This window comes from Lepeophtheirus salmonis, chromosome 4 (genome assembly GCF_016086655.4).
Source record: "Lepeophtheirus salmonis chromosome 4, UVic_Lsal_1.4, whole genome shotgun sequence".
In the NCBI taxonomy this organism is placed as follows: domain Eukaryota; kingdom Metazoa; phylum Arthropoda; class Copepoda; order Siphonostomatoida; family Caligidae; genus Lepeophtheirus; species Lepeophtheirus salmonis.
This window is the reverse complement of record NC_052134.2, coordinates 3,690,341-3,978,698: the sequence shown is the minus strand read 5'-3', so window position 1 is coordinate 3,978,698 and position 288,358 is coordinate 3,690,341. Positions and strand designations below refer to the sequence as shown.

At 30.7% G+C, this 288,358-nt stretch overlaps 3 protein-coding genes across 3 annotated transcripts; 2 read left to right on the top strand and 1 right to left on the bottom strand.

Moving 5' to 3' along the window:
* The first annotated feature begins 76,023 nt into the window (after window positions 1-76,023).
* Window positions 76,024-221,156, top strand: LOC121116683 (uncharacterized). Its single transcript, XM_040710969.2, has 5 exons — window positions 76,024-76,312; window positions 118,408-118,800; window positions 150,619-150,840; window positions 191,338-191,446; window positions 220,518-221,156. Exons 1-5 carry the CDS (start codon window positions 76,252-76,254, stop codon window positions 220,675-220,677), a joined length of 945 nt encoding a protein of 314 aa, XP_040566903.1. The 5' UTR covers window positions 76,024-76,251; the 3' UTR covers window positions 220,678-221,156.
* Window positions 221,157-248,693: 27,537 nt separating this feature from the next.
* LOC121116277 (beta-1,4-galactosyltransferase 3) lies at window positions 248,694-252,956 on the top strand. Its single transcript, XM_040710522.2, has 6 exons — window positions 248,694-250,769; window positions 250,850-251,033; window positions 251,267-251,413; window positions 251,477-251,523; window positions 251,583-251,768; window positions 252,589-252,956. The coding sequence occupies exons 1-6, from the start codon at window positions 250,549-250,551 to the stop codon at window positions 252,794-252,796; spliced, it is 993 nt and encodes a 330-aa protein (XP_040566456.1). The 5' UTR covers window positions 248,694-250,548; the 3' UTR covers window positions 252,797-252,956.
* Window positions 252,957-261,372: 8,416 nt separating this feature from the next.
* LOC139905092 (zinc finger MYM-type protein 1-like) lies at window positions 261,373-263,401 on the bottom strand. Its single transcript, XM_071887490.1, has 3 exons — window positions 262,705-263,401; window positions 262,197-262,648; window positions 261,373-261,376 (listed from the first exon to the last, which is right to left on the bottom strand). Exons 1-3 carry the CDS (start codon window positions 263,383-263,385, stop codon window positions 261,373-261,375), a joined length of 1,137 nt encoding a protein of 378 aa, XP_071743591.1. The 5' UTR covers window positions 263,386-263,401.
* Window positions 263,402-288,358: the final 24,957 nt, after the last annotated feature.

The following is a 288,358-nucleotide window of genomic DNA, read 5'->3' as shown; positions in this document are numbered from 1 at the left end:
CAACAGGAAAGCATAAATTTTCAATTCCATTTGAATTGAGACTTTGTTAGATTTAAGAGCATTTTTTAATCAATTTTATCACAATCCCTTTAAATTGTTCCAAAATGTGAATAAAAAGTAATTTCCACAAGTTACCGATGCATTGAAATTGTAAATATTTATCACACATGCCTCCTCCATTTAAAAAAAATATTACAAAAGAGCTGGGGACTTGGATTTGAGTCCAGATTTTGAATACTTGTAGCTCCACTTAATCTCGGAAGCTAATTTATACTGAGCTCACATAAACACTTAATTTTATAGACACAACTATAGTTAGGAGATTAAAATGATCTCTAATGAAATTCGAGGAATCTAACTGGAATCAGTGAAAATATTCAAGTGCTTGGATTTGAGAGTAGAGATTTGACACTCGACTTGGACTTGTAGTATAAAAACTTCTACCCACATTTTAACTTAAAATTACATAAAAATGAGTTTTTTAATTCAGAGAATCAGTATACATGGTGGTCCAGAATTAGGGCTCTATAAAAAAAATGGAAATATGGTTTATATAAAAATATATGCTGATACTTTATACAGGTTTATTATCGTCCTACAATTTAGTAAGATATCATTTAATGTGACTTCCTTTGTTCTGAACAACTCTGTAGAAACGGTTCGTCACATAATTACAGCTTGTACACATAATATCAAACGAAAATATCTGAAGTATCTACTCTGCAGTTAGGGAGCCTTAAAAATGTACTGGCCTCCCCTCGACCATACTATACATTGCAAAGTTAAAATGGAACAGATCAGTTGAAGGCCAAAAGTACTAAAATTGGTTGATGCACGTTATATAAATTGACCAAGTTTCAGTTGATGGTGCTGCTGTTTTATTAGGATTATGGGTCAGTTATCCTCCAGGGTCTAGTTTTGTTATTAATCGAATCTTTTTAGCTATTAATACTTTTTGTTTAATAGTTATCAATAATAAATGTTTAAATATCGCATGGATGGTTAATACCATGCTTATGCAATTTCGTCAGATGATAAATGAAACATTTTGGTTGAATAACTTACATTTCAAACAAGTGCAATACAGTTATTCGATAATTGATTAATACATACTTAATGCTATTTTTTTTGTATTTCAAAAAATACGTAGAAAACAAAAAAAAAAAAAAAAAAAAAAAAAAAAAAAGTTGGAGCACATACATAAAGCTACCATTAAAAATAAACAAAAATATTTTTACATAATCCTAGACAAAAATTTATGATTTTTTTGAATTAAGAAAGATGATATTATTTTGTTTAAAGAAATAAAATATTATATCTATTTGACGTAAAAATTTCTTTGAAATTAAGACATTACACATATTGACTTAATTTGCAGTACAATTTGTATTATAAATAATAAATATATATATTTGGTATTTAAACAAGAACATTATTTTTAAGTAATTATGTATCATATTGATATAATATTAGATATTCTCATTCTATAACAAATTGCCGTAATTTGACCACCTTGGAGTTTGAGGAAATTTAGTAAATATATAAATATAATCCAAAACAGAGGTGGTTGGGCAAAATCCTTAAAGCAATTTGATTTGGAATTATCCAATCATCAATATTGTATTTTTATAGTGTGTGAAGATTCTTCTTGTATTTCTTCTGAATGCAAGAATATATTCCTGTAGCTTTATATTCAAAGTGTTAGAAGAAAATTTAGAAGGGGCATTAACCTCCTTTCGAATTCTCCACTGTGGATCTGAAACACAATACTAAGATATTGATAAATTTAGTGTAATATAAAATATGCATCATGATACTTATAATACAGTCCTCTTTGCAGAAGTGAACTGAACATATCCTTCCTCAAATATTTAACACCCAATTTTTTCAGCAAATAAAAAATCTCCACTTTGGTGAGATTTTTGGATTATTGGGAAACTCTATAATAGCTGATATCTTTCCCAGTCAAGCTTGAATTATTTTTACAGCCAAAAGGAGCAGCATAACTATGAATCATTTTGGATATTAATTTGAATTATTTAATACAATCACGGATGGATACAAGACTTCTTTTGTTATATATTGGTAATACAAAATTAAACAGGTAAATAGATAATAACAGTAAGCATAAATGATAATTACCGCCGCGATCGCGATAATACGTCATACATAAAAATATTGTATTATGATAAAAGTATACAGTATTTTATGATCCCTTCATGTTTTCTTTCCTTATAATAATAAATTTGATTGATTTAATGTCCCGCGACAACAGCTGGCATGAAATTATGCCAAGAGTATGCAAAAAAAAAAAAAAAAAAAGAGAAAGGTGAGGAAGAAAAAATGGGAGAAAATGCCGGGTAGCGAATGTTGAATGCAGAATACTGAGTGATTCTGTATGTGCGTATATATATATATATTTTTGTAACTTTAACAATAATTATTTTGATCTCAATAAGCTCATTTCAAAATGTTGCATTTCTATTTGAAAAAACTATAAAATCTCCGACCTCGAATAAAATATCGAATATATCCCTAAATCATGACAAATGTAAAAAGCAAGGGAACAGTCTCTTGCATATCTAGTCACTTCTATATATTTTTTTATCAGTAGTTGCAACCTCAACAGGGTTTTATATATTCCAAAGCTGTTATAATCATACCTTCGTTCTTGAAGAGATAATATTTAAGTTTAAAGTGTGAATACTCATAAATGACGTTGTGTAACACTGTTGATTTGTAAGGGATTTATAAGAGCAAGTCCTTGGACTCGGAGTAGAATTGAAGATTATGTCTTTGTCCTTTCTTAATACGGAATGGGATTAGTGTGTATTACCTTCACTTTACAGTGTTACCAGCTGATCATATAAAACATAATGACAGCTAAGGAGCTCTCCTTAATATATACTGTAAATTGTCATAGTTGTGACGTGATTTTTTGTTTTCTTTTTTAACATACCGAGAAGTTATATTTTATGTAATTCTATACCATTTCTAATTCAAAATAAGAATAGACCAATTCAAAATGAGAACAGTCCAAATCAATACGGAATAGTCCAATTCAAAATGTAGATGATCCCATTCGAAAGGGAAATAGTTCAATGCAAAATGGAATAGTTTAAATCTAATTAAAAATGAGAATAGCCCAATACAAATTGAGACAAGTCCAATTCAAAATGAGAATATTTAAATTTAATTAGGGTCATCAAAAACTACTTAAATATAAAATTAAAAGTAATACCTTTTTATAGTTCCAGCGTTATGGATGGTATATTAAACGAAAAACTTGGGAACTAAGCTTAACATTGACGAGGCATTGAGTTGAGTTACAAAAATCAATATACATATTTTAGTTAGACTTATTGGGATAAAGAGCTTTGGGCTTAATAAATTAATTATTCTACAAATATTTTTATATACAGGGGTGACCATAACTTTTAAACCTTTTTAACTTTTAACTATTGAGTGAAATGTTGATCGTAGAGAAAAATCCTCAAACTAAATATTATAGAAAATTATTAAATTTTATTCCGTATTTTATAAATTATTCAACATAATTGCGTTCTTTATCGATTACATTCCTTAGACATGACTTAAATGCTTCACATGCGGCACACACCATAGATTTGGGATGTTTTGGAGTAGACCTCGGGTGTCCATTTCTTGGTTTATCATCAACGTTTCTAGTCTCTCGAATCTTTTTGCCGTTATTTGTAACAGAACTGAGATTGATTGAAGGTCTCCAAATCTGATAAATTTGAAACGATGAAGATTCTCTACTGTTTTTCTTAGATGATGCATCTTGACTAATAAAAATATCTTCAATGGTTCTCTTTCTATATCAGAAGAGAGGGATTGAACTCAGACTGTATAACAACCAACTAGATTGCAGAGTTTAATGCCAAAACTAAGAGTTTGAAGACTTTTGGACAGCCCTGTTTATAAAGGATTTTTTACACAAAATTAAAATGTGTTTTTTTTTTTGTAGAAATGATTGATTTTTGAATTACCTTAGTATTAGGTTAAAAATTTGTCGACTATATATGTATAATGTAACTATAGATTTTTCAAATACATTGTAGTAACAAATTGTTTGTGTAGACTTTTAAAAAGTCATCATCTCAAAATTTAAAGTTGTGCTAACATTAGTTCATATACCTACCAGGGATACATCTTCCACAGGTTTTGTTGTGAATTTTTTTATCGCAGCTACAATTCAATCTGCCTGTTTTTACGAATTGATTAATTTTTAATTCGAATTGGACTATTCTTATTTTGAATTGGACAATTCAATTAAAAGCTAGTTATTACTGGACTGTAAAACCTGTGGCTATATACAGGGAGCAGGGATCAAATTGGCCTACTTTAAACCTTGATAACTTAAAGATTGTTCTCATTTTAAATTGGACAATTCAATTGAAAAGCTAGTTATTACCATTTTAAATTGGACAATTCAATTGAAAAGCTAGTTATTACCATTTTAACTTGGACTAGTGATTCATAACCTGTGGGCTGCAACTCTATATAAGGTCGCCTGACAATCTGCCGGGGAAAATTAAATGTTGAGATGAATTTTTAAGGTATAACTGTACTTTCATAGTCGAAGCAGGAATTGAAAAGCCAGAATATGTCATTTGCAACCATATTATTATGTCAGCCGAATCGATGGAGCCCAACAAAATGAAAAGCTATTGTGACATTGAACATCCTAACCTTGCAGGCAAGGATTTTCAGTATTTTAAAAACAAAGGTCATGGTTTAAAAAAAAAGGCTTGATTTTGACAGCAAGTACCAACAGCAAAATATGACTGCTCACAAAATGTAGTTAAGGAGTTATTTGACAAATGTTATCAAGGGGTCACTGCACCAGAAAGGTTGAGAACCACTGGACTAGAAAATTCAATTTCCAATAGGAGTAATCCCATTTTGAACTGAATTATCTCATTTTGAATTGGACTGTTCCCATTTTGAACTGGACTGTTTCCATTTTGAATTGAATTATTCTCATTTTGAAATAGAAATAGTTGAGTGATTTACATGCTGAAGATAAGCATTAGACTCATCTATCCATTCAGGTATAATATGGTACAAATGGGCATCGTTCATACGGATATTTACTTTTCTATTTGTCTATAAATAAGCGTATACAAACCCCGATGCTACCATCGGTTACAAATACATACATATATTTATATAAATATTTTTCTTATTGTTGTGGTTTATATTAATAATGATACAGTGAGGTGTATCATGTAGGTATGCTGAAAATCGTGACTCTATATCTAATCATCAAACTCATCATCATTTTTGAGGGAAAAAGAAGGAAAAGGGTTTCTTTCCTTTTTGGAATGAACTCTATGAAAAATTATTTGATTATTATTATATTTGTACTTCATGCTCCTGCCGTTTCTATTTATTATGAGAGGTAATTATTTTTATTAATTATCTAAATGGTATCTTTGACTGCCAATGAAGGAAAGAAAAGAAGTGTTTAAAAGATCCTTGACTTTGAGACTAAAGAAAAAAATTATAATGAAACTGGTAACAAAATGATTCCATTTTTTTAAAAATCTTTATCCTTCAAAACCGTTACAAGAAAACCTTTTAAATTGGGATTCCTTTGCCAATTAGCATAGTTAATCGGCGAGATACATATTCTAACACTTTACAGGCATATGTAAATATTTCATTTTTGACGAGGGTCATACTGTAAACAAGGAGAGTTGTGATACTTTTTGGTTTTGGCTCCATTACTCTTAACTAGTTTGATTTAGATTTGCCAACATTTATATGCAACCCGTCAAATGTTGCAATTATGCATCCTGCATTTTAATTTATTTTTATCTTTAGATACCGGTAATTTAACTTCAAACTCGGGTAGAACACCCTATTTTAATCTCTGCAAGTAATTCTTAGCTATATAACATTAATTACAAATAATCTTTAGAAATATGAAATAATGTAAGCCTATTACTGATAGGCCTAGGAACCACAACAGGGGACGTCATAAGCCCCTCACTTTTTGAATGACAATAAACAAAATATTACGTGATTATGTTGCCATTCATATTAATGATCACGTCATTTTGCATTGACTTCGGAGACCCTGGTGATAATTGAGAGTGCTGGAAGAAAACAATTTATACTATATGTGACGTAATTGTAAGCATTTCTTGTTGAGTTTTTAACCCAAATGATGACGTCACAAAATACCATGAAATTCTTGGTTTGCTTAGTCAATCTTCTTTTTTTTTTGTACATAATTACTCATGCACATAAGGATATATTCAAAATTACCCGTCAATAGGGATAGATATATTTAAAAAATGTGTAAAAACAGCTACCAGCTAATAAATAAAGATAGGAATAATATCTTGACATTTTTCACACCCAACGAGTGATTTTCCGAATAATATACATGTCTTCCATTTTTTTATTGAAGTTTCATGTGCGATTACACAGATACGTAAATTACTCAGGTTACGTCCTTAATTGCAACTGTTCCGTAGCTAATAACAGTTGCAAGAGTTTAAGAAATTGAATTTGAGTTAGAAATTTGAAGAAAAAAAAAGACTTAATACCTTGTTTATAAGGAATAAATCATTATTACCCTTTTTAAGATGCTGAATTATATACTTTTGTATGTAAATATAATGTAAAATATAAACATATTTATACAATAGATAACTCTACAGCAGTAATTTAATAACTGGATAAAGAGTTCCATTTTAAAACAAAAGTTATCCAGTTCCATACAGTAAAGGCTACTGGTATTTTCGTCCTAAGAGTCAGTTGCACAAAAACTCGAGACAATCTTAAGACTCAATACGCATGGGTTAGAGAGGAAATATATGTATTACACAAGTCAATATATATATATTTTTAATAATTCATTATTAAATTATATTAATACTTGACAAGCGGATCCCGAATTTGTAAATACATTTTTTTGTATCAAATTTTCTTTTTGAGCATTTCGAAATGTAATAATTTAAGTATTTTTAATCATCTTGAATAGGTTTAAATCAACTTTTGAAAATGAAAAATTCAATGATTTACATGAACATTGATTGATTATTTGCAAAATTTTATGCAAAATTTCAAATAAGTGTTTATATTTTATGTACGATCATGCAATCCAAAGAAAATACAATTTAAAGAAAAAAAAACGAGTATATTTTGTTTTTCAATTTTAGTAAAGAAATCATCCAGACAATGTTGATATAATAATACAAAAAAAATATATATATATTGTTTCCATATTTCTATTTTTATACATATTTATTTTGCTTTTTATTTAATAAAATTAATTATTAGAAAAATTCAAAAAATTTCCACACTTAACCTCGAGGAATTTCAACAATATGAACAATAAGATGAACTACAGTTAGTCGGATCAAATACTCTTTTGTAAATGAAATCAAAGTAATATCTTGGCTCAAAATAGTTACTTATGGTTCACTGTGGTGTAAAAACAATTAAAAAAACAGATGCATTAGTCCTTTTCAAACAAAATCCTTAAAGTATATCAGTTTTTAACCTATAAATTCCATTTGGATGTAATTTTTACGTAGAAGTTATATAAAAAAACTCCTTGATAAAAAGATACAAATATTTGTTAAACTCCCTGAGCTTTTTTTTCTCATCATTTATATTTTATTATACATATTGTAATGTTCGAAGAAGATTACCTCAAAACTTGACAATCCCACCATTGAGAAAATTGACGAAAATAATATGCAATATATTTACGTAATCAAAAATCTGGACTGTTTTCTTCGCTTAAGAACATTCTTGCTCTTATTGAGATGTTGTTCCGATACGGAGCTGTCTGTATTTAAAAGGTCCTTTATAATTTTTTTGTTGTTAGATCTTATCAATTTATCAATCATTTCAACAAAAATAAAATGAATTGCATCGTTTTGTACCAAATGCCTTGAAACAAAAAAAAGCTGAAACAGTTACATTCAAACTGATCTAGAATGATCAAATGCATTTCTCAATATTGATGAGTTCAAAAAAGGTCATGAGGAAAAAGTACGTGATAAACTAGATGTCATTAATTACAACAAGGTTCCTAAAATAAGAAAAACTACTTTATCTTAAAAATTTAAGTGTTTTTCCACGAAAATATTAAACGGAAGAATATGTAATTATTAAATACGTCATATGTAGGTTAAAGTGCATCAAAACCCTTATGTTCTTGGATTTTTGAACTTATTGTCCTAACTGAGACAGTAGATGGTTTTTTTAGCCCCTTTTTTGGGTAAAGGGGGGGGGTACTAAAGTTCTCCTAAATGTTTTTGAAGCCCACCCCCCTTAATTTGTATTATAAGTTATATGTATTTTTAAGTCTGTTTTCATGTCACATGGAATCCAAAATGTTCGAACAAATCAGTCTGGAAAGTATGTATATGTATAAAATAACCAAGCATGTTACTTTGTTTTTTTCTGGGCCTCTGATGTCATTAAGAGCTTTTTTTTTAACGAAATAGGACCACATTTTTGTTCTCTCTTTCTGTATCTCTCTCCTTCTCTCTCTTTTCTTCCCTCTTCTCTTTCTTCATCCCTCTGTCTGTCTCTTTTCTTCTACTTTCATTCTTTGTTTCTATTCCCCTCTATTCAACTCTCCAACGAAGGCAACCTACCTATACTAGTATATATACCAAAACCTACCTATTCGTATAAGTAAATATATAACAGTGTTGATAATTTTTTGAGCTAAGCCCCCCCCCCATTGGTAAAAGCTAACAACGTCTCTGAACCTTGCATACAAAAAAATCATCAAAATCGGTGGTGGTGGTGGTCCTCGATGAGCACCGAGCGCTTATAAATATTATGTTCTTAAAGATAGTATTTTGTCGATCCTTACTTCGGACTGAAAAATCAGTCCCGTCCAATTCAAAATATGTCCAGTCTGGTTTGGTCCTGCATATCAGTACTAAAACTTTGAAAGTTTGGTACTTGATGACGACACAAAACTTTATTTCTTCTCTTTTTAATCAGTTTTTATTACTGAAGATCTAAAGAGCCAATGGTCTTGAGGACCAGTCCCAAGCCTAGAATGAATCAAATAAATAAAGGATTGACACAATACTTTTCAAGCCCATCCTTAACTTTCTTATTTGTTCCTAGAACTTAATCATATTTGCTGTCAAATTATAGCTCTGGATCTGAATGAGACAAATATAAACATATATATTATGCAAGAAGACCAACAATTACTAGGTGTATCACTTTCACATCGACGGAACACTGGTATCCCATATGTTCATTTATTTGCCATTGCATTATTTTTCATGATATTTTAGATATATTTAAATTACTAGAAAGAATAACAGTGAATCTTTAAAATTTATAAGAAACCTTTTAATCATGTGTTTTTATTTTCTTGCTATGTAAGTCTCGAAAATGTACCGTTTTTTGGAATCCGATAAAATAATATTCTACCTATCGAATGCTTTTCATGTATGGGTTATTTAAATTTTTTATTGCTCATTTAATATTTTTCTAGTTTAAGGAATAATTGTTGAAAATTTTGCTCTGCTTTGATGATAAATGCAAAAGTTATGACAGTTTAAAATTGTTGGGACACTGGTGTTTCTTTAGGTTTGAATGGTAATTTTTATTTCTCTTTTTATTAGATTTAAAAATTTGTAAAATTTCGACACATATCTTTGTTTTTAGTTTTTTTAGAGTAAATTACTATTCAAGTACTCCTTATTAGTGTACACATTAGCAAATAAAACAAACAAGTACGTACAAATATTTTTAATGAATACTTAATTATTAAGTGTAGAGTTGTTCATAATGGAAAGAAAACAAAGGAAAATATATTTTAAACTTTTTAAGCAGCACGATTTGTCACTAAATTTATTGCATTTTAGACGAAATTAACAGTGCTGATGAAGAAGACATTGACGATTTATTAAATTACTCTAATACTGAATTTATAGTTGATGAGGAGTTAATAAAGAAAATAAGATGCTTCATTGGCCCATCAAGCCAACAAACAAATTGGTATGTGTGATACATTGAAATTTCCACTTTGATGGTAATCTCAAAGATAATAAAAGTGAAAAATTGATAGTCCATCTGAAGGAAAGGTTCACAATCATTTTGTCCTACAATTGCAAAGTTCAATAGTAGAGGCATGGGGGAGTCCATCTCATGGATCAAAGAACTACTTTATACCACCTAAATTGCAAGACATCAACACTTTTTGTCAAAGAATCTTCTTTGATTTTCTCGACATAGCAATATCGTTTTTAACATTAATTATCCAAATAAATATTGGTTCTTGACTACGAAGTTATAATTACCCCGAGTCTGATGAAATATTATGAAGAGCGTCAATGGGCAACCCAATCGTCTAGATCAACAAAAAGAATAAAAATGTAACTAATAACATTGACAAGTATGGTGAATAATTACTACAGTTTGAATAAATAAGAAAAAAATGTGCTTCTATGCAAGGAAAAAAATAGAAAATCATACTTTGGTCATGAGTATGGCGTTAATCCTTTTTTTATGGTTTGTAAAAGATAGGAGTTGCTTCCTTAATTTATTATATTAATATTAATTAATTTTCCATCGTATAATTATTACTTTTTTGAATTATAAATAAAAAATATATAAAAAGGATTAACAAATGTTAAGAATTCAACTTTATAGCGTAACTTTAGAATTTTGTTTACAGACAAAAAAAAAAAAATCACCACTAACACCCAGAGGGACACCAATGTCCCATCAAATTCTGGCGAACCTATTGAAATTATTTCTAATTACTTGTAATATGATCAAAAATATCAAGAATGGACTAAAATTATCTCTCATTTTCTTTTTAATTCACTATATAATATAATTAAATATAAGCACAGTTCTGATCACTCAGGACTACCTCCGATTGTGTTGATTTTTTGCATCAAAAATATAAAAATCACGTGGCGTTTGATACTCCATGTTGTAGCTACACCAACAAAAATATATTCGACGTTGTATGACTCAAAAAAAAAAAAAGTAATGTCATTGACTTAATATAAAAGGATTAATCTACTCAGGAGTGAAATGAAAAAAAAATATGATGTGATGTTGTAGATAGTTTTGTAATGGGAAATATTTGTTATCAAAATGGAAATACCATTTGTCTGATTCTTCAGTTATGTACATTTTTCTTGGTATTAATATTTTGATGTAAATATAGTGTTATTCCATGGGTTTCCAGTCTAAGTATACTTGCTTTGTTAGAGGCTTTGATATAATTGGAGGTACAATACCACCGTGGATTTCTCGGTTTTTAAGATCTTGCTTATAGCTAGGGACAAAAATAGATATTGAATAAAGTGTTGTAGAATTGGTGGTAGGTTTATACTCTTTAGTCAAATAAAAAAAAGTTAACAATTTATCGTAAATCTTTATCTATTAAACAAGAGATTTGTCAAAAGAAAGAACTATGTTTACAATTTAAAAAAAAGAAGAAGGAAAAAACAGTTGATGCGTGTGCTCTTTCTTCCTTTTTGTTCATTTTTTAAGAATTCGTGTGCGTGTTAACATCTCCCTCTAAAAGAAGAATTATTGCCTACCTTTGGTATAAATTGATTTAAAATTGAAATATATGAATTTAAATATAATTTCTAATAAATTCCCTCCACTTCTGCTATTCTAAATGTAGATGATTATCTTATTTATAGAATTAATTCATTTTATCATCCCTATTCATAAATCAGGCAGCTGCTATTAGAAATGTTCTTAATTGAGAAATACCATACGTCTCACTCCCACCTTTTCCTCACGTTTTTACACAAATCCCATCTGTGATTATAATTTAGAGTATACATAAAAGAGCAATAAAAAAATAGTGCTGTATATTCGATGATACATGCAATATTTAATTAACAGTACCTACATTGTTATTCCAATGATCAAATTATGTTAATAATATACATCAGGAATCAAAATATACAGTTCATCCCATGACTATTTTTCATACATATATATACACAAAATTTGCTTTATTAATATAGATAATTGACAGCGTAGGTTAGAAACGTTTTACTTTGTAACATAAAAAATTAACCGTGTCAGGTTGGGTTCGCGTTACTTTGTCATATTATTTATTTATCCACTAACAAGTAAACATATAATGATGTTACTTCGCGAAAAATAATAAAACTATATTCATTTCTATTTTTGTAAAGAAGGACAGGATAATTTTATCCATATTTTAAAAATGTAGCCCAGTTACAAAAAAATTAATGCAGTTTATTAGCTTGTATGAAATCAAATTTTATATTTGAAAAAAAAACAAATATTTTTCTCACACTCTCTTCTCCGACCTAAAAAAAAAGGACATAATGAAGCTTTAAAGTACATAGAACGTTAAGAAACAATCAAGTTAATTAACGTCCATTAGACCCACCACCGACGACGTGCCTTTTCTTTGTGTGAGACGATTACGTATGTTGGTAAGTAGGCAGAAGGGTCCCTGTAATTAAATAATAAATGTTCCAGAACCAAGTAGTACTCTTATAATTAATGATAATTACTATGAGAGTAATTAGTGAGATGTGCTCATTTGAATACGTAAAATAGAAAACCTTGAAAAATTATATGATATAATTAATAAAATAAGAAAAAGAGTGACGATGATTTGCAAATCATTTTTTGTTTGTTTTTTTGCGTCCCCAACAATATTTTATAAAATATCTAGTACGTACCCGTATAAAGTATTTTATTTCGTATTATTTTATTTATGCTTTAAATAGCTCCATAATTTATTAAAACTTGTCGATAGACAACATTTGAAGTTATTCCGTACCTTTGGTCATCATAATTAGAAACATGTTCCTCCTCCAATCACAATGAAGATGCATATATTACTAAAACTAACTCGCTAATGCACTTCCGAATTACTTTTTTAATTCCTATTCAATATGCTTTCTCCCTTTTTCCGTCTCTACAATAATTCGTTTGTTTATATTTTAATTTGTATGCTGTATTTTTGAATCAACAATCCTTGCCTTAAAAAAATTGAAATACAGGGAATCAATCTTGTTTTATTAAAAAAAAAGAACTTATTTGCAAAAAAAAAAATTGCCCTATAGAGCCCAGGATTCTGGTCTGATCATAATTAAACATAACCGTAGGTACGTAACGCAGAGTTCTAAATAACTTTTATTTTATGTCTAATGTCTATAATTTGATTTTTTCAGTTGAAATCACGAATAGTTACCAACTACGTCATTTCGACTGTTAAAGTTTTGTTATAACTTCTTTTAAAGAGATGAGATAAGATGAGAAGTTTAAAGGGGGATCTGTTTGGCTTGAACGTATAATACTAGGATTATTACATATATGTTCTATCGGGTGCCGGTAATTTTGCATGAAACTCTTTTGCCTCAGGATATTTTGCTTTAAACCATTTCACCTTAGAACATTTTCCCTCAAGGATATTTCGCCTTATATATATATAAATAAATGAAGTTTGTACGTTGGTTTTGTTTATTTTTGATTAAAATTGATGTTCTCTTGAATTTTCTTAGTCAAAAAATGTAATATTTATTAATATAAAATGTTTGTTTTTTGTTTGAATAATGACTGAATTATGATTTTGCCTCATATTATGCTTGTTTGTCAAACCATGAGCTTTTTTAGCATGAACAATCCATCATGTCAAATTATAATTAGTAACAAAGAAGTGATTAACAATTTTTCTATTTGCATCATTGCCATATTTAAATATTTTGGTTTTTCTTATTATTTTAATTTTATAAACTACTTTTTCTCTAGTTTGAATTAATTGAATAGTAAAATTTTGTTGGTGCATGCATTTAAATATTGGGGCATGATACCATCATTTTTCCAACAGAAAATACCCATTTTATGTGTTTTATAGTAATATATATATGACATGTTTTGATTAAAACTTCCAAAAGAACGTCAATTTTAAGCAAAAATAAAAAAAATTACCAATAAATATTGTTTACTTCTTATATTAAGGCGAAATGTCGAGAGGCAAAATAGTTTAAACCAAGGGAACCCAACGCCGTGCATTTTTATTTTTTTCAATCCTAGCTAGAAATAAAGAAATAAAAAAGATAGATCCACTATAAGCCAACTAATCAGTCATAAGGACTGATGAATGGTAAAAGACCGGGCCGAATTTTGAAATGTAATCTTACAACCGACCCAACACTAATAATAAATCTTCACAGCAGGCATGTTTAATAGCAGATTAGAGTTCTGAAGAGTTTTGAGAATGTGAATTTATCCGATCTATATCATAATTTCCAATAATACATTGAAAACTAATAATTCAGCTCTTTTCAAAATTCAATTATTATTTCTTCAAAATATATTATTAGGTCTAATTTTCTTAATATCTAACTCCAACTTGATTTTTTTAAACTGTTACAACTACTTCTAGTTCATTGAAATATTTGACGGGTCAATTTTAAATATATTTAAACCAGAATTAACACGTATTTCTATGTTTTGGTAAATTTTGGTTTGTTAAAGTCCAACAAGTTTTGGGTAATTTAGTCATAAATCTAAAGTATTATTAAGTTTAATAATGATTTTAAACAATAACAGACAGATACAAAATTGTTTTACTAAATTTTAGTACATCTAGGGTAAAACCTAATTGCAGGACCATAGTTACAAGAGGATAAGGGGCTGTATAAAGTTGTTTTGCAGTCCCTTACAAAAATTAAAGTATTGAATATTCCATGGACGATTGACGATATTTATGTTGCTATTTTTTCCTATTTTAATACAAATTAATAAAACATAAATATTTCTTGGTACATTAGAAAGTTCAAATGCATAAATATATGATAAACATGAAATTTAACGGCTCAAAATGAAATTATACTATCATTTAATAGTTGTTTATTAGAATGACGAATGTTCTAATTAAATAAGACATTTTAAAAGGAAGAAATTTGTACAAACATTTTTAACTTGTGCACAACCTATATACCACATCGTTACCTTTATTGTGTCAAGCAACCTTTGTTCCAAAAATAAACCGAAAAAATGTCCAAAATCATGTTGTAGTTAGCTAAATAGGCCAATGACACCAACTGCAGTTTATTTCTGAAATAATATGACACTATCATTGTCATATTATTTCTAGTTAATAGTTTAAAATGCATTATACATATTTATTTTATAATATGAAAATCCTACATAGCACTTTGTTCGATACTTTATTATTATGATATTGGTTTTTTAATATTTCATTAAAAGAAGCACTGGCTGAAAAGGGCGAGGAAAAAAAACTGATAAGGCAATCAGTCTTAGGCCTGATCCAATACTAGCCGCTATACATTTGTATTTCTGTATGATAACCAAAGCTTCTTCATAGAAATAATAAGATATGAATAAATATGAGTAAGGATCAACAAGAAATTGTAGTTCATCCCTTTTGGAACCGGAGCATATGTATTCATAACTTATTACTTCGTATATTTTTCAAAAATAATCAATTATGAAATAGCCATGATAGTATCAGGTCAGAGGAGATAATCAACAGTTGACAACAAAACTACATAGGGTATTTTTATGTTAGCGATGTAACGCCGTGGATCATAGTAAGTAAAACGGAAGGAAATCTTTAAATATATAAATACTTCTATTAAATATAAACTTCATTTAACAAATAAAATAATAAAATATTTCACGCTCACAGCATCAATATAAAGACGAAGAAGTGTTAATAAAATAAATAGAATGAAATAGTTTTTTTCCCTTTTATCAGGAACACGTTAGTTGTATATAAGAAGGAAAAAAAAGTTCGGATCTACTTGTTAAAGTCATCATCATCTGATTTCCTCAACGCCCCATCATCATTACTTATCATTATTTTAAATACATAGGGTTATATAATTACTATAGATACTTATCACGATGTTCTTTGGTGTTACATCCAGGTACGGAGAGCAGTTAGAGGTGATTACTTAATAGAAATTCATCAACAACGGAAAAATAAGGATTTTCATTGTATTTACTTTGGTTTAATTATACTTTTGTATATATATATATATACGACTACAACTTCCAATAGTCTAGAGGGAAGGTGAAGAAGATTCGAGGTCACGGAATGAAGAAGATTTCAAACTCTACGGGGGGCCTATGATCCGCCACCTTCAGGGTTTTTTTTAAATATAAGTATATATGTATTTAGTATGTACATAATATGTGTTTCATTCATAGAGACAAAAGTTATTGGTTTCATGCTACTGTATCTATGTAGACAAACCATGAACCATTATAAAACATGTACCAACAAAGTGATTCATTCCCCCCAAAAATCCATAATTTTATACAGATGTCTAATGTGTAGAAAACAACGAAACGGAAGAATTTAATATCTACTATGGACAAAGTTACTTATAAGTAGGGCTCAATGGTCTTAAAATTAGACACTAGCCAACAGGGCTAGTGTCTAAATTTTTGTTTACTAGCCTTTTGATTATATAAAAAAATATATATTTAAAAATTAAGCTTGTTCATTAATTAATTATATATTTATTATACCCATTGGACTGTACAGTGCAAATATAGAACGCACCAACCCTACTCCACGACTATTTTTACGGACTTGAACGGAAAAAATGAACAATTAGTAGTAAAAATCTAAAAATAGCGTTTCGTAGACGTTAGTATCCTCACTCCTTTTGGAGTGGCGTCCGAAAGGGGGTGGGCTGAACCCCATCCCCCTCCCAAATGAAATAATTTTTGCCTTGGCCGAGAAAAAAATATTGACTTTGGAAAAAAAAATTTCATATGAAGACAAAGGTATAAAATTTGATTTAAGGATTTTTTTCCACAAATTAGGTATTTTATGAAATTATTTGGCGGAGTAAACAGGTATAATATTTGAAAAGTTAAAAAAAGAAGAGCTCCTCCCTAAATAAAAACATATATATAATCCTGCGGACACCCATGCCTTGTATTGTTTTACAGACACATCTCAGGACCAAAACTAAAACCAAGTGGCAAAACTACGGTCACATGGTCAACTTTTGTCCAAATTTAATAGGCTATGACAAAAAATTATCATCTTTGTCGTCTCAAATTGACATCTTGAGAGGATTTTTTTTTTTCATAACCAATTAAATTTGAGCAAAAATAAAATACGTGGTTGTATTTTCGTTAAAAAAATGTTTCAAACAATCTACCTGATTATAATATCTTGGAAAAATCTTGAGAATCAATTTTGTTGAGTTTCTGTATTATATTTACATCTCCAGATGATAATCATTTTATTATAAATCCTAATATTATACAGGGTCGTGTTTTTTATGTTCATACAATTAATTAGGTCACTCATTTGTGGACAGTTGTTGAGATGGATAAACACGATCCCTCATAAAGTAGTTTTTTGCTAATTTGAAATTTTCAAAGTTCTTTGAATACGAATAACCCTAGAATTAATTATGCTAAGGTGTTATAATTCATAACATCTTATTTCATTATGTTCAAGGATTCAAAATTGTTGCAGTAGGTTTAGTTAAATTTGTTGGAATCAACTCTGGGACCGGGAATGGAAGATGAGAAGTTTTCTTCATGTAGTAAAATGATTACGAACGTATTTACTTCACGAATTCATATAATTGCAAATAATGACATATAAGAGTTGAAATAGGATAAAATGTCAGAAATACCAACGGGTTCAAATGGTACTTTACGGCGTAACGCTGTTTTGAAATGATTATGTCTTTTGATTCAGCGTATATTTCTTGAAAATGTCCAACACAGAGAAAAATAGCAAGCTAGGGTAGACAATGCAAACTTCTGTATATTCAAAAGATTTAAAAATACTAAAACCATAATTTGACTGAAAAATGAATATTACCAACTCTGGGACCGTTTATAAAAGATTGATTGTTTATTAATAAAATCAAAAAGAATGTCTTAATGCATTTGTTCAGGATTTGGATGGATGAGCATGGTCTTGCATATTATAGTTTCCTACTCATGACAAAAGTTATGTTATTTTAAATCTGAAAGGTTTTGTGTCAGTTCCGCTTTATCTTACTAGTCGTGGAAGCTCCTAATTAACTTTCCTTCATGTATCAATAAATCGTTTTCTCAATCTATCATGGCTCCTGAACACTGAGAACGGAATGAAAGAGAAAAAAACAACTACCAATATTGTAAGAAAAATACTCAATAGCATGGAAAATGATGATTAATGAGACTTGTCCAAATCCCTTTAAATAAGTACATCTTTATTATGACTTTACCTACTTTGTGATTATTTATACATACCTATACATTTGACTAGAAAGAATAATTATTTTATTTTTATGTTTTTATGTAAATGAGATTTTTTGTACAATAATAATATGGCGATTTACTCTGACATGCAAATGATAAGTTACGTATCAACAACCTTTCATCATTTATATTTTATGAAAGATAGGAAATATGTAGTTACGATAATGGGAATATTCAAATAATTGATCATAAACGCATTTATCATGATATGATTGACTCAAAAATTAATATTTTTCGTCTGTTCAATGAGTATTTATTGCCTATGTCTAAGTGAATTCCATGTATCCATTAACCCAACATTGAAAGATGATTTGTTCGAAGAACTAATATTTATTATTCATTGGTGAAGAAGGGAACTGTGTAAAGAAAAAAATAAGGTTAGCGAGTGGAAAAGGATAGATAGTTGATGTTGGACTATTTTATCATTTTTGTTAGTTATTTTATAAGTCGTTGGGATGTTAACACGTCCGCCTAAAAGAAGAACTATATCCTATTTTTGGTATAAATTGTGGAGAATATATTATTGGATTAAGATGAGAGAGATCTCGACTTTTTGATGATGTTTGGAAAATTAGCACTTTGAAGGATCACAAAAGTAAATTGAATGGCTCATTATGTGGAGGAGGCTGTAAGCTTGTCTCTTATACAATATTCGTAGTCATATGTAGATAAATAGAAAGATACAGTATAAACTATAATGATTGTCTAATCCTAGGTAAAAAATGATTCGAGCAATTGTGATCGATTGAGTCGACTCTCTTTCTACTGCAATAATATATTCTTCCTTTTGCAAATCGTTTCTTTGTTCCACTTAGTGAATTATTTCCTTATTATTAAAAGGTTGTAATCATTGAATTTCAATAGTCAGCTGTCGCTGTTTCCAATAGAAAGAGAAAGTATGACATGCAAGCAAACTTATACAATCTACCCAACTTTTTTTTCCTGACGAGTTATCTATTATAAGGTATATCAAATGGCGTTTGTTAAATTCTTTGGCGTGTGCAATTTTTTCTTCCCTCACATAATTCAAATTGGGAATTGAATTAAAAGGGTTAATTCATACATATCTTGGCCCATTCCACAAAATAGAATAAAATAACTATAATTGACTCATATATGTCCATGAGATATTGGGCTGTATATCAGGGACGTCCGCAGAGGGAGGGCTAGAGGTACGGTAGCCCCCTCCTAATTAAGGAATTTTTACGTTTTACTACCTAGAAAATTTAATATTTGAATTTTTTTATTCAAAAATTTTAATATTTTCAATTTATCTTGTTTTTTATAAAACAATTAATTTTTCAATTTTTTTTTCAGCAAATTTAATGTATACAAATATAGGTACTATATATTTTTTTATTCTTATTTTTTCCAAAAAATTTAATATTTGAAACTTAATTTATATATTTTTTTTTAAAACTATAGATTTTTGAAATTATTTCCAAAAAATTTATTTAATTGTTAGTAGGACTTTTGAGTTTTTTTGAAAAAAAACAACAAAAAACTCACAAAACTAAGCCTTCGCCCAACAAAAATGGATCCTGCGAACACCCCTGTATGTACAGGGTGGGGATTTTAAATCCGGTAAATTTAAAGATAATGAATCTATATTTCAAAATATTTCCCAAGATTAATTCAGCCATTCACAAATATTATGCTCCACAATATAGGGGTACATAGTGTAATCAATCACTCAAAGTAATCACTTCAGCTTCAACCACAGCATCAAACCTGGATCTGAACATGGCACAGGCCTTGATGAAGAACTCCTTGTTCAAGTTTGCACTGCTTCGAGAATGGAAGCACTCAAGAAGTCAACAGTGTCACAGTCCACTATAAGACTCTCAGGGTTTCAGATCCAGCGAGCTTGGAGGTCCGCATGTCCATTAATTTTAATCATGTATTCTCTCAATTTATTATCAGATATTAGCCCAAACGACCATGAGTCTTCGTTGCAGATGTTCCTGACCCATCAGACTCCTTAAAAACCTTGGCAACATCATAAACAGTTTATCTGGGCAGCTTTGTAAGCTTTATTCACTACCGCATCGTTGTCCCGTCAATGAGGCACAGAATCATTGCCACACGGCGTTTGTATTAGTAGAACATCTCAAAGATTTTGTACTTTTCTTGTACAGTTTTGTCACTACAATCTAATGAGCTCACTTTGATAAATATAAATCTTAGGACTGCCAAGATATTCAGGTTTAAACTTGTTCTGTAGTTAATAGATTTCGTTCTTTTGATTTTTTTAAAAGATTGTTTATATATTGAGGCAAAACATCTTTAGAGGAAATAAATATTTTTGAGATAATGAATATAGTTTTGTTCTAAATTATTTATTGACACCTATGTTGCTATACATGTTGTACAGGGTGGAAACTTGAAACTTACACACTAATGGAGGAAATTAGCATACCATTCTTCAATTATATATTAACAAAAATCTTTATAAACCTTTTTCTGATACAAAGCCAATGACAAATTGATTAATTCTATTTGGCCACCATTGGCATCACAGATAGCGACAAGCCTCTTGCAAAAAGAATTGCAAGTATTTCGAAGGGACTTCCGGTAATGGCAGCTCACTCCTAGTCGACAGTAGTCTTCATGGCTTTAAAGTTCGGGCGACGGATGCTACAGCCCCTCCTTTCGATGCACGACCAGTAAAAAAAGTCAAAGGAATTGACATCCGAACAGTATGACGTCACCATTATCTTCTCCCAGAGAGCAATGTTGTTTGTTAAAAAAGGTCTGAGTAATTTTTGCAATGCAAGGGTGGCCCCATCTTGCTGAAAGAAGACTATGCCGTCGATCAAATTTGTCTGAGCCCAAGGGAGCAGGTTGGCTTTAAAAACGCTGATGTACATGGTTGCTGTAAGTCTGTAACCATCCCAGAACTAGATCAGTCGTGCCACAATACCGTTGGAGGTCAATGATGTTTGGTTTTTTTTTTTTTGGAGTCCTCCTTCCACTCTATGCTCTTGTTGTGGTATAGCCTATTTTTAACAATGTAGATGGTCTTCAGAGCCATTCCCGTCTGCCAGACCACCTCTTTTGGAGTGTGATGCGTACGAAGAAGAGTTGATACATAAAGCCTTGAATCTCGCTGCTATTATATTTCTTGTCAAATTTAAAAAAATCAAAAAGCATCACATAAATGGCTCCTAAACAATTACAGTTAGTAATTATTTATTTGCACATAACCTCTCAAACCAATATAATTCAAATAAGTTTATAAGTTTCCACCCGGTATAAGAGTGAGAAGCATCAAAGTATTACCAATAGAATAATAATAATAATATAATCACTGTCTCTCTTAAGAAGAGGTCAGGAGGGGATGAGGGCTGTAATTTTCATAGGTGGGATTTTTTATATGTTCTTCTCTCTGAAAGGGGGTTTTCTTCGCCCACGAGCGAACGTAACAAATCATTATAATTGCAATGAAGTTTGATGGCACGAAAAGAAACAAGAATATAGAGAGGATCGCTGTCTTCCTAGTAAATAGTATATAGTAAAGATATATATATATTCTTGTTTACGTGTATAAATTAATGAAGAAAAAAAAGACACAGAGTATAATTGCTTTAAAAAAAGCTAATTTCATCTTTTTCACTTTTTTACGTCTTTTTTATACACTTCTATTCTTCATTGATATAATGGGGAATGAGTCCTAATGGCTTCCGGTCTTCTTTTCCAGCATGAATTTTTATTTCAACACAAATTTATTTATTGGGATAACACATAGTTTGATATCTTAATCTTATAAAAGCAGCATGAATCAAAAACCTAAAACATTTAGTTTTTATACTTTAAACTTACTTTATACACAAAACTTTTTTTTAATATACAAGGATCCAATGTAGGGCACAAGTGTATTGAATCTAAGGGGTAACACTTTGAAGAGGACAACATAAATATTGATGAATAAATAAATATTACAAAGTCACCTTACTTTTTAAGCACACCTCGTAGATATCAAAATTAATCTCTAAATAATAGTTAACAGTTGTCAACAAGAAAAAGCCTGTTGGGTCATAATAAAAACAGTATTTTCATTTCTTTTTTGAGAGTTGAGGTTGGGAGTGGATAAAAAGAGCACGAAAATTTGTGCATACATACATACATGGAATAAGGCTGACTCCTAGAAACAAAGGGGTTCTTAATTATAGTATACATATGACTTGAAATCTTTCTTTAGAAATATTGAATATCTTGTATTTCTTAACCCCATCATGGAATAAAGACTCTAATTATATAACAAATGGCAGCATCCAGGCGGAAGTTCTACAGTGCGAGAGAATCTTCTCTCCCCTCTCTTTAAGAATAATGTTTTGTTCTTAGACTTTGTCTTGGGAGGTCACAATGTATTTTACTCCTACGCAGCAGACATAAGATATTGCATTTTTAATAGGTGTATTTACCCTACTTATATGAGAGGACATTAGAAAAGATATGATTAGGCCAGCCTTTACTTTACTTTGAAGTAATTCGATATGTAAAACATTTTTGGAACACAGTTTTACAGAACCAATCATGTATTTTAGTAAACTTTTTTTGCACCTTAAAAATGCTCTGAATGTTGATTTGTTGAACTCAAGATAGTTCTTTCTTGAGTAACTTTAAATATTCAGAATTTTTAACTAACATCACAAATTGCATTAAAATCAGAAGTAACGACATAAACCTTTTTTTTATATATACTTATTGGATAAATTGGACAAATCCTCCGCCCCCCCCCTCCTTCCATCTTATAAACCTCATAAAATGTCTATAAAAATACAATACACCTGTAATAAACTTACTTGATGGCAAAGAAAAACAGTCATATATGAATTTAATGAAATTGATATTTACGGAAAATCTTTATGCAATGAGTATATTTTAAAAATTAATTTTTTTTCCCTCAATTAGAGACAACAAAAGTAGTATAATTGCAGAAAAATATCTTTGTTAATATAACATGTTTACGTACTTTTAACGCATATTATATTGATTCTGGTATTTAATAAAGCAAGATATTTGAGATAAAGTTTTTTAATATACAGTAAAGTCGTATGTTTTTATAACTTTGTCACTTCTAATTTGACATCAAATACACTATTAATGAGACTTGTCCAAATCCCTTTAAATAAGTACATCTTTACTATTATTGTTATTATGAATTCATTTACTTTGATATTATTTATCCATACATATACATTTTGACGAGATTAATACATATATACGATATTTAATAGTGATTTTTTTTATTGCAATTTCTTATATCTTTTGTCATAATTAATCTTGGATTGAGTTTAAGTCAATTTAATTACAGATTGATAGATTAAGTGCTGAAAAAGTCTGCACTAATGATTGAGCCGTTAAAACTTGTGAATAGTACTGTATAATAATAAATATATAAAAGGGTTGAAACTATAAAGGGATCCATTTTCTTTCAGATTCAGACAAAAGGCATGTGAAATAAAAAATGTGTTAATTTGGTATTACTATAGTATGAAGTTATACCTGTAAAACTAAAGAATATAAAAAAACAACAACACACATTTACACAATTGAGTCGTTTTAAAATAGAAAAATTTGAAATTTAGATGTGAATTCAATTTGATAATTGATGAGGCCTAAGATCATTTTTTTTAATTTATAAAGACAGGAACAGGTGGACTTTAATGTTCTCCAAGAGTTAGGAGCAAAGAAAGATTAGTGGAATCATAGGAAGATACTCATAACTTGATCGTTCATCACAAGAGATACTCGAATTCGGAAGCTTGTATTTCATTACGGACAAGGGGATAAAAATTCATCTGAGAAAAACTATTAGGATTAATAGGGTAGTATAGTCGAATTCACGGAGAGTAGGGAAGTTAAATATTTCAAATATATAATTAATAATTATTATATTTCAGTTTATCATTATTTATTAAGGGGTAGAACGTCCTTAAAATATATTTAAATCGTAAGCAGTAAATGTATCTTTTTTTCTAGTACACCCTCATAGAAAATAGGATAACTCAAAAAATACAAAATTGAACAAAAATTCACGGAAATTTATTTTTTTGAAAATATTTTTTTAACTTTATACAAACAATATTGTTCTTTAATATAAGCTATGATATTTTTATATTACTATGAATGACAAATAAGTTATAAGACTTAGTTGTGTTTTTTTCCACCCTATAAGAGGTAATATTTCGATTTCAGAAAATATACGGAATATGATTAGCGTAAAAAAACACTTTTACATCAGTTCTGTGTCTCAAACTTATAATTAGTTGGTGAAAAATTATTCAAAACGACAATAGTCCCGCATTACTATAAGATCATAAGATTTATGAAAACAGACGCTTAGATTTATTTTTGAATATGTACTTAAAGATAAATTATGCCTATGTGAATTGTACAAGCGACAAACATTTGTTACAATTTTGATTCAAAAAAAGTTATTTCAGATTTTATGGACATCTTCTTCTTATTTTTTTTTTTTTTGTAGAAAAACAACAACGTTTTGAGGTAAAAGAAATGTATGTCAAAGATATATACATAGATGTGATGGATCGTATTGACATGACTTTTGGTATGTGTTCCCTCTTTGCAGAGAGATTCGTCACAAAAATAAAATAATAATAATAAAAAGAAGAACCTTGACTTATTTTTCTTGTTAATATTCATATTATCATTTTAAATACAAATCAAACCATTGTATTGAATGGATGTCTGGTTAAATTCAAAGTTCTCAAATATCTCATCACATTCGTTTGATGATTTATTGTAAACATCCAAGGGCATACTACAAATTTATTTGTTGTTTTCAACATGTTACTTTTAAAATAGTGTGTTGATTCTCCTATTTTGATGGCCTCTAGAGAAACTTTTTGAATAGACTGAAATCTTAAAACTCCATTTCTACTAACATAAATGGAGTAAATTTTCTGTTAATTTCTGGAAAATTTCAATTCAGGCACTCAATCCTTAACTTCTTTCAGTTTCATTCCTTCATTTTTTTAAAACAAAACAACGACCCCGAGATCAATTGTCCTCAGCGCCCTTTAGTGTGGGAAAAATTAAGTTTTTGTAGACAACTTAATTTGGAAAAAAATTCAACCTTGGTTGTCGGTTCGCCACTTGTTTTTAGATTTATTCCTAGGGTAAAACATGTCTTAGAAGCCCGTTAATTATGAACGAATATGTAAATAGTTAAATAAACGGCGTTGTAAGCAAAAAAAAATCCATGTATCATTTTGTTTTTGTCTCGTTCAAGCGTTCAAAAATAGACTGAATGTTATTAACATACCTTATTTTCGTATCAAAGTAAATGCCTGAGTAAAGTAAATATTATTCCTTATTAAAATAATTTGACTAAATAGTTTTCAAAATATATATATTCAAAAATTATATTTCTGGTTCTCTAATTGGAAAATGCATTGGCACTTTTCTGCGGACATTTAATATTTTCCATTGTTGACGTATCGTAACATCACGAAAACTTTTCGTGCATAACTTTATATATCATATCTTTCATGATAAAATAAACACCATAATGGAATGGAATGTTTTTGAATGAATTATAATTATTATTGTTACTTGTAACCTTGTTCGTTTATTGAGGTATATCTTTATAGATCTATGATAGGTTATTGAATGAAAGATTATTTATTTTTTGTCATTGTTTAATTGATTTAATGAATGGCTACCACTTTTTTTTTTTTTTTTTTTTTTTTTGATTTTTTTTGGTTTCGGTCTGAAGTGATTTTTTGTAGACCGATATTGACCAATATTTCGGTACTTACCACAGTCTTAAACTATGAACCGAAATTTAAGCCGTGAATCAAAAGAAAAAAATATTTTATTTTTATTTTTGGGTATGGATCAAGAACTACGAAACAGAACTTGGATAATTATTATAAAAAATATCCGATAAAAATCTAAATCACATGATAAAAATTACATTCTACTATAAGATATAGAATAACTTATTGGATGAATAGTATAATCAACATTCTACTCTTTGCTTTTCTAAGATTGAACGTGGCCTCATCACAAGATCTACTGACGGTTCTCAAAAACTTATTGTAGCTTGATAACGAGTTTTCAAATTGTAGTCATATTTTTGAAAACCTACTGAATTTGCCACTTTCAATCTTTGGAGTTGTGAATATACAAAACGTTGAATGAAAGTCCAAATGGACTATAGCATACTTTGTGGTACCAAGAGGAATTGTTTCTATTTTTGAGCGGCTTCAATATAATTTTGTGTCATTATAGACCATTTTTAATCACACTTTTTAAGAAAAATAGTAACTTTCATAAAGAAATATATAATATTTCTGGGATACATTTTTATACAATTTTCTTTAGATAGATATTCGTCGAATTCTTGAAATTTCATTACACTGGTTAGTATTGATCTTTGAGTGCATAATCCAAAACTAATTTATGTTTTCCTATTACTTATCAGGATTCAGGAATATCTGGAATTATAATAATTCGAGACTATTATTGTTCCGAGTAATTTTTCAGCATTACGAAAATCACTAAATAAAAATCAAGAATAAAAAAGTTATAAAAAGTATTTTAAATGATTTTGTTTCTTGTTTGAGCTCGATATATTTACTATTTAAGGCTAAAAAAAAATGATGAATAACGGCCCTCTTCTTTAGACCGTTACAACTTATTATCATCTATAGTGATGAAAAATATTATAACTTATAGTATAGAAAAATATTAAATGTTCATTATTTTCATTAAGGCCTGAAAAAGTGGACGTTTATATTCTTTAAAAGTAGAACTAAAGGAAGATAAAGGAAACTGAAGGAAGATACTTTTAAATTGATTATCCAAGTCAAAAATTGCTTTTATTTGGATTTAGTATTCCATGAGAGACGGCGAGATGAAAAATTACTCAGAAAAACTTAGAGTGATCATCAGAGTATAAAGTCGACTCCTTCTATAGGATAGATATATTTTAATATAAACAATGAAGAAATCCAGGCACAGAGAGCAAGGAATTAAGTATTTCAAATATAATTAATTAGTTATTATTTAATTTGTATTTGTAGTACAAAGTGTGGTATTATGATAAAAATAGGATCACTCAAAAAATACATAATTGAGCAAAAATTATTTGGTATACATATTATTTAAACGGTTCTTTAAAAAAATTATTATTATTCGATATTTTTCAATAATATAAGCAAAGATAATCATTATTACCATATTTTTGAAACCTGATTTGTTCAAATGAAACGGTTTATGCGCTCAAAGATAAATTTCACTCTTGGCTACAATTCATTTCTGCAAATTTTCACTCTGTAATTGTTCCCTCGAGTTATTCTTTATCAAAGATAATTTAACCTTTGAATTGAATTTGTAACTTTTATAACATCATATTAATGTTTTTTCTCATTCCCAATAATATATCTTTATTTTTTTGCCCAAATTTTTACTTGTTTTGAAGTTACATGGCTTTAGACTAATGCAATCGCATGTTTTTTCCCATTTTAAATTTGGTTTTTTGTCCTATTTTTCCTATTGATCCGAGCCAACCATAGTTTTGTGGTTTTGTTTGTATACATAGATATTAAACTAAACATAGGTTTTTATTTCCTGAGTCTATTAAATATTCCACATTTATAAAAATAGACTAAAACATAGCATATAATAGAAATGTTTCTATTTTTCGCTTATAAACTAATTTACAAAATTTAAAACCTATTATGGAATAAGTAAAATGATAGCCAATCCTATATTTACAAAGAATATAGCTTAACTAATTCAAAATTTTGTCTAAATAAGCTACGAAATCTAGTTTACGGTTGCTTACCCCATAAATAATTAGCTAATAACATATTCTATTATGAACAAATTTATTTTTTCTTTTGGATATGAATAGGTTAATCCACATAATTGTAATTGACGTTTTTATGAATTATGCTTTGCTAAGTAAGGCACCTAACCCAAAATCTTCTATTTTGTGTTGAAGGCATAAACATATGCCGAAGAGTGCATAGATATTGGTCAAATAAATCCAGGCTGCACTAGACATGGAGTAAACTGTTTGGTATTTTAAGGGTGAAAGTAGTCCTAACATTTCTTTTCGACACTGTATGCTCATTGGAGTTAAGCAGAAAAATTGTTCATTTTTATGACTAATTTTTTTTTCTGTTACATATTGCATACATACAGGGTGTCCACGATAAATTGGAACTATCTTAAAATTCAACCTGCTTCATCGAAATGGACTCTCGCGTGTATTTGTTAATATGAAAAAGTTAGACATGATATTACACCAAAAATTTATTCAACATGTCCTCCCTCAGCAGCCACCATCTTCTCCATCCTTCCCTTAAAGGATTTGCATGCCCTGATGACTTCCGCGGAATCGACAGCATTCCACTCCCTCGTAATGGAGCCCTTCAGGGCCGCGATGCTCTTGTGGCTGACCTTGCACACCTCCCTCTCCAACTTCCCCTACCATTAGTAATCACACGGATTGAGGTCGGGTGAGTTGGAGGGCCAGGTGTTGCGATCCTAGAAAGTGATGTCGTGGGAGTTGAAGAGGTTAGTGGTCCTCATGGCAATGTGTGTGGGAGCTGAGTCTTGCTGGAATATGAACTCCCTCCCAGCGGCCGTATCCTTCATCCAGGGGATTACGAACTCCTCCATGACTTCGCAGTACCTTATCGCATTAACCCTTTCCTTGGGATTGAAGAAGAAAGGAGGCATCACCTCACCGGTGCTGCAGATGACATCCAGGGTCATTACGGAGCCGGGAACTTTGTGGTGAAGACTGCAGGGACCTCTACTCTCTCATTGGCAAGGCACCTGTCATTCTGGACGTCGTAGCTTCTGTCAACAGTCCAGTTCTTCTCGTTGGAGAAGAAGATGATTCTTCCTCCATGGCTTTTCAGGTCATTGAGGAGACACTTACCGTTGGTGAGCCTGGTGGCCTTCATGGATGCCGTGAGGATGTGTTTTTTGACCATTCGGTATGACCTGTACCGGAGGTCCTCATTCAAGGCCTTGGAGACCAGCTGCTTGCTCACTCCACGGTTCTTGGCCAACCTGGACAAGGAAATCCCTGCCTTAATGGACTTCCGGAGGCCTTCAAGGAAGCAGGGAGTGCGGATTCGGTCACTTCTCATGTTGTGGGCCTTGCGGCAGACCTTCCCCTCAACCTCCCAGGCATTGAAGACCTGGTACACCGTGGTCTTGGGGTAGTTAAGAAGCTTGTAGATAGCAGAGGGCTTGTGTCCCGCACGAGCCAATCTGGCGTCTCTCCTTGCTTGTTCCATGATGACTATTATTTTGTTGTCAAAACAATTGTGGTAGAAGTTATAGTGTATTGTTCACGCAACCTTTTATATTAGTATGATTTAATCCCGAATATCCACATTATGGATCTGGATGAAGTTTAAAGTAGTTCCGATTTATCGTGGACATCCTGTACTTGAACAAAGACTCTATCTTAAAGATAGCCAATGAAAAATTAAATTTTTTTTACTTATATTTAGCTTATTTATGTTAAAATTCTAAACTAAAAGGATTTACTATAAACTGTAATTATGTAATAGGTAAATTTTTCTTCTAAGACCTACTTGTATATGTAACAAACATTTTTTGTTGTTTCTATCCATCAAATATTTATAAATATGCGAATAAATTTGTCTTTTACGAGTCATCCTTTTCTATTAAGAAATCATTAACCAACAAGGACTAAAACAAGATGAATGAACATCATTTCTTCCACTAAATAGAACTCCAAAATGACCAATCAGATTTTAAAGTCTAAAAAATAAATGGGAGGAAGTCTAATTTGGTTAAACCTTTTCAAAATAAGATACTGGTGCATCTAATCATTAATAAATATCGGATTGGAAAACACTTTGATATCAGGCCATGTCTTATACATATGTGTATTTGAACAATGGTTTCATAACTCGTAACAAGAGTTCTTTTTGAAGCCCTTTGCATAACTAAATCCCTTTTTCTTCATTTTACCATATGAAAACACTTCATATCACCTTATTTAAATACGTTGTTCCCCTCCTGTTTTACAATTCATTTCAATTTGTTTATCTCCCATCTTCTTTTTTAATATGATTATAGGTACTGAGTTATGTAGACTCTTGACTCAACATATGTACATAAGTAAACACACAAAAAAATGACCTGAGTCATCCAAAAATGTCGACAAGGAATATTTGGGGTTCAAAATTGAGAGATGGCTCAAATAGAATTATTCTTCCCCTCTCTGTGTATCAATTAAGGACCTTTTGTAACTATTAATTACATAATTCATTTGTGAATTCCGTTTTTGTGGAAAAAAATCAAGTGTCATTGTTCTACAGATGGGGTTATTTATCAACAGCAATTAGACAGTCAAGGATGACATAGAGGTAATACCACAAAATGTATTCATATATCTTATTTGTTTGTTGTTTAATCAAAAAAATAATGTAGAATTTGCACAGTACATAATTCATAGAACGTGCAAAACAAAGTTGTATGTTTACAAGGGCCCCGTAACAAAAGATCCTTTTTTATATATAAAATAGAAATAAGAATTCATTAATTAATCCGTCATTACTTCCCTTCCTAGCTACCCCAATGTTAAAATGGATATTTTTTCAAAATAAATATTTCTTTTGTTTATAGAAGTTGTCACATAGGAATGATTAGTTATGCAAATCGTGTGTATTACATACTTAGCTTACCAGCATGTATCTTCTTTTGGAATTTGGAATCTGAAGAATAAATTCTCTATTCATCAGCTGTTGTCATCATAATATGTCTAGTAAATAGAAATCCATTATTTTTCCGATAGTTAGGTTTAGTAATCTGGATATCGGGTTGTATAAGTCTGATCGGGTAAAACTAGATGGGATTAGAAAGATAAGATTTCATATTAAAAGTACGGCGTACTCAATTTTATTATTGCTTAACTGAGTATTGTTTAATCGAGCAAACAAGAAAGAGAACAAGCAAAGAGAAAATCCTTTTTATTTTACCATTTTTCTTTGATAAAGGTAAAAACGCAAGCCAGGTGGCTAACAATGTAAATGTTTTTGATTTCATCGATTACGTTCCGGTAATTTTGATGCCAAAGATGCACCAGGCTCTGAAATACCAATTATCGAAAAAATTATGGAAATAGTCGAAGACGGCCGTCATGTAAGGGCCATTTCAATTCCCCAAGAGCTAAACTTTTTCACAAAAAACTGTTGGTACCACTTGAATAAGGCTGTATTAAATAAAAGCTCTATGTATGGGTACCACACGAGTTAACTCAAAAAAACCTCTTGTCCATCTCCAAATCCCTATATAATCCCAACCAAATCGATCAATTTTTGTAGCGGATGGTTACTGCTGATGAAACTTGGTTCGCATACGGGAACATCAAGCGAAAACGGTCGCAGTGCAATTGTGATAGGCCGGTGCAAACGGTGGCCAAGCCAGGATTAACGGGCAGGAAGATTTAGCTGTGTGTCCTCGCTACTCACTCCCTACTTAAAACTTCAGCTATCTTGCTTCTTAAAAGATGTTATGTGTAACAAACGAAAAGACATAGTAAATAACTCAAGGCAATCCTTTAATAGTTAGTAACAACATCATTTCAGCTATTGTAGTTACCATAAAAGACTGATAAGTACCAGCCCTAGGACTGACACATTTTATTACGACTCAAGGACTGCTGTCTTTTTAAAAATGATCCAACACTGGTTCTATCAGAATAATACATCTCCTGTTTTTAAATTCCTCATTTGTAAATAATTCAGAAGCTATTGAAAAATTTACCAAAATTGAACACTAAAACTATATGATAATTATATAGAAGATGGTAGAAAAATATAAAGATTTTACAATTATATTTTTGTCTCCAGGGTGGATACACGCACCAACTAAATAACAGAAAGTTTAGAAAAATTTATTTGATCATTAATTGTGGGAACGTTACACAGGTCCATTTACATATTATTATAGGACTCATAACTCATACGTGAGCACAAGTTCATGAAGATGAGACGGAAGAAGATGAGCAGTTCCTTCCTCTTTCTATCTATGTAGAAGGTAGAAAAACAATTAGGAGGAAGGAGCATTCTTAACTCATAAAAATTACTGGAACAGTTAATTTTAAACGAGTAAATTGCTATTATCTTTTGACGGTAAATTCATGGTAATAGACTAAGTATATAGGTATTGAGTCTGTAACTATTCAAAAAAGTGTACATACATAGGGCTATAATTAATCATTAACTAGATGTCCTATGATAATAAGCTATTAATACTTAATTGTTTTTTTTTAAATAACATATCGTTGTAATTAGTTTATAGGTATATGTTCAAAAAGTTATATTTTCTGCAGTTTATAGAAATAAATATAAGAAATTATTATTCATATTATGCAACATAACCTTTTCCCTCAGTACAAATACAAAGTTATCTTCAATTTCAATCTTTTATTATCCACAAATCCCCCAGGCCAATTTACTAAGAGTTCTTGCATCAATGCATACTTACACGTAAGGTGCAATAACAATTGGTCATTTTGTATGTATATATGTAATTAGTAGTATACTATTAAAATTATAGAGTTGGAATGTCGTTGATTTTGTTTAAATATATTTAAAATCTTTTTAAATTTATTTTTAATAGCCTTGGTTTGTGGTTTGAGTTTTATTATACTGCATTGCATTACGAGTACTTCACTTACACAAAAAAAAAAACCAGTGTATTTTGTTGTAAGCTGTAGATGTTTCTACTTCTTTTCTCTTAATCAGTGCTCTGAACATAACTTGTTTGAATTAGACTGTGCTCATTTTAAGCTTTGAACAATTCCCAACAATTCATTATTGATTAATTATTTCAAAGTTAAGAAGGATTGGGTAAATATCAATTGATTTATTTTACATGTGGCCAGATCAGTTTTGATTTTAGGGTTTTTAATACACTTTTTTTAAATTAATTAAATTTATGAATAAATTATGAATAGTTTTTTGGGAGAACATATTTGGAATCTTTTTCTTCTTTAATATTTTTTATTTATTTCTAACTTTCCTTTACTTTAAGTCAATCTTAGACTTTTTGTCCGACAAAAAACCGGACATTTCATGAATTAATAAAAACAGTACGGGCACTCTCGGAATAAAAAGAAAACAGGAAATGTCATCAGGAAAGAGAACAGTTAGTTATGCTAAATTATTAGCGCATTAAATTTTGATAAATTAAGCAAGTGTATCTCACAATTATGTTAGGAATTTGTAAATTATGTCAAGTTCTTTGTCTAATAGCAACCTCAACTGTCAAAATGGAAAGAAACAATTTGAAAAAGACCTATGATCAGGGGCATCTGCAGAAAGAAGTTTTTAGCTTAATAAAAAAATAATCATGGTTTTATAAAATAAAAAAAATGAATAGTGGAAAACAATTTTTAAACTTTTTTTTTTAAACTAAGAACCCCCCCAATCCTTTGGACACTCTTGATGATTGTTAACCTTTTGACTGTTTCTTTTTGTCAACTATTAATTATTATTTTAGTACATTGAAGTGATAATTTTATCAATATAATAATCAATGACTGATTATGAAATGACGCGAACTCTTTAAGATTTACGATTTATATAAATTAATTTAAAAATCCTATGTAATGCCCTCTTTCAGCTCATAATATGTGTTTTTAATCATAAAACAACGCTAAATACATCCATTAAGAAATAATACTATTTGGTGGAACACTAGCGCCAATTGTACAAACTGTTGCTTTGAAAAACATATTTTTTGATGAGAAGTTCCCGTTGATTAACTCACAAAAAATTTGTGCAACTATACAAAAGTAATATTTTGTCGTAGTTCAAATTTTATATTAACATCATATGGTATTTTAATCAATTTTTTCATTTTGAAGTTATATTTGAAATCCTCAAAAAAGATTCTTCATCAAAAAATGACTTAATGTATAAAATTCAAAATCAAAGTAGATAAATGTTAACCAGTTTTCTAAAGTAAATCTTCAAAAATTATCTAAATAAATTATAAAAACTGATGAATTTTCCATTCAAAAAAAAAAAGTATTAACTTCAGTTCGTACTTGTACGAACTTATTATGTAAAAAGTATATTGATACTGTGTATCTTTGATTATTCAAAAAAGATGATCGTGAATCGTGGCTTGCTTTAAAAAAAATACGAATTCCATTGTATTTTTTTTTGTTGTTGCTGTTTTTAATACTTTTCATACTTTGACTCTTCTATGGTTTAAAGCAGCTAAATTTACGTATTTAGAACTCAAAAAATATTAAATAGAATTTGGATTCTTATGTTAATTTCTATCAATTAATAGCCTTCATTTATAATTTGTGTAATCTCATAATCTGTCATTAATACTTATTTTGATGAAAGTATGAATTCAATATATATTATAATTAATAACTATTTTTTAAATAATAATTAAAAGTTGTCATGAAGGAAAATACAGAAGACCTTCCCCTTTTGACGGTCAAGATTGAAAACGGATAAAATAGCGTGTCGTGAATATGAACTAATTCAAAATTATCGCAAAATATAAATTTACCCGCACTCAACAAAACCTCAGAAAATTTACCTTGAAATATTATGTAAATATATGTATATTAATTGGTTCCTGTTAAGTAAATTTATCACAGAGGAAAACATAAACCTTTAAAAAAACCATATAGATGGGGTCACATTTACCTATGACTGAGTATATAATAGATTCAAGGGACACAATTTCATTAATCAATATCAGGTTCGTAAAAACGGTTCACAGAGGAAATAACCGACAGGAAGATGAACTCTCTGTCTGAAGAGATTCCCAACTATTTTAATGATTTTTTAATATGATAGAAGAAGATTTGTTTGAGGTTAAAGACGCATCTATACATAGAATCATTTCAATTTCCATGCATGTAACTAGTATTTGGGGATTTTGTTGTTGATCTAATATGTATGTATTTCATTCTTTCTTCTTCTACTGCTCCAGCATTCTATGAAACTAACGGAATTCTATAATAATAATCGTTGAATAAATTCTCTTAGTGTCTGTGATTTATATTATGATAGGAAATCACATTTTAATAAGCATTTGTATGTAAAAGGCATATGCATTTTAACGAATTCCTTTTTGAATTAAAATATATAATACATTTGTATCTACCTTATACCTAACTCTCATTCCAAAATTATTATTAATAAATTCATTTGGAATTAAATTAATCAAAACACTCTTATCAAGAAAAAAAAACAAAAATACTTGAGAAAGATAAGTATTTATTTAAATAAGGTTTTAAGAACTCACATACTTCCTACTCGGAAGTACCTACGTATGAATGGACTTGTCATTTTGACATAAATTATGTATACAGAAAGTATGGATGTTTGCAAAAAAAAAAAAAAAAAAAATCTATATATAAATATATATATTTTTTTGTTTCAATAAATGACAATGCACAATTTAAAAAATATGCATAAACATCTTTACTGCAAACTCGAGAAAGTTATGTAGAAAAGTTTTGGTATTTACAAAATTTGGTGGACAATTAAAATGAAAGGGGATACGTAATGCTGTGGCAGTCCTAATTTAGGACTAAAGACGACAGCCCCGTCCCGTACAGCAGATCATTTCTAAAAAAATTAAAGTTCGGTACTTGATAAAGTCACTTAACAATATTTCTTCTTTTTTAAATCAGTTCTATTACTGACAATCTGAAGTATCAACAATCTTAAGGGCTGATAGGATCAGTTCTAAGACTGGACTGAATAAATAAGGACTGACACAAGACATGTCATAAATGACCCCATATTTTTTTTTTTTTTTTTTTTTGTTTGGCTAAAAGGTCATTTTAGGCATAGAAAGAAATTTTGTATTAAAAAAAAATCATAATCAAAAATTAAAAAAATTATTCAAAAAGCCAATAAGAACGTCAGTGGATAAAATATTATCATTTGATCAATTTAGCAAGAAAAGTACCAAGAATGGCCGCTTGAAAATACAGAAAAAAATAGACATAAGTCAAAATACAACGCCGTGATTTATATATGACCTCCTAATATATCCATAATTATTTTTTTAGAACAGTGTTTCTTAAACTTCAGACAGGTTTTGACCAAATGTTAAGGGTGTGTAATTTCTTGGTCAACATTTATTAAACTTATGTTATGATTCTCGAAATGTATTTCTAATTTTGACCACAAAATTTTTAGTTAAGGAGATTGTACACTCCTCTCTCTCCAGTCACGTCTCCATGTACCACTAAAATGACTTGCCGTACACATAACGGTACTTGTACCACAGTTTGAAAATCAATACACTAGAAAATAAAATGATAAAACAAACTTTGAGCATATTTTTGATATATGACAAAGAGCAAAGATAAAAAAAAATATAGATGATGATGACTTTAAATAATTTTTGTAATTTAAAAAAAAAATCAATAACTTTCGACAGAGATTTAGAATAAAAAATGTGCATACACTTTAGAAAAAATAATTTATCTTATTTACACAATATGTGAACGACTTGTTTTGGCTTTTTGGAAGAGTTAAAGAGTTAGACAATATTCATCCTCTGATGAATTCCATAAAATAATGTAACAATGCAACTCATTTTTCAATCCATGGTCCTAATTTGGACATTCTGAGTGTTGTAGTTGAATCCCAGACTATAAGATGAGAAAATAACATAGTTTAATACCAATAAGAAAATTTATTGTCTTATTCATACATTGAAAACTTGCCTAACTAGACCTTTGTTCAAAATATTCCAGTAACCATATAATGTATTATGTTCTACGAAGCTATTTAGCATTGTGCAACTGTTGAAATATTTTGGTCTTTTTCTATTCTTAAATTTTTTGAATAGTATTTGTAAATATAGTCTTAAAAAAATACATTTTTTCCATGATAAATAGACTTATCATATAAAAATTATATTAATGGGTATATCTAGAAATCAAAAATGACTAAGATATTAATAGAAAAGAGATTAAAAAATATTTGACAATGATTGCTATTTTGGAATCATTACATAAATATATTTTTTAGACGATTACATTTATTTTTTGATGAACATTTTCAAATTCTTAATTTAGAAATATTATTGACAAACAAACCATTTTTTAACAACAAGAACAATGTCAGGCGATAAGTCTTGCATCCCGACTGATATTAGTTATATGTCTATATTTTGAACTAACAAACAAAAAAATGCTTATGATAAACTAGTTTTCAATTGACAGACTCACATTTTTCGTTTTGTACATTGTCTCAAATCTACAAAGATTGTAAAAATAAATTTAAATATTTGGAAATGAAAATGTCAAATTTTCAATATGAAGCCAAGTGCTAAAATACCTATCAGATATTTTGTTGGCAAGTACAATTCAAAAATTTAAATATAGATATAAATTGTAATAAATTTAAATGATAGCTCTGAATATATAACTATTTAAAATGAAGTAGAAACATTGCATGAAGAATTGATAATTAGTCCATTTAATGAAATAGAGAGTATCGGGCTTTGTAGAGTTATTGACAAGGTTGTATTTATATAGATGTGGGGGTTCCATTGGTTATCTCAGTTCCGGTTATTGAACCACTAGAACTGGAACCCAAGACTACGTAATATTGCTTAAGTTTGGGAGTTCATATTTTGGCCTTCTTTAGAAAAAAATATATTTATATCTATATAATCATGAGTAGGAGGGGAAATAATAAAAAGTACAAATGTTATACGTCAACACAAAAGGAAGCTAAACTGATTTTTCTCAAAATTGAGTGTGGATTATATTTGCATTCTAGGAAAAATTATCATCCATTTCGAACAACAAACCATTCTTATTAACTCTTTGGTGGTGCTGCAAATTGAACTTAAAGTAGACAAAATTATAATCACAATAATAGGAACGTGAAATTAATAGATTGTATTTGAATATCAGGACCAATACAAGTATCTAAAATCAAATAAAGGTTCTAAAATATAGCTTAAATTCTGGGGTGTCTAAAATCCTCTCATGAAATTGAATGCAAAGCCCATTATTGACTAAAATGTTCTACTAAATATTGGCCTGTATATGTGAAGTAAAATTGTGTTTTCCTTCTTTGGTTGATTTTTGCTTACGATTGTGTTGATGTTGACAAATGACATTTTTTTAAAACAAGGATACGTATTGCTAAATTCTAAGGCAACATAATATTTGTATAAATTGTTGAATTTGCTTATATATTATTAATATCTAATCATGGCTAAGCAACAAACCACTAAAAGATATTAAATTACATCTACATTTTATTGAATAATCGGGCCTAATTAAAGGGTCCTGGGTATCACTATAGTATCTCTAGTTTAAACCGATTGTTAAACTAAGCCCGGAACCACTAAATTGAACTTGATACCTTAACTGATAAAGCTGTTTAACATAAACCGAGTACAACTTTGACTTTTTGCAGGTACCTAATATTTTGAAAATGAATATTCTTTAAATTGGATAAAGAAAATGACTCATTTTGGAAATCTACTTGGAGGGTTTTTCATTAAGGACATGTGAGATTAACACATATAGATTTATTGTTTTTCTCCTTGAATAATAAAAAAAAAAAGACATGTAGACAGACACTTTATGATAATCAAATCGATTATATTTTGTATTATTCTTTCAAAGGAGTGTTTGTCAAAATCAGGTGGATTATCTTTTAAGAGCAATCCATCTTGATCAATATTCAAAGATATTGAAAGATCACTAATCAGAATTTGAAATCAAAGATTGAAGAACAAACAGTTCCATGAACTTGATGAATAAATGACAATACGAATGAATCTTGTAGAAATGGTAACTCGATTTATAACCGATCGATGAAGAGGATGTGGGAATGTTTTCAGTTATTGGAAGATGGTGTTCTCAAATCAATTACTCCCGATCAGTGGTGGAGTTTCTATATTTTCACAGGGGATGTAATGTGTAAATTTTAATATATATATATCAGCTATTTGTTGGCGGAATTTCCGATATTAGAAAAAATTTTATGGCTCCCCTTTTGCGTATTCTTTGATGGTCTTAGGCAAGTACCGGTTTTTGAATGAGCGATGAAAAGTTCAACTGTTCTTTTTTTTAAATTATTATTTTTTAAATTATTATTTATTTCAAAAAATAAATATCTTATTTGCGTTAATAAAAAATCGATATTTTTATGAAAAATTCCAAGGACCGACAGGGTATGGACCTGTTCCAAGGACCGACAGTCATAAGGACCCATTCCAAAGGATCGACGGTCTTAAGGATAGGTCCTAAGGACCGGTCCTAAGACTGGATTGGGCCGAATGAATAAAGACCCACACAACACTTATTATAATTCCAATTCAATTCAGACTAACATTGATGATCGACATCAAACTCATTCTTGTCAAGGTCTTTGTAGATTTCCTTTTTTCATGACATCCAGCTTCTTTATCTAGTCTCAACCTCTCAACTGCCAAAAGGGAGTGAAAAAGTTAGATACAAATATACGGTTTCTATCCCTCTCTATTTTCCTTGTTGCCAACTCTTAATTATTGTTATAAATAGTTAATTATTATTATATACATTTAGTTGATAATTTTATCAAAATAAGTATCAATGACAGTTTATGAAATGACACAAATTCTAAATGAACCCCTTGTTTGATTTAAATTAATATAAAAACCAAATCTTATGTTATATATGTTTGAGTTCATAAGAGGCAGCTGATATTAACTAAAGTCTTAATTCATTAATATTATAAGTTGTAAGGAAAATTGATTGCATTTTTTATCTCGCCCATTATTTTCGAGTTGGGTATCTGAAGAGTAAATTTTATTTTCGTAAGCGGTTGTCATTGTAATTTAATTCATTAGGAGTTAACTTCCTTTTCCAGTACATTCAGTTGTATTCAAAAACTGATTGAACATTTTGTTTGTACTCATAAAAGACAAAAAGTAATTTTGAGACTTTCTTGCAGATTTAAAATTGTAAGTCCTTGTTCCACTCCGACATCGGAGTCATTCTTGCATATGTCTTTATTTATTGTCTTCTCCTCCAACGCCAAGCTGCTTTTAGCTGATCTTATGAAACGACATGATAGCTATTTTTCTTTAAAATATTATTCAAATTGTCAGGGTTACCATATTATTTTTCAATTTCTTTTTTTAACATACCCAAAATTCCCCTGAATAGCATCACTCCAAACAATATATTTTCTGACACGAATACTGCTCGTAATCCAGGGTATTACTGTAGCTCATGAACAATGTACATATATTTCTTTTTGGTGCGTGTCATTACCGCAGATTCAAACCATTATTCCATAATTAAATTGTTTCCTTAAAGTTAACTTTTAAGTTAGTAAAAGCTATTAAATAAACACAAGATATGTTTATTTATTTAATTGTTATTGAGTTTTGTTATGTAGCCGAGTATGTAAGATGTATTTTTTTAATATCACATAGGTAGTATCTATGTAAGAGCTACCTGACATGCCTAATTAAAGAGGAAATATAATAACTCTTGTTAATTTGAGTTTATTTATTACCACTCATGGTTAGGTTATCTATTGAGAAAGTGATTCACTTTATTTTGAAAGAAGTAGCAGACAATTAAAATATGGTTTTAATTACAAAAAAAAAGGGGTAATAGATTTCATTTACCTACTTCAGTGTATCTTTGAAGGCTATCCTCACTAAAAATAACATTATAGAGGCATTTTATATGTTTTTATGTATGTAGATATTCATTTAATAATGGAATAAAGATCAATTCTTTTTTTCTTAATTTGAGCTAAAAGTTTATTCGTTGCCCTTTTAATACATAGCATAATGCACCGTAAGAAATAATTGAAAAACGGTGCAATCGCACAAAATAAACTAAAAAAAATGACTTATTGATTAAAGCTGATATATTTTTAATAAAAATATTGTTTTTTCTTTATATATTCTACATAGGAACAAAAGCACAAGAACTGAGACTGATAAGCAATATATTGCAGTGTCGGTTCGACTTTTTCGGTTCCGGTTCTCGAACCGCAAGAATCGGAACCGGTTGAATTGAAAGACCGATAAGGATTTTTGATTTTGTAAGTTAATACGGGATTTACAAATGGATGGTTGATTAGGTTGCGTGATTTATTGATATAACACATTCCGTTTTTATTTCTATCCTTCCGATTTTTTTGTGTGAATTAACAACTATCAGTTGTTAATTGTCAAATGTATTCATTTTTAGGACAACCGCAAGAGAGTGATTTCAGGGTTGTATTCAACCCCCAAACATAGGAATTTTTATATTTATTAAGGAAAAATTAGCACTTTGTAAAACTAAAATAGAGAAAAAATTTTTAAGGGATTTATTTCCCAAAAAAATGCTTTAACATTGAAATTTTTTCAAAAAAAAAACCCTTCCCAAAGTATAATCCTGCGGACAAACCTAATTTTGGTGTTATGACAAAAAAAATAAATTGTCAACGAACACTTTTTGCATGAAAATAACGAAACGAAAATAAAACACTTTTTTTTCAATGTTTCATCTGACCAATACAAATAATTTCCTTTCTTGGCAAAATAAAGACGAAACTGAATATGAAGAACACTGTTTAAAACGTAAAACAACAAAAAGAGTCCACTAGATAGTCCAAAAGTCCCAGACATGTCCTCTATTTAAATTCTGTCCACGTATATATTCATAAACTATCCAGTTTTTTTTGTCAGCCCTAAAAATTAATATAGAAAAATCTGAGCTAATGTCAAATAATGACGATATCAACTCAATATATTCGCCGAATGCGAAATCAAGGATCAAGGTGCTTTGAGCTGGTATTGGGAAGGATTAATGGACTACAATAAGCAGGAATTATTTCCCGAATAAGGAAAAATAAAAATGTAATTAAATCTCTAAACTCTCATAGATAGGAGCGAGTTCAAATTTGAAACTCATAAATAGTTCATCTTCTACATTTATGTATGTATGTATGACATTGAAATCTGCTCAGAGATGCATGATACATTGATGAAATTCCTAGATCTTCAACACAAATGGAATATCTCTATAAAAAGAACCACTACTCCCAAAAGCCTAGGCGGGCTTGGAGCAATAGATTTAAGAAGCTTTTGGAAATCTCTTTTAGCTGAATGGATTCTGAAATGTTTCAGAAGAAAGGACTTTTGGAACTCTACAGTATCTTCTGTTTGTTTTAATCTCCAATATTCCAACTATGGGGTACGTTCAATAATAAGTAATTTATGTAAACTCAAATATTGGTGCTCCCTCCTCAGCACAGTAAAGGATACTTTTTATACTCTTGAACTAGTCATAGGAGGGTACGCTCCATTATAAGGTGCCTTGATAGAAATTCCCGCTTCTCTTCAGAAAATGCCAATTTTTTTCCTTTTATGATTTGCTTAATTACAGGGAAAATCTTTTAGCTATGATGACGCATAAAAAAAATTATCCAATGCAGAAGATACGACATGGGCATAATCGGCATAAATAACGAAAAAAAATGGTAGTAAAACCAAAAATGTCTTCTTTTTTTTGGGTGGGGGGGGATACTACTGTTACTACTCATTGCTTTACTCTCTGTTTGTGAATGGGTTATTATATACCCCAAGACTTATGAAGATGCTTCTCATTCCTTTGAATTTTATGACCAAAACCTGCCAATATACTCCATAACAATAAGTCAGATTATGTTTATTAATTTCTTTATTCGTCTTGATAATGCCTTGGTTAGGATTCATTCGTATATTTTGGTATTTATTATTAAGATTTTGTTAATTTAATTAAATATTTTGCTTAAAAGACGTTCCTTTAGTTTTCCTTTTCATTTCTTGGACTCCTCTTTTTTTTCTTTTTTCAATATGAGTACTGACTTTAGTACTCTGAACATCCTTATTTCAGGCTCAAGAATGTAGTTTTGTCCAGTTCAGTTCTACATATCAGTACTAAAACTGATAAAGTTCCATCCTTGATGACGCCACTCATCCTTATTTCTCCTTTTTTGTAATCGGTTCTAATCCCAAGGACTAATAAGACAAGTCCCATGAGTAGACTGGACCAAGGTTAATAGAAATAATACGCTTTTTAATATTGACGTCATAGTGTATGAGTGGTTGCGTGTTTTGTCAAAATCTGACTTTCTTGCCGAGCAGTCGGTATGATACATCAAATTAAACATTATACCCATTAGTGACGTGTTTTGTCAAAATCTACTTATTTTGCGCAGTAGTGGGTATTTTATACTATGAAAATATTTTAAATTTTTCGATCACTGCATAATTTCGTCAAATGACCTTTTTTAAGATAATAAATTCTTAAAAAAATATATATAACCCTTGTTTCCTCATTAGTTTTTTTCTATCAGAGAGATAATTTTTCCTATTCCAAGAAAAAAAAAAATCAATTAAGGGGGGCTACAGTACCTCCAACCTCTCCCCTAAAAACGGTTCTGTTATACGGAACAACATAAAAAATGATAAGTAGTATTTATATATATTTGAAATAAATAGTATACTGAGTATAGGATGAAATAGAAAGGCACCAATAGTGAAGTACATTAATACAATCTCGATACAACGTACATATATATTATCAACCAAATATTATTCAACATATTAGTTTCTTCTACCTTGGAGTCAAAGTTTATTAACTTTGTTGATCGATTTGTTTGATCTATAAAATAATATGGATTCTAGGATGTTACACCCTGGGCAGTTTCACCTAGTAGAAGTTTCGCCCTCATACATATATTATAGCATAAATGTATCTTCCACATATAATTTAAAGTTTAAAATTATTCTACCCCTATTGCAGTCATGTGTACATCATTTTTGCATTCAGTAGTGTATAATAGTGCATTGCATTCAATTTTAATATATTTTAAAATAGAACATATCAAACGGTTCGAATTCATTATAATAGGAAACAACAATTGTTTCATATTAATTAGTCAAATGCCATAATTTCATAATTAATTACAAAGGACTCCAACTTGAAGCAAAGGAAGACCTTAAATTATATGTGGAAGATACATTTATGCTATAATATATTTATGATGGCAAAACTTCCCAGGGCAAAACTTTCAAAGGCGAAACTTCCCAGGGATAAACTTCCCACGGCAGACCTTCCCAGGGCATAACTTTCGGCCATGAATAATATGTTATCACCGTTTTTTTGGTCGACCGTCCACAATCGAGCAATTGTGGCACTACCACCTTCTAGATCAAAGTAACGCTCCCAGTAAGGGGGGGGGGGGGGTATTATCCACTTAGCAAAAGGATGGTCTATACTATCATCCTCACTTCCTTTTATTGATTGACCATTTGAAATAATAAAATTAAAATTTTTTATTTGCTTAATAATCCGTTTAAATAAAGTGTGTTGCTATCTTTCATTATTTGATGTGGGGGATTTAGCACCAAAAGTTATATTTACAAGTTACGATCTCTGTACAAGTGGCAATTGATTTGTCTTAAAGTACATAATTGAATTACAAGGGGTTTTATTCTATTAACAATATATTAATTTTCATTTCGATACATAAATACTTCATGGTTATTATGCAATTAAAAGTAGTATAACTATGGGCCATTGAACTTCATAGTGTGCCACAGAGTTCCATATTCATCTTTTTTTTTTAATAGTGAAAAATCACACCATTAATATATCGATCATCTATCCAATAATATTTAATTATTGCATTATCCTCATCCAAAGTATTGTAAATCCTTCATTTAAAATTATTCATCACATTTTGGTTCCAGCTTGTATAATTGGCTTATACAAGTTGTAACTTATACAAAATACATATATAGATGATAAAAACTTTAGGGGGGCTTTATAAAGGGGGTTTAGAGACGCTACTATAAATAATTGTGCACAATTATTGGTAAAATTGGCATTATTACGATTCTGATACTTCAAACAAGGCCTATTCTTCCCCATTCCGATGCATTGGTACACCCTTAGCTTAAAAAAATAGATTTCATATCAAATCACACACATTAGTTGTAGACAGTAAGCCTACCTCCAAAAAGAAGTAGGATAAGACCCAAAATCAGCTGTCAATTCTTTACAACAATGGTTTATTAATATAATAATTGCATGGAAATGGTTAAACACTTCTCAAAAGATAATTTGAATTTAACCACTCAACGTTCAGAACATTGATAAAAGGAAATGAATAGAAAAATGGACAACTGACAAAAAAAATGTTGTGTAAAGTTTATTATAAGTCAAATGACGTCATGATGTACATTGGCATTTAAATTAATTCAATTTCAATAAGACATTATTTCAAGAAAATACTTTAAAGACAACGATCAAAGCTCTAACTTATTTTTTAGCTTATAGAATACTTGACTTTGAAGATTACATGAAAACATATGATATAGAACTGACATATTGAGAAATATAAATAAAAGAAAATCTTTTTCTTTTAAAGTATAGCACTTCTTTATAGCATCGTAATGGATTGATATATCAGTATCTTTTTTATTTTTGTAGAAAGTGTGTGTCAGTATTTTATTCTATTTTTTTTTTTAAAGTATGTTGATAAAGAGGTTTTCCTCCTTCATAAAACCAAAAAAAAGTTATTCAATATACAGAAATACATACGATTGGTATATATTTGTTTGGTTGACTGTTTGATATTAGGAATGGAAATCATGAACAAATAACAAAATATCAAGCTGGTTCTTATGTTCACAATATTTATTTTATTGTATTCTTTTAAAAAAAAGGACTTAAGGTGAGTTGCTACATATACCATGCCTAAACACGTTTATATATTTTAATTTTTATGCATTTTGGTCACGTAAAAACGAAGATGAACATGATAAACTGACAATTTGTAGAATGATTTGGAGGACAGTAATTTAATTGTCATTAAGTTACATTATTAGTAATAGCTGTGAGCAGCTACACGACCAAGGGAATCGACACAAGTCCCGGTCCGTATCAAGCAAGGAGATGGGCAGGAATTTTCTCAGTTTCTGATCTACAATTATATACCGATTCTAACTGGGGCTTACACTTTTAATTCCCCAACAAATCAATTATGAACACATAACTTCTGGGTTATGTTTTATACTGTAAATGTTATTTCCCCATGTTTGAAAAAAATAATCATAATAGTTTCAACAAATAAAAACAAACTAGTTAGGTTGCAACAAGAAAAAACTTGCACAGAAAAAATGCTTAGGATTTACATCCTTACGTACATAGAAACGTTACATTATTAAGAAACTATTTATAGACAATTTATTGTATGAAATTTGAATTTTATAACTCTCAAACCTCAACCATTCTCCCTTTTCAATTTATTTCGATCAGCGGCGATAAACAAAGCCTATAAAAGTCGACTTATTTTATAATATATATAAATTATCGTTCTTAATAATAGTGATGCATTTAAAATACAAATATTAAAATATAAAACGTGAGAGTGCAAAGGAAAAATAAAAAAGCAAACAAGGGTCACACAAAAAAAGAATTTACTAAACATCACTTGAGGTTAGCCTCACATTCCTGGCGAAAGTAAAAGTATATTTTGATCTAAAGAATAATAGATCTGTAATAGAAACTATGCTTAAAAAAGTGAATCATTGGTTTTGGTAGGTAGATGGTGTTTTGAGTGGAACAGATAAACTTTATTTAGTATCCAGTTTGGGAGAGATAGGTTAATCTTGTTGCTTAAAATTTGGTGTAATAACGGGTTGTCCATCTAGCGGTTGCATTTTAAACTACCGTTTTTTGAAATCTGACAGCTGTAGTAACATTTTCGTTGTGTCTAATTTTTTCTAAACATTGTCTTCAAATAAAACTGGAAGAAAATTACGTCGGTCGAAATAAAGCGCCTTCCAGGCAGTTTGTGGATAAATTTGTGAAGCGTGTGCGCGAAACTGGTTCGTTAATGGATAAAACAACGCATTCCCGTATTCGTCCAGTGCGTTCAATCGAAAACATTGCTGCTGTTGCCGAAAGCAAACAAACTAGAAAAAGAGTAAGGAGCTGCCGTTACGGTCAATGGCGAGTGCTATCGGGCCATATTGGAAGATTTTTTGTTTCCCCAAATGGAAAAGGAAGACATCGACGACATTTGATTCCAACAAGATGGCGCTACGTGCCACACAGCCAACGTTACAGTGGATCTTTTGCGCACTGTCTTCGACAATCGCATCATAAGCCGAAACAGCAACGTCAACTGCCCACCTCGTAGCTGCGATTTGACTCTGTTGGACTATTTTTGTGGGGAACCGTCAAGGATAAATGTTACACCAACCATCTAGAGACGATTGACGATTTGAAACACAAAAATGGAGTCGCCATTGTAGCTATTGAAGCTCACACAATCGAAAATGGATTGAAAAATTGGGTCGACAGAATGGGCTACTGTAAGGCCACTCACGGCAGCCATATGAATGAAATGGTATTCCATCATTAACCGGAATGTTGAGACTTTCAAATAAATAAAAAAATATTGAAAAATACCCATTTGTCTTTTTTTTTATAGCAATATCAAAACGAAAAAGTTTTGTGGGCCACTCTTTATAATCATACCTTTAATTGCATGGCTATGAGACAAAGTGATGAGGCCAAGTCAAGATGACAAAAATATTACATTTTTTGCTTAATGTTTTTATAACCAATTTTGTAATTGGAACTTGTTTATATTTCTGATGAGATTTTCACCTTCAATACAGAGCCTCTAAAATACGTATAGTTTTTTAGAACAAAATTTTGTTACCACAATTAGTGACTCACAATGAGTCATAATGAGTAATTTGATTTATATAGTGTATTATGTTGGTACAATGTAATGTTGGTTTGCAATTTTCATGCAAAAGTCGTTGATTGACATGGTCTAACTCAATAGGTTGATCCGTTCTCTACTGTACATGTAAATCAAAAATGACTTTTTTGAATATTTTCTATCTACAAAAATGGATTTTAAAAATCCCTTACTTTATTCTGAAAAAAAAATAAAATTGTATTTTTTTTATTTTAATAAAATCAGTTGTAAATAAGAAGTGGATTAAATTCTAACTTACACATCCGAATAATTATGAGTATTTCCAGGACTGTTTTAGAGTAAGAGAAAAATTTCAAGAGGATTTGTTGAAATTACGTTTTTTTATATAAAAAAGAGATCTCCCAGTTTCAATTTCTATATAATTTTTTTTATAATGTTTATTTTCTCATTATAATGTTTGCAAGTATGATCTTTCCGTTCTCAACATCAAAAATTTAACATTTTTTTGTTCTGTCCCCTTAAATAATTTTCAATTTCAATTTTTTCAGTAATCTTTTTTCAATATCGAGAAATTTTTTTAGTCGATTTTTTTTTTACTTTTTTTAGGGGAGGGTACATCCCCTCTCTAGTCCACCACTTAGAAACGCCCCTACAGTTCTTATAACAAACATTATATTTTATTTATACGTAAATAGTGGATATATAATTTCATTAATTGAAACCCCCAGATTCAGAGTCTAAAACAATGTAACAAGACAAGTTTTAACCATGAAATAAGGAGGAACAAAGAGGCACATTGTAATAAGGGTAAATAAAATTCAAATATGAATATTTAAATCCTATGAACTGGTGTTGAATTTTTGAATAATTGTGATTCTTTTTATTTTTTTTTATTAGTCCGTTTCAAACAAGGACATTGGCATGAATTTATCAGTTTCTGAACCTCAATTCTATTCTGATTCTAACAGGGACTTACACTTTTAATTCCAAAATAAATCCTCAGATTCATTTTCCGTCATTCATTAACAAATACATTATATATATTGTATTATTTTGACCCAAGACGGTGTTAATCTCGGTCGCTTTGTTTACAATCTAGTATAAGTAAATTACTATAAATCCCCCATTGTTCACAGCTTCAGAAGAGTTCATTGAACTAAGCCAATCAATGTACATAACACTGGGGCAATAGTGATTTTACTTCTGTGTGTCTGGTAATGTTGTGATAGTCAACAAACACAATGTGTTCATGCAATAATATTTGGGCAACATAGAAATTTGAAATGTTACGAACCCTTTCATGATAAATTTACGTTATACAAATAAAAAATTGTTAATTATACAAGGAGATGGCATTAAATATAACTTTAGGAGATGAGTGCCTTGATAGTTTTGATCAATAATTAATTTTTCACCTGAAATAATCCATTTTATGCAACTACATCTGTCCATCCTTCCAATGATTTCCTATTTTTTCAGTTAGATCCCATAGAAACATGTTTTGATCAAGTCCCACGTCATTTTCTTTGAAAAATAAATTAAGAAAAATTTGGAGAACGTTCATAATTTTGTTCTACAATTTTAATTTCGGTCCACGGTTTGAATTTCAATCGGAATTGATATTTCGGTCTAGATAAGTCGTCTTGAAAATATCCCATACCGAAGAATAAAAAAAATTCTGGTCTTGTCAGACTCTCATCACTTGTCGTTGGAGGAGGAGCATTGAAGCCCCACATTGATTATCATAGAGAGGGGGCTGAGTTTATTTTGGTTAAGAATGAAATGTCATCAAAAATATTTTTTTATTTTCAACTCATGAACTAACCACGACATTACCTCTCTAACACAAAAAATATTAACTCATTTTGTAATCAACTCTCGATGTTTTTGCTTTATTTTCTCATAGTTAGTGTTCTGTAAGTTGATTGGTTGAACTAAAATTAGTTCCTTTGAATCTGTGAACAGTTTAATATAATTATTTACATCATAGTTCTATAGTTGAGAAGAATTGGCTAAATAACAACCGATTTTTTGGGTTTCTCATACTTCCTTGCCTGATAAAATAGGTTACAACGAGCAACATATTAATTTAAATCTCAGAGATATGTTTACATGGTTTATCTATCCCTTCATTTTTGTTAGGTCTTCAAAAGAAGATTTTTTTTTTCTAAAACGAATATAAATATTTTAAGCCTCTAACAGCCTTTGTTATTCAGTTATTTGCATAAATCATGAACTTTGTACTATATATAGACTTCATATAGTTCTAACAATAAGATTGATACATATATCATTTATGTGAGTACAGATGGATTTTATAATTCTCATATGAGGTTTATTCTCGTACGCACAGAAATATCCCTATCGATTACTTATATTTATATGTTCGTATTCCAAAACCAATACGTGTAAAAACATAAAATAGTATATTATAACTTCTGTTTGGAACGATTATGTAAAGAGAAATTAGCCAAAGAGGGGGATTACTATTATTTGAAATCAAATACTATAAGGTATGGGTTTTAAATGTGACCAAAACAAATTTCCTTACATATCACTAAAAGACAGTCCATTAAACAATTTGATAGATCACACATTATCAAAACTTCAATAATCAATTTTTAAAATATTTCAGGAGAGTAATATTTTGCTTTGTTTAAATACAATTGAAATAAGATTAGTAACCAAAACTGTTCGTTATCATTAGTTATTTATGTGACCGTGAATAAGTTGACTTCTCACATCGACAAAGTGTACTATGTTCGCGGACATGGATTAAAAAAAATGGATAGGAACAGCAGCTATAAATTAGGCATCTTAATATTTTCTTTTTCTTTTCTCGAACTTTGGTGATAATGCCAGATCGTTTTATTGCTCTGAGATGTAAAACAGGTAATCTGAGTTATAAAAACGAAGAAAATATAATGTTCCCATAAGTTCCCTTCAAATCTCAAGGAGAGAAAAATGCATAAAGGCCATCAAAAAAATTAGGACTTTTCCTTCGAAAAACCAAGAACCTTATTATATGTAATAAATTGTTAAAATCTATAAAAAAGCCTCTCTGCATCATAAATTTTTTATCGATAACCTATTTCTATAAAGACATCATATCCTCCGAAAGTAAATTATAAATCCAAAAAACAATCATTATTCATTTGCTGCTCCCAGTAGGGAGCAAATGGAGGTGGAAGTCCCAATTAATATAATATCATGGAAGAATGCAAAGTTGGTCATAGTTTCTGTAACAACTCAAACATAATTTCTGCGAAAACGCTTTACGAGTATGCATTAATAAAAAGGTTTTTTTTACAGAAAGGAGGTATCATGTTCATCAAAGTTATAAGCGAACCAAATATATTATACTACTGTTCACAGAAACATATCAAAATTTAATGTTTTCTGTCGACAAATTCAAAATATTCTAACTCTTATTTTTTTTTAAATACATTTGGTAAAATTATTTTTTAGTATATTCAAGATAAGTATAATATTATTTAATAAAATTGTCTCTTTCATTTTGCTTTTCCAACTTTTTACGATCCATTGTATATGTTTATTTTTTACAAAAAATTAATTATGGATCTCATTTTCTAAAAAAAATTTAAAATATCTTAATTTCGAAAAAAATTATATGATTTATTTTGTGATCGTATTAATATTTTTTATGACAACTAAGCGATTTGTTTATTTTTGATGTTCCATCGCTTCTTATTTTATTTCATATTAAGGGGATGTATATAATCAATATCTTCTTGCAGCTTCAATGGCTTTGTTGAGTTTTGGAAAGACTTTGAGTAAAGCCAAAACTATTTTTGTAATACTTCCACTTTGTTAAATACCACTATTTCATTTCAAAGTAGTGATAAAGTCAATATACTGAAAGTATGGGAATTTTGAAACTCGCATGTCACAAATATATATTAGTGAAATATAAAAAGTAAAGCAATCAAAAATATTGAGTTCAAAGACGAATAACAAGAATGACCATTTTATTCAAGTTGACAATTTATCTTTTCATTCATAACGTTGCCTGTCATTTACTTTTGATTTCACATAGGTTTTATCAATTTTTTTCCTTCATAATATTATTATTTATTTATTCATATACACTAGGGGTCTTTAAAATGTTTAAACCTCATAATTATCAATTAAAATATGTAAATTAAGTTTTAATAAAAATCTATTAGTATATTTATAGCAATAATTTTTATATATGGGTTGTTCTAAATAATCACCATCATTCGAAACTACTGATCATAATCGACGTTGAAATGAGTTCCATGCTTTACAGATCGTTTTTTCTAGTAGATCATCACATGCAGCTTCGATGGCATTTCGTAGAATATCCAAGCTTTGATAGGACTGGACGTTCATCTTCTAATCTAGATACTCCTATACAAAACAATTACAGGGATTGAAATCTAGACTTGAAGGTTGCCATATTGATTTGTCCCAAAATTGAATGTGCTGTTCTAACCATTCTTGAGTTCGGGGTCCGGTGTGTATGGGATCCCAATCTTACTCGAAAACGAACAAGGGGTTACTTTCTACCCATGAAAGCACCACAGGTTATAAAATCCTTGAGATGTAATCATCCTGGTTCATACGCAGACTTTAGAGGGGAAAAAACTAAGGGGAGTTTCTCTCCGGAACTCAGACTCCGGCCAATACTATAAGAGATCCACTGTGGGTAAGAACATGTATGGTTTTATTGTCCAAGGAAAAAAAATTGAACCTGGACGGAAACCAATCGTTTTGTCTATTGAATTTTGGGCTCAAATCCCTAATTTTTTTCACCCCTGAAAACAATTTTCGTCCTCTGCGTACAAACTCGTACCGATTCTCAACAATGTTGACACTCTTCACTGAGGTACTGGCATTGATGGTTTGACCGTACCGTAATTTGTAGGGGATCTTAATTTCTACGCAAAGATGACTTTGAAATTTCTATTTCATCACCCATTTTGGACATCATTCTTTTGGGATTCCGATACACCTTTAGTCGATGTATTTCGATATTCTTTCGGCTTCATGCAGTCCTGTACGACCGGATCTTGGCCTATCATTGTCACTTCCTGTCTCGCAGAGTTTCTTAATTGTATATTTAATATAACTTAAGCTTATTTTTCAGGATAGATGTCGATAAATTTGAATTTCTCTTATTCAGTGGTTAAGAAAAGCATCAACTTCATTCCGTAAGTGGTGCATAACGACTGAGATAGTGAAAATTTGTTTGACCCTATTTTTACCTTTTGATGAGGGTTAAACCTCTTTTCAATCTAAGCCGATCAGATTCTCTATTGATTGATTTTGGGCCAAAATAATAACGATATAAAATGAGAGGTTTAAAACTTTTGAACAACTTTCTATATATTTATGTACTTCAATTATATTTGTACAAAATATGACCATAATGTGCGCGAGATCTTTTTTTAGTTAGCAATCTGAAGATTGTTTTTATATTTGCTAAAGGTGTTATAGTTATTATTTCATTCTTGAAGAGAGAATATCTAAATATGAAGTAACCCTTTCTGCGTGTGCTCATGAACGACTGAGAATATCCTTGAGAATTTCTTGAAGAGTTATAGGATCGACGATGGAGCTAATCCAATTAAATATGATAAGAACTAAAGCTGATCTCTGCCAAAATATTATTCAAATCATCAGGGGTACTAGTCATTTATCAGTTTTTTCCCCCTGCATAATGCCAGGTTATATTTTATACAACTCCACAGATCTTTATATATTTCCAATTATTGTATAATTAGAGTTGGCATTTAAGGAAAAATATAGTGCCGTGAGAAGGTGTGAGTGAGACATTTGGTACTATTGAATAAAGACCCTTGATAAATTTAATACTAGAAACTTGTATGTGAAGGCTCGATTATGGCCAATACAAATGGGTTAGAAGAACTCCGAAATTAAAACAAAGGTATACCATAAGTTTATAAGGATATTTGTTAACTATTTTTTTAATATTTTTATAAAAATAAACACCTATTTATTTGACTTAAATAGTCGAATGTATACCTGTATCTAAAAATGAGGCAAATGATTGGCTTAATATTGGAATTAAATTATTTCATAAAAACTGTGATTTATCAATTCGGCAGGCCGGATTTTTTGTATAGGTATATGTCTTACTATTTAAATCTAATAAATATTTTTTCCCCATATAAATATAACAAATGGTCGACAAATGACCTTTTGAAATTATATAATATCATTGTAGTAATATCTCCGTTCTTCTATCATATTTTAAGCAAGCGCGATAGAGCCCTCACTTACGGGTTTCTATTATTATATGGCTCGTGCAAAAAAAATTGTCATTATTGCAGAATTTGGTTAATATGCCGTTAAAAAGTGTTGGTTCTTATCTATCAATGGATGTTTAGTTTATTCGAACAAGAACACAGTTTTGTCTTGATCATGACGTGATCACACCACTTAATCATCTTTAGTAAGCTCCATCAAGGAGAAGATGGACAGGACGTTCAAAAAGAAGGTATGTTATTCCTTCAGATGGAGGATTGTGAAGGTTATTGAGGCTGAACCAAATTATTTTTATAATTTGAATGCAGGATTTATCTGTCGGGTGCTTGTGTTAGATAAAATTCTTTAACAATAACGATTCTATTACATTTTTTGTTTATATTTTTATGCTTATTTCGTCATTGGACCTTGTTTATATTTCTAATGAGATTTTCAACCCCATAATATGGCCCTTAAATACGTATGGTATAGTTATTTGAACAAAATTTTATGTCCACAATTAGTGACTCACAATGAGTCATAATGAGTAATTTGATTAATATAGTGGATTTTATTTGTACAAGGTTAGGTATTCCTGCAATATTTATTAATTGATATTTAGTAACTAAATTGGTTGATCCGGTCTCTCCTCTTTTTAAAAAAAAAATATCTTAATTTTATATCTAAATAAATGGATTGAAAAAATCCTTTACTTTATTTTGAAAAAAGAATGTCTGTTATTTTTTTGAAATAAAATCAGTCGTAATTAAGAGGTGAATTGAATTTAAACTTACATATAAGGATAATTATTAGTACTTGACATATTGTTTAAGAGTGACAAAGTTAAGACAAAGGTTACTGTTAGGTTTTTAATTAAAATAAATTTTTTCATAATTTTTATTTTTCGATTATAATTTTTCCAAATAAAATCCTTCTTTTTTCTACTTCAAAATTGAAAATTTTTATTCTGTCCACTTAAATGAAATTTATTTCATTTAATTGTCAAATTTTTCGGAAAAAAGTTCTTCAATATCGATCATCTCTACATTCCCTCTATCCCACACTTGTGGACGCTGACACTCCTGCAGTGCTACGAACATATTTTTTATTATATTTATATGTAAATAGTGGACTTTCTTCTTTTATTAATTGAAAAACCCATAGCCAAAACAATGTAAGGAGACAAGACTCAACCATAAAATAGGTGCAAATAAAGGTACATTGTTATAATGGGCAGAAATATGCATTAAAAATTGGATATTTAGATCCTATGAAGCTGTGAAGATTTTTTTTTTTTTTTTTTTGTAATAAAATATCAGGGAATAATATGATATAAAATTTAACCTCTGTTTTTAACTTTGATTTAGTTTAGTAACATTTTCTCTTTATTAACTCTTTTTCAGCTCCCTTTTATCGCTATTAACACACACGTCAGACCTAACTTCTTACAAAACTTAATGCATAACCACAAATTGGGCACTCAACTATGCTGCCATGATGTAAGGAAATTTTAAATATATATATTAATAACTGAAAAAGCAATACCGTTAAATTGGAAATGGGGATTTTGTAAAAAGAACAATTAAAAGACTTGCGATTGCCAAAATGTTATTTAAATAAATGTATTTAAAAGCATGCAAAAATGCACGTATTTTTAAATTATTGAGCAGACGGGTATGTAAAAATGCACGTTACTATAGATATTGGCAGGAGTTAAGTAACTTTAAGATAAAAGTTACATTTTCAAGTTGAGAAATGAAAGAAAAACGTTCTTTGTTGAAATGATGTTCATTCTTTGTTATATAATTGCAGTTAAAATATATTCTTCTTGTGCAGCAATGTATATTCTACCTCACAACAAAAAAATCATATAGCAGACAGCTGATGTCAGCAAAAGATATTTCATTAATATTACCATATGTTTTTCTCCTGCTTTCTCTTTTACCTCTATAATGTTCAAAAACTCCAAAAATTATTGATATTTTTTTTACGTTGAATATTCAATATGAATTGAATTGTTACGTTTACGTAGGTTTATAATATTTCGTCATAAAATATTGATTTTTTTAAAGAATGAATCAATATTAGTAAGTCTTTTAATTATATTTTGCACAATTTATTGTGTATATTGTGATAGATATAGAAATAACTAATTATATACCAAAATTTCTCGAAAAAGTACCATTGATTCAACTGAAGATCCATCTAGCATGCAGAAAATAGTTTATAATATATGAAAATCATATGATGCATTGTTTTATATACTAATACAGTATGAAGAAAAGAAAAGGTATGTATAATATAAAGGAGCACTGTATAAAAGGAATGACATCTTGCAGCCGTTTAGTTCAACTGATATATATATTAAAAAAATGAGGAAGTACTTCATATTTGTTTTAGAAAAATGAATGTGACTTTAAATGAGGTTTAGCAACAACCTAAAGTATTCCCTGGCTAGTACAATCATATTTTTCATTTTTTCAATCTGTTATTATTATTCTTTTTTATTCTAGAAAAGAGAACGTCTAAGTATTGAGTGAGTCGCTGCATGTGAGTGTGCTCATCAAAAAAAAGGGTAACACCAAGCATTTGTTGGGGTGTTATCTCTCATGTTATTAAAGCAAATTTCCGTATTCGTGGACACCTAATTACTCCGGACATTACCGGGTACTACCATAAGTATTCATTTACCTACAAGGTTTAAAAGTATACGGATTATAATTGAAGACGGTATAAGTGTAAAGAAAAAACTCAGTATTGCTATTTGAAGAGGAAAAACAATTGTTGCATTTACTTTTTCTTCTTTTTTGTTAATTATTTAATAAGTCTTGGTTTGTTCACATTTCCTTCTAAAAGAAGAATCCTCACTTATTTTTAAAGTAAATAGATTTAAAAATGCAATAAATCAAAGGATTGTTATGGACGACAGATCAAACCTTAGGAGATGCTGAACGCTGAAAAAGATCCAACGGAAAGCGGGGCCTGATAAGGAAATGCAGTACTAGGACCGATCCGACAATTCTATCAGCAGATATATCGTTTCCCAAAGGTCTCTGAATTGAATTATACGCTCACCACTATTTTGAAAATTTCGCATCCCTAACTACAAGTTTTTGTCAAATATTTACTTTTCGTTTTGAAAGTCCAGGTTCTGAGTGGACAAAAAAGCTCTTCTTGGGCGAAGTATCAATCCAGTACAGAATGCATTAATATTTCTTCGTGATAAAATAGAAGACTGACTAATTTAATCTATTTTATTCTCCATACTCATTTCTTTATAATGTTGATAATAGAACTTTATCTCGTATCTACTGCTCTATTTGGGATATCTTTTGATTGCTTAATTTATTAGGATATTGAACCTCAATTACCTTATCTTAAGTCTAATTTTCCGCTTATAAATGTAATTATAGATGTGTAAGTAATGACTAAAGTAAACAATCTATAGGCTGACTTTGTATGCATATTCTTTTCCCTTTGATATTTAAGTAATCTTATGGCTGAAAAAGTACTTCAAGGACATGTGTTGATACGTAGAATAATAATTGGAAATGTAATTATCAGAATTAATTAATCATGACTAGGTATATGCATAAGAGTGTATATAGCACCCTTCTTTCACTTCTTTAGAGCTATGTACAATATGTAAATAATTAGGTCAAAAAATATGTTTTCGATCATCTAAAAGGCTACAGCCATAAAATATAAATCATGATTGTATATATAACGTAATGTTAGTTGTTGTGTCAAAAAGTCAATCATTGTTGTCAACTTTTATCCGAAATATTGGATAAAAACGGATTTTTAGAGGTGAAAGGACCAATATTTTTAATAATGCAGTCAGTTTTTTGTATTCTTTTACTATAATTAATATCACTTAAATTATAGATATTTTTTTCCATTAGTTGATTCAATTTAATCAAAAGTATAAATTTACTCATAAATGACAAATTTGAGGAACTATAACGCTCAGTACAAAGGGTACAGTTGCAATTTTTTACACAAAAATTATTTTGACAATCTTGTTCGATTAGTAATTGAAGAACAAACTACACATGAAGGACCCACTTCACTTCGTATATAAGGCACTCAATCTTGCTTGACTCCACGTATTATATTCAAACTAAACTCTCTACCATTTCTATTACCGGAGTAAATTTCTGAGAATCATAAAATAAATGGGAAGAAGTCTCAACCTTCCTCTGGAAGAAAGAACACAGTCCACTTTAGAGTCTACCATGGACATATTTGTGAACAAAGAGGGCATTGCCATTCTGTAACAAAACGATTTTTAGTGGGAGTCTGATTAATAGTTTTTCAAAATAATTTTTGATAATGAAATATTGTTATTCAGGTTTAATTTTCTTATTGTTTTTGTTTTTTTTGTTTTTTAACTATAAGTTATGGTTCCTCAAGATTTGAATAATTAATTATTGCTAATTTAATTTCGTAATTTAAAAAAAAAGTGCCATGAAGAATGTTGTGGGAAGATCAAGATAAACTTACCTTCTCTTTTAGATTGGGTTTGATCGAATTGGGTACGAAGATAATTTATGGTTACAGTAGGAGGTCATTAATTTTTCATAGGTCAAAGTTGAAGGTAGCATAAATGTCGGAAATACATAATCCAGAGTAATTTTGAAATATATTCACCCAGAGATTTTGAATCGGTGTTTTCATGTAGGTTAAATAAAAATACTTCATATCGCAAAAAAAATTAAATGTCTAATTCACACAAAAGGACAAAAACGCATAACCAACCATCAATTTTGAATAAATTGTGATACAGTACTAAAATTATCTGTGGCACACAATATATACAGTCATTCGTATATGTATTGGTACCCCAATTGGTAGAATTCTTCACAAAGAATTAAATATATCATGGAGTACGTCCAAGAAAAACACCATTACTCAAATATCAGCACCTCACATCAAGATTAAAGTTTGCGAAATGACACTTGGAGAAGGATAGGACCTTCTGGTCCACAGTATTGCGGTTAGATGAAACAAAAATCGAACTTTTTGATAACAGCTCTACCCAGTTCGTTTGTAGGAAATCTGGAGAGGTCTTCTTTCCTCGTAACACGATACCTAGAGTAAGGCATGGGGACTGGATCGATCATGCTTTGAGGCTGTTTTTCTTTCAAAGGTACGGGAAGGGGTGTCAGAGTGAATGGAAAAATGAAAAAGAAGATTATGTCTTAGGCCTTGTTCCTAAGATGTTATCTCAACAGGACAGGAATATGTCAATATTTTAGACAAAAATTGGAAATCCAACGCAAAAAAGTTTAGGCCTTGTTCCTAAGATGTTTTTTTTTAACAGAACAATGATCCAAAGCATTACATCAAATTTGCATCCTCGTAGCTTCAAAGGAGTAAGATTTAGGTTTTGGAATGGTCTTTGGTTAATCCGGACCTCAATCCTTTTGAAAAATCTTTTTGTTGAGTTAAAAGGCGGGTTCATGCCAGAAACCCCAAAAATGTCACAGAACTTGAGTAATTTAGTAATAAAGAATGGCTAAATATTCCTTCTAAACTTTGTTTGAACTTAATTGTAAATTATTATAAAATATTAGTTGGAGTTATCAGAAATAAAGGTTATGCAATTGACTTTTAGTAAAAGTGGTGCCAATACTTTTGCCTTTTTTTTTTCTTTGAAAGTATTGCCTCTAAAATAAGATATATAATTTTGTCTGTTTATCAAAGTAGTCAAAACTATGATCATTAATTATCAACCAATATCTCTTATTATTATCATTTTATCCTAGTGTGTTTTTTGTTCATTTTTTTATTTTGCTATAATATTAGAGTATCTTAGTAAAAATGTGGGAAGTCAATATACTTAAGCCCAAAACTGTGATCAATTATATCTAATAGATATTAATTTCCTGTAAATTGGACTTTTTTACTTAAATATAGAGGAGAAATGACATTTCATTTAGGAGAAATATCCCTATGTGGAGGTTTTTGTTCTACAGATTGTCCACTCTATTTTATTTTAAAGTTAGGCGAGTATAAGTCATGGAAGCTCTAAATCATTGAGTCTAAAACAAAAGGTGTCCGATCTTCCTTACATGTTTTATTCATCTGAGGTTATATCGATGAACATACCAACTCAAATGGAAAGGTCTTTCTTTTCTGAGAAAACATTCATTTGTTTGTCAAAAAAACAAACAAATTCGTCATTGAATAAAGGAAGCAACTCAAAAAAGATCTCATCACTATAAATGCTTTCTTTCTAAGTAATACAACATGCAAACGTGTTGGGATGATGGATGGATAACAATCAGGCAAGGGGCCATTATTTTCTTGGAAGTATGTATGACTCATACTTCCTTCTTTTTTTTTTTTTTTGCAATCATGACTCTATATTACTCATTTCTAAGGTAACTTTGTGAGTGTAATTAGGTCAAAGGATTGCAACATAAATATACTGTTCTATAAACCATCTACAATAATGAATCATGAAAAATCCGTTCAACTTTTAATTAAGAAATTATTTTGCTTCATCAACTAAAAGGCTCTAGCAATCGTAAACTAAATACATGTTCAGGTCATCAATATACAAGTATCAAATGTGATAAAGAATGGCTAAAACGTGACAAATTAACACAAAAGCTAGCAAAAATATATATATTTTTTAAATTTCCTTGGATTATAATTATATTTTTTCTCTTTTAGCTCTATGGTAGAGCCCTTTTGGAGGTACTGCAAATCTCACATAAATTAACAAAAACTCGTCATGACAATCAAATAATTATAATCGGAAAAAGTTTTATTTGGAAGGCCACAAAGGGGTCAAAGGAAGTTTTACAAATTAAATAAAGATTTTAAACTGTGGTGAACATTCTTGGGTATTTTGAAAAAAATTATGTTTACGAAATATTGGACTGTATGTATATTTTATACACAAAATAAATGGAGTATTTCTGGTTTTCTTGATTTTGTTTAAGATTGTTTTTGTATTGACTCACACAAAGGAGAAAGAATAACAAATCAACGTGGTTCTATGTTATATAAATTAGTTTTTCAAATATATAAAAATACATATACTAATTTATAAATGTTTTGTAAAATAAAGGATTGAAAATATACTTTCAACATGGAAAAATAACAATAATTCAGAAGATGACAAAAATTTCTTTTTGGTTGAAAAGCTAATTTTTTATTTTTTCCTTGCTTTCACATACAATTTCCTGTGTCTTATTATATATACATGATAGAATATGCGATACTTGTCTGACTTTTCTATAGAAATAGGAAATGACTACTTTCATCGAGTGTCAGAAATGATTTTTACTACTACAACCATGAATGATGTGCATTAGTGTGGTCGTTATTTCATAAAGTTGAACAAATATAAAAATTATGATGGATTATGAGATGTGTTTAGGTATTTGCAGTAACCTTCTAAAATATTTTTTAATGCCCACAAAAAATTGTTACTATCCATCCGGTCAAAGTTTTGGTATACCAGAAATATTTGAAAATGTGGTCAAATTAAAAAAAAAAGATTTTTTTTTACATTGATGGTCTAAAAATATCTCTGATTTTATGAATTAATTTACTGAATATTCAAAGATTAAAAACTATTTTTGTATTTGCCCATTTGTATGTTAAATACACACAAAATTTATAAAACTAATTTTGGTGTAACCAGAAATAAATAAAAAAGTAGTTTTATTTTTGAAAAAATATAATAATATAAATTGCTGAATAAATAAAAAATCCATAATTACTTATTTCGATTTGTATGTCGTCAATGATTACTTCCTGAGTTTTAACTTACGAAACCTACTAACTAATACAGTCTAACAAATTCAACAAAATGATAGGCCATAATTGTAATAAGATATTTTTCTTTTTTAATTTGACCTCATTTTAACTTTGACCGGATGGAGGGTAACGGTTATTGATGGCACAGAAAATATATTTTAGGAGGGCATTACCAACACCCAAACACATCTCGTGATCCATGATAATTTTGGATTTAGTCAACTTTACAATATAGTGAACACTCTACTATGTAGTATTTATATAATTTTTTTCTGTACTGGGAGTACAAACTCCATACTTTTAGAATGATGATCTTGAGGCAAGGATTATTTTTGTGAAAATAACTCAATTTGAATAGATTCTTCATATTTAGCTTCCCCTTGAATTATTTGTTTAGGGAAATAAAGATTTTCCTCAATTTCTGTATCTCATTTACGATGTAGCTGAATACATACTAGTATTATTGTACATAAATTGATTTATGCAAATTGGGATTTATAAACTAAATAACTAGTAGCTTATGAGAGCATACTTATATATTTTCAATATCCGTTTCTAGGGTACAGTGTGAGCAAGCTATCTATTCTGCCTTCGGCACGTTCTCTTGAGTAAACATTGGCATTTAGACAGATATTTTTTGCACTAGATGGAAAAAAATTGAAAACAATTGAAGAATTTGTTGGCTGAAATATTTGGAAAAGGTATGGAGCCTTCCTTTGAATCCTCGCCAGAATCACAACATAAAAATTGCTCATGCTCAAGGTGAAGCCTTGAATCAATATGGTTGCCAATGGGAGGCTTTACATGTTGCTGCAAGACTTGGTTCCCTGCCACACCTCGAAAAAAAGTATCAAATGGCTCCATGACAATTTTGACGATTTCATCTTGTCGGACGTTTGTCCTCTAAACTCGCAGATTCTGAATTGGAATGATTTTTTGTGGGGGCAAAATCGAATGACAATCCAAACGAAGGCCCTGCAACACCAAGGGCAGACTTATTAGTCGGATTAAGAAGAATTTCCAGGATTTGTCAAAGGATCAAGTGGCAAAGGTTTGCTCGTGCTTTGAGCCTTGTATAGAGACTGTATTTGAGAGTGGAGGTGATTTTATTGAATAAAATGAATCAGAAACTATCAACCTTTCATAATCTTATTTTATTTTTTAATTTAAAACTGGTTCGAAAGAAAATTTTGTTTAAAAAAAAATCATTTTCGTTGTGCAGAGGGCTTCCACGCCCTGTATATCGTAGCTATTAATCACTGTTAAAGATTTATTGATATGTACAGGATTTACAAAATAAATTTATCAAATTTGGGATTCAAAAGGAGACAAAACTAAGGTGTTATTTCATCATTCAAGAATTTATTTTTACATGTGTTCCGTCCGCAGAAAAGAAAACTAGAATAATTATGCTCAAAATTGAGTCTGGATACTATTCGAATTCTTTGATGAAATTAACTTCTATTTCTATCAACAAATCATTTTGATTAATTCTTCGGACTCCCCAGAAATTGCACTTAAACTAGCAAGAGTTTATTCTCAAAATAAAAGAATTGGTAAAATGATTGTTTCTATTTGAAGGGGCAGTTTATAAAAAGAAGTAGAGCCAAGGTGATAACTCATTTGACTTGGCATTATTATTTAAATTCTTAAAAATTTAATTGTTCATTTTTGTTGTTAGTGTGTCTCTCTTGATCTTGTGTTTATATTTATTGGTATATGTGATATTACTGTGAGGAAAAGTTGTAGAAAAATAGATTCCAATTTTTTTTCGTAAATTTCTTTATTTCTTGTTGCATTCACGACTTCATCTTTTATCCACTTTCAACCTCAATTGTCAAAAAGGAAAGAAAAAATTTGGGGAAAAACAAACAACAAAAACATATAGCGGCAAGCCTTCTGCATTTTTTTGTTGCCAACTTGTAATTACTATTTAGAGAATATTTATCAATTGTTTTATAAATTAAATTGATAATTTTACGAATATAAATTATATAATTCGAAGGAAGATAATAATTGTCGTTACAACCATTCATGGAGGTCGTAATCTTAAACAGTGAACTGTTCAAAAAGTGGGGAACTTAATATTTGGAACTTTTGCTTCAACAATCTCATTTTTATCCTAGCTCTCTTTGCCTCTCCTGAAATATAAGATAACTTTCTAAACAGGGGTTCAAATGGCAAAAATTGGGGAATTAAAGGAGCTGTAAAGGACTTAAGAGACCAACGTAAATACAAGTTGAGATATCTTATTCTATTTGAAAAGAAAATAACTATTCATTCTCCGTATGAAGACGTTAAGCCTTTTGAAATAGATGGAACATTCAAGGATTTCGGTAAAATAGTCAGACCTACGAAAAAATACTTCTCTTGATGGCAAATTAAAGTTTCTTTATAACGGACATTTTGTTCTTGGGGTGAACACAAAGTTTGACATTCCGGACTTTAGAGCTTTTAAGACTCGGATCAATCTATGATGATATTAGTGAGTGTATCTTCAAGGACTTAATCTAGATACATTGTCTATATTTGCACCAAAACTTATAGTAGCTCTAGAGAATGTCATATAATTATAATTTTGACAAATAGCACGAAATTTTTTTAATAAGTACATATGGTCTGAATGACCTATCCATTTCCGTTCTTTCATACAATCATCAAATATAAGAACCTACTCCACTTTTATTAGTCGGAAATCTGAATGTGGATCTTGAATCCTCCGGAAACTATGCATATAAGTTTATTCTTTGTAAATTGATTTGCCAACTTTGTTAAGTATACACAGTTAGTATTTTAAATCAAAGATAATTTATTTCATGGAGAATGAGAAAACAATCATCCAGGATTGATTTTGCTCTCCTTGCTTAAATTTTATTTTCAACGATTAAAGCAGCGTATTATCTCCATAAAACATCGTCAGACAATAATATATTGGAATTAGCAGCTAAAAATGTTTTTTTTTTAAATTCAATATCGCAAAATGGATTTTGATAGAAGATGCAAATACTTGCACGGTAGGTTCAAATGAAAGTTTACTTTACAGAATACTTTAAAGTATTGGATCTTATATTCCAACAATAGATTTGTTAAAAATAATAATGAAACGGATAATGGCTTTATAAACTTGAATTTTCCGTGATGTTTACAGTCCTAGTTATCATATAAAATCCTTTTAAGTTTTGGCAAAATACTAGCTCCGTACATCTACAGACAATTCGTATCAGACGTTAAACAGTCCCTATGCTCAATCCCCTTTTGAAATAAACAACATGGTTAGGTACAAGTACATAGATATAAAATCATATATCAGCGCCATGAATTCACCTAATGAAGAAGTTTTTATAAATGTATAGGTAGCTGACCGCAATACTCCAAACAAGTAGAACCAAATAAGGTCAAGGTTTATAACGTTAATTCATATAGGATTTTTGATATAATAGAGGAAGAAACTCAGTGAAAAATTGATAAAATAGATAAATGGTTAGAGTTGTGTGAAATATGACTTATAGCCCATGCAAGATAGTTGGCGACCATAGCAGTGTCAATTGGTTTTTTTAGCTATTATCTATTTTCTTTCCTTTATGAGAAAAGAAAATCTAAGTAAAAATGCATTAAGGTTGATAGTAACACAGAGTATTTATTGTGGAATTTTAATTTCAAGTCCTCGTGAAAGTAGAATGGAGAAACGTTATCGGAGTAATTCCCACCTAAGTCATGCTTGATACGGAGTGGGATCTGTGTTTATTATTATTTTATTTTTTTTGCAGCTGTTGGCTACTCATCTAATAAAACCTTCTCCAAAATATTTTTCAAATTGTCAGGGTTACCAGAGTGTTTCTCTTTCTTTTTGTTGTATACCAACATCCAACAGGTTATATTTTATAAATCCTTATTAATAGCATTCAAACCCTATTTAATTGTTTCTTATATGAATCAGATCTAATCCTGAAAAAATGGAAACTACAGATAATTAAGCGTAAAAAGTCAATTGTTATTTGACTGCCCCCAAAAGAGTTTTAATACCTATAAATTATTCCGGTTTTTCTAAATAATTGAAGTCCATATTTGGCTCAAACAAATATGTTTATGTAAATATTTTTGTTGTCCAAAATATTTACATATATGCAAATTTTTAAAGAACTCAAAAAGAATTCAGATATAGGCATATTATTTTTTAAATATGTTTATGCTATAAATTTTGTATATAAATAAAGTATATAATAGGTAAATTTCAATAAATTATATGCTCATGACATTTTTTCATTAAAGAAAGAAAGAAAAGTTAACATTATATAAGGAAAATAGAGATATAATAATTATTAAAAAGTTTTTGTACACCATAATATCCCTTGCACCCTACATATTGTTATACTTTTCCAGAAAACGAACATCTGCATCCAATTTTGTCTCTTAAAATATATCAATTAACTTTACTAGCAAATTACGACTTTACAATTAGTTTTTCATAAAGTACAAACAGAAATCAAATAAGAAAAACGATTTAGTATTTTGTTTAATATCATAGCTTTGTTTTAATGCAGTTTTTGTTTGAAATCGGCAACCAAATGAATAAACATGAGGCAAAAAGTCGTCATGTATCCGAATTCGTTGACTCACAAAAAAACATCCACAATGTGAGGACCACCGGCAATATCCAGTATACGATGAATGTTGTTAAATGGACGTCCAATTTTTAGGTCGAGGAGTTATCAAAACTTGGAAGACTTCTGGGCATTATATATTTTGCCTCCATCATCCTCAACTGAGAACCCCTTGATTTCTTCTGTTGAGGCGCCATCGGGATCATCGCAAATGCAATACCACGCCGAAATGTCAATGACCTGAAGTCCATCATCTCCCAGGTCTGGGCCAACAACCCTGAGGAAAAATTTTCGAAGCCTGTACCAGCTTCAGGCACCACCATATTAACCTGTCTTTACTTGTAATGGGGGAGCATATCGAATATGATGAAGTTTCTGTGATTTGTCAAGAATTTTTGCTAATATTTTTTTTTTTTTTTTTTTTTTTTTTTTTTTTTTTTTTGCAAATCGGAAAAATTTCTTTTTGCATCCAGTTTAAGTGGTCTGTTTACTCAAAAGTAAGCCGATGATTTTTTGTGGTTTAAATTGAGCGTGGATTACATTTGTTTTTTTCCAAGAATTATTGTATAAATTGTACTTAAAGTAGCCCAAAATAAAAGGATAATGAGGCATTGATAGATTTTATTTGAAAGGCCAAATAAGGGCCAATATATGTCTTTTGAATCGAATAAAAGTTCTAAATTAAAGCTAAAATTATTGATTCTATTAACTCATCCCACAAATTTCAATACAAAGCTTATAATGGACTGACATGGTTCTGCTCCGAGGACGAATTCCTCCCTGATTTACCGACGAGCAACCTCCTCCCTCAATCGTGTGCCCGAGCATTTTCATTTCCTATGAAAAATAAACAACCACCAAACATTCAATCTTTTACAAACATACAAACATAATTATTAATGATACATCAGTTTTCTCTCCACTTCATTTCTGGTCACCCTAAAGTAATTTAAACATAATTATTATTTTATTTGAAATATGAAAAATCTCTAATCAAACTCATTCTGCTAATTTTTTTTTAAATCGTAATATCTTCTCTATATTACTCTACAATGAAACGTTTTTAATTTTAGAAAAAAAATTTCAATAAATTTTTAAAGCTAAAAAAACAATTAAATTAAAGTTTAACTGTTAATTATGTTTTAAGTTTATCTCAGTAGAGGCAACTATAATTATATAATTGGCTCCCTTAAGCTCAGTGTCAAATAATTTCGACTTTGTATTAAAATATTTATTTATCATTTGTGCGTTTTCTAATAAGTAATTACTTTGGATTTCAAACTGAAAGTACAATCGCCCAACAACCTTTCCCAACAGGCAAAACATTGATGATTACTTAAAATTGGGGTAGATGGCTTGGGAAATAAAATCATAATTACTAAAATGACGGGGGTATCTAGACTACAATATGTATGTAAAATGTTTGTATATATGAAATAAAAAATAAATTTGGATTTTCTTGATTTTTGTTCAAGATAGTTTGTATGTTGACACATGTATATTTTCGCACGAATGGTTATTTATTTTTTATAAAGGAAGGAAATAATTGTTTGATTTTTAACTATGATTTAGTTAACATTTCTGTTATTTTGTAAGATATAAATTGAAAAAAAAAAAAATTTGGGGTATGCTCAGAGTAAATGTTTAATTTTAAATTAAGATATCTTAAATATTTGTTCATAAACTATGAAATTGTAAATTATTGTATTCAATACTACATTGATTTATTAGTGGTTGTTATTTTGAAATCGTTTAATGCCTAATTATTGATGTTTAAGACTAAACTATAAACCCTATTGAAAATATTTTTTCTGGAAAACCTATTTTTTTCGTTATTCAGAAATTATAATTAATTTAAAAAAAAATTATATTGAAAAAAAGTGTCGACACTATCATCTGACTAAATTTCATTTGCCTGAGATTAAGCATGTTATCATTTATTTGTATCATGGTCTCAGCCAATATTTTGTTTTAAATTAGTTAAATTGATTTATGAATTTATATATTTTTTATATAGAATATACCCTTATAGGTATACTCCTGTATTTAAAACTACATTGGTTAATTAATTATTGGTTATATAGGTAAGTAATGACTTCCTAAACTGCATTTAAGAATGTACCTATTACACAACTCCCGGATAAAAAAATTTATTTACAAAATATTTTTTATAATTCACATGAAACTGTAATACATCATATACTCGTAGAAGGGATAAACATGGTCAAAACTATGTTTTGTCGCTGATCAAAAAACGTTATGGGTAACTAAGGATTCGCCAAACACCAAAATGAACTTCTTTGGTGAAAAATTTTATATTGATCCAAACCTTAAGGATCCTATAAAATAGAAAATACGTTACAATTTCAAAATTGTCGTGTTTAAACCTTTATTACCTATCCATAAATAGGCATTTTTCGTCGCTTCGTAGATATGCAATGGTTTTTCTTTCTTAATCTGAGTACTTACGATACCAAAACTTCTTTGGCCGCTTTGATACCCTGAGCAAAAAAAGCAAAAACACAAACCAGGCCACATCCTACAAACTCAATATCTCTCCTCCTCTTGTTGTTCTAGAGTGCTTAAGAGTCAACATCTTATTCGTTTTTTCTGCGTATTTATTTTTTAATTGTTTAAATTCGGGGTTTTTTGGATTTTCTTTTTTAAAATCATGTCTATGGAATAAGAGATTGTCTCCATCAGTGACGAGGTACTTGTCACTTCTAAACAGATTGTTCCGAAACATTCACAGATGTTTAATTTAGAATCTGTTGTTAACCATGGGACTCCTTCGACATCACAGGGTCAAAATGCAGAGGTAAATTCAAATGACCCTTTCCCTAGTGGCTGTCATTAATACAGGCTCAATGTCAGTCACAAAAGAATGTACCAGCGGACACTCCTCCTCCGGACTCAGTTCTTGGTAGGATACTTTAAGGAAATAAAGTAGGGAATTTGATTTTATCTGCGAAACCCCTTAGAATTTTAAAAGAAGACATTTCTGCACTAAGTTTGCCACTTTTCGGCACCCCACTCAAAGAATTTATAGAAAGAGATTATTGTTAAAGCAACGCTCAACATGAGGCTTTGCAACCTACTACTCCTAATAAGGAGCTTCGTAATTTAGAGAGCGGGTTCTTAATTTATCTACCTGTTAAAGCTCATAAAATAGCACGCCTAACACTCAGGCCAGAACTGGGGGCTATGGATCAAACAATCAGCACCATAAGGCTGTAAAATTGCCAAGAAATGATTGGGATGCAATGAGGCTGAAGGTAGCTCTCCCCAATTGGATTTTCCTTCAATCATTCGGAAGTTTAGAGACTTATAAATACATAAATTTTTAAGCCTCATAGTACAAGGTCAATTGTCGTCACTTTCAGACGAGGTAACGGTTATTTCTTGAATGAAATAATGAATTCTGGGGTCTTGTCTAAAGACTCTTGTGATTTTTAACGTTTTTATGTTTTATCCTTATTATCTGCCACCTAGGAAGAAAATACTACTACCTATGTTCGTAGTATATACAAAATGGAAATGTTTATAAGGAATATTAAGATATTTTTATTTTTTGTACATAAATTATTTTGAAAAGTGTTTTCTATCCTATAGTTTACGTAAAATATTTATCTCATAAATTTAAAAAGGAAAATGAGAAGGTTTGTTTTTCCTTCTTGAAAATTAAACCACTTTGAAGAAACAATTGTAAATCTACGAAGCGACGTGAAATGTATAATATTTAATAAGTTCCACCGGGCATCATTTCATTCTCATGATTGAGGATCATCAATCATGTAAATACGGTTTGTTTTTTAGCTGGCCAGTTAATTTGTAATTGGTAGTAAAAAGAAGGAACTTTATTTTCCAAAGCAGTGGTCATTATTATTTAACTCCAGAGTAGTGAACATCTTTTTATACATAGATTCAATGATATTCAAAACCTGTTTGAACGTTCGTGTGTGCTCATAAAAGTTACCCTGAAGATTTGTTGTGGATTTATAATTCTCATTCCTTTTTGGACGCCAAGTATATAGGATCCGGGATCAACATCGGAGTAATTTGTACTATTTTCTTGTTTATTTTCTTTTCTCCTTCCTCTCTTGTCACAGCTGATTGCAGTTAATCTAATGAAATATCATGAGCATTATTCTTTCTCCCCTCCAAAACATTCTTTTAAGTTGTTAGGGTTGCCCTGTCAAGTTTCGCATCTTTTTTTTTTCAAATGCCCATTACACACTGGATTTCCACATTTGAGAATCATCAAGAAGAGGAGAGATAAAATGGATGCTAAAGTACTAATTATAAAGTTCCTACCTTTTAAGGGAAAAAAATTCAAGTACCTGCATCGACAATATATTTTGCTGAGCTCGATCATCAAAAAAACAATACAAACATCATTTAAAGCAAATTGTAAATGAAGATGGTAGGCAAAAATTAGGACAATATCATAGTAAAGTTCAATTAGAAATGAATAATAGAAATATTTATTGGAAAAGATAATGTTATTTAAGGAAAAGATAGGGAAAAAATTGGAGGACAAATAGAAGGAATTAACTTCCGATAAGATTATGTTATAATTCCAAGATCAAAGAGATTCAGTTAAAGAAGATCTGATTTTCATATTAAATGGTACGTTCATAAGAAGACATGGTATTCACATTTGGGTGGAAATGACAAGAAGTTTATATGGAAGAATTGGAAAAAAAATAAAAATAGCATAAACGCAAACGACTACATATAAAGTGCCTGTACAATGTACATCAAAAAGGAACCGATTTATTCATTCAAGAATTGATGTTTCATATATTATTTTTTTTCTGAAATATTTATGAAAATTAATTATGTATAATGTATGAAGCATAATTATTAAATATAACAAATGATTAATTCATATAAACTACATTTCAGAAGAATTTTATTAATGTTTATTTCAATACTAATTGGTAAGTACAATAAATAATGTTTCAATATTTTGAATTATACATAAATATTGAAAATAATTCATTAATGTAATATTAAAGTATCGATAATAAATCTGAAAATGTAATATAATTTATGCCCATAATCGTATTACTTACATTTTTTTCAATAATAAACTATAATTTCCATGTAATTACTTTTCAATTTGATGTTATCTAATGCCCCAAAGTGTTTTTTTTTTAGAAGAAACGGCTACTTCATGGTCACGGTGCTGTTGACGACTATATCCTTAATATTGCATAAAGTATATATTTAATTAACTCTTTACAAAATCAAATAGGAAGCTGTTTCGATAATGATTGGCGACGGTAGCTCTCTTAACGAATTCCAAACACACCCTGGAAGAAGAAAGAAAATGTAATTTATGCTAAGACAAAGTAGATACGTCCTTTCACCTCTTCGTGGTTTGCTACGAGACATGTTCGAAGAAAGGTTTAAGAAATGCTACAGAGTAACTCTGAAAGGGAAGGACTGTATTTGCTGGATGTCTTCAGAAGTGGACGAAGACTTGAAGATCGATAAACTTATTACACGTTTTTATTTTTATGTTTACGCAAAGAAACAGTTTAGTTTCACCAGAATGGAACGAGAAATAAATGTGTACCCTAGCACTCCTCTCCGTTAACTTGTCTCACAAGAGTCATAATTATTTTCAACTCTTTTTTATTACTCAATGTTGTTCACTTAAGAAAATGAGAAAAAAAATCCCTTTTTAACGATTAAAATTTCTTAATTTTTTATTCGATAAAAGCTTCCCCGTGAAAATGAATGGATTTGTAAAAATCCCTTTTATTATTAATTAATTTTTGTGTGTTTATGTGTATTTTATTAATTATATGTATTTATTTACTTGTTTATAGTAAAAAAAAAGGCCAGGCCCTTTCTTTTAGTGTTCCTTGTGAGAAGACGTTTCAAGTTCGTCTTTACAGAAAGTGCAATTATTTCATTCTTGCTTGTTCAGAATTTGTAAAAAAGATCACTAGTGGGCAATCGGTATCGAAACAGCTCCTGATGCGAATTTTTGATGGGATTATGTTGCTGTTTGTATGATTAAGAACGAAGTTGTGATTAGTATCGGGATTTTAGAATAGTCGTTTTTTCAACAAATATATGGAGTTGTTATACCTAATGACGAAAAAAACAGAAATGTCTGACTTCCAACACTCTGGGATATCTTCGTAGCTCTGTTGAAGCTTCAGGACATGACTTCTCACAAGAAAATTAAAGTAGCTTAGTTGTCCAAAATAGATCATTCCGTCAGACATGAGTAGTTTTTATTGATTTTTAATATATTGTTGGAATTTAAGGGCTCGTGTGGAGTAAATAAGGTAATAACTATTGGAAGAATCAAGTGCAAAGAGTAGGTCATTTTCCACGAAAAAATTGTCGACTGATTTTAACTGATTTTGACTTTAACTGTCCATAAATCCTTACCAAAAATCAATAGAGAGATTCAATGACTCTCAACCTGTTTCAGGATTTAGACAACCTAGTCCAAAGTCTTTTATGGGGGATTGCAACTCATTTTTCGATAGCTATGGCCTTTTTGCATTACATAAAAAGTCAACTCGAGTCCTGCTCATATTTTGGTATATATATATATATATCTCTCTCTAGCAAAGAATTAAACCTCATGAAGGGTTTTAATTTCGGTGTCATTATGAAGTTCCAGACCTGTACTTTATCTACTAGATTCAGGCAAAGCGATAAGTATAATTTCTATAAGTTTCCCAGTTTTGATATAGTTAATGAATGAAACATTCAATGTTATATATCCTTTGGTGTAGGATTTTAAAATGTTGAAATACAGAAGCAAGGGTGAAGCAGAGAGCTTGAGTTGAGAAAATTTTGCCTTAACATTGAACTCTATAGCAGTGAGGATCACTATTTTTTAAAGAGTCACTCTGAGTACAGAGTTTTCCCCAAACTCCTAGAGTGTGAGATGGGCTTATTTGATCGACATTTGTAAGGCCTTTGCAGAGTCCTCAATTACAGTTCTGAAATCATCTGCATACCAGAGTTATTTATATACTTTATTTACTTAGCTTAACTTCCATTTTTTGTGAATATACTTAATCGTAATAAGGAATAGAGATGGGCATAATATATCCCCTTGTGCTTAGAAACGTGAACATTTGTCTCTTTATTTGTATTCTACTAGGGACACTCTAGAATATTATGACTATCATTCGTAAACATTTAGAGAAAAGAGAACTCGACCAATTGCTGGAGAATGAATTGGTATGAGACAGTATCAAAAGATTTCTCTAAATCTATCAGACAAATTGTAAAACTTTTTAGCCAGAATTTCATTCATCATATCTTAGACAGTACGTGGAATGTCTTCAGCCAATCTAATTCTCATAAAGCCTTTCTTTTCATGCAGAATTATATATGGAAGGATCCTACTTAACCTTTTGTTTACTGTTCTTGTCAACATTTTGTAATATAATCATTCAAATTAAGTTTTTTTATCAAGTTTATCTTTTTCTTTCTTAGGAACCATGACTACCTATACTCATGAAATTTCGATATTAATTATGAATCAAATATTTCTTTCTAAGTATTTTCATGGATTGTGACAAGAGCCAACGTAAACATTTTTTCGAATTCGAAAGGGAGATCCGATATTCCATGTGATTATTTTATTTCATTATGTGTTTGATATATTTCTGTAATTTCACATCGTTTAATAGATACATTGATTCGAGAGAATTCAACTTTATTCTTTACTATTTATATTCTTCAAGATTTCATCTCATCCCAGAAATTTTGAAAATATAGCTTATTATTTAGCAAATCTATGTATGTATGATGTGCAAAATAAGTAAAGCGTTTTTCCTTTTCTTCATTTTTATTCAAGATTTTTTTTGTGTTAATACACCAAATATAATTTTCAAAAATACTATACAATGACTTATTATATCATAACTATGAAACTTAAAGCAATAACTCATTTATTAAGCTAGAATAACTTAATTGTGCAAATACAATATCCCGCGGTTAAAAATGAAAAATCGTACCTAATATATCTATTTTCTATTCAGTCGATTTGTTGTTCAATCGCATTCTAAACAAAAAGTAATCCATTGGATTCAGATTTGGCGAGTTTGGAGACCCAAAATTCGGCAAGATAAAGTAGTCAAAATTGTATTTGAGCCGTTTCAGGATTTTTTTTAAAGGTTTGGCAGGCAGCCAAGTCCTATTGCCACATATAAGGCCTCTCATTGGTAACCATGTCGATCCAGGGATTCACCTTAGTCTCTAGTACGTCCAAGTAATTGTTATATTGTACTCCCGGTGAAGGTTTTGAGGAGAGCTCCGTGCCTTTTCAAATACTTGGGACAACGAGTTAGTCAATTGTTTCCAACTGCCGCAAGTTTGAACCAGCTATCTAACAAAAAAAATCAGCGTCCTAAGATAATGGTTTTTCTTAAGAGAGCGCCCCAATGTGGCAGTATATATAGCTGGCGGTTCCTGCATATATAATTATGTATGGATAATTGATTTATGCACTTAAACCCACTTTGATAAAATTAGAAAGCTTCAAAGATATGAATACTTTTCATTGTTAAAATAACATATATTCTAATGTTCCACCATCATGCACTTTACCTACATACATACATCGTATGCATGAATATTTTATGTATTTTTCCAATGGTATTGATAACACGTCATTACTTTTGCTCCTCAAAGGCAAAACAAAAAAAAAAAATAAGCCTCAAATTAATTGGTAAATAGTTAATCCTTCCCAACTAAGGAATTATTATTAAATAAATGTTGCAAATTTTTCAGAGCTTAACACGAACTCATGTGCATTCAACCTCACATATATAACGGTAAAAATGAGTAGAGAAATCGACAGGGAACAATAAAAAATGATTGTATTTTCCACATTATAGTTTTTAACAAAAAAAAGTTTCCATATGAATCTTTTTGACCGAGTAAATATTCATAAAACAAAGCCATAAACTTGCAAATTATAGTGTCCTTTCATTCATTATTAGAGTATATTTTCATATATGCAATTATGTTGCAAAACTGTTATATACCATACATGTCTTTTCTTATTCGGCTTTTTATTTATTGAAAAGCCGTCAATGAATGAAAAAAGTGACTCCTTTATGATTTGTGAGTTTAAAAAAATTATTTCATCAAATTTATGATTAGAATGTGAAATAAAAGAAGAAGAAAATGTTATAGGCACTTATTAATGTTGTATATTCCTCCCCCCCCCCCTCTTCTTAAAGTTAGTGAGTAGGCCTTTCTCTTTTACTTACTACTTGCCTTACGTAACAGCACGTGAAATGCATAGGAGAAGAAGAAGAGAAGTGCCGCAAAGGGACGATTTTTTCATTCATATAGTTGTGGGATAGTGAGTTAGTTGGAAATTGGGTAAGACCTCAACTACAACTGCATATACGCATAAAAAGTATCAATGAAAAGTGATTTGGACACGTTGCAGCCGCAAGAATTACCTAGATATTTAATTCAATCTTTTTTTTGACAAGTGCAATTTTGACACATATTTGACTCCATATTATTATCCTTTGTTAGATGATCCACACCATTGAAGAAAAAAAATGATTGAGTTTCAACGACACAAATATTTCATTGTGCTCACATGGACTTTTTTATTTCACGGTAAATTTTTAGCTGTTTTCTATTTACTTATAATTATATAATCGTTTTATACTAAAGAATGCACAAGTCATCAACTTGTCCATATTCTAAATAGTGCACAAACATCCCATTTTAAAAAGGAGGCTTACACCTATAAAAAACAATTCATTAGTAAATTTATTTGTCGAATATTATATATACGTATATGACAGTGTTACTTTTATTCTATCAAGCAACCTTTGACACAAAAATAAGAAGAATAACTTATTAATTCGTTTATTTATCAAAAAGAATACATGATGAACTAGCCATAAAGTAACAAGTTAGACAAGAGAATTGACATGTGACAATCAAATATATAGGATCTTACTTATTTTTAACATCTCTGCATGATACTGCCTCTTTCTGCGAAAACGTATATTATGTTTTTTCCCTAGGGATAACAATTTTTTAGAGAAAAAGGCAGAATAGGTATAAGATATTTAGTTACGAAAAAAATCCCACAAACTTTACAGCTTGTGTTTGGTTTTATTTGATAGACTTTTATATATTTAATAAATGTGCTAAAATGATGTATTTTTTGCAAAAAAAAAACAACTTTTTTGTATATTATCTGGAGTCATAATCATGACTTAAAAATTTAAGACCCCTATAGTTTATATAAATACATATTTATTGCCATATATTCTAGTACTTTTTCACCAATTCCCTTACTTAAGAAAATTTTAATCTGCGAATAAAAAAAATATAAATTAATTAGTAATTCTTTGACTTTTTAAATTGCAGGATACATAAGAATAACCTCTATAAAACTTATTACACAACAAATATATGTTATCTTTTTTTATTTTTCAATTAAGATCCTCCTTTTTTTTTTTCCTATATAAATTCACAAAGGGTTTGTGAAAAAAGCAACCGTTTGTTATATGCAAATTTAATCGATATATAATTTTTTGAAACATCCATCATGAATGGAAATCTTTCTTTATATGTAAAAAAATTTATATATACAAATCTCACAAATCTATATTTCATATTTACTCATTTGTTTGTGAAGACTTATGTATATATATATATATTTTATAAGTATGAGAGAAAAAAAAATTAGTTCAAGTGTTTTTTATAATTCAAGTATATTAAAAAAACTTTATTTTTTGTCTAAATATTTAATTTCATATGTAAATTTTCATTTTTCTTCTTTATGTATTTATACAATATACGTACAGAAAATAAGGAATTAAATGAAAGCATAAATCAAATAGGCTTTATTTAGAAATATCTTTGTATGTTATTTTTTAGTATATGGAGGAAAAAATAATATCCATGAATTCTTGTAGATCCATATTCATACATTTATGTGATGTACATAAAATAATTGAAAACAGTTTTTTTTATGTATTTGGGTTTCAACCCACCATCACTAATAAAAATATTTCAACAGTAAAATGGATATTTTAGGAACATGAAATCTTTATTTGCCATGGATAGATGTTATATATGATACTTTTTACATATATAAATTGATACTTATTTACAAATAATCTTATATTTTTGAAACATTATTAAATTTTCTTGACTTAAGAAGATGAAAGAAATGGTTATCAAACATTACATGTTTGATTTGTATTAGTAAATCAAAGGTTTATATATGAATGAAAATAAGTCATTTTTGATCTAAGAAATAACATTTTAGTCATGCTGATCAAATCTAGTAATTGTGTCGCATGTGCATCCCACGTGTTTAAATGATGTATATTATATAGTGATAAATCATATCTACGAAATAAAAATGTAGCCGTATTCATGTAGCATCGAGCGTGTATACAGAGAAAAGTATTTTTGTTCTACTAGTGTGGTCTGAAAAGTTTTCCACCTTACAAAGATACACTTTTTCCAAATTTTTATTTTCTTTTTTTCAAAAGCTACTGAGCGTTCTATAGACTAAATTATTCTCTGGCTCATCACATAATATTATTTTAATTTGCCTCAAACTATTCTTCTTCCTCTTACATTCTGGACAAAAAAATGTGCCGTGGTCTATCGAAACATATAATTGTATAACAAGGTTTGCCCACCCCGTATGATCACTAATGATTAGTAATGAAAATCGTGTGCATAATAGGTATGTTTAAAAAAAAAAGTTAACAGCTACAATCAGCTGTAATAAGGGAAGAAGGAAATAAACATTCGCAAAAATTACTCCAATGTCGATCCCCAATTACACTCTGAGTCCAACAAGGACTTATAATTACCATAACTCCACAACAAATCATCAAGGGCATCTTTTATGAGCACACACGGATGTGTAATTAGGTTTTGAATATAATTAAATCTGTCTAAAAAAGAAAGATCTCTCCTTAGCAATTGAATAATAATGACAACTGCAAATGAAAAGTAAATTCCTTCTTCCGATTTTCAATTCTAAAAAATCGGACCAGCTTGGGAGGAGACCAGGTTAGCTGTCATAAGATTTTATTAGATGAGTTGCAAGCTGCAGGAAGTGGAAATAAATGAAGACAGCTTCCACTCCAAATATAGCAAGGATACCCAATTATACTTTGAATCCAACGAGAAATGGTATTTTTGTAAGAGGTCAAGGAGAAGGCGGGAGCAAAGCCTGAGGTATTACTAAATTAAGAGCATTCTTAATACTAGCTACCTTTTACATAATTTTGGGGAAGAAAATGAATTACTTCTCTAAATGGGAAGGGCTTCTACATTTAAAATAGATTTAGTAATATTATAATTATATTTCAATTCATATATTTTTTTTTATTATACATTTTAAGCAACAATTTATACCAAAAATAAGCGATAATGCTTACTTTACAAGTAGAAGTTAACGCCGCAACGACCTATTAGATAATAAAGGAAAAAAGACCACACGCAAACACCCTTGTTCCTTTTTTAATTTTTAAACTGAGTTCTTTTTTTTAATAAAGATCCTTTATTTACATATAACTCCCCCGAAATCACGAGTGTCACTCTAGATTATTCGTTGCAACGCCCACTATTGGTTACTTTATGCTTAGATGTCTGCTCCTTCATAATCAAATAATAAGGCTAACAACTTGGGAAAATAATAAATCATTATTCAAGTTGACAAATAGAAAAACTAAAGTATTTAAAGTTTTTAGATATTTATGAATTTATTTGATGTTTGGAAAAAGCTTCGTAGAAATTCTTAATACTCTAAACCAACTCACTAAACAATACATTCTAAAGTATTCTGAAATAAATCTTGGAAGTATATGAGTAACTAAAGTGCTTCCAAAAAAAAAATTATTGGTATTATCTCTCCTCCAAACATGGGTTCATTTTAAATCACAGAACTTCTTTATTTTGATACAAAGAATTGTTGAGGTTTGAAGATTATAATATGGAAAGTCTAGTGGTCTATTACAAACTTACATATGTATATTTACAAAATCTTGATGGATGTGGTAACCCAACCCGCCTTCCCTTAAAGGCAATAATTTTTTCGTCTCTCAACGATAGCCCAATACATTTTTTGTGAATGAAGTCTGCTCCTTGGTTGTAGAATGTTGTAACATGAGGCATACTCGTTTCGGAAATATAACACTATACATATCTGAAATGAAACTTTGTTGGTAGTAAACGGTATGCATATATGAAAATATCATTTTCCTTGCTATTTCCTTTTAAAAAAAATTAAAACTCCATAGCTACACAAAAACCTTTATAGTTCTTGTATAAATAAATTATTTTCCTTTGTTATTTTTGTATATGAATGAGCTGATTCAATATTTGCTTAATGCCTCAAATTTTAAAATAAGAAACAGGAATTATATTTATAGCCTTGAAATTGATATAATATATATATATTTTTTTTTTTTGCATAATTATGACTACTTTAAAATAATACATATCTTGTTCTTATTGTAAGCCGCATCTTGTATTCATATTTTTTGTTGAGAGAAATATTCATGCAAGAATGTTTGTCCGACTATGCTTTTAGGGCTAATTAAATAATCATACATATTTGAATTCTTTTTGTGCTCCCCACGTTTTCTCTATAAAAAAAAAATACATACATGAGTTACACCCTATAAAAAAGCGTTCCAAATTATTAGTCCACGCATTCTTTTTTTAAATATTTATGGACTTCTGAGTGGCTACTGTATATATATGGTGGTGCCCCCTTATTATCAGGAGGATTGCATGCCTAGAATGACATATAAACCAGTTCTTAAAAGTATTTTTTTAAATGAAAATAGCACAAACGCAAAAGATTAAATATATCCTTTCCTGAAGTATATTAATATCCTTGCGTGAGTACTGAAATGGGTATTTTTAGAGTGGAGAAAATTACCAGGTAGGAAAATTACCCGGTAGAAAATTGTTCGTATTTTGTTCAAACTTCATGATGAATAATAACACATTATAAATTTACTTAATATTATTTACAACAAATATCTAAACATATTTGTTTGTTCCATGTTCCTAGGGAGTACCTTCATGTGTGACTAAAATTACTGCAATACAACTTACTTTGCTTTTTTTTAAATTCAATCTTCTAAGAAATGGATTGAGAGGTTATGAAGGAGGGAGAATGAATCAATATCCTAAGGGCTCTTAAAATATAGTTGATTGGCCCGGGGAAGTGTGGTATGGTTGAATTCCCTCCGCCCTTAGATTTACCCGGGGGGTAGTTTGAAAATTCATCCAAAACATCCAAGGAACCCCTTTAATATCAAAAATAGTACCAATCCCTTGGGTTCTGTGGGGTACTTGGAGGTTCCCTTGGATCCCTAAAAACCATCGTGCATACATCCTAGGAATGTATAACGTGTCATCAAGAATTTAAAACAACATATGGGTAATTTTCCTCCATAGCAATTTTCTACAGAACAATCTTCCCCTAGCAATTTTCCCAATGGCAGTTATCATCATATCTTTTATAGATATCCCAACATTGATATTTTGGCAGGATGAAACTTTATTTTTCGTAACAGTTGTTACATTTTATTATTTCTCAAAAACTGTAGTTTATTATTCTGTCATTATTGAGTAGAAAACATCTAAGTATAAAGTGTAACCATCTAAGTATAAAGTGTAACCCCAAGTGCGTGTACTCATGAACGACGGAGAGTAAAAGTGATGATTTTTGGGAGAGGTCTAAGTATAAGTTCCTGTTTCAGAGTAGAAATGAGAATTTACAATGTAGTAATATTTGCCAGTGTTTTTTCTTAGTTAAGGAGTGAGAATTGTGTTTTTTAATTATTTTTCTTGACCTCATAGCTGCTTGCAGCTAATCTTATTTAAGCGTCATCACTGCTAAACTGTTATTCTCCCAAACAATATTTAAATTGTCAGAGTGAATACGTCATTTTTTGCTTTCTTTTATTTTTACTAGTGGAAAAATTATGTTTAAATTATGATTATTTATTATTGGTATTTGACTATTTATTGCTTTTCTAATTTATAAAAAAATATACTCGAAAATTTAATATTTGAAATTTTTTTTCATAAAAACTTTAATCTTATTTTTTTAAACCAAGCTCTCTCCCACCCCTAAAAAATATATAATCCGTGGATGCCCTTGATGGCAATATGGTATTTCTTAACTATTATTTAAAATATTAAAGAATTTTTACTAAAATCGCATTGGAATCGGTATTTTTATTTGTTTTTAATCATCCCATCACTAATTTTTACATACCATAGGTCATATTTTATACAACTCTACATATTATAATCATCAGTGTACAAACTGAATAAGATTAATATTATAAGATTATACTTTATACTTGTTAATTTCATAATTTAAAATAGTAGTATTAGAAAATAATATTAAACTTTGATAACTATAGAGAATAAATTCTTTCTAAATTAGTTAATTGTTAAAAAAAAAACATGCTTTATACATAAAATGACATTTCCAACTCCACTTCTATGATTTTTTTTTTTATATATTCATGGTTGGACTAGATAAATAATAAAAACCTTTAAAATACCTCAACAATTTAATCCAAAATTTGTAAATAACTCAGAAACTAACGATGTACCTTCTCAAAAAACTATGGATAAAGTAATAATAAAATAATTTAAGAACTTATATGGAAATTGGAACAAAAGTACCAAATACACAAGATATTAAAACGATTTTTCAGTTTTTGAGGTTGATTAACAGCCCAAAAAAGCAACGGATGAATATTTTCCAAATACATACGTATATAATTATTTTTTTATGTATTTGTGTTTGACCATATCAAATGAATAATGATAAAATAAGATAACAAGGGTTCTAATCATATATGTTTCGTTAACTCAGTTGATAATAAAATCAACAATCACAACCCCCCACCAACAAAAAAAATATATATATATATTCGAAGAATAACAAATTTAACCGGATGTTATGTATTTGTATGTGTCGGTCAATCACCGAAACTACGGCAAAAGTTTCAGGTCTAAGTTTTTGTATCAAACATAGATCATACTCGTATATGTGATCACAGTAAGGCTCCATTAAATTTTGAGAGGTCAAGGTCAAGGAAGTACAAAACGGTTTAAATGAATAATCGAACATTACTTTGAAACAAATTGAGATACATCATTCAATTTAATTAAAGGCTGAGGTTTTGCAATATTTTAAAGATTTATTGTATAGATTAAACATTTGAAGACTTAAAAAGAAATTCTCAGATTATTTAACACTCATTAAAAGTCCATAGAGAAGGAAATGAAATTAATAACGGAAATAACTAATGGAAGATAAATTAACTATATCATTATGACTGAAAAAGGATCCTTTTATAAGAATGAAATTACTCCAATTAAGTCTATTTCAATTTATTTTAAATCGTGTTTGATGCTATAAAATTAGAGGATTTTCTTGAAAGCGTTATATTTAGAAATTATTAAATTGTTGATAAATTATATTTGTGTTTAATGATCAAAAGACAATACGTGAATAATTATGGAGCTCACATACTAAATGCAAAAAACTATTAGGCTCACGACATAAATTAAATAACTATTTATAATCATGCAGTGATTCTAATAAAAATATCCAATAAGATTAATGTGGAACAAACTTAAATCAACCATTTTTAGATAGTTCAATTGATGGCCTAAGCATATTAAAATAACTCAGTTTTTTTTTCTACCTTTTGATCGTTTTTTGAGAAATATACATCAGATATAAAAATTCTAATCATGTGTTTTATACACATTCAATAAGTTTGAGATTATATCTTTTTAGCATAAAAGAATTATATATATATATAAATAAATTTTACCTAAAAGGAAATTTATCTGATTTATAGTTTAGATTATATGTGAGATTAGTCATATTTGAAAAAAACGCGGGAAGGAGAAGTTACTGCAAACTATTTGGCTTTATCTTAGAATGTAATTCATAAATATATTTTAATAAATTGATTTTAATAAAATCATAACAGGTTCTAAAAGAAGCGTTCTAACAAAATCAAATGAAAAAGAAAACCAAAAGATCTAACTACTAAAACTATTTCAAAACCACTTCTATGTACCAATTCATTTTTAGAACAATTTGGACCGATATTTTGGTCGAAACCACAAATTTGATTACTTTAAAATCATGGAATATTTTTTTATATCAAACTTTATCTTTCAATTTTTTCAAATCTCATATAATGAACCTGAAATATTAGGAACACCTTGATAATCTAAAAAGTACTTTAAGGTCAGTGTATCAATGATCTTATCAACATTGTTATTTATTATCTTGGGGGGAGGGGTGTAATTATGTTTTGAAAAAAAGCAACTCATATAAATAATAAAATCATATTTTTCCATTTTCATAAGGTATTTTTACCAAGTTACATTTAATAAAAACCTTAATTAATATTAATAATGACTATTATTATTTTAATTTTTTTCATAACCAAAATGTATTACACATTTTGAAATAATCAAAACATGCTACAATAGGATAATAGAAAGAAATAAAAATAGAAATCAACTAGACACAAACAAATATTATTAAACTATTCAAGACCTAAGCTTAATTGTATTTCAATTGCCCATACAGCGTTATTAATTGTTTATCACACACCCATCAATCTTGAAACTGAATGTCTCTTGGATTCAAAATTGAATTATCACAATCACTACGTGATAATATACTTTATCATTGGAAGCCAGAGCTTAAAAAAGTCCTTAGGCTTCAGTAAGTATCCAAAAACGTTCCTTTATCAGCTTTCCAAGTGCGAAGTTAGCATGCCTTAAAACGGGGTACAGAAAATGTACAGGTGTCTTTCTTTATATATATCAACAATATAAGCCAAAAAATAAAAAGTTTTAAAAAAAATGTCCATCTGAAGGCGATTACTTTATTAAATTCGGAAATGGTGTATATCAGGTAAAAAGGTTAATAAGAACCATTGACATTTAATAGAGATCTGCTATGATTGAAAATTCTTATGTGATAGATTCAAACCAAACTTCTATAAATAACCGTTTTAGTCTCAGACCGCTCTATGATTTATTTCTCTGACACTAGTACTTTACTAATGTATGTAATTGAAATTGGAATGAAAGTACCTTCATACGAACAATATAGGTAAAAGCTCGTCACTTCATCTTAATTTATGTAAGGTGTAAGGTCTAAACAATTCATCATTATCGCGATACTTGAATGAGAGATAAATAGGCTCATATAGTTACACAACCATATATTCGGATTGACGTCATTCTATAAGGTTAATTAATTAGACAACATATAATTAAGGACATGTATGGGGTTTTATCTTTCTCTCAAATAATGATAATGATTGACATATTTAATGAGAAAGAAAATTAAAATAAAAGGAAAATTAAAAGAAATTGAAGTGATATTGAGGCTGAACTGCTACTTTGACTAACAAAAAATAATAGCACTTGTATGTATATATACTAAAATGCTTAGTCAAATTATGCATTAATACTTCCTTTTTTGATTCATTGGTTTTTTTTATTCCCCTTTATAATACAGGACTTTTATATTATGTAATGAATCACTTTATCCAACTACTTTGGTTAATCTATTATAATTTTAATAGAAATTCAAATGTATTTTTCATTCTTGAAATTTGATTACAAAAAATGAAGTGAGTCATTTATGATTGTATCACTTGAATTACTACGAATTCAATGATTAATTTATGACTTTAAAGTCATACAAGTAATTTTTCTAACATTTTTATTAAGAATATAATATATTTATTGAGGGGTACCATCCGTTTTTAGCTCGGTATTTGCCATGGAGTTATCCATCTTGATGAGTTACTTCAAGTATACTAATGTACAAATTTGATGAGTCATCTTTTGATGGCATACATGGAACGTAATTTTTTGTTTGTTTCCTGCGTCCTCACTCATTATCAAGGGCACTGGAAACCAGTTAAAAACTGAGAAACTGTAAGTAGTTTCTTGAAAATGCCCACATATATTGAACCAGTGTCTCACACAACTTTTTATTTTGTTATGATGTGGGTATGTCAATGGGCTCCTGGACCTTTTTCTGAGGTACTATCCCTCACTATTAAATTGGGTACATTATTTTTTTTAAATTAGCATACTATTCTGTACTTTTAAAAAGTTCTTTGGAATTAAGGCTATATACTCATGCTTATAAAAATACACAGCTCTACCAAAGTCCATAGATCAAAGTCATCCCAAACCTTTCCTAATATATATATATATATATATAGCATACTTCACACATAAATGGTGCTATTTTTTTTTTTTTTTTTTAAATGACCTAATTTCCAGTTAGTAACAACCTTCAAAAGACAGCCTTCAAAATTGCTTGACAATCTATTATTTAGTGTGTTAGTTATTGTGCTAAATGTAACGCAACTGTTGTTATTTCCAAGAGAATGGATCAAAAACAATTTTGTGTTTTAATTTTACACTTATTGTTGGGGAACAAATACAGTTTAAGCTAAGCAATTGCTTAAAAGCTTTTATGGGAACTATGCTTAATCAGAAAAACCCATTAAACAACGGCTTAGAGACTGAAATCATGGTCGTAGAGACACCAATGACAAAAAACGCAAAGGCGTAACAGCAGAATAAATCAAAAAATAGACAAAATCGTTTGGAATGATTAGAAAGTGAGGTTGTATGAGTTAGCTGACATCGTAAAGATATAAAAGAAACGTGTTGACTTTATGTTATATGACCATTTGTCCATGAGAAAGCTTTGTTCAAAGTAGGGTCCACGTTTCCTCACTGTTGACCAAACCCACAAAGTACTGATGATTCTGAGCAGTGTTTGGCCATGTTTAAACGTAAGAAACCGGAATTCTTGCACCGGTATGTGACAATGGATGAAATATGGATCCATCCCTTCACTCTGGAATCAAAACAATCATTTTATGAGTGGCAGCAACTAGGGACCCTCGTACAAAGCGCCTGAAAGGACAACAATCAGCTGAAAAGGTATTTTGGGAAGCACAAGTTATTATATTCATAGAATACTTTAAGGACGAAATCATGGGAAAACAGCCCAATTTGAACAAGAAGAAAGTGCTGTTCCACCTGATTAATGCTCCCCGTCACAAGGCAATCAATACAATGACAAAAGTACAGGAATTAACTTTTAATGGCTTATGCATCCATCTTACTCTCCAAATTTGCCTCCAAGAGACTTCAGGTGGTTCTCAGATATAAAAAAATGATTGGTAGAAAGAAATTTTGATCCAATGAAGAAATTATCCCTCAAACTGAGGACTATTTTGCGACAAAAGATAAAGTGTTATATAAAAGTAGCATTGAAATAGTAGAGGTGGACGGGAATGGATGGAGATGATATTGATGAATATAACCAATTTTGAATGTCAAGAAATGTTTTCTTTGTTCAAGTCGATACTTTTAAGCCCTTGTGTTATATATGCTGTGTAAAAGTTGAAACTTGTACATCTTATAACGTTATATATAGTCATAATAATAGCCTTTTTAATGATATTTCTCTTATTTTCCTTTAAAACTTTCTAACATGAGTACTTTACTGGTCTAATGAGCTGCCTCAACACTAAAATGAATATCAGCTGGTTAGTAGTTGTTAAATATGATACCTACTATAAGTATCAGTAGGCAAATTTGATACTTTTGTACCAGTATATTTTATTCCCCCTAAAATTATAAAATACTAGTTGGAGAGCAAAATATCAAATTATATAGACTGTAGAGCAAAGGTTTTAATTTTTAAATTATTACATTATTATCAAATACGAAATGTTATTAACGGAATAAGATATCTCATTAAATATTTTTTATTTATTTATACGAAATGAGACTGTAGAGAAATTAAATTCTTATGCTCTGTTACAAAATAGGTATCTATCAGTTGGTAATTTTGATTATAAAATTGATTTGAATAAAAAGTTTACCAACCATCTTTTTGGAACTCAATCGTTGCATTATGTTCAACACGTATCTATAAGAATTTCTTAAAAATTTCGGTGGTATATATCAAGCTAGTTGCATAAAGCATGTCCTGTTGGTGTGTAAAAATAAAATGAAATGAAACATAGCGTGGTCACCCTGGCAATTTGAAGAATGTTGGGGAGAAGAGAAGCTTGGCTGTCATGACGTTTTATTAGGTCCACTACCAGCAGCTGTGAGAGGAAGAAAATAAAAACAAATCCCAATCCGTATATAGCAAATACTCGTACCTATAGACTGGAATTACTCCGATGGCAATCTTCAATTCTACTCCGAATCCAACAATGACGTACATTTATTCAACTCCAAATCAAACCCTCATTATTACACTCTGTCTTTAATGAGCGCACGCCCTAGTAATTACTTTATACGCATGTAAATGTTCCCTTTTCAATAATTAAAAAATAATGATAGCAATAATTGGTAACTACAGAAATCCGCTCCCGCGTTCCAGGACATATATTTTATACACCTCTATAACATGAGCTAACATGTTTGCACAGTGTTTCTACAGCTATTTGACAGAGTCTTTAGCCATTAGTTGACTCCTTTTTATACAATTATTTTATTATGTTTGAGATACAATTGAGTAGTAAGTAGTTTTTTACACAATATTTCAACACTATCATATATTTATTAGTAAAATAATAAAAGTAGGGAATCGTCTAATTCTAAAATAGTGAAGACTATTTTCTTTTTTGCTGTTCTTGTCATATCATTGCTCCACTTAATACGGGGTACCGCATCTAGCATGCATTTACACGTAGTACGTCTATAGACATTATATTTCCGAAAAATTTACATGTATTGGGTATAGGAATGTACCGATACAAAAATTTAAGCTCATGCCCATTCAGATACAATTTTAATGGACGATTTCGATATCCATTCAGATTTTTTATTATTAAATAAACAAATAACAACACGTATAACTATTTGTTAATATTTAATATGCTACTGATAAATGAGAAAATACATAAATACATCAATCTCATATTTATGATTATAAATATTTTGTTAGTAACTTTCAATTGAAATTGAAATGAATTAATTTCACTCAATGCTCAGAAGTCAAGTTATTTCTTTTTGGTCAATAAATATTAATAGCATTTCTGAATAGTCTTTCCGCTCTCCATAGAGTAAAACGAGCATGATAAATATTTACAAGCAATTTCCTAGAAGTTCTTCTTTTTTTTCTGTAAAATTAGTGTTATATAAGTCAAAATTATCAACTCAAGATCTATTGAATAGTTAACAGAAATTGATTTGTATGCAAGAATTTGTGATTTTAAATACCATTCACTATTTTAAAAATATTAGAGGATATGGTTTTTAACAAGATATAAAAAAGCTCATTCTCTGTGGTAATTGGGGGTTGGTTTTTGCTTAGATTGGGTAAAGCTAAAGAATATGATACAGGGCTCTTAAATTTTGAATTTCCGTGAAAATTGGAGATTTTATGTCAAATTTATACATGAAAACATACAAAAATATTTTTCAGAGAGGAAAATTAAGTGAATATTACGCCAAATGCATGAGACTTGACACCCTGATGATGGAACTCCTGGTGCAAGGAACCATTTGTAATACATGTGGCTCTTTTTCCAGATAATTATGACCCCTTAAGGAGTCAGTCTGAGAGCGTCAGATCAAATACATTGAGAGATATATTTATGGGGATATAAGTTTTAGTTTATCTATCCTTCTGCATTCAAAGTTTATTCAGGAAATACTGTATTGTTATTAATCAATCATTATTAACTTTGATTTCTGTCTATGGTTGTTTGAAGGCCGAATATGTCATTGAATCGTACAAAGTTTTGACTAGAATTTTGTTATAAAGGAGTAATATTATTGCTCTTCTTATATTTTAAAATAAAAATATTTTTTTTTTTGCTTCATGCCGTATATTTAATAAGTATGCAAAGTATCGGTGTAATCGGCAGTATTGAACTGATGCACGTATTTCAAAAAGGGGGATGCTTGCCAATTCTGATGCATCGACACACCCTACATATAATATTCTACAAACTTTATCAACTTTCCTTATCAAAATGATAAATTAAATTTTGGAACACAAAATTTACTAAAGAAGTTTTTTCTCTCTCCAAATAAGAAATATTAAAAATCACAGAACTGCATCATTTTAATAAAGAAATTTTGAGATTTGAAGTTAAAATATGTAAAGATATTATATTAAATACTTTGTACGCGCATCGTAGATGTGGTAACCCGATTTTATAGCCAATAAGAAGACGGAAACTTATTTATGGATAAATTGTTATTCTTTTTTCTCTGTTTTAAGTTTTGCACAAAATTATATACATTGAGTCAATAGTAATTTAAGATGGACGAATGAATTGCAAAATTGATATATCTAAGCCTTTTGTTGATATGTCTTTATTTTTTGCAAAATAAGGAAAAATAGTATTTTAATCAAATTTATATGTTTAAATATTAAAATGCAAAAAATACATATAAATATAATTGAAAACAGACATGATATAAGCAGTTATTGGTTGGTAACAATCATTTTTATTTTCTACTGTCTTTTGTTACTGATTTTATTTATTATAAACTTTGTATTATATTTTTGATAGAAAGGCTTTATAGTATCTTATATTGTAATAAATAAAAAACGAATTCATCATTGTTTAAAAAAAAAGTTTTTATAAAAAAAAAGTTATTCATAAAAATTCGTACAGATTCGTCTATGTCCGTCTAAATAACCATGAAAGAAAGAGAAAAAATAAAAAAGCCAAAATTCTCTTATTATATATTTACATTTACTTATATACAAACTCATTTATTAAAGTAATATAAATAAAATATATGAAGCATTTATTTTTTACTCTCATTTCTGTGAGTCATGTTGCCTCATTAATAAAAAAAACAAGAAACCTTAATAGACACGCATTTACAGTATCACGTAATCTTTTATCAACAAACAAAGATAGGAAAAATAGGTTGCGTGTGATTATTAATCGTGTCTATTTAATATTTTTGGATTTTTCCTTCCAATATCAACTATGCATGTTTTCTCAGGCCTGTACATTTCTAAGTCGTTAGCATTTTTGCTGTGTCAAAAAAGAAAAAATGAACATGGTATCTTAAGAATTTGAAGAATATTTGAGAGAAGAAGAGATTATCTGTCGACATTTAAATAAAGAGATGAAGGAAATAATTACCTGGTGGTGAGGACTGTGATCAGTAAGGCGATTCCACAGGGTTGCGGGCTTTCTATTGCACTTCCTGGATACACTAAATTATGTTAGTGCGGAGCCGTGTATCAAATACCTAGCTATGTATCAAACATGGATAAATGCAAGAACTACTCCATTTGTCATTACCTAAGTCAACTCCGAGTTCGAGATTTATAACTTAACTTTTATCGCAAAAAATAAATCCAGAAAACGGAAAATCTCCTGATTTGGACATAGGCAGATTAAATATCAAAAAAAATAAGGCAAATGCTTTATATATTATCTCCCATTTAAACAATCTACATTTCAAAAAGACCTCTTTTTTTTTTCTTTTTTAACAGATTATAATTTAAGTTTGATAATTATCAGACTTTTGTGCAGAACGCGAAATATATCGGCGTTGAGCCGAACGTATGTTAAATGAACAAAAATGTACCCTGAATACGATTTTTTTAAATGTTGAACACTAAAAATGGAATTTTGACTATTCATTCTATTAATTCTCGTGGCCTTTACTTTAAATTGATATACAGATAATCAAATATTCCTAATTTTTTCCTCTTTTCTATATCATGGTAAAATTATATATATAAACAAACTTTTAAACACTTTTTATGGGTTTAAAAAATGTCTATCAAAATTATTTAATGCAAATGAACTAAAAATGTATTTTTAGTTTTTATACCCACTAACTAAAGTGTTTGTGTCTTTTTCCATAATTTAATCGATTTATGCGACCTAAAGATGACCTCGTAGAACAATTCAATTTTGATTCGGTAATTTTTATAGTGTATCATAACTTTTCCTTACTCGCTATAATCCAAATTCATAAAAATAGAAATAAAAACCCCTGATTTTATAAAGGCATAAAATAGTCTACAGAAACAAATTAACTCAAAGCAATTATTTACGGAAATATTGTCAAAGCATGGGTAAATTGCATTCGTATTTTTTCTAAACAAATACATTATATATACATCAATGTATAACAAAAGACGGAAAATGAGATTCACTAAGGAATTGGATAATACTTTCTCAGAATAAAAAAACACTATCAAATACAAATTGAACAGTTTGTAGATAAGTCAATTATATATTAGTGAGTAAAATACTATATTATATGAATTGAATATAATTTCCAAACTCTTTCATTAGAACTGTCAAAAATATTACCTATATAAAGGAGCTGATAATTAATATGGTAACCCTGGCAATATGAAAGAGCACTGCTATATGTGTTATTAGACTACAACATTAATTACTCATTACAATTTCCAAATAATTAACATAACTATAGTTAATTTCAAAAAAAAAAAATCAAAAAAAAACAAGGACTTACAATTAATAAGTTTTAAGTATAGTTATTCATGAGCACACGCACATTATGGATAAATGTCCCTCTTCAAGAATTAAAGTGTCATGGTAACAGCATTATAAATTTTAAAAACTGTCCAGGCTGCAAACTAAAACAGTCATATTTTCTTCAAGAATTAAAGTGTCATAACTTCTATTCCTCATATCTATATTATCGAATATGTTTATCAACTTAGGGATTTTAAAAGTTATGTCTTGTCGACATCAAACATGGTATTAGGAAATATGGTAGAACATTCCAAATGTTCAAATCCTATAAGTTCTTCAAATGAAGAAAAAATAGTTATAAATATTTTAACAAATTATATTATTAGTTGTTATAAAAGCAAATAAGAAGTTCTATCAGGTACATCATTTTGAATAAATATATCTATACATTACCATTCTTGTATTTATCGTAGGGTTCACTATTCATTCTATTAAATATATAAAGAATCTGACGTCATACCTACTAGAAAAATTAATAAGTTCTCCGTATATATTATATAAAAATGGATATTAATAGAGGTGGAGACTTGGACCCGAGACATGCAAATCGACTTGGACTTGTGAGTACATATTTGAGACTCAACTTGGGCATGCAATTAAAGGTGATCCTTTGGTTAGATCTGACTAGGAAATAACAAAAAGTTATTGAACACTTAGATAATCAAAAATAGGTGAATATAATAAAAAATATATACATATACAAACAAATGAATTGCAACAAATTTCGAATCAATTTAATATATTATAGATGACTTGAAAATATATAAAAATTCAATCACATTTTCTACTCAAACGAAATGACATTAGATATACAAGGTAGTCCAGATAAATTGGACCAATCTTTGAAGGGTTCTGCGGATCCACCTTTGGCGGGTAATGGAGTTCTTCAGGGCCTCCAACAGACGAGTTATATTTGGCACAGTCCTCGTGCTGGAGCCTCCCTCAGATATATAAATCGCATGGTTTCAGGTCTGGGCTGTTTGTAGGTGAAAAGTCCGGGCTCCAAAAGTGAGGACAATTTGTGGCCAAGATATTTTGTACTTTTTTGGCCTCTTGCGTTGGTACACTGTCATGTTAGAAGGTGTAATTTAATCTTTGGGCTACTCCATCTATCCAGGGAATGTAAATTAAAAGTGCACAACCAGAACAATGACAAAGCTGAATATGCACGAGGTTTCCTGGGAAAGACAAAATTTAAAAATTTAATTAAATGAGCTTTCAAAATTTAAAAAATATATGATTTTATCTCATCTAATTCATTCGTTATATGAGATTTTCCCATTTTATTTGGACCACCCTGTACATTTTGAACATAGGTAATCATTTTTAGTCCTACGTTTTAAACATAGAATTTAGAATAAAATGATAAAATACGTCTTCGCAACATTATTAATATTAAGTTTATATGCAATGTAGTAAAATTATAAAATTTACATGAGTACTTTAATCGATCAAATACAGTAAAGCCAAGTTAATATCAACAAAATGTGTGTATTTTGAAACAATGGGAATTGAATGTCTAAAATGAAAGACTATTTAAGAAAAATATGAGATTATAATCAAATTGCACACATTAAAGAGTATTTTTATTTCACACAATGGTAAATGCAAAGTTGAATCCTTTTCATATTAATTAATCGAAATTTATAACCCGTTATATTGAAGTATTATCCAATATGAAATGACCGTTTTTCCAAAAGCAATTTTTCAAAAATCCTTTAAATTAAATAACTACAGTGCGTTTCAAAGTAACGGAAAATGTACCTACCCACTAAAATTGATCATTTTCGGAACGCTGATATATAGTTTTTATAAATAATTTAAAAAATATTTCAAATGCTGCTAAATTATTGGAGATCATACTTCTGGTTGGCTCTTGAAATCAGGACGACTTTTTTTTTTTTTTATTAATAAAGGATTCAAAATTCTGTAGCATGCAATGATTATAAACTAAGACTTTCTAGGCTGAAAATTTAACCTAATTTAAATAAATTTACAAATTGGCCAATTTTCGTCCCTTTGTGTTTGACCCCAGAAGACCCTGGGGCACAAAAGGTATTTATTCCTAAATATCTTTAAAACACGATTTATGTAAGGAATGCTTGGATGCTAAAGAAAGTAGTCGGCGTCGCATCGGAGAATATAAAATTTAATATCAGTTTCTGCCACAGTCCACACGGCAGGCGTGTTTTCATCTCTTTGAAACACAATGTGCATAGAGATTTATTCATTTTTTTTTGTACATAAAGTCAGTCCAGTATTAAGCAGGAAGGTCAGGGAAACTGCATAAGTGAGCCCTCAGTGCAGGGGATCTCTTAAACCAGGTTTCTTATTTTGTAACAATTTGAAAACTGGATATGGACGCTTACTGCTATAATGTGGAATAAACATAAACAATATGTTGTAGTAAGTACAATATTTAGTCCATCCGTAGATTACTTTCGGTGTCAGGATAGGTACATAATGTCAAGAACTCACTAATTTTTATTCGCAGAAAATGTAGGTTTTTTTGGGAACAGATCATTGCTTAACAATGATTAGTTTATCAGAAAAAAAAAATCAGTGCATTGTTGTGATTCCCTCTTGTAGTATTTAACCATTCATAAACAATAAGCTTTTGTTGTCTCTATTTAAACTTCCTAATTTATTAATTAAAATATTTTGTTAATCGAAACATGAAGTTTTTAGAATGCCCAATGTCTAGAGTTGTAAGCTAGACTGTTCTCCTCCAATACAAATTGTATTGATCATGTTATTGTTAAATATTTTTTAAACACACCAAAAATGATTTTGATTGACAACTATTCCTAACCCCTTGTGTGATTCCAAAAGGAAGAATACCAACATAAACAAAATTTATAAGATATTATACATAAAAACACGATCGAGGCAGCCAATCAACTAGTACATTTTTCGAAATAACGTGCTCAACAAATTTTGCTTTGCAATAGATCGATTGTACCGTTTGCTGTGTGACTAGTGGCAACGTCTTGTTGCAATCACGTGTTTTCCAAATCCATACCTTGCAATTGGGCCTAAAAAAATTTTATGATGGTGCAATAGCAATTTCTATTTACAGTAACGAGGCGAAACGAAAAAACAAGCAACAATGATCCCTCCAGCATGAAGCCAGACACAAATAATAACTTTTTATTATACAATGATGTTTTTGAAGCACTTGTGGATTTCGGCTTGACCAATAATTCATATTTTGCTTAGTAACACATTTATTCACCCAAAAATGAGCTTTATCATAGAATTTGATTTTTAGATGAAAATCATCATTAAAGTTGCACCGATTGAAGAGTTATTTGGCTATTTTGCAATCGCTGATCAAGTGTATATCACTCCATGATGAAATGTATACAAATGAAGTGTCTAAATGTCAAATGAAAAAAGAAATATGGCGTCATTTTTTCCCTAACGGAGAAAAAATATAGTGCATCTGATGAAAACCCCTTTTTAACGAATTTATATCTTCGATCCAGTTATTTTAAAATTTATTAATTGAGATTCTGACCAAAGACAATTTCCCGGTAAATGAGAAATCCTCACTTCCATGACATTTTTTAGTGAAAAAATTAAGTTTTTTATTTTTTATGAAAAATGGGGTTATTCTGAATGTGTTCTTACCATAAGTGTTAAATGGAATAAAGGATAATTTTCATATCTTGTAGAATATGATATCAAATGTTGCGGCCTTTCTCTATGTTTCGACTTAACCCTTTTTTAAATTTAACCTACCATTTTTTTATTATTATTCCTTTGTTCATAGCTGTTCTTAACCCTATTTCTTCCATTATGAGGAGAAAGAAAAAAAAATGTAAATCTTTACTAATGTTGTACGAAATCTTTTTAAAAAATAAAAGGTTTTTTTTTTCTTCAAAATATGCATGATAATGTCTTGCTATCATATTTCATATTTTGCCCTTTTTCCATCATAAATAGATGATCGCAAAGAACGAAAAAAACTGCCTTAAAAATTTTGTGAGCAACTTTTGAAGGAATTATGAATCATAAAATGTTTTCCTCATTTTTCCCTTTGAACTTATATATATATTTAACTATTACTAAAACATATTTAGAACAAATTTATTTATATACAATGTGGTCCAGAATTAAGATATTCAATTACTGATTGATAAAATAATAGTTAATATTAATACTTTATTATAAGCATGATATTGCCCTACAATGACCAAATTTAATGTTGTGTCGGTATCAATGGGTTCAGTCAAGTTCAGTTGATGAACTTAATTGTACTTAGAACTATTGGTTTTGAGACTAGTCCTTACAAATTTCCGTCATTGAACTTTTATTAAAAATGTTGAGGGTGTATAAGCACAAATAATCACATATGTATTGAGAACATTGCATGTATTTTGAAAAAAATATTCTTGTTTTCATTATAATAAAATACGAACATAGTATGTTAAGTATCCATATAATTTATTCTGTTATATATAGCTGAATAATTAAGATAAAGAAAGGTACTCCCAATGACATCACAAGGCATTGGTTTTTATTTATTTAAGTAAGGACATCTAAGCAAGAACTGCAAAACTAGATTTTATATCTGGACCGACACAACGCTATGACCAGTGCCTCATTCATTCTGCCAGCTTTTGTAGTGAACAACTGGGCAAGGACGTCACTGACTTAAACTTAACAGTGCACACACAGTCTACTCTGTGTACACACAGTCTACTCTGAATAGTATGCTAACCTGTTTGAAATGAGCGTTGTCCTTGCTGAGCCTACAAACTGTGGACATGTATATTAGAAAAAAATTATTCCTTCATACATATATTTTTTTTATTTACAAAGTCATTTAGGTTAGCCTAGGCCACATCCTTTTTCATTACTGAAATACTTCTGAATTGGGTATCAAAGATCTCACACAACAGTTTTAGTTTAATGACCTTAAACTTCATGGAACTTTACAAAAAGAAACTATTGAGTGGACCATACTGTATATTAGAAAAAATTATTGAAAAAATATATTCGTCAAAATTCAAGATATTTTTGAAATATATTATTTTTTATAAAAAACCTAACACTTCTATCCTCAGTTTACCTCATTTATATTTTAATTAAACCTTGTGTTCCATTTAGAAGGCAAAAAAGGCCCCCAATCAAATATTGGTATAGACAAAAATTGCTTAAAATCTATTCAGCCGTTTTTCATATACAAAATGGATACCTTATTCAGTATAGTATATTTGACCTAAAATGGCTTCTTAGAGGTTATTAACCCAGAGAATGAAACTGGGAAGGAACGTACATTTTATTTTATAAAAACATTTTTTTATTACTATTCTTCATGTGTTTTATTCTTAAATTTTAGCTCAATGAAACTTAGCTTTCCCCCACTAGAATAGACTGCTTTCATGAAATAGGTTATTCTGTGTTTTTATTTTTCAACTGGTCTCTTTAATAAAACTTTTTGAAAGTTCTTATATGAAGCAATATCTTTAAGCTATAATGCTTCTTTATGTATATTTATTTACGTAATTGCTTTGGAAGTATAAAAGGAACGGTGAATTAAAAAAAACACTTGTTACATTGCCTTTTGGAAAATAGTACTTATATTATCGCAACCTGCAGATTTCAACAATTAATCTTTTTCATATAATATTATTTTATAGAGATTGTAAAAAATAATAAACTTCTGATATTTTTTTTTTTTAACTTTCTCATGTAGAACCAATTAGTTCAATAATTATAAATAGTGACATCCCTAATAATAGCCCAACCTCATTGATGGAACAAATAATATTTGAAGAAAAAAATAAAGAGGCAGATTCCTAGCCGATAAATACAGTTTATTTTCTTCTTTAATACATCCATTGTCCATCTTTTTTATTTTCGTCAGAAGAGATTTTCAGATAACTCATTGAATGCGAAGTTATAAAAATCAAATGCTATATTTAAGTATTCAAGTTGGCGTTGGGATATATTAAAACTTATGATTAAAAGTATTAGAAAAGAAGAATAATGTAAAAAACAATACTTTGTACCTAAAAAGATTGTACCTTTCGAAAATTAAATGACCTTTTATTGACTACAACAAAGTTAATTTACCGTTTCTTTTGTACCTTTGAAGATTAAAAGTATTAATTTTCGATGAATTAGTTATTAATTATCACTATAAAATTATTTTACCTTGATATCAATCGCTAGTATTGTATAAAATAGGACAAAAACTAGGGGGAGATTTTTCTTGATGTGTATTTTGATGTCTGAAGAGTGTTTATTTTTTCCAAAGCTATTATTATTACACTATAATTCTAGAAGAGAGAAGAGCTAGGTATAAAGTTAACAAAAATGGAAAAGGAATTGATTGTTCTCTTTAATATTGAAGGCTCCTAAATTAGCTTTCCCATGATTAAATAATATAATATTTTGTTTCCTTATATCTTCATTAATAAGAGCTTTAGTAGAAAGAGGGGGAGAGACTGGTTGAACAGTTTACCTTCCTCTTGCTTCGGGAGTTTTTCTCTCTGGGGATTCCGTATATTTTATGTTTCCGTATGTTTTCACTGCATTTACTAGTAATTTCATCATTATTCCGTACAGTTAATTTTATTACTACTATTTATTATTTACGTTGTTTGGGGATGTTAGTAGTGAGGCAAATTGCTATGTTCCCATGATCAGGGTTAAGCACGCGTTCTACGCGTGCTTAACGTGCTAAACGGAGAGTACCCCTGACAATTGATACAGGAGTCATAGCCGGGTGTAAGTCCTTGTTAGAGCTAAAATAGAAATTCAGGGTTGACATAGGAGTAAATGTTACCTATAGGGTTCGGAACCAAAATGTGGACTGTTAATAAAGGCTAATTATGTAATTAAAGTAGAGAGATCCTGTAATTTTTCCCTGCATTTTCCAAATCTCCTGTCCTTTCTGCATAAGTAAATAATAATCAGCATTTCTCAAATCTTTCATCATGAGTGAGCAAGAAGCAAAAAGACAGAGGATATCAGACCTAGTGGATGCCAAAATTAAGGTGGCAGAGATTATGGACATTGTAAAGTGCTCCAGGAGCCTCATTTTCAAGGTGGCCAAGATGAAAAATGATGGAAAAGACCTCTCAATGAAAGAAGGAAGTGGGGGAAACAACTTGAAAAGGGATTCTGAGTTTCTGAGGGACCTGAAGAAGAAGATCAAGGATGCCCCACAAAATCCAACGAGTTTGATGTGGAGAGGGGACAATCAGGAGGGCTGTGAAGGAGGATTTGCCCTCTTACACGCCACCTGTTGATGGACTCTCTGAAGGAAAGGAGACTGCAGAGGCGCAAGAAAGTTCGTGACTGGAACAAGGCAAATGGATCCACAGTAAAAAATTTATCTGACGAGAAGGTTTTCTACGTGGCCCAGGTATCAAACCATTGGAACGACCATTGGCTTGGGAGATCACCAGAGGAGGTCAAGGGTGTGTTCCATACAAAACATCCGGACCAAAGAATGGTCCTGGTGGTTGTAGCGTCCGACGAAAAAAAGATCCCTCTTTTCTTTTTTAAGGCTGGGGAGAAAATCGACCAGGAGGGCTACTACAAGGTGCTGAGGTTCGGCATGCTGGCATGGCTCAAGGTCACCTAGCCAGAGGACAACTAAGTGTGAACTCAAGATGGTGTACCCTCACATACATCGGCCAAATGCCAGAAATTCATGCGTCGACAACATGGCTCGTTTTTGGACCCAAAACATGTGGCCATCATCTTCGCCGGATTTGAACTCGTTGGACTTTGCTATGTGGGGCACATTGGAGAGGGATACTAAATGGATATATCACCCTGAACGTGTATTCCCTGAAGGATGTCATTGTGAAGGAGTGGAACAACTTGTCAGAATGGTTAATCATCAACTCCTGCAAGGCTTTCCCCCGCAGTGTGGAGGCTGTGATTGCTGCTGAGGGCAGCCATATTGAATGAACATGTTCCCAATAAAAAATAAAATTATTGACATTTTTTCATTATTGTCATTCAGTCCACGTTTTGCTTCCGACCCCTGTATGTTTTTACTAGAAACAGAGTGTGTATTTATTTCCTCATACAGCACTTTTCATAGCTAGTCCAACAAATAAAACATCATAAGAGCTTAGCTGCTCTTCTCAGAAACATTTTTCACATTGCCATCGCTACCATGTTATTTTGTTGTTTTTGTTTTTTTTTAATATCGGAAGTTCATATTTTATACAACTCTATAAATAACAATCATTCATAACATTTTTTCGTTATGATGTTATCTACTTCAAAGATAAGTTTGCATATAGCTAATCCTACTCCAGATAATGATATAATCCATTGGAAGAACACTGAATCCTTCCTTGCATTTGAAACGAGATGTAAAATACGTATATAAATAAAAGTACAAACCCGTCTTAAGTCTTTATTTGTCTGCCTGTTGAGGAATAGGATGACCTAAAAATAAAAAGAATGGGTTAATGTAATAAACTTACAAATAAAAAATTGTTTCTTATTTTCCATTTGGGAATAGAGTTCCTAAAATAAAGAAAGCAATATCTGTATATATACCTATATTTACGAATGTTACACATCTGTTAAGGAAAAAGGGAATAGAAAACAAAAGAAATATAACAGGAAAAATAAATGAGACATAAGGATCAATGATTAAAGTAGGACAATGTTCTTAATTTTAATAAAAGTTTTTACCTATGTTGACTTAATTAATCAACATAGGTCGTCCATTTAGGATTCAAAGTGTTGATATTAAGGTGGTCTAAAAAATTTCCAATCTTACAAAGATACAATACATTTTTTATAAATGTTTTATTTTATTTTTCAACAGAGTCTTGTTGTAACTCCACACAGTGATCCCATCTCTGTAGCCCCTCCAAATAGACCTCTGCGTTTTTCGCTGCAAAATAATTATTCATGAGACATTTTTTTTTTTTTTTTTGGGGGGGGGGGCTCTATTTTTCCAAGTTGGATTAGCATAGACGCGTCAAATTTTAAACCAACTAGCCTTTATATATGTGCTATTGTTTAAATTTTTGAACGGTTACTCCTTCAAAACAAATTATTATTTTGTGACAAGTCGATACTCGACTTTGTCAATTTTCACAAAAATACTCATGTTAACACGTCAACTCACTCAAACGACTGCTACACAGCAACTGTGCGTCCAAAATGGATGAAACATTGGCAAATAACTGTTTAACAGATGCTAGATAAATGTTACTAGCTTTTATTTACGATTGTTGTCATCTTTACATTCAGATCAGAAACGTTTCAGACCTCCTTCGTATAAAAGACATAATACGTCATAGCCATTGTCCATCCGAAATTGCCTTATAGGGCCGATTAAACTACGCAGCAGCATTTATTGTTGTTATTTAAGCCATATAATTCGAACAATACGATTTAAACCTTGAACTGAAATAGGTTTGGCCTTTAAATCCCTATTTAAAAATTAAATTTTTAGAGAATAGTTATGATTCAGGTACACACTTCTAAGTCAAATATCAGTTACATAGATGACAATTTAAGTAAACGACAATAAATAAATATATTTCAACATTTGGAAGTTATCTAGAATACAGTTCCTAGAAATGGGCATGTACGTTGATTACAAATACTAGCTTGTAAACAAAGGGACAGAGAGTGACGCTGTCTTGATAAAAAATTATAACGCTCCCTAAAAGATAATAGAGCTTTTTGACTGACGTCATAAATTAATATATATTGGAAGTAATTAATTTAAAAAAATATTATAATTGGATTTTTGTTTTGTTTATCTTGTCACTGGATATCTTCAAAATGTATATTAATAAATAAATGGTCTCAATTCATATATTTGAATATAATATATGAACATATCTTATAAATCAAGAATATTATAAATGTATTTATCAACCAAGAGAGTTTCATTGATCATAAATATAGAAGAGTAATTTGTTTTGTAGAAATGTACAACACATAAATATATGTAGTAAAAAAATAAACACACATAAAGACAAAACGATTCCTGCTTTCTTTCCTTCGTTCGTTCGTTCTTCCTTTGATGCTTTCCAAAGGGAGTTGTAAATCATATTGCAAATGAAAAAGGAAAACGTCAGTTTGTATGTATGAACAGAATAGTGTAAGATTTATACACACTCATAGAAGAGAAGAAAAAAAATATTCTTGATACTAAAATTTCGAAATAACACTTCTATGAAAAACAAGTATGATACCAATATTTTTGTACCAGTCCGGGTTCGTAAAACAGTATCGATACTTTCAATAAGTTATTCACTACGAATATCTAGCAATGATAATTCGCACATATATACAATAGAGCGGTTTACTTTTCAACTTTTTTCGAATTTTCATAACAGGATATGGTATGAAAATTATTATGCAAAATTGCATTGACCCATGGAGTCAACTTTAGGTCGCACATCTTGATCAAATTATGAAAAAAGGCAAAAACTCTTTACTTAGTAAATATAGATACTAAAAATACATAAGAGATTTTTATAACCCTTAAAAAGTACTCAGAAAGGAGTGTTTTAAAATTATCTTATTGAGCAACAAAAGAGATAATTTAGGGAAATTTATTGACCCGCATATAATGCGCATCATTTTTTATATTTCCAGAAACGAAAGATCAATTTTTTCTTTTGTTATTCTCTCTTTTCCCTCCCTTTTTCCTCCATAGAGAAGCTTTAGAAAAAAACTGATAAGTTAATAAAAGCAAAATAAGGATTAATGATTTATTTTAACCTTTATTGAGAAAGTAAATAACTTTTGTTTCCTTTCAAACTCCTTCTAAAAATGATATTGTAGAAAATGTAATTTAGGATTGGTTATTTCCTTACCACATCCCAACTTTTTCCAAATACCCGTAATCAAAATTCAAAAAATTATAAAAGCAAACCAGACTAATGTACAAACCACTTAGACAACTTCAACATATATAGCCGCAATGTACCTATACTTCCGATTTCCCGACCCCTGACTGACAAAAAGAACTTTCGTAATAAGCTCCGCGTTCGATTTATACTCTTACTACGTGGCTTTATTAGTATAATGAACTCACTTTTTAAAGAATATATAATGTAAACGAAAATATCTTCTGCTGAGAAAACATTAACTGTGGCTTGTTTTAAGGCCTTTACGACAAGGATGCGTAGTTTACAAACATTGTGGTTCTAAAGCAGATATTTTTAACTGCTTGGATTGATGATACAGTAGAAATGTAAAATATGTGGCGGGAGATTGAATGGTAATGCATAAGTCTCAACGCAAATCGCGTATGTAAATTTGCATCTTGTATAAGTTAAATTTATTCGTCTTAAAATGCAATACTGAATTACACAACAGTGATCACTTTAAATACCAACTATGAATAAGGGATGAACTAACTAAAATATATATATATATATACAGGGTGCGGTTTTACAATTAAGAATTTTCGAGACAGGGACATAAACCTTTTTATTTCTTAAATTAGTAGAGATATTTACAAATCCATTTATATACAAACGTAGGGGTCTTACATGAACCTAATCATTCAATCCAACCACCCTCAGCCTCAACCACAGCCTCCAACCTGGCTCTCAGAGAACCCAAACTGTTGTGAGCACGCTTGTTGGACTCCATCTCCAAGACGCCCCACACAAAATTTGTTCCTAAGAATTGCAGTCCAGGGAGCCAGGGGACCACAGTTCCTTAGACCATAACATCTCCAAATTGTCCGAAAGGCAATTTTGTACGCAAATCCATCTGCATTCTTCTTTCCTGGTGTTCCCATCCCTCCAGACTCCTTTGCAACTTTGTACACGGTGGCAGAGGACAACTTGAGAAAGTCGATGATGTATTTAGGCGCACGACCTGCACGGAGGGCGACAATGATCGCTGCACAACGGTCGTACTCGGATGACATTTTCAACTCATTGTAAACAAAACTTATACAAAATTGTCAGCTGAATTTGATAAACGAATTTTTAACGCTGTACGACTAAGGGTTCCCAAGAAAAATCTGTTTAAAAAAATTGTTCATTGTAAAACTGAACCCTGTATGTTATCTGTAAGGTAGTGTGACAGTCTAAAGCGTGTTGTTTAAAAACTGTCAAATGCCGAGAATTTTTTTTACAGGACTCTATAACTGAGTAATACATATAACTACACGTATAAATTACATTAAATGAGGTTGTCATTCTAAGAGGTGTATTATTCCGCCGCAGAGCGGTGGTATTCTCTGTTTCTTTGTTTACAAACTAGTATTTATAACTTAACAAAATTCATGCCTCATTCATCAACGCTATCATTTCAATTTGGTCTATGTTATTGTTTTAAATCAATTATTTGTTGTGTACACAATTGTGAGTAATTAAACTGTATGATATTCGACAGAGTATGAACTTTTTAATATGAACTTTTCAATACGAAAAAGTCAAAAATTACACTATTTGTATAAAGGCAAATTAGGATGCTTATTTTATATAAAAATTGGCTTTCGGAGTGTTTACGAGAAGATGAATTTGCTCCTCTCACGACTGTTTCTGCAGCATTTCCTTTTTTGCCCGAACATTGCAAAATGGCTTTGTCTCCTTTGCCCTTAAATATGGTTATGGAGACAGGATGAGTACTCGTAGATTCAGCAAACAATCATGTTCCAAAAATGTAATCTCCTGCTTCTCATTTAAATTGCAATAGAAATAGCTTTGATACCGAAAATTATATTTTTGATCAAATTGAAATTTCTCCTCTGGTGTCATACTCGGGTGAAGGACTAAGGTATTTGTGAAAGGACGCAGAATAACTGTTCCAATATGTATAAATGATAAAGACATTTAATCCGATTTTTTTAACTTTTTGTTTAATTGTTATATTTTATATCAAATAGTTTTTAGATTATGCAAACTTTTTTTTTCAAAAGATACTAGAATAGATATGTCCGGGGTTGCCCGGGACATTCAGAAATTAAATTTAATTAAGAACTTTTCTTTGTAACATAAAAAAATAAAGACATTAAAATTTTAACAATCATTCTCATTTTGGTTTTATGACCTACTCTTCTTTCACAAAATGAGGAAGAAGTTGCTTTATTCTGGATCAGACTTCGATCTCCCCGTCTCGCAGCCGCTTCCCTGAGTATCAAAGATGCTTTATAATATACCAAAAGGTTGTACAAGTGAAGTACTTGGCCAAAATACAATTAAACTTTACCAGCCCCGCGTTTCTAGACACCAAGAAGCCCTGCAAATATTCTGTATTACACCCCCAGCCCACTGGTTGTACTAGTGAACTGCATAGGCCCTACGCAAGTCAAATTTATCTGCATTCCCTTTCTTGAGGAGCAAAGAACCCTCATAATTATAACGCAAAATACGACCCAGCTCTCAAGGTCCACAGGTGAAGCACTGCACCAAAATACAGTTTAAACTCTACCGCTGCTACATTTCAAAGCATCAAGAACTCTTTTTGAATGTTATAATACACCCGAGCCTACAGGTTGTGCAAGTGAGCTGGTGGGCCCTAGGCAAGTTAAATTTATCTGCTGCCGCTTACCTGAGCATTAAGGAACCCTCATAATATCCCAAAACACACCCCAAGGCCCAGGTAATGCAGTTTCTAATATGCTAGAATACACCCCTGTCCACGGGTTGTGGGCTGTTGGTCCATGAGGCAAGTTAAATTTTTCCAACCACCATCTCCCTGAGCATAAAAAACCTTTCTAATGTTCAAAATACATCCTGTCCCTCAGGTTATTCAGGTTTTTAGGCATTCATGGCACTGAAGCCCCAAAAAAATGTTACCAGAACCGTTTTTAGAGCCATAAGAACCTACATGAAATATTTCAACAATATCTATCAAATTGTTGGGCCATGATTAAAGAAAATAAACACACACATACACAAACATGCACATTTAATATATAACATTGATAGATAATATCTTTAATGAACAAAATATATTTTCAAAAAACGCAAAAAAAAATCGGTTTTTTATTTGCTAAACAACTAATAGATTTTCTAAGAGGTGCGGATCCTATTTTCTAAAAATTTCATAAAGGAAAGAAAAAAAAACGCTCCGCATATTTATCCTTGATCCATGTCCGATTCACGCAAAATAGGCCACTACGTGACTAATTATCTTTATCCCTGCCCAGATTTAGATTGGATTTAGGTCCTTGTAAAAAAAAATGCCCTCATCATTATTGTCTTCTTATAAAGGTAGAGTACATTAATACGAAATGGATATTTATGTGTAGCAAGGATTATCAAAACTATAAATCAAATATACACGGAACATGAGCATCAATATATGAAGTTCTCTTCTCATTGATTTGAAAAACTAAGAATTGAAATAAGTCGTTTATTTTTTTATATATTTTATTACTCTAAAAAGAGTGATTTGCTGTCCAATTTATTTATATTTTGATATTGAATCTATATTTGTAGAAAGTTTCAAGTTCTATTATTTCATGACAAAAAAAATGATCAAAACTAAATATAGGACTGATATAAATAAAGTAATTTCCAACGACATAATATGATAATTTTTGGATCATGTTACCTATTTTACATAGGTAAAATCTTTGTTCTAAATATTTATATTTGACAGAGTAAAATAATTCATTAACTAGGTTATAGTTATTCTTGGATCGTAAATGATTCAATTTGTTGTGAACAAATTCAATTATCAAAACTAGAATTATGAATTGAAATTGGATATAAACTCAAATTTACATATATTTACAAGAAGGCTGAAATGTCGTATATATAACTATTGAATGTGTGTAATCAAATTTATTATAACTATACTTTATTACATATATACTTATTTCTCAATATGCTTTCCTTCTACGGTTACCTCCAGTCCAAGCTTTAAGGCCTAGCACACCTTTATGACGTAGTCATTGTACATTTAAGTTAACTTTTTCTCAGCCAAGGCCTTCAGGGAATCAAGAATGTGGTGGAGGACTTTGCAAGGCTTACTCTTGACGAAGCCCGATATTCCATAGTTTAATGATGAGCAATTCTGTAATGAGGGGGCAGTCAAGCTTGGAGTCCAGAAATAGGTGAGGTTTTCCTTGCACCAAACTTGAGTGATTATTGCCTTACTATTGAGTCTTACTGCCAGAAGTAACCTACTTTGGGGTTGTTGGCATATAATCAGGTTTTTACAGCCTCTTCTATAGAGTGATGGGTGCAGGGAAATTTTGCAATCTGCTGCTTTTTTGAATCCATTGTCGTTGTTTGTAGACGTATCGTCCACATTTTTTTTAAGCATCCATAGCAAGTAATAATGGATTTATAGAGCTCTAATTAAAGCAGTACAATTTTCTTATTTTATTACTATTTTAAAATCAACTATTTATCTACATTGTCTAAAGCTGATCAAAATTCAGAGAAAATATTGTCCTCTATTCAGAATTAAATTGTTTGTGCATTTTGAAACAGTTTAATGTATGTACTATTTGCAACAATTCTTGATTTTGGATGCGGGAATCTTTACTTTATCTTGCAAACTTTCTTTCTACATAAATCTAAGGATAATACCCTAAATCATTTGCTAGCAGTTAATCCATTCTTCCCAATCACATATCAAGCCTAATTAGAGATAATTTAAATTCAATTAATCAACATTAAGTAATTACAACACTAATATAATGTAAAAAAACAAAAAACTGATAAATCGATAGCTGACAACATATTATAGGACATATTTTTTTTATTGAGATAAAAGCAAATTGATCTTATAAAAGTTGAAGCTATGTTTGCTCAAATTTCAGCAGATTTTTGTTACGAAAAATCTCAAAACCCATAATTTGTATGCATCTAGTTTTTACTAAATTGACAAGGCCATATTAGAGGGCTTATTCTGTATGGAATGAGGGAGGCCCTACTGGTGTATGAATTACTCAAAAAGCTTAAGGTTTTAACTTTAATGAAATATCACTGTTTATCTAATATTTTATATAAACTATTTAAAAAATGAAAGTTGGCAGAGTCGAAGCTGTAAAGTAAGTTTTTAAAAAACACACCACCTCATAAATTTTTTGTCGGATAGGGATTAGAATATTACTCTATAGTTAACTATGGAGCTTAAATGAATTGACTCCTTTAATTAGTGTAGTTATTAATTTATAAATGAGCAAATTTAATTTTAGCCCAACTTGTCTAATGACTACATATTTTTGTAGTATTTGCGTGAAAAAATATATTAAAATCACAAACCAAATATTCCTTCATTAAAAGTACTAATTTATTGTTTCAAACATTTGTGAATGTGGCTAATTATTAGAAAGATTATGATAAATAGACGTGCAACAATACATGCCCCTATTCGATAAATTTAGAGAAAATCAGTTCTTTCAAATGTCAATGCAAGCAAAACCTGATGCCGCGTTCATAGCGGGAGAAAAATGATCAATTATAAAGATAAAGGTACATCATGGCGATGCAAGAGTAAATCCTCACACTAAAGTGTGTTCAAATTCATAAGAATTGATTGCATGATTCATAATTCAAATAAAGACTAAAACATTGGTAATTCCAAGTCTATACTGACTTTTAACTCATGGCTAATCTATTTGAACTAACAAGCGTGTTTAGCAATTTGGTGCGTAGCTTTCATATGTTAGAAAGTGATGTAGTCTTTTTGGTTTAGTCCTTAACAACAGGGTACGGTTGCACAATTAAGAGTTTTCGAGACCAGGACATAAACCTTTTATTTCTTAAATTAGTAGAGATGTTTACAAATCCAGAAATACAAACGTAGGGATCCTACATGAATCTAATCATTCAATCCAACCACACTCAGCCTCAACTACGGCCTCCAACCTGGTGTGGAACCTGCTGCACGCCTTGATCCGTTGATCTTTATTCATATTGTTAACAGCCTCAAAATGGAGGCTCTCAGAGAAGCCAAACTGTTGTGAGCACGCTTGTTGGACTCCCTCTCCAAGACACCCCACACGAAATAGGATTGTAGTCCTGGGAGCTAGGGGCCACATTTGCATAAACCAGAACATTTCCAAATTATTCGAGAGCCAATAATGTACGCAGATCGATCTACCTTCTTCCTTGCTGGTGTTCCCATCCCTCCAGACTCCTTTGAGACTTGGTACACGGTGGCAGAGGACAACTCTGCCACCGTGTACGTGTAAGTCGATGATCTCTTTGGGCGAACGGCTTGGAAGGAGGGCGACAATAATCACTACACGACGGTCGTAGTCGGAGGTCATTTTCCATGCCTTGTAAACATAACTTATCCAAAATTGTCTGCTAAATCTGATCAACTAGTTTTTAAAGCTGTAGGACAAAGGGTTCCCAAGAAAAACCGGGTTTAAAACATTCATAAATGTAAGACTGCACCCTGTAAATGACTTGCAGAGTATATTTATTTCATATTGAAAAGAAAGAATACTTTGTAAGTTCTAAGAACTAGGTAAGCAAAGTAATTTTCTTAGTTCCACTCCTGATCCCCATCACATATTCTTATACATTAAATGGAACATTAACTTCTTATTTTTTTTTAAATTACAAAATTATCCAGCGCTTCCTACACTCGATTTGCTACAACTAGCACTCTTAATATTCCTTCATCTACAAAGAGCAAAAAACAAATTCCTGAGAGAAGAGAGATGAAATAATGTGCGTCAGAGTATTAGGATAAAAGTGAGAAAATTATGGCAATTAACGCTATTAAAAAAAATTTAAAGTGTTGTATAGATAAGCTTATGATATGAATATAAGAACGGAGTTGATATATGACGTCAAGTCTTTATAAAAAGGGACCTACTTACTTATATCCAAAATAAAATGTAGGGGTTTTTACAATGCTGTTCAAGTCAAGTCATCTATTGCTTTCTAAGTCCTTTTCGAAAGCACTTAAAATAATAAATGTAGTATTTGACAATTTATCGCGATTTAAAAGGTTTGACACGATTGGATTATTACTGATAGTATCTCATACATTACTATGTTGTAAGGATAAATTAAATTATTTCTTATACTTATCCTAATTTTGGGATTTTGTATTTTTACTCTTTTAATAAAAGGAAAATTGTTTTAACCAATAATATCTTAGTAATGTAGGGGTGGTTCATCTAAACGTTCCCAAACCAAAAAAAACAAAAAAACCCGCTGTATATACTTTATTTCTTTACCAATTTTATTAAAATTTTCACAAAAATCAACACTATAACATTAATTTGACATTCAACCTATAAAATTGCCGTTAGATTACACGTTCACAACGTTAGCATAAAGGTCCTACTGTATTCTTAAGTCCAGAATCTTCTCCTTATACCAGCTCTCATGGATCTTGTGGTCCTGTGGGGACCTTCATTGAAACCCTGTTCAAGGCAAAATGGTATCAGGGGTTCAACTCCGGCGAGTAAGGAAGCAAAAAACTCGGTGGTATGTTAATTACATTCTCAGAACCAATAAAATCGAGTAGTCTTTTGGTAGTGTGACAGAGTGCCCCGTCTTTCTTACGGATCCAAAGTTGGTCTTTCGTGATGTAATGATCCCGGGACATACTATGATGTTGACCTTGGTGCTGACCTTCACGCCCTGATCGAAGATGAAAGTAAAAAAATAAACAAGCACGTTTATGAAGTAATTAAATCTATTTCTTTTTATATTTCAATTACATGAGATGAATTTATCTCCAGCACTTGGAGCAAACGGATTTCTTTATTCAGAGTACTAATGTATATTTAGATATCACAACACACTATATTTAGATATTGATAACTCTACTTGATATTTTGGGATAAGGGAAATGTATGGATTTTTAGTGGGAGTTCTGTATAATGGATCCAAATTTACCTTTGGTGTACATAATCACATGATTTGCTGACCCATGTATATAAATGGATATATTAAATGAAATATATGTATATGCATTTACATGATAGAAACTTATAAGAAATTTGACTAATTACAGTAAAAGGAAGTTCATTGAATCTCCTTCCATATCAATCATCAAATGAATAGTACGAAGAGGAACAAATTTTGTTCAATATAAGAGTCCATATATATATATACGAGTATATATGGACAACAATGAATTTCCATTCAAATAAAAATAAAAGCCTTTTCTTAGTCCTTTTTATTACAAACTATTATGGTTATGATTTCTGCACAAAAACTTATAGAAAACTAAATAGGAAAAAAAATCCTTAATAATCATGAATTAAAGGGGGGAAAGAAATTGTTATTTTTATTTTATTTTTTGTTAAAAAGTCTTAAATCAATTCAAGCAGAGTAACTCCTTGGGTTGCAAGAAAAATTCTTACCATAAAAGTACTCGTAACCAAAACTCAAGACGGACCCTGAGTTTCTTTTATAAACTATGAAAATAGTAGGTAAAGGTAAGAAAAAGTCCACGTACTGAAAGCCCAGATCGATTTTCAAGATTGTACTCACATCTTTGCTTAGAGGTCCCAGTCCTTGAACTTTTTAATCAAGTTCTCAGATTTTGTAATGCTCATTTCAAGACCATAGTGACTTTTCTTGAGTTTAATATAAAAAAGCTTTAACTTCAAGACATGAGCTTTTGATTTTGAGGTCAAGTCGAGACCCAAGGCTTCAAAATATTGACTCAATTCCTGGTCTAGCCAATTCTTCCCGACTAAGAAACTATTATCCAATAATATTTTTGTAAAATATCCCAAACAACTAGTCAACATTCAGAATGCTAATGAGAGGGAAAGAAAAGGAGGCATCGACAGCTGACAGCGAAATACGATGTAAATTTTTGTGTTAGTGAAATCATGTTGCACTGTGATGCAAGCCATATGTACTTCAGAGGTCTTAACTATCGATTCAAATTGATATTCCAGGGCTAAGAAGATTGCAAAGTAAAGAGATTTAATTATTTATAGTAAATAAGAGCTCCATAATATTTAAAAAGTTTAGAGTCCATTGGACAGGATAAAAATCCTGTTTTACATTACATAAAACCATATACATCTAATTTTTGGCCTCTATCGGGCTCATAAAGGCCGATAAACCCTGAAAAAAGAGAAATTTATTTAATGGAAATATTCACATTAATATATCGTTCATATAAAGGCTAATGACAGCTATTTGGGTTTGAAAAAGTCTACCAACATTTGAAACTGATTTTTACTCCTTGTTGGAGAAGGCTACCTATTACAGTTCAGGAGGAATTGATAGATGTTGAAGAGTGTACTTGTATCAGACAAAGTCACCTATTCCTCCGATACTTCTTAATTTAGGGCAATATAAAACTTTAATTGCCCTTGCAAATGATTTGATATGATTGTACAAGTATAAATGCATTAATTACATACTTTTTTACCAATATATTTCATACCTGGGAATTGATTCAGAGCTCTATAATAAATTAATATCAAATAAGAAATGTTTGATAAAGAATAAAATATCTCAAACTTCCCTTCCATATTTTTAACTCCTAAGTAAGCTTGAATATTAATATATTGGTAACCCCCCGAATCCGACCGCCCTGTAGTCATTTATTGTGTGTCTTCGTCCCGAAGACAAGCCTAAGGAGATTATTGAGTTTACGAAGCAGTCCAAATTAACTGTGCAAAAAAAATCACTCCACAATTCCTGAAGCAAAAGGTCAAAGGAAATGTGCCGCTGGATTGGAACCCCATGGATTACTATGTGTGGGACCTCTTGGAGAGAGAGTCGAATACACTTGCATATACATAACATTGTTGACTCCTTGCAGGTTTGCCATTCTTTCCATTTCTTCATAAAGGTATGTGCCAGGTTATTAGCCAATAGGAAGCTCTGATTGATGCTGGAGGTGGCTCATTTGAATGATAGACTCTACTATGGAGCCCTATATGTACAATAAAAATATTTGTGAATAGCTGAATTAGTTTTTGAAACTTCTATAATTCTATAATTGTTATTAACTCAGAAACTATGATACATACAAGATACAACAAGAATACATCAGCTTCTGTTCTAGAAAATAAAACGGAGGGCTATAGATAAATGTGAATGTTTATTATGATATTGATCCTGGAGTAGATTCAACAGATTGAAGTAGAGTAGTTTAGGGAAAAGGTGGTTTATGCTTCAATCAACTTGCTGACATTTTTCTGTTAGGTATTCATGAGCTGCTTACTTGATTGCGGGTAAACTGAAGACTAATTTTAGAGTAAGACAACTATCAATTCTCTTATTTGGACTTAGAAGAAATAAACGCAATTCTTTAATATAAAAAAATATATTTCATTCCTATAATAATTACACATAAAAGAATACACAATCTGACAATTAAACGTTTTAACTTAAAAAATTTAAAATATATATATATATAACATAATAATACTATTTAGTCTAAATGAACTGTTGCAAGAAGCTATAGTCTCCTTGCACCAATGATTTCTTTGGTGGGAAAGTTGACAAAAGCAGCTTGCTACAAATGGAATATGGACGTTCTCCAAATTAAAAACAGACACGGATTGTGCAAAACAATTACAAATACAACTGTATAACTCAACGAAGTAAAATTAAATACAAAAATTGTCCATTTTAGTACCTACATACTTTCATAAATCGTATTTAAAAAAGTTTTTTGTCTCCGGACATTTTTGTATATCATCATTATTGAAATATAAAATTGCTAAAAAAGATACACTTTAAAAATGACAGGGAATTTCACAAAAAAAAAAAAGAATTGGAATGATATTAATTCATAATTGACAGCTACAATAATCTTTTTTTTTTTTTTTTTCATATTTTCATAAGATATTTTATTTATTTTTCTGACCTATGAAATGACTGCTATGGAACAATATGTACACGTCATGATGTACATAGAACATCGTATAAGAGGGTAACAAATGAAATTGGGCGATGTTGGCACTTTGGATTACTCACTCAACGAAAAATGAAAATAAAAAGTTATTTACAATAATTGGCATCGTTTCTATTTTTTTTTTTTTTTTGCTTTTCTTTATGTAGTAGCTTTATTTATAGCCTCTGTGTCCCTCTATTTCATGGAAGGTTCTTCTACAGAGCTCGGTTCCCATAAATTTTTATTTATTGATAAACAAATTATATATATTGTAAAATATCTTGCTTTCAATCTGGTTGATGTTGAAAAAAAAAAAGAAAAACTAATTTATAAAAATATAAATTTGTCAAAAGGATATTTGTTATTGTTGTATAATTGGATAACATTTATAATAGAGTTTTTATTTGACAATGTCACAAAATAGATATTATTCCTACATCTTTCAATTACACTCCCATATAATCTAGAAAAAAATGAATTTTTTCCTACCATTTCTGTGTACGATTTTAAAGCACCATGTCTCTAAAGAATAAAAATTAAAATATTGAATAATCATGGGTAGATTTTTTAATTATGCTCATTTCAAAATATTTTATATTACTTAATGAATTTCCTGTATTGATATTGTTGTTGTCACGATATCAATATTTTTGTATTGATTTTTGAAGGAAATTGGTATCAGTATTTGTATACACCAAAGATATATTTCCAAAATATTTGTATTGGCAATTTACATGTACTTACATCAGGATTACATAATAAGAAGGCCGTGAATTTCTATAACTTTTTCCCAAGAAAGGGTAATCTTTTCTTAGAGCAGGGGACTAACACAGGAATTTGAGGGGATAAAAGGAAAAATAAATAATATTCGACGATAACAAATTTTCAACTTTTGTCATTTCGGTATAGTCTAATATATATATATTTTTATATAAAGGTGGTCTGTAAAGTTTCCAACCTAAGAAAGATACAAGACATTTTTTCGGAATATAAGATTATTCAATATTGTCTCCTTGTAACTTTACACTCTTCTCCCAGGGTTATCCTCATTTCTGTAACTCGTCCAAATATTACTTGGCATTTTTTTGTGGAAATAATTGTTCACAAAGGTTTTGAAAAAAAATCTTTGTAATATATTCTTAAAACTGTATTTTACTTTTGGGTGTATAATGGTGAATCCAAGTTTCAGTTACAGTAATTAGTCAGTGCTAAAACTAGGATTTATTGCACTTAAACTGCACCAACAGAGCGATACTCCATTTTGTCCATTTGTTGAACTGTCAACAAATCCTAGATAGATGCGACTAAAAGAGAAAGAGGAGTCATGTATATCAATCAAGAATGTTCTTTGTTATATCAAATTCTGATTCGTCTAAAATTTGTATAGGGCTATTTTCATATCTTTTTTATTTACCATCCGTTATAAAAAAAATAGATCTATTCCATTTACATAAATTTACAATGGTAATTTATTTTGCATTTAATTACATGAGTATGTGTGAAACTCACAAATTAATTTAGGGATCTACTCTTCAAAGAATGGTTTCCTTTCCAAAGGACAAAATTCGGTGAAAATTGTGAATTAGCGCTGATAGATGTCCCAAATGTACTCTAAGAGATCATACAAGATATTTCAACATAAGGTTTCCTATTAACTAACATATTTACTTTTATAAAATAAAGTTCTTGCTTCAAGCTCACTTTAAAAAGAATATGTTTCGTCGTCGACCTTTAAAAAGACGATGGCTATTGACGCAACGTACAGTTCTAACTCTTTTCGATTAGAAGAAGAAAATGATTTGTCATAAACTTTCATTAAATAGGAATAGGCAAAAAGAAGAGCTTACAGGAAATAAATCCAAACTTACTTTATGAAATTCATACGTTAATAATATTTCCTACCTATTCATCCAATAATGAGAGTGAAGAAGATGATTTACAGATCCCCCATGTGAGCCATCTACTTTTCATGAATTGACAGTTGAAGATAAGTATCTGTCCTTGTAATACAAAAAGATTAACTAAATCCCTCGGAATCATCTACAAATAATAAATATTTATTATTATAAAATATTACCAAAGTAAAGAAAAGGAGCGAGAATAAACAGGCTATTTATATCAATTAATGAAGTAATTATTTAACATCTCATCCATCTAATAATAAGGCAATACATTGATTACTATATTGAAACCAAAATAGTAATGGTAAATTTATAAATTGTTTGTCACTAAATAATGTTGGAGCTAAACATTTCTTCATTATAAAGAGATTTACGCATACACAAGTAGAAATCAATTATTTATTTAGGAATCCAATCGGTCATATATTGTTTTCAAACTAATTAATCCCCTTCTTGACAATGAGAATAAATTATATCGTATTTGTGGAATGATAACTGAGAAATCCCATTAAGTTTGCATCGATGTAAAAGATTTATTACTTATTTCTATAAAAATAAATAGAGAAATAAGATATTTCAGCAATTAATTTAAAGATCCTTGGGAATTTTGTGAAATGTAGAGGGAATTTGATCATTTCCATAGATTCCTCATACAAGTTTTTTTTAAATGTTTTGATATATAAAAAGATTTATAATTATAAAAATTAAAAGTTTTGAAAAAATAAGAAATTTTTGTGTATCTATGTAAAAAAAACGTCAAAAGATGAAAATTTTGGCATGTCAGTTGAATGTTTTCAAGATTTCATTGCTTTTGCAATCTATTAACATATATAAATCATTAATTGTTTTGAAATATAGACATCTGCAGAGAAATGGTTCATTTATCGAAAACTTATTAGATCACTTGAAGTAGGATACAAAAATTCCCGTTAGCCGTTAGTAGAAGTATAATGGAGTAAACACAAGTTATCAAATTCTCAAAAACAAACCTATAATCTCCCACTTCATTTAATAAAACCGTTACATCTAAATAAATCGTCTTTAAGAACATCTTAATTACTGAGTTTGAAAGTATTTGTCGAAACTTGAAAATATGGAGTTAATTTCATCATTCTTACCCTCAATTAGCCTTGGCCTAAAAGATAATATTTTTATTTTAATATTATCTATTTGTACTAATAAGCTAATTGAAATTGTTTTTTAACTATGAAGTTTCATTACACAATAGTATTCAAACATATCAAAAATTGGTTATGAGTTGTCGATTCTTGATTCCCTAAAAATCCCACTTTTGATCATTTAGTCATGCCCCTGTAAGTTTTGGGTCCTCACTCTGTATATGGTTGTTAAAATTTTGGTGGGGAATACTTTTGGATTTAAACTCTATAAGGATGATTTTTTGACCTTTTTAAATGTAGTAAGTACAACAAATAACTGGCACTAAAGGAATAGTAACTATTGTAAAACATTAAGTGTATTAGTTATTTAGGAGGTTTATTTTTTTAAGTTTTTTTTTTTAGAATATTTTTATACATTGGAACTTTAACTTTTTTTTTTCATATACCTGTTAGCCGATATTTAGCTTGAAATAATTATGTTATGAGGATGTATGTATTTTAAAATTAAATGAATGCTAAAAATAAAAGCTAAGAAAACATAAATACTTTTTCAGAACCTCATATTTTTTTAAATGTAAAAAATAGCGGACTAAATCGTTCTCAAATATGTATTTTTTTTTTAAATAAATGTTATATTTATTCCTGCTCTATTGAATAAAGTAATGATAAAAATTGGGAGGTACAAATAATTTATAAAAGAATTGGCAGGTAGGAAATTCAATAAGTTTCCATGAAGATGATGTCATGAGATTTTTTTTTTTTTTTTTTTTTCCTCTTCTTTATTTTGGCATGATAATATATTTACAAATAATTGATTTCTTGTGTAAAAGATAATACCTTCTCTACCCAGAATAAACCTTTTTGGTGTTGTGTTTGTGGTACTTTTTTTGAAAAACATGAGATAGTTTAATACAATGACAATTCCCTTTTATTTAAGATAAGCCAAAGGAAAGTAACATAAATTAACTTCAAAGGGAAAAATATATGTTTATTTTAAAAATAAAGAAGGATGGTCACATGATCTATTTACCAAAACTTGATTTTTCATGAAATCAGTGAAATAATTCAATCAAGTTTTTATTGGATACAAGTATCAATATTTGAGATAAATAATAATAAAATATCCTAATTCAACCTACCTTGGAACTAATAAATACCTATATAAAGCAAAATTAAACTTTAAACTCAAATATTTAGTTTCATCAAGTTTTAAGCAAAGTTTTACTTTTGTTGGGGTTTTTTTTTAATCATAACAGAGTAGCTCAAAGATAAACAATGGTTGTTTTCTCACTATACATATGTATTTACAAGTTTTTTTTTTTTTACAGATATGGTTGGAAGTATAGAGCGACAAGCACTGGGCCCACCACATTTCCGCCCACGTTCGTCCTATAATGGACCCAATCTTGCTCCCTCCGTCCGTATCTCACATTCCGAACCAAAGAGATCCCTTTCCATAAAAGTATATAAAGTACTGAGTGATGCCGTCATCCTGGATTGGTATATTGCTCTCTCTGACAAGGATCAAATGTCAAGTTGTGATGTTTCGTACACGAGACTTGATAATGATACTGAGTCCGTTTTACTCAGTCCTTTTTTGCCAGCAACGCGTACTTTTTTACTTCGTCCTCTGGAGTCAAATAAAAGCTACGTTTTTCACATGATGTGCTCAGATCATGATGGGCATTCCTACGTATCAAATCCTTTAAGGTTCATTACGGGTAAGAGAGATCATTCTAAGTAGTGGAGTGTGTGGTTAAATGGATGTATTGTGGCATTTAGAGGCATGTTTCAAGAAATTTGATAAACTTTTTTAATGTGTCGTGGTTGCTTGTTAGCATTGGAAGTCTTAGATATAAATTCCACATAGACAACATTAATTTAAAATACAATGAAATGATGAAAATTAAACACAAGAAAAAAATTATACACACACATTTGATCCAACTTTAGATGTGAATGTAGAACCCTTTTTCGTTCTCCAATAAACTTTTTTTTACACTTTTATGTCTTATCTTCATTTTAAGAATCTTACTTTTTTCTTAAAACTAATACTAATTATATTTAAGCTTATCTTTTTATATAAAAGTCAACTCAAATAATGATTTTTGGGTACTATAATTTTAATAGGAAAAAAGTCATATATATTCTGAAACTATAATATTCATTGCATTGAATGAGCCAATAAAGAAAAATAGAATTACTTAACTAAACTTGATTAAATTTATATAATTTGAAGTGAAAATTTGATCATTTTTTTAAAATGAAGAGCTGTCAAACGATTTCCATTTAATTATCCTCTGCTGTTTATTTTATTTGGGATGTTGTGTTCCTTTTATGAATAAATAGAATCCTTCATTTGTAATTTTGTATTCATAATTTACCTCTAAGTACATTGTTAATTCAACATGACACGTAACATAGTATTTTAACTTTGATGTTGTCAAACTAATACTTTTTAAACCTCCAATACTAGCCTTTAAATCTTAACCCAGGTACATTTCCTGGGTACTTAGCCACCCAAATATTCAGATGGATATTATGAATATGTTAGTAGTTCTTTCATATAATACTTCTATAAGCAATGGTGTATAAATTAGGATATATTTTATACACCTCTAACCATAAGCATGAATGAACAAATTAAATACTTTTTATTATGATATTTAATACCTGTGAATTCGTAATTTAAAACAGTAGTTGGAGAAAAAGAATATAAAACTTTGTAGACCAAGGAGTTTATTTATTATTAAATGAATAAATTATTACTGTAGAATACATGATCTCTACAGAATAATACATATTCTACTCAACTTCTAACTTCAATTTTCATACTCATCGTTCAGTTAAATAAATAAATAGAACACATAAAAATTATTCTTTAAACATTTGTTAATAACCCAGACATTTGGGAAATATCATCTCGAATAATAGGATACATGAAATATATACACCTTTGGGAAATAACCGAGGATTAAGAAAAAAATTATCCCCAGAATATATGTACTCAAATCCTTCAAGAGTTTATTTTAAAATACAATTTACGTCAAAGTAAATTTTCTATTGAACATGACACTTTGTAATTTGGTCTTTCAATGCGACTTGTTATCTTTTAAGTAGGTCCTCTCAAAATATACGTAACAAAGAGATAATAAAACCATTCGTTAGTTTCGTATAATTCATAATTAATGTCAAAGTAAATTGGCGCTTAAACATGACACTTTAAAAATTAGGCTTTTATTGAGTCAAGCTCAGGCTTATTATTTTTAAAAGTCCTTCTCAAATATATGGAAGAAAGAGATAGTGAAATCTTTCGTTAGTTTTTTATATTTCATCATTAATGTCACAGATAATTGGCTCTTGAACATGACACTTTCCAATTGGGACTTAGATGGAGTCAAGTTTTGACTTTTTTTCTTTTTTTAAGTCCTCCTCAAAATAAATATAACTAAAAGATAGTCAATTTATGGTCCCAATTTATTTGGAATCTCTCTTTTACATTCTGTTTCACATAAAGAGACTTTTACATACATATAGAGAGTGCGACCTCTATTTCACAACAAACACGATTTTTTTCTTAAGTAGATTTTCTTCAAAGCGAACCATCTGATTTTAATTAACCCCAATGGCAAATGCATCAATAAAGGCCTCAAATACACCTCAAAAACAGAAGCAGGTCTTGATGACAGTCTCCTTTGGCAAATTACGGAATTAATTTCTGGATCCTGGGTATCAGCTCAGATTTTGTCTTCCAAAAGGATATTTAGGTGTGTCTCTGACCTACATCCACACGAAGAAGTTCATGGGATTAAGGTGCAGTGAGCTTGAAGGCCAATCACCAGGTTTGAAAAAGTAAAAAAAAAAATCTGAGATGCAGGTTAACGTTTTCTCTGCAGTGTGGCATAGAGCTATAGTTGTGTTGTCACCTTGAGACTTTTTCAGTTCCTTCCTGATTCTACAGACAAAGGAGCTGATTAAGTGTAAGAAGTTGGCAATCTCAATATTGTCTTGTTCGGCGCTGTTAGCAAGAAAGATCAAGGTTTTTTTTCTTAACTGACGCTCACAGTTCGTTGTTAAACAACGGCCGCACGCTGCTTATAACATGTGTAGCTTCAAAACGATAATACTTTTGAAAATATACAAAAGGGATAGAATAATAACTCTTGTTCCTTCGTTACTCGTCTAACTTAATAGGGTTGACTACATTTTAGGAGATGTCAAATTCAGACTGAGGAATATATATAAAGGAAAAAAATATACATATAATTGTTCATTATACTACATATATATATATAGTCAAATACATTATTTCGTTTTCAATGCTGGAATCCTTAATATAGATAAAAGAAATAAAAGGTTTTGGAGATAACTCTCTAAGTAATTAGGCAGATCTATGAATAATTAGATTAAATATCCCTAATGATAATAACAAAAAGAGTAAAGTAATTAGACCATAAATCCTTAGGCATTAGGATCTTAATCCCATTATCTCTTAATATAATCAAATTATCTATCCAGTATTACTAAATATGTAAGATAATTTTAAATTGAAGTAAACTTACTTCCTGTATTCCATAGTTTGCAGTTGGTTTGTATCTGTCTTTAGTGTAAGACTTACAAAATTTGGGCCGGTTGGGCCTGATCAAGGACTAAAATAAACATCTCTCAAAGACTTCTATCTCACTTTTTCATACTTATCGTTTGGGTTGAACAAGAATATGAAAATGGGAAAAAGTTAGTTGAGGCCTAAATTATTATTTGCAGAATTAGTCAATAATTAAGATACAGGTAGAAAATGATGAATATAAGAATTTACATGCGAGGATGAGAAAAAATATATTACTCACAAGATATTTTCATTTAAGGGTGGATAAACACCCGCAAGAAATTAGTGGATATTTAATTTATGACTTAAAATCGGTATTGTCCCATATTCAAACCTCTCATAATGAGATCTGCCTCTCTTGATAACCTTGACAAGCAGTGTTGGAAGCATTGGGAGGGTCAGGTGATCTTGTGCGGATCCAGGTTTGACATTGTACGGATAATGTACTTTTCAAGGCCTCACCAGACGAATGATACTTGGCACAGGGTTCATGCTTGACACTCCCTCAGGTATTAAAAAAAAACATGGGTTCATATCGGGACTGCTTGCAGGCCAAAAATCCGGGCTTCAAAAGTAAGGACATTTTGTGGCTAAGACGTCCTGCACTTTTTTGGCCTTGTGGTAATGTGCATTGTCTTCTTGGAAGGTTTATTTTTTTTCCATAGGTTACTACATCCATTCAGGGAATGAATATTAAAAAGTGCAAAACCAGAATGTCAATGCTGGATTTGCACGAGGTCGCTCGAGGAATTGCCAATGCGTCCAGCGCCGTATGGCCCTAGGTTATCAAAAGAGGGGATCTCATTATGAATAATTGAATGTCTTTATATGTAGCTTTCAAATCAAACAAAATTTATGATTCTTCTCCCACTAGTTCGTTCGTTATACATAATCCTTTATTTATCTGGACAACCCTGTAGGCTGACCACGATTTCGATCCTTAATTCTACTCTGGGTAGAGAAAGGGCTTATACATATCACTCCAAAGCCATCATTATTTTATGAGCACATGCAGTAGTTATTAAATTATACTTAAATATTCCCTTTTCAATGATTAAGTAGTAATAATGGTAACAACTTTGAAAAATAATATGTCCTGTTCAGATCCCACCAAGAAAAAGCCAGTAGCACTTTCTCCACACGTCTGACTATACATAAAGTCTGAGGAGAAAAGGGAGAATAAAAAGCTCAAAACATACACATACAGTATATATATATATATTTTTTTTTTTTCATTAGATACAAATATAATAGAGAAATGAAAGAAATTTTGATTTGTGAGGATCTTTACATTCCTTAGTAGAGGCTTTATAGACTACTTACATGAAAAAAATAACTCTTATTTCTTAGATAGCAATGCAGTATGTTTGTATATTGTATATATATATGAACATAGCGGGGATTTTTTTTTGTACCTCTCATATTTGGTCAATAAATTCCTCAAAAATGAAAAAGTCTCCTCTCATATTATGAAAAATCAGGTATTTTCTATAACAATATTATTTATATAATTTGTCTATTAAAAAAAATCATAAAAAAAGTCATGTTTGTTGATCTATAATATGAAACTGACCTAAGGAGTAAACATAACTATTTTAACAGTTTTACGTCTTTTAAAAAAATCAACCTATAATGCAGACTTTATTTTGAACACTTAAAATAACACTGGATCCATTGGACTCATTTTATGAAAATTATTATCCGTCCTACATCACCCATTGGAGCCGGCCAACCCTAATTTAGTCAATGTTGTGAATAACAGCATTTAATTGACTAAATATATATTTAGTCCAATTTGTATATAGGGGTTAGGGAAGGAACGCTGAAAAGTTTGTAATTTTAAGTATTTGGTGTATAAGTAAAAATGATGAACACTTTGTTCATAAGAATTGAAGTAGTATTAAATGTGATCGATGATCTACACTTTACTATCTTATGAAACGTAACATTGCAAAATTGAACACTAGTTAAATTGATAGTTGTTGAACAAAAAGGAGGCACACTATCTTGGACTATGTTTAAGACAGGGGATCTGCAAATCATTGAACATGTCTTCAACCACCAAAAACTATTCAATACAAGGAAAACATCCATTTTTACAAATAAACCAAATACTAAAAGATTAAACTTTGACTCAAAGAGCCCAAAAAATGATATTTTTTTCATTAATATCACACCAAAAATGACCTAAGAGGCCTCAAACTTTGCTAAAGTCCGATTTTTTATTATTTTCAGCAACAGAAAAAGGATATGTGAAGAGAAAATAAGTATAAGCCCCATAACGCGTTTGTGTAATACAGGGACTAGTCTGGAAAGGAACTTTAAAACGATAACTCAGAATTCACGAGCAAGAAACTGTCGTTAGAATTATAATATGTATAAATTTTTTTAAAAATGAATGCTCAATGATTTTTATCATATTTATATTATTTACTGTCCAAATATAGTCAATGTTTCATTATTGTAGTCCACGAGACGATCTCTTCATCTCAATTTGGACTAACATTGTTAAGTATCTCTGATTTAATAGCAAGGTTTAAAGAAATACAATGTTAGAATGTCGGCCTGGATAGAACTTTCAATTTGAAGTATCGTACCAAATGTTGAGCAAGACAGGCATATTTTGACAAAACAGGCAATACCTCATACTCTATGACGTCAATATTAAAAAGCATAATGAAAGTCAAACATCAGTCGTACAGGCATTATGGTATAACCTTGTATTTCTATTAACCTTCATTTAATAGATAGTTTCCACATATTTGTCCTCTATGTACTTTCATTGGTTACTTGAAAGTATAAAAATTTCTTTTAAGAACACACTCTATGCTTTTTTTTTCTTTCAAATCATGGTTGTCGATCATTCATTATATGTATTTGTGGATAAGAAAAAAGTTTTATTTTTATTTGGTCATTAATTAGAGTTGTAAGACTGAGAAGAAGGTAAGGAAAGTGTTAGATTACAACACCAAAAACGAATATATTATATCTATACACTCGCATAGATAGAGAGATTTATAGGGAAATCATAATCAAAGAAAGGAAAAGAGGAGTACTCTATTAATTAAATTAAGAGAACTCTCCTGATTGAAAAGTATGTGCATATATATATATCACTTATCAAATATAAAATGAATGAAAAAATATATTCAAAAAAGTTACATCAATTATATACATTTGTATTATATGATCTCCCGGTATGCAAAAAGGAAAATTAATATCGTAACCCTGACAGTGTAAAAAAAGGTTTTGGAGAAGACCAACTTAGCCATCATGACGTTTTATCTGGGAGGAGCTATCAGAAGAAAGAAACAAGCACAAATCCCACTCCATATCTAGCAAAGATATTGGCAGGAATAACTCTAGAACTTACACTTATAACACTGTCTTACTCTTCGTTTGTCATGCAATGGTGATTACTCTTTACATATATGTTCTTACTTCAGTTTGAAAAGAATAGTTGTTACAGTTTTGAAAAATATTCAAACAACTTTTCAAGTTACAACTACGAAAAGTCCTCATTATCATTTGCTTTATAATTATAACACCATAGTACGTTGACAGAGTTGTAAAAGAATATGACTTCCCGGTATGTAAAAAATAACTTTGTTAACTTTGTAGCCTCTATGTACGAGAAAGAAGTTAATAAATACAAAGGATTTATAAGCAATATTTGCATGTAAAGTACTCCATCGTATAGGGCATTATAATATAATAAAAAACGGAGTATTCTTTTTATAAATATGTCCAATGTTCTTAATACATATCTGATATCACGTCTTTGGTTTTATATGTTCTATATATTGATATTTTTAGAAGTATTTCGAGAACCGACACAGCAAGTGATCTATACTTGCCTCCTATTAGTTATTCAACTCCAATTAATTCATATTAAACCACGAATAACCCTTAAACTTATGAACGCTCTGATAAATGCTCGTTAGGGGAGAAGGACTAAGAGAGATTTCACCCGAAGAAGAGAAGAACTTCTGTTCATTTTTCGATTCAATTCAATATTGATCTATAATATCTAAGTTTGTGAATGGATAAAAATAAACATATATAATAGTCTGGTAAAAAGTAATTCCGTATTTCCCCGCCCTTTTTTATCTAAGTATATCTTGTTCATTTTTGATCACCGCGTATTATACGATAAAGTATTGGGAAGGTGTGAGTGTATAGTACAAACGCTTTATGGACAGTATTGCGCTTGGAAGGTTAGTTGTGAATTATTGTGCATAGAGTATGGAGATCTCAAAGGAAGAAATTTGCCATTTTTTAAGTTTTTTACCTCCTGAAAGGGAAAACGCGTCGAAGCGACCAAGAAAATTTGTAATATATATACAGGGCAAATACTATTTTTGTTTGTGTTGCATAACAGTGGTTCGAGCGATTTTGTTCTGGTGTAGTGGAAGTGAATGATGCGCCACACACTGGCAGGCTGGTTGTCAAAAATGACGATAGAATCACGGAAAATATAGAGATAGAACGTTATGTTTATTAGTCGTAGCCACGTTCAGGTCCTGAGCATCGATCATAAAACCATTTTGAACCCTTTGCAGAGGGCTGGATACAAAAAGAAACTCGAGTTGGAGGTGGTTCATCAAGACAAAGCCAGGCTTGATATGTCACCAAGTGACTACCACCTGTTTCTGTCTATAGAAAATGCACTTGGGGTAAAAACTTGGCCTCAATAAAGGCTTGAGAAAAATGGCTGTCCCACCAATTTGCCAATAGGGCTTCTACAAAAATGGTATTATGATGTGTGTTCTCGATGGCAACAAGTTTTCGAGCAGAACAGGGTTTACGTGTCTTAAATCAGACGATTTCATTATTAATATATAAATTATATTTTTCTACATTAATCAATTACCAGTGATAGTTGTGTGGAAAAAAAATTAGCTTTATACTTTGCAGAATAAATCATAAATGAAAGAACTGACCGTCATGAAATTTCGACAGGTTTCTTTTGAAGCCTGGTACTAACTGAAAATTACGTCAATTGAAAAAAAGCAACATTTATATATACAGCACGTGTTATTTCGTAGATATATGCTGGAGAGACATAAAATATATGGAATAAATTAATAGTAGCCGATTGAACAACATTCGAACAATCAATAAAAATTTATTTGTTTCTTATTTTTCTCTTGTAGATTTGAAAGACTCAAGCAATTGTTGACTTGACTCAAATGATAAGTCGATTTCTTATTTTTATTGAGTGGGATCGATTTTTATAACAAATACATAGGAAATATTTTTATTATGAAAAGCTGTACCAAAGTGATTTTCTAATCAATCATAATTTACTATTATTGTTCCAAATTAGATATTAGGGATTTTTCTCCCCGAGTTATAAAATATAAAAGACTCCAACGAATAAAGGTTGTAGCTATTATGAGATTTTGTTAAAAATTGTTGCAGCCCCCCATTAATTCCATAATATATATATCGATATATTTGTTACTAAATATCTAGCCTTGGTCTATTATTAAAACCATTTTAAATCAATAAAACAATATTAAAGTAATAAAAAAGTCAATATGTAACTGAAAGTTACTATAAATTAAATAATGGGCAGTTGGCACTTAATGTTCCATTTTTTTTTTTTTTGTGTTTAATTTATTGACTTAACCCTTCATTGGCCGAATTATTAAAACTCCGTTTTAAAAAATTGGTATTTTAAAGATGGAGTGTCTTAATGAAATTAAATTAATTTTTTTATATTAATAATTATATTTTAAATACTACACTAAATGGCTTCATTGATCGTTAATGTTTACATATAATTATATAAAAATACATTTTCTAAATACCATATGATCATATTTATCTACTCTTAATTTCTTTATACAATTACAAAGAAAAAACTTTAAAAAAAAGGTACGGTTTTATTTGGGATTTCCAAAAGGAACAGAGGAGTGTCATCTGAAACCAAGACTTGAGATTTTGTTTTACTAAACTCTAAGCCCTTAATATCTAACAAAGTAACAAATAATGGCATGTTGCATCTTCAGGAGCTGAGAGCAATGGGTATTGTTGCAGAGGCAAGATACGCTGTTCTTTCCATTCAAGTTCCGTCTCTGGGGAATAATTCATGGACTTTAGTTGGAGAATAAATTAAGTACCTTTTGTCAACTGCAATGAACCATTTAAAGGCTTTAAAAAAGAATTTAAAATAATTAAAAATTTAAATTTGAGACTTGTTTTTAATATTTTCATAAATTATCTTTGTTTTATTATAAATGGCGTATTTTTTTACCTCTGGTAGTATTAATTTTAGCAGTTTTATATTCGTATTTTTTTGTAAATTAAAGTAACATGGTGGTCTAATCTTACCAAGAAGCTTTAGTTTTAAACTGAAATGTTTATTTTTGTGTATATTTTACGTAACTACTCCGGTATTTAAGTGTAACATCGAAATTGAAAATAGAATCGTCATTACTATTTTGAAATTGAATAAAACAATTACGAACGTTTACTAAATATAAATGTATCTTAAATTTAGAAAAGTCACCTTATAATAACTTTGGTATTTTCAACATTTTTTTTTTCACTTTGTGGTACTGACCAAACATTTTGGAGTTGATCATAGCGTATTTCATACTTAAGGAGTGATAAGGATGAGTTTTTTTCACTCTCAGTCTTTATTTTTAAACTATTCTTCCTGGGTCGACCCTTAATACTTACATTTAAGGAATTTTTATGAACGTGGATATGGGATTCAGATATTTCTATTGTAGATTAGTTGAACGATTTTCGATTCTAAGTTGGCAAGTTGAAAAGTTTGAGGTGCCTACAATAATAAATCCGTCCATTCACATTCGCAATGTCCACGTTACGCCAAAATATGTTATGCTCAATGCACGGGTTTTAACTTCAGCTCCATATAAACTGATCCACATGTCTGCTAAATCCACATCCCCCATAATCTTGTTGTCCAAGGTCCACGGAAAGTACTGTTAAATTAACTTAATATAATATAATTATATGTAAGGTTGCAAGAGATTATGTTTAAACTCTAGTTGTGTCAAAACTAGATCAAAAGAAATAGTATCGAATAAAATAACAGTTTTTTTAACCAAAATGGTAGCCAAGAGAGAACAAATTCAAAAAGGACACCCAGTGTCGACAAGAAACGGATTGCAATCAATCCCATGAACAAGATGGCCAAAGATTTCAACAAGGGTGCGACATTAATGCAAGACCTTATCTAAGATGACCTTGGGATGTATCCCTACAAATTGAAGGGGCAACAGCACCTGTCAAACAAGGTCAAGGATAAAAGACTCCAGAGAAGCAATGTCATTCTTTACGGCTCCCAACATTGTGTTCAGTAATGAGAAGATTTTCAATGCGGAACAGGCTTTTAACCCCCCAAAAAATTATCAAATTCTGGCCAAAAAAGGTGAGCTGGGTGACCATGGAGTCAACAGAGTGCAGAAGCCACAGTCTGTGATGGTTTGGGCGGCTGTGGCTGCGACAAGGAATTCCCCCTTGGTGTTTGTGCCGACTGAGGTGAAGATCAATACCAAGGAGTACATCCGCACCATCCTGGAGGAAGGTCTATAATTATACGTAAATTATATGATTAGTTATATCATTAGTACTTTAATAAACATGAAACAAAACTTTCTGTGGACCCTGTACATTGATACAATTTCCTTAGTAGCTTTGAAGCAATGATCTATTTTTTTTAATTGTATGGCACCAACAAAATTTGAGTCCATTTAACTACACTATTGTACAATCATCGTCCAATCACTAATACTGAATTACTATCCGTTCTGTAGTCTAACAGTCCTCTTTCTTGCTTCTTGAATTGTATAAGTGATTTCAATGGAGACCCTTTCAAGTGATTTGCTCTTAAAGTCTCAATTGCTTGTATGTTATTTGATTTTAAATAAAGTAATAACTGAAGAGGGCTAAACATATTTCAAAAATACAAATTTTGGTAATTTTTTTGACAAATGGATACATAACTGAGCAACAGATTGAGAAAACAGGGAAAGATAATTATAATCAGAGGCATGTGCTGTTTGTTTTCCACGATATATATAAACATTCTAAAAGAAACCAGATTTTTCAGCACGTAACCTATTCTTAAATCCTCATTTACATGGTTTTTTGGGTTATATTATCTTATCTGAGAAAATTTAGTTACTGATAGTATGATTTGTTCCTCTATGGAATGAAATGTTTTGCGTTCGACCTTTAAACATTGCCTCGAAGACAGGTAATATCTTGAAGAGATGTCCTCTTTCATCAGTGAAAGATGAATTATCAACAAAATGTAGAAATTGACGTAGTAGCTTATAAACTATATTATTATTCATTTATCATTAATGGCCAATGATTCCATTTGGATTCATATTGATTTATTCATTTTTAAACAAGTAAATAATATTACAATCATGTCAAAAAGATAATAAAATCTCAAAGCGAAATGTATTAAGGGTTTATCTTTAAAAAAATCACTTCCTTATTTTTTTTAAATATTGAGTAAGATAGATTTTAAATAAGTAAGGTTCCTCTACTACGATTTCCTTCATGCCTAATTTCGAAATGAGTTGTTATAGTTTGCACTTACACTACTAAACTGCGTAGAATAACAGATTTACATACTCTAAAACATAAAAAAACTAATGTACTTTATGCTTAAACGGATTATATTTCCGGAAAATCCGAAACAAAGAAAATAATACCATATAAAAACAGTGCCCCTTAACGGGTTAAGTCCATCCTTTACGACAAGACTCAATTAACTCAATTCGACACAGCACTATATTATTTTTCAATTATAGATCCTTGTTCCATTGGATGGGAACACGGCAATATTAAACATACAATGCAATATATATCATGTTATTTATTTATTTATGTTACAGCAATACTTGATTGGTTGTAAAAACCTATTCAGTATGTAGATATTAGTCATTAATGTTACGAATGAAAATTGTAAAATAAAAAAAACCCTTTGAATGCCATTTATGTATATAAAATATTCTGACTATATCATTAGTACTAATGAATCGTTAATGTTGTTGTTACATATATCTAATATATGATTTCCTCACCATGCTATTCATTATATGAATGGAAGCATTTGTTGCGTTGTACATATATGAATGAGTAGAGTGTATGTACTAATCCATTTGATTTAATAATGAGCGGATATCAAAATCAAACTTAGATATATGAAGAGACTCAAAGTTAGCGTTACAGTAAAAACAGGTGTTCTTTAATGTCAATGCTGTAAAAAATATGGTAACTTTAAATGACGAGATATCAAAATAAACTATAGTATTCAATGATTGTGTTTGAACTTTTTAAATTTTTTTATTTTAAAAAGCTTATTTTGACTGTTACTCCTATAAATAAATATATGTATTGCTGCCACACAATTTCCAACTGGTTCTTCCTTTTCAATATATAAGTTACTTGTTACTGACAAGAAATAATATAGATTACTGATAAAATTGTTCAAATTACATGTTTATGTAGTATTTAAATTATTTATTATGGTTGAATTTGTCTATAAATATGTAGGATATAACGTACTTATGTGATTAAACTAGAAATACTCTCAATATTGAACACCTTCTTCATTTTTATTTTTGAATAACTAAAGTCTATAGTTTCTAAGAGTAGTATACTTAGTTATAAAATGAACAAAATAGCTAAATTAAAACAATGGTGTAATGAATGTCTTAAAAAATAAAAATAACTCTTGTCATTAATTATGATTTTGACTATACACAATAAATTAATGAAAAAAAAAATAATTAGGAAAGATATAGTAGTTTTGGAATGGAAAGCAGTGGAAAAATGTTATTATATATTTATTTCGACCAACAACGATAAACAAAGTTAGAAAGGTTGACTTATACTTAATGCTCATAAAATATAAAAATTATCATTCTTATTAAAAGTGAATCATTTAAAATAGAAATGTTACATTTTCTCTAAAATAACGTGACAGTTCAACGAAAAAAAAACATAATATAGTAACTAAAAATCGATTAAGGTATTCTTGGCGGAAGCAAAAAGGTATTTTACTCCAACGACTTGTCTATCTGTAAAAGAAACTATGCTTAAAGATGTCAATCTTTGGTAGGTAAATGGTATTGAGAATCTCGTTTTGTGGAAGAGATAACTTTTATTGAATATCCAGGGTGGGGGATAAAGGTTTATCTTTTGTTTAGAATTCGGTAGAGCGTGATTATATCTTTAATAGCACGTCTATGTGACAAAGTGATGAGCCTAGTCTTTTGATTTTGCATTCATAGATTTCGTTATCTCCCAATGACAGAAAAGATGACACAAACCTGGTTTGCACCTTTTCTAACGACTTAATCAAGTACATAGTTTCTTGAAGGATTTATGATGTTGTATCGGACAATAGCTTCTCAAGGAGGAAGCTTGTATATCTGTTAATATGAAGCGCCAAGCGGAACCCAACCACTGCACCTTGGCCAATGAAATTAAAATATGTCGAATATATTTTTTACGTACCCATTCGAGTGGACAAAGACTATTTAAAAGTACTAAAACTACCGTAAATCTAAATGAAACAAATACTACGATTCACATATAGTTTATTGGATGGTCGTAAATTTACAACTCACCTACAGATATTGAAAGGATGTATTTCCTTTTCAAACTATATTTGGAAAGATTGTGGGAAGATGTACAATAATTCAGTCATCCACACATTTTCTGATTGTTGATTGTTGATTAGACTATTTGTATCTTTAAATATGAAAGGCCTTGAGAGACAACATTCAAACTACCTATCGGCTTTTATTCTCTTCGGATTAGCAGGTAGAAGTTTCAGTGTTCATATCTACTAATTCTATATAAATGCCCACTTAAGAGAATTATTCCCTATATCGTCTTTAGACCTATTATAATCTTAATCCTCCTGGCTTTTGAATCAAGATCTTTTTTAATTGTATTAAGATAATTACATTCAGGATAAGACCCACTTGAAGATTCGTTCATACTTGGTTCTTATTATTCGGAACAAATTAGATGGTTAAAAGAACAACAAACAAAACACGGTGAAAAATGTACAAAAGGACGGAAGAAGACTAGAAGAAATCCTTTAAATAATGTTATGGAACAGCTTCCCTAATAGAAATAAACTATCAGAGCCTTAAGAAATACGTCCGTCAACACAAACGTTCCTATCTTTTTATTATAACTGTCATAAGTTAATGTAATACAATATATTTTACTTGATTTTGAATATACGACCAAATTTTTCCAAATAAAACCATCTTTCAATTATATAATTTAAAATAGAAATGCAAATTTTTCTTTCCAGATAATGCTATTCCTTTTTCAGCGAATTTTTCAAAGAAAGTCATTTAAGAAGGTTTCACAGAAATTATAACTTTCTCAACATTTTTAATACATGTCTTAAGGAAAAATATAATATAACGCAGCATATAATTTATAAATAAATGCTTTAGATTTTTTTAATAGATTAAATGAAGCATGAAACGATTAATTTCTTATGAGAGTAAGTTGATATTAATATATGTTAATGGAATTTTCCCGTGCTTCTCTTCCTATGAAAAAAGTCTTCTACTTTTATTTTAATCTATTAATAGCATGTTGAATAAAAATTGGAGAGAGGGGCGTTCATCGTTGTTGTCCTCCTCGTGATAAGTATCAATTAGTTTCTCTGTGGATATGTTATGTTACCAATATACTATAATAACAAATACAAACGAAATAGAGTTTTGAATATATTTATTTTCTCCTTTCCTACATGGATTTTTCTTTTCCCGCTCTTTCTCTTTGTCTCTCTTTTTCAGACTTTATAATTGACATTGTAATACAATTGTATATTGGGCATTATAGCTGCCAAGTTGGATTAGTCTTGCTAAACCCTTTGTTACTTGCCGTTTAAACCCCTTCATTAAATCTTTTTTTGGGGTTTCGCTACACCAAAATTTCAAATGAATATTGCAATATGGCCTATGAAAAAACTCCTTACAAGATATTTTGGACAAGTGTATAATTTATGTCTTGTTCAATTTTGTATCTCTTATATTTTTGATAAAATTATATTTTTATCGTAGTATCAAGCCAAAATGTATATACAATGTTTTTTTGTCACTCAAAGCTTTACTGAACAAACTAATTTAATATTTTTTGCAAATAAAAAAATTATTTGATAATTACCAGTGGTTCACATCTCTCAAAACAAGTGACAAACTTCGTTAAATTAGAACCATTACATCACTGATTTTATATTTTATTTACTTTTAGCATTGACGCCTAAAATATATATTTATACAACCTTTTAAACCCTACCTTAATATTTAAATACTTTATTGATCCATTTATTGATGATTATAACATGACCAGTAAATAGATATTTTATTCAATAAGCAATCAGAATGATACATGTAATCATATCGCTTAACCATTGTACCTATCAACCAAAAAGTCCTGACATGAACTGGGAATTAATCTCACATAGAGTATGTATTCTTTATTTATTGTTGAGATATTCACTACTTATTATAATTTAGTTCAAGTTCAATAGATGATAAATAAAGGGAAGATCGCTATGTACAAGCATGATAATTTACAATCCATTATTTCGTTTGCAGTCAATTTTTGCTTACCTTTAATTATGTATATGTTCAGAACATTAATATTTTAAACTCGAATTACTTACTTCTGAAAGTTGAAACCCTGAGCTTTTAGTTAGTCACAGAAACTTTTTAATTAAACTAACAAAACTTGTAAAAAAATACTAGTGAAAATGTTCTTTTTTATATCCCAGTATCGAATGTTTACTCCCAATTTTAACTTTTGTCTCAATCATATATTACGTGACATTGTGATTATTTAACTTATTGAATATTGCTTAAAAGTTCCAATAGTATGAAGTGATTCAATTTGTGTCGTTTAATTTCTTTTCATTACATTTAAAACATTTTAAATAAAAATAAAAAAATTTTCAAAAATTAAAAATGTAACTAGCGTATTAATTACAATATTAATACTAGCCAAATCTTTAGGATTTGGCTAGAAATATATTAATTGAGAATATAATAACATTGGCATAATGAGTAGTGAATTAGGAGTGTAGGCTTTATTTCCTCCCAAGAATTATAAGTAAATAATTCAGATAAACATACATATTTACTCCTTCTTATAATTAATTCATGTATTTCTTATTAATTTCTTTATTAAATACCATATAATGGTCTTAATGATTCATAGCTCATTAATTTTTAAGTACTGTAAATGTACACTTTTCCAGAAAAAAAGAAAATATAAATATCCCTATATAAAAAGGTAATTAAATTTAAAATTGGATTCATTTTAGATGATGAGAAGATCTGAACATTGATTTTATTTTGACTTTTCAAAAAGAAACAAAAAAGTGTTTTTTTTTTCGTTTTTTTTTTTCTACTTGGATATGTAGGATATTTATGTATAATTTATTAGTTTTTTATCTATCTTTCTTCCTCTTCAGAGTATCAGAGTTCATTCGTTTAGACTCGTACATTATGCTAATTTTTTTTTTGGAGTTATGATTAATGTTTTCTCTAATGATCAATATACTTGAATATGTCTATATATGCATATATAGAGAATTGTAAAAAAATATGATCTTAAGGAGTGCGACACGGCTTATTATTTTCATGATTCTTGTGGAAGAACATTTAATTGTAAAGTATGAGTATGACCTTGATAGACAAAGTGTAACCGTGAGGGTTGTTAATAGAGTTAGAAGAGTAAGTCCTAATGGAACTCAGAGTAAAATTGAAAAATTGACTCTGAAATCATTTCTGCCAATGTCTTTGATATATATAGAGCAGGATTTGTGTCTATTTGCCATCTCACAGCTAATTTTTAAAACTTCATGACTTATAAGCTGCTCTTTTCCCAAACTTTCTCCAAATTGTAAGGGTTACCAAGGTAATTTTGAGTTTGATTTTTAAGCATACCGACAGGTCATTTTTTTTTTTTTACAAATATAGTTATAAATTCAGATTAGAGTTGGGATTAGGATAATAAAATAATTTATTTTGTAAAGGGGTAAGGTAAAAAAGCTGTTAGACTGATAATACATTTGTAGGTACACTTCCATTTAAAGCTTTTAGGGGAGAATTTATCATTCTTTTATGGCTTTCAGTCAAGCTTTTAGCTAATAAAAAAGGAAATGGCAAATGTACTGCCCCTATAGAGTTAAGCTTGTTTAGGTAATTTATATAAAATGCTCATTTGTGGGGCAGGATATCCATTAGCTCTAAACCTATGTCAACTTGATCAAAGTTCAGGTTTCAAAACGCTTTTTCTCCGGTGATTGAGGAGTTTATTTTATTTTACGATATTATTAAAATTTGTCTTGGGTTATTTTTGATATCTGTGGGCGGTATATTAAGTGCTGTTTTTGTCAAAGGGCCCTATGTTGGGGGCTAATTGATGGAGAGTGGATTTGGACGGCTTTGCTTGGTTTAGCATTATTTGGAGTTGCTCTACCGTCTTTGTTTTTGTTATATGTACGTATGTGTCACAGTAGAGATTGAAATCCAGTAGAGTCGTAATCTGTCCTAAGACAGATTATGATCTCGTAGAAGAATCAATCATTCTACTATTAGAGATTACAATCCTATTCTCTCCTAGAACAAATCACAATTTTACTGAGGGAGTTAGTAGCATTAATATTTGAAGAGGTTGTGTTTTTTTGAAAATATGACGTCAAGTATTACCCTCTATCCTATTATATATTACAATATTGTATCATATATTACTACATTATGCATTCATTTGAATCAAACTGCATTGAATCCAAATAAGTATTAAGGAGTACAAGGTGTCTGACTTTCCCTATATCCTAAAACTTCCAAATTCATAAGTGACTTATTATTCAACCAATCAACGTTCAGAATCCTTATTTTAAAAAAAGGAGAAAATCGACAGCTGATATTCCTTGGGTTATCCAAGTGTTTTTGAACTTTAAATTAGCTATACATATAATTTTAATAGATGCAATTAAAAATGATAAAAATATTCAGAAAAAACAATCTAATTATAAAATAACTCCCGTTGAGTATGTCCATGAAAGACACAGAGTAACATTGGATTGTTTATAGAATTAAAGGTGTACTAAGTGTTTGTTGGACAAAGAATAGAATTGAGGATTATCTCCAATAGATCAATCTTCTTATTTATGACTGAAGAATGCAGTTTGGTCCATTTCAGTCCTCCATATCAGTCCCAAAAACTTATACAGTTCGATTTTAGATGATGTCACTTAACTTTATTTTTTATGTTTTCTTAAATATGTTACATGGAGTTTTGTGGATTAAGTATTAGTAAACATTATAGTATTACAATTACTCCGTCCAACGTAGGAATCTTCTTTCAAGTCCATTTACAGAATATATATTTCCTTCTCTAGGAACGACCGAGACACGAGTCTACACATCTTCAGATCAAGAGTATAATTTATTTCGAGTGCTTGTATATTGAGCTACGTCATTCCATCACGTTCACGTCACACAACTTTATTTCTTCTTTGTTTAATCAGTTCGGGGTCTTATAGTCTCTAAGACTAGTCTAAAACTTGACTGAACTAGACTGAGTAAATAAGGATCAATACAACACTTAATGTACGTAAATGATGTTAAATTTCATGTATAAGTGTAGAGTTTCGGTCTGGAAGTCCTAGCCTGGTCTAAGACCGTTATTTTTTTTTGTTGGACCGAACTAACAAAAAAGCTCAGTCTGAACCGGTTTCATATAAAAAATTTCGGTCTAGATTGGTCCAAAAGAAAAGTTCGGTCTAGTTCGGTCCAAAGGAAAAATTCAGTCTAGTTTTGTCTCAAGGAAAAATCAGTCCAGTTTGGTCACCAAAAAATCGGTCTAGACCGATTTTACGGATAAATTGCTTATAACATGACATCATATGTTTTGTCAAGTACAATGACGTTAAACGAAGTTTATACAAATATAACTCAGCTAAACTGTGATCCCGCCGTCTCTTATACAATTGATCTTGAAAAAATTGGTGTCTCATATTATATGAGACAAAAAAAATCGGTCCACAAATTGAGACCGAAAAAAATCGTTCCATAGAGTTAGACCGAATTTAAATTGGTCTACAAAGTGAGACAAAAAAAAAATTGGTCCACGTTCTGACATGGCGATCTGAACCGAAAAACGAACCAAATCGGTCTAGAAAAAATCACTTAAGACCGAACCGAAAAAAAAACTCGCTGCTGGACCGAGTCTCAACACTAGTTGAGACGTACAAATTGCAAGTTATATAATATGTTGATACAGATTACAACACTCCATAACATTTTAATTTGTATAGAACATTTACATGTGTGGTAAATCAAGACAAGAACAATGTTAAACAAAAAGAAAGGTCCAATTATTTTATTTTTTTTACTTAATATGTACATACAGCCTAATATTTCACATTTGGTTCATCATAGGTTCATATTCCTATTCCTGGAATGGCATAAGATACCCAAGAACGTTAACTATAGTTTGGAGCCTTCATTGTATATATGAGACTTAATTTGACCCAGATATTGTCGTTCAAAGACAATATATCCATTTCCAATCATTTTATTGTGACAATGAATTTAACTACTTTATTTGCAATTTGCAGCGCATTCAAAGGATTAATCCGTATAACTGATTGATTTAAATTGACGGTAATTAATCAACAAACACAAATGTTCGCAAGACTCAACTTTGGGTGTATTACTCTAGCTTGCATTTGTGTTGACAGCCCATACATCTACCTACATCTATATAAATGTACACATATGACCTTCAGTCCTTCTCCTTGGATATAAAATAACAATAACATTGCAAATATATGAAAGGTATACTTATGTATTTTTTTAACAATATTTTTGCAAGTAAAATGAAATTGCATGTCTAAAAAGTATTAAAAAATGACAAAATATGTGAACATACGTATACATATCTAAGTCTTTGAATGAATGGTGGCTGAAGAAGGAATATATTATATTACATATGTTTCTCAATATAATACATATGTATTGTAACATTTGATTACTTCATTTATCCAATGGTCACAGCTTGGTCAAGGATTTATTCATAAAGCTTATTTTTACTCGGCACGTTATGTCACTTAGTTTTTTAATGTTCTTTTGACAAAGTATCAACTAGGGACGAAAATCGTAAGCATTTTTGGTATTTGCAAAGAAAATAAACCGAAAATTAAAAAGACAATCCTTACAATTTGAAGAATGTTTTAATGGATACCAGCTTAGTTGTCATTTTATTAGATCAGTTCAAAGATATGATTAGTATTTGTACAAAGTAGTGTTCGTACTCGTAGCAACAACCCCCTGCCACAAGGGACGTCGAGTATACTTGAATATAACTCTATCATTTATTTAAGGGAGTGCAAGGAGAAGAAGAGAGTGAGACATATGGTACTATTGTTTAAAGTTGTTGTTTTTTTTAATCTGCTGCTGCCTATTATAGAATGATTTTGGAATATTGACATTGTTATGTTTCTACTCTAGAAATGAGAATCTTCTATATTTAAATAAGAGTAGAGGAGAGTTATTGTAAATACTGTTTAATTTTTTTTTTTTTAGGTATTTCATTAATAATATTAATTATATTGCACAAAGGTAGACGTGGCAAACGAAAGATTCTTGATTAGAGGGAGATGTTATCACAACAATGATTTGGAAAATAATGAAGAAAAAAAGAAAGAGCACATGCAAGAACCGTATTTTCTTCTCTAATTTCAAAATAATTAATTATCCATACATTTTGCTCAGCTTTATCTATAACTAACTACGCAGTTTCCATGAAATCACAATTTTCACTGAATTCACAAGGGGGAACTATATGATAGAAAGGAAAAGTTGCATACATCATGAAGAAAAATGACAAAATTTGATAGAGTGACGTCATTTGATTTTTAAAAAACAGAAACAGCATATAAAAAAGAAGATATCAGTACGAATAGGAATCAATTCAAGCTAACTGTCGCGTTTCATTGCTTTGTTTTACAGCTTTAGATCATCTGCAAGAAGCTGTGAGAGGAAGAGTATACAAAATCCACTTTTTATCTAGGAAGGACATTTAGTAGAATTCAGGATAGAAAATGGAGTAATTCCTGCCTAAGTTCAACACTAATACCCACACGTATAACTCCTCAAGAAATTATAAGCGTTACTTTCTGTTATTCAGGAGCATACACACAATACAAACTTAATACTTGGATGTTCTCTCTCCAACACTGATACGATAATGACAGCTCAGCTTTAGAAAATAAACAACGGTTGCCAACAACAACGACAAAGACAGAAAACTTAAGCATTCATAAGATTTACAACTCTAGTAAAAATTATTTATAGCAAATATTAGATTTGAGTATCACTAGAGCTTAAAAACCATTTGGCATAACTAAGGTAAAAAAATTTCTGTCAATTACTCAAACTTGCTCAAAAAATTATCTGAAAAACTTGATGGAACTCAATGTATTAAAACTTCAAATACTCACTCATGTTCTTGATACATTTTAGTTTCATAGTAATCTCTGCATGAATACAAACTGTGCCTATATGTATCACATAACCCCCGAAACAGGCGCACCGATCAATCTGAAATTTAGAATAGGATCTTTTCGCGGCACCATTGGTAATCTTGTCAAAAAATATTTGCAAATTTTTGTTAATAAACTTTTAAAATAGCATTATATTTTTTTAATATGTATAATAACATATTGAACTAATTTATAATTTCAAATCTTATACTTTGTAGTAGAAAAGTTTGAGAGATACATTAAAAATTGATACATGTTTGTTAATTTTGATATTAAAGTAACTGAATGCATAAACTTCACCTAATTTCTGTGTATAAGACTTCATATTAGTTTTTGGCGTCCCATGTGTAGCTCACGGGTCGTAATTACCCACCCGGATTTATTTGGTAGGCAAATATTCAAATGTCTTCTTCCTCTGTGGGTTTATTGACAAGTAGTAATTGTTGATTGAATAATTTGACCATTCCCTTTTCCCTCCAATATAATTATTTATTTCAAAACAATTATTACTAATATAAATATAATATAAATCAAAAATTAATTACCATTGTGTATATTAAAAAGTTTTGGTAAATTTGCCAGTTTTTGTTATAATAAGTAATTTTGAAGTAATTTTTAATTATGCTAATAAATATTTTTTTAATTTTACTACATTATTGAATAAATAATTGACGTTTAGATTGGGATAGTCAAACTAACGACATTGTTGTACTCAGATTTTTTTCGGTTCAATGAAAAATTATTTTTCTTTGCCATTTCTTTTTTAGTCGAACTTGACTTGACTCAGTGCTCCAAAATCCCAAACTCGACTCAATTCAATACTCAATTAGTCAAACATGATAGTTATTACTCCAAACAAACACTATTTACCTACAACTTTTAAAAAACAGACAATTTATTTTTAATTTTTATACCACCTTGCCTTATATTTGTACCCATATTTACTCTTCGGTATCTTTTCATTTCTTCATTGCAAAAAAACTTTTTATTACGAGGAATCTTCCGAAGCAAAACATAAATCAAAATAATAACGGTTACATTCAAAAATATGGATTAACCTACTTTTGTCCGAAAGAACAAAGAAATTGCGCCATAATAGATTGAATAATCCTTTGTTTCCTGATTTTTACTTATTGGAAAAGCAACATTGAAATTATCTTTTCGGGCAAAAGTTTGAATTAATGAACCTTTATTCTTTGTAAGTATCGGAATTTATATCAGGTTAGTTATTCCGTTAAATGTTAAAGTTTGGTAAATATGTGTATAACCTTTTAATGTGTCCATTGGTATTCTATACTGTGTTTATATATATTTATAACATGTATGTAGAATATAATATTAGACGGAGGAAATAAGAAAAAACATTCTTCATTTAATGCCTAGAGGCACAAACAAAGTAAAAAAATTATGGTTGGTTGGAACTAATAGGGAACTAAGACCAACAATTTGATTTAATAACTGCGTCAAATGAGCCTGATTTACCTTGAGTGGGACCTAAGGCAAAGATCCTTTTCTTTTTCATACATGACCTTTTTTGTTAGTTGAATAAAATAAGAATGTATATTTTTTGATTAAATGACTAAGCCTTTTTTGTTTTGTTTTTTAATAATGAATTTCCATATTTTGTTTGTTGACGATTTTTTTAAGCAAAAAATATTTATTTATTTCAACATTATTTATTTGGTTTTTATATTATATAGAACATACATATATAAATAAACCGGAGCAATTGCGTAAAGAGTACATTAATAAACATTTTAGTTTATACTTAATGCTCCGAGGTAGAATTTCAACTGATATTCTAAATATCCATCTTTAAAAAAGACATAGCGGGCTGAAGCTGCCAAGATGATACCTCTCAACTCATCTCCCCGAATAGGCTGATAGTTTGTTGGTCGGCTGAGCGATGAGGGCTTTACAATTAAGTATTGCAAAGTCCAGAGCCCTTGTTACCTCAGAAGTTCCACCCTTCTTCTTTGAATTTCCAAAAAGAACAAGACATTTAACATATTTATCTTCCCCATTCGTCAGCCCTTTTAGATTTATAGATAAAAAATATTTTAGGATACAGATTGCAAGGCAGTCCACAAACGCATGAAGTGTGTTATTATATATTTTTCCACAGTCCTTGCAGGGCCTAGTATATGTATTTAATACAATCTGTGGAGATTTGTAACTGCACGCTAAACTTTTTATTATCACTTATTCCACTCAGGGAAGACACTATTTTTCTTTTCCAACCCATAGGGAGGCCTAAACGCTTACTATGCAGCTCCCAAAGTCCATTCACAGCTGCATCAAAATTTAGGGACACCATCTTAACGTGCCACGGGCAAGGCATTGAATAATATTTTGAAGAATTAACAAGTGGAAATCTTATTCTACCACCGTTGAGCAAATTTTCCAAATTTAAATTATAAACTGTTAAAATATCTCGTGTGATTGCGCGTTCTTCTAAAATTGGGGGGGGTCCTTTAAATTTCTAAAAAAGAGCTTTTTATTTATATTTTGCCGAGTCATATCAATGGTTGAGTCATTTCTAAATGCAGGGGTGAGAATCCAAATTATTCCCTTGGCTGAGCCCCAAACTGGAGATATCAAAGATGTAATTTTGTTGGTCAGATTGGTCCCCATCATAAGCCAAATGTACAGTTCTCGGCCCATTATACTTCTTCTCTATTGTACTGCTAGATTTCTTGAGTAAACTTTCGGGACAATACGAGATAGTTGGGCTACTCCACCACCTATATGGGATTTAAGTCTTTTCATGGCATCGATATAGTTCGTATAAAACAAACAATTAAGCCATTCGTCTTCTTCTAAAATAGCTTTTTCAGCTAGTTGTGGACTTGATGTAGCCTTATATAAAATTAAAGCTATTACCAAATTGTTATAAAAGTTTATAATAAAATATAAACACCCTCCCAATGAGAAGAAGAACAATCAGTAACAATGACTTGCTTTATCCTAGGGATCTCAGGAGACAATCTTCGACTCTCAGAAACTGACTTCCAATACACTGTATTTCAAAAATAACGGCAGAAAAAGGGACTTCCAGCACTTAAAAACTTTTTACACGTATAAAAAGGCAAAAATACGCCTTGAACTCAATAAATCCGAATTTAATTTACACAGCACAAAAAAGACGTCTGCACCAAATACTTTTTGCTATTTATTATCATTTTTTTTTAACCGACATTTTTTAAAAACTTTTTTGAACTTGTACCGTATTTTTTAACATCTTCTTCTTTAAAACCCCCATTTGTAGCGTTTATTTACAAAATATTAATAAAACCAATCATATTTTTGTGTTTCTTAATTATATGTATGTTTTAAATAACATCATAATTAAATCCAAATTTTAGTCGGTTTTTTTTTTCAATACATTTGATTTCATTTCAAAATGGATCAAAATGGTTAAATACTATCTATTATGAACTCAATAAAATCTTCATTGACAGCAAAAGGAAAAATCTATGATTTGAAGATAAGTAAATAATTACTTATGAAGATATTGTCAGATAATAATCATGTAAACATAATTGTTTTTTTAATAAAATGCTACAGATCGAAATATATGTTGAATTATCCATTTCATGTGTTTTATTCAGAAAAGACTAATCTAAATTTTTAATAGTAAATATTACTATCTGATATTATCCTTAAGTTTTGTATCAAGTATATTTAAGCATTTATTCATTTTGAATCCAACTTAAGTATAAAAATAAATAAAAAACATTTGTTTGATTGATTTATAATACTCGAAACTTAACCTCAAATGAAACCTTTTAAAAATAAATTGAAAATTTATGTTCAAATTTGATTAACTAATTTTTTCTTCTATAATGGTACTATTAATTTTTTTTGCAAATATCAATATATTTCGAAATAGTTATGAGATTTAAAAAAAGATGAAATCATTTGATCATAAAATTCTCCTTAAAAAGTAAAATTAATTTTAACCAATATATCATATTTTTTATTGGTTAAAATTGTACATAAAATTAAGTAAATCAGTAGTATAGCAACCATAATTTTTATTAGATTTTTTTTGTGCACTGCAAAACATATCCAAATATATTTTTAAATTAAATAATGATTTTTAATATAAATCAATCAACTTTGTTACAACTTTGAAAAAATATTTTAGTATTAGTTTTTATATAAATATGTACAAATTATTGTTTAAATAACTAACGATTAATTTGTTTGTGTGTTTTTTAAGCAAAAACTTTTTGTTTAATTTTTATTGTTCTTTTATGTTAAACGGAAATAAAAAAAACATTAAACATAAAATAATTGCTAGATGTATAAAAAAGTTTTACATGGAATGACCCAAATACGAATCTTATGTGTTTCACACACGAAATTTAAAATAAAACAAAAACGCATGCATACCAAATAACTTATGTTATTATTTGAAAAAAATAAGACTAACATTGTTTGTTCATAGTAACACAATGCGAAAAATATATAAATTAATGTAGTCAGCCACTTCAATATTGTATTTATTTACTACAGAGAAAAAAAGGTCAACCTAAATAATTTGATTTTCTTAAAACTCTTATTTAAACTCAACCTCTTATGAATTTGAATATCATTGTACTAATCATAAAAACAACGTGTACGTCAGCATTTTTATCAATATACTCTTATTATGATCAACCCTCAAATAATTCCCTTCAAATCTTAACACAAAGTACTCCAACATTGACACTCTTAGCCATTTTTATAACTGACTACTGTTGGATAATATTTTAGCTCTGATCTAGTACATTTTTTAGATTTCTTATTGATTGAGCATTGGGAATAGGTACATTTAGGAAATACTGCAACTTATAGAGAAAGAATAATCTTTCAGTATTGAAATTTTTATTTAGAGTAGTAGTTCTCAAGCTTGTGATAGGTAATCTTCCTCTAGTAGTGCAAGGAGGAAAGTTATAAGTTAGTGAATCCTCCACTATTTTACAAGGTGCCACCTTTATTTAACAACCACACGTTTTTTTAAATGGATTTTCTTCTAAGTTAATCATTCATTTTTAATAAAAACCAATGCTTAATGAAAGCAGAATTTTAAACAAATCTTCTTTGGCGTAAATAAAGGCCACAACTCGACGTCAGAAACAGGAGGAAGTCTTGATGACTGTCTCCTTTGGTAGATTCCGGATTTCCTAACGGATCCTGGAGATCAGTCTGATTTTCTGTTACAAGTGGATCTGTCTGTGAGTCACTCAATTTTGTCCCATTTAAAGAAGTGCGTGAATTTGAAGTCTGGTGAGCTTGGAGGCCCAACACTGTGTCTAACAAAATAATAATAATGACAACTTTGTCAACGTTTCTATGCAGTGTAGTATGAATCAGAGTCTTATTGCGAAATGAATGGCATCCCAGCTCATTCCTGCCTTTCCAGAAAAAGGACCACTCCGGGTTTAAGAAGTTTGTAAAATTAACATTGTCTCGTCCGGCGCAGATTGCAACAGGAACACTCTGCCTTTTACACGATTGTGAATAAATACTTCGTTGATCGATGCCATTTTTTTCAACTGATGCCAAGTACTTCTGACTATTTACCAAAACAATAAACAACGTCCGATCTGCTCATGTACAGCTGTAATAACGGCGGCAAGCTGGATATTAAGTTTGGTTAGAATTGTGGTACTTGACGTAAAAAAAACTGTAAAAAAGTTTGAGAACAACTGATTTAGAGTTACCATAAATTCCCACTTGGTGGAGTTGTTTAAGCCTGTGGTTCTTTTCCAAATTATAATCACTAAGCCTTTACTGAAGACGTCATGAGTTGCAACAAGAGAGCAATTCTATCCAAACTATATATCAACCTACTAGTTTCATAAAGAAGCTTGGATTTTATAGATGGGATCGAATTGATCTATGGAACTCCTTCGTGATTTCTAAATGCCTACATATAATGCGTCTAACTGAATTCGATGAAAATTTGGGAAAGGAGGTGGACAAAATTCTTCTCAGATTCCTTGATCTAAGCACATAATGTAACATCTCGATTAAGATAATAATGTCTTCAAAGAAGTTGGGAGGTCTAGGAATTATTAGTTTTCGAGATATATGGAAAGCTATATTAGCCGAGGGGTCGGTGAAATGCTTAAAAAGAAAGGACTTATGGAACCACTGTGTCATATAATACCTTAAATGAAAGAACTGTCATCAAAGGCACGAAGTTGGTTTTTTTAAAAACTAAGTTCCGTTTATTATATATATAAATAAACTTACCACTAATACAAAAATAACGTTCCGATTGCTTGAACTATCTTAAGGCCTAAATGAACTTCTAGCTGATGTATTTACAGAGGTGAATCCTTCACTTCTGAGAAATGGTATGGAAGTTCGTAGAGACCTGGAGGGATTGCATCAAAATCTTCTTGCTATATTGACTATTAAAAGGCTTACGTGGTTACAAAGGAAAAACCCTTTCAGACTACCTTGTTTAAATGATATCTCATTCAGGAGTCAGGTAAAAGCAATGAGTGTCAAATCGATTCGAAGATGATGGTTGCAGTCGTCATTGAATATGGTAAAATTGGTATTAAATCTTAGGAGCGTTGATGTCTCCACTCCTCAGAGTTGTATAAGCAAATCATCACCTTACTCCAACTGAGAAATAGGTCACACATCGAGTAGTGAGAGGAACACTGGAGGTATCAGGATATCGTGAAAGCATCCAACTTTAAACTTGACGGTGGCCTGATAAATATTTTAAGAAGCTATATTAGCATTTTAAATACAACTAAGCTTAGATCTCAAAGATTTTAATGAGTGTTTGTTTGTGTTTTATGTTTTTTATTACTGTAATATGTTTCCAGTATTTCAAAATCTTGGAAATAAATTCTGGTTATGAAAAAAAAACTTATGCTTTCATTGAAGAGGTTTCATAATTCCATAAGTTCTTTCAAAACGTCAACTTCTACTTAGTATACGTAATTTACGCTAGTTTGTATAGACAGAAGGTGCATTAGAAAAAGGTTTGTCTGTATGAAAACGTATCATGTCATCAAATCGGGATGTGATAGTTAATTCAATACAGGTCTAAATTTATATATTATATAGAAAAATGCATGTTTTTATATAACACAACGGTAATTTTTTGTCACAATTTTTTTTTTTGCAATAGTATTATACATTATAATTAAAAAAAGCGCTGATTTTTGTAAGGAGTACAAAAATTAGAAAGCACTTATATACACAAAAATATATTTCTTTCATTCCACTTGAGGATGAATTCTGCTGCAAAAATTATCCATTCAGAAAATAAAAGATGAGTTAACTTGTAACATGCATCAATAGTTAGACATACTAACTTCCTCTGTTTTCTCGTTTATAATTTATTATAAAGGTCGATTCGTTCCACCAAGATACATACATGTAAATGCATTTTGATAATATATATGTATTGCATACATATATGTAACAAGTCTGCTGAAAAGTTCGTAGACCAACATAGTAAAACACATTTATACTGCAAATTTCGATTTGTTTATTCATTGTAGTTACCTTCGAGGGTGATACTAAGATTGTAGTGGTCATATAACATTCCAATGCCATTTTTATAGTACGATTTCTCTTTGATCTCAAAATAGGCCTCAGTTTCGGTGATTACCTCGTAATAACCTAAGAATTTCTTTACATATAGTTTTCTTTTGAGGTCTGCATATATGAAAAAGTCACTGGGGGCCAGATCTAGAGAATACGGTGGATGCTGTAGCAATTTCTAGCATACTGCGTGCAATTTCGTCATTGTTTTCTGTTATGTGTGACTTGATGTATTATCTCAATGAAACAGAATTATCTTCTTCTTCAAATGAGTCGTTTTTCGTGATTTCATCCTTTACACGCTCTGACAATGTTATGTAATTTTGGTAGTTGACAGTCTTTCCCTTTTATAAGTAATCCGTGTGCATATCAGAATACTGACGCCAAAACCATACTAGCCACGTATAGCTACGTATTTCCATGCCTTGAATTTGGGGCATCGTGCGTGTGCAATTCATTCGCCTGACTATTGATTGGACTCTATAATGGAGTGGAGGAGCCATGTTTTATCCAAAGTCACAAATGAATAGAAATCAACTTCACTTTACGATCATTCAAAATTATTTTGTTGAACATTTTTGATGTTTTCGTCAGTTGCTGCCTCTTTCAAAGGTCCATTAAGTGATCGTCTTCTAAGCACACGTTGCCTCATTTAAATTTAGCAAATCATTTTGCAACAGCTGATTTCCCTGATTCAGAGTCTGAATAATGATGATCAAGCCAAGTCTTGGCTATCGCAGTGTTATTTTTTTAACCAAAAAGCATTGTTTCAATAACAACGGAACTTTTGTTCCTTCAATTTTTTTACCAATAATAAAAGTTTCTTTACTGATACTATCTGGCAAAGTAATTGTCCAGCACCTAACACACTTTTACATGTATCATTTGAAGGTTGGTAGTAACTAAAGTCATATGATTTTGTGTCATATAGCCCATCTCATATACAGAAAATACTCCAATAAATTTGAGCAAACAAGCTAATGGTATAATCCAATAATAATAATATCAATTACATAGTCTGTTACTAAATGAAAGTGTAAATATTATAATAAATATACTACAATTTATCTATTTTGTGATATTCTCTTTATAGAGATATAATTATAAATAAATAAAAAAGGATAAGTGACGTTAAAGTTCAATCAATATGCAATAGAGTAATAAACGATGGACTCACTTGTTTGAAAGATAAATATCATAAGTAGGTAGAGGAAGAACTATAGGGTGGTCAAGAATAATTCTATTTTAATCACTTTTGAGACAAAATCCAGTGGGATTTACCCAATTTTAAGTATCTTGATTTTGCAATGCAGATGATGGTTTATGAGGAGATCATCGAAGTTTCCTGGTTATTTAAGACGCTATTTTGTAAAGTCAGAAGACGAGATTAACCCATTATTACCAAAATAAACCAAGGTAACCAATTATAAATACAAAAAGGACTCCGAAAGGCTCCAAGCTTACAGACATCATCCCCCTTATGAAGTTATATATCGAAACTATTAACGGAATGGACTAGCTTTTTGATTTGGAATATTTGGAATTGTAACGCAATCTGGCAAGAGTTTTTTTTTTTGTAAAATGGGGTTTAGTTGTAATTTTATTTTGATTTAAGCAATGATTTCATGTAATACATTTCAACTGATCTGGTCCACTTTCCATGAAATCATGTTAAAAAAATGTGATTTTTTAAATCCATTTTTGTACTTCAAAAACCAATGTACACTAGGAAAAAGGGATGTTTTTATTTTCCTTCTCATACTAACTAACTATGTCTAAGGAAGAAAACGAAGACATATGAGCTATTATGCAATGTAGATGGTATTCAAATACCCATTTATTTTCTTATTGTTTGTATGTGGTTCTTTTATAATTGTCTTTTAAAATGAGCAAAAACAAAAGGTGAAGAAATCCATTGCTTTGAAATCCTCTTTCAAAGAAACAAAAAAAAAAGTTATTCACTCCAAAAATTGCAGAAAGAAACTAGCCCAAAAAAAAATAATAATAAAAGAGTGAGTCATGAGGGATTCAAAAAATTTAAATGAAAGCTTTTCCGTTTCTTTCTTATCTTGTTTTTTTTATTATTATTATTATCCCTCTCTTTCTCTCGGTCTTACTCATTAATCAAATCTCCATTAGCTCTTATCTGAATAACGATCATTACTTAAGACAAGACAAGCTAATACATTCATAGAAATGAAAAGTTATAAATCTTTTTTTTTTCTATTTATATATATATTCTAAGTAAAAGCAACTTTGAATAACTGATCATTAATGGTTAATTAACATAGGACCAAAAGACAGATCCATAATATATAAATGCATTTAAATAAACTAATGAAAGAGCAGAAGAAATGTATTTTATGCTGGTGCATTAGCTCAAAAGGATTATTGAACAAAAAATCAAAAAAAAATCACATTTTCCCAATTTATTTTTGAACTTTATAAATATAAACTAAACTTAATATTGTATTCCTTCATTTCAGTTAGTTATGACCTTTATTTTGACCAGTTGCAATAATATAAGAATGTTTACCATAGTATAACGTTTTTTCTTAGTTTATAATATTTTTATTTGGCTCCAATATGGTCTTTCAAATAAAATCTATCTGTTCGAATTATTTAATTGAATTTTTACTACGATTTATCATCATGATTTAGAAATAAAGAGGGAGAATAATTTGTTAAAGAATATATATCTAATCCAGATTAATCCTCCTAGCTCTCTTTTGTGTTAATAGGATACACTTCAATTATTAATTATTTATTTTTATTCATTCTTTTCAGATGTTGAGGGCTCAACAACCGGCCTAGACTTTCGCAGAGACTTACCAGGTTCCCTGGCTCCCTCGTATAACCTTGGGGCTTATGTTCATCAACTCCCTGTATCAAGTAGTAGCTCCGGTATATCATCAGAAGGGAACGCTCGAAAACGATCACACTTCCCTTTCTCTATTGATCGAACCTCCTCATCTAGTCTCAATAAAATATCTCCGCATTTAGTTTTAGGTAAGGATTTACTTATTCTGTTGAACTATCACATTATCAGACGTTTTTTTGTTATAAAATGCTAGACTGTTTTATATTTTATTATGTGTTGTCAGTGCTTTTTAATGAGTAGTATCTTTGTGGGACAAGAACTTATATAATTTGGTAATGTACGATATGTTTAGTAGAAGCGTATAGCGCATACTTATTTACATCTAAGAAAATGCCTTACATCAGAGTTAATCTCTATGTTTCTTCCTACCCAATTGTTTGTCACTTTATTTTGTGACTTACTTCAGAGAAAAAGATAGGATTTTATCTAATAAATAAACTTTTTCTTAGTGCCTCACCTTAAAGTAAAAAAAAGAAAAAAAGAATTAATGTATGCCATAGATAATTATATCATTGAAAAGTGTTTACTTTCTTTTACTAACCAACCATTGTATGTAGAAGCTAAAAAAACATAGCATTTACTTTCTATGGTATCATTCATCCAATTTATAATGCTTTTAACAAGTTTTTTTAGAAAAGTCACCGAATGATAATTCTTTTTTAAAATCAAATCTTGATATTGAATATACGTATAAAGTATCATGTAATAGGATTTAAAACCCAATACTAATGGGATACTGAGTGATAATTTGGATTACAAAATAAATACGTCAGAGGGTGATAACAATTTTTTAACTTTTTCACTATGAAGCAGGTTTTTCAAAAAAAAGTTTATAATGCGTAAAGGAAAAACAATGATACATGAATATTTTATTACATTTTCTATATAAAATAATCATTTTAGACAAGCTTTGAAAGATTGTTTCATCATCTTTATTAGTTATTCATTACAAATTGCTTTATTTTGACTTATATTGACCATGTATAAGTAGAAAAGTTTTTAAGCAATATATATATATAGCTTTATGGGCCTTGCGCATCTTCTAAATATTGATCAATGTTGATCAAATTTATTATTTCCTTATTTTTTTTTTTTTTAAATACATTTTTTTTCAAAGAATAATTTAAAAACAACACTTAACTACACCTTTTAATCATTTAGTATCAGAGCCTCAAAAAAAATATTACACTATTCATAGTAATTTCTTTATATGCTACAGAATAACCATTCATATTTAAAAGCAAATGTTAGTGAATAACTTTTTTTAACACAATTAGTGAAATGGGTAAAATAATAACCTCATATTTAAAAGAATTTTATTATATCATTTAATTTTTCCATATTATTCAATCCATTTCGTAATCGCAATTATCAATTTAAACGCTAAAAATAATTGTATGAATATGATATATAGAGAAAATATAAAACTATATTTTAAAATAATATTAGCAACATAAGTTTGTGGTTTAAAACAGATATAACTTGTAATTCTTATAGTAAAAACACATTAAATTTTAAGTTTTCATCAAAACTTGTATGAAATATTGATTACTTTATCCAAATTTTGGATATCAAAATATGTGATACGGATAAGTTATGTATTTATATAAAAAAATAGTTACAATTTGACATTTTTTTTGCTACCCTTAAATATCTCAGTCCTCACAGATAGAAAATTCAAATCCAGGAAATCAATCGAATATAGATTCAAAGGAATAAGAAGCACTATACCTTAGACCAAGGTGTATAATATCCTAGTTCATCAACAAAGGATACAGTTGGTAAAGTTCAGGCTGATCCGTTTACCAGTATGAGAGCTGACCCCCACTAAGAACAAAACTCTGATACATACATGGTTTTCATTAATAAAGAGTTTAAGCATTTACATAAAAGATGAGCAAAAATATAATATATGGATATTTCAAATACTTGGACTGTTGTTTATGAACGAAGCGCCAGCGACAGCTGAGCATATACATGTAGAACTTTGTTTGGTTTTTTGGCGACCAGCCAAAAGTGTTTAACGCAAGTTTAAAACAATGGCATCGATCAACGAAGTATTTAATCCACAATGGTGGAAAAGAAAGATTTTCCTTGTTGCAATCCGCATCGGACAGGGCAATTTTGATTTTGCAAACTTCCTAAAACTGGACAAATCCTTTGCCTGGATAGTAAGGAAGAAGCTAGGACGTCATTCGGACATGCAACACGACTCAGATCCATGCTACACTGCAAAAAAAAACGTTAACTTAGATGTCAATATTTTTTTACTTTGCCTCAAAGCTCAAAGGACTTCAACCATATGGACTTCTTTGTGTGGAGCACCATTGAACGACACACCAACAAATCCTCCTTCATCATAAAATATGAGATAATGTCCAGGGTCCTAGAAGAATTCCAAAAACTTCCAAAGGAGACTGTCATCAAAACCTTCTCACGTTTCCGAGGTTGATCTGAGACTGTTATTTACACCAAGGGTAATTATATTGTATAATTTTAAAAAAATGGTTCATCTTCCATTTAGAAAAATTGCATAATTAGATAAGGAGAGAACATGATTGATGTTGATTTTTAAATAGAGGTAAAACTCTTTTTATGTACACAAGACCTAATGAAAAGTGTTCAGTAACTTTTCACAAATATTTTACATCTTATACATCACACTTTACTTCCACACGATGAAAGCAATAAATCAATGGTATTACTTTATTTACTTTAGTAATGATGAGAGTAAATATACTTATAAATACTTAGATATTTTTGAAAAGGAACAAAATGCCTTTTTTTATTCGAGAGAAAAAAGTCTTTAATTCATCCCGGGGAATTATTATGAGTAAACATATAATATACTTATAAATTGTAAATATCTTATCGAATTTTATATTCATATGCATATATATGTATAATGTATGTACATATATTTAGAATCGACTTTTTTCAATGCCATCATTTTCCATATTTTTGATACGAAATGTAATTAGAATAATAGTTGAATCACAAAAATATAATCTTTTTTAACTCATTTTGAGAATATAAATATGTTTCAACTTATTCATTTTTCTTGATGAATATAAAAGATAGGTATATATAGGGCGGGTATATAATTAATATATTTACAAAATGTTCACCCAAAACTTGAAGTAGTATTTAACTAAGGTTTCATTCCCTTTCTTTTGAATTATGAGGTTTCATAACGCAAACAAATGACAGGTGAAACTAAAGCCCACAAGTTTTGTCGTTATCTCATGTCTCTAAGTGTAAAAATGTCAAAAAAACAACAAAAAATACAATGTCTGCCGGATTTCCTCCGTTCCAATGTCAGTACCGAGAAGGTTACAGATACCGTTGGCATCTACATTTGGCCTACCTGTAATATCAAAAGTCCATTACATCCTCACTTAATTAAGAAGAACCAAAACTTCTACTACAACAATATGGTTAACTCCTGGTCTACCTCGATGTGGGCATCTTCCATCCCTGAGCCTAACTCCCTGGATTTTATAGCATTGCAGAAGAATTTCTGCCACACCTCACATCCAAATTTGGATTCACTCCGAACTTCGATCATGATAGCTTGGTACATGTACACGGCCTTCATAGTGAAGAGCTGTCAATATATACGCCCGTATGTTGAGGCTGTTAAATGTTGTGAAGGAGGGCACAATTATTAATAAAAATATAGTATTTAAAAATGTCACAAAATGGGTTTTAGGCGGTCTTTTTCTTGATTCCATCAAAATTTTATTTATGTTATTTATTCATGGTACAGCAAGTTTTGGATCCTGACACTTTATACCATACATTCCACACAGCCAATGAAGTACATTTTGGCAGTTTCTGTGACTCTCTTCCATTTTTTGAAAAAAGTATTAAGAAAGTATTTAAAAAAATCGTGTTTATATTTTTTAACCAATGTCTAAAATATCTATTTTTTTATAAAAATTGTTAGATATATTCGAAAACTCAAAAAAAAACCTTCAATAGTTTTTTCCCACTTTTTCCATGATTGGATCGTTTTTGATTTCCTCAAAGTAAATATTAATATATTTAGAATTTAATGAGAGGTGTTCATTAGGGCGTACAATCGAACAATATTAGAAGAAGACGAAGAGTTATCAGTCAAAATTAAAGAATTATTTGAGTCCCAGCCTCTACACTAATATGTATACATAAATGCAACGAAGTATTATTAAAGATGATAGTTGAGAGGAGTGCATTGCCCTCTAATGTACTCATCATTTTGATAATGAAAGCATGGCGTCAGTCTGTAAAAAAAGAAAGAAAAAGGAAGTGAATAATGTACTTCTTTCTTCCTCTCTCTCCCTACAAACAACAGATATCACAGGATAAGATATAAAAGTCTTTATAAATAAGATACGGTTTACTTAATGCATCAAAAAGTAAAGGCACATTTTCCATGCATAGTGAATAAATATACATTTTTGGAAACCCTCTGTTAGTCGGCAGCCTTTTTAGTACGTGGTTATTGAACTGTATAAAAAAGAAAGCCAAAAAATAAAACGTATTTAATTACATTATAAACAGTTGAACGATTATAATGAATAAGTCATTTCGATTTTCTATCATTTTTTCAATATTCCATCTATTTTAAACTCATCAATTTGGAGTAAAATGCTATTAAGCCTAAATAAAATAATAGACATCGAGAACAAATAAATTTTTATTCTTAACAGTAATCTTAACAACATGAGCTAAGTGCCTAAACAATATAAAACTTGTTATTCTTTTAGTAAAAAAAATAAATTTTTATATTTGATAAAAATGTCTTTGAAATATTTATTGCTCGAAAGGGGTTTTGAGAATCAACTTAGTACCCATCATTTTTTTGATGAGATTGCTCGTATTATTTGAAGTAATAACTTCAATATGGTAATTTTGTAGCTATTTGTTGTTTCCCTGAGTCCTCACATTGAAAATAAGAAAAAATATGCCAAGAAATCAAAACAAACTAACAACTTTTAAGCAAAACAGTTAATTAAATGGTCTAAACCTGGATGAAGCATTGATGAGTATCTATACGAATTCTATAGAAATCACTATCAAGATAAATAGAAAATTAATGAGATTATCTTTGGGGTTCGGCTGTATGCTGACAATTATTTGCTAGATAATGTACTTTAAAAGGAATAACAAGTATTTTCATAAGTCTAGGGGTGTGTATCATGTAATAATCCCAGTTCAAGGAGGGCTTATAAATGTTTCTAGACAAACATATCCCATCTGGAAATTACCTTGCAATAAATAAAGAAAATTATGAAATGGCTGAGTTACGTACGTAAATACATGAACTGGCGAAAAAATATGCTTTGAGAACACTTCTTCTTTAAAAAAAATATAAAAAAAAACATCCTCGTATACCAAACATTTAAATAAAAGCTTAAAACATTCAACCTTTTTATATTTTATTTCTCAGAACAATACCCAATCAGTTCATTGCTGTATACATACTAAATTGATGTTAATAAAAAAAAACCTACACACAGGGGTTACGTATAGAAGTTTGCTGCTGTATACAAAAAAGACTTTTTCATACTTAGTCAACATGACATTGTCAAAGAAACAGAGAAAACAATGTTGGATAAAAAGATTTCTTTATATATGTATATATATATTAACTATGAATGCATTAACTGTAATTTATTTATGTCTCTTTATTCTTTTGATTGGACAATAGACATATATATATATATATATATATATACTGTGTGGATTCCTTATTGGATCTTTATGCAAAGCTCCCAAACAAAGAATTTTTGATATGTGAGGGGTACAAAATAGACAGAGGTGGGGGGAAAATCATAGCACTGAAGTTGAAAGTTGGGTCTCAAGTCCATTAAATATGTTTGATATTACTAATGAGTTAAATTAAATGTTTATATCATATCCTTTGCAGAAAAAAATACACATTTTACTACGTTTTTCTAGTAGTATGCTGAAATAGTAGACATTTTAGTTTTTTGTTTTTTTTACATATCCTTTACGCCCTCCTATATGAAAAAAATTACAACAAATTATCTGGGATAATGTCCCGCAGGGTTACCTTATTTCGGATCTCATCATTACAAATATGATTTTTACACAAACAAATTTTTTAGATCTCTAGTTATATAATTTTAAAAAGTTACAATTTAAAAAATCATTCCTTTTGAAAATAGGAAATTTGTTGAGAATAAAAGCAATTTATTAATGGATAAAGATTACCACAAGTGGTATATTTTGTAAACAGTTAAATGACTGGAAAGTTTCCAAAAAAATTACTTTTCCTCATATACTTTTTTACATTAACAATTTATATCCTATTCTTTTGGATATGACTTTAAAACGAATGGTTTTCCATTTCAACAGTCAATACCCATATTGTAGAAAGTTCAAATAAACTGAAATAATTATGAAAATAGGTGTATAGTAAACATTATTTTCAAAATAAACCATATATATTTTCTTCATTGAACATATAGAAACTTCTTTAGTATACAGTTCATCATGGAGCTATATACACTTGATCAGCTATTGCAAATTATCAAAATTTATTATCAAAATTACCGTAATAAAAAATAATTGATTTTCATAGCAAAATCATCTTCAGTGATGAAGCTTAATGGCGTTGTTAATAAACTTCACAAGTACTTCTCGAGACATTATTGAATCCCGAAAAAAAAAAATACTTGGTGTGGACATCACGCTGTAGGGATCATTGTGCCATATTTTGTCGTTGATGATGATAATTGCTACGTTACTGTATATGGACTTTGCTATCGCACGATGATACCAAATTTTTTGACCCAAATTGCAAGGTATGGACTTGGAAAACATGTGGTTTCAACAAGACGGTGCCACTTTTCACAAAGCAAACACTAAAATCTATATATCGTAATGCAAATTTGGTGAGCGTGTTATTCCGAGAAATGGGCCAGTAATTGGCTGTCTTTACATTATTTTCTTTGGGGTCACGGGAAGTCATTGGTCTATACTAACTAACTGGCGAAATTAGGAGAGTTCAGAGAAAATATCGAACGCAAAATTGCTGCAATATTGGTCCATTTATTTGGGAAAAGTAGTGGAAAATTAAATTCAGCATTTGGACTTCTGTAAATGTGCTGGTGGTGGTCAAACTAGAGAAATCGATTTGCATACATCCAAGGTACGTGTTTATAACATGTTCTGAAACAAAAGAAAAGGCAAAATCTTTAACCGTTTGGGTTTTATTGATTAAAAAAGTTGAAACACTCTTAATGAAAAATTCTGTTATTATTTTAAAGGGAAAAAATCCCCTCATACTGGAATCAGAAATATGAGATATCAAGTAGTTTTATTTCCTTCCAGTTCGGTCTCCGTGCGTTGCAATTCAGTCTAAAATATCGTTGCTAAAAACTTGTAAAGTTTGGTCCTTGAAGATGACACTCAACATTGTTGCTTCATTATTTAATGAGTTATTGTACTGACAGTCCTAAGGACTAACATTCTGAAGAATTTGTTCCAAAGACCAATAGGACAGGTCCTAACAACTTGACTGAACTAAACTAACTTTTATAGGCAGCGACACAACTCATTAAATAATCGATTTTTTTATATATATTCAAAACCAGACCTCCCAACAACAACAAAAATTGGACGTCATAAAATCGTAAAGTATTTAAAACTCTATAAATAAAAACAGTAAAAAGTAGACAAGAGTAGACAAATCAACAGTAATTATTATTCATGCAATGGGGATTTATGTAAGTAGATGTATACTCAAAGGTTTCTCATCCCTATCTATTCATACATACATAGACTTGATCAGACAATTAAATAAGAAAAATAGGAAAGGTAGAGCATTCATATCAACCACCAATCCGATTATGTAGGCAACATAAGGAAGATTGCATTTATATTTCACAAACATATAAATTACCTCTCTATGTTTTTTGACATGTTGAATTTTCTACTATTTTTTCAATTAGCTTTTTTGTTCACTAAAGGACATAAGGATGCTCACTAACGGAGCATTAAAAAAAAAGACAAAAACCTATGGTAGCTATCTGAAATTTTTCCATACTAAGGTATTTATATCCTTTTGAATTTGTAAATAGGGATAGCCTCCTGTTGTAAATCAAAAATAATCAGAAAGTGTCAACTGACTAAAACAGCAGAAGAGAGAATATCACAGGGTTACCTCGCTAACACAAAAATATCCTATACATTTTGTGGTCAGCTGTCCATTCCCTCCTCTCGCTTGATACGTCATGACTATTTCAAAATTTATTCTTTTTGATAAATAATCAAAGTAATAACTTATTCTATTCTTATGCTCCGTTTCCAAAAGGACAGGAATACAATTTCTTGTTGATCCTCATGGCTTATATAATATATATATTGGCCATCTTATTATTTATATGAAGAAATTTTGGCTATCATACACAAATATAGATGTATAACTACTATTTTAATAAAATGTTACGAAGCAATATTATACATGTGTGCGCGTCTAAAACTGAACACTCTGGGATTTTTTAAATAGTTAAATAATTCTGTAATTTTTGAAGTGGTCGACGAATTAATTTATTTAACATGAAAGGTGAGAGTCTTAGACACATGTCTATTCAATATGGCCACCCATGTTCTCCACTACCAACTCCAGCCTGGACCGGAACTTGCTACATGACTTGGCAATGAAGCTCTGGTCGAGGTTGGCTCAGGCATTCTTGAGGGCAGACTTCAGCTGGTCCTTGGACTTGTATTGGACTCCAAACAGCATCCCCTTTAAACGCCCAAACACTGCAAAGTCAAGCGGCGAACAATCAGACGAGTGAGGCCTTTTTCTTAATCTTTTTTAGAAAAATATTTGGCTTTGCGAGGCGTTTTTTCCTTGTTTACAGGCTTGAGGGCTTGACAAGGGGTTCTCTTGTACGCCTTAAGGTCAATATCTTTCTTAACTAGCCGTTCCATGGTCCTTTTACTGACGTTGAACTACCTGGAGAGGCCGCTGATGGTGACCTTGCCTCTCTTGTCCTCGACAGACTTTTTCACTGCAGCAATCATTTCGTTAGACCTTCGGGGCCTTAACTGGAATCTTGTGGTCGTCTCAGGAGTCCCTTTGGCTACCACGCTGTAAACGGAGGTGCGGCTGCAGTTTAGAACCTTGACAATTTCAGTGGGAGTTTTTCCCCGCGCGGAAAGTTCCAAAACTGCGACTCGACGTCTCTCCATATTATCGACTGTTGTTTCACTGTTGCTATTTAGATTTTGCTAGAGTTTTGTTTATAACTAGTTAAGACCCTTGCCTCAAGTATAAACCGGTTTCAACTCAACAAAATCACGAATATGTGCATGGCGTAAAATTTAAAGGAGTGTTCAGTTTTAGACGCGCACACCTGTATACAGTATCGAATAAAATACTATCTAGATTTTAATGATATGTAATTTATTTTACAAATGGTGAAGAAATAATATTCACTGTAATAGTCTGAGAGTACATACGATATAAATGGCACTTGGTATAGTTTACTTATTTGGCTAACAAACAGATAATTTTGGGCCTTTTTCTGATTCTTTTGGGAGGAAAAGTTGCGTGATACAATAAAGGTAACGCCATGATATATTCCATTTTTGTGGATCCCAAAATGTTATTAGTGTCTTATGGTGGATTTCTACATCAATAATACGTGTACACGTAAAAAACGTCTATGATTTTAGAGAAGACAGTTTTGGATATTATAATTTTCAAACCTCGAAAGTTCAAGAGGTTCTCTGACTTGGAATATTTTTTTTCTAGTTTTTGGCCTGATATTTGGGCTATTTATTATCCTCTAAGTAAACAAATATAAATATCAACAATATAATTACCTCCTAAACCAAACAACTAAACATTAAAAGTAATGGCAATACACATATTTAAAACATAAGTTTTAAAAAGCCGAAATAAAGTTTTACATATCTGAAATTAGTTAATCATTAAAAATAGACCATTCATAGTCAATAAAAATTCCATGTAGACCTTTGGTTCTTGTCAATCGATAGAACAGCTATACCTTGCTAACACATAGATAATCTATGTATTTTGTAATCATCTGTAGATCCCCTCCTCTCCCTGGATACGTCATGGCTATTTCATGATTTATTATTTTTGATAAATAAAGAATAATAAATTATGTTATAACTATGCTCCGTTTCCAAAATGACAGGAATGTAATTTTCTGTCGATCCCTAGTCAAATATACATACATATATAGGTCATTTTATTAATTAGATGAAGAAAAGTACATTATTTTTACGATTTTCATAAACATATTAGAAATTAATATTATAATACAGTACCGAATATAATACTATATAAGATTTTAATATTCTGAAATATTTACATGTAGTTCATTTAAAAAGTTGTGGATAAAAAAATATAAAAATGATAGAATGGGAGTAGTTTAGAGATAAATAGCATTTGGTATGATTTACTTATTGGGCTAACTATCATATGTTTTTAAGGGGTTTTTTCTGTTAATTTTTGGAGGAATGGTTACGTAATTCAATAATGGTAGACACAAATTATAGGATAATAATATTAGCTCTCGTTAAGTCCGAAAACAAGTATATATCAGTCTCATCAACAATTGCCAAATAACGTTCCAAAAGTCTCAATGTATCATTTTTTGAATAAAGACACTTCAGAAATAAATGAATAGCATCCTTTTTTTTCTCCTCACACAGCCGGTATATAATTATACTATTATTTTTAGGTGCTTATTTGTAAGCAACGGGTTTTTTTTGGGGTTTTTTTTCGATAAGCTTCAAACCTCAAACACTTAAAATGTTTCTTCTTTCTAAAATTAAGTATATTTTAAAGGAACTAGAATTACTAACATCCTTAAAAATGTTTCTCTTTGTTCCGTTTTCTCACCTCCAAAGAAAGAATCCTTTAAATCACTTAACCTCTTCATTATGAACGAAAATAGTTGAGGTTTGATGACAATTAGATGAAGAGTTTTTTGAAATAAAGTATACCCCTACTGTTCAAAAATGTCGTTTACGTGTGTACACGTATGATGGATGTAAAAATTTAACTTTATTCCTTATTTGAGCGTTGATTGGTTGAATGTGAATCCCCTTGGTTAAGTTGTGTATAATTCCCTACTATTAATAACTGAAGAATAAGTCACCAGCAGATATGAATGAGCTTACAAATAACTATTTTTGGGTTTAGTTTTCTTTTGCTTTATGGATAAAAGGTTGCGATATAAGTAACATCATGGTATATAAGTAAACCACATGTATTTTATATGCGTGAAATATTAATGCATAATTTTTTCGGCAATTTTTCAATGTAATTATATATTTTATTCTTTTCTTTTTATTCAATACTTTATTTTTAAAGATAGAACCAAAAATGAAAAGAAATCCACCATTTTTCTTAATTGAAAAACTTTAATAATTATTTGTGTGTATAAAAGAGAAGGGAGAGGTTGAAACCCTTTTCTAAATTGATGGAAAACACGCAAATGACAAATTTATCTTTAAGCAAGACCCATAAAAATATATATTCTACTAAACATATCGAAGTAACATACATTAAGTATCTAAACATAAACATGAATTCTGACAATAAACCGTTATGCTCTACTTTGCATAATGTAATATATTTTTTCTTACACCTTTAAGGTACAAAGTTACATCATCTTTTTATTTACAACTTTTTTTTTTTAATTTAATAAGATATTTATAGTATATACTTAAAAAAGGAAAAATACGCTCAATGGATAATAATGACAATAAACGAAGGGGTTCGTGAATTGTTATACAATCGAGCAAAGCTTTTGAAATATTTTGAAGCAAATTTGAAGAAACAAACATATGGTAGTAGTTTTGGGTAGAAGTCTGTAAACTTCTGGACTGGTCTGAAGCTGTTATTGTTTTTGAATGGGCCGAACTAATTAAGTACTTTAAAGAAGTTCGGACCGGTCTAAAAAAATTAACTTAAGATTAGTCTTTAAAAAAATCAGACCGGATTAGTCAAACTTAAAATTCGGTAAAGACATATTCCATCAATGAATTATTAATAATTTCATGTTTGTTTTAAAATTATATATACCGGTAGTTGCATAAATACGCGGACTATTTGTGAAAATAATTAAATGTGTAATAAAATTCGTATGACGTATTTTTTTTTTTTGAAAATTATATAATAGATAATTTATTCTGGTATAAAATTTAATATAATTACTGAATATAACCACCATCAGTTTCTATGACACCCTCCAAGCGCCCGCGGAAGGCCTTGCACACATTGATGATGTAATGGTCTTCCATGGCTTCCCATTGTTCATTGACACAGGTCTTCAATGAGTCCAAATTCGGGTGGCGGGTAGCACAGGCCTTCTTCTCAATTTGCCACCACACACTGTAGTCAAGGGGATTCAAATCAGGTGATTGAGGTGGCCAAATGTTTTTGTTCCAAAATGGCATGTTGGCAGCGAACCAATCCTGAGCTATTCCAGAGGTATTGGCAGGTCTTTCAGATCTTTTCCCTCCTTGACATGCTTCTGGACCTTGAACACAGTAGTCCTGGATAGTCCAGTGTCCTTGATTATCTCCTTGAGAGATCTACCGGCGCGGAGGAGAGTGGTAGCCATATCACGTTTGGCCTCGTCCTTCATCGTGTAACGACTTTTTTTGATGCGAGTAAGAAAAACAAAAACAAAGCCAAAAGATTTACCGAGTAACTTGTGCTAGAATTTTTTAATTTCAGTCCCGGAACCTCGAGATATAAGCGTTTAAAAATTAGTCTGCGTATTTATGCAACTACCGGTATATGTCAAACTTAAAAATCAGGATAGGAGATAATATACTTATATATTGGACAAAAAAATTAGTCTACAATTTAAAAACGTTTAAATTTTGGTAAATCCTGGTCAGGAATGAATTATCGGTCCAAATCGGATTAATAAAAATGACTTAAGACTTTTAATGTTCCATCGGTTATGACAGAGTCTTGACACAAGTAGCTTGTCTTTTCTATTTCTATTTTGCCTAGTTTTAATTATTATTTAGAGATTACTTATTGATTATTATATGCAATGATAAAAATCCAGTCTAGAATGAAAAAATCAACATGGTAACCCTGACAATTTGAAGAATGTTTTGGAGGAGAGAAAGAATAATGTTCATTGCATTTTTTTAGACCAGCTACAATCAGCTGTCACAAGAAAGGATATAAACAAGGACATTTGCTAGAATTACTCCAACATCCATCCATAATTCTACTCTGAGTAAAACAGGGACTTACAATTATAAATTCACAAAAAATCCTCAGGGTTTCCCTCCGTCTTTTATGAGCACACACGTACGAACGTTCAAACAGATTTTGAATATAATTGAATCTATTTAGGAAAGGAAGTTCCCCCTTCAGGAATTAAATAATAATGACAACTGCTAATTATAAGAAAATTCCTTGTTTATATCACCAATAACAAATTAAAAGGCCGGTTAAAAAACACACCGGATTTACATCTTTAATTATATACATTAAGTGAATAATTTTATTTATAAAATAAGAATTATCAGAGCCCAAAATTATACGAAAAATATACAAAGGTCTCTAATTTGTATATATTAGCATATAAATAAAAATAAATTTTTTGAGTTCATAATTCGTAGAGTCAGCTGATTTTAAAAACACAAGAGTGAACTTATAAAAAGAGCTGAAGGGAAAATACATGAGTTTTACTTATTGAATAGTAGATATTTTCTGCAACCAAGAATAGTTTGGTAACAGAGAGATTGAAACAAAATATATACCATATGAGTTGCGCCATCTAACGTAGAATTATTATTTTAGTTTGCTCATATCCCACTCGAAACGATATATTTTCTTATTTCACCATTATACAAATATATTTTGTATATTCAACAATTTGATTTTTAAAGTGGACTATCATTACCCCAAATTTTATCACATCACAATGCTTTAAATTTCATTTCATAACATTGTATATATTCAGCACTTATTATTAAATATTTGAAACCACCAGTCGGAATATATAAATGAATTAGTCCATATTTTGCCAATTTTAATCTAGGTTTGATCAATTTGCAGAACTTTTTTAGACTAAATCGTAATGTAAGACACATTTTAAAATATACTATAAGCAGTTATCTTATGTATCCCACTCAAATTTATCAAAAGTTGTTAATACAAACTTGGAAGTCAATGTTGTATTACAAAATATATGTTTTTTGTTCGACTATAACAATAAAAAAATCTTACTTTATTGAAATACCAAACTAATTTTACTAAGATAGATTTAGAAAAGGGTCTATTTTTCACCGTGCCTTGAACTCATACAAGTATTTTTAACTTTTAATTCATTTATAATTACTTGTTCAAAACGAAGGAAAAATGGAGGATATGTTTTAAATGTAAATAGCGTACTATGAAATAATTTATGACTACTTGTCATGCAATAAAAGTCGATTTATGTTAAAGATAGAACCAATAATTAGAGTTGTAAATCAAATGATTTGCCTTTATGTAAAAAAAAAAAAAAAAACCATAAATTAATATGGTATCAATTAAATAAAATATTTTGGAGACGAGCAACATAGCTTTCATAAAATTTTTCACTGAAAGCAGCTAAAAAGAAGAAGAATATAAACACAGGCCCACCTCATATCCAAAGGGACATAAACAGGAATCACTCAATTCTACTCTAAGGGCTTACTTTTATAACTTCCTACTCATTCTAAGTGCTATTTTCTATCTTTCACACAAACACTTTTTACTCGGATTTTCATTTCAAAAGAAGGAAAGAATTATTATAATAGCTTTCAAAAATAATAACACTACTCCAATTTCGCTCGCGTTTCAAATTATATTCTTACAACTTGACCAATAACTCACAGTTTATTGTTTTAAACATATATGAATGGTGAATTATAATTTGAAGTGTATTGAAATTACAATACGTCTCAGATACAATTGTGAGTGGCATTGCTAGCCCCTTGTTGGGGCGGGCTCATGAGATCATCATATCTCGCCAACAAACCCTCAATTCTTTGAGGATCACACAAATATTTTTTTACTGGAATGTTTTAATACTTATAAAAACTTTCGAAAATTTGAAAAAAAAAACATTACTCAAATGTAAATGATGGATTTTAATTCAAAATATGAAATGGATAGGTTTGCTGAATGGTTTTTCACAATATACAACATAATCAGAACACTTTAAATAGGAATTCTGTTTACATGCTTTCTCTTTGCAAATTATGCCTTTGTACAAACAATTATACAACTTTTTATGTAAAGTCTATTAATGTTCAAATTTCGAATTATTTTTGCTATGTTGTAAAAATATAAATATATGCATACATATATTTATATACATTTAAAATTAATGACATTTGAAAAATATTTTTAAAAGGTTGCAGTAAATCATTTTGTTAGATTTTAGCTTTCAAAAGCAAATTACTACACGGAATCAAACATTTTGTATACATATGAACGTTTGAATTTATTCTATAAGTTAACATTCTGAAGACACATAATGGCAAAAAGAAATAAGATGTTGATTTATCCCCATTATCAGTAGATAACTCAAGTCAACAAAAAAAAAACTATTTGTGAGATTTGATTCCTGATTACAATATATTGTACATAATGCTGACTAAAGAAACTCTAACAAAAGAGGGACAAAAAAGGACATATAAAGTGACAAAAAAAATGTATCTAAATTGTGTAACAAATTCACGCAACCTCGAAATGTCTTTTAATGTTACTTTTTTAAGAATGTGAAGAGAATAAAATCATCTCTAACAATTACTCGTTACAAAAGATAAAGACTATGAAAATATTAAAGCTATTAGAACTGATTGTGATAATTTTTTTCACTGTTAATATGCTTGTTGCCCTGAAAGTCTCTTAAGTGCTGAGAACAGATATAAAATATCGTTCGAGGAGACTTTGTCGAAAGCCAATTTTCCGAATGTCATTTTTCCAAAAAAACAATTCGAACAGACAAATTGCCGAATATTTACTACAATTTCAAATGATAAAATGTTTAATTATTGGCCAAAAACTGTAAAAATTAAGGTTTTCATATATTCTTCATGCTCAAACTCCATAATTCTTCAGATGAGTTTCTCATTGATTAATAAACTTACACTATACAAGGAGCACAAGTCCCTTTGAAAAGCAATACGAAAAATATACATCCAATTAATCCAAACATCGATACAAGACAACAAAGAGGCGGTATATTTTTGTGTACGCGTGGTAAAGACCGTGATTTTTTGGGCGATTGTCATGATTTCGGTTACAACGGTTCTAATAGAGAGCCAACTGTTAAGATGTTCTTTGTAATCAAATGAATTGGTGAATTATTATTTAAATAACACTCAAAGATTTCAATTCGAGTCTAATAATTAACTTTTTATATTTAAAATGGGAGTAATATCAATGGGATTAATAATTACATAGTATTTTAGCATAAATCATCATCAAATATATATGATGTGTCAGTTTGGCAACGTGGTCATTAAGCAAAATGTTCATTCGGAAATGTGTTTGTTCGTCAAAATGTTCATTTGGGAAAGTGTCCGTGCGAGCTAAAATATTTTTTTAGGGTCGTTTCAAACTTACTTTGTGTTTATTTTTAAAATGACATCTAAAAATAGAGTTGTTTCTAGCTTTTATATGAATGTCAATTAACACTGGGATCAATTATTATTTTTTTCCTAATCGAAAAGTCAGCTATTTATATTACAAACAAGTTCATTCAGTACTTAGAAAGAAGAAAACACGCATGAATGCATCAATTCTTTCCCTAGAAACATAACAGATATTATGGCCATTAGCAATCCTTTTTATCAGTCAGTATCCCAGGAGTAAATGAATAATTTGTATAAAGATTAAACAACAAATTTGCACAAAAATAATCTTTTTTATTTTGGGTCTTAATAATTTTATTTTTTTGTTAAAACGGTAAATTAAAAAATTTGGGGGAAAAAATAATTGGAATGGACGTAGAGTTCATTCACCACTTGTAAAGATGAACCCCTGCATTAATATTTCCCCCATGGGAGTATATTAATATAACGAGCAGATATGTTGATCTTAGCACTGCTTTTTATGTGTAATGGTGGATCCCAGGAGTAATTAACGTCATATAAAAATTAACATACAAATAGGCACAACATTAAACCTCTTTTTCTATTAAATTCATATATTACCTTCATTTTCTAACTGGATATCTAACCTAACAACAAAAAAAAAAAATTTGATTTTCTTTTTAAATAAACTCGAATGTAGCAACATTTTAAAATGAGGGTTTATTTTGGTTATAAAGAGATTTCTGGATTACAGAAGCATAGAAGATCCAACAATTACAATTCTTACAATTTGGGAATATGAAGTTTTAATATTTCATTTAAATTCAACGTTTTTTGTAATGCAGTTCACTTTGATCATATTTAAAAGTGTAATAATTAAAAATAATGCAGTTTACTTTGTTCATATTTAAAAGTGCAATAATTAAAAATAATTAAATAATAAAGTGCAAGTGTCGGATCTTTTCTTGTTTTGCACTCACGAAACCTGTTTTTATTTAAAATTACATAATATTACTATCATTTAAAGGCGCCCAAAAACCCATCAAAATTAATTGGGATAGAGAAATAACAAAATACAATGGCAAGACAAAGTCATAAATGTTGTTACACACTGCTATTAATGAATAAGCAATTCTTCAGAGCTGAATTAGAGGTTATTGTTAAGTTTCTCTTGTGAAAGGCTATATATATATAGTGAATTTACACTCAGCTCATTTACTTGAAAGGATATGTCTCTGCCAGTCCATTAATTACGCCAATTTTTGGAAGTTTAAAATTAAACTGATTTTAATTATTATAAGAGATATTTTTTGTAGCTAATAGACTTTAGGTTATGTAAAGAAACCGAATGAGTTTGTGTATTAAAAAAAATGAAATTAAAGGCTTATTAAATATAGTGTATTGAAAACTAATTGCAACTTTTCATAAACATTTTTGAAAGTTTTTTTACTCTGGGTTAATCTTTTTGTCACCTGACGCCAGTTATAAATTTTTTAAACATTAATGATAATTTATTCTGTGCCTACACTAAATACCTATCAGGTATTGGTCAAAGTACATTTAACTGTACTTTAGTCAAGTATTAGCAATTCATTGAAAATATTATTTAAGTACATTCAGGTTCAAGTACTATGAAGAATATTGTTTTGTCTCTATCTCATTTTATGAGTTAGTCTATACTTTTAAATCAAGAAAATATTTCAGCTTATAAGTTTCTTGTAAAGAAGATCATTTATCGTCAGAGAAAACAGATCTAATGATCTTCAACTGAGAATTCTAACTTGTTATATTGCCAGATTGAATCCCCTTTTTATCTTTCAATAAATGAGTAGCAATTCTACATATATTTCTAAACCTACTCAACTAGATAAAACGTTTAGAGTTATAAACTCCCTATAGAAACATTTATTACTGAAAAGTTGATATTACAATTGATGAAAGTATATATTATTTTTAATACATTTTTAAATGAAATCATTTTCTGTCGAAAGCACTTAAGTATTCATAAATACTAAGTACTATACAACAAGACTGTAGGATAATGAAGTAGAATTACCGATGTACTTGGCCCAATACAACTAGCTATCATTATTTTTAACACTAAATCCACAATTTAAAATTATCGTAGGAAAAGTTTCCGGTATTAATTTCTAAAAATCATGGGAACTTGATTTGACTATATATGAGTATGATTTTTATTCATGATTTTTCCAAGATATATTTGAAAAAAAAATATTGACCGATTATTCATTTATTTAATTTTAATGTTCAAATCAGTATCACCCTTAAAAAATCCGCATCGATCAGCCTCTACAAAAAGAAATCTCCAAATATAAATAACTTTGTGAATTAGATAAAATATCTATGATTTTTGTCTTTGTTTGGAAGCAAATACGGTTTTTTTAAATTAGTTCGGATTAATTTAAAAATTAATTTTTAACAAAGTCTTGCAGCGTTATATAAGTTTACCACGCCATTATAACAATATAAAATTCTTATATTAATAATATATTTACCTTCTTTCTATATAGGCCCGTAGATATTTAAAATTTTCTTGGATTTTGTAACCCCTTCTCTCAAATGTAAGACTCGGTTCCCCGAGTGTTTGTGCAAAAAATAAGCTAAATCCGAGGTGTTCTATCAGGGACACCAAGTACTTATATATTTAATATATACGAAATCTCAACTTTATTGTTTTTTACTCAAAACTAGACATGTTTGTTATAAAATTTAAGATCTTTACCTAACTCATAACTAATCAAATAAACTTTAACAAAATGTAAAAGTTAAAATCATTACATATTATTTCCGTTCAAAAAGCCATAATTACAAACCCTATTAATCTTTTTTTACATTATTTCGTAGATATGAATTATTTTTTGTATCATTTTTTACTACTTGAATGACATTTTGATAGTGTTTTTCTGTTGTTGAAGCTTATAAAAAACCCAATAAGAGCTTCATTGCTCCCCCTGCAAGGGCATTAACTGTATTGGTATTGTAGAGAAAGAACTTAGCATTTTTTTTTTTTTTTATGTTGGTATTTTTTTTTTTAAACTTCATATTTGGATTTAACTGATTATTGTGAACCAAGAATCCTCCTTTACATGGTCTGCTAGTTTTGTCAAATCTGTAATGTATTGAAACGATGGATTTCCATACGTTGATCCGTAGCGATGCATTGGAGTAAATGTCAATTTTCCAGTAAATTATATGCAAGTCTTCTAGACCACCTCCAATTTAGCCAACACTTAGGGGACCGAGTCTCACATTTGCGATAATGGGTAACACAATCCAATAAAGTTTTAGAAATCAACGGGTGTTTGATGCATCCTATTATCCATATGATGATTCAATCCCCTTTCTTTGTTAGTAAATATAGGAATTTGATATTGCTATAGTGGTATACATAATTGATAGTACGTAATAAATCTCATTGAGAATCATCAATTTTTGTGTCATAAGTATTATCAAAAAATATATCATATATAATACATTCAAGCACGTTATGTTATTGATGACGAAGCAGTATTATAAACTCTTTTGTAAGGAGTTAAAAGGAAGGTTCGGCGATGTAAAGACATAATATAATATTGAATAACTAAATAAAGAATTACGTAAATCCCTTTCAAATAAAATTATTCTTTTTATCGATGAAAGAGTTGTATTGGTTGCACAATCCAAACATATGTGCCATTAGAAAAAATACACATACATGGTTGGGCAGTAAAACGTGGACTCAAAAGGTTGATTTGGCAATACTTCAATATTTTTCTTTGCAGTCTAGGGTTATACTGAATGAGAAAAATCCTAAGTCACCCTCACAGCCCTGTTGATTGTCCTAGTAGCCACGGAGAAGTTGTTAGCGAGGCAATTCATTGATTTGGTGGGTTCCTTCTTGATCTTCTTATCGAAGCTGTAAAGGAGCTTCCGATCCCTCTTTAAATTGTGCCTTCCACTTCCTGCTTTCCTGGAGAGGTCTTACTAATCATTTTTCATCTTGGCCACCTTGAAAACCATGCTCCTGGAGCACTTCACAATAATCCATAATGTCCATAATCCTCACCACCTCAACTTCAGAATCTAGAAGATCTGAGATGCGCTGCCTTTTGGTTGCTTGCTTACTCATGATGACGAGATGACAAAATATTTAGTTTAGTTTGTTTATTTCCAAAGAATGGCTGAACCAGAATATCAAAAAATTATCACTAAGTTCCCTATATTAATAAGAAAATTAATAGTAATTAACAGTTCACATTTTGTTCTCAGACCCTGTATATAATTTATTTTTCGTTAGAAAAAATTAAGCATAAGCTACAACAAGATCATTAACTCTCTGTTACTAAGGAGTTTAACTAATACAAAAAATTTCTTTGTAAATTCTTAATCACTACATGCATACAATTTTTTGCAATATTGCTTGCTTAGTTTTTGAGTTATTATCAAATTCTGGAAAATGTGTCGAAGTTTCAAATATCTACTCCAATGATGAATATGAAAATGGATGGAAGATGTTTTATTCCTTTTTTTTTAGCATGCCATGTTTGATTATTAAGTAATTTAGCAATAATTAACCAATATTTTACAAAATTTTATATTATTTTCTCAAACTACTGCTTAAAATGTACAATCATGAAAAAGGAATCCACTTCAATAAAGATGCTCAATGACTATGGGTATATAAAGTTTTATTATATAAATTTTTGATTGTTATTATAATCTTAGTGAAAGAAACGAGTGGGAGATAGTTTTAGCGAAGGAAAATATAAAAAAAGGTCTGCAAGAGCTTTGATTAACTTTTTTCGATAACATAATTGACAAGATGTTCAAAATTATGACAAAATACTGAAATATACATAAATTAATTTAGTTTTAATTATTATGTGAGTCGTTCAAAAGGGAAAATAAAAATAATGAAACAACATTTTCGAGATTCAATAAGTTGATACCCGAGAACTCTTAAAATTTAGGTAAATCAGAGGCAGTGTTTATTAACGATATCATAATCTATTTCCGTCTTTGTCAAACACCACTTCGACGTAAAATGTTCGATTGATGTGTTTTTCTAGGGCAATACGCATCTTGGATCTACTTCAACAGCCCAGTTTAGTAATAAAATCTATTTAAAATACGTTCAAACCTGTATTAGGCGGTCAGGCAAGTAACTGATTTGTGCAGGTCACCTCTTAACCTAAAGTTTACTATTTTGTAACAATTATAAATTTAAAAACTGAAAATGACCGTTAGCCGCGTTGAAATAAACCAGGTCTGCGGAGTCGTTAAAAAAATTCCATCAAACATTTTTTTAATAATATATTTTAAAGCCTTTAATAGTATTATTGAGTCATTTGAATCTAGAGACATAAATATAGTTATAATTTAAAGCTCGTATGAAAATATTAGAGGTGTAAGGATTGGAAAAAATGAGAATAAAGTCAAAGTGTACGCAGATGATATGACAACCACGTACTCTGGAATAGTGACGGAAATTAAACAATCTATAATAAGTTCACAGCAAATTATTGAAGAATTAACCCTGGCCTCAGGTTTGACAAAATTAAATAATTGTGTCTAGCTGTGGAGGAGGGTTAAATATTAAGAACTTTGAAATGGTTGCAGCCCTTAAAATATTGGGTGCTGCCGTGACATTGAACGAGAGTTGCACAATTGAGAACCAAATGGGAATTCGAACACAGAATAAGGAGTGAAATATAGAGATATGCAACTCTTATTGGAAGAAATATTCGCTAGAATTTATATATATATAGAACACGCTTATTTTACAAAAAGTCATCCATCTTCTGAGGGGCACTCCCTTCTCAAAGAACTTTTCTATGAGGATGGAACAAGTTTCTAGTGGTTTTTTGTTTCCGACTGCACCATCCAGGATAGTTATATAGAAGACGACAACAGCTCCCAGAAAGTACGATGGATTGGGATTGATCGCCTTCAAAAACTTTTGGAAGGTCAGGAAATTCTATTGATTTATGAGATGAATGGAAAAGGACTTGGGGTGAGGTAGGATTTCCAAGAAAAGCTGAACAGATAATAGGTCATTCAATTGAAGAGATGGAAGGTAAAGACTGATCCCGAGTAATTAACATTTAGAGGGACCTATGACCCTTTTGGAAGACAAACTTCTGATAACATTGAACATAATTCATGTACGTGTAACCGAGGAAAACAATACAAACAACTTTTCACTGGTACGTTACTCTTTACTCTGATAACATTGACTATTCGCAAGACTAATTAATGAACTCGGATGGCTAGTGGCTATGCTCTACCAAGGATAATAATTTAGACTTTAGAGATGTTCGGGAATTGTATTTGATTAGTTTATTGAGTACGTTTGAAATTTGTGAAGTAAACTTATAAATGAATTAACTTTCAAGTTTCATAAATTAATAGTACTTAATGTATAACCATTTAGGGAAAAACTTTAAGAACACACAATGTAAGACTTAGATTATAAATAAGTTTTATTTCCATAAATTATAATAATTTATGTAGACGGAGTCAGCATAAAACAGGTGGCTGTTTGAATAGTTTTTGAGTGTAGTTTGATTTTATAAGATATGTCATCACAAGCCATGAACACGGAAACGCTGTTGTAATCATCAATACGTCATATAACTAATTTGACTATATTTTATACAAAACAGCAGTTTTCCAATAGGTGTAACTGCATTAATGGACTAGGAAGGAAAACTGAGCAATTGATTGCTTAGTGCAGGTGCTTTCGTAAACTAGGTTTTGCTATTTGTTATATGTCATCATAAGCCACTCTGTGAAACGTTGTAGTATGTTAATACGTCTTATATTAACTAATTTGGCTATATTTTCTACCATACAACAGTTATAAAATAGTTGTAGTGAAATCTCAAAGGCCTAGAATTATTTCTTGTCGGATTTATTTACAGATCTAGTGACTGTGTTACCATCAGTATATCCAATGTATATATATGTATATTAAAATGACTTTATTTTTACATTATTATGAAATCCTTACACAATTTGGCAATTTTATTTGTGAAAAAAAAAAATTGAAAATGATTTAAATACAAATAGATTTATTTATCTTTTTTAAAGCTGAGTCATCATCTAAAATGCTGTAGTGAAGAAAAAAATCATCATCATTTGCTAAGAAATATGTATATATACATTCATCTAAAGGAGCGATTATATAATTTCTGAAAAGAGAAAGACTTTATTTTTCATTTACTTATTGACAGAAGATTGAGTAGAGTACAAAGTAAGATAACATCTAATCAACAAGATCCTATGTAAAAATTGAGATGGAAATTATTGACACATTATATGAATGGGCAATGTATGGATAAAGTGTATTAAATAGGCTCTAGGACATTTTTTTATGTCTACCTATAAAAAAAATAGACGTATACTTATTTATTATGCAGAGTTGAACAACACACAATAAAGAAACTTGTATTATAAATATAATTGATAGATATAAAATACGACCCTTTAAAACTAAATAACATAAAAAATTATCTTTCAAAATTTAAAAAGGATAATAAAAATCGGTGTATGATTTTTATGTAGAATGATTTCCACATAACATCATAAACTCCTACAAAAATTACTTAACGTTTTGTCAGCTGTTGATTGTTATTGTGTTTTATTTTATGTTATTCTAAATGTTGGTTGGTTCTAGTCGAATAAAATATGTTTAATATATTTCAACTAATGTTTTACGTTATAACGGCACTTTTATTAGTGGTGATAATCGGCAATATTTTGGGGATGTTAAAAAAAGAAACTGAAAATTAGCAGGGTAACCCTGACAATTTAATTAATGTTTGGTAGGAAAGAAGCTTAGCTGTCATGACATTTTATTAAATCAGCTGCAAACGGCTTTAACGAAAGGGAGAGGGAAATAAACAAGGACATTCGCAAGAATTACTCCAATGTCGATCCTCAATTCTAATCGCACTCCAACAAAGACTTACCATTATAACTCTACCCAAATCCTGAAGCTTAGTCTCCAACATTTTATGAGCTCATACAAATGATCAATCAGGTTTTAAATATAATTAAATGTAGTAGGAAAAGACGTTCACTACGAAGGAGTTACATATACCGGGTGCAGCGAATAAATCTCAACACTTTCAATCAAGAAGTCTATCAAGATGTATTTCAGCAACCAGTTGTAAGAGTGTATGTCAATAAAATAAAAATAACTAATATGATGTCTTGGCTATCCTAATCATCGATGTATCCCCCTTGTAGTCCTCAGGCATGGCATCAATATGCCTAATCATCGATGTAGCCCCTTGGCAGCTTGCCAGCGGTCACGGAAGGCCTTGCACCCATTACAGATGTAGTTATCAGACATGGCATCCATGTGCTGGTTGACGGTGTCCTTGAGGTTGCTGATGTTTGGGTAACGGATGGTGCGGGTCTTGTACTTAACATACACCCAAAAAGTGAAGGGTTGGCATTTGGTGAGAAGGCGCCACATTTTCTTTGACCAGTTTGACCAGAAAAGCAAGTTGTCCTCCAACCACTTCTGGGCCTTTTGGGACGTGAGTGCAGGCGCACCATCCTACTGGAACACCACATTCATGTCCGGAAAGTTGGTCTGGACCAATGGTAACATGACAATCTCCATTGCTTTCTTACCGGCATCCAAAAGTGCGCCAACGGAAAATCGTTGGTCACGTTCAGATGGCATTTTCTCGGGTTCTAAGACACTAATAAGATATGTTTTTAAGAAATGCATTCTTCAGTTGGCCAAATAAGAACGTGCAAGTTAAAAATAATTTCAATCTCATCACTAACTATAGTAGTAACTGACCATTTAAATTTGTACTATAGTAAACTGATATTGGAGACGGTACCTGTAGCTAGACTGTGTAATAAAAAATTGTCCCACCGATGAGTCTACTCGGTAGATATCTCATCCCTTCACTCGAAACGAAATCTCGCCTTATATAAAAGCAAGAATGAAAAGTTCCTTATGTTTTAGAAAAATTATCGAATCAGACAAAATCCACAGACGGCCTTATAAGTGCATGTTAGCTGCCCTAACAATATTTTCGCTTTTTATTTTTGTGAGAAAAAAAAAAAAATTCAAGTTAAAAAAGGCCAAAATTCCAGTACTTTTATTGTTGTCGAAACCTGAACAAAAAAAATAAGTAACGGGACTTCAACCATCTCTGCTATTAAAAAATATATAAATTGGAGATAGAAAAAAAAGGTTGAGAGACACAATAGAGATTCATGTTGATGTAACTCTTTGATTTTTAGTGGGATTTATTATCTTTAAATTTAATAACACACATACAAAAGATATTCTATAAAAATTAAAGGGGATTGTACATAAAAATCACTTTTTTACAGCTTTCATGACACATTTAATGCTTATTATTTATTCAAGTAGATATTAAATTTATATACATATAACTAAACAAAGAGAGAAATAATTATAAAAAAGTGTATATAAAAAGGAACCCCTGACTGTTAAAGCAGAAAAATAATATGTACACATAAAACACAAGCTGTGTATGTGTAACTCCTTGTGGGTAATCAGGTAAATGTAAAATAAATATGCTTAAGAAGAAGGAAAAATTAAAAAAAAATAAAAATTATTAGGAACATTGTACATACCTACATATGTAAAAATTTCAAATATTCAACCCCTATTGTAAAAAAAAAAAAAAAACATACAGAAATGGTTAACGCTTTTTTAGAAAGCATATCTTATTTCATTTACAGTCAAACCTGGTCTAACGCTCACCTAATCTACGGACACACCGCACTAAGCAGCCGTATCCTGTTCCAACCTAGGATTTTCACAACATAAAAAACTGCATAAAAGCGTACCTTACCAGTGGTAACACAAATTATGACGATGATCCGACACTTTACCGATTCATATTATCCCTTACGGCCACTTTACCAAAAAAAAAAAACCAATAGTTAAATGATGATTCATGCTGTAAAAATTAATTTTAGTCTCTGAGTCTAAAAATATCAAGATGAGTATGTCATTGGACGATAAAATTATATTACATAACTATCACAAGTCTCTGACAAACAATGCACAAAAAAAAGTCACTCAGGAAATCCAAACATCGACAGCTAACAAAAGTAATACAAGGTATATTTTTGTATTAGTGAGGTAATAATTACACCTTGATTTATTGGGGGACTATCACCATTCTAATAGCGTTTCGATCTAACTGTTGAAGCATCTTCATAATGAAATAAGTCAATTAATTATATATCAAGGCTACCATATGTATAGTTTCATTAATGAACCTGCATTTTTCAAACTTACATAGACTGTTGACTAATAAAATACTGAAGATTGATTAATAATCCTTTTTTGACGGATTAATAAATAAAAACGAATGTTTCCTCCAAATAAATGAATGTTTTTATCAACATTTCTGCCTTTTCCTCCTTCTTTATCTGAGAATGAAGGTTTTCCTTTTGGTCATTATTACTCACATAATGTATTCTTTAATCTACTATTCAATGACTTTATGCGAAGGACAAATACAGTTACCGTAGATCAATTTCATTTATAAATAGACTCAATGTATACTTGATTTTCTTGGTATATACCTTTTTTCTTTACTTTTCTTTTTTGCAATGTACTTATGTCAGTGAATAAAATAGAAATCTATATGCTATTTTTATTTGTCTTGAGGGATTTTTAATTTATTATTATTTTTTTAAATATGCTAAAGCCTTTCTCTTGAATTTAGTTTTTTTGTACAAATATATATATATATATAAAATATGTATAGCTTTATTTCTTTGTCACTCAGACCATGAAGAAACAATGACAAAAAATATACATATTCCATTGTTATTTACAGAGAAATTAACTTATGTTTGGTCTAATTGTTATCATGATAATATGTATACAAAACAAACAACACATGCTGTAAATAATGGACTTCAAGCATTAGAAAGCATCTTACAAATTAATAAAGAACTCTTACTGTGCCCTAAATAGAGAAAATAAAGTTGTGAATCTTGATTTCCTAGAAAATACTTTGATTAGTGTGTGTTTTTTGATTTTTTAGTGTGCTTAACTTTATTACAAATATCACATGTTGAACCAAGAACTTGTCAACATTTTTTTAAGGATAATTATTTGAGTAACCATTTCCATGGTACCATAACTTGATCCACAAAACTCTAGTCAAACTGTGTCAAATGAACAAGTCACTCTGAGTTATGTGACTCAAAAGTGATTAATATGGGGATTGCTTATTGGCCTTTAGAGGACTTGAATCTCCTTCATATATTTTTTTTTGTGTGTTGTGTTTCTTGACCTAACACAAATTAAATGTTCTTTAACGTCGAACATTCACCCCATTTAAACATGGAATAGTCCAAGAATAGGAGAATATACGATAGTTGACTTTTTCTCTCTATTTTTGAATGAAAAATAACGATATGATACAAATCACTTATTTGTACTCAACTCTTTTTTGAGACCACATACATTCTTTGTTTCTTTGACACAATATTAGAAGTAATTTAAGGGAGAGTGGAGGTAGTAAGTTATCATACATCTATTTGATAGCAAGTATCATAAACACTTTTTCCAGAACTTACTACCTAAGTTCAGTGGCAAATGTTTTTAATTTGTTAAGCATTTAGTAAGATATAATTATTCGAAATCAAAGAGTATCTGATGAGATAATTGATAGTACTTCAAATGGACTAATTGGAGACAATAAGAAAATGGGAACGAAAGAATATTTGTCTTTCCTGATTTCTAAAACAACATCTAAGCTTTAATTGCTGAAATGGCTGTAAATAATAGAAGGATCAAAAATCAAATAATATATATTATTGGTGAAATTAAATTTTGTTTTACTTATTATAATAAACACTTGCATTTTTTTTATTATTAGTTATCGATCATTACAATTGTCTCAGCGTGCCACATAGTTGGCAAACCATGGGTGATTCATGAGACGAGTTGACATAAAAAAATCCACACTAAATTAATGATTGAAATATTATCAACCAACAGTACGTTCCGGTATTCCCCAGAGTAATTAGGCGTCAGATAAAAGACAAATTTTGCTCTAATAGTATAGAAAATAGTACCCCCAAAAATCCTCAGTGTTACTTTCCATTTTTTATGAGTTCATTCACACGTAACTACTCAATACTTATATCCATTAGTATGAGTTCTATTCTCAAGAATAAAGAATGATAATAAGAGATTGAGGAAAAAAAATAATATCATGGGATAACTGATAAACCATGGAGTACTTTAAGCCCTAGAGTGATTACTAACAAAAACCACTCTCCCTATATATGTATAAGCTCGTTGCTATATGGGCACACCTGCAATATTCATTATCAGGAATGCATTTTTATTTCTTAAATAATCTAAAATAATAAACATCAGGGAGCACTTTATAAAGTGCACCCAGAATATACGCTCGATGCAACATGCACATCCTTGTCATATTTATTCACAAGATTACATTGTTATTTCAACGACTGATATATCTACGTTCACTTCTTTGTTATTTCTTAGTTTAAAAATACCTTCATTCAAGATTTATACATACATACAGATAAACTTTATTTTATCAGGTATGATATGAGATTAGTTACAAAGTTGCAGTTTTTTAACATTGCAATTAAACGAGTCATGTTTCAATATCACTTCTTTATACGCTAAAATACATTTCAAGAACTGAATTTGATAAGAAGTAGACCAGCTCTACTCTTTTTGGCTCTCTGCCCTCAACGAAAATCTCTCTATTTCTTTGTTTTTCGTATATGGCAATCAAAAACGGATCAAATTGGCAATTATACCCATTATATAATATGTTAACAACATCTGTCCATTTTTTCATTTCTTGTATTGTTTGAAATGTAGAGCAAGCTTGTTGTATCCTATAAGAGAAGAAGGATGGATGATGTTGATGAATGGGAGATATATTAAGGGGGGTCACTTTCTTATCCCTTGTGATTCAAAAACTTATTGACAGTCATTATATCATTGATCCATCAATCAATATATTGTATGTAGAATGTATACACCTTATGCAATATTTATATTAAGGTGATGGAGTTGCCCAACATTTTCATAAGAACCTAATTTAGGTACTACAGCTAGCTAAGAAGAACACAAATAAAATTTTATCAAATTTGGTTAGCGTTTACTTATATCACAATTGCAATTTCTAAAGGTGTATAAAGCAAAACTTTTTTGTTATGGGTTTTATAAGAAACATGTTCGGAAGTAACATCTTTGTATAATCAAATAAAAATTATCTTGTTTGATAATTTTTTTTTGTCACTTCACCTTCTTTGATTGTGTCAAACAATAAGTGAATACGCTTGGACCGTTTATTAAATAAAGAAGACATTATTAAAAATCAGTTGCGAAAAGAAAAAGAAAAATAATAATAGTTTTTCATTCATCTTTAGCTAAATTTATTTTTTACTAATTCTCATCTTTATATAATAATATAGATTTATAATTATAATCAAATTAGTAATTAATTCACACATATAAATACATAGATTATTCGTCAATTTGTAAATATCAACTACTTTATTTTTCTTTCTCTTTCTTTGATTTGGAAGGAAATATCTTGAGCCATGCCTCTTGCGGCAGACTCTTTGTCTTAAAGTAAGTAATTTCGAAACCATGTATATTTTGATGTCATTTCCAACTTGATCAAAAAATAACGCGATTGTTACGAGTTCTTCCGTTAGGTAATATCAAATTTGCTAAGAATCCCTTGATTGCTGTATCTACACAAGTTTTATAAATCTTTATGTAACTGATCCTGTTATTGACTGTTATGAGATCATTCAAAGGCGCTGCTGAAGGAAATGGTGCTCTAAACCACCAAAAGAGCTTCAGCTGTTGTCCAGTCACCAATACAGGCCCCTTAGGTAATTATTGAACTATATTTTCGCTGAGCAGATCGATCTTTAAAGCAAAAAGAAGCTTAGACATCCACCTTGCTTTGTGTAAGGCACCAAGTCAGATACACTGTCAAAACTGTATTCTTTCCCTCACTTATGTAGATAATTACCAGCATTACCAGTTCCTTACAATCCCCTCTAACAAAAGTCTTAGTGGAACAACGTTTTGTAAAGCTGAAGGATTTCTTCTTCTTCTCTTGGTGTCTATAATCCAGAGATGGATAATTGAGGTCCTTGATATGGCGAAAAAAATGACATAAGCTAAAGAATATTTTAACCCAACACTCAAGTCCAATGATCCTAACGAAGAAAGCGTGCCCTTGTAAATGCAAATTTGTCAATCAGTAATACCATCTCGAAACAAAAAATGAAAACTGATACACTACGCAGTAAAATATGACATATTTCTATTAACTGTATAAAATACAGTGTTATTGAAATACTCTAGAAAGGGTCATCTGATTCTGACGATGATTTATAATTTGGGGCGGGGGAACTGCAACACTCTAAATGAGGCTATATTTCTTGTTAGAATACAAATTCAATATTTACACTCTAAATTTACAATTATACTCCATTAAAAGGATAATGAATAAGAAAAAAAGGCAGAAAAGGTTTTATTTTTTTTATTTTTGGACTAAAGTTCAATCATGTCTACTGTCTATTATATTTCATGAACGGTCTGGGCACGGTCCATTATTGCTTTCTACAATCAAGGAAATTAGAGTCAAGAAAAAACAATTATAAAACATCATAATCTTTTTATGTTCATAGAAATATTTTATTGTAAAACATGTTTTTTTAAAAAAAGTACATTTCTTTTGCTTCATACTTGTTAAGAAATTGCAATTGTGCTATAGGTAAACTCTAACCAAATTTGCTAAAATTTTGTACTTGTGTTCTACTTACTAGTTGCAGTACCAAAAATAGGGTTCACTGATTTTGACAAGGATTTCTAATTCCGGGGGCAATTGTATACCCCAAATGTGCATATCTATATAAAATACAAAAAGATAGAAAATAAATAGAACGTTAGATGCAATTCACCTATTGCAAAACAAAAATTAAATAATATGCAAACCTTTATTGCTACATATGTATGAATGTAGTTACTTTCATGCATACATGTAAGAAGTATGTGCATACATACAATGTCTGTTAATTAAACTATAATTAAATTCTTAATTAATTCATAAATATTCAGTTTTTATAAAATTTATTGCAGTACGTACCGTTTATTTTATATTGTTTTTTGTTGAATAGACGTTTAATTTCTATATATGTAGAGGGGTAAATCCTGAGCATATTTAGACCAGCAAGTTTTCATTGTTGGGAGCTATAACAGTCTGTTATTTTTATTTTCTAAGCTGGTATCATTATTTTTGAGGAGAAAACATACATATAAGTATAACGTGTACCAGGATTGAGTGCTCGTAAACGATTGAAAATTTCTTTTTGAATTATAATTGCTAGTCCCTGTTGGACTCAAAGTAAAATTGATAATCGAAAATTGGAGTAATTTCTGCCTATGTCCTATCATGAAACGGAGTGGAACTTGCGTTGATTTCCTCCCTCTTATTGGTGCTTACAGTTAATCGAATGAAAAGATATGAAAGATCAGTTGATTCCCTCTCAAACATTCTGTCAATTTTGGGTTTCTTTTTTTTTTTAATGACCAAATTCTTACGATATAAAACTCTATATAAAAGATTGGGGAAAAAGTAATTTTCGCAATTCCTGCACCTTTTTTTAACTATGTCTGGGCAGCATTGCGCTTGATCGGTTCAGTCGTGAATTATCGTGCGTCGATTATGGAGGTCTCGAATAAAGAAACTCTCCATATTTACCTGGAACGGAAAGCAACCAAGATAATTTGCAATGTTACGATGTCGATACTCTTTTAAGTTTGTGTTGCACAACAGTGGTTCGACCGATCCCCCCCCTTCAATTCTGACCTCTATTGTGGACGAATCAACCATTTGAAACTGGCAATCGAACAGAAACGGACGGCATTTGTGAACCACAATACATCGTCAAGACAACGCCAGGGCACACACATCTTTGATGATACGACAGAAGCTCTGAGAGGTCGGAAGGGAAGTTTATATGCATCAACTCTATAGTTCAAATCTTGCATTAAATGACTATGACATGTTCTTTTCTATGGTCAGCGCGCTTGCAGGTACAAATTTGGTCTCAATAGAAGCCTATAGTAATTGATTGTCCGAGATTTTTGCGAATAAGGACTAGGCCTTTTACAAAAAGACCATTATGAAGTTGGATTCTCGTTGGCAACAAGTTATATCCTAGTATATATATGTTTTGTGTACAAGTTTCGATTTTATGTACAATTGTACAATTTGCAAGTAAAAAATTATATAAATAATTTTAAATGAAAGATTTACAGAACTAAGGAGGAGGTTAATACAATAATTGTATGTCCCATGGATGATCAAGGGTATAATTTTTGACTGTTTAATACAAATTACTAAAATATAGGTAATATGTGGCACATTATTAAGTTCAAACATCCCAGTTAAATGACTTATAAATACATAATAACCATGTAATTTTAAATAAACTATAACTAACTAATAATTTGTAATTAGAAGGACCAATTTTGTAATTAAAGAATTCATTTTAACACGAAGAAATTGCAACTTCTTTAATTTGCTTATACAAGCTGTCACTTCTACAAAATATCAACTTGTACACAACATATACATATATAAGTATTTCCGTTTACACTGTCCACGGACGAACGTGTAAACGACGCTGTTCCGTTTTCCTACAATACCTTTTAAGTCAAACAAAATCCCAGATTTGTCAAACCAGCTCCTTATAATTAACTCAAATGGGAAAAGTGTCAACATTTTGTCAGGCCTCCCCTACTATAAGCAATGAATACAACAATTCATTATTAAATTATCTTCTCAAGTAGCACATACTCGTATATATGTGCATAGTAGATTGCAAAATCAATTGTATGTATTTGTTTAATAAAATCTTATTTTTGCTTTCAAAAAATCAATTTGTACACAAGAGACAATGTGTTTTTGTTTATTATTTTAGTGTATAAAGAATTCTTTTTGCATCAAAGGTACACAAAGCAATAACCATAAATTGTCTTTTTCCCCTCAACTTTCAAAGACTTTTAAAAAGGATACTCTTATGTTTCACTTATTTTTTTTTTTCTTCCTAAAAAGTGTTCTTTAGGTTTGTGTATCTTTTCCTTATATTTTTTGATATCAAATTAATCTGGTATGAGGAGAATATGGACATGGCATGAGAACACATGGATTGACATTTTATTATGTATCTATTCTATAGTCTTTACACATTCATAGATAGGCTTGTAAATTCTAAGCATTTTTAGTGTGCAATTTCTGTTGTTGTTGACAACTTAACAGTGTTTATTTGTATTTTATAAAGATGTTTTTACTATTCTTCCACTCTTTCTAGGTTTAATGTGTTCTCTTAACTGACAGACAGTAATATTGAGGTTTTGTAGAGGGGTTACAATTGTAAGTCCCTGTTGGACTCAGAGTAGAATTGATGATTGATAACGAAGTAATTTCTGTCTTTACCCTTGCTTTGATACGGAGAGGAATTTGTTTTCATCTCTTTTCTCTTATAGCTGCTTCCTGCTAATTAATGTTACGTCAGGATAGGTAATCTGTTCTCCTCCAAAACATTATTTAAACTGTCGGGAGTTTCCTTGTTATTTAATTTTGTTTTTTTTACAAACTGAAAATGCTTACAATTTACAACCTTATGTATAGATACTGTACTCCTAATATCTCAATCTTGAGAGTGTATTACCCTTGAGTGATAAAAGTGTAAATAAATATATTGGATGAATCAATTACATACAAGAAAAATCTCATTTAAAATTATACTTACCACTTATCCAGTCAAGTGTCTTCATTTTGCAAATATGAACCTTCAGACTTTTGAGAATTAGATATGACTTTCTGGATACCCTTGGAAGAAGGACTACTTTGGATATTATAACATTCGAGAATTTAGCCTTTTTTTAGAAAAACAGCTCAAAACTTATTTAAAAGCTAAAAATACATATAAGTAAGGAATTGTAATCACTAAGCCAATTGTTTTTATTGTTTAATTGGAGGTTAAAATCAATTATTTTTACCCATTCCACAGAAAGAAACAAATAGAAAAACAATACTCTTTATGGTTATATCATTTTTTTAAATAAAACTAAAGATTGTTCATAGAAAAAAGTCCCCAATTTTAAAGGACACTCTACAAGATATGATTTTAACAAATATTATAATAAAGTACCTCAGTTAAACTATGGAATTTCTTTAGTAAAACATTAATCCATATATTTCATGCACTAGAATAGTTTTCACTTAATCCCCATTAAGGTATCATTAAGTAGTTCTTAAACTGATTTGAATGGAAGTCTTGTATAAAGCGGAATCTATTTAAAGAAAAGAAAATCTTTTGAAAAAATATCCCCAAAAATTATATTTTGGAAAAAAAAAAGATATCGTATAATAGATCTAAAAAGGTTAAGAAATACTGCCTAATTGAAGTATTTATGATTCTTATAAATATTGGAACTTGGACGTCACTAACTGATATATATTATAATGACATTTGATTAATCTATATTAATAAAGCAAGGTGTGTTTGTATTTCTATAGAACATTCATTATTTTGAGTATGTCTATAATATGTTTTTCTTCAAAATGAAAAATAAGGATTATATTCTTATGTCACTTGAGAAAATAAACTTTTTTGAAGCTTTTGAAACTTTTACAAATTACAAAATTTTTACAAATAGAAAATGTCGTTCAAAAAGTCCTTCTTAAATGGCTACAGAAGTCAAAAAACGTCCTTTAAAGATAAACTTCATAAACAGATTTTTTCCATTAGAATACAACAGAAGAACGAATTAACAGGTCACCCTAAAAATTGTACACTCCAGTACACATGCTAAAATAAAAATTTAGAAGAAGTTGACCTTCTTTGTTACCTTTGACCTTATATATGGCTTATGATCCGTTTTACGTTCGATGCTATGGAATTGTTACTATAAAAGGTTTATGAATCCTAGCACAAGGTAGAAGTATTAAAAATATTGGTCAAACAGAAGAAGTTTGAATTATTTTTTATAATTTTTAATTTTCTTTGAAATAAAAATGTTACGATTTCTGAACGATATAAACTTACATTTAAGTAATGCTTAGAGTTACATAAAACATGAACTGCCGTTGTGCTAAAAAGAAAGGAACCAACAAGTGAAATGCAGTAAGCCTGACAATTTGAAGAATATTATTATGGAGGAGAATATCTTAGCTCTCATGACATTTTATTAGATCGGCTGCAAGGAGCTGTGAAAGGAAGGGAATCAACTCAAATACGACTCGTATCCAGCAAGAAGATAGGGAGGAATTTCTTTTAAATCCATCATCAATTCTACTTTGAACACAATAAAGACTTTTGCAAATAGCTCCCCAACACATTCTCAGCGTTACTCTCTGTCATCCATGATTACTTAAGAATTAGGATAACAGCTTTTAAGGATATAAGATTGTCAACTATAAAAATTTCATGGGAGTTCAATGTCATTTGCTATAAAATACTATTAATGCGCTATGGATACCTTTTCATTTCTTTTTTTTAAAGCAGAAAACGACATTTGATCATTTTTTTTTACTACATCTGATTTGCCAAATACGAGTAAAAGTTACATTTTCATTTTAAAGGGACTTTATCTTGACAAAAAGTGTATTTTTATAAAAGAAAAGAGAAGATATTTACTTATCAATTTCATTTAATTCTTCACCTTGAAAAGGAATATGGAATAAGTTGATAGTAGAGAAAAGTATTCCATATATACATATAGTATAAATAAATATATTTATTTATCTATGTACACTTATAAGTATTTTCATTATAGAAAAACTATAAATGTTATTCCTGAAGTTGCTATTTTTTTATACATACTTTAAAGGAATTTATTTGTATATCGTTGCATACTTAGATTTACACATCTACAGTTGAGCTCAGGAGAAAACATACGGGCTCTTCAAGTCCTTTGAAACCAAATTATTGCACAGACAATAACAATTCATTATATTATGGATATTTAATAAATTGTAAAAAATATCATCAAAAGCTAGAAACAAGGGGGAAAATATTATTTCATCTATTGAATTAACCGAAATTTATAGCTTTTTTCAAAATCAGTCGAAAGTATCAGCAGTAACAGTAAAATAAACGATTTAAGTTTATACATTTGGCCTTGATGTAAAAGCTGTCGTCTTATATAATCTCCTATCAAGTATTGACACATGTATTTTGTTTCGTTCCCCTTTGAAAATTTCAATAGATTCCTTTTCTTAATAAAGGTATTTCCAAGATCAGATTTTCAAGTTCAACTGGTGCAGGAGATTATCAATTGGATTAAAAATCTGGATTTTGTGACTCAACTATTTTTTATTTTTTTGTGATTAACTATGGTTGATATGACTTCATTCTTTGGATTTGAGTCCTTCTGTAACATCCCTTCCGGTCCAAGCTCCAGTAATTTCCCCTTTGTGATAAAAATAAAGGCTCTATTATGTCAATGTATTCTTCTGTTTTCATGAGTATTATATATGTACTAAGGCACTAATTGCCACTGAGGATGAGAAGAAAAAAACAATAGTTTTATATATCACCAACCGTGTTTTAAGATTAGAACGGTATTCCATGGGCTGTATAAGCACTTAAAACTCGGGGGTTTTTTCCTCATCAGACCAGAAAGTCGAGTGACAAATGAAATTATATTTTTAGGGATGCTATTTGGCCTATTTCAAAATTTCGGAATTGTTTGTTTGTTTTTTTTCTTGTTAAAAGTGTCACTTTAGGACTTCTACTGTGAAGCCTAAAACAATCCAAGGCTTTGAATGGAACTCCCTTTAAAACATGGCCATATGCATTCTCCAATTCGTCAATAATACCCTTTTTGTCATTCTGGGGTTGATTCTTTGTACATAAGGTACATTTTAATATGGGCGATTTTTTTCACTTTCCACCTGCCTTTGAAAGATTTTCCACTGTTTCAAATTTGTTGTATTTTGGAAATTTTTTGTTTATATGGTGGCTTTGAATAGTAAACGTTACTTTACAATATTTTTCAATGACTGAATGTTCATTTAAAGCTTCAACAGAGTAGCTTGGGACAGTATTAACTTACTGTTATCAATTCGGAAATAAGGATATTTTACAATGCGGAAGAAATTAATGATCAGAATGTTCTAAAGTATGGGATATTCTTGGAGTGATTAAGTTTTAGAACCATACAAAAACTTTATAAAACCTTCTAGTAATATGTACTCTACCATAAATATTCTGGTCTAACTTGAATGCAGATCTGGATCAGTCGTAGTTTCTAAAGTTGAACCACGCGAGCGAAGTATATAATATATATATAAGAAAATGAACTTTTTAAACTATTGGTTATTTTTTAAACATAAAAAAATATCTCAAAATCAATTATTTTTACTAATGGACTAAATCTTTAATTGTAAGACAAGGCCTTCAATTTTTAAAACATGTAAATAAATTATTGTCTTATATTTCCCCCTGAACTCAACAGTATCTATATATTCGTATGTATAAAGATTTGGAATGATGAGTCACGGACGTATATATGTGTATTTCTATATATATATATTGGTATGATCTTAGATTTAACAAATTTTTATTTTTATGTCTTTAAATAAGAATGTCTTTGATATGATATATTTATATCTTTAGAAAGCCTAGGAAAAAAGTATACAAATATAAAAACCACAGTTTCTTATAATGTTAAATGTTGTATATAGATTTTAAATTAATCAGAATTACAAACTTTCTAAAGAAGGTATTTATATCAGAAATTCCTTTTGATATGGATCCTCTACAGAACCATTTGCAAATGTTATGACTTGGCATAAAAAAAATATAGAACAAAAATTTAATAAAAGTTAGATTTGTCTAAATATTTTTTTACATCATACAAACATATAGTCCAATAATTAAAAGACCTCAAATTATTGGCTTTTATTTTTCAAAATTTTCTGGATGATTTGAGGTAGTCAGCAGTGTCAAGTATAGTTTAAAACCTTCAACTGGTTTATTGTACGGAATTTGGCCCCGATATAGTTTTTCAAATAAAACTCATCCACTTATAATTATATGATTGTGACAATGAAATTTTACTACTTTCAGTTCAATCTGCGGCACTTTCAAACGATTAACCAGAATAATTTGTTAACAGAAATTAAAAATAATACGTAGAAGAATACAAGTATAATTTTATTCAATTTGTGTCATTCTAGCTTGCTTTTGTTTTGATAGGCCACATATATAAAAACATACACAAAGTTAACGCCTCCTATCAGAACTTGGCTCTTTATGACTTAAACATCAATTACAAAGGGCCATCATTGCCAATAACATTGTCATTACAAACATCTTCATGTACAAATATTAATATATGAAAGCCTGGGGCTTATTATAACGAGAGTTTTGTGAGGATTCTTGCTGTTAAGAGATATATTAATGAATAGAACGATAACCATTAGTGGGGACGTTGATTCTTCTTGAGAAAAAAAAAATGGAATATCATGGTCAGTGACTGTGATTTTATTTAGTCCTCACAAATCTATATTAAGTTGTAAAAAATGGAAACCTGAAAAAGTGACTTATTATTCCAGGTGACCTCTTAAACCAGGTTTGGCACTTTGGAACCTTTCAAAATTTAAAAACTGTGATATTAAGTGTAATTGCGAAAAATACAAAACAGGCAGCTGAAAATGTGTACATGGTCATGTTACTCCAAGTACAGCCAATCACTTTAAATTTGCAAAAATAAAATAAAAAAGGGAGACTCATTTTACTCTAAGGCCAAACAATTAATTCTAACCTTGATTGGAATGGTATCCAGATTTAGTCATTAGGAGAGACATTGTGTTCGTTAAAAAGTCCAAGAGTTTGGTTTGGAAGTTTCATGTCTCCATCAATATAGTTTGGACTTAAAACCAAGTCCATATGTTCGTTTATGTGTCGAATCATTAGTAGCATTATGCATACATATGTGAAAATTATCAAAATTAAGATGAGTGTAAAAACAACACCTTAGGTAACACCCTGGAATTAGATAACATCTTTTTATTTAATGAATACAAAAATTTGTAATTTTTTACTGAATAATGTTTTAAAAATTATATTTGTTTACACGATAAATTTTTATATCTATCGAACTTTGTTTCATATTTTTCGTTATACTTTTTTGTACTTAATTGTTTAGAAATTTAATAAAGCGATATCTGTTTAAAAAATGCTTTAGGAACAGTTGCAGAAACCACAATCTCTTCAATAGTTGAGATTTTATTAGGCTCTCCGTCTTCCATCCTTAAGCTTCTCTTTTTGTCTATTGTTTTGACAATAGCTGATTAGTATTGTAGAAGTATCATTTTATAGCAATATATAGCTGTCTCGGACAACAATAAATGTGTGTATAACCATTAACCCTGACATAGTGACAATTTTGCTCAGACCCCTGAGTTCAACAATACTACCATTATGACCAAACTGGATATTGTACCATTATGAAGGCTTGGCTTATTTGTGAAGTTCCTCCACGTGGGGACGTTACAATGTTGTTGTTTTTTAATTTTAAAAGAATTTGAGAAATTACAATCTTTTACAACCGTTTTTTATAAACAAAAAAAAGGGTTTAAAAAAGAATTTTTAACTTCAATATAATAATTATTCTTCTATTTTTATATATTAAAAATTTACAAAGTGTCACAGTTTGAGAAACACAGCCTTATTATCATCGTTGTGAAGACTAAATATGTACATGAATATTTGTTTTATTATTTCCATATGATGATAAGAGGTAAATCTCCTTGAAATTACGTTTCTGCAGGATAATAATGATACATTCTAATATCTATATAAATGATATTTAGAAGAAATGAAACATTAAAAGATTACAAAAACTTCTTGTATATAATATCTCTATTAACAATAAGTAGTATCACACATTCATTATTCATTCATCCTTTCAGGGGCATCCTGTGGAGTGGTTGGATTTATTATCATGACAATTACTTTGGCTCTTGCTGGACGAAGATACTCGCAATATCGATCAAGTCAAACAAGGCTATGGGAATTACAGTAAGTAGCAAAATCAAGTAAAGAATACACGGAAATTTGGGAATTATTTATGCACTAAAAATTTAACAAAGGAAAGTTTGTTTATCGAGGTCTAATTTGTAATTGTGCTCGTAATATCTTAGAACAACGTAATAATTTGATCTCAGAAATAACAACGTAGCAACGAGCGTGTGTAGATAAATCTCAGTACACGTCATTTTATAAAAAATATCATACCAAAATATCATCTTCAATTATACTGTAGATATTTAAGAGTTTAAGGTAAAAAGGGTTTATATATACTAATGCAAGACGAAAGTACTAAAAGTGTTTTCTTTTAAATTACTTTAGTATTTTTGTTTGCAATTTTTGTATGATTTTTGTAGCATTTTATATTGAATATTTTTTAAATATATGCTTCAATTAAAACATGTGCTTATTACTCATAGATATAAAAAAGTGAAATTTTCCTAATTGACCATAATTCATGGGTTGAAAAAGTCCTGGGTTTATCAAAGAAATATAAGATACATATCGACTTTTTTTTCGTTTTAGAAAACTTTTCAATTTCAAGCTCCAAAAGGACAACTGTTTAACATTTTTTTTTTTTTTTTTTGGGGGGAATGACAGTCAAAAAGTTAATACTGTCTAGATGAATGATATATTTTTATTGGAGGAAGAATAGACACTGCAGGATTTTAACCATCATAAATATGTGCGAACCATTCCAAGTGAAATTTATCAAAGAAAGGACATTTTTCACAGCACCATCTTCGACTATTTTCCAATTTGGCAAATATTGTAATATTAGTTAAAAACTCAATAATCTAAAATTTCAGCCTTTTTTGTTCTCAGGCTCAGAATTTAAAGACTTTTTTAAAACTATATTTGGAATTTTTTTATGATATCAATCTACATTATAAACTATTCAATAGATGATTTTTTTTATTCTATTGTTGTATTTTATTGTATAAGCTAACAAAGTGAGTTTTTAACCATAAGGTCAGGAGATCAATATTTTAACCTCAATAAAATCTAGCATGGTAATTCTCAATTTCACTCAAATTTGTATACGTTCATTTGTAATATATCATTAACAGATACAATAAGTCTTAGAGATGCATTCGATTCCAATTAAATACTACAGATGAAAATGTGTTTGTAGGTAGAGCAAATTTCTGAATATATGAGTATATACTAAATATGATACTCGGGTTTTTGCAATATATATGCAATTTACGAACTGACGCAGTCATTATCAATGGTGTATTTTTGAGTTTTCAACTAATATTAAAATATGGGCCAAATTTGAAAAAAAAATCGAAGATGGTGCTGTTTTTATATTTATGGTGGTACGGATTTATAATGTCTTCATTACGACACTGGATCCTGGTTTGCTGATTACGTCATTTTTGTTAAAATTTGAAAAAATATAAATGGTATATAAAGGCCAAAACAAAACAAAAATGGTTGATATTTAATGTATAAATATAAAAAAATGCTACAGAAAATGTCATATTAACCAAAATTAAATCCTTAATAATTGACGACCAATTTCCTTAGCATTCATAAAATTAAATGTGAAATGAGATTTGGAAAAAAAAAAAATACATAATTGGATGTATAATTTATCTGAGATATTATGATTACAGTTATTATTCTTATGGGTAGATATTTTTATTATTTGATAAGAGATGATAGGAAAGTAGGTAATGTGTGGCTGGAGGAGAGTAGTGTGTGAAGAAAAAAAGCAATCAACTTTTGTTTTCTTTAAGAAAACGAAACGAAAAGTTAATTATCGAATAGTAAAAAAGAAAGGGAGAAGGACTATAAGAAACGCAGAAAAAAGTATTAAAAAAACAGATAACTCGTTTGTTAATCTCTTCCTTTTAAAACAAATACATTTATAACTATAAAATCGATTCTTTTGAAATTGTAATTCATTTTACAACTGTCTATAAATACATAAATAAGTATATTACAAAATACACATTCGGGTTCATCATTACCCGGGCATCTGTCTTTGATTAGGATCGGTATAAAAACATTTTCAAGTTACGGGATTTTGCCAGTAAATAATACATTATCCTTATTTAGAGTTAAGAACTGCAATCCCTTCCACTAAAGCCCTCAGTTTGGTCGATTTTAGTTCTGTATATCTGTCCTAAAAACTGATAATGTTATATATTTCTTCTTTTTTTTAATCAGTTCTATTACAAATAGTCCTAAGGACAGACAGTAATTAACTATAAATATATGTATTCGTACTTTCAAAATCACTTTTTCGGTTGTAAGCTCTTAAGGGACGACTGTTTGACCTTTATAAGTGAGACTTATAGTAAAAAAGTTAACGATGTCTTTCTAAGACATAGTATATTTTGTACGTCCTAAGGTCAAGGAAAGAGAAAAACAATGGAGGGGTTTTAAACATAAAGATCATAAAACAGAAAAAGGCAATAGGAAGACCTATCCTTAAAAATACAACCATAATACTCTATAAAAAAAATCGTACAGATTCCACTAACCTTTCTATTATTTGTTGATTATAAAAACCCTCTAAGATGGTTGTGCATGACCTCAAAGGCCATCTATTTAAATAAAAAATAAGAAATTCCAAATATATATTTTTCTTATTCATAGATACCTAAACATTTGGGTCAGGTAAGGGCTTTATGTTAACATTCAAGGGATTACTTGAGATACTCTATCAATTTTAATGATAATTTAGAAAACTTAATTTTTATTTATCATACTTCATTTGCCTTCTATACAGCAGTTCAGATATAAAAAACTACTTTTTCTTTAACTCTCACTAACTTAACTGGGGCCTTTGAAAGCTCCAAATTTTAAAAAAGGGGGTTACTTTGTTTTCCTACTTATAGTTTTTTGTGGTTTTTTATCGAATATTGTAGGAGTTATTATACTTGACGCATATGTTTCACTCTTCTTGCTCGATATTTAAAAAAATGAAAGTATTGCATCATATTTTATTTTAGAAATTGTTTTTTTAAGAGCAGAGATGAAAAGGAATAATGTACCCAATTGAAGAAATGACTACAAAACCTCTTAACTGATTCCGATTGAATTTATTTTTTAATAAACATTTCCTTTAAAGGATCATGAAGATGTTATTCTTTTTCGAAAATAGTTAGATTTAATTACTCTAGTTTAAATAATATCAATTTATTTCATCCAAAAGATAATGCAAAATTTAATTCAAACCCACTTCGCACTGTGTTACTCATTACAATCTGAAAAAAAAATCAATCCGATGCAATACAAAGTTTGTGTTAGGTCATCTCACACCCCATAATTGGTTAGATTTTTCTATTCAAGGGTGGATAAAAGTATCTGGACATATTCCTAATTGTTTTTTAATGTATTTCGTTTATCTATATAAGCTCTAACTTCAGCTGAAAGTATTGTCCAGAGACCAATAATTCCTGTTTTTATGTTCATTCTGTCCAGTTTCGTCTTGAAGCAGCAAGAGGACAAATGTTAAGTCATTTTATAATTGTTCGAGGCCGGCAACGATACTAAGACAATCATAAAAGTCACAAAATATGCCAAGAGCGCCGGTTATGACGTCTCCAAGCGACTGAAGACCAATTGGCGGCTTTCCCATTCCTCATGTGGTTCACACGAACCCAATAATTAAACTGGCCACTTCCTGGCTGTGCTCAAGAGGCCAATTAAAGCAAATCCTGGCTTTTCAATGTCTGCTCATTCTTGGAGGAGGTATATCAGTAGGAGTATGGTTGCCAGGGCCATCAAGGAGGATCATAGTTCGATGTTCTACATCAAGGGAAAGGCGTAACATTCTTACAAGGAAGATAAAGGACATCAGGTTTTCGAGAGGCAAGATATTCCGCCAAATTTGAAATCAAATCCAGGCATCATAAAGTTATTCAGTGATTATTCAAACTTGACCTCGAATGCTGCCTAAAAGCCAAAGAATGACTGCTAGCTGGCAGAGGATAGTGGTAATGTTCCTCCTATGATGAAGACCAAGTTCCCTTCCAAGATACAGGTTCTTGGCTTGATCATCAGTGGCGGGAATGTCCTGCCGAATCACAGTTCTGACAATGGTCTCAAGTTAACTTCCTCAGTGTACTTAGACCGTCTTAAGAATGTTAAGATGCCATACATGAAAGTTGCATATCCTCCAGATACAAAGTTCATGTGAATTCAACAATCAGCACCTTGTAACATAGCCAAAAGTGTCATGAATTACCTCGACAGCTTGTTGCATGTCGTTATCAAATTATGTATGGGTTCAAATAGTACTGACCTTAAGCCATATGATTTCTAGTTGTGGTCAGAGCTGAGAAGGAAGGTAAACGAACATCACCATAGCTCCTTCAGATCCCTGAATCTCTTTGTGAAGATAAATGTGTCCGGCTTCAACAAGACATATGTAATAAAGACCTGCTCAGCTTGGATTTCCCGTTTACAGTTGGGGACCAATGCCAAGGCGCCCAAGGCGTATCATATTGAATGATACAACAGCTAATGGTTCAAAGTAAATTTAATATGTACCAAATGATGTCTTAAAATGTCATCTACTATTAATTAAACTTACTTGAAAATATTGTCAGTATACTTCTAACCAACCCTTTATATGTGATCGCATATTTCACAACATATTTTTGGGTTTTGTCAAAAACAAACTATTTCTCATTTTTTGTAGGTAAAATATTATAATTTTGCTCTTTATAGAATATATTAATCACACATTTAATTTGTGAAAGTGAATTTTGTGGCTGTCTTATCCCAGCTTGGTACACAGTGGACCACCTCACTTCACGTTTCACCAAAGCTTTAAAACCAAGTGGCTAAACAAAGACCACACGCTCAATCTTCGTCCAGATTTTGAATAATACTTTTTTTTATCCACTAGGAGTGCTTTGAGTAACATGAATTACTCCATACCTAACTATTCAACTTTCATGGATTGATCACTTTAATAGAATTCAGAAGGTTAACTCAGAAAAGGAAGGAACAGATCCTTCGTTGGTGAAGTTGATAAGCTTAAAATTTAAAATGTGAAATACAGTACCAAAAAGAATCTGTAACATATTGAGGTGCTTAACATATTTTCATATATTTTAGCAAATTTATAAATATATCACAATATATTCCGTTAAAAAACTTAATACTTTTTCTGAGCCCTAGTTTTGACTCTAAATGAGGAAAATGCTCAAATTGATCTGGAATATCTTAAAATACTCATATGTATATAGTCATTTGTCTATATTACTATGTCTATTTAGTTTGGAACTTTTTATTTAGAAAGCTATGCTTTTTCCAATTGTGGTTACAAAAAATAAATTATTGAATAAGCTATGGTATATATACTTTAAAAAAAGAATAAGTTCTAACTTTCGAAAAAAGCAAAAGCACAGCTAGAATGGAATGTGGTTTTTCTTAGACGCATGTACCAAAAAAAAAAACCATTCCTATAAAGGTATTAACACAAAAAATGTGTTTATAAAATACAAGGTTCTTACATAATCCTGCGTTGGTTTTTTTAGAGAATATAGCTGTAAGAATTATAATAATCTTAGCCTACTTGAAAATAAAATTATCTGATAAAAATATACAATTTATTTAAATATTTTTCCTTCTTTTCGTATCTAGATTTAAGGGTGTTTTTTTTTTGGTTTTTTTTGTTCAAACATAATTTTTGTATACTTTTGTATACAAATATAAACAATTTACCCACAGGAGTTGGACATAATTTGGGGTAAAACAAAGCTTTTTTTCATAGAGAACCCATCTACAAAATTCATCTTACATGAAAAATGGTTATAGATAAAAAATTTAATTAAACTGCTTAGAAAACTTTAAAATGTATATTGTTATGAGTTTGTTGTATGTAAATATATTTGAGTTATAGTACTTAATGTATAAATACATAGTTAATGGCGTCACAGATTTCGTCAAAAATCAAAGTAGGCTCATATTGAATTGAAGTTAATTCAAAGGAACAACAGTGATCTTTGAATTTAATCAAAGTAAAAGGTACTAAGGACTACTGTTTTTGTTTTGGATCAATAAGAAACAAGGAAAATGGGATAATTGGAGAATATATAGAGTTGTAGTACGTCTTACACTTTGATCTCCTCCGGGATCTTTCCACTTCAATAATGTACAATTCGCTTCAATTATAGTTTCTTATTATTAAAAGGTGGGCATCATTAAATTTTAATAGTAAATTATTGGCGTATTTTCTATTTACTGGTGTCCATCTTTGACACGTGCCCAAACAATACTGAGTCTAACAATCACAAAACTGAGTTCAAAGTTTTTCTTTACAATGAAATCTTATCTTTCCAACGCTGTCCAGCGTAAACTGACCACACTTATACGACGTGAGATAAACATTACTAAAGCCATCAATTAGAAATAATTATGGATTTCTTTTTAATAGGCATATTATAATAGTTCATTTATTGTTTTGCACTATGAAAATAAGAATATATAAAGATGAATAACATATTTTTAATAAATACTCGAGTAGATCTGCCTGGCGTAGCCCGGGACATTAAGAATTATTTTCATGTTGTTTTTATGAGTTACTAATATATTTAAGGACTCTTTTTTAGCGCGATAATTGCTTTATTCTGGGTCAGACACCGAGCTTGTAAACTGGCAGTTACTTCCCTGAGCATCAAGGAAACCTCCTAATATCGAAAATTCACCCCTGCCCTCAGGCTGTGCAGGTGAATTACTAGGCCAAAATAGAGTTTAAACACTACCACCACCGCGATTCTAGGCACCAAGGAACCATTCTAATATACCCCAGCTCACGGGTTCTGAAGGTAAACTGCTAGGTCCAAGTAAAGTTAAATTTCTCTGCCGCAGCTTCCCTGAGCATCAAGAAACCCAAAGAATATCCCAAAATGCATCCCGTCTCTCAGGTTTAACAGGTGAGGTACTACTAGAATACAGCCCCACCCACGGGTTGTGTATATGAGCTGCTGGACCATGAGGCAGGATAAATTCTTTCACCACTGCTTCCCTGAGCATCAAAGAACCCTCCTAATATCCTAAAACACACCCCAGCCCTCAGGTTGTATAGGTGAATTGATAAAAAGCTATTTAAGGCCACTATGGCCTTAAAGACCAAAAAATTGTCACCAGAACCGTTTCTGGAGCCATATAAACCTACATGATAAATTTCACCAACATCCACTCATTGGATTGGCTGTGATTGAAGGACAAACACACACACAAACGGACATTCACATTTAATATAGTAGGTTAGAGATAAGAGTCTAATATACTATATGTGTACCTAGAAGTTTCAAGTGATTTTTTTAGTCAGTCCCATTTTGACATCAAAATAAATGGCAATAGTTCACCATCTTAATGAAATATATATTATCCTTTATTAAGAAATTTACATTAAATGTTTCAAATACAAAACAACCTGATATAAGAGTTTAATTTTTTTCATTTTCATAAACTGTTAGTACAAAACAAAGAAGGTGTGACAGGCTATAGACTTATACAATAGTAATTAAATAAATAAAAATAATTAAATTACAATATACATACATCAATGTTTCCCCTACATGTACCCCATGTTAAAAAAAAAAAGAACACTTATATAAATGGCTTTGAATAAATAAAAACTGATTAATTGACGACAGTGTTAGCAAGATTGAGGGATTTATAACGCATAACCGGTTATATTTGTTTACTTTTTACTATGAAAAAAAATTCTGGACAAAATGGGCGTAAAACGCCAAATTGTGGTCGACATGTCAATGCGTGTAATGACGGTATCTGAGATCTCTAAGGCTGTTGGGCTGAGTCAAATCGCCATCTATGCAATAAAAAGACTATTTGAAGAGCGTGGGAAAGTCCAAAGAAAGAAAGGATCTGAGATGAAGAGGTAAGTTCAGACAAAGGCTATGTTTTAGCTTTCAAAGATCGGATCAAGAGAAATCAAATCAGGACCATTCGTGCATGGCAAAGGCCAAGTTCTTGACCTCCAGTACAGTCTATAGGATCGTTCATTAGGACCTCATCAATGACTCAACAGAAGCAAAAAGGCTCACGAGATCAAGACTACACCTCAACAAGCTCAAAGCTGGAACGCCAACAATTTTATTTTCTGAATAAAAATTTTTTAGGAAATATCGGGTTTCAAACTCCCGTATGGATCGATACATGAGTGACAAAAGGCCTGTTGTCATCCCAGACCATATCAAGTTTACATTTAAGACCAAACATTCTGCTTCTCCAATGTTCCCGTATGTCATAATTTCCAATGTTCAAAAATTTCCTGTGATTTTTATCCGTAACAATGAAAAAATCGATGCAGCCCATTACATCAATCTCTTAGAGACACATGTTAAGCCCTGGATTGATAAGGTGTTTTGAGTTGAGTCATATATTTTCCAAAAGGATAGTGCTCCATACCACATAGCCAAAAAAGCCAGGATAGGCTCTCCAAAAATAGTATCTCCTTTTGGTCAAACCAAACGTGGGCTCCCAGCTCCCCGATCTGAACCCATTCGACTACAACATTTAGACTCAGGTTGGGGGCGTTGCCAGCAACAAATCACACAGCTAAACAGCATCCCTAGAGGCATCCATCATATCAGCCTGGAATGCATTGCCGGAAGACTATATCATCAGGTTGAACCAAGTCATCAGAAGTAGGCTGGAAGCCGTCATTAATTATGAGGGTGGCCTTATCGAATAATCTTATTATTTTGCTGTCAAGTAGGAATTTTGGAAACAAATAAATAAAATTACTTCTACCTTCATGTAATAGTTCTGGTAAAAAGTATGTCATTATTAATAAGAGTTACCTTCTTTCTTTCTTTTTTCTCCATCTATATCGGAGAATGAATGTTATTTCATTAGTAATTACTGCCTAGACGTTAATGTAATAATTTATTCAATTCTTTTATTCACTATTTTCAACATTTGAATTGTTCCAAAATACCAAACCTGGTTTAAGAGGTTATTTCCACTTTTTCCATTTCCCTTGTTCTATCCCCTAATACAAGTTTGATTGTATACACATATTCCAATCGATAGAAAATTTCGAATAATTATTAGGTCAGGGCCAAAACAAACAAAAATATTTTATATGCATTTTTTTAGTTGTTATAGCTACAATATATACAATTATATTTAGCATTTATTAAAAAAAATATACCAACTTGCAAGGTCATTTGATAGTAATAATAAATAACCTAGGCAAAATAGCAATAATCAATAAAGCCAAAAAATAATAATTTAATACTGATAAATAAACTTATATAAATTATACATTTTATTCCATATTTTAATTATTAATATATATTTAGTTTTAGATGATGTAGGTTATATTCATTTCTAATTAAACTAGAAACGGAAAGTTTTAAAATAGTGGTATCAACCGTATTTGTTCTTTAATACTCTGTGTTTTATTTGTCAAACATTGTACAAATTAGATCAATCCTATTATTTATTTACTCAATCATAGGATTGATTTTTTTTTTTTTTTTGACCAACTGAAGGTTATTTTTCCTATTTTACTGGTTCTAGAATAATTAGCAAATGAAAGAGATAATTCAATTAAAACAATTGTATAACGAATGTCACAATAACAGAACTAAAATAACTTAGAAATTAAAATTAAATCAAAAGGAGTATTCATTCCATGTATTTAATATTATTTGGGATTAATTAATAGTTATTATAAGTCCAAAATTACCCAATACCCAAAATTCTCAATTATTGAGAATCACTCGTCTCTCATTGAAAAAAACGTAGGTATATTGTAACAGAAAGGACTCTGAAAAATATTATTCTTAAGGAACTGAGACGAAATTAGAGATGTAAAAAATAATGATATTCTGGTGAGCGCAAGTAGTGATAATTTAAAAGCAATATGTTCATATATTGTAGCAATGTTAAAGCAGCATGTCTGTTTTTGTTATAGTCATAGAAATAATTTCCAATTGTATTACAAATATCATGCCTTGTGTAGTTCACTAGAATAAAAAAGCAAATACTTTCTTTGTTAAAAGAAAATAATGTAGGTTTTTAGAAAAACGTTGACTACTTTTGGATCGGAGGAAGTGAAATTAGTTAATGGTTTTTTTATAATCTTAATTTATTTCGAAAAATTCAATTCAGTTATTTTAGGTTTGAATAAAAGCACCACAAAAATCTAATTGAACTTAATTTAATAGATATATGTATGTAGAGCTCCATCTGTATCTCAAAGACGTATTTGTTGACTTTAAAACTACTGGATGTATTTAATTGTGTTTGGCAAGTAGCCTTTAAGTTACTAGACTGAAAAGAGTCTATATTTTTCTCTCCCAAGTGCCAGGGTGTCTATATATTCAATTTTGTTTCACTTTATACATAAATCTTGTTCTCTTCCGTCAAATGCTTACTTTACAAAACATAATATTAGACATATGGAAATAGGTTATAGTCTGAACTTTGAGATGCCTTGCTTTAAAAATAGGATTTGTAGATCTTAATGAAAATTAATTAAAGTTCCACTATTTGCTTATGTATTTAACATTTTTTAATAAGGATTACCGCCAAAACAGAACCAAACAAAAGTTTTCCTTAGAAAAGAAAAATTGTACATTCGCATAAGGGATTAGCTTTCATATTTTTTTCAGACCAGGCTTTTGCTATTTGAACAAGATTTTCCTTGGTAGAAATGACTATAAAAACAACAAGAGTAAATGTAAAAGAAAACTGAATTTGATCATGAGTCAAAGATGCTCAGACATGTGTGGCTATTTATATCATTAGACGGGGGAACTCGGTGGGTTCAGATAGTATTGAAAAAAATTTGAGTATTTATCCAAAATATTGACTTACATATTTTAGTAGTTTCTCTTTTTCTTTTTTTTTACACCCACTCCGGAGAACTAGTTTATAAACCAATTAAATATCTTGTTTTATGCGTTATCAAGATCATAAATACCTTTTCCAAAAATTAAGAATCCAAATTAATTTAAAAATCCTTACTCCCCACCCCTCAACACTGACATTGATTGATCCTAGTGCCCTCTTTTTTGGAAATGAAAATATGATTACTCTAATATATTTAATGCACTTGGAAAAAATATAATGCGGTAAAAGATTGCTCACATATGTTAAAATATTGAGTTAGAAGTAACAGGCTTATAATAGGAAAATATCCATTGTATCTCTCAACCTTTTTATTCATACAAAATTAAAATAAAAAAGCCCAAAATTAATTAGGAATAACCCAATGAAGTCACTCTCTTCAATTGTGATTAAAAAATTATTATACATATGTAGTAGATATATTCACAGCAGCACGATATAAGTTATAAGAGATGATTCAAAACAAAGATAAAAAAGATGAGTAGATAGATTCACAGGTGACACACAAATACATATTTTATTTTTTTTTGTTTTAAGTTTGTATAAGTTTGCCAGCATTTCATACTTTATCTTTCTATCTCGAAATGGGTGGCAGGGAGTTGAAATTCAATTATCACAACCTTTTATTAATAAGGATATAACTTCGCAAGGTAAAGAATATATTCTTGGTGTAGGTGGAAAGGGACACTCACATTTCATTAAGCAAGGCACTGTGACTTTTTCTTGTATCTACAATAAACCATTACTGTATAATTACAGGATGAACGTAATCATGGAAGGGCGTCTATGTCATCATCAAATCCTTTTGCAAACGAAGCAGAAAATTACAATAAACATACATAAATAGTAATATACAGTACAAATGTAATGCTTGTCTCTAATCTTACATGGAAACTCATACTCCAATAATATAAGGTTACAATATTTTAGACTATCTGCTGTTGTTGTCTCCAATTTGGAGATAAAAAGATAAAAGGTGACAGGCGGGCAAACTTATACAATATACCCATTATTGGTGTAATGAGGATACCAATTAAGAAACTTGTATAATAAATGTACATTGAGGGGTATCAGGGGCACACCGTTTGGAGAGATCACGTGTGTAGGCATCTCCAAAGTTTTTACACAAAATCCAACCGTCGAGATGATTCGACACGTTATTATTCGAAGTGTTGTGTTTCTCATGCCGCCTAATGTACAATCATACTACATATTAGTATTGGAGTAGCCAACGGGGCCATAACTGAACTCATGTTTTTACTATTATATTTGTATTGTAAATTACGAAAAAGTGAGAGGGTAATGGACTTCAAGTTACAAGGCCCTGTAGTTCTAAGTATCCGTGTACACTAAAGAAAGGGCAAAAATCCGTTGGTCATTTTTATTTTAAAAATATATTTAATTTATTTGTTAAAATATTAGCCTTAAGTAATTAGTACAACAAATTTTGTAAATGACTACGAAGAAAAGAATTGTACTGTTGGTTTATTTCATCGATAAATAATTAAGAGCATTTAGATATTTTCATTTTTCCTAGAAGAAAAATGGTTTATCCATCTCTGCTCGCCAAAGTTTTTCCTTCGATAAAAACTTTACATATTACTCCTTTGAGGAACGTAATATACTGCTCTCGAACTATTCAATCTGTATATACGTGCATTTTGTATGCCAATTTTGTTTCTTTTTTACTTATTAAAGAGGCAGAAACTTTTTATAGAGTGACTATGTGTACTATAAATTCTGCGAGGATAAGGCAAGGAAAATACATGAAAATATTCATTATAAAATATTCTTCGTAACGTCATGAGTCATAGAATGTCATACATAAAGCTATAATGTTAATGTAAAAACAGGTATAGTCCATTATTTTTCCAATAGATGGCTTTAGCGATTAGTTTATGCTGGATGGATTTGGGAAGATAACTACATCGTACTGAAAAAACATCAGACAGTTTTATGATTTTTTGACTCAGTATTGTATGAGCGTCCGTCAAAGATAGACACCAACAAAGAGAAACCCCTTATGTTTAACAGTTTTTCTTCAAGAAAGCCCAATAAGCATGCAAATTTTGGTCTCGTCGATTCCCTCTCAGTAATTTTGGATGTCAAAGGTACAACACGCTTTGGAAGTTTAACTTTCGAAAGTATGGATAGAATAATGGAAATCGACGATTCCTACCTTCATGTACGAAGCACAGTTTTCCTTTACAAAGATATAAATATGAATGGAAAAAGAATTATAGAAAATAATGGGTTTGTTTTTTTACTAGCCCCTATATATATATTGTTTGGTTTATTGTCTCTATAGCAGTAGTAAAGTATTGGCGATGACAAATTGTCTTTTGTTAAAATAAAAAAAAGAATAAAACTTGTACGATTGTGCAAAAGCTCTAACTTGTATTATCAAATTATTCAAAATACCATCAAAAAATTAGTTTTAAATAACCATTTCGAGTATATTTTGTGAGGACCGAGATCAATGCAATAAATGAATATTCTATGGATGGTCAATATGTTTATGACGTAATTGTGGATTATACTTGATAAAAATTACTACTTCATAAGTATTTTGTAGAACATTATATTATTGTTGCATTATACTACGTAAGGATAATAATAATATTTAAAAAAGGAAGAAAATATGCGTTCTAAAGTGTGTATAAGCACTTCAGTGAACCCACTTTATTCAATATATTTTTTGTGGCACTGATGCTTACTAATATAATGCAAAGCTAAGATATGATGAAAAATAAAAAGTTTTTATACGTTTAAATGTAATAATTTAGAGGGAGATATTAACACAGCACAGCTGATTAAATTATGAGCAGAAAACCAAAAAAAAGGATATGCAACAAGCTTATTTCCTTTTTTAATCGCTATACTTAGTTTTTTCTTTACAAAAATCCCATTTTTAATAACAAGATTCCGATTAAATACATCAACTTTCTTACCCGGCTCGGATTAAGCATATTTCTTCCCATTTTTTGACAAGTTACGAGTTTTTTAACAAGTTAAGAGTAAATATTCACCTGATAAGGTACATAAGTTTTTGTTTTCCAAATTGGTTTACTTCAATAATATTCGAGTACCAATTGACGAGCTTCCCTCGTGGGACATCCCTAATAACTAGTAATTAAAATGATCAACTTTGTATCTGAATAAAGCTATATTCAACTTACACAATCTGTTTATACAAGTTAAAACTGGTACAAGACATAGATATATAAAGGGTACACAAGCTATCTGTGCCGCCATTTTGGTGCACTCTTGTGGGCAAACACTGGCACATAGGCTGCAGATTTTTTTTTTTTTTTTGTTAGATTGTTCGTTTAGCAGGTTAGGAAGGTATTTGAGGCCTCTAAATAACTTGGTTCCCTGCCACACCTCGAAAAAAAAGTCTCAAATGACTACAAGATAATTTTGACAACTTCATCTTCCACGACTTTTAGCCTCCAAACTGACGGATCTGAATCCGATGGATTTTTTTGTTCAGACTGCGATTGAACGACAAACCAACCGAACCCCAATAACCAAACACGAATACATCCGTCGGATCAAGAAATAATTACATGATTTGCCAAGGGACCAAGTGGCGAAGGCCTCGTATACCGGGCCGTGCAGAATTATTTACCGATTTTTGTTCAGAACATATTGCGGACAATAATGACATTTGAATGACTTGAGAAACAATTTATTCATACATTTTTAGAATAATAAAATAGTTTGTGATCAAATTTAATCAATGTAGCCACCATTTGACTCAATGACACTGGTCAGGCGACGTCTGAAGCTGCCACAGACTTGCTGGATGTAATCGGTGTCCATGGAGACACAGGCCTTGTTGACAGCAGCCTTTAAGGCATTTATGCTCTTGTGTCGTTTTTTGCAGGCCTTGGTCTCCACGTGCGCCTAGATAGGGAAGTCTAGTGCGTTCAGATCTGGGCTCTGAGGGGCCAGTAGTCCTTGGCCAAAAGTTCATGTTGTCCTTGAGCCACTCCTGAGCTTTCTTGGAAGCCTGGTTGGATGCTCCATCTTGTTGAAAACCCCAAGGAGAGTTGCCGACTATGGATTTGATCCACGGAAGGACCTTGGACGCCAGAATCTTCACATAATCCTCTGCTGTTAATCTGAGCCAGTGGGGAACCATACCGGCTTCATGGCCTTCCCGTTGGATCTCCAAACATTCCCAAAGCTCACAACACGGTCATTTTGCCTGTTGAAAACAGGATCAACCCTAAAAGTTTTCTCATCTGAAAAAATGATGATGCATCCAGATGAGCTCTTGATATCATTCAAGATTTTCTTGGCACGCTCAAGTCTGACTTCTCACTGACGTTCAGTTAGCAGAGGGCGTTCAGTACGCCTCAGGGACTTTCCTCCAGCCCTTTTCAATGCCCTTGAAATAGTTGATGTCGACGTTCCCATCTTTCTGGCCATGTCGGCAATGGACCTGTTGGGAGTCCTCTTGAACACTGCCTTTATTTGCCTTGTTGAGACAGTGGGCTTCCTGCCAGCCCCAGGGGAATGTTTGAGATCCCCCCCAGCCTCCAAGCGCTTGGAAACGTTGTAAATTGTCTTCAACGAGGCCCCAACCTTAATGTTGTTATGAGGCACTCCCGCTCGGAGGAGGGCTGCAATTTCGATCTTCTTTGTTTCCTGATTGTACATGGTCTCACGTGTTGAAGTTGTTACGCTCTCACAGGAAGGATTTTTGTTTATTTTAACAGTAACAATACGAAACAATCAGATTGGTAGATACTAAACCTACTTAAAAAGTATATTTACATCATCGGTAAATAATTTTGCACGGCCCGGTAGAGACTATAATTGAGGCTAGAGGTAATTTTATTTAATAAAATAAAATAGAATCCATCAAGTTTTTATAATCTGATTTTATTTTTCTTGACTTTATAACTAGTTGGAGAGAAAATTGCGTTTAAAATAATCCTTTTTGTGACACTGATAGCTAGCGCACTCTTTATAAATCATTGCTAATAAATGGAGAATCAGATGTTATCTATGCAGTTCTTGGTTTGATAAAAAATTCAAATTATATCTTTTGAATTTGATGATAATCCTTACAATAAAATGCAAACTACACTTTTTTAGATCAAAAGGCATGTGTCTTTTATGTGTTTTGTTTTAAAATAATCACATTACCTAATAATGTTTATACATACCTTTTCATTTTTCCTCTTTCATCTCCTAATCCCTTGAGAAAGAAAAGTTATAATACAAACACGGGTAACACAGCAACTACTACTGCTTTGAGGCCTTTGCTTGTCTTTAAATCCGTTTAATTTGTTGTTTTAAAAAAATGGGTTGGAGAAAAAGTTATTTCGTATTTACCACTTTATTTCAAGGATTTATAAGAACTGTTACAATCCTCCAATTTATGTGTATGGCATAGTGTTGGCTTGATGATGTCTTGTTGTCTCCTATTCACCAATGCTGGGCCCTTATGTTCGATCTTCAGCTTCAAACGGTCGAGCTGTTCATACTAGAAAGCATAATTGAGCGGGAAAAATTCCCTCGAACAACTGGTGTGTAACACCAACCGAAAAAGTATTGGCCCCGTATCCATTGCCCATTTTTTTGGTCTCTTTAGATGTATTTTTCCCTTTCAGCTAGTAAAAATATATACTAGACGCACCTTTAATTCACAATTGAACGGCCCAGCGCAATACTGTTGAAAAAGTGTTTGTTGTATACACTCACTCCTTTACACCGCCTTATCAAATCTATGATATACTTAGTTATAAGGCAGGGAATACGAATTTAAATTTTCCAAACCTAAATATACTTCTTTTTTAGGCTTCAACAGAAAATATGTCAAAAAACACCCCCCAAATCTTTACATATGCAATGTCTCGAAATCGTCAGTACAATCCATTGCTTTTATTAAACATTTAGCTATTATGGATTTGGTGATCTTTTTTAAGGAATCTTCAAATACATCAAGATCTTTCTTGTATATTTTTTGTGTGTTTTAATTGTCTTTTCTTAAGTAGGTAAAATGTAGCATTCCTGATCAAAAAATGCTAAATATTTTTATTGAAATAAACTCCTAAAATTTGAAATTTTTGATAAAATTTATTTATATCATTAAATACATTATTTGAGCGTCTCCCTCTGAGAGTCCACGAATAAATTGTTTTACTAAAAGAATAATAAAATCCTATATTATAAATATATATATTTAAGTCATAAAAAACAAAGATAAAGGTGCAACTTTTAAGAAAAATTATTGACTTTTAAGATATTTATTAATTTTTCTTATAGGTGTGTCAATATAAATATATACAGTCAAATCTGGATAAAGGACACTGTTTGGTTTTTTTTCAGATGAAAAGTTAACCATATTCCAATTTTTCTTATACCCAAAGTATATATTAAAAATTTGGATGCATATTTAATTTTGAAAGTCCCTGTTTGGAGGCACTCAGTGATTTATTGGATCCTATTTTTGAGAGATCGTCGAAGATTATAAGCTTATTTTTCAGGGAAAGTGTTTTTAGGGCGGGGGGGGGGCACGCATATTGTCCATCTGTATTGATTGAGAAGCAATGTGAAATGAATTTAAAAATATACATACGGAAGATAAATGTGAGTGTCACCTTACAATTTGTACGTATAAGAAAGAAAAAAATGGGAATTCTATGGAGTTGATGTCAAATAAGGAACTAAAAGCTGACTTATTGAGGATTTGTATTTCATCTTTCCCCTATGGGAAGTATTTTATGTAGTAAAAAAATAATATCCTAGATAACTTTGACTATAAGCGTATTTTTTCTTATATCCGGATTTAACTATACATACTATTTGTTTTTGTATTCAACTAAAGAAAGTGATAAGTATCGTCTTTGAGACATGCATCTTCCAATCCTCGATTTGAGCAGTTTAAAGACAAAATTTACATCAAAAACTTCAAGAATCCAACTACCAATTGAGAGTTAATTTTATCATTAAAAGGAGAAAATGCAAGTTTTTTACATTTATTACCTAACAGTATTACAAACAATATTATTCCATCAAAAAAGTGGCAAAAGCAAGTGTTTTTTGAATAATTACAAATCCAACTTTTGAGATGTTCTATGGAGAAAGTCACTCATTTTGTATAATTAACATCGACAGGAACAGCCAGTTTATTATCTTAATTTGTTAGAGCAATTCGGCATTTCTGAACAAAAGATAAAAATAAAAAATCTAATTTATGGGGTGTGATATGAAGAAAACAATGAATGTGTTAAAACCAAGCTTGAACTCTTTGCTCTTAGAGAAAGTAGTACGCATTAAAGGGTAGATATTTTAAACATTTGCAATTTTATCTGGCCTCATCCCATCCCCAACAAACGGATTTTAATATAAACACACACTAATGGGGAGTAAGTCCAGGTACAAATGTCACTCTACTCCGTTAGTTGTTCATTATACATCCTTTCGATAACATGCACTCGTTGTCTTTTAATCAGGAACAAAGATGATGTGCACTTGTAGGTATTTTGTGCAATTTAAATGGTAAAAATAGACAACGCGTTTTTTTGCGGTACAACAGCTGTTCATGTGGGCGTAATAGAGAAAATAGTTTATTAACTATTTTGGACTCAAAAAAGTATCTCCAATATATGTCATAGTCTAGGTATAAAAGCATTTCATACCTTTAAATTGATTAAATTAATTTATCCATCATATTTTTCTTGATGTTAAAAATATATACTCGTATATATAAAATACCTTTCCCCTGAAGAATTAAACTTATCTATATATAAAAAAAGTCATACTATCTCCATCGAACATTGTTATTGTTCTAATAATCTCCCATATTAAATATTGTTTTATCTTAATGGATTTTCTTTTACCTATATTTGAAGGTAATGAGTGCAAAGATAACGTAGTCGTAAAACAATGGACATAATGTGAACTATAATTTATTATTTCATCACCAAACCAAATACTATACATATTTGCAGATGAAAGTTACATTTCCAAAATGAATGCATAAGTTTTCTTTTGAACATTTGTTCATTAGTGTATTTAAAAAAATATATACACTGAGTGCACTGGGCATTGTCATACTGTTTTTGAAATTAGAGTGGCTTTATTTTATTTTTTTTAAGTTTTTTCTGATACATGTTGGGTGACTAATCGTCTTCATTTGTCCGTTCATGTACTCATTTTACATCCTACCCAGAGCGTCAGAGGGACTTTATTATAGTTTCATGATATGTCAGGTTTTTTATGCGTTAAGTAATTTATCAGGATGTATTTTCGTACTAAAGGGTATGGTTATAAATACCTAAAGACCTTCCATTTTCATTTTCACTATAACAAGGAAAATCCTTTTTTGAAATACCCTAAATTCGTGACAAATTTTAACAACAAAACAGATTTGACTTAAATTTGATTTGTTGTATGATTCATGGTTGTGCTACTCGAACTTGAAATATTAGATCTGTAACTCAATCCATCTCTGAGTTTTGCAGTCTTAAGGACGAAAGAACTAAAAAGGAATTTCATGCATCTTTGATTTGTGATACATATTCAAACAATGAAAAAAAAAAAAGGTTAGTATTATACTTAATTGAAAAGCTTATAAACAACTAGCAACGGCTTATTTTACTTTCTTATAAAAAAAAAGAATTATAACATGACTTTGATGTTTGACCTTAAATCTTTGAATGTCGATAGACTTTAATCTTTTGGAAGTTTATACCGCATACAAATCTTTTATGAATTGTAGAGAGGTACAATCTAGGAATTAGAACTCACAAAAGGGTTGAGTTACAGATCCAAAATTTCATTTTTGAGTAGCACTACTATCAATGATACCACCTCCCAAAATTGAGTCACACCTGTTTTGTTCTAAAAAAAATTGTATAAAGACATTTTTTTTAAATGAGCTCTGTATATGGTTTGAGCTTTATTGTCAACAATTTGATGGAACCAAACGCATATTAGTGTATTGTTATTTTTAGTCCCGATATAAATAATATATTTTTTTTTATAAAAATACTCCAAGATAGGCGAGACAAATCGATGGTGACGTCGTTTAGCAAATACGTTCCAAATAGGGCATAATTAAACTAAAAAGAACATCGGCTCTGAATAGTGCCAATGTACAAATTTATCGTAATAAACAAATAAATATGCAGACTACGAATAAACATAAGTAGGCCCCACTATCCTAGAATATGTAAACAACGCTCATATCCCATTGAATGTTACAATAAATATGGTTAAGCCTACATACATAAGAGATAAAATAATGGATGAACTTTTTTGAATTGAGAAATAAAAAAACCATAGATTCTCAACTTTTTTTATTCAATGTATGTAGTATAAGAATATAAACTAATGGCTTTAAAAAAAGTCCGGAAAACTCAATAAATCTTACACAAATAAATAATGGGAAGAGTACTTTTCTAACTTTGCCTTAATTTAAGTTCTTATAAGATACAGAACAACTGGGACAGCCAATATTTGTTGTGTGATTAAAAATAAAATATTGCATATTTTTGGTGTGTTTTTTTAAATTATATAAGTGTTCAAAATAAAATAAAAATATATAGTGTTTTTGTTTTTTTGTCAGTTTTAGATTACAGACTTCTTTTCTCCTAATCAATATTTGTGACATTAAATGGATGAATTAGAATTAGCAACTTTTAAGCTGAGAATAATATCCAGCAATTTATTCAATAATGACACAGGGGAACAATTAGGGGGGGAGGCAAATTTGTACAAATGAATTGAAAACAATAATCAAATTTATCTATGAGCACAAAATCCAAAAATTGATCTCAGATTTCTCTCAGTCATTGGAATTTTGAAATATCTGGAGTTATAGTAATTCGGGACTATTATCGTTTAGTGTCATTTTTTACCCATAAAACAATCCTCAAATTAACAGAAGTAGGATTAATAAAACTTGCGTAAAAGTGTTTTTTATGATTAAAAAGTGTTTTTTATTGATTCCGTATTTTGTTTTCTACTCGATATATTTCTATTTTTAGACTGAAAAAGGACATTTCTCATTAGACCCTAATGACTTATTCATACTACAAAGTGAGGAATATCATAGTTTATATTCAAGAAAAATATTCAATGCATAATTTAAAATAAGATCTATTTAAAAAATATGCATCTCCAAGGGTTTTTGTTCCATTTTGTTTCGTTATACTATCAAATAGTCAACATTATCATCATATTTTTTCCCAATTTCATAACGTCATGCCTCGTAAAAGGAATATCCATGTAATCGAAGGAAGATACTTCTAACTTGATCGGACATCTCAAGAGATGTCCGAATTAGAATTCCACGAGAGACGACGGGAGGATAATCCGTCCGAAGAAAACTAACAGACCTCATAAAGAATAGAATGGACTCCTTCCTTAGGAATGAGATACCAGGATCGTAACCATAAAGTGTTCCATTTACGATCAGTCGAGAATTTTAAGATTTCAAAATGGGATCACTTAGAAAATAAAAAATGAAACAAAAATCCTTGGAGATGCATACTTTTTAAATAGATTGCTAGCTCCCCCCAAAACCATACAAGAGTTCATGGTTCGATGGTTTCGTACCCAATTTGAGCTCCACACCCTGGCTAATTTCTTGTACTCTATACTTATTTCAAATTAAATTTAGTATTTGTTAGATCATACAAAATACTAATTTCATTAGGATAAAAGATCATTTATTAGAATAATTTATTTCAACTTAGAATTGAACGAGAAAATTTCATAAAGGTAGCAAATAAAGAAAAATAGAATAGAAAGGAATTTCTTTTTTATTTCCGGCATTTTTAATTACAAAGATTATGTATCGCTTTTTGTCTCTATTTTTAGTCCTCATATTAGTTTTCCTACAAAATAGAAAATAAAATAAAGGTATTTTAAAGAGTAAATATGTTTTGTTAGCTCTTTTCCGCATATAATGCATATTATAAACTAGAAAATGGAAGGAGAACCAAGCTATATTTATGCTTATATATATGGCAAATATTGGGATATTTTAATTAAATTAAAACGTAGTGAAAAAACATATATATATATATATAATAAGTATTTAATGGAATTCGAATATATGTGGACGCTAGTGGCATTAGCTATTTAGTACCTTTTAATTATCCTTTATTTTCAATTAGTTAGAGAAGGTAAGTAGTAAATAGACTCTATGGAAAGTGGCAAAAAGTAAGTTGAAAACATAATGAAGCAAAAAAAAAAGTAGCAAATTATATTTACCCATTTACACAACCTCCTTCAAATACCTTTATAGAATAACAACGACTAGCACTATAATATCTCACTAACGCAAAATATATACAGGGAGCGGGGATCAAATTTTCGCCTACTTTAAACCTTGATAACTTGAAGACGACATTATCAACGAGGAGCTTTGGAGGTCCGCCGTAGTCATCGCATTGGTTAATAATGGAGGTGAAATCTCCAATTCAACGATTGCTTCAACCTTAGGAGTGAATTTACGGACTGTTCAGCGTATCCGTAAGAAGCTAGAGGATACCTGGGATGTTGATGCCACCATAAAGAGGGTACCCAAGGAGGAGGGCGCCAACAGGAAGGTCAGGGACACCGACTTTGTCGACAAGGTGAAGAAGATGGTTGAGGATGACCCTACCAGGTTCATGAAGGCCATGGCGAGGGATCTGGGCTGCCATGAGAAAACAATAAGGGACTGTGTATCTGAGGATCTTGACCCAGGCTGATGAAGTCAACAAAATTGCTCAACAAGCTCAAGCACCCAAAGCAGCCCGGGATGCTGTGGTTTTTCTCTGATGAAAATAATTTCTGTCAAGATCAGAGGGTCAACAAGCAGAACAACAGGTGGATAGCCACCTGCACCAGCCATGTGAGGAAGGTAATGAAGACCAAGTTCCCTACAATGGTCATGGTGTTCGGGGTGGTCAGCAGTGAAGGTCATTTTATGCCTCCCCTCATGTTTGAAACGGGTCTAAAGGTCAATACAGAGGTCTACCTGGATGTTATGGAGAAGGTGGTTCTGCCCTGGATCCAAGGGGTGGCCGAAGACAGGCCCTGGGTGTGGCAACAGGACTCAGCACCCTGCCATGTGTCCAAAATCTTCATGCAGTGGTTAACCGAGAACTGTTATGACGTCGTAACCAAGGATTTGTGGCCTCCTAACTTTCCCGACCTTAATCCTTTGGACTATTTTGTCTGGGGCTATGTCGAGAGACATACCAACAGACATCCCCATAGCACCAAGGCCAGCCTGATGGACTCCATCAAGGAGGTATTCGGAAACATGGACAATGAGATGGTCAGAAGAGCCTGCGGCCGGATCAGAGGCCGTATTGAGGCCTTTATTGATGCCAACGGTGATTATATTGAACGAATGGCTACTCTATACCTATATGCTCGTCATAGTTTTGATTTTCAATAAAAAAGTTAAAAAATGTATATTTTGTGTTGTTTTTTGTAGAAAAATATTTTGGCGACAATTTGATCCCCGCTCCCTGTATAATGTCAACTACCGATTTATCTGTTTTGTCCCCTTTATCATGAGTTTTCTGAACGTTGATTAGTGCAATATGAATACACTATTGTTAATCTGTGAACGATTCATAACAGCGATTGAATACTGATTCGGCACTTACGAAGAATTGGCTAACTACTAACTGATTTTGAGTATTCCTTTTCTATATATTTTTGGCGGAAATTTTCTGAGATACAATAAAGGTAATAAAAAAAGAATAGGGTTATTTTTTCTGACTTCCCTCAAAATCCTACTAATGATCTTAAAAACTTATACCTAAAAAAGAATATGATCCAGAAGCTTTCAAAATGAGAATTTCAATTCAAAAATCTAAGCAAACTAGTATAGTCCACGTTTTTTCCCTGTCAAATAATTTAACAATTCAAATCAATAATGTTATTGATGATTTATATTTGTCTATTTAAATCGATTGTAAAAGTACTTAATTTATTCTAGAACAATAATTAAAAAATCCGGAAAACTCAAATATATTTATCAATAAAACCCAGAAAAAAAGCAAAACCCAAGTTAAAATTTTTGTCTGGTAGCTTCTTGGGTTTGATAAAAAAAAAAAGTACAAGTTCGTCAGAATTACTCCTGAATGGGTATTGTGTATGGCAATACTCCCTAAATTACACCTGCTTTGAAGATTACTGAACAAATTTCTAATCACACGTGAACCACTTTAAAAGTAAAAATGCCAAGATACAAATTGTTAAAGTTGAATCAAATAGTCAATAACAGTAAACAATCAACAGATTACTATGTAAAAATCCTCTCAGTATGTTGTTAAGCCAAATTTATGGTTGATAATTTTTTTTGGTGATGTTTTTTTTTTTTTTTAATTACAAATTAAAAAAATTATCTTATTATAATAAACTTTGTTTACCAATGTTATGTAAATTGAACCTTTTTCAATCCAATGTCACTAAACTAACTTACTCCTAACTTGCCTAGTCACAAATTTACACCAAAGTGAATATCGCTTAATACATATACCAACTTCACGTTCTCTGGTCCCGCTTTGCACAACTGGAAGTATTATTCACCACAAAATAAAATTATTTTATTAAAATCCTACGTAATATCTTGAAGTGTTCGAACCAATGCTTCAATATAATGCTAATGGGCCATAGGTACTTCAAAATATTACCAAAGTATATCTACGCTTTTTCAAATAGGTTCTACAATGTCATTATTTGAAATTATTGAAGAGGTTGAATTCTCATCTATCTTGATTGGAATATGTTGGACCACCTTTCATGAAATTTGAGCAATCCTGGACGAATCAACTCCTTAATAAAAAATTTTCATCACTTCTAATTTTTAATAGTAGAGTAATGTATAAAAATGTTACAACCTGAAAATACTGTACAGCAGCAGAAGAAGGACGATTCAAAAGTTAATTTTTGTATATATAAGATGAGTTAATTTCCATACTTTATTTGATAGTTGAATGTTTGAACCTTTAGTTAAATAAATATACTCCATTCAAAAACAATTTGTTTTGCTGTCAACTAAAGATAAGGTCATCAAAGTATTTCAAGTACAAGGCTTCTTCTTTTTTTTTAATCTTTCAACATTAGGTTTTGAAATATATTCATATCGTCTATTTCTTTATTTTTAAAACAAAGGATATAAAAAAGATTTTAATCTTAAAACTAGCGAAAAATAACTTAAGACTCTGAGGCTGATAGAGACAAACTAATGCCATATTTGGAATATGTGAATTCAACTCTACTAAGTTCATCCTCGTTCGATGTTGGGATATTTTGGTTGTTTAATAGAGTCATTTTAGATTTTGTCGTGAAATAAAAATCTATTTCATTTACAACGCAAATATTCATACTTGATATTTCTTATCAATTTGTTCTGACGAGTATACACTTCAGGGATTCAAATAATATGAAATGTCCCTATGTTAAAAATAAAAGAAATTAATTTTTGATGATGAAAATTTAGCGTAAAATTGGTATGTTAAAAAAAAGAAACCCAAAATCAACATGGTAATCCTGACAATTAGAAAAATATTTTTAGGGTGATGTTTATTTACATCAGCAACAATCAGTTGTGACAAGGAAGGAGGGATAAAACATGATTCCTATAAACATGGGCATTTGCTATAAATATCTTAGCTGCTTGCTGTTAATTTAATAAAGATACCCAATTTATACATTTTTTTCAGAATTACCACGAGTCCAAAAAGGACTTACAATTATATCTCTACAACAAAACCTCAGGATTACACTCCGTCTTTTATGACCACACACGATTGTTCAATCAGTTTTGGAATATAATTGAATCCATTTTGGAAAGGATGTTCACTACTCAAGAATTAAATAATAATTACAACTGATACGGCAAGGAAAATTCATTCTTCAGATTACCAATTCCAGAAAAACGAGCCAGCTACCAAATATACCGGATTTTCATCACTGTTCATGCTCATAAAAGGTAGGAGAGAAAGAATGAGTACCGAGGAAAAATAACTTATTCTCCGGTATGTTAAAAAAAGAGAGAAAAAATAACGTGGTAATTCTGAAAAAAAATTGTATAAATTTAGGGGCAGAGTAGCTTAGCTTTCATGACTCTTTATTAAATTAACAGCAAGCAGCTAAGAGATTTATGAAATAAATACAAAATCCCACTCCGTATCTAGCAATGATGTAGGTAGGAATGACAATGATGTTTATCCCCAATTCTACTCCGAGTCCAACAAGGACTCACATTTACAACTCCGCAAACAAATCCTCAGATTTACTCTTCGTCTTTATGCACTAGTATTATCGTTCTTTTTCTAAGAATAAAGGAATAATCATTACAGCTTTGGTGAACAAAAAATTATTTTCAAGTTTCAATTAAAAAAACAACGAGATCTTAAACTTCCATATTTTTTAACCTCTGATACTCGCCATACGGTGCTCAGATGTAACAAAAGGATAAAAAACGAGTATAGTTTGATATAATAATTAAGGTACAAAGACATAAATGACTGTTTTTTGGTAAATTCCCTTAAATTCCTAAGAAATATCCTGGTCTATTTATGACTAACCTTGTTTATAAATGATACACTCATAACAAAATACAAATTATATAAATATTTATTTCTTGTCAAAAATGAATGTTTTTAACAAATTTTTAATTTAAACATTAGTAAAGAGAGAGTAAAAGACAAAAAAATCACCCAAATTGTATTTATGTTTGGAATAAGGAAAAACACTTGGAATGAGTTTCAAGATCGACATTTTAGATTAAGGCAATTTATCAAGCAATCTTACAACAAACAACTGTATGTATGTTTGATGTAGGGTTTTTTTCAAGGCATTTATGTATATTTCTTGCTTGATTTAATAGACAACCCTCATGATAAAGTGGGGAATTATTTAAATTATTTCAGCTACAAAATGTTTCCATAATTCAAATTGGATTTATCTTATTACCAAAAAAAAAAACTTAAAAAAACGAGAATAGAAGCAATGTTGAATTGATACAAATATGATGGATTTCCTTCAAATGTGAATGTTTATTTACTTTTTATCAGGCATTGCTTTAAAACTGCTTCATATTTAAGACTACAAATATTCACCCCTTTTCTCTTCATTTCGTATCCATGGCATTCATTTTTAAAAAGGATTCTATGAAAAAGGCAGGAAATCATTTGATATGGTCGCAAACGTTGAGAATTCAAAATTAATTTTGTCACTATTCGTTACCTGAAAAGAGTTTTGTAGGAGAGCAGCTAAATATTCTAGATGTTTCATTTGATCAACTAAAGCAGCTGTAACGAGGGTAGAGGAAGAGAAGGAAATAAACAAGTACATAGGCACGAATTACACTGATGTCGATTCTCAATTCTTCTCCGAGTTCAACAAAGATTTACAATTATAACTTTGCAAAAATCCTCTGGGTTACTCTCTGTCTTTTATGAGTACACTCAAATTTTCACATAGGTTTTGAATATTATTGAATGTATGTAGGAAAGGAAGTTCACTCCTCAGGAATGAAAAAATAATGACAATATCTGCGGACATAAAATGTATCTTCACTTTGACAACTCCAAAAACGGACAAGCTTAAAATTACAAATGATTTCATTACTAGAGATGATATTTTGGAATAAAGTACCTATAATCACGAATGTATGTACTAATGAATGACGGAGATTAATTTGTTGGGAAGTTATAAGTAGTAATGGAAATAGTGTGTCTTTTTTATCTGGCCTGTTTTTGGAATTGTTAATTTGAAGAATGAATTTTGTTTGGCTTAGTAGTTGTCATTTAACTTTTTTCCCTGCTACATTCAATTTTATTCAAAACCTTATTGAACAATTGTGTGTGCCCATAAAAGACGTAGAATAACTTTGAGGATTTATTAAGGAGTTAAAATTGTAAGGACTCAGAGTAGAGTTGAAAATCGGCATGGGAGTAATTCTTACCAAAGTCTTTGTTTATTTCCTTATTTTCCAAATTGTAATTGAGGATCAAAAACGGAGTAATTCCTTGCATAATACGTAGTAAGACATTTTTTTATTTCCCTCGTCCCTTTAGTGAAACATCATGATAGAAAGCGACTTTCTTCTCAAAACATTGTTCAAATGGTCAGGGTTACCATGCCAATTTAATGGTTTCTTTGTTTAGCACGCCCAGAATGCTTAAGATTTACAGGTCTACTTATATACGTAAATTGTGATAGCTTAATGAATATACAAAACTATTTTTCTAAGCAAGAAATCTTAAATAAACTTCCAAAATATGAATATTTTTAGGTGCTCCTTTTGTATTATGAGTTTTATCATTTGATCAGAAATGAGGAATTTATTAGACTTTCAAAATAGAGGTACATTATTTTTTTTGTACGTACAAGACATTTTCTCAGAGTCGGAAAAAGATACATACAAAATTTAAATATTTTTAGAATTTGAAAACATGTACCTACAAACACAATCGTATGTTTTTTTCTAGATTTCTCTAGGGGAAATGTAACATTAAATCATGTTGATGTTGGAAAAATATATTTTTTAAAAAACAGGAACAATGCAGACTACAAAAGTAGAAATTTGGTGCTATAAAGTTCATTTTCTTGTTTTTCGAGGTAAGAGAAATCCAAGAACATATCTTTCCAATCAAAGGGCAAAAAAAAACATAATTAAAACTCGTGATGACTCGTGTTATTTTTATAATTTCATTAAGAACAATGTTTCCCTATATTTTACATCAAATAATAATTCAAAAATTAGCCAATGACTCCACAACAGAATAACTTTAACAGCCTCAAAAACCTACAAACTACATTCTTTTCTCGCCCCCTTTGATTATGATTCATATCTGCAAGGAAATCAATTTCAGATATTTAAAAAAGTATCTATATAAATATCCAGGCTCTATTTCTAAAAACTCTGCAAAGAATAACCATTTAAACCATTTAACATTGGGAATGGAACTTAATAATTTTTTGTATCTGTTTTTTTTTTGTTTTTTTAATATACGTATGTATATATCTCGATATAGTTTTTCAACTATCCTTTCCAAGAATTGCTTTAAGAGATACATACCTCCCTCCCTTCGTCTCCTCTTTACAAAAGGAAAACGAATAGGAAATGGTTCTCTTGTGTGTTTTTAATTTTATTCAATTTTAAATTCACCAACACAGAAATAAATATGTACCTATAAATATATATTTATTGTTATATTTACAGAACTGTTCGAGACTTGGAAGCCGCATCGTATCCCAGCTTTATACCGGTATCTACTAATGAGTCAAATCAAGGTATTCATCAACCCACAGGAATGGTTTCTTCCTCACTTCACTACCTTCCAAATGGAAACAGTTTTGTTCTGAGTCAGGAGGATTGTTAGAATCATAACTAGAAGTTAGAATCAATTCAGATAACAATAATTGGAGCATTTTGATATATTATCAACTATTTTTTTTTTTTTTCATAAATCTGTTTTGATTGCCCTTGAAATAATGGAAAGTTCCCAAAGAATGGAAATGTTTTTTGCTCTGTTTCATAGACACAAATGTAATCATAGTCTATTACAGACGTAGTTTTGAAGAAAAGTCAGATAAGACTGTTCAAAAAGAAAGTTTTTAAAACTATTTTTTGTATTATTGTAAAAAGATAAAAAATATTGTAGCAGAAATGTTTATAGAATGAAAAAAAAGTAAGGATTTTATTGTCTTTTTTTTTAAATCCATACAAAATTTTAATTATGAATTTTAGTTCAATTAGATTTAAGGGATGAATCTTTTAACATAAAATTATACTTATACATTATTTTCAAAATAATTATTATACTCAATTTCAAAAATCTTAATAAAAACATAAAACAAATAGAGGGGTTTAATTATTTTATCATTCAAAAAAATACTCACTCATTTGCTGTCAAAAGGGATAGCATTGTCTCTTTTCAATTTCCTTTATTATTTTACCTATTACACTGAAATGATTGTTCCAATCAGTCATATTATGCAAAAATACCGAACCGGTGCTGCTAGCATTTACTAAATAATTTTTTTTTTTTAATCTTTGAAATAAGATATGTGCCTTCAAAATAATAAAAGTTCCTTTTTAATAAATAATTTGGCCCCTTTCCCATCGAATGCCGGTTTTTAAGAGTTTATTATTAAATGGTTAAACTTTTTTGGGTCCTTTTTTCTAGACAGTGTCGATATTTAGATAGTTTCATGACGTTTTTATTTAGAAAAGTAATACTTTTCTCTATTTCGAAAAGTGATTCTTGTAGAAAAAGGTACAGATGCAATAATTATGCAAGTTGTCAGTGGTAAAATTAATTAATACGACTGATGAGATTTAAATCTCTCGGATGGGGGGAAAAAAAAGCAAAAACACGTTATAACTAATAAATAGCGTTTGTAGTTTATAATAAAAAAAACTACCTTAAAAATTAAAAAAGAGAGATCGTTTGTGGTGTGTGCTTTTTTTTATTTATTATTATTTTATCGGTTGTTAACTTCTCCCTCTGAAATCAACTGTTTTAAAAATGCATAATAAAATAAATAAATATGAATTTATATAAAATCGCAATATTTTCCCTCCACTAATAATAATTAATCGTTCAATATCTCCCTCTATAAAATAAGATAATAGGTAGCAAAGGTCTTAATTCAGTAGTGCCATATGCCTCTCTCCCGCCTTCTCCTTGCACACTTTTTTTCTTTTTTTTATAAGGACTAAAAATTCGTACTCTATAAGAAAAAATGATTTGAAATCATCTTTATGAATTAAAGAAAAATAATATCAAGACTCTTCCAATAAATAACATTTGTGGTAAAGGGGTTGTCCCATCAGGAATTTTATTCTTGATTTTTAGTTGAGACGGAAGAAATGGACGGATAGCAAAGCATTCATCTACCCACCGACTCAATTTTTCTTCTTTTTTTTCTTGAAACAGTGACTCAAAAGCAATAAAGGATACATTGAAAATGGCGAAATCTCAGAGGTTGGACAGTCGTGCATCCAGTGTAAGGGATTGCTGTAGTAGACTGGGCAACCTAGGTTTTAACCAGGACCCGAAAACAATATCTGGGTACCCTTTAAGTTCTTATGAGCAAAAATGGTTCGGATCTGTAATTGCTAAATTCTCACTCTACACTAATAAATAGCAGTGGGTATAAACAGTGAGTATTTTTCTGCCTTGGTAATTGAAAATTCAGAACATCTCTGCTTCATATATCCGTCAATTAATTAACAGAGGGGAGGATAATTTAGATGGAACTGCACAATGGGTGATGGCTAGTGCCAACAGCGGTAAGTCACCCAGAATGATTCAAAAAAGAAACCTTTATGCCAATAATATAGTCAGTCATGTACACGGTAAGGACTAATACAATGTCAATATCTCAATGGGTGGAGAAGATGGACAAGAGATCAATATCAATGATGGACAGTTTTGATGAGAATGGGATGTTGGTTAAAAATATATAAAGAAGTACTGAGTTAAAATTCGTGTAGTGAACTTTTGTTTTTTTCTTTATAGTTTTTTTAAGTGATCCTATGAACATTTTTATTAGTTGATGCATTGTTGGATGATTTAAGTATTGCATTTTAATGTGTGTTTTACGTGAATAAATTTAGGTTAAAAAAATACTATTCTCATAAAAAAAATTTGAATAAAGTAAAATATTAAGGGGCGGCAATATTAAGCCATGGTCCCTTTAGTGAAAGTTGAGTCAGGCCATCCGTCCCTTATAATTTGTCCATTCTTGTCAATTTTACATAAATTTCGAAGCACAGCCATCAAAATAGCTACAAATATATCTAATTATAATACAATTAAATATCTAGAGCACTATGTTAATATATTGTGAATAAGCAGTCTGACTTAAGGTTGTTTCCGTAAATATGACATCTGTATAATTAAATAGATTGCTAGATAATTATGACACCTGTATAAGTGATAGAAAGATTTTTTTTCATTCATTTAAAAGCTACATTTAAACGTAAAATGATTATTTATAATGCAAGCCTTTGTTCTCGATCATCATCTTTACACGGCGCCTGAATTTGTTTTTCGTTTTTCATTGTATTGACAAGGGAGGGATTTAAGGAAGCAATTGAGGCATGATTATTCTTGCAAGCAATCCACCGACCCTGCCCCACAAGTAAAAAACACATGGATCGAGGTCCGGGCTGTTGGCTAGCCAATAGAATGGAGACCAAAAATCCAGCACAATCTGTCCTAATAACTCTTGAGCAATCTTGACCTAATGAGCAGGTGTTCAGTCTTGGTGGAATGTAAATGGTTTCCCATCAGTGACTTCATTCATCCATGGGATGACCACGTCCTTGAGAATGTCCGTGTAGACCTCCTTGGTCACCTTCTGGCCCTTTTGGAAGAAGTGGGGGGCATAAATTGTCCTTCCATGCTCATTACCTCATCAGGGTCCAAACAAATCCATCTATCATTTCTACAGTTATGGTTGGCGTCAATGGTGAAGATTTTCTCGTCCGAAAAAAAAAGTCACGTAATCACCTTTGAACTTCATTTGGTTAATAAGAATTTTACCTTTGCTGATTCTGTCTGCCTAATTCTGCTCTTTTAGTAGATGCTTTGAGGCTCTGCCCCTCGACAAGTAACCCAGGTAAATCCTGATGGCATTTTAGATAGTCCCTTTGCTCACGTTATGGTCCTTGGCCAGCTTAGCAATTGGCGGGTCTGGATGAGTGCCTATTGATCGTTTCAAGCCAGCTATGAACCTTTTAGTACAGATTTTATCCAATCTTGTTGAATGAGCTGCTCTTTCAGTCTTTTCAACCTCATCAAAGGCCTTAATCACGTCGTAAACTATTTATTTTGGATATTTGAAGAAGGATACTTTCTTCTGAGCAGAGTGTCCCGCGCGGTGAACTTCGATTATGGAAATTCCCATGACTTTTTCCATGCTTGAACAATGAGATACTCAAAAAACCTTATTATTAGATTCGATAGCTAACACATTTAGCTTGTTGCAGGTATTAAATTTTTTATCACGTAACCTATACAAGTCTCATAATTAGCCGTTAAATTTATTCCGAATTTACCTTGTCCACCCTGTAAGATGTAAGTTATTTATCCATTTTCAACCAAAGTTCCTTTTATAAAATGCCATAATAAATAAATAAACAATACAAAGCCATAAAATAAAAGGATAAAAAAATAATTATTCTGTAGATCCGGAATAGCTTTTACATTTCTTAGAATTGTGCAAGAATTTTAAGTCTTTATCTGACAATGAGTGGTGGGAGTTTAATATATCTCCAGCATTGTCCCATGAAGACTGATGTGTCCTTAGAATCCTAACGGAGAAGGCAGAATATTGGGCTGCGGCTGCAATCAGAATAGCTCTGATTTCTACTACTCTGATTGGCTCCACTTCTATCAAATTCTCCACAATCATGTCTTTATAACTTGATAAGGCAAACACCATAGCTTTTTTTTTTGTAGGAGTACTTCAAATTTTTAAGGAGATACCAAATAAAATTAAAGGTATTTTTTCTGTAATTTTAGTTTGATAAAATCTCTCAAATTCTGGAGTGCTGGGCAACTCACAAACGCATGCACAAACTATGTTGAACATTTTGCCACAGTCCTTACATAGAGTATTAAAAAATAGACAAACCAAGGATATTTGAAATTTGGCAGTAAATCACTTTCCATGCCTGATTTTAGATGGGACTCGTGATCTTCTTCTTCCAGGTTTTAGGTAAATTCAAACAGTTTAAGTATCCATCGCAGATTTAAGCTGCCTTTTTTTCAGAGTTGGAGGAAAAATTCATTCTTAAATGCCACAGAATTGCAGTGATATGTATGATTTCAGTGGAAAGAAATACTTTACACTATTGAAAAAAGAATTATGATCAAGATTATGAACTGTGATTATATTCATAGATAATACGGGAACAATTTGGTAAATAAAGGGCTCAAATCTTTTTTGGAGATTAAATTTCTTCCAATTGTTAATCGAATAATTTATTAAAAAAATTAAATCAGTCTAGCTTGTATACGAGTCCCTTTACTTTCCGACTAAATTCCTAAAATATCAACACTCTTTATGATAGAGCAATCAGCTATTCTAAGTCCTTCAAAAAGATCCCATTTACCCAATGGAAGAATAACTGTCTTTTTGCTGGTAATCTTCAAGCCAGACCTCTTTTGATATTTTTTGAAGTAGTTAATTAAAACTTCAATCCTCCTTCTTAATTGGTTTTCAGACTCTACCTTCAATATCAAAGTGATATCGTCAGCATAAATATCAATAATATGTTTTGACGTTCCAAAATTAACTCCAAATCCCCAAAACTTTTTTATGGAATCCCCAAGATCTTTATGTCCATCAATGAAAAGTAGCGGAGCTGAAGGACAACCCTGGCAAAAACTCTTCTTGTTAAACAATTGGATCACTTATATAATCCCTAATGCAATAGTCGATGTATCATTGAATATAAAAACTCTAATTGGAGTGAAAAATCTTCTAGGAGGGAGTTAGTTTATTGCTCTCAAAATATGTCCATGTAAAATGGTATTAAAGCCCTTGTAGAATTCAATTGCAATTATTGCACCAAAGCTGCCCTTACTTTGTATACTCTCAATTCCAGCTTGAATATTTCTTCATATGTCGGAAATCATCCTCCTCTTCAGGAATCCTTTCTGTTCCAGATCAAGCTTATAACTTAAAATCGACTCTATTTTGGGTGCAAGAATACCAAAAAGGATTCTACAGCATATTGGTATCCAGTTATTGACATTCGTAGTTGAATAAGGCTATTCTGCCTTTCGTCAATGACTTTGGAAGATGCCTATATTCTTCCATGGACTTTTCTATCTCAACCAGATAAAGAACAACACCATCAATGCACCAAGTAAAAAAAATTCCATTAACACAATCAGGCACCGAAAGCTTTCCTATCTTTAAAGTTATTTTTGATAAAAGAAGTTATACCTTCTTTAGTAAAAATCGAGTGCTTACCTAATTTTGGCTGAGGAAAATTAACTCTCTCAACAACAACAGTCTTATGGAAGAGCAACTGAAAAAGATTCAATATTCCCAAGAGTCTGTAATAATATTGCCTACATTGATAATTTTCTTGATGACAGATGTAGAAAAACGTTGTTTATGAAGAGTGGATTTTTTAATGTTTTACAAGTGGAATCATGTAATTAAAAAATTTCCCATACCTTTTTGACAAAATGTAAATTCTTTGTGTATTATGTACAATGTCGATTTTTGCTTTATTTTCCATTCAGCAATTTCTGAGAATCGAAATAAGTTTATAATATCTGAAGTAATAGTACGTAGAAATAAGGAACCTTGTCACAGCATTTCCTCAATATCTTTTTGAGACGACATTTTTATCTATATTTCTTTACGAACAAACTCTAAAGTAGGGGATTTATCTGTATGAAACAGAAGATGAGCAAGTTTTTTTACATTAAATGAACTTGGAAAATAATTTCACTACGCTTGTGAGCTGAATAAGGAGGAGGGCAGTCAAAATCGATATTAGTTTTGGATAAGATACATGAAGAGGCAAGGGTCAGATTGATTCAGGAAGTCTTTTTACCGATTTTCCAGGACATAATGTACTCTGTACTCAAATTCTAATTCAGTTCTATTATGAGTTTAGATACAGTTTTTGATTCGGATACCGATGATTCGTATTATATAAGTCAACATGTAAATCTCCAATGATAAATGATTACAAACATTTCACATTAGATCCATATGCGTTAATTACATAAAAACCACCTGTTTTTTTTTGAATAAAAATGGTATGCCAATCACTAACATTCAATTCCAGGGCCTGAGCAAAAGTAAAGACAATTATGAGGAATATAAAAATGGCATTTCAAAGTACAATATGCTGATGTAGGAGCTATAACATCTTTAAAGGCATGTTATTTCAGGTTTATTAAGAACTAAACTTTTCATTAAGGTGTGACGTGAGATACGGTTTTTTCCTTCTCTCGTGTTTAATGAAATGATTAACCATTTCAATGTTACGTAAAGCATTTTACCATTTACTTTACTAGTATTGACCCCTGACGGATCCATTTCTTCCACTGTTAATAAATCCTTTTCAATTTTATGTTCTTCCTTCCGTTCATCTTTCGTTTCTGAACTCCTCTGAACTTCCCCTCCTACATCACAATCTCTGTTAACGTTTCACCTTTTCTTACTCATTTAATCAAATATTTGTGTGTGTCATATTTAAAATATATTATTACAACTTATGTATCATATTCATGTTCTAATAGTCCTAAGTAAAGCATAGTTTAAACTTATTTTTTAAATTTTAATACAAAGTCTTTAATTGAGTCAAATATTTCTATGAAATACGTATATACATATGATGTAAAAAAAAGTTTTATTTTTCTTGATTTCTATTCAAGATTGTTTTTATGCTTTTGTAAAACTCCAGCAGACGCTAATTGGTTTTTCTTTTATACAAATCTATATATAACGGAAACGTACATATATATATAACACAAAGTATATCTACAATTTTTTTTTTTAGAAGTGTCAAGAGTTTAACGAAGCATTTATATGGAAACAAATATAAGAATAAATAAATTATAAATACGTAGATAAGCATTTCAAAAGAATTTACAATTAATTAGTTATATTATGAGGACAAAATATATTTGTATGAAAAAAAAAATCCAAGTTAAAAATACAAAAAGTAAGATATTTGGAAGAAAAAAGTTATTCATGGAATATAATTTATAAAGGTGATTTTAAATTAGATAATTCACAAACCCTTACTTCCCACCCAAGTCTAACATAATTGCTACCATGGGGTGTATAAGCATCTTAATATATACAAATGTATATATTAAGAAATATATACCTTTCTTCGGGTATTCGTAATTGGTAAAATGAAATTATGAGCATCAGCGAACCAAATGAATACTGTTCTACCATGATATATTTCATACCTGTAAATTCATAGTATAAAATAGTTATTGTAGATAATAATATTACATTTTGTGGACTGTGAGAGAAGATTCAAGCCTACCCACTAAAAATGGTGTAGAAGAACTGATAAAATATTACAATGATGTCCAATAAGCCATTTGTCAATTTTTCAATTATAAAAAAAAAAAAAAATTATTAGATTCAAATAGTCTAATGTAATTCCATAAAAATTTCATAAAAACTATGATTTATCAATTTCACAGGCCTGTTCTTTTAAATCCAGAAATAATATTGACTATTTGAATATAATAAATACTTTTTTTTTTCGATAACAAACGAATTTCCAGAGAAATTGATACAAAACTTCAAATATTATACCAACATGTACACATCAAAAAAGTTGTCTAAATGAAGAGTCTATCTTTTATTTTTATCAAAAATTGGTAAACTGAAATTTGAGAAGGAAATTAAAAAAAAACACACAAATTTTGTAAAAATAAGTAGAAAATACCATTTATTGGAATTGTAAAGAAGAATACAAACCTTACAAAAAAAATGTACTTCCAAAAAAAATAAGGCATGGCGAATAATGTCGTTGAAAAAATAACCCTGGATAGTGGGCTCATTTTTGCAAAAATTGAAAATTGACGTTTGATGAATAAATGAAAAAAAAATGACAAAAATTGAAAAATTATTCAGAAAATGACAGATATTTCAATTAGACAAAATGTTTATGTGCCATGCTATTATGTAAACGAATCTCCAGACAAATTTCTATATACTTTATTAAATCTACGAATCCAATATTCCATTTGAAATTCTTTTTTTTTTGTACTTGAAAAAATGAAAGAACAATTGTCAACGTTTTTTTCAATTGACTATAACTTTTTTATTTTGGATATATTTAAAAAACACCCTTATTGGTACTCCACGATTGTAAAAATCGTAGAATCCTTGTGAGGTAGACTGACTTATCCAACAAACTGACATCCTAATTAAAGTCGTTGCTGCCGCCCGAGAAAAAATAAAAATGATTTATAATCCCCTCAGCGAAGGCCCATTTACATTAAAAAATTTCCCATACCTTTTTGACAGAATGTAAATTCTTTGTGTATTATGTGATTATATGCTATTATTTTATTCACTCTAATATTTTAAACGCCCACGGTTATAGAAATGTATAAAAAATCAGTGTTGAAATAGACATGAATCGAATTAAAATTTGTAAAAAAATTATTTAAAAATAAAACACCACTTTGGTAAAATTAATATATAGTAAATGTTTCATAATGTATTAAAAGTCCTTTGAGACCACAAACATAATTTATTTATTTTTTACCAGGGTTTATAATCGAGTAAAATTATTATTTACCTACTGATTATGATTTTGTTTCTTTGTGTTGAAACAAGGTCGTTCTAATTACTACAGAATAGAAGATACAGGAGGCCGAAAAACTATTTTATTATTATTTCATAGGTGTAATAAAGATTATCATTTTTATATTGAGTCTCATTTCGATATGATAAATGAGCCTTCCTTTCTATAAATCCATCAAAAGTACATATCAAGGACTATTTAGGTTATATTTTTAGACCTGAGTTGTGTATTGTACATTAAACTGTTTTAAAAATACATGATTGAAGTAATATCATTATAATCACCTATTTTACTTCATAAAAGATAAACAACTGAGTTATCTATAATGGAGTAATAAAGTATTCCTAATTCTTATATTCACTGACCGATTAGTACTATTTCAAATAAAATTAAACATCTGCATTAAACTAAAAGAATTGTTATGGTATTGAATAAATTAATTAAACTAGTATTTTAAGAACAAAATGCGCAAAAAATGAAGATTGTAAGGTAGAAATATGTGTCTTAGACAACTAAGAAGAAAAATATAAATACTTTAATATTTGGCTTTGTACAATTCCTTTACTTTTAGTATATAAACTTTTTTCAATCAATCTGTGAAAATATTACTTAATCAAAATTTATATTAATAAAATTTCCAATTTTAGTCCAAACCTTTGAAATTGGGAGAACAATAAATCAGGCAAGGTACTCAATATCTGGAACACATCGGTACCGTTAAAAATCTTAGAAAATTATATATTTACTCCGATATTTTATATGAGGCAATCAGAAAAAAAGGAGGGAATGGTTAAAGCACAGAGCCAATCACACTTAAAGGAATTAATGAATGCATCACTTATGACCATTGTAGTTGACAATCTGAACAGGATTTTTATTTTATTTTATTTTACAAAGCCGCAACATCATTATTTAATTATTGAGAAGGGAAAATATAAGTATAAAGTAATAACTATTGGATTTTCTCATAAAAGACATAGAGTAACAATTGGCATGGCATTGGCTTACATCTTTATTTGTTCCAAATAAAGATGTAAGCATCTATGAGATGAAGGAAATAAATACCATCTTCATTCTCTATCTTGCAATGATATAGGCAGCCTTAATTTTACTCCAAGTTCAACAAGGACTACATATATTTACAACTCCAGAACAAATCCTCAGAGGTACACACTAGGAGTTATTTTATCATTAATGTTCTCTCTTCATAAACAAAAGAATAATGATAACAGCTTCTGAAAAACAAAACAAAAATGGAGAGAGAGGTACAAACTACAAAAACCGGACCCTCTTTTATTATAATCATACATATAAATCCGATGTGTTTTTTAGCTGGCCCGTTAATTTGTAATTGGTAGTATAAAGAATTAATTTTATTTGCCTTATGAGTTGTCATTATTATTTAATTCCTGAAAGTGAACATCCTTTCCTAAATAGATTCAATTATATTCAAAGCCTAATTGAACAATCGTGTGTGCTCATAAAAGACGGAGCGTAATCCTGAGGATTTGTTACAGGGATATAATTGTAAGTCCTTTTTGGACTCAGTGAGTGTAGAATTGGGGATCGGCATCGGAGTAATCCCAGCAAATGTCATTGTTAATATCCTTTTTCCTTCCTCTCTTGTCATAGCTGATTGAAGCTGATCCAAAGAAACGTCATGATCATTACTCTTTCTCTCCTCCAAAACATTCTTCAAATTGGCAGGGTTACCATGTTGATTTTCGGTTGTTGTTTTTTAACATGCCCATTCTACAGCGGATTAACACCTTTGATTATAATATCATTTTCACCTAAGACAAAGGGGGTTTGTGCGGGATTTATATTTGTCAGTCCTTAATAGACACGGAATAAAATTGAGGAACGACATCAGATTAGATCTAAGTTATATGGCTATGCTTATATATGGAGTGGAATTTGAGTCTATTTCCTTCCTCTCACGGCTGCTTGCAGATGATCGAATAAACGTCGTGATAGCCAAGCAAACTCACAAACGTTACTCGAATTGTCAGGATTCTGCAGAACATGTTTTTCTGCATAACTACTTATGTATTCCACGAAAAGATGGAAATACAAAGTTTGCCTACCTTTCTAAAAAAAATATGACGTCATTATTTATGAGTCAACTGAATCTGATGACGCTAATTACGCATATTAGTAATATCAACAATAAATGAAAACAGACTCCGAATGTTTTTATCGTGGAAAATCTAAATGCTAATTATTTACGTAAATGATATACTAAGTGAGTTTAGTGTTTACAAATCGTGGGTCTAAGGAAAGTTAGATATAGTAATCAAAGGTTCTATGAATACCAGCTATTATTACTCCGAGTAGATAACAAATTATATTTTGCGGAAACAAAATAGTATTCATTTGTTACTGTGTCAAAGATACGAGACTTATAATTTTTCTTGTAGTCCAGGAAGATTTTTGGTACAATTCGTATTAAAAGTAGAAATACTAAGTAGATAGGAGAGTAGGTTTTTAACATTTGTAATTAAGTCTTTTAATGGCATACCTATTTTTGTTTGTCAGAGAATCATAATGAAACAAAAGTTTAGTTATAGTTGTAGTTTATTTGGAACAAATACCTTCTTTTTTTTTTTTATTCTAAAGGATATTTTATGGAAAAACTAAAGCTATAAATAAATAATGAAAAAAAGTGTATAAAAATATTTTTCATATTTAAGGTTGAATATGAAAAATCAAGAGATACTCCATAAAAATATTTTAAAAAATATGTGTTCTAATGCTGAAACAAAATATTTATATCATATAAAATAGACCATTCAGAGTTTTTCGTTCCTTGTCAAATGATAAATGTCCATAAATTGTCAACACGAATTTCAGCGTAATTATATAAGACCTCTTTAAACCCGACGACCAACAAATATTACCCTCATCAACAAATTTCAAATATTGTCAAACTGAGTCTCATTCATCCATTTTAAGAATAAGGACACTTTTGAAATAAATGGAGCATCCCTTTGTTCCTCACACAGCTTACAAATATTAATAACATTATTTTTTAATCATTTATTTCGATAGACTTATTTTATAATGAGCCTAAACTTTACTTAAGAGGTGTAATGGGAAATTAGAGGGCATTGAATGTTTTTCTTTTCAATATCATTTGTACTTTTATTAATCCTCAATCCCTTTCTGAATTGTGTAGTTCTTGATTCTCTTATTAGCAATACTTTTTAATGTAATCTTAAGCATTTCTTACACTCTGTCATTTCAAGACAGATTATGACGTCACAAAAACTATAAACTACTTTGTTGGCTCAGTCATTATATTTACATAAGTACTCAATACATAACCAAAAAAGAGGAATACTCGAAATTATCTGTCAATAGTTATATGCATATTATAAATACCCGGGTAAAAACGGGTACTCACTGACGAGTAATTACCTCCAGAGTGACCGTTCTTACGGGTATTATACAGTTACTGTTTAAATTTATATTCTGTAAAGGATTATTACAGCCATACATTCCTAGTATAATGTATTTAGGTAAATACAGGGTGCACAAGCCATCTATTCCGCGAAAAAGATTTTTCCTATGCCAATTTTCTCTCCGACCAATTATTAGACTAAAAAATAAAACCAGATTCTGAAAGCTTGATGAATTTCGATTGATTTTATTTTATGAAATCACCTCCAGCCTCAATTACAGTCTTTATACGTGCCCGAAAGCACAAGCAGGCCTTCGACTCAAGTTTCCTTGGCAAATTCCTTCTTGATCCAACTAATAAGTTGTTCTTTGGTGTTGCAAGGGGTTTGGTTGATTTTTCGTTCGGTTACGTCCCACACACATTAAAAAATCCATGGGATTCAGATCCAGCGATTTTAGAAACCAAAAGTCCATGAAATCGTCAAAATTATTTTGGTGCCATTTTAGATTTTTTTTTATATGTGGCAGAGAGCCGAGTCCCTTATAAGACATCAACCCGAACAGTGACTCAGTGAGATGAACGTCTCATTGAGTCCCAGAGTCTGAGCAATTGTTATGTTGTCACTCTTGGTGCAGATTCAGATGAGGGTTCCGTTCTTTTCCAAATATTTGGGACAACGAATTCGTCATTAGATTTTTCCAACTGGTTTGAACAAGCTATCAAAAAAAAACATCCCCTTCCGTGCCCATGTTTGCCCAAGATAGCATGCTAAAATGGTGACATATATAGCTTGTACACCCTATAGAACGGAGAGTGGTGAACATCGAGGTGTATACAGCTTTTGACGTTCTATTTTTATACTTAAATTATAAGTTTGAGTGTATTTGCTCATGAATAACGGAGAATAAGGCTGAGGATTTATAAGAGTATGTCCTTGTTAACCTCATAGTAGAATTGAAGATCGAAAACGGAGTAATTCCTGACTATTTACAATGGCTAGATATTGGGTGGGACTTTTGTTTATTTACTTCTTTTAAGGCTGCTAGCCTATCGTTTTATGAAACGTGATAACAGTAAAGTGGGTCTCTCCACACACATTCTTCAAATTGTCAGGGATCCCACTTTTCTGCTTTTATTTTTACATACCAAACATGCTTACGATTTACAACTCTAGGTTAAATGAAAATTACAAAGCTGAAGGAAAACTATATTTATGTAAGGTATTAGAAACTATACATATATGTACCTCATACATAAATATATTATTTTTCATTTTCAATCTTGAACAAACACCTGGGCTCACTCTACGTGTATTCCTATAAAAAAATCCATTAAATTCAAACATATGAAATGTGTCACTTTTAAAAATCAAATTAAGTTATAAAATATTTATATATAAATCCAATGATTTATAAGGAACAACCTTTTAAATATATTTAGTGAGTTAGTTCTGACAATTTGTTAAAGGCTCCCCAACTACTTAGGAAGAAAGTCTTCCTAAAGAACCACATTCATATTTTAATTCTTGAGTAGAATCATTGTAATAGATTGAAAGTTAATAGCTTAAAAACTTCATTTTAAAAGTAATGACCAAATATTTATGGATCTGTTTTTAGAGTGATGACGTCATAAATTATGAATAATTAAGCATGAAATAAATAAAATAAATATTAGCAAGCTGAGCAGTGTTTCTTTCTTGTTTTGTTGTTATCTGTAAAAATCCGTAAAATTCTCGATGAGAGACCATTTAATTATAATAGGTAACCCTGAGTGTACATATGTGCTTTGTACATGAATGATGGAGATGAATAAAGTATAAATATTGTGTTACTTTAATATAAAATGGGATGATAGTAAAGATGCTCTCCCTCAAAAATATTATTTATACGGGGGCGTCATCAGAATTATATTTGGGAGGGGGAATTTTTTGGTAAAAAAGTTTCAAAATCCACAGCTCTTCACAGAAAATTGCATTATTTGAAGAAAAAAAAACCTTCAAAGTATTTCAAATATTAATTTTTTTGGGAAAGGGTTTCAAAAATTTACTGCTGTTCACAAATGATTAATTTTTTGGAAAAAAAAGTTCAAAAATCTATAGCTGCTAAAATAAACAAAGTAACTTTTTGGATAAAAATTTCAATTATTATATTTATGGAAAAAAATTTCATAAATTTTAGCTATTAAAAAAAAAAATTAAATAGTTTTAAAAAATAAATTCATATATAATTTTATTTTAATTTCAAAAATGCACTGTTGTTGAAAAAAATTTAAAAATTCATAGCTTTTAATAACAAAATTTAATTTTTTTGGAAAAAGGTTTCAAAAATTTACTGATGTTCACAAATGATTAATTTTTGGAAAAAAAAGTTCAAAAATCCATAGCTGCTAAAAAAAAAAGTAACTTTTTGGAAAAAAAATTCAAATATTAAATTTTTGGAAAAAAAATTCAAAAATCTTTAGCTATTAAAAGAAAAATAAATTTTTGGAAAAAAAAATATCAAAAATTTTAAAAAAAGGAATTTTTTTATAAAAATTTTTTTATATATTAATTTTTTTTTAATTTTAAAAATGCACTGTTGTTCAAAAAACATTAAAAATCCAAAGCTTCTTATTACAAAATTTAACTTTTTGGGAAAAAGGTTTCAAAAATTTACTACTGTTCACAAATCGTTAAATTTTCGGAAAAAAAAGTTCAAAAATCCATAGCTGCTACAAAAAATAAAATAACTTTTTGAAAAAAAATTTCAAATATAAAATTTTTGAAAAAAGTTTCAAAAATCTTTAGCTATTAAAAGAAAATTTAATTTTTGGAAAAAAGTTTTAAAAATAAATTCCATATATTTAAAAAATTAAATTTTTAAAAAAATTTCTAACATTTAATTGTTGTAAAAAAATTTCTAAAATCTTTATTTACAAATACTATTTTTTTTTTTTAATTTAAAAAATCTAGTTGTTTACATAAAATTAAATTTTTTGGAAAGAATATTTGAAAAAATAAATTCAATTTTAAATATAAAGTTTTTGGAAACAAAACTTTATGTATATCATTTTCTAGTAAAACAAAAATTCCTTAATTTGGGGGGGGGGCTACAAATCTTCCACCCCACTCTCTGCGGACACTCCTGTTATATTATCAGGGTTACCACTTTTCTATTATCTGCTTTTCATATACGGAGCCCACCAAAATTTGCGTAATTTTAAACAAGTTATGAAAACAGTAAAAAAGTCCCAATTTTGATCAAACTTGGCACTAAGAATATGTATGGTCACAGTAAGAGGCTTTTACATTATAGAGGTCAAGGTCAAATTCCAAGGTCAAGGTCACACCAAAAAATGGCCATAAGTGGAGGGTTTGCGCTCTACCCAGTGCCTATTTTTGTTGTAATCATTAAATAACTCTCAAAATTAATTTTTGTATTATTTTAGACATACAGTTTAAATCTGTTAAGTCGTACATTTTTACAAAACTTTGAAAAGCCCTCCAAATGATGGACAATTTCAACTTTTTTTTTCTTACTATTTTCATAATTTGTGTAAAATTACACAAATTTCGAGGCCTCTTATGTTTGCATAGCTCAAGAAAAATACATGAACGGGACACCCTACTGCCCATATTACTGTGTTTGAACCAAAATGCCTTTTGAGGTCAAAGGATAATATATATGCATAGATATATAACATGAAATTATTTTACCACATTATATATTCGTAATGGGTATACAAATTAAAAAGTGCAAAAAGAAAACTAAGAAAATTAGTTGATTCAATTGCTTTGCAAATAGTTAGCTCTCCTTATTTTCCTACAAATAGTACATAGTATGATACTTATATTATAGGCAACTCAATAGTAGTATGTACTAATAATAATTTAATGGGACGTGATAATTTATGAAGTTATGTTGGAGGAAGTTATATATTCATAAAGTGAACTATGTACGTTAACATAAAAACAACTTAGTATGATTTTTCTCAAAAAGACGTGTATATTACATTTGTATTCTTCTAAAAATTATCGTCAATTTATATAATTAAATTATTCTTATTCGTCACAACTATAATATAGATAAAGAGACATATTTTATTTGAAAGTACAATACAAGTACCTATACTATAGCTAAAATTATTCGGTATCTTAAATCATCCCACAAATTTCTTATGATTGACCCAAATATGTGTATTTAGATGTATATGAAGTAAAAAAAATAAACTGGGAATTTATTCTTTCCATAATTTTTATTCAAGATTATTTTTATATTGACTCACTACATGTCAGCGTTAATTTATGTTATAAGACAGAAAGAGAGTTACAAAAATGATATTTCTTTTCATTCTTGCAGAGAAGGATCATTTTGACGTTTTATTATATCAGCTGCAAGTAGCCAAGAGACAAAGAAAATAAACACAAATTCCCCTCCGAATCTAACAAGGAACTACGCCGATATCAATCTATAATTCGGTTCGGAGAACAAAAAGGACTTATCCTTATAATTAGAGTTCTATAAAATGTGATTTAAAGCGCGCCAGGTTTCTTTAAGTTGGGAATCTGAAGAGTTTTTTTGGGGTTTTTTTTAAATTCTTGAAGAGAGAACATCCAAATATAAAGTAAGGGAGGGTGGAGTCAAAAAGTGTTTTTCAGTTTTTGGCTCATATCTCTTCAGTTACAAATAGTACAAAATTTTCTTTTAAATACTTAAATGTAGCCAATACTATGGGCTATCAAAATATATAAGTTTTGTCAATTTTTTAAAAGTTTATTAATTGTATGTTTTTTTTGGGAAATATATACTTTAAAAATATTAACTCAAAAGTTAATTTCAGTTCCTACAACTCCAAAGGAAAAAATTATATAAAACTATTCAATTAGCTCATTCAATAGCATTTAAAGCATAGGAGCTTAAGAATCTAACGGGTGGTTTCCCCTATCTGTTGGCTACGGATACAGTATTAGTTGTGAAAAGGATTGTCCTTCATTTAATACTGATCATATTATAGACCAACACGTCCTTATACATTTTGAGATTATGAATTACATCCAGATTTACCTAGGCGTATATACAGGTAGTTGCATAAATACACGGACTATTTGTGGCAAATAATTAAATGTGTAATAAAATTCGTATGACCTATTTTTTTTTGAGAATTATATAATAGAAAATTTATTCTTGTATAAAATTTAATATGATTACTGAATATAACCACCATCAGCTGCTATGACACCCTCCAAGCGCCCGCGGAAGGCCTTGCACACATTGATGATGTAATGGTCTTCCATGGCTGCCCATTGCTCATTGACGCTGGCCTTCAATGAGTCCAAATTCGAGTGGCGAGTAGCACAGGCCTTCTTCTCAATTTGCCACCACACACTATTGTCAAGGGGATTCAAATCAGGTGATTGCGGTGGCCAAATTCTTTTGTTCCAAAATGGCATGTTGGCAGCGAGCCAATCCTGAGTCATTCCAGAGGTATGGGCACCCTCCTTCAGATCTTTTCCCTCCCTGACAGGCTTCTGGACCTTGAACACAGAAGTCCTGGATTGTCCAGTGTGCTTGACTATCTCCTTGACAGACCTACTGGCGTGGAGGAGAGTGGCAACCATATGACGTTTGGCCTCGTCATTCATCGTAAACGGCGAAGTAAGAAAACAAAAACAAAGCCAAAAGATTTACCGAATTACTTGTGCTAAATTTTTTTATTTCCGGTCAGGAATCTCGATATATAAGCTTTGTTTGATGCGAGTAAGAAAACAAAAACAAAGCCAAAAGATTTACCGAATTACTTGTGCTAGAACTTTTTATTTCCGGTCAGGGAACCTCGATATATAAGAATTATAAGAATCAATTTTAAATGAAATAAATATCAACCCAATTTCCTTATGTTACGGGTCTTCAGTTTAAATAGTAGCGATGATAACGATTTGTTTAATTAAAATAAGTAAAAGAAAGGCTATTATCAAACTAATTAAGATATTGAGTAATCCACTCTTAGGCTCTTAATCCGTAATATAAGTTTAAAATTCCTGAGGTGAAAGATACATATTGAAGCAGATATCCTATATATACCTATGTGTGTGTACAGGAGAAGGCATCCTTGAAAATAAATTCTTCAAAAATAAACGACAAACATATAATCCTCACAGAAATCAAATCAGAAACACTATTTTTTATACTTTTAATCAATTATAAAAGGAAGATCAAATCAATTTTACAAGAAGTGAGACACTAATTACTTGATTCGTTGATGTAAGTTCATCTATAGATTAAAAATAGGTTCATAAAGAGACACTCTTCTCCAATACAATACATATATGATAAACTACGAAGAAACTGACTTACTCTGGTCTGATTACTATGTCATGGATATTTTCACAAAAAATGTATTCATTCGATGAGGCTTAATACGAGGCTCTTCCTCCATACTCAGGAATAAAGGCAATCTGCGAATAAAAGTTATATCTGAAAAAGATGACGGAAATCCTCTACAAAAATTAGATCTTCCTCAAAATTTATTCGTACTTGATAATTGCTTTTGTAGTCCTTTTTTATGTTTCACCTCTGAAAAATGAAATTTTACTACAAAATAATTCACTAGGTGATCCACAATTCCCTGATTGATTACTTAGATCACAAATGAGTGTTCTCAATGAACGATTGGATAAGTTCCGGTCTCATTATTTACATTTTTAAACGAATCAATTTTTGTCTTCTCCAATAGTTATTTAATAAAAGATTTATTTATTTTCAAGGCTCTATATAGAAGGTTGCGTGGCTAGTGTCTATCCAAATGTTAAGGTATCTATGCATTAATGCTGGGAAAAGGATTTAATTATAATGAAATTAATATAATTTTTTTGTATTATGCATTTTTAAAACAATTTACACTGAAATTGTGGAGAATGTTTACTTTAGTGGGGGAAGTTAACAGGAAGTCGACCTATGAAATAATGAACAAAAAAGCAAAAAGAGCACACGCAACAATCGTTTTTTCTTTTCTAATTTCTAGAATTAGTTTTTTTTTTTACGAAAATGACATCCTCATTTATAACCAATGGGGATCTAAAAGTTTTTTTAAGAGGGACAAGAGGATTGTAGAAGTACGAGGCCGGTTATTCTATGACGTAAATTCCACCTATGATTATTGGAGAAGAAATGTGAAGTCGTTCAAAGAGAATCGGAGGCAGTTATAACAGCAGCCATGCCTTATAATACCCAATGTACGACTCCCATGTATTTAATTTCTGAATAATTTTGCGAGTATTAGTCATTGCAAAGTGCATTCTTCCTTATTATCGCGGAAAATTTTCTTTGAGGAGGATCCCATTAGTATATGTATTATAAATATATTGGGATATTTTAGTATTTATTTTTATTTTTAAAATAAATTTTAAACTAGTCCTACTAATATATTATCAATTATCATTATGAATGTAGCAAATAAAGCAAAAATGAATTTAAAGTTGTACAACATGAGTTTTATATAAGAAAATCATTGACTTATAAATGAGTACAATTCCACCAATTTTAAGTGTATGAATCGATCAAATACAATAAGTTAAACATATATAAGCAAAATTTAAGAAAAAATGTGGTTATATCCAAATTGCACTCAAAAATTAATTGAAGGGTATATCAAACTCAGCACAAAATAAAAAGCAATGTTTGATCCTTTTGAGCCTAATTAATTGAGGAGTATATATAGAATTTCAATGAAAAGTTTCACGCTTACTTTGAATATTGACGACACCTACATCATGAGATAAATGTTAAATGAGTGCAAATCAGTTTGAATAACCTTTAGGTTGAAAAAGCTACGATACTAACTGGGAACAATCTTACAAAAACAATAGATTTCATAAAAATTATCTTTGAAGGGATTCGAAAATTCATTTTAATCGGTTTCGATAGAACGACGTAGCTCAATGGACAACGCACATGGGAAAAATTATTCTCTTGAACTCCAGGTGTGTAGGTTTGCGTCTTGGTTGATCCTTAAGAAGGAAATATACTCAATGTATATGGACTTCAAAGACGATTCCTAGGTCAGATGAAGTAAAGTAATACCATAATGTTTACTTAAACTTAATCAGTGCAACTCCATCTAATCAATAAAAAGATCATTTTAAAAAAATCGGTTTCGAATCCCGTTCGCGTATAGAGAAGCAAATAGAATATCTACGATTACATTGACTAAAAAATGGTCAAATCGTTTAGTTGTTATATTAAATTTGTCTACATTTACATGATCGGTACAACTTTATCTGACCAAAGAGGGTAAAAGACGAAAATTATTAAGTAAAAAGCAGTATTTCTCGGATATTACCCGGAGTAATTAGGCATCGACTAATAAACAATCGTTGCTTTAATAATATAGAAAATAACTACCTAAGAAATCCTCAGTTTTATTCACTGTTTTTCAAGACCACACTTTCACGTAGTTTCTCAATACGACGTTGTCACTGATGAGCCATCGAGTATTTTATTCTTTAGCGCACTAACTGGCTATAACTTAGCTACGCAGGCTCAATGCCTCATGAAAAATACCTTGGAAATTTCATTAATATGACTACTTTGTTATTTCTTAGATAAAAAATGTGTATTTGATATACATCAGGGAAACACTATATACGCTCAATGTTAAATGCAAAATGCGGGAGAAATTTGATTGATATGACTTCATGGTTTCATCTAAGATGAAGAACGACTGTTTTTCATTACAACACACATTCATACATACAGATAGACTTTGTTTTATTCAGATAGAGGGCACGATGAATAATGTATGTTACATCCCCAATCTATAGGGAATCACGGGGGGATTATATTGTTTTTTAGTTTGTTGATGGACTATTGTATTATCTTTAAAACGAACCATGCAGTAGAGTTAAAGGCTAAATTAGACATTTAATCAATTTAATAAACACTAGTAGCTGAATTAAGGCTCTAAGGGCTCTATCAGGAACTGAATGAGCAAATCTGTACTCATTATCATAAACTCTGTCAATTATATACCTTCTTAACCATAAAGGTAATCCTAATCTTAAGCTTACACAAGTTTGATTACTACTAATAAAAATGTAAGTGAAATCAGTTATCTTTAAATAACGGAAAAAAATTCTTAATCTAGTAATCCATTCCCGAGAGACAAAGGAAAATATATTCAGACATCTTTTTTCTTGTATAAATATTATTATAGTCCAAGAAATGAGATTTTGCGGAGCAGAATCAGCAATTGGCAATGAAATGTAATTTTAATTACAGTTTTTTATAACTTTTTCTAATAGAATAATTCATTCTCAAGAAGAAAAACATTTGGAAAAAAAACTTTTATTAGTTGATAAATATGATTGATTATGGAGCTTATTTTAATTAAAAGCTGTGAGTAGGAAACTGTTATGTGTTTTTCAAAAGGAGATTGAATAATATGAAATCAAGGTATACAAGCACATTCGTCCTTTAAGAAGCTATTGATTTATATAAGATCTAGTATATGTAAATAATGACAAAGTACCTTGTACAAAATCTTGAACGAAGTTAAAATGGATGTAACTTATAAGTTATAACTCCTTCAAAAATCTTCAGTATTTCTCTCAGTTTTTCATGAGCTAAGGAATAACTTACATTGTACATAAAAAATGTGCTACATTTTATATGTAGTTTGTTAAAATAAGGCCAATGTTTTCAAAGTAGAATAGAGCGTTTTTTGTGACGTCAGCATTTTTTATGTTGACCATTTTGGAAGGATAAGAAATGATGTTTTATATGAGTGAAACCCCTTTTTTCATACGTATAGAGGAAACTAGTAAACTATTGGATGGAAGGACCATCAAGTTATAGGATCTATATTGTAGATAAAAATTAACAATTACAATGGAAATAATAATTCTCCTAATTTCTCATCCCTGTTCGATGAAAAAAATTATAATAATTCTACAAATCAAGGTACTTTAAGGGATATTTAGTACATAAAACTTTGATTTAATTCAAATATCACTGTTTATCATTGGGATCATGTTGTATTTAATTCAAGTGCAAAGTCTTTTTTTATTCATTAAGCCATTTGATAAAGTTTAATCAAGATTTATTGATTTATAAATTTGTCCAATTTATAGATTAAAATATGAACTTTCACTTTCCCGTTAATTTTGATGTCAGTGAAAAAATTATATAGTAATGAATGAAAGAATAGAATTAAAATAATCGTCTAATGCATGTCTTTATGAATTAAAATAGTTTTTTTGGGTTGATCCTTTTATTTTATCTCATGAGAGTAATAATTGATTAAAAAAGGTTATTTGAATTCCTTAAGATATTTATCTTTCAATTCATTACTATTCTACCAATAGAACAAAAGAAATAATTGGCCGTAGTTGGCCTAAAAAAGGAAAGGGAAAAAGAAGGGGATTTTCCATGTTCAGGTACAAACCAGGGCTGCAGAGTCAGTAAATAAAATGCCCGACTCGAACTCAAACCCTACTCAACAACTACTCTTTTTAATAACATATTTTATAGCCTATTTAAGGAACTATTTAGTCATTTGAGTCTAGGGACTATAAATGTAGATCTCATTTATAGCTATAGATAGTTATTAACTATATGTAGTAGATCATTGTTGCAGATATAAAGAAAATATTTGGAATAAAATATTTTTTTAAAGATAAACAACAAATGAAATGTTTAAAAAATTATCTATTGCTAATATATTCATAAGTTTGTGAACATAATTTATGCACTTGTAACCGAGGAACGGCAATACAAACAATCTATTACTGGAACGTTACACTTTACTCTGATGAAATTGACCATTCACAAGACTAAGTTATGAACTGGCATGTCTAGTGGCTATGCTCTACCCAACATAATATTTTTGACTTTAGAGATGTTCGGGTATTGTGATTCTATAGATTATAGAGTATTTTGCGAAATTCGTGAATTTAGCTTATAAATAAGTTAACTTTCACGTTTAATAAATTAATAGTACTCAATACCTATAAATTATAACCTTTTAGGAAAAACTTTACGAACACACAATGTTAGGCTTGGATTATAAATAATTTTTTATTTACATAAATTATAAAAAGTTTTGAAACCGGAGTGGGAGTCAGTACAAAATTTCCGACTCCTGACTCGAATTCCACTACTCCGAAATTGTATTGAACCCCTATTAAAGACAGTCAAGGAAAAAACTGTAATTCTTGAATATTAAGTACGAGGGGGGTTTGATAAGTTTTCGACCTCAACGTGAATATAGCAGCACTTGTAAATAAAATATATTTTATCTATCTAGCATCTATTGACTCTTACTCACCAAAAGTTTCAGACATTTTGGACTTGGATTTGTCAAGTAACAGTCATTTGAGTGAGTAGATGTGAGTCAATCGATCTGTCATTAAATATTTGTTGTCCAAAATGGCTGAAAAAGCAAGATACTCTCTAAGAATATCATAATAACGACAACATTTTTGGAAGAAAATAAAAAAATATATTATGGTAACAACTACAAAAGTCATCTTGATTTTATTATTATTCTCATCCATTGTCATGATTGGGAAAAAATGGAGCGGACAAATGAGCGGCTCTAAGTAAGTTGTTTAAATATTTTTTCCCTAAATTGTTCAATTTTTCCCCCAATTGAAGTGCTCAAAAATTAAGATAAACCATGATAGGTGCTAATTTTCTGCTCAATGTCCATGTCTGGGTGTAAACCTTGGTAATGCGTAATTTTCTCCATAGAAGTAGCTATGAATTCTAAATTTTGAAAGGAAATCAAGAAATATATGTACAAATGTATGTAGAACCTTACATTATCAGCTTCTTCAATCAAGCATACAAAATAAATATGAAAGAAAAACAAAATATTACTCTGAATCAGATGTACGATTGTAAGAGGCAATTTTCGATAGCTATAAAATTTTATTGCACAAGTATTAGCTTAGAATAAACATTCAAAAAGTATATCTCTGGTTATTCATAAATATCATTATTTTTGAGAAATGATAGAGTGTATTCAAAGTTACATTGACTGTGAAAGGCAAAAGAGACTCGAACAATGTTTTGACAATTAAGGTTGAGTGATTTAAATTAATATAAATTAGGAAAAAGAGCTCTATCAAAAAGGCCAAACTGGAACCAGAGGAGTTAAAGAAAAACACCCCAGGCCAATCCTCTCAAATCTATGAAGGCCCATGAAAGAGATCTTGGGATTTCATATCAGACTGTCCAAAGAGCTACCAAAAAAGTGGGTGGAAAGAGCCTTGTGAGGGTGGAGAGGCCACTTTTGAGACCAGTAATGAAAGTAAACCATCTCCTCTGTTGCAAGGCTCTTTTGAACTCTTTTTGGACACATTTGGCCCCCTACAGTCCTGATGCCAACCTTCTTGACTACACCTTTTTCTACCGTCTGTCATCCAAATACACGAGGCCCTCAAAGCCACTGTCAGCAAGCACTGAGACACCATGATAGAGGATTACATCCACCTGGAAGTCATCATAAGGGCGACTATATTTATGCTTAAGAGAGCTTAGATACAATTCTATTTATATTATTGAAATTTCATTATTGATTAATAAACTGTATCTTTTTAAAGTTTAAAATTCAGAGTACTCTGATTTTAATGGACAACTCGTATATACAGGTGTCCACGATAAGTTGGAACTATCTTAAAATTCAACCTGCTTGATAAAAATGGAATTTGGAGTGTATTTGTTAATATGAAAAAGTTAGACATGATATTAAACAATAAATTTATTCAACATGTCCTCCCTCAGCAGCCACCATCTTCTCCATCCTGCCCCTAAAGGATTTGCATGCTCTGATGACTTCCGCGGAATCGACAGCATTCCACTCCCTCGTAATGGAGCTCTTCAGGGCCGCGATGCTCTTGTGGCTGACCTTGCACACCTCCCTCTCCAACTTCCCCTACTAGTAGTAATCTCACGGATTGAGGTCGGGTGAGTTGGAGGGTCAGGTGTTGCGATCCCAGAAAGTGATGTCGTGGGAGTTGAAGAGGTTAGTGGGCTCATGGCGATGTGTCCAGGCGCTGAGTCTTGTTGGAATATGACCCCCCCAGCGGCCGTATCCTTCATCCAGGGGATGACAAACTCCTCCATGACTTCGCATTACCTTATCGCGTTAACCCTTTCCTTGGGATTGAAGAAGAAAGGAGGCATCACCTCACCGGTGCTGCAGATGACACCCAGGGTCATCACGGAGGCCGGGAACTTTGTGGTGAAGACCGCAGGGACCTCTTTTCTCTCCTTGGCAAGCCACCGGTCATTCTGGACGTTGTAGCTTCTGTCGACAGTCCAGTTCTTCTCGTCGGAGAAAAAGATGATTCTTCCTCCATTGCTCTTCAGGTCATTGAGGAGACGCTTACCGTTGGTGAGCCTGGTGGCCTTCATGGATGCCGTGAGGATGTGTTGTTTGGCCATTCAGTATGACTTGTACCCGAGGTCCTCATTCCCAACCTTGGAGACCAGCTGCTTGCTCACTCCACGGTTCTTGGCCAACCTGGAAAAGGAAGTCCCCGGCAAAGCCTTGATGGATTCTAGATGCCTTCAAAGAAGCGGGAAGTGTGGATTCGGTCACTTCTCATGGTGTAGGCCTTGCGGCAGACCTTCCTCTCAACCTCCCAGGCATTGAAGACCCGGTACACCGTGGTCTTGGGGTAGTTAAGAAGCTTTAAGATAGCAGAAGGCGTGTGTCCCGTATGAGCCAATTCGAGGATGGCGTCTCTCCTTGCTTGTTCCATGATGACTATTGTTTGTTATCAAAACAATTGTAGAGGAAGTTATAGTGTATTGTTCACGCAACCTTTTATATTAGTATGATTTAACCTCAAATATCCACATTATAGATCTGGATGAAGTTTAAAGTAGTTCCAATTTATCGTGGACACCCTGTATATTGTATAAAATAAGTATTTTTCGTTCTTGTATCTTTTTATGTGTTGAACAGTTAAATATATATGAACCTAAATTTTATAAATTCACGTGCATTTTTATCTAATTACCCCATACCTCTATCTGTCAAACACATTTCTCAATTTAATTATTTCAGTAGAGTCATTCATGGGATTGTGACAAAAAGGAAGTAATTTACTTGTAATTGTCACTCCAAAAAATCAAGCTCCTACTCAGTTTTATTGTAAGAATATTTCATTGAAACAGATGATGTCATTAATTCAGAGGATTTTTTAGAGTGTTAAATTAAATATCTTATTAATTGAAACTTAAACTAGGGCATAATTTTTATTAATATAAAAATAGAGATAATGTTAAAATTATCTCAATTATTTTTGTTAAGGATCATAACTAATTAGGAATTTCGTTTTCCTTCAGTTATAAACAATTCTTTATTTTGTTATTAATTAAATTTTTAATTATTTATTCATATCTCAGGGGATATTATGGGATTATACAATACGAGTGGGAGTACTCCGAATTGCTCGTAAATATTTAATAAACTATAACCAAGATTTTTCAACATCTTAGTTAACCAGATTCATAGTTTAGTCAATTTCAAAAATTACACTATTTTATATTTATGAATATCTGGAAAGGGTTACCAAAAGTTGCTCGGGAGAGTGTTAGGGTATTTTTACAGGTTTTATAATATAGCACCTGTATATATATCAAATATATTGTTATGAATTTAAAAACAGAAAATTGTTTTATAAGCTTTATATGCATGACAAAATAGATGAGAAGTCCATCTTTTATATCTGTTAACAAATTATTAAATAAAAATTGCAAAAAAAAAGTTTTATACCAATTTTGAAAAAAAAGGTAGTTAATAGCATTTATTGGCATGCTATAGAGGAAAATAAACCTACCAAGATTTTTTTCTTACTTGCAAAAACAAAAAAGGCATGGAGAATAATGTTGTCAAAAAATTATCTTCGAAAAAATTAAATATAAAATGTTCCGGAAATTGAAAATACTACATGGAGTGGTTAAAGTTTAAAATATTATGTGCAAAATACATTGTTTTGTGGCATTTCTTCTTAAAATTGAATCTTTACGTTTGATGAAAAAAGGGTAAAAATAAAAAATAATTCAGAAAATGAGATATATTTCAGTTAACCATCGGTTTTTTTTGTGTCAAATTAATGTCCAAACGAATTTAGAGACTAATTTATAAAATCCTTTATTTTATCTACAGATCAAATATTTCATCGTCTTCTTGCATTTTGTTTTTTACCCTGAAAAAAACAAGTGCAATTTTAACATATTTCATATTTTGCCAATAACTTTTTTGATTTTGAATAAATTTAGACAACTTCCTTATTCGTATGGTTGTTTTTTGAGATGCCAATTACTTTTGATTCATAACTCAGTCCCCTATTTTTTTGTTTTGGGTATAGAATAATTATATATGTAACCTGTTAACCTGACTAAGTTCAAATGAGGCACTCCTGCAAATTTCAAGCCTCTTAAGCCCAACGGTGTGTGCACTACAAACATTGAATTTATAAGATTATGCCCAAGTTTAGATTTAAACATTTATTTAACATTTAAAATCAATTGAAAAAATATATATATATATTTGATATAAAATTATAAAAAGTTATTCAAAATTGCAAACAAACATACAAAATACTTCTTTTTCAACAATATTTTTAGTACTTCTGTCTTGTGTGACGAACTATAAATCCTTATTAATAACAACTCTTTATTTTCTTTTCTTTGATATGACACTCCGTCACACGTTCGGTGTTAGATTGGTCTTCTTTATATCAACTAATTATGCAGTTCAAAAATTAAGCCCACAATCAAGTCCTCCGGAGACAGATAGACAAACTTTCCTCTATTAATGTACACAAGGTATATCTTTGGAGCAGAATCGAGCCATGTTATCTGCGCAGAACTTTGGCACTTGGTGGACGTGTGAGAGGGAGTACCGTCCTGAGTTCACAAGTGATGGCCCTCTGGGTAGTTGATCTTCATCCATGGCAAGATGGTGTACCTAAGCATCTTATAGTAGGCCTACTGGCAGATTTTCTGTCCGGCCAGATATTTGGTGTGGCAAACACTTTGGACCTCTTCTTTTGTTTCTGCAAGCCAGTGGTCGTTCCGGCGGTTGTGGAATTGATCAATTGTGAAAATCTTCTTGTCTGAGAAAATATTCACAATTGACCCATTTGTTTGATTCATTTGAAGATTCTTTTCTTGCACCTGTCGAGCCTCCTGGCTTTCATTCCCTCTGTCAGAGGGTAACGCAGGGTCCTAGTGAAATAACCTAATCCCAAGTTGTGCTTTATAGCCCTCCTGATGGTTCTAGGAGCCATAGAAAAGTCGTTGGCTATGTGATTCATCCACTTAGTGGGATCCTCCATTATATTCTTCTCCAAAACTTAACAAGGACTTCGTCTTCTTCCTTAAATTATGCCCTCCTTTTCCTGACATCCTGGAGAGGTCTTTTTCATTTTTTTTTTTCCATCTTTGCCAACTTAAAAACCAGGCTCCTAGAACACTTATGCATGATCGTAATCTTCATCACATCAACTACAGCGTCTAGGAGATCTGAGAGGCACTGTCTTTTGCTTGTTTCTCGCTCCTGATGATGAGATGACTAAATGATTAGTATAGTTTCTTTTTATAAAAAGGACTGGGGAAACAGAATATCAAAAAATAATCACTAAACCTTTTCATAGTAATGAAAAAATAAACATTAATTAACAGACCACGTTTTTCTGCCCAACCCGGTAGATACATATTAGGATTTGAAAGCATTCAGTCAATGAGATATAGGGAGTGGTATTCATATCAAATTCAATTAAACCACTAACTTTCTGATCCAAGAGCATGTTCTGGAAAAAAATGAATTCTTTGTTCTCATTATGGTAATTAAATGGAAATTTGATACCCTTCTCCAATATTAATTTTTTGTCTCTAATTTCATTAACAATTTTCCTTATGATCGGTTGTCCAGCTCTGTGTTGACTTAGTTTTTAGAATATGGATTGAGAAATATTGATTCAACCACTCGAAATAAAGTTTTGGGCTGGGCTCTGATAGTTATTTGATACAATTTATATGTCAGTACAGTGTTTCTGATGGTTTGAGTACCCTAAATAGTTTGTTGACCTACAATTTGTTTTCCTAAAAATTAGGAATATATTTTTCTGTATAACTTGAGGAAAGGAATTTCAATGAACATTTTCAAATTCAGCAATTGGAAAGGATTGATCTTTTCTGTCACACTTGACAATAAATATTACCCCGGTGATTAATGCCCAGAGAAAAGTTGGATAAAAATCAAATCTACTAATTTTCACAAAATTACACCCCTCCCTAATCTAAAGTGTAAACTTTAAAAAAAATTACAAATTAAGTTCATATATTACAGCGATTTGAGTCAACCTTTTTAATAGAGTAATAAAATACGTAACATTATTAAAAGAATATTGATTTATATCAAAAATAATATTTATTTTTTGTTCCATCTAAATTAATCTGTCAGAGAACTATGCCCTAGTTGCCTACTATCAAATGCTGTTGAAGACTACAACGTGTTGCAAACTCTTTTGAAATGAATAAATCCCTTAAAATATTTATCACAGTCTCCATATTGGTAAATATTAGTTTTTATTTTAATCTCATTTTATATAGAAATAGTATTTTGGATTTCGTTCATTCTTGGAAATTAATAATTTCCTGTGGACAAGTGAGCTTCAAGCTCATTGGTGATCTTGAGATCCCTCCTTTACCAGATGTATCAAACGTTATGGAATATGTCCATCGTGAAAATCTGTAAGTATATACTATTTGAGAAGAGTGAAAGAATATCCAGTGAGTACAGTAATAGAGAGAACTTTGTTTGTGTTTTATAGCCACGTTCAAAAAGGTGGAAGATTTACACCTCGGATATGCAATTCAAGTATTGTTCCAAGGAGTAGCACAGCTATTCTAGTACCTTTTCGAGATAGAGAAGAACATTTGTCCGTTTTCTTGCGACATATGCATCCACTGTTAACGAGGCAGAGACTTGAGTATAAAATATACGTCATTGTGCAAGTAAATTATGACAGAGTTGGGAACTTGGACTTTTTAGACTTTTGACTCGACTTGGACTCATTCAACTTTTTCATTGAATATAAAGTACTCTATAAAGGTCCTTATAAAAAAATTTGACATGGGCAAAGGCTTGAGACTCGAATTGGACTTGTAATCCAAGAACTTGTTCTCATCTCTGCACTGTCTTGACATTATGCGAAACTTTGAGTTAATAAATCATCTTTGTGTCTTAGGAAGGAAACAATCCGTTTAATCGAGGAAAGTTACTGAATATTGGATTTGTGGAGGCGATGAATGAAAAAAATTGGAGCTGTATTATATTTCATGATGTGGACTATTTACCATTGAATGATGAAAATATGTATACATGCTGGGACAATGTAAGGAGTTTACACTATGTATATGTATATATAATAATATAAATGAAAGCCATTTACTTATAGCCTCGAGAAATGGTGGCTGCAGGCAGTGTGTGGAACTATGTGTATGGGTAATTTTTTTCCCTTATTTTGTCATTAGTCTTTCTTTCATAACAATTCCTCAAAATAGAGCGCCATATAAAAATTTCTTTGGGGCTGTATCATCAATCAAACCTCATCAGTTTCGAGAAGTTAATGGATTTTATAATGATTATTATGGTTGGGGTGCTGAAGATGATGATTTATCGAGAAGGATACAATTCCATCATATGAAAATTGACATATTGGACCAAAAAACAGGCTCAAGAATTGGAAGGTACATATTTTTTCATTCTTTATTTTGAAACCCAAATAGAGTGGTTCTTAAATTTTATTGGTTCGAAATTTCTTACATTTGATTGGTTCGAAATTTCTTACATTTGATTGGTTCGAAATTTCTTACATTTGATTGCCTCGAAATGTGGGGGGGGGGGGGCAATATCCAAAAATACACCTTTTGGTAAAAAATGAAGAAAAGTAAATTGTTTTACAATAGGATATATGTATTAAATCCAGTTCTTTTACAACCACCAGTGGATCAGGACGGCTAAATTCTACTCCTCGTGGAGGAGTACTTCTCCAATAAAATTAAAAGTCACATTTAGAAAAACCATAATTACTTCATATCTGACTTATCGTATTTATGTCACGAATGACTATAATATGTGCTACACGCAGTAAAGGTATTACCATCCGGTTCATGAATATTTACTAAAAAAATGAACTTTTTCTCTTAAAAAGACGTTTGTCAAAGAAAAGTTTAGATCTTATGTGGTATGTAAAAAACAAATTCCACCATGCCTAGTACATTATTTTCCATTTCTGTAAAAATAATAATCCTTTCAGAGGAAAATTGTACATAAATTATTTGTTCATTTTACATTTATATATTATTCATTACAAATTTTTCGATCTTGACTTATATTGACTATTAGAAACTTCTAGATAAAATTGCAAACTCTAAACATTGATCACTATGGCTCTGACTGTATATTTCTTCGTTATTTTTTTACCAAAAGGAACATTTTCGTACTGTGTCCCTCTGCCATTTCTTTAGAAAAAAACATTTTAACGTACAATCTTGTGAACAATTTCAGATATAAAATGATGGACCATGAGAATCAAAAAAAGTCCCCAAAGCGATTTGAATTACTAATGAAAACAAAAGAAAATATGAGGAAAAACGGGTTGAATAATTTAAAATATCAAATAACTGCTATAAGACATGAACCACTTTATATGAATATTACAGTTAATGTTTTCTACAATGAATCTACAGTTAATAAAAACAAGGATAATCAATAAAAAAGTGTACCTAAGGTATTGGTTCATTGCGTTAACAGCTTAACTTGCTCCATAAAATGGTCTTAATGTGTTTTATAATTAAAATTTAAACCCCACGTTTTGTATCAATTATTGAAGAAGCAGAACTTTCTAATAAACAGATTTCGAGGCTCTAAAATAATTATTTATCATGAATAACTATCAATATATAAGATATCAAGTGACAAATATCAATACTTGTCCAAAATGTATCCCAGTAAATGTTTCCTTGGTCTATAGGAAACTATACGCCAGTAGAAATCAGAGCTATGTCTAGAGTTGTATAAAATATGACTTGTAGGTATCTAAAAAATAAAAGAAACCGAGAAATGAACACATATTTTTTGGACACCCAGTTTTTGAAGTTCGCAAACTAAGAAATAAATTTTCTTTTCCTAAGTTGAGATAATTATTATTTCAATTTCTGAGGAGTTGCATACATTTTCTTCTACATTTACAACATATCATTGACAAGGTTATGCATTTATCGGTCTAGCGGTTCCGATTATTGAACTGCTAGAACCGGAACCGACAAAGTCCAACAGAGACTGCAATATAGTACTTTTCGGTCTTGGTTCTTGAGCTTCTGTTCCTATATAGAGCATACAAAGAAAACACAATTTATACTAAAAAAAAAAGAATTAACTTTAATCAATTAGTTAATTTTTTGAGGTTTTTTTTTAATTGTACAATTGCAGTATTTTACAATGATTTTATTACGTCTCCAGGGTGATACAGCTGTATCTGAGTTCCAAATTGATAAGGGGTTCTTATGCATCTGGAAAAGGGGTTTTAGGCACCAGACGGTGTAAATAAAAGAGGATAAGAGTGAGGTAGATTATGGATCCAGGTCCTCTAGTAATCTTGTCAGGGCCCTTTAATATGATAACTATAATATTATTTCTTAACCCAGGGTTTCCCAAACTTTACTATGACAAGGACCCCTACACTAATACATTTTAGCTAACCCCCCTTTATACAAACATGTGTGTACTGTGTATGTGTAGACTGAAATAAATCCTTAATTTTCCATCTTCTTGCACCCCCCTCTGGCCTCCCCTCACAGTCCCACTTTGAAAACCATTGTCTTAAGTAACCTTAGTTTTCAGAGCCCCTGCTAGAACTTTGGGCACTACGCACTCTGCGTATAAGAAGGATGTGGCCCTGTTTTTATTTAATATAATTTCCTGGGCCTGAACTTTCTAGTGACGTCCCTAGTTTTAAGTGTTTATTACCAAACTGAGCCTATATAAAAAGCAACCTGAACCGAGACCGAAACTGTTGAAATAAAAGAATCGAGACTGGGACGGATAATACCCCTGAACCTGAACAAGGCACAACGTTAATTAATTAATGTATGTAAAACCGGATGGAACATTTGCGTGAGATCAGAAAAGACGGAGAGTTGCCTTTATGATTTGTTGTGGAGGGATAAATAGAAGTCCTTGCTAGACTCAGAGTAGAATCGAGGATCGAAATTGGAGTAATTCCTTCCCATGTCCTTGTTTATTTCATTTTACCCTTCCTCCTTCCCCATAGCTGCTTCTAGGTGATCTAATAAAATGTCACTGATTATACAATATACATATGTTCTACTTCAGGAGGGAATTTGGGACCATTCAGAGAGTAAACGATCAGCAAAGGGTATAAAAAGAAAATGAGCAAAATGACTTTATGAGGCATATGGGGAAATGGGCAATGAAGGAAAATAAAGTTGAAAACTTCAGTTCTAGTCACTCTCAGGCAATGTAAGCTCTATTTTCTTCCATTGTAATTGTCTTGCTTCTCTTGTCTATGTTTTATATATGAAACGAAAGCTGAACACCTCAGCAAGTGTAATTGAAAAAGGTTTTAAACATTTTCCCAGCCCGATAGTTACATATGATCAAGAAAATAAACTGGATAAAAAAAGAGAGCAAAAGGAACTTATAGTAAAACAAACCAATAAGAACCACCATTAAATAGATATATACACTAAACAAATGATCTTACAAGTCTCTTACAAAATAGACATGATAGCAGAAAGACCATCTACCAAATGGCTATATACGAGTATATATTTTTATATAACTGAGAATGTCAATAAAGATTCAATCACTTATAAGTAGTGACATAATAAGACAGGAGAGAAGAGAAGGAAGGACTTTTAAATGATCTGAATAAGACATTTTTCATACATTTATTTCACTCAGAGTAAATTTAAAAATATTGAAGAATGGAAAAAACTTTATGTGATCATTATGATTTTTTTGTTTTCATTCTTACTTCCATTTCATTTGCAGATTCAAACTAATCAAAAAGTTGTATATCAAAATGATGTGCAGAGTACGATAGGGAAATTTTTCGCGCCATTAAAATGAATTTTTTTGTGCTAATTAAGGTTTCAGATGTCATCTCAAGCAGCATTCCGATATATGTGTTGTTTTTCTTGCGCATTGTTTTAATTTGATCAAAATTGGACAAAAATGAGTGAACAGGAATCAAAAAGGCAAAGGGTTCTAGATCTTCTCGAGCCCAAATGTTGATCAAAAAAGAATTTGAGGCATTGTCGGTGTTACCACAAGGACAGTCAGAAACATCCGGGTGGCAAAGGAGATTGGGAAAGGAGTCAAAAGGAAAGCAGGAAGCGGAAGAAATAGTTTAAAGGGAGATTAAACATTTTTCAAGTCCATAGAGGCCAAGATCAAGTAAGATCCAACAACATCAATATGTCGCTTGGCTGAGGATTTCAAAATGGACGAGAGCGCCATCAGGAGAGCAGTTCATAATGGCCTTGGCCTTGACAGTTTTGTCAGGACTCCAAGACATCTCCTCGCCGATAGGATGAAGGCCTTAAGGCTTGAGAGATACAAAAAAAATCCTTAATTATTTGAATAGTCATCCGTCGACTGTTAAGATCTTCTCAGACAAGAATATCTTCACAGTCCCCCAGGTTTTAAGCCTCAGAAACGAAAAATTTATAGCAACATCATCTGCGAAAGTCGAAGGCACCTTCAGGACAAAAATCCGGCCCAACCAATGTAATTGGGAGTCGTGGCCTCTAATGGGAAGAAAATGGATCCCTTCTTCTTCAAGCCCATGAGAAAATAAGGACTGAGGCCTAATATAAAGGCCGGAGGAGGAAAATTTTGCACTGGCTGAAGGCTAACTATTCTGAGAACAACTATGTGTGTACCACAGACGGTGCTCTCAGCCATAAAGCCTTGAAGACATAGAACTTCTGCAAGGACCAATTAGCATACTTCTGGGACAAGACCTTCTGTCCTTCTTCCAGTCCTGATCTCAATTCCGTGGGCTTCAGTGTGTGGAGCGTCTGAGAAAGGTTGGGAAGACATCACATAGAAATGTGCAGGAGCTCAAGGCCAGTATCATGGATCAATGGGCCAGCATATGCGCCAATTATATTGTGGCAACCTGCACCAAGTTTTGACTTCGTGTGGAGGCTGTGATAGAGGTTAGAGACGACCATATTGAATAATTGTTGCTAAGATTGATCGGCAAAAAATTTTTAATAATATTTTTCATTATACTCTTCTAGTAAAAGGTTTTGGTTTTGTTTCTTGATTGCGAAAAACTTCCTTGTCACACTCTCTAAATAACCCAGTTTTTATAAAGTTCGAAGACCCGAATATTTCATGAAGTCTTTTGTTCAATTTTCTAATGATTAAGAAGAATTAAAAACAATGATTGGATGCACCACATATTATGTCAAATCTTTCCCATTATGGGAACTCTGATTTAAAATCCTAAGAAATTATTATTTCCCTCCCTTTGATCACATTGGAATCCAGATATTTAGACCGGAACTACCCACGATCAATAAATTTTTTTGAGAAGAATTGTTTAATTCATGACGTCATTATTAACCTGAAGTTCTGATCAATAAGACTGTCTAATGATTATATACCGTTGAAAGTGGGTACATTTCTGGGGATACGTACAGCCGAGAACACACCATCAAAAAAGAGGAGGTCTGGTCACTCTACTATATAACATGAATATTCAAAATAAAGATTAAAAGAAAAAGGTTATTTGTAAGTCCCAAGCGCCAAGATTTAAATTACCAAGCATTTTAAATTATTTGAGAAGCATCTAGTATATTTGCAAGAATAAATATACCCATTACACAAATTTAAGTAAAAAACCCTGATTTGCAATTATGAAAAGGATTAAGAGAAAGGATTGAAGGAATTTTTTTTTCTTGCTTAGAAAATAATAAAGATTTTAAGATTAAAACTCATAATTTATCTTAAAAGAAAATTTTACCTTCCTTTAGTGAAGTAAAAAAAAACATAGGTACTCCAAGATAAAAGTTGAATTTTTGTTTTTTCAGTTAATAAGATTTTTTTTTTTTTTTCACATACCAAAATAATGAAATGATAAGTTTTTTACCGTATTTTTTTAAAGAGGAAGTTGATTAAATTTCACACTAAGTAATTTAATGAAAACCTCAAGTAGCGTTTAATAATTACGCATAATTAATATTTTTATATACATATATACTTATCCTTGAAATACAAGACTTCAATATATGAAAAAAATCTTTTTACTAAAGTACAAGATTATTTAATAAAATGTTGCTTATTACTTGGGGGGGGTAATTGAAAGAAAAAACATTATTTGGCTTCACTGTAAGTGATTACTTTATATTTGAGATGATTGGGTATTTATAAAAATTAAAAGCTTATTTTTACCTCTAATAAACATAATCTTTATTTAAACACTAACCATCGAACAAAAAGTTTTAAGAATTTCTATATTTTGTTCTACGAATTGCAGGTTTTCTTCAACAAAATATACTTTTTTACAAAAGGAAATTTTGGAAACATTTGAAAGAAAGGGTTTTTAACCCCCTCAAAGATTTGGTCTAAGCGGCAAATTTTTCATAAGAAAGTACAATATATTTAATTCATTGGAACGTACACATGGGCTGCGTTCTATATTACATATCAAGGACCTGAATTTTTAAGCAAAAAAAACTGTTAATGATAAATAATTTACACTCTATGAATCAAGAGGTAATTTGAAATACAGTCAATGCTATAAGGGTTTTGCAATTTATATAGTAACACAATCTTTTTTAAATAGCTGATAGTCGTAATATATCAATTAAATTTTGACTAAGACATACACTTCAAAATAAATAAATATCAAGTTGTTGACGACCACCACGAGTCAACATTATAGCATAACAAAAAGTTTAATTTTTGTATCCCGAATATTTTAGTCCTAATTTTAACTATAAATCATGGAGTCAATTAATATGAATTTTTTAAAAAATGGTGTTGGACTTTACCATTGTTCTGTGCTTATGTACTTTTATCTCTACATTTGACTACACTCAAAATATGAGCGTAACAAAAAAATCCTTACTTATACTGTCTTTATGAGAGTTGATTTTATCTAAATTTATTTAGCAGTTACGTATATTGTTAGATGTCTATTTAATAGAATCTTTCCTACGCTTAAAAGTATCCAAAAAGGTTTTATACATTAAATTATTAATTACAATGTAGGAACTCTATCTTGATTCGAAAAACGATACATCTTGGAGATATCCTACATATTTCAGAGCCAAACTTTCAATTAATTCAAACGGAATTGTATAAGTAATTGTTCTTGCTCTTTCGAAACTAACCGAAAGATTTTGATTTTTTATGTGATCAGCCGATTGACCATAGCTAACCAAAAAAAAAGTTCAGAAATATGTCAAATGTTTTCTTAGATAAAGAAGATGGAAGCATAATTAAATATAATTTCGACGTCCGTGATGATGATGTTATACCGGGTGTCCGGAAAGTCTTGACTGATTTCTAACTTCCAACTTCATTAAGATCTACAAGGACTAAAAGTAAAGATACAGAGAAATGCTTTTAATAAAAAAACTTCGCTTGGTTATAATCTATAATATGTTTTTAACAATTTGGCCTTTAGCTTCCATAACAGCCACAACACGGGGACGGAAGGAGGAGCAGGTGTTCTTGATGTAGGTGGGGTCCATCTTGGCCCAGGCCTTGGTGATACTGGCCTTGAGAGCTTTGGTACTGCTGTGGCGTTTTTTGCAAGCCTGCCTCTCAATGTGCGCCCAGATGCTGAAATCCAAGGGGTTCAGGTCGGGGGAGGAGGGAGCCAGAAGTCCTTAGGCCAGAATTCCACATTCTCCTTCAACCACTTCTGGGTGTTCTTGGCTGTGTGTGCGGGTGCCCCATCTTGCTGGAAACGCACCCTCTTGCCAGGATACTCCTTTCTGATCCATGGGACCACCTTGGTCTTGAGCACCTTGATGTAGTCCTCCGAGGTGAGCCTGTAGCCCTCTCAGAAGAAGACTGGAGGCATGGCTTTACCATCTGAGCCAACAACTCCAAGCATAATGATGCTGGCTGGGTGCTTGGTCATGGACACATATTTCTCAGATCCCAAATAACCATTAAGGCCAATGTAGCGATCAGTTTTGCGGTTGAAGACTGGATCCACTGTAAAAGTTTTCTCATCGGAAAAAATGAAAATTCTGTCCCCATTGCTTTTCATGTTGTTCAAAATCTTCTTGCATCGGATGGCCATGGACAACATGGGATGGGTGGTGCGGACCAAGGGCTTGCCCCCAATGTCCTTGACAATCTTGGCAGCAGTAGTCTTACCCATGTTGTTCTTCTTGGCAATTGTTCTGATGCTCAGAAGAGGGTTTATCTTGATCTGGGCCCTGATCTTCTTCTTAGTGGCCTTGGTGGCCTTTAAGACAGGTCTCCTACTTCGAGGCTTGTCTTCAAGGCCTTCCCCCTTGTCCAACCTCCTCTTGATCCTGCCAATGGTGCTGCTGGACATGCTGGTGGCCTCAGAGATCTCCTTGTGGCTGATTCCTGCACGAAGCAGAGCAGCTACTTCATGTCTTTTAGCCTCTATGTCAAAAACAATTATGAATTTCGAAATGTTATTGAACCAAAACTTGTTAATCTGAAAACGTTTATTTACGCAACATTTACGTAAAAAGTCTCTGAAACCTCGAAAAGCCATCGAAGGTACCGGTCAAGACATTCGGGACACCCGGTACAATGTTGAAACTATCATGAAATGACAACTTTTTTTGTTAATATCTTTCTTTTGCATATTTAAAGTCGAATATAAATCAACTGGAACCAATAAATCATTTCGAATCATGCTCCAAGATTTATATTTTTTGAAATTTAAAATATTGAGTGATTTACTTCCAACGATAAATACGGCTTCTTTTAAAAGAAAAGTATAGGTTAAATAGAAGTATGTCAAGAATAATTGTATTATTCTATGCTTATGATGGTTCACCTTTACTCATAATTAATTTGCATGTCCTATGGAATATGAATTAATACATAGCTTCATCAATCCAAAAATATCTCAAATATAAATATACTCGATATGGCACTTGAATAGAAGTTTGAAGCCCTTCAGCAATATTGAATCATTTTTCTACAAAATATATTTTAATTTCTTTTCTTTTTTAATTAACAGTTTCCCTTATGATAGGTTCTCCAGCTATATGTAGATTTCATTTTGACACTCTAAATCGAAAAATTTATATTAGTTCAGCTACTTTCAATAAAATTTTGGAGTGAGCTCTGATAATTATTTAATTCAGTGTTGCTGATTATTTGAGTATACATAGTAGCTCATTGAGCTTTAATTTCTTTTTCTTCAAAACGAAAAAAATGACTTTTTTTAATGATTTCATTCAATTAGAGAAGTTACATACAAAAAAAAATTAATGATCATTAAATTCTAATTATGTTATTCAAATTCAGTTCTGTTATGAGCTTAGATTAAGTTTTTTGATTGGGGTACCGACAACTCATGCTCTTTAAAACCATATCATAAACGGCAATATGCCTCAGACCTTCAATACGAAGTGGTTTTCCATTATTGTCTTCAAATTAAGAAGAAAATGTTTCCCATTTAAATCTCTTATCCTAGTCAATCAACTTTCCTTCATTGACACTTCCACCCTTTCCTCGTTTTATTTCCTCAAATATAGAATACAAGGAGATGAGTCAGAAGAATCCTTTGTTACTCCCTCGTCTGGTAGTCTAACGGGCGGGAGCCTGATCATCTTCAAAATATACGTTCTCTGAGTATTTTAACATAGACTTTATTTTTTTTTTAAGTAATTTCTAAATAGATTGTTAGAGAACCAATTGTAACGAGAGAAAAAAACACACTTTTTTCCACTTCTCAGAAGTTCAGAATAGTTCAGATGAATTCTTCACTTGATAATGAACCCAGTGATGAAAATCCGATGAAAAGCACTTTAATTCACTACAACATTCTTTTTTTTTCTCCCACCAAAATAAATATATACCAAATACATCAAAAACTATATTTCTGTATATTAATTGAGGAAATGAAACTTTTGAAATTCAGCATCATAACTTAAAATAGAGACCTCTGAATCCCTTACCAAATTGAGATTTTGTTTTAAAAAACGTAGTTTTCAAATGAATATAGAAGTACAAAAACAGTCTTTGAAAAATGAAACTTTTCAAAAATACATTTTTCATCGATACACAACAGAAGATCAAATTAACAAATCAACTTTAAATATGGGGGAAATTTGGATAATATAATCATAAAGATATTGTTTCAAAAAATATATAAATGGTTTTAATGATCACAATATACGCAAATGTATCTTTATTAATTTGAAAATGGGTTAAAAACACACTTTCAGGGTTGAAAAAGTAATTTTCGAGTTAAGTGGAGGGAAGGAATTCCAACCTATTTTAACCTTTTCCCCACCAAAATAGATTATGTGGGTATTAGTAAAATTGAGGATAAAACTGCATTTGCTAATTTTCACGAATTAACCCCCTCCATATTTTAAATTCATTATATAAACTTATTCCTAAATCATGAATAAACCTACTTGACAAAATATGACCCTTTAAGTCAATGCCGACCTATTCATAAAGGAAGAATATAATATATGTTCGTCGTATGGAAAAATTTATTTGCAATATGTTCAATAATCTTATTATCTTCATATATCTTTCTCTTTAAACCATCGATATTTTTATGAAATGTCAGGAAGATTCTTCAAGGGTGAACCGTTGATTTTCAGTGGTGAACGTAAAAATAAACTTGACCGAATAAATAAGGACCAAATCGAAATATGGAATATCGTCCAACTCTAATCACTATTCAAAAGTCATTCTCAGACCAAAAATAAAATTGATACATTAATAAAAACTAGACATTTGGAAAGTCAATGCCGAATTCATAAAATAGTATAAAATGCACGGTGCAAGAATGAGAGAAAATTTTTGAACTATACAATTAAGTCAAACAATTTAAACCTCCTTAAATATTTTTAAAATAATAACGGATGAAGATAATGAACGAAATTATAATATACCATGAAACAGCTACATCGACAGAAAATAAATTATGTTCACAAGTCTTGATGTTCTTAACTCGCATGTATACGTGGTGATGTGTTTGAAAAAAATGAAGAAAAAAATGCATGTGTTCTTTATCATGATTAGAAGAAGAAGTTTTCCTCTCTTTCCTTGACGCAAAGGTGTCAATCAAACTGTCCATGTCTTCATGGAGCACCTTGTCCACCATCACCCTGTCCATGTTCAAGAGGGTGAGGGAGGAGAGCCTCTCCTGGTCCATGGTGGTCCTCATGTGTTTCTTGAGCCTTCTGAGACAGGAGAATGACCACTCCGCCTCACAGCTGCTGATGGGCATTGAGGCCAGGATAACGATCACCTTGTATAGCTCCGGCATCAGGCGGAACACTCCCGAGCTTATTAACTCCGCAGCAATTTGTGACGAAACCATGCCTTCTGTGTCAATATCTGCCTAGAGAAACATAAATTTTAAACATATAATGCAAAATGAAACATTATAATATTAACCTTGAATTGCTGGAAGATTGCATGGTCTGACTGGAGCTGCTCGAGTTCAAGTCTGTAGTGCTTGGCGACACGCTCAATGACACAGGTCTCCACTTCACTGTCATTGACGATTGCAATGAGATCCATTGTGATGTTTGTATCGTCGGTGGCAAATCTGCTCTCAAGCTCTAATACAATCTTATTGATTGCAACATCGAAATGTGTTTCACGGAAGTAGGATTCAGTTGTTCCTTTCCACTTTATTCTCCTTGGAATCTTCGCCTCCTTGAATTCCAAATCAATTGAGTCCTCCTGGTCAAATACTGATTTCATCTCAGACGACTTCAACTCAGCAAGTTTCCAGATTGATTCAAAGATTTTCTCATTCTTAAGATCTTCAAGAGTCCTAATCACTAGGTTGACGTGTTTCCGGGCCTTTGTTAGGTCAACCTTTCTGCCTTGAAGTTCATCTGACAAGCTAGATGTGTGTCTGAGGAGTGTCTTCAACAGTTCAATGCCGAAAACAAATTCGTGACTAAAGATGCTGTTGAGCAGAGAAGTTGCTGTTGAACTCGACAATGTATCTTTATCTTTTCTCATTATTATGAGGGTCTTCATGATTCTGACCATCCCTAGAGATACAGCGTGTACAGCATCGTAGCGGAGACTCCAGCAGGTAGCAGACTGGTTCTTCAGGGTCATCACCTTGGCATTCTCCTCATCTTTACTTGTTATCTTCACCAACTTGTAGATTGCTGACCTCTTTGGTGACCCTTCAATGAAGTTGTATCAAATTTGTACTGTCCCAATTGTATTTCTCAACAGGATTATATCTGAGAGAAGATCCTTGACTACAAGATTGAGGACATGGGCGTAGCAGTGGATGTAGACACACAGTGGGGCTGCTTCCTTCCACCTGGCGGCAAGACCCTTCTTGATGCCGGATATGTTGGAGGCACCGTCCGCGGCCAGGGAGACAGTGCAGGCGGGGTTAAAGCCGAGATCCTTGATAGCCTCGTGAAGCTTCTCAAACAAATATTTGCCGTCAGTCTGGGTAACTTTTACAAACTTGAGGAAGCTCTCTTTCTTAATGCCTTCACTCGTCAGATATCCCAGTGACAGACTGAACTGCTCCGTGTTTGACATATCTGATGTCTCATCAACAATCACAGAGAATCAGTAGTCATCATCGCTGGCACAAGTCTTGACATCTTCAATTATATTTTCCGTCACTTTGGATGCTATAATCTCTATCAGCTTATTTTGGATGTCAGGTGAAGTCCATTTGGCAAAACCTGCCCCAGCTGAACCAATTTTTTTTGACTTCGGCCTCCAGTTTATCTTTGATAATATGATTGTCGTGTGAACGCAGGGACAAAAGCTCCAAGAAGTTTCTTCGATTGTTTTCATTAGATTCCGTCAACTTTTCTCTTGTTTCGGAATCGCCCCTAAAAGCCAATCCTTGCTTTGCGAGGAACCCAACAGTTTGGAAAAGATACCTCAAATAAGCTCGCCACTTCACGACATCCTCAGCATGTTGAGACTGAACATGGCCGAGAACCGAGGTATTCTTTATCTTTGATGTGAGGAAATTGATCCACTTTTCCATCGAGTATCGTTGGTCACCCAGCTGGCTCGTGAAGACGACAGGGTACTCTGGGCCTCCGTCCACAAACTCCATCTCCTCAGTCTTGCTCTTCTCACCTCCCTGGACATTGTTGCTAGTCTCTGAGTCCTCTGCAGAGGGAATATTGTTGTTGTTGACTACAGAGAGCTGCTCGGGAGAGAAGATTGGTTCGATATCGAGATTAGGAAGTCTTATTCCATGAGAAATCCGTCCGCTGGGGTAATTTGATGAGTCGCCATTATTTTCTGTGTCTGCAGTAACTTTCTCTTCAGCAGAAACGGACTTTTCAGATTTTGGTTCAGGCAGTAAGGCCTCAACTGGAGCAGGGGCATCGGGACAGGAGGAGGCAGTGACTGAGGATGAGGATGTAGCAGAGGAAGTTTTCTTAACAGCAAAGTTCAATGTTTTCTGCTTCTTATGATCAATTTTCACTTGATACTTGCACCTGGGGTCCTTCTTATGGAGTTTAACTTTGTGATCATTAAAGTTGTCCTTCTGTATTTCCTTCTGACAGATAGAACAAATCACCAACTCTCTGTTAAAATGCGTTTTCCGCTTCCCGTGATACATTTCTGATAATTAATAAATTACTGCAACAATCCACTCTAAAAAGTACATAACTATTATTTATGTCCCTTTTAAGCAGTAATAATTTAATTTATCTTGTATTCAATTAAACAAATTCTCACGCTCTTAAATATTTCAAGAGTACTCCATACGAAAACTGTTGTGTGCGTCTTTTTTCTTTTTTTTTTTAGGCTGTAAAGTACTCTTGAAATAATTGCAGTAATTTATTAATTATCAGAAATGTATCATTGCAAGCGGAAAACGCGTTTTATATTCAAAGGTTCAATTATTTATATTTATAAAATGACAGGCAATATTTGAAAGAGATATTACGGTAAATTACAGGATTTGAATTCAAATTTTAGCGATGAATTGAGATACCCGAGAGTGTTAACTGTAGTTTAAAACCTCCGTTTTATCTATTTGACTTAGTTTGGCCCCAATATTGTGTTAGAGATATAATTTATTAATTTACTAATTCTATAAATGTGCCGGTGAATTTTGGCTACTTTAAGTACAATTTGTGGTGCCTCCAAAGGATTAATCAGAATCATTTTTTCATTTAAATGAAATATAATTTGTTGGAAACTGTATTCCATGTTCAATTTTGAGAAAAATTATTTAGCTTCCTTTTGGGAGGGCGTGCTATAAATATGTAATTTTATTATAATGACTCAGTACTATTATGAGTTGGTCATAAGTTACATATATATAATAGATTTTAATAATTAATTATGACTTAATTCATCTATATTTACATACCTATATGATTGGTGGACTGTTGAGTAAGGTTGTTTTTTTTTTGGTCCGCTGAAGCGGACAAAGCGCAATACTGACATACGGCCCTGCTTCTTGGACGTGTATGCTGGGACATCGTCTTAGATAAACATAAAGTTGTCCCAGGGGAACGTGCTTTTCAACCACAGCAAGCCATGGTACATAAAGAACTGTAGTAGACGTCTGTGTTGACTTTCTCGTTGGCAATTCTTACTACCGTCGGACATCATGGCGCCGAGGACCAGGACCTGAGCCTGATGTTTGGCTTTGAAGGTTTCTTTCACCTGAGGTCATGATTCAACCAAGAAGCGATCATTTTCCTATCCATTGTCCACCTTGAAGATATTCTTGTCGGAGATCGACCTGTGCACTGTGGTGATCGACAACCCTCTGCCGTTTTGCTAGTTGCTATGACATTTTTGATCGTAAAAAAAATATATAAAAAAGAAAGCATCATATTGTAGCTTTTTGTCAGTTCTTTCGAATGGCGCCAGCTACATAATTTGTCAGACTTTTAGAACTGAGGCTAGAAAGCCTAAATCAGGATTCTAATTGTTGAGTCATCACCATGTAGATCCTAATTTGATTGGAAATCTCTGTCGTGAGTTGAAGTGCAGGGTCTATTGTATAAATCCATATTATGAAAAGGATTTATTGATAATTTGCAAAGGGGAATAGAAAAATATTCAATTTGAAATAATTAGAGGAAATAGAGTGCTACTTATATCAGTCATCAAGGCACAAGGCCATACAAGAACATATTAACATAATCGTATGTTTTAATGCTGCTATTGAGATTTTCGGTTTATTTGGAAAACAGTTACAAATTAAGATGAATTAATTAATTAATGTCATTAATATCTATCCAATTCATTACTTCCGCTAACAAAAATGAACAGAGGTTATGCTTTTAACTTTGTTTGTCATCAAGATTATACAAGAAGTTATAGATTGATTTTAATCAAACTTTGTAAGAAGATTATATTTTGTCAAAATAAGAGGCCATTAAATTTTGAAAGTCAATAGTCAAGGTCAAGGTAACACAAATGTTAAAAATGTATAATTGACCACAACTTTGAACCAAATGGAGATACACAACTCAATATGATGTTTTGTGGAGGTTTGTCCATTCTAATTTTACTTTATCATTGTTTATTTTTTGTCTTAATGAGCTATAAAAGTCCATTATGTTTTTTTCCTACAGTCAATTGTATCTTGACATACTTTGTCTTCCGGTAATGGAGTCTTTTGATGTTTCTTTCAGTAGAATTGAAAATTGTCAATTAGATTTCCAAGAAACTTAATTATTTTATTCATTGAAGAATAATTTCAAACTTTTGGAATACATATCATGTACATAAACTCTCATACATTTTTGAAAGGCCCATCATGGAATCTGATCCTGGATTAATATTTGATTTTTCCACATTTTGTTGATGTTGATAAAGATCCTACAGAGTGGTATATTATCTGATGATGAGCTCATTAGCACAACATGTTACAAAGATACAAAACAAGGATGGAAAATCAAAATAAAAAACTTTTTTTTTAAAGTAACTATAAAGAGTTATACTCGTATGAAGGTAGGCGTAATGCTTATAACATACATAGTTAACATCGGCTTAAGTAAACAATCTTGTTGTTTAGCTACATATTTACATTTCATGTTCTAGACTTTGATTTGGTTTTGTTTATTCTTCACATTGATGTGCTTGATTATGAAATGTACTATATATTTTTTTTAAGCTTCGGTTTTCTTTTTTTAAATAAAATAACTGCATAAGGAAAGTGGGTTTTTTTTTTCATGTACCTCCCTTGAAAGCACAAGAGTTTTAATGGATACTATCTTTTTTCAGACTAAAAGGCATGGCTGATCTGGAAGATCTTACACCGTATACCGGTAGTTGCATAAATACGCAGACTAATTTTTAAAGACTTATATCTTGAGGTTCCGTGACCGGAAATAAAAAATTCCAGCAAAAGTAACTCGGTAAGTTTTTTGGCTTTGTTTTTGTTTTTCTTACTTGCATCAAACAAAGTCGTTAACGATGAATGACGAGGCCAAACGTCATATGGTTGCCACTCTCCTCCGCGCCGGTAGGTCTGTCAAGGAGATAATCAAGGACACTGGACTATCCAGGACTACTGTGTTTAAATTCCAGAAGCTTGTCAAGGAGGGAAAAGATCTGAAAGACCTGCTCATACCTCTTGAATGACTCAGGATTGGCTCGCTGGCAACATGCCATTTTTGAACAAAAACATTTGGCTACCTCAATCACCTGATTTGAATCCCCCTGACTACAGTGTGTGGTGGCAAATTGAGAAGAAGGCCTGTGCTACCCACCAGAAGAATGAAGACCATTACATCATCAATGTGTGCAAGGCCCTCCGCGGGCGCTTGGAAGGTGGCATAGCAACTGATGGTGGTTATATTCAGTAATTATATTAAATTTTAAACCAGAATCAATTCTCTATTATATACTTCTCAAAAAAAAAAAATACGTCATACGAATTTTATTACACATTTAATTATTTGCCACAAATAGTCCGCGTATTTATGCAATTACCGGTATGATGTGGAGCACCTAAGAGATTATTGACTCGATTTTATACCCATCTTTGGCATTGGATTGTTATCCCCTAGCCAATTAAATATTTTTGCCTTAATCCCATACACTTCCTCGATGAATGAATTGGATTTATTTCTTACTCGAGTGTTGAATTTTCAATAATAAAATAGTTATCCTAAATTTTCCCGCTCTTATGATTTAAACGATGTTCTTCCTCTTGATTTTTTTTCTTTTTTCTTTTTTTTTTGATTTATTTAAGAATAGGGAGAACGTTGCCATTCAGTACTATAAATCACCTTCCCTTCATATTCATGAAGCCGTTTCCCATAACATCATATGGATATTTTATCATGTCTTTGTAGGGTGGAAGCCTGAGCCTTTGATGGCGTTTTCTCACTAGAATATCAGGAGAACATACTTTGAAGTCTTCCACAATGTTAGACGGGCAAATTGGGAATTTAATCTAGTCCTAGTTAAGGAAGTATTTCTTTTAGAGTGGCAGCCCACGATCTTGACATCTAGGAACCAATAAATTTTCAGCATCCTCAAGGATTTTAAAAGTTTATTTTGTCCCTTAGCTATTCTATTTTTGAAGAAAAAAAAATCTATTTATCTGATTGAATTTGTCTTTTATTCACATTGGTTATTAACTAATAATTATTCCAGCCTCACTAGCTTCATTGGGCCTTTCTAATGTACATATCAGGTTTTTCTTCCTAAGTACTTATTTTTGTCTTTTTTCTCTAGAATATAGCTGGATTGTTCTTGAATCCTTTGGAGAGGCATCATTGAAGTATAGTTTGTCATAAAATTAATGTCCTCTTTTTCAAACACACATCAATGAAAGTAAATTGAGCATTGTGGCATAATTTTATTTCCCAATATATCCTCCTAAAGTGGTTTACATTCTCTAATACGTTCAAACATAAATTAAATTATCCAAAGCCTCATCTGAAATTTGAGACGAGGCAAATTTTACATTTTGGACGAGAGTTTCTTCATTGGTTGCAGGTGGTCATTTATTGATCATATTTTGGACAATGGCTCATGTATTTTGTATCGGAGACAAGTCCAGACTCTTACTAGGCCATGTACCCTTTACCCAAAATGAGTCCAAGCTATCCTAAAGCCATGCTGATCCACGTGAGAGCTATGAGGAGGAGCTCCGTCTTGCTAGAAAATGGCTCTTGACATGTCTGGTAAAAAAATTTCATCAGACACTTCTTGAGTATGGTCTCCATATTGTATGAAGACGTCACAGTTTGTTCTCTAGGTATAAAATGAAGCTAACTAAGAGCCCGGTAGAGCTTCATTTTAAAATTGAAAATTCACAGGGGAACTTTACTTTTGGAGTTGGTACAACATCTTCCTTTTTGCAAGCTCAAACGCGATCATTTTGACGATCGGAATGGTGAAACAGTTCAAAGATAGACTCGTCAGAGAAAATAACTCTTCTCCAGTCATTTATTGATCAATTTTTTCTCTCAAGACAAAAAATTAGTCGGTTTTTCTTCTGAATCTCCATGAGTTTCAGCTACATTTGAGGTCTGTATAGCAAGACCTTCAGCGATTCCTTCATGTTCTTGCAGACAGTCTCGTGTGACACTGGATGACTGTTTGACGTCAATCAGGTAGCTAATTTCATCAAGGATTGGCCTTTTTTTGAAGACTTTTAGCAATGGTTATTTTCGCAACTCACGAAAGTGTTTTATTCCTTTCACGTCCAGCCTTGTTCTCGAGGCACTCCCCAGAATGGTGACAGTTCCACCGCCTTCAAATGATTCGGATCGTAATGCCAAGGTCCCAAGGGACCTTAACCTGCATTTTCCCGGTCTCAAGTTAGCCTACAGCCCTGCTTCAAGTACTAAAGGAGTCCTCCTTCACCATTCTGTGATATTATATTTTGTAATAGTCATGTGTAAATTTCAATTAAGAAAACAAATGCATATAGATTTTTAAGAGTCTTTAAGCCCATGTTCTTTTTTTTTTTCCCCTTTTCATTTTTGAACTTCTTTTTAAAGAAGTGGCAAATTAGAAAAGAGAACATCAATTTCTTGACATACTGTAATTAATTTTTTTTTTCAGTAATTCCATTGTGTTGTCTATTAATCCTATAATTTCATTACATAAATTTTATCGTCTTCTAGCAGAAATATATTCAATTTCCAGAAAGATTATATCTTTTTTTCTTTTTGTGGAGGAAGCAAAGATCGGGGAAGGGTTGGAAATATGGTGTGGTAATGTTTTAAAAGCGTCCAGCACTTCTAATGTTTCGAGTGGTTCTACAAAATAACACAGTCTACTTTTTATCTAGATAATTAACGTAGTGCTATCAATAGTCATTTTTCATTCAGTGGGATTCGTTTTAATACCAACATCCTCAAAGATTTATTTTGTCATCAAACACTTCACCACCACCCAAATTTAAGGGATTGTGAGACCCTTCATAGTTCACTGAGTCTCTATCTTACAATGAACTCTTTCTTCTTAAAAATATAAAGAGCAATACTGAAAGCTCAGAGTATTTATTATTTACTAACGGTATCCAGGTATTTCCCGGTATACTTCTCAAATCCACTTCGCAGGAAATGAGAATCCCTAGTATGTATGTACAGGGCAGACCCCAAAAACTGCAAAATAAATAACCACATATAACTTTTTTATTTCTATAATTAGTAACTTATAATTTTGCATAAATACTACTGAATATCATATGAATAAATGGGGAAAAAATATTCAAAAAAGGGGTCCCCTTTTGGAGAAACTACAGCCTAGAGTCTATTAGACAAGGATTCGCAGTAGGCATGGAGGTATCTCTATGGAAATGTTGCCTCATTCCCTAACTAGGGAAGTTTTCTGTGTATCCAAATTACAATGGGGCTTCTTGTAACCCCTTCCTCCAAAATGTACCAGATTCTAAAATCCATCAGATTCAAATTCGTACTGGATGGAGGCTAAAAGTTGTTGCTCTAAAAGCTAGGGAAATGAGACATACCACTTTTGTATCATATCATACGTGTGAGAGTGAATTTCATCCTTATGAAAGATTACCTGACGTGGGAATTGGCACATGGCCGGAGACTTTTCTGAAGGGTGGTATTAAAGTACTCAATGCTGTTAATTTTGTCTCCTAGGGCACAAAGATCAGGTGCACCTTGCCGGAATGGTTTATGCCCACCTATATCATTACTGACTCTGGCTTTTGCATCCAATAAATCCTACAGGGTGAATCAGACGTTATATTGACCAAAATTGAATCACTTTGTTAGGTTGAATAAAGCCTCAATAGAAAAACTTATGCATCACTAAAAAAATTTAGTAGTAGGCGTACCAGACTTTAACAAACTGAAAAATATTTTACATCTCTTTACTTTCTTTTCTCTCGTATTTGAAAAATGACTAACAAATGTTTTAAACAAACTTTGTTGACATTTAATCAAATATTTATCATCTTATTTTTACAATGAGATCTCTAAATTTATATTTTCTATGAACTTTAGAAGTTAATTTTTTTTCCTGTATTTAGGGATCCCCCTGTGTATATACAAGGGTTGTATAAAAAATAAAGTTTTTTATTTCCTTGCAATGGAAACGCTGTCAAGGAGCCAATGATTTATTTACACATTTGCTTGCACACAATCCACAAAACATCTTTCAAGGCATATACTTTATGTTCATTTACCATTTTCCCGTTCTTTATGTATGTATTTATGATGGTTCTATGTGTACATAATATGTATGCTGCTCTTGAAGGTTTGAGTTATTGTTCTGAATTTTACACATTAGATTTCATGATAACACTCATTAACTTAGAAATAAAATTAGTTTTAGTATTAAAAGGAATCCTCACATAATCTGACAAGTCAACCTCTACAACTAGATGATCGTTCTTATTACTTCTCACGTGATTTTTAAGGTGTACAGTCTATGTTTCTAATAGGGTGTACAAAGTAAGCCTCTGATAGATCTTAGAGCTTCATTGAGTAATAAGTCCTATTCTTCTATACAGTATGTCCAAAAATCACTGTTTGTCGACGCCTTTCCTTGATCTCTTCTGACGGTAGCCACGTGTACAAAATCATAGGTCACTGATTGTGTTAGTGCTATATCTAGAGATTTAGCTTAATCGAACGACTCGTTTAAAGTAATTTTCGCGCTCACCAAGATTCTTTATCTGATTTGAAAAGATTGTAGAATAAAAATGAACGCATCTCGTATATTTTCATTTGTATTATCAAGAAAGCTTACCGCTCAAAATTGACAATCTTTCACAAATATCTTCAGAGCTTGAATAAATTGATCCGACGACTCGTTTCCCCCTGTTTAAGGGAAGCAAGTAAATATCTAGAAAATATTTCTTTCTTTTTCTTTATATATAAACTATCCATAATTGGCAGGTGCCTCGTCATAACTGTCTGCTGCTTCAATAAATTCATAATTCGACGAATTCAAATAGTGTTTCATTAGTCTTAATTTGTTCTCTTTTTGCATTTCTGGTAATGATTCTAGAAAACTTTTGAAAGTAAACTTTTATTAATTCCAATGCTTGCCCGCATCTGGTCAGTGAGTACTTTAAGCTCAGCGTAAGATATTAAAAAAGAAAAGGGAAATTCATATAAAAAATACATAGATATTTATTGGGTTGTAAATCCAAAGCAATTTTTAGTGTAGAGTTTTTGTTGTTGGTTACCTAAGTATTATTTTTTTTTTCTAAGCCTACCACCATATTTATTTCATGCTTAAGGAGAGAACATATAAATAATAAGTAACTACGTGCTACTTTTGTTATTTCGGAAGCAATTGATCAAAAAAATAATGTTTTAATTTTTCACTACTTCTTGATGGGAAGAAAGACCAAAGATTATAGCCTCCGTATTTTAGGATACACATGCGATAATATTTATAGACTACCTTGAGAAGGGAAATAACATCACCAATGGTTAGTATTTGAAGCGTTTGAGGAACAAATTCACGGGAAAACGGATAAATTTGAAGAACAAAAAAAAATGGTTGTTTCACCAGGAATACGTACCATGTCACAAGTCAATCAAAACAATGTAAAAACCACATGAATTGAACTTTGAGTTGCATTTGCATCCATATTACTCCCCAAATTTGTCCCCTAGCGACTACAGGCTGTTTGTGCAGCTAACAAAATGTTTGTTGTTAAGAAATTTCCTCCAATGAAGAGGTTTTCACTGAAACTGAGGAATATTTTGAGGCAAAAGATAAAGTATTTTATAAAAGGGCATTGAAAAGTTCAAGTGGCGCGGAAATGAGTGTGTTGCTCTTAATGAATATCATATTGATGAATAAAGCCAATTTTCAACAAAAAAAATTAGTTTTCTTTGTGAAGTCCTTGACTTTTCAGTACATGTGTTATGCTATTTGAATGTGCAATGTACAGTCAAATTTTTACATGTATTTTCTTGTACGAAGCTACTCCATAACTTCTTGAGAATGGTAGTAAAGAAACTGCAAAATGTTAAGATATTTTGCATTGTCTTCTAAGACATAGGAGAAAAATAAATCCCCACTCCTTAGGTTCTATGAATCAAAAGAAAATACAATTTTAAATATATAAAGAAATTAATTAAATCGAATGATAAAAAATAAAATACTTACGATGAAAGTCGAACTGATTGCATTAATACTTACTTAAATGTATTAAACAACATCAATTAATATATTCAATGGATGAGTCCAATCACCACCTATGATGAAAAACACCTTTGAATTATTCTAAACAATAAATAAATAAGAAATTAAATAGTAATTATACAAACCAGAGGTCAAAAATTGAAGCGTAGAGTCTTCAAATTTGATCTTTTGAACACTAACTTACCAATACATATCTTTAAGTTTAAAAATAATATTAACAACCTGCATAATTGTGCATAAAAAGTTTGTAATGTGCTTTTTCAGAGACAATTACAGGTAAATTCCATGTTCCGCCCAAGAATTGGAAACGATATCATAAAATTATTCAAAAGAATTTACCACAATCGATCAGAAAATATAAAAATTACTTTTGCCTTCCATTAAAAATATACTCAAAAACATTTCTCCCATAAACCAACGCTTCTCCAACATTCGATAAATAATTATGCCTCGTCTTTTTACAAAAATATATATATTAATATATATATATTTGAATAATAATAATTAAAATATATCCAGGATACGCCTTGAAAATATTTTAGTGCTTTCCTGACCTTTGTTTAAAAAAAGGCAGTTTAAAGAATAAAAAAAATATTTTCTTTGTTGTTTTTTTTAATGAAGGTCATAAAATTTTCTAAATCTGAAAAGTAACTAACTGAAATATCCACGGAATTTGTAACTCACCTATACATTTCAAATTTATTTATTTATTTTATTGTTCCTCAATCGAAATATTGCAAATCCAAATAGATATCTAAAATTGTATTTTTACAAGGTTGGGTAGTAAAACGTGGACTCGATAGGTTGCTATAAAAATACTTCAATAATAGCAACATAAAAAAAAATAAAAGAAATTGTAAACAAGGTTAGGTACTTTTCAGATTTGGAAAATTTTATGACCTTCATTAAAAAACAAAGAAATCAAATAGATATCTATACAGTCTACGATTAAATTCTACATTTCAGAAAGCCATCTAAATATAAAAAAAAGTAATTGAGCTTACCATAGTTAATAGCCTAAAAATAAATTATAAATGGGTAGTTTATTGTAAAATCCTTCTAGAATATTTTTTTTAATTCGAAAAAATATGTTTTGATGCAAAATATAATTAATTTAAATATAATTTAATTTTTTAAAAAACAATTTTAGACGGAATTATGAAAAAAGTAGAATTTTGAAATATATTACTTCATTCCCAAGAACGGATATAAAAAGTATCTTTTTTAAAAAAAAAATATTAAAATATTAATACAAAAATGAATATAAATTTGATACTAACTATTTTTTTTCATTTTTTGATCATTCAAAAAATTGCGTTGTTATATTTATACAGATCCTAATATCGATGCGCCTTATACGTGGTACACAAACACCCTCTGTATAGTTATTATCCGTTGTTGAATAGGAAGGATATTATGTGTTGTTTTACAAAAAAAAAATCCATAAAGCCCATTTGACTTAATTTGTTTTTAATTTAAAAGATAACTTTTTTACAAAAGTAATTAATTTCACTCAGAAAATACAATTTAGATTTCTAAACATTTTTTGTCAAAACTTTTCAATATAATTTAGTAATCATCCAGAAATACACTTTTTATTATAAAAATTTCAAATTAATAAATATTTTGCTAACTCTTAATTGTTGTTGAAATATTTCAGCTCAAACTTTTTTTTTTTTTTGAGCCAGTAGAGAAATGAAAAATTGGACATAAAATATCGATTTTCCGAAACAACAACATAATATATATTTTCTTGAAACTTTAAAAATCTAAACATATCGATTTCAAGGACTATTAAGGAGCATTCAAAAGCTTTCTTGTTCATTTAGACGAAAAAAATCATGTTTTTACAAGCGTTGTATATAAATTGAAGGAGATTCCATCTGACAAAAAAAAATTGATAGCATTAAATTGTATTTTACTAAACTTTTGAAAATATATTAATATAAAATTGATGCAATAAAAGTTGAACGAGACTATTTTTCGAAGGGGTATTAGAACCTTGATTATTTTTTATATCTACAGAAGAAATAATAAAATACCTTCCTAAATTGAAGAAAACTAATGAGCACAAATATATTTTTATTTGACATTATTTACTTTTTTTGTTAGTCTTTATCATTGTTTGTGACTAAGTTTCCTATCCCAAAATAAAATGTTCATTAAAGGAGAAAGGACAGAAGAAATTTCATTAGACTTTTTAATGTCCTCGTATATAACAACTGATTTTAATTTTTTCTTTGAATTTAAAGTATATATTTCATTTAAAAAAAGTTGAGTAGCTGAGCCTGAATTCTTCTTCTCTCTTTGTTTCTTTACTAGCTGTAGTAGACGGCATTGCCAGGAGTTTTAAGGCGTCGATAACGAGACAAACTGCTTATAATAATATGAAGGATAACTCGACAACAAATCCTTAGTATTACTCTCCGTTTTTCATAAGCACACTCACACGTAGTGACTCAAATCTTAGATGTTCTCTCGTCAAGAATAATAATAACAGCTTGAGAATATAAAAAGTAATATGATTTGATGTACCTGGGAGTAATTTAACTTATTGTTTAAGGCACATTCATTTTATATATATATATATACGAAGGTATTTTGAAAAGTTTTCAGCCTCAGCATGAAGTTAACAACTCTCGTAAAAAAAGCTAGTCACATTTATATATTATTTGTTGTGAGTCAAAGCGCATTTTTTATGTAAAAGACGTTTAAGTAAGTTTATGCTAATGTTTATGTGAAAAAGAAATCTCCATTTTTATTTTCAGCACAGTCTCCTTGTGACTCTTCACACTTCTCCAAGTGATGCTCCCATCTCTGTAATCTGTTCCGTCTGTAACTTCGCTGTGAGAAATCTGTAGCGTTACAAGGAGACTATGTTGGAAGAAAAAAAAAAAGTTACAGTAACATAACAACTGCCATCCAAAATGGCAGAAATTTTGCTGAGTTACTGTCAACAGATGCTAAATAGATGTGACTAGCTTTTTTTTACGAGTGATGCTATCTTCACGTAGATGTAAGAAACTTTTCATACCATCCTCGTACAAGTAAAGTACTTCCGGCTTTTTTTTTCTTCTCTAATATGAGTTGACCTAAGCCCCTACATGATTTCATTCATTTTTACATACTGTTTTGACGTGCTTTTACAAGTTTTTACGTGTTTTACGTATAATTTGACGTGCACGCTCGATTGTATTATTAGTTTTTAGCTCGACTTAGAATGATATCAAAAAGGATTTGTGTGCAGAAAAAACAAAGTATACGTTTGATGCATCTGCTCTTTTTTTATTCATTATTGTATAGGTCGTGGGGGTGTTAATATCTCCCTTTGAAAGAAGAATTCTTACCTATCTTTGGTGTAAATTAAAAATGAAATAAATATATATTAATTTAGTTGTAATCACAATATTTTCTCTCCACTAATGTTAATCTCTTTATAACAGTAATTCATTTTCTCACCCGAAATCAAATACCAGCTAAATTATATCAACAAGGGTCTGAATTCAGTAATACCATATGTCTTGCTCCCGCCTTCTCCTCCCACTCTTACATCAATCCTATCTAATGTATAGAGATGGGATTTGTAAAAAAACGCAAGGATGATTACAAAATGTCAAAACGGATGTCAATTTACTTTTTAACTAAATTATAAATAAGGCATTTTGTATATAAATGTAATCATAAAAAAAATTAAAAAACATTAGATCCAAGATAAATTTGTTAAAAAGGGTCAAATTTATATATTTATGAAGCAAGATTTTTCTATCATTCGATGCCTCATTTTTGAGTGTCTGCATAATATCTTAGAAGGCGTGACTACTTGATCTCAGAAATATTAATTTAGCAACGAGCTTGTGTAGCTAAAGCTCAGCGTGTCATGTTAAAAAATAAAATACTTATATAATCAAAATAATGTTTTTTTTCGTCTGTTTGTCGACGCCTAAATACTCCGAGTAATGTCAGATACTACCGCTAGTTTTGTATTAGAGGAGAAGGAGACATATTGAATTAATACCCCTATTAATATCAGATGCCTGTTATATGATTTTGAGTGACAAAATGAATTACTGTTGTAATGAGAAGAACCTTCCAGATTTAAAATATTCATTAGTGTAAGGAATATATTGTAATTATATATTTATTTTTATATCCATTTTTAAATCAATTTACACCAAAGATAGATGAGGATTCTTCTTTTAGAAGGAGATGTTACCACCCGCACGGCCAATCAAATAATAAACAAGAATGAAGAAGGAGCACACGAATTAACCGTTTTTCCTTTTTTAATCCCTATACTTAATTTTTTCTTTACACGGATCCCTTCTTTATCAATAACATGGTATATGCCTTGTCAGTCCCCTAAGAGATTAAAATGACCTCATTAGAAATTGTGATTGATTAGAAATTCACTTAGTGATAAAAATCAATAATAAAATATGAAGTCGACAATGGTTTTTTTTTTTTTACATTTGTAAATCGACTCACCATTTGAGTAGAATAAAATAATTACCAACTCAACTCCACTCCAAACGAGTTAATAATTTTTTTAGTCGACATAACAGGATTCGTATACCCCATTACCTCATTAACAAAAAATTACAAGTTTTTTTGTTGTTACTACTTTTTTTCTCCTAAAGAGTATTCCGAACGTTGATTGATTGAATTATAATTAGCTCTTGTTATGAGATGAACAATTCCTAACAATTACTCTATAATAATTAGGAAGAATTGATTGACTACCAACTGATTTTGACTCTTTCCCCCTTTTTTATGAAAAGGTTGCGAGATGTAATAAAGGAAATCACGTGCCTAGTCACGTTCCTATAACTACAGTGTGTCCCTGCGAATCGTAAACGAATTTTCCCCAGCTTAACTTTATCAAAATTCTCAAATGTACAAATTGTAAGACATTGATATTTTATAAACTTATTTCACTTTATATAAACAATTAAATGTGGGAGTGGCCACCTTTGGCATCTAACATGGTCTCGATCTTAGCTTGAAGGCATTGGAGGTCTTCTTTACGTTTTCCTCGGACATGTGAGCCGTCTCCTTCTTCATGACAGCTATTAGGGTATCTACATTTACATGGGAGTTTGCACAGGTCTTTTTCTCAAGGGGGCCTCCGTATTTTGATGAAGATGGAGGGCACAATGACCAGGGAAAGAAACTCCCCAAAGGTGTGTTTTGAGTTTTTTTTTTTTTTTTTTGCCTTGTGGCTTACAAGCCTCCTCTTAAGGCTCTAGTAGTCGTCCTTCATATTTTTAATCTTAGTAATAAAACCCTTTGAGCAGGGAACGATGCGGGAGATCTCGTCATAACTAAAGATGGGATGTGTGTAAAGAAAAAACTAAGATAAGCGATTTTTCTTGTTTATTCATTATTTAATCAGTTGTGGTGTGTTAATATCCCTCTCTAAAAGAAGAATTTTTGCTTATCTTTGGTGTAAATTATTTTTCAAATGCATAATAAAATAAATATATATGTTTTGAAATATAATTATAATATTTCTCCAGCACTAATGATATTTAAAATTCAGACTTCTGACATCATTAATTCATTTTCTCCCCCCAAAAACGGTTCACTGTAAAATGATTGTAGTAAAAAGGTTCCAGACAAAATGATTGTAGATAATATGATTGTGAAGCAAAATCATCGTGACCAAGATAATTGTGAGTAATATTATTGCAAGACATTATTATCGTGGGCAATTTGATTTCAATTTATATTATATTTGGACAACAAAATACTTGAATGATGAATGTGAACTGCCGGGCATCAAGGATGTTTAAATTGAACCACTGCTGCTTCCCTGAGCAGCAAAAACTCCATTTAATGCACCATAATACATCTTTGCCCACGGGCTGTGTAGGTGAACTACTTGGCTTCAAGGAAGTTTAAATTCCACCGCCGCTACTTCCCTGAGCATCAAGGATCCCTCCTATTACCCTATAATACACCTGAGGCCCTCTGGTTGGGAAGGTGAACTGCTTTGCTGCAAGGGAGGATAAAATCCACCGCCCGGCTTCACTGGACATCAAGGACCCCATCGAATGTCCCATAATACATCCCGGCCCTAGGGTTGTGCATGTGATCTGCTTGGCTTCAAGGAAGGATAAATTTCACCGTTGCTGCTTCCCTGAGCATCAAAGACCCCTTCTAATACCCCATAACCCACCCACGTGCCTTAATGTCCTCTTCTCATATCAGGAATATGAATGCATACGAACAACATTTGACTCATGGGGATTTCGACAACTTTAACACTGACCGATTAAAGATGTTAGTTTCCTCTAATATACCTTTTTTCACCGTGGAGAACCCCAATTTCCCAAAATTTATGAAGAAATATGCCGATAGAATCGTCCCTAGTAGGAAGCCTCTACATATATTAATGTAGGTTGTCAGCAAGGAAGTAATCTCCAAAGTTCAAGAGAAAATTGGAAATAAGGATATTTTCATTGCTGTTGATGAGACTAAAGACAACCGGGAAGCTTTCATCACGAATGGAGCTCATAGACTCCATAAAGTGGTTGAACTTGCACGTAAAGAATTCCCAAAGACAAACAAGCTCATTTCAGAAATTGAAAAATATGTTTTAGAATGACGGGCAAAGAAAACGGAACTTTACTGCGTCTTACCAAATTATATTACCTTCAGCACCTATCGTCACACGCAAGGGAACTTGGTTGAAAGTAATTGATAACTATTTCAATAACTTCGAAATGATCAGGAAATATTTAAACAACCTTAATGAAAAAACATCCTCTGTCCTTAAAGCTAAAGAAACAATAAATGATGAGTTTATTTATGAAGAATAACACGCGATTTATTTTGGCCTCCATCTCAGTGGAACTTTGTCTGATGAAAAAATTTGTTTCACAAAAATGGTTCGTTTTTAATGCTCTATCAGTTGATATTATCAGAAAAAATCGGTTAATTATTAAGTAAGTCAATGAAACCTTTACAAAGTTTCATTCACAATTCGCAGGGACACGCTGTACCAACTGATTTCGAGTCTTTTTTATTTTGAAGGAAAGGTTGAGAAATGCATCAAAGATCACTATGATCTATTAAAACAAAGGAAAAACTTTCCAATAAAATATCCTTGTGCCATATTTCAAATGTATTTATATAATTAATATAAAATAATTGTATCTACATAAACTAAACCATTCTATGAGGAGTAGGATTTCTTCGTGTTTTCAAAAATTGAAAAGAATAACAACAACTAAACATTAAAATAAAAATAAAATATTGAATGCCATAAAAAAAACATTTACAATTTTCTTTTATAAGTACGGCCATTTATATATATATTGTGTGTTTAAGATTTGGAATATTCATCCCATAACACAGTGTATACACATTATATAGAACGTTCATAAGATATTGTCTTTTAAGATTCTCAAGAAAAACAAGAAAGAGTTTAGTATATATGTATGTTATTTGAATGATAATTCAATGACCCTCTCAAATAGATGATAAGTTCATCTTATAGCTTGGAAACAGAATAGCCTTTGTCATTGTTTATAGAATTGCTTTGTCCTTTGCTCTAGTTTACATTGACCACTTGAATTTTGTATATTTATAATATCTGATTAAATGCATGTTTCTACAAAATAACAACGTTATCAAATAGAAAATAAGGTTATTATTTTACAAGAAAATAAATAGTATGATGGTTCCTAAAATCTAATTCAAAATTAAACTTTAAAATATAGATGCAAGCCCCAAAAGTTTTGCATTTGTATATATATTAAATTAAAATTGAATAAATTCTGTTCAGTAATTAGCAGGCTTTTTATGTTTAAAATCAGTTTTCCATGAGATTTTTAATCATAGAATTTAAGTGTGTACATTCTTTTTACTGACTTTATTCCTTTCAAGAAGTTACCTACACAAATATAATTATTTATGTATAAATAAACATTCTAGATTAAAATTAATTGCCTAAACAAAAGTCAAACATCTCGAAATAGCTTATTGTATATGATGTTATTTGTCAATTCATTCTCAGCAAAATATTCCCTAAATATGGACAGTAAATTAATAAACAAAGCGACACAATTGCCTAACATTTTATTAAAAAGAATGTAGTAGTTTGATAACAATGAAAATAAAAGGTTAAGTAAATGACAAGAATTATTCTGTAGATCCGGAATTGCTTGTAAATTTTTTATAGTTCTCAGCGGAGGAATTTTAAGTTTCTGTCCTAAAATTAGGTGTAGCAGTGTGTTATGTCCCCAGCCTAGTTCCACGAAGACTGATACGCATTTAGAGTCTTTACAGAGAAGGCAGTATATCAGCCAGCTACTGCGATCAGAATAACTGTGTAGAACTTTTTGCCACGATCCTTACAGGAAGTATTAAAAAATAAACGACCCGAAGATATTTGAAATTGGGGAGTAAATGGCTTTCCATCCTTGATTTTAGATATAGAATTCGTGATTCTCTTCTTCCATGTTTCAGGTAAATCCAAACAGTTTAAATATCCATCACAGATTTTACCCACCTGTTCTCATGGAGTCACTATAATATAATATTGTAGTATTTCAGACGTTTTGCATGTAACATTGAACGTGTATACAGCTTATAATGTATATAGTGTTCCCTGATTTATATCATATATCAATATAGTATTTTTTTTAAAGTGAGTAAGATATATAGGGAGTAAGTCAAATAGGGAGCACAGGATAATATTTAGAGTTTATATTTGTAAGGAAAAAAGGAGCGCAAGAAGAAAGCGCGAGCGAAAACACATGCTGTAAGCAAGACAAGACACTGTGCTCACGCGTTTCCAATATGGGTCTTTGTTTATTCTATATGGAATGTCTCCGTTAAAGTGTTTTACTACAAAAGAAAGAGTTTTTAAAAGTATTTTGTTAGGGAAAATCATCAAAATAATACAAATGAGGCTATACATTTCTAATAGAAGTGGTATTTTATTAGTACTTTAATCAAAATAAACATTAAAAACATATAAAAAAGAAAAGGCACAATCAAAAAATACAAAGTTGGTGCAAGTCTACAACTAAGATAATTTTGATTGAAATTTATATTTTTTTCATTAGCTTCTGAATTCATAGCTACAATTCTTTTTCTTTTTTTTTATCGGATGTCATCATTCAGTTTAGTACTTTAATTTTTACGCATAACATTAAACAAAGCGAATGAAATTCTTTGAAGAAAAGCTGACCAGGAGTAGCCTTCATCGCACTTTACTCCAACAACGGTGATAACGTCAGATTTTAAATTGTCCTGCATCCTGTCAATGAAAGTGGTAACAAATGAAGCTATAGGATTTGGGTTACCAAGTAAACTGTCTTTCTCTTCAGGAGTAGCTGTGATGTAAGAGAACATGGAATGAGTATAAAGACAGGAGAGGTAGAGAAGGTCGGATAGAGTCGACAACCCCCCTTCTGTTCATTATCTCGATGAACTCTTTCAGGTCTACATTCTGATAGGTTGGGCTATCGAAGGTTATTGAGTCCGGAGGTGTGTCTCTGATCACCATTAACTCTTGGCATGATGTACAGCTGATCTTCTTCTTCAAAGAAAAAACAATATACCCGGTAACAAAGTAGAGAGCATTACACTCTCCCTTAGAAGCTAGTTCCTGGAGGTCATCTGGTTGCCAGTTAGTCAAAATGAGCTCAGCTTTTACCAGGTATTCATCCAGCAGACCTTTAATTTCTGAAGTAGTAAGACCTGAAAATTTAAAGAAGTCAAATATTGTTATGATACTATTATATTGTAAAAAGAAGTAATACCTAAATAAAGAAGCTTACTATTAACAAATATCTTATTTACCTGAGACTTTGACAAGACTCAGAAAACGAATATTTTCTCTGCTTCCAGGATCTGTCTCATGCTGATGTAGTAGATACTTCCACTTAGTTGTCTGTACCAGCCGAACCTTCTTTCGAGGCGATCAGACCGGAACATGCCGAGGAGTACAATGGAGATACTCTGCCAGATCTGCTGCCGCAAGGCACGTCTGCTTTGTTGCTAGGAAGGTTTCTGAGACCAGGTCCTTTACTGTTTTGCCACTCGATAAGAAAGTCGACGAATTTTCTCAAGAAAGAGAGGCCAAGTTTGTTCTTCTCAGAGATTGGTTCCCGAAGCTCATCTCTCTTTTCGTAGCCAACTCCAGGTGTCTTGACGTTTAGGATATTACACATAGTCATGAGCTCACATTCTCCTACATGAGTGCGGTTGAAAGAAGACAAGGTTTTGGTTTGGTGAAGAGGAAAGCCCTTTTGCTCACGAATGAAAGAGAACTTAGAAGCTTGCTTAGGTTCCATCTCTGAGGAGTTGAGAAACTTCACTAACTTGTTGAAAATGTCTTCCCAGGTCTCTGTTTGATTCAATTCTTCTTTTGCTCCCAGAAAGGAAGCCAAATTGATGGGTTGAATCACCGGGTTAACCTTGCCTTCTGAGGTGATGTGTGATACTGCCTTTTTGTTAATCAAGAGTGGTAAATTTTAAATGACATATCCGTCGCAAACTGGATGCTGGCTACTACTTGGGGGCCCATTTTCTCATCATGGGATAGCTTTAAAAGGGCAACACTTGGTTTTGTGATGAGGATGAAGTTTGATGGGAGTGTCTCCTTGGCCAATTTGTCACCAAGTTCTTCCACAGAACTCATTTCATTGAACTGGTGAGCCCTACGTGACGTGGTCGCAGCTTGAGTTGGCCTTGATGAAGTTTTAGGAGTTGAGAGGTAGTTGGGGCAGTTTGCCCATAGGGATGGTACTACATCTGGTTTGAGGTACCTATAAAGGAAGGACAGTCATAAGCATACGCATCAAAAGTGAGCAGCTGTCTTACCTCTTCTTTAGAGCCTTGCCAAGGGTTTGACTTCTTTTAGACTCACAGATGAAATCAGATTTGTTGAAATGCAGGGAACACAGCTTTGAACTTTTGTATGGTGCCTAATCTGTCTTCTTCAGATATGTTTCTCTTGAATGGCTCTCAGCAAAGCGGTATCAAGTCTGGGTTTTCTCTCTTTGTTTGACCACAGATGGATAGTAACACCAGACTGTTGTGGCTCGTTGTGATAGCCCGTTCTACACCCTGGAGCACAACACTTAGTGGCCATGAATGGAATTACAAAACACAATAAAGATGGGGTCAACAAAGTAAGTAATGGTTATTAGTTATTACTTATTATCTTACCAAACACGCTGCATTGTTTTTTTTCAATGGACCCATGTTGCACGCGTATTTGAATTCATGTTTGCGCGTGCCCGGTCCTGCTAACAGGAGTCCTTTACATGGTCTACTGTTTTAAGACCCTTGTTAATATGAGTTGCCTTTTTTCGGGGGGGGAATGAATTAATCTTATAAATAAGGTTGATAATTTTGGTAAGGATACAAAAGCGTGCGGGAAGAGGTAAAAAATACTTATGGTATCATTGTCCTTTGACTAAAATAATAAACATCTTCCCTATCAAGAACGTTATCAATTCCTGCTTTTATTATTCAATATTAATATAATATTAGATACTGATAGTCGATAGAGAACTGAATAAAATGCCTAAAATAACATCTCTTTCTGTCTGGATTTCTGGAAATGGAGGCCCAGGAATTTGGAAAATACTTACCGGACGAGAAACAAATGGCTTGTCGGATTTGTCGATATAAATGTACCTTTAGTCCCCTGTCTAGAATCCTCATCTCATATCAAGAGTATGGTATTCATCTAAAAAATCAAGTTAATGATGAATACATCAAGTCAGACTTTAACTCTGATCTCACAAATATGCTTATTGCATTAAATATACCATCCTTAAATTAATGGAGGATGTTGGTAATGATGTAATCTCCAAAATGAAAGAAAAAGTCGAAGTGAAGGATATTTTTTTATCTAACAGAAAGTATTCATTTTTTTTAAATCTAGAAAAAAAAATTGAAAAGTATAAAAATATCAAGAATTATGATACACAACTAATTAAATGGCAACTAAACTGCTTAAATGGTCACAACAACGGGGTAGTAGCTTTGGATGGTTCGAAACTAGTTTGTCTGACACTAGTTTTTTCACTTAAAGACTTGGGCATGATCATTAGGTTTTCCAATATTACATAGTCAATAAATATAACTTTTTTAACACTTAATGATTAGCTATGGTTCAAAAGCTCCAAGAAATTGTGTTCAAAAAACTCATAAAAGGCAAAAACAACTGCTTAAATGGTCACAACAATCGGGGGTAGTTGCATTTGGTGTAGCATTATAATTAGCAACTGTGTGTATCCTTCATGATAATAATATGTTGTTATATATACAAGCGGTAGAGATTATATCTATGCTGTGCACAATTGTATATAGCAACTTCCACATGAGGAAAAAGGGGTTGTGATTAAACTCCACGTCTGGCTTGTATTTTGCAACCTAAAGTTATAACATATTTAACTGAATTCCGATGTCAGAACAAGAAAATATTATTTGGATCAATCTATTATTTCATTATTCTGTATTTTTAATTTATTTTTATTATTAGTTATCTGATTCTAATTGTTTAATTTTGTATATTTAACATCAATGTATGATGGTTTATTTTTAGTATGTAGATTAGATTTAATTTAAGCCTTCTTTTTAAACTTGGATCTTCAAAGATATTTCAAAATACTTTACTAAGTCGTTTCATTAGTTATTATTCTGAGAATATGGTTCATAATGAATTACGATTTCATGGAGTGTAACGTTTTCAAATCTACCGTAACGGATAAAAAATGTCTAAGTAAATTATACGTAGTATATCTTCATTAAACATTTAGCTAATAAATGCTTTCGTTATACCCTCAAAAATCATAATAAAGCAGGCAGCTGATAATCACGTCGGTATTTTAAACAATGATACCATATGTCTTCCCCCTCCCCCTTCTCCTTGCACGAGTTTTTCTCTACAATATTATCAACTTTACCTATCAAGAAAGAATCTTCCACATTTAAATTAGCATAAGTTCAGGAAAAATATTGTAACTATATTTAAATTCAAAAATATTCATTTTATTATGCATTTTTAAAACCAATTTACACCAAAAATAGGCAATCGTGCTTACTTCAGAGGGAATAGTTAACACTTAGAAGACCTATTAAATAATCAACAAGGAAGAGCACTTGCAACAACCGTTTATCCTTTTCTGATTTATAAAGGAAGTTTTTTTCCTTACAAACATGGCATCCCTAATAATATTAATATTGCTCTCTAATGTATATAATAATTCATATACATTTAGTGTGTATGTGAAGAGTTGTATAAAATATGAAGCACTGGTAAGTAAAAATGAAGGAAATTTCAAAGGCGTTTAGTTCAACTGAAAATAAAGGGGAGTACTTTATATAAAATTTTAAAAAATGAACGTGACTTAAGACGAGGTTTAGCAACGAGCTTAAAAATTCTGAAGGTGTTATTATTATTGTTTTTTATTCTTGAAAAGAATATGTCTAAGTACTGAGTAACTATGTGTACTCATGAAAAACAGAGAGTAAACCCCGAGGATTTGTTTGGGTGTCGTTGTTAGAGGGAAAAGGGTTTTAGACTATGGACTTTGGAGACTTCCGTTCCTCCACCAAAATTAGTTTTTACTTCCATCTGATCACATTACTAGATTTTGTAGTAATTCAATGTTTAACTTGTGATAAAAACTTAGCAGAAATAGTTTGTAGGAGTGATTTTTTATGAAATTTTCAAAAATAAATATGTAAGAGCAAAATTATCTTCAGATAGTGGAGTGGCTCCATTTTGTAGTCACTTTTAATTTTCCTATAATAGTTATGGCGAGGGATTGAAAAAGATCAATCCATTAGATTTGAAAAAATATATATTCTTTCATAAGTTGAATTTTCTTGGGATTATTCTTGGGTTTCTTTATAGATCCCCTAGACCGGTCTCAGAACTAATATATTTAGGATTAATCGAACTAATTATATCCTATAATAAAGTTAGGTTTGGATCGGTTACATAGAAAATAATATCTAGCCAGAATTAAAAGATGAATGGTTTATGACGTCATATGTATTCTCAAATTGTGAACATCGGTACAATGACGTTATATAAAGTTGAAAGTATTTCATACACATATATCGTGTATAACTAGTTATATAAGAAAGTTAGTCCACAAAATGAGACCAGAAAAATCGATCCATGTTTTTCAATAGCAAAAATGTGTCAAACATATGAAATACTTCTAGCCGTTATGCCTCTCAAAAACAAACTAAACATATTATATAGCTGAAACAGTAAACATATGTTCGTGGCGAGTGTACTAACACACAAAAAATCAAAAAAAAATCGAACATACTAAATGTACCTTGCCCTCGAAATTTAAAAAGTCACCTTACTTTTTGAACACATCTCGTATATAAGCTAACACATTTCATAAAAGCATAATGAACAGACGTCCATAAAGCTTATTTATTAATGTGTTAAGCCCAACCTAGCATAATTGCTTAATTTGCATAT

Bases quoted from the DNA above. Each gene is read 5' to 3' on its own strand.
- LOC139905092 (XM_071887490.1), bottom strand. From the start codon at position 263,385: ATGACCCTGAAGAACCAGTCTGCTACCTGCTGGAGTCTCCGCTACGAT. The intron at 262,649-262,704 runs GTTAATATTATA...ATGTTTCTCTAG, and splicing joins CAATCTTCCAGCAATTCAAG to GCAGATATTGACACAGAAGG.
- LOC121116277 (XM_040710522.2), top strand. From the start codon at position 250,549: ATGAATAAATCCCTTAAAATATTTATCACAGTCTCCATATTGGTAAAT. The intron at 251,524-251,582 runs GTAATTTTTTTC...TCCTCAAAATAG, and splicing joins GTGTGGAACTATGTGTATGG to AGCGCCATATAAAAATTTCT. The intron at 251,769-252,588 runs GTACATATTTTT...GAACAATTTCAG, and splicing joins ACAGGCTCAAGAATTGGAAG to ATATAAAATGATGGACCATG.
- LOC121116683 (XM_040710969.2), top strand. From the start codon at position 76,252: ATGATTGAGTTTCAACGACACAAATATTTCATTGTGCTCACATGGACT. The intron at 76,313-118,407 runs GTAAATTTTTAG...TTTTTTTTACAG, and splicing joins ATGGACTTTTTTATTTCACG to ATATGGTTGGAAGTATAGAG. The intron at 118,801-150,618 runs GTAAGAGAGATC...CATTCTTTTCAG, and splicing joins TCCTTTAAGGTTCATTACGG to ATGTTGAGGGCTCAACAACC.